Consider the following 216,777-nt stretch of genomic DNA (forward strand, 5'->3'; position numbering starts at 1 on the left):
CTATCTCTCTCTCTCCCTCTCCCTTCCTCTCTCTGAACTCAATAAAGACATATGTTTTTTAATTTAAAAAGAAAGACCCAGAAAGGTTAAGTAATTTGCCCAAGTTCACACAATGAGCTAGTGGGAAACCCAAAACGCAACCAGCAAGTTTGGCTTTAAGTCACTACACTATAACTCATCTAATTCAAATGTGCTGAGTTCTGGGGAGAAGTACAGAATCTTGGAAATATATTTTATTGTTGAAAAAAGGTAAAATTTATGATGCTTTATTAGCAAATGCGTTAAAGTGCCATTTCCAGATCCGAGGCATCATCCAGAGAACTTCCTGAAGAAAGACAAGCCCTAGCGGTAATGGTTGCACAACAGTGTAAATGTACTTAATGCCACTCAATTGTACCCTTAAAAATGGTTAAAATGGGGCGTCTGGTCAAGATAGCAGCATAGGTAAGTGTAGTACTCACATTCTCCCACAACCACATCAAAATTATAAATAAGATACAGAAAATCACCATTCAGAACCGCCTGAAATCTAGCTAAATGAAATCCAGTAACTACACATTTAAAGAAGAAATGACATCAAGACTGGTAGGAGGGGTGGAGATGCAGAAAAGGCTGGTCCCACACCCACGTGTGACGGATAAAAATTGGGAGGGATGTCTCAGCTGCTACAGAAGTCCCCCCTGAAGAACAGGGGGTCTCAGCCCCACACCAAACCTCCCAGCCAGGGTTCCAGTGCCAGGAAGAGAAGTCCCCATAACTTCTGACTGTGAAAACCAGGAGGGATTTTGGCTAAGTGAGACAGAGGGCTTATGGAGTCCCAGGCAGTTCCTCTCAAAGGACCCACTCACAGAATTACTTGGACTTGCTCCCTCTGAGCTCCAGCACTGGGGCAATAGCTTGAAAGCACCAGGGCAAGAGCTGGAGATGGAGCTTTCTGCCAGACATAAGTACTGACAGAGGCCGTTGTTCCTTTTCTGAGACCCCCTCCCCCAACAGAGCCAGCAGGCAGGTGCCATATCTGAGTCTCCACCAACCTGGCTGCATATAAAGGGAGACCCATGGCACCTCATCTTCCCAGGCCCTCTCCTAGTTTTAGCCTACTCTGTTCCAGGCATTAGACTTTCCTAGAAGTGCTGAAAAATAAAAATTACTGAAATAAAATTTATTTCGTGGTTACTTCAAAAACCAATAGCCCAGAAAACTCGACCCCAGCATGTGTATACTAACCCTGCAGAAGGTTTGGGGGGAGCTTTTTCGGGACTCATTTACCCTGATTTCTCTGAAATCTAGCTCTACCTAGATATCCAGGCAGGCAGGGTATTCTTCCCTAGATGGGCAGGCAGGGTATTCTTCCCTATTACATTCTTAGGTGTTTTATCCACGTGTATTTTTACCTGCAGTCGCAGACTAAAGGTCACATTCTGAGGCTGAAGCTTTCAAATGACCTGAGTTCCAACATAGCTTTCTTCAGTTTAACCAGTAGCTTTGATAGTACTGTGTACCTAGTTCTATAAATTTTTTTTAATCCTCAGGATTTAATCCGAGGATATTTTTTCCATTGCATTTTAGAGACAGTGGAAGGGAGGGAGAGGAAGAGAGACAGAGACAGAAACAGAGAAACATCCTGTGTCTCACATGGATTGGTTGCCTCCTGAATGTGACCCAGCTGGGCTGGGGATCAAGCCTACAACCCAGGTATGTTCCCTTGACGGGGAATCGAATCTGAGACCCTTTGGCGCATGCGCTGACACTCTAACCACTGTGCCACACCCACCCAGGCCCTAGTTCTAATTTTAAGTGATCATATTCAAATTCAAAAGAATCCAGTAAAGTCATGTAAGATATTCTCCCCTCCTCTGAAAATTCTTAAGGGGACTTTTGAAACTTTCTCCCCAAAGGTAGGAAAAGTAACAATGAAAAAAGTACCAGTCCAAGGAAAAGGGACTCCTCCTACCACATGACTGTGACTATTGATCCCACTGGACTACTACTTCCTGAGGATAAAATTCATGAAAGATGCAGCCCAACCAACATAGTACTAAACAAAAATAAAACATTCATGAATGATAAAGGTCTGTGGACTTCTATGGGGGGGTTAATTCAGTTCCTAATACCCAAAATTAAATGGGCTAGAGTTCAGGGGTGGCAGAGTAAAGATGTAGAAGTTGATCTAAATATCTGCAGGGGAGCAGAACAAGCAGCAAATATTTCAAAGGAAAAATAGGGAACAAATGGTAAGTTCAATAGAACAAGTCTGAAATCTGAAGGGATGCAAAAATTTAAAACAAAGTTTGGGAGTCAAAGTGAAAAGACAACCCACAGAATGGGAGAAAATATTCGCAAATATTATATCTGATAAGAGACTAGTATCCAGAACATATAAAGAATGCTTAATAACTGAACAATAAAAGGCGATCAATTAAAAATGGGAAAGTATTTGAATAAATATTTCTATAAGGATGATATACATATGGCCAATATTCAGGCAAAAAGATGCTCAACATCATTAGTCATTAGGGAAATGCAAATCAAAACCACAGTGAGATACCAATTCATACCCAGTAGGATGGTTATAATAAAAAAGATGAACAATAACAAGTGTTGGCAAGAATGTCAAGAAATTGGAAGTCTTTTTTGTTAAGTATGTTTTTATTGGTTTCAGAGAGAGAAAGGGAGAGTGAGATAAATAGAAACATCAATGATGAGAATCATTGATTGGCTGCTTCTTGCACACCCCCTGCTGGGGATCGAGCCTGCAACCCTTGCATGTGCCCTGACCAGGAATCGTACCATGATCTCCTGGTTCATGGGTCGATGCTCAACCACTGAGCTACACTGGCTGGGTGAAATTGGAACTCTTATATGTACACTGCTGGTGGGAATGTAAAGTGGTGCAGCTACTTAGGAAAACTAGCAGTTCTCAAAAAGTTAAACATAGAGCTACTGTATAACCCAGCAATTCCACTCCTATATATATACCCAACAGAATTATAAACCTATATGCACACAAAAACTTATATATGAATACTCATAACAGCATCATTCATAATAGCCAAAAAGGTAGAAACAATTCAAATTTCCATCAATAGAGAAATAGACAAAATGTGGTATATCCATACACTGGAATATTATTCAGTCATAAAATGAAATGAGATACTGATATATTCCACAATATGGATGAAAACATTATGCTAAGTGAAAGGAGTCAGATGCATAAAGTCATATGTTGTATGTTTTATTTATGTGAAATATTCAGAATAGTCAGATACATAAAGACTGAAAGTGGATTGGTAGTTGCTAGGGGCTGGGGGCAGGAGGAATAGGGAATGGTGACTAATAGGTATGGGGTTTCTTTTTAGGTAGATAAAATGTTCTGAAATTAGATCCTGGTGATGATTTCACAACTGTAAATATATTGAAAACCAAAGAATTGTACTCTTTAAAAAGATAAATTTTACGATATGTGAATTATATTTTAACGAAAAAAGAAAAAGAGATCTAGGATATGTCATAATCACACGTCACAACCTTGTGATAGCTAATTGTACGTGTTAACATGATGGCTAAGTGATATCCAGAGAGCCAGTAAACATTATTTCTGCGTATGTCTGTGAGCATGTTCCAGAAGAGATTCGCATCTCCAATCATTAGACTGAGTAAAGAAAATCTCTCACCAATATGGGTGGGCAACATTGAATCCATGACAGGTCCAACAAAAAAGAGGAAGGGCAAATTCTCTCTTCAACTAGGATGTTCATCTTCTCCTACCCTCAGACACTGGAGCCCCTGGTCCTCTGAGCCTTTGGATTCCAGAAATTACAACAGCAGACCTCTCCACTCCTTCACTCCTCCACTCCAGCCCTCACCTCACCCTCCAACCACAATCTTCTTGTGTATGCCTGGAGAATCTTGACGATTTGAAGGAGGGAGGTGACAAAGCTGTATTTAAGGAGATTCTTTGGGTTGCTATGTATGAAATAATTGTAGAATTGAGAGGCTAGGGGCAAGATCGGTGAGAAAGCTATTGTCCTAGTTCAATGAAGAGGCTGCTATGTTCACAGCAGCATTATTTGCAATAGCCAACATATGAAAACAACCTAAGTTTCCATCAATGGAAGAATAGATAAAGAAGACGTGGTATATATTTCAATGAAGAGGTAATGAAAGCAGAAGTGTATTGATGGAGAGAAATGGAAAAGATACAGATACAGAACCAACCTGATTTGGAAAATAGCTAGATGTAGAAACACAAGAGAAGGTAGATCAGGGTGAAAATGATGTTCTAAGACACTGTTAACTGAATTTGGAGATAGGAAGAACTATTTCAAATAGAGGCTTTGTTTTTCTAATGTTTTAAGAATATTGAGTTTGAGGTGCCAAGAGAAAATCAAGTGGAAACATCTGCCAGGAAGTTGCAGGGTGAGATTTGAATTTAAAGAGAAGAGTCTGGGCTGGAAAGAGCCATATTGTGAGAGGCATAGCAATAGTAACTTAAGCTACAAAGTTGTTAAAAGAGAAAGTATAAAGAGAGAAAACAAAAGAGTGATCCTTGGGAGTATCCACATTTAGAGACCAGGAAGAGAAAGATACCAAGAAGACTTGGCCAGAGAAGTCCTTGATAGAACTTATATAGTGTAATACCCTGGAGAAGAAGGAAGAGAATAACCCATAGAATCCAAGGACCACTGGTTTGGTAATTAAGGTCAATGTCACCCTTGGATCTTATAGATTTGTTAGAATGATTAAGATGAAATCCAGATAGCAGGGAAGTATAAAGTAAATGGAAGGCAGAAGTGGAGGAAGTTTTTAAAAAATATATATTTTTTATTGATTTCAGAGCGAGGAAGGGAGAGGGAGAGAGATAGAAACATCAGTGATGAGAGAGAGTCATTGCTCTGCTGACTCTTGCAGGCCCCCAGACTGGGGATCGAGTGTACAACCCGTGCATGTGCCCTGACCGGGAATCTAACCAAGATCTCCTGGATCCTTGGTCAATGCTCAACTGCTGAACCATGAAATTAAAACTTTTTTAACTAAGAGCAGTTTTATGGTGGGTAGTCATGTCCTAGGCCGGTATCTTCCTTGAAAAAGGTCAATGTTTACCTTAACTAAGCCTGTCTATTGCCTTTTGCATCTATGATAACATGCCTTTGGACTGTCAGGGTAACTCCCCCTTTTTTAGACCCCACAGGGCACAACCAGTGCACCAGGGCAGAGATCATAAATCCTCTCATTGTTTTATCATGTTAATTGTTGACTGTTAACTATCCTGCACCCACTTAAGTAAAAGAAGTATGTGTCTATCATTTTACTTTTTATCCAATCCCAGAGGTCCTGCTCCCCCCGCCCCATTTTGCTTCCTCCCTCCTCCCTAATTTATCACCAATGGATTTCATGTAACCCACTTATGTCTCCTCTTTTGATTGTAATGTATAAAACATGGTGCAAAACTCCCATTCTCCGGAGCATTATCTCAGTCCCTTGAGATTCTGCTTCCGGCATTTGTAAACGGTTTGGCTCAAACTCACAAAATTCTTCACAGGTTTGAATGTTTCTTACATTAACATGACCTTGGGTTTAACAATGATTTCTTAGGAAAAACACCAAATGCACAATCCATGAAAGAAAAAAATTGATAAGCTGGACATCATTAAAATTAAAAACTTCTGTTCTGTGAAAGACACTGTTAAGAGAATAAAAAGACAAACCACAGACTGGAAATAAGTATTTGTAAAACATTTATTTGATAAAGAACTTGTATGCAGAATACACAAAGAACTCTTAAAACTCAACAATAAGAAAATAAACAGCTAATTTTATTTTATTTATTTTTTAAATTTATCTTTATTGATTTCAGAGAGAGGGAAGGAGAAGGAGAGAGAGAGACAGAAACATCAATGGTGAGAGAGGCATTGATCGAGCCCACAACCCAGGCATGTGCCCTGACCGGGAATCGAACCCTGATCGCCTGGATCCCAGGTCGACGCTCAACCGCTGAGCCACACCCGGCCGGGCAAACAGCTAATTTTAAAAATCAGCAGAAGAGTTGAACAGGCATCTTAACAAAGATATACAGATAGCAAATAAGGATATCAAAAGATATACATGATCATATGTGATTGGGTAATAAAAAAGTAAAATGTGAGCCCAGCTGGCATGGCTCAGGAGTTGAGCATCGACCTATGATCCAAGAGATCACAAGTTCGATTCCCAGTCAGGGCACATGCCTGGGTTGCAGGCTCGTTTCCCAGGAGGGGAGGTGTAGGAGGCAGCTGATCAATGACTATTAATGTTTCTGTGTCTCTCTCCCTCTCCCTTCCTCTGTCTGAAATCAATAAAGACATATTTTTTAAAAATAATAATTAAAATGTGATACCACTACACATCTACTAAAAAGGCTAATATCCAAAACACTAACACCAACAAATGTTGGCAAGGATGCAGAATCACAGGAACTGTGCAAAAATAGTACAGCCACTTGGGAATACAGCTTTGCGTTTCCTTTCAAAGTTAAACATAGGTTCACCATACAATTCAGCAATTGCTTTGCTTTGTATTTACCAAAATGACTTGAACAGTTATATCTACACAAAAATCAACACACAAATGTTTATAGCAGCTTTAATCTTTTTTCATTTTAAAACTTTTTTATTTTAATGCAAGCTGAATCTCCAGAAAATTATGCAGAGAAAAGCCAACCCCAAAAGGTTGCATGCTCTATGATTCCATTTATATAACATTCTTGAAAAGATAAAATTATACAAATGGAGAACAAATTAGTGGTTGCTAGGGTTGGAGGGGTGTGAGAAAGAAGTGATTATGGGTATAAAATGGCAATATGAAGAATTCTCGTGGTAATGGAATAGTTCTGTATCTGCGTCAATGTCAGTGTCCAGGTTCTGATACTGTGTTATACGTACTATTGCAAGATGTTACTATTGGGAAAAACTGGGTAAGGGGTACAAGGGATCTCTCCATTATTTAGTACAACTGCCTGTGAAATCTATAATTATCTCAAAATATAGTAGTTAACTTAAAATTAAAATAAAAAAAGAACTACTCTAGTCTAAAAAAAAGAAAAAAAACTTTTTTATTTTACAGAAGAAGGCAGCAAAGTTCTCTTTCAAATAGCAGATATGATGGGTCTGTTAGCAGAATATAAAGGAGTATAATTTCCTTAGCATTTTGATGGATTTTATTCACTGAAAGGAAAAATAATCTGTAGAATTCTTGTTAAAATGTTAATACAGATAGAATGTTCTGTTTAGCATTGACAAAAACAAAAGGGTAAGCCCTTTAATGTTAAAAATTTCTAGCTACCAAATAAAAGATGTTAAGGCATGTTTGGTTAAATTTATTAAATTACTTAAATTCAGTTACATGTGAAATGAGCTAATGGCTCAATGTAAGCTCTTATTATTTGTATACATAATTTTAATGGTTACATAAAATTCCAGCCAGTGGACATCTCTTCAGAACCATGTCCCTATTACTGAGCATTTGGCTAATTCTCAGTGTGAGGCTATTGTTAGGTTTGAAATAGTACATTAACCTCTTTTATATTTGGAACTTTTACTTAAAGTAATATCTTAAGAGTTTTCATATATATTTTAGAACATTTTATATAAACTGGGTTACAGGTATATGAGTATTCATTATATTGTTATCTAAATATAATTATCTTGAGTATGTCTGAAATATTTCACTAAAAAACTAAACTCAGTAAATAAAATCAGGTATGCATTTAGTAATCAAATGCTTATAAACAAAAGTGCCAAAGAAAAAGAGTCCTAGAATTTCCATCATAACTGACGAAAAGACAAAATGGGGATCTTTAAGGTTCCTAAGCACTCTAACCACAGCATCTCCTGGCTTTCAGCTCACCATTGCTCAGATTCTTTCCGCTCCAGCTAAAAGTTACACTCAAGGTTTCTAGAACATGCCTTGCATTTCTCCTCTCTGTTCCTTCATTCAATTTGTTTCCTCTCCCGCAACATAGTCTCTTCTCCATTTCAACATGCCAAAATCCTACCAACTTTTCAACGTTTGGTTCTTCCTTTCCAAAGTAATTTCTCCATAGTGTGGGATAACAATAATAACAACAACACCAATGTTCACGTGGCATCACCAAAGCAGTCACAAACACTCTCTCATTGCGTATGATCATAAAGACTCTCTCATTTCCTCCTCAGAACACTCCGCAGGATAGTCCTGTGAAGCAGGCAAGGCCTCATTCCTCCCCTGTCAGCCTAGGCCTGGAATCACACTTCCTCCCCTTCCCTTGCGAGTGAGCAAAACACACCAGCAAACACATAGCACTCCTCGCTTTGGCTCTGGGGACTGACTGATGGATGATATTAATAAAAACAATGTAATCAAAGGCAAAAAAGAAAAGTGACAAAAGTAAAGAAACAAACAACACAGCATAATTTAATAAATGACTGTTTAGTCCTGGCTGGTGTGGCTCACTTGGCTGGACCAAAAGGTGGTGAGTTAGATTCCTGGTCAGGGCACATACCCAGGTTGCAGGTTCAGTCTCTCTCTCCCTCTCTCTCCTTCCGCCCCTCCCCCCCCTTCTCTTTCTCGCTCCCTTCTTCTCTCTGGAATCAATAAAATAAATAAAATAAATAAATAAATGATTGTTTAAAAAGAGGAGAGGGAAAAGGAAGGAAGAAAGAAAAGATGCTGATTTGTGGCCCTGAATTTCACCATGTCGGGCAGATGGGATAAGATCAGATATGTGGTCACGCCACCTCTGCAGGGAGAGGGGGGCTGGAAAGGTAAGGTAATGACTCCCACAAACAGCAGAGAGGAGTATGATGCCTGTCTTAGAACGCATGCCACACATTTCCAAAGTTTGTTCTAATTTCTAAAGAACGCCAGATCATAAGGCTGGTGGTTAACATTCTAGACCTGGGACTACCACTGCTTTTCTTTGAGATTTGGGAACAACTCACTTAAGAGCTGTGTGCCTCAGTTTCTTCAGTCATAAAAAGGATGTTCTCATGCTTTTGGCATGCATTATGGTTGCTGACTCCCCAAGGAAGCTCCATGCCTCACTTTTTCCTGACATAACCCCAGCTTTTGGAGACAGGTTCAGAAGAGCTGAGCCCGCCCCTAGTCCCAGGGGACTAAACCTGGGCTCGTATATACCAACTATGCTAATGCCATTCCCTCCGCCAGTAACTGGTTTAAGAATAGAAATGTGATGAGATTCCAGCCAATCAGAAGTAAGGGAAAGGAACACTGGGAGGAGGGCTCCTGGGAAATTTTTTCTTTGATCTTAAGAAGAAACACAAGGAAGAGATGTTTTCTCTTCTGTCTTTTGGGTGTCATACTTGGACCTGTGGCCGCCTTATAACCATTAGCCGACAAATCTGAAAATAAAAGCTAAAACACTGAGACTATAGAGAGGAAAGGTAGAAAGCATCAAGTCTTGTATGACATCACTGAACCAATGAATTAACCAACCCAGCAACTACCCTCGAACCTCTAGATCTACTGCTTAATGAGAGTAAACAAACCAAAAAACTGATCTTTTGGTTATAAGTTAGGCCTTCTGTTACTTGCATCTAAAACATTCTTTTTTTTCTTAAATCCTCACCTAAGGATATTTTTTTCATTGCTTTTCAGAGAGAGTGGAAGAGGGAGAGAGAGAGAGAAAGAGAGAAACATCAATGCGAGAGACACACATTGATTGGTTGTCCCTGCAAGCACCCTGACCTGGGCGAGCGTTAAACCCTGCAACCGAGGCATGTATCCGTGGACGGAATCGAACCTGGGACCCTTCAGTCCAAGGGCTGACTCTCTAACCACTGAGCCAAACTGGCCAGGACGCATCTAAAACATTCTGAATGATACACTACTTGGTCATCTAGAACCAAAAAGGCACACATTAATGTGAAAAATTTTCAAAATTCAATGCTCAATATAATACAAGGTACCATATTACTACTTTTAGTTTTAAATAGGAATAGAAATTAGACTATAATAAGAATACACAGGGGAAAGTAAGTTACAAAAAATCTTTGAGCATGCTTATAACCATAATTCTGAACTCTGTATCTAGTAGCCTACTTGGTTCTATTTCATTTAGTTCCTTTTCTGGAGATTTCTTCTGTTCTTTTCTTTGGGACAGGTTTCTTTGCCTCCACATTTTGGCTCCTGGAATTTGTAGAGTGGCTTTGTGTAGTAGGTGTCCTGTAGGGCCCAGTGGCTCAGCCTCCCCAGTCACCTGAGCTGGACCTTCTAGGTGCTTTCCTGTGTGTGCTGTGTGCACTGTCCTGTTGTAGTTGAGCCTTGGTTGTTGTTGGCATCACTGGGAGGAATTGACCCCCAGGCCAATCGGCTGTGAGGACCAGCTGCAACTACGGCTAAGGAGCTGGCGTGCTGGAGACAACCCTATGGATCAGGATTTACTTCAGTGGAGCTTTGGTGTTCACCAAGTGCGCCCTTTGAGTGTGTCACTCGTGGATGTGGTAGGGTTTTAATCCAGCGTGGTCGAGTCTGCCCACCAGGTGCACTGTCTCTGGGGCCTCCCGGGAGGTACAAAGTCAGCCTCTGTCAATGCCTTGCCCAGGGCCACCCAGCATGAGCTACACAGCAACCCGTAGTTGGCTGCTCCTTGTGCTGGGCTTGGAGGTGCCCAGGAGAGGCCAAGCTATGAGCCAGTGCAGCTGCCGCTAGTGCCAGGCCTGGGGCCACTTATCAAGCCATATGGGGCCCGCTGCTGCTTGTTTGAGAGATTTTAGGAAAGTCCTAAGCATGAGGCTCGAGAGGCCGCTTGCACAGAAAAGCCCCTGGAAATGGCCTGGATTAGCTGCAGGTGGGGAGGGGCGGGGCCTCCGGGAATCATGGGGCGGGGCCAAAGGCGTGAGTCAGGTGCTGGAGATTCAAAGATGGCGCCTGCCTGCGGCTGTGTGCGGGGAGGACTCGCCAAAGGAGCAACGGCCTCCGCCAGCTCTTCTGTCTGGGAGGCCCTCAGCGACAGTCCCCACTGTCTTTTACAGCCTGAAGTGGTGGGACTTCTCTTTCCAGCCCAGGGCACCCTGGGCTGGGCGGCGCCTGATGTGGGGCCGGGACCCTTCACTTCACGGGGAAACTTCTACCGCCGAGATGTCCCTCCGAGGCTGAGTCTCCAGGCTTCAGCCCAGATCTGCCCACGTCTCCAGCCCGCACCTCGGCCCCTCCTCCCGGTCTCGTTGCTTCTTCAGTTCCCTGGTTGTGGGGCTTCTGTGCAGCCAGATTTCAGGAGGCTCTGAGTGAGGGTGCTTCTGTATTTTAGTTGTATTTCTGATGTGGCTGTGAGAGGTGCAGCCATTCTCTGCGGGATAGTGATGGAGAGTGAAAGACTGAAAAAGGGCCTTTGCCTTTTCATTTGCAAGAGAGAATGAGGGTCTTTCTCAGCGTATGCTGCAGCACGATGCGGTACCTCTCCTTGCAAGGCACTCTGCTGTTCCACTCACACACAGTGTCATTCAGTTGAAGGTGGAGTTGCACAAGTGGCTGCCTTCTGGAGGGAAGGAGAAAGGCAAAAATTAACGGCGCGCAAATATCAAAGAGGAGACGGATTGTCATTAGGGTGAAATGAGCCAACTGATCTGAAAGTGCTTTGAAATTGTTCCTCTCTAAACACTTTACAAGGTGCTTAGTGATTCAAACCAGCTTGCAGCACTCTAGCCCGCTGACCTCAGTCCCCTTCCCCAAAGGGCAACTGAGTCTTACTCTGGAGACACGCCAGCCAAACAGTAACCCACCTGGACTGTCTGTGCAAATGCAGGACGCATGTAAAGGCCATAATACCACTGGCACACCAAATGTCTACCTTGGAAAACGGTCGCTCCTGCTCTGGGCTCCCTTTACTGCTGAACCACCACTAAGGGGTTGGGGGTTGTAGGACACGAGATCTATTCCTGGGGTCCCCAGAGCTATAGTAGAATGCATCTCACAGGTGGCTCAGAAACATCATTCTAAATTGTAATTGGAGAGGGAATCTGAAAAAAGACTACTAATCTTACATTTGGGGTGCAGTGTGGCTTCATTCAGCTTAGTGGAAACCAGGTCACCATGTTTCCCTTACAAAAGTATTCTTGCCAATAAATATAAAAAATGTCTATATAATAAAAACTTGCAGACCTGAAGAGTCAGGTACCATTTTTTACCTATCAAATTGTCAAGACTTGGGGAAATATAAGAGTATGCAGTGTCGATGGGAACTTGGGGACCCAGGCCCTCTCAGACGAAGCTGGTCTAACTGTACTGGAGGACAGTCTGAGAAGCATCAAAGGCTTTAAAAACACATATCGTCTGACACAGTAATTCCACTTCTGGGAATACTCCGAAGAAAACAATTAAAGATCAACACAAATACTGAGCTACAAAGATATTAACACTTTCTTTTTGGGAAAGCAAAACATAATCCAATGACTGGAAGATTGGTCAAAATTATGCTATAGCCATATTATGGGTTACTCTGCAGACATGAAAAGCAATGCTGTAGATCCCTGGCCAGTGTGGCTCAGTCAGTTGGAGCATCTGTCCCATACACTGAAAGGTCACCAGTTCAACTCCTAGTCAGGGCACATGCCCAGGATGTGGGTTCAGTCCCTGGTTGGGGCAAGTGCGAGAAGCAGTCAGCTGATGTTTCTCTCTCCCCCTCTCTTTCTCTCTAAAAAAATAAAACAATGCTGTAGAAATGTGACTACTGACATGTAAAAATAGTGATATACTGTTGCACAAACTAAAAGCAGATTATAAAGTAATGGTAGGTGATTCTATTTTGGCTTCAAAAATATTAATATATGATTGTGTGAGTATCCTTCCAAAAAGGATCTGGAAGGCAATATATCAAGATTTGGTTCACAGACGTTGGTTCTAAAAGTAGGATTATAGGGAAGAGATTAACCAAACATATATGCATAACACAGGCAACAGACAATAGTGGACATAGACAATAGTGTGGGAAAGTCCTGGGGTAGGGTGGGAGTTGGGTGAAAGGGGGCAAAAAGGGGGAAAGCGGGGGACATCTGTAATAATGCGAACAATTTTTAAAAAATAAAAATAAATTTTAAAATAAATAAAAAGTAGGATTATAACTGCTTTTTATATTCTGTTTTCAGCATCTATTTTCAATGATTTTTTTCAATAAAGCGTATATATCGCTTTTGTAATAAGAAAAAATAATTAAAATTTTGTTAATTTTGAAGAAAAATATCCAAACTATAAGCTGGCTAATAAGTGACCTCCTAAAGCACAAAGCATTCATACACTGTGCAGGGTCTATATCATACTCCTCAGGCAACCCTACCAGAGAATGAAAAATCCCCTTTCCTCTCTGCCGAGAAGAGGGCATCAAGCATGGCAGTGGGAATCTCTATATCAGTAGCAGGAAAATAAACAAGTGGTCCAGGGATCAGCCACGCCTGGGTGGCTCACCTTTGTTGCCGCAATTTTTGGGAGAGGTGCTGTAGGTACACGGATGGTGAGTTTAAGCGCTGTGTCAGCAGAGATGCATCTGCTTCACACAGGCTCCAGAAGACATCAGCTTCTTGGTGAACCGTGCTGGCCCCCGGCTGCCTTGGCCTGGAATCCATATTGCTTGCTGATAGCCCGTCGACCTCCAGGAGGCTGCTGCCGTCCTCCAAGCGGCTCTCTGACTCCACGTAGTTCTGAATAAAAAAGATCTTCGGCTTTCCCAAGAGAGAAGGGCATGTATCTCCCATGAACATTCTCCTGATCTGATCCAAAGCCAACCCTGAGTGAGTTCGATCCACGCCAAACAGCCTCTGGGAGTCCCCTCGGCTCACCAAGACACACACAAAGCTGTCGTAGTCTTGGTGTTGAGTCATATGGGAAACTTGGTAAAGAACACGAATTATATTGTCCACAGTTGGATATAAGGAACGCCGGACTTCATAGCCCAGGGAAGTGAAGGTGTCTCGCAGATTCTCTACGAAAAAACGCAAACAAATACATAGCAATGGATACATTTGCAGAGCACAGATCCAAACAGCTGCAGAAAGGGTGGCATGGGTCACGAGTTCCCTCACCTCCACTTGCTGCAGGATGATATGGAGACCCCTAAGATGTAAGTTGTGACCATTTCCAGGCTCTCCAGTTTCTCTCATGACCTGCTTCCCAGTTTGACCTCCCACTAAGCAGTGGGAACCCTTGGCCAAGATTTCCTACAGTGCTCCTAAAGAATCTTCTCCTAGTTTGCAGGAATCCTGGATTGACCTTGGCTCCAGAAGCAGTAGAAGGCAGTAGGAAAAGCAGACTTCGAGTCTGCCGACTTGCCACACCTATGGGCGGCATGCTCTTTAGGAAGTGGGTCTTCCTAGCTTTAAATGGAAGTGGTGAGACCCACCCAATGAGAACGCTGTGAGGATTAAATGAGATAATACAAATAAACCTCCTGGTGCTCAATAAAAATTAGTTCCTAGTCTCTTTTCTTAAATCTTTTTGTCCATATTCTAGAAGTTTCTATGGCCTTGGAACTCTAGACACTCTACCCAGTCTACTTTTCCATCTGCTCAGTTTACCTTCACTGGAGAAATGTACACAGGCTCCTGAATTGTTTTACCTTTCTAATAGCAAAGAGAAACATCTTTCTTTTCCACGCTCAAAAATTCCACATTCTTTTGAGCCACTCATTAAGTTGTTTCCTGTCTGAGAGATGTCTCCAGTTTTTAGCTCATTTGCAAGGCAGAAAACTGTTCTGTCCTAAGCCCAGAGGCTAAACAAGTATCTCCTAATTCAAGTTGTCACCAAAACTATTAGCCCATGAACTTCTCTGGGTTTGTTTCCATGTCTTGTGACTATGTTCCCACCTCTCTTCTTCCCCTGGGGAATGATCTTCCAGAAGCCTACCACTGCATTCACCCCAGGCCAAACAACATAAGAATAATTAGAACACATATGACTTCCACCAAGGAACAAAGGGGTCCCACCTCCTGCTAGTTTAGGCATCACAAAAAGCATCAAGGGGAGATACATAACTGAAGGTAGCACATAACTGTTTATGACAAATTCTCAATTCTCTACACTAAATGGGAACAATCTGAAGTCTGAATAGTCCCAAATAATTCAGACTCACAGCTTGAACCAAGAGTTTTCACTTTCTTGCTCTGCGAACTCGACCGACCACTAATAAAATACGAAAGTGAAAGTAAGTAATCAAAATATCTCTCCTGGCTTCTCAGCAGGAAATAGGAAAAAGACAAAAGGTAGGAAAAGAAACACAGCCTTGGGTAAAGAAAAAGCTGGAATAACAGCCACTGGGCAAATAAGAGCTGGCCTGAGTGCTCTGAATTTAATTCACTCAGCCATGAGCAGTGTCTAGACACATTCACACAGGGGATCTAGTAGAATTTTCCACTCAGGAGAGCTGGGTTTCCCTGTGGCCCCACATCCTACCAGATGCAACAGTTTTAAATATGTCCACAAATTCTTCGGTACTCCTCCCTTTAAAAGATAAAGAGTAATTCCCTCCCCTTGAATGTGGACCACACTTGGTAACTCGTGTCTAATGAATGGAATGTGGCAAATGGGATATTATGACTTCCAAAGCTAGATCCCAAAAAGGATGTGGCTTCCGCTGGTTCTTTCTCTCTTTTGAACTGCTTACTCCAGGGGAAGCCAGCTGCCATGTCCTGAGAACACTCAAGGAGTCCCGTGGAGAGGCTCACATGAAGAACAAACGCCTCACACCAACACCCCAGCCACGTGAGTGAGCCACCTGAGAAGATCCTGTAATCCCACTCGAGCCTCTGACCACTCCCTCCTGAGAGGCTCTGGGCCAGATCAGCCAGCTACCACTAGTAAGCTCCCAACCCACAGAAACTTGTTCTTCTAAGCTACTAAATTTTGGAGTGATCTGTACACATTAGTAGATAAATAATTCAGCTAAGTCCTTTGATCTCTCCTGTCAGGAAACGGTAATGGCAATAACCATGACTTAAGACTGTAGTGGGACAGCTTACTTTTCTCCTCTGCCTAGCCCACAGGTAAGGGTGAAAAGAATGAATTTTATATATCACATAATAATGAAAAGATATCAAGAAGGTGCCCATCTCCTTAAAACTCGATGATAAATAAGTATTATCAGGGAAATGAAGGACATAACACACAGGTTGCTGATATCCTACTAAATAACTCACTTGTCCTCACGAAATCTCAGTGTAGCAGAAAAGGCTTAGCCACGTGCCCCTGGCCCTCACCTCTGAGGGTGTGGGCAAGGCTTCAGCTCCCGGCACTGCGCTCAGGTTGGAACCCGGGAGTGTACAACTAGAAAGCCTGGACTAGGTCCCTAGTTTTATTCCAAATGGTTCCTTTCAGGATCCACATATCTCTGATCATGGAGTAGTCGCTCCTCCAGGGGGCAGAAGCAAATAGGGAAACACCAGCTCAAAGCTTTGTTTACTTGTTATCCCAGAGTGGTTATGCCCAGCTGGCATGGCTCAGCGGTTGAGCATCAACCTGGGATCCTGGCGACCCGGGTTCAAATCCCGGTCAGGGCACATGCCCTGGTTGTGGTCTAGGCAGCCCCATTGATGTTTCTCTCTCTCCCCCTCCTTTTCCTCTCTCTGAAATCAATATACATTAAAAAAATAAAAATTAAAAAAAGAATGGTTCACTTCTTTCAAAACCCTCTCTCCTTGAGAGATTTCCTTCTTTATCAAAGCCCTTGAAAGAAACCCATAGTCTCTTCCCAAGCTGACAGGCAGGGGTCCAGCTGGGACAGGACGAATGCGGTCGGTCCGGTGCCTTCCACCTTTCCTTTATCTGGGCTCCCTGTGGGTTCCCGCTGGAACAGCAGCTTGTCGCGTGGCAGCGAGCAGGCAGGTGTGGTGCAGGGCAAAAGAGGAACCAGTCTTGGAATCACAAGATCTGAGATTAAGTCCGGGCTCCTCGCTCAACTTACTTGCTGAGTCCGAACTCTGCCTAGTCCTGACAGATGACGAACACCAGCAGAGGGGCTAAGAAGGGGATGGGAATCCGAGGTCAGGGCAGGAAGCCCTTTACCTACCAGAACAGGAGAAAAAAGGCTAACTCTGGAGGCGAAGCCAAAAAGCATACAAGTCCCCAGTGCTGAGAACAGGACAAGAAGAACATCAGATCTGGACAGGCCTCAGACCAAGATGGAGCATCCTTTAAATATCCTTCTGGAAAGACAGTCACTCAAGAGACCAGTCTGATGTCACTGCAGCCGACGTTTCCCATTAATATCACATCTTTCCTCTATCAGACTGTGAGGTGGCCTGGTGACTGATGTCAGCGGGGAACTGCAACTTTCTTTGCTGGGCCAGCAAGAACACCGAGATGCCCAGTCTAATTTATAGGATCAAAGGGGTGGCAACAGCGTAAAGCTGAACAAGGTACAGCCTTAGTTTACTCACCTATAAAATGGGATTAATACTGATGCCTCTACTATGTTCTCCAAAAGGTGGCTGTGGGGATCCAATGAGGTTTCTGTCAAGATGCTTTGCAAGCCGTGATTGCTTATAAATATAAGGTAATAACTTTAAAGGAAATAAAGGCAGGCATTTCAAATCAAATCATGGAGCCTGTGGTACATCTTTCTCATGGAATCTGCCTCCTTAGAACCCAGAAAAAAGTCTCTACCTCTGAAACTAAAATGGGTTCAGAGCAGTCAGTTTCTGTGTCCTTAAACAGCACGGCGACTGCCTTGTCATTTCCTGCATATAGGGGAAGAAAAACTTGGAGGCTGAGTAGGAAATAAAACTTCAAACGGCAGTTCTCATTCAACTCACACTGGAAATTCCACTCCTAACCCAGCCTTATTCTTTGTAAACTTAATTGTTTTTCAGAAACCGACTTTCTGAAATGAGGGGGCGAGTGGGTTCTTCTGGCCGTTAGTGGGGGTCAGCACCACCTACAAAGCATCTCCACAAACTATCTGGCTTTCACATCTCCTTTGCCCTGTTAGAAGAGGATATTTACTTATTCAAGATTTACAAAGGAAGTATGCAGCATCTGCTAGAAAAATCAAAGTCTTTACCTGCTTAAACAGTACAGAAAGATCTTCAAGCTTTTCAGAAAGAGCCAGGGAGAAAAGAAAGAGGAAGAAATGATTTCTAAAATATTTTATTCAGGAGCCTACAAACCAACCAGAGCTTTATTAAGGCCCAGAGTTCATCTGTCTGTGATGGGAGAGACATTCACTTCCCCGCTCCTAACAAGGTCAAAAGTCAGCGCTACCTTAGGGCACCACAAATCAGTACACAGATGACACAATATCAAGACTTGTTTCTTTTTTTTTTTTTTAATATGTCTTTATTGATTTCATAGAGAGATAGAAACATCAATGATGAGAGAGTCATTGATCGGCTGCCTCCTGCACGCCCCCGACTGGGGATCGAGCCCGCAACCCAGGCATGGCCCTGACAGGGAATCGAACCCCGATCGCCTGGATCCTGGGTCGACGCTCAACTGCTCAGCCACGCCCAGCCAGGCAAGACTTGTTTCTTAATTCTACCAAACTGAGATAACTAGCTCCAAATCCCTAAGCCTCCATGTCTGCTCCAAGAAGAGTTACTGACCTCTGTAAGGATTCTTTTCAAGAACAAGCCACTGAAACAATCACTTCAGTGTTGTTCACAGAGTGGCTCTGAGACCAGACTGTGCCTCATAGCCTCCAAATATGCTTCATACAGGGCCAAGCATGGTGTTTTGCACATAGTAGGTACTCGGTAAACATTTATGAGATAAAGGAAGAACAAACCTATAAATATTTTGGGGGACTTGCATACTCTCTGGGTAAAAGTCTCTTTTTATTTTATTTTTTTAAGGACAGAAGATAGGTAGGTATAAGAGTCTGCTAAATTCTGCAGATACAAAGGATGGTTTTAGAAACACACTGAGATTAGAAGAGCTTATTCCTTCATTCATTCACCCACCAAATATTTATTGAGCTCCAACATGCCAGGCACTGTTCCAGGTACTGGAGACACAGTGGAAGGGATGGATAAGCTCCCCACATGAAACTTACATTATAGCAAAGTAGCTAAGAGCAGAGGCTTTGGAGCCAAGCTTTCAAATCACAGCTTTATCAGTTACTAGAGAAGTTAGGAAAGGGAGTTCACTGTGCTCTGCTTGCTCACCTTGAAAATGGGGATAATAGTACCTATCTTACAGTACTATTTACGAAGATTAAGTGACAATCCAAGTAAAGGAATTAGCAAAATACCTGGCACATAGGTTTTTAATAAATTTACACTCTGATCACTACCACTCCCAAATTAGTATTATCGTGTTACTGTTAAGTTTCTTTCAGATCCCTTGTCTCAGTTGGTAATGTTTATCACCTGACTCCTACAATCATCCCAAATGTCCAACATTAACAACATGACAAAGGTAACTAGGAAAGAGACAAAGGAAACCCCACACAATCACTCTAGATGAAGTCTCCATGCTGTTCAGATGGAAATGAAGAAATGAGGAGTACTGGGTGTAATTAAGACTACTGTTAGCCAAAGCAGGATTCCAGGCCACAGTGAAAAATCTCCAAGAGGGGAGTTGGCAAGAGTGAGAGGCCTAGAAAGAGGGTGTGAGAAAAAGAGACTGTTCCTTCCACTCATTTTAATTAACACTCTCCAGCTGCTCTAAGTCTCAGCTGGGCTTACGATGGATTCTGGACCCCTCAGCAGATAAAAGCCACAGAACAAAGGTAGTCAAGTGTGCTGTCTAGTTTCTAACCTCTTAATTGGCCACCTGTGCCCAGGAGGGGTTGTATAAGAGGCCTCAAGCCCTGTTATTTGTTTTGTTCCCAGAGGCAGGGACAGCTTGAGTCAAGGAAGCAGGCATATAAATGCACCAGAGCCCAATACCTGCTCATACATCAAGCCAAAGACACAGGTGCCCCAGACTCCACCTCCAATTCTACCCTCCTTTCCATCTTTCTCTCTAATCAGGTCTTCCTGACTTCCCTCACCCCACCCTAGTCTTGGTACTCAAGATTCTCTTTCTCTGCCAAGCCCATTCACAATGATGACTGGTAGGAGTGGTCTGCCTAGCTTTCCACCTGGGCAGTTCCTCAGAAGTTATGATCTCTCAAGAATACCCCTCCATTCCACTTGGCCCCAGCCTGTGGGGACCTGCTCCACTCAGCAGAGCCCAGCGCAGGCCTCAGGCCCCCAGTTCCCTAGTCCCTCATTCGTCTGGGATCAGACTCCATGTACCACCCAAGTTCTAGCTTAGTGGTTTGCAACTAAAATTAAACAAATTGGGGAAATAATGTTAGCTGGCACTTAGTACACATTCACAGTGTGCCAGGCACTGCTCTAAGCCCTTTACTCACCCACTCCTCCCAACCTTCATATGAGGCGAGTCCTGTTATTAACCCATTTTACAGAAGAGAAACTGAGACATAGAGAGAAAATCTGCACAAGGTCACAAGCTAGAACATGGCAGAGCGATGATTCACACCCTTGCAGTCATAGTCCAGGGACCAATTCTAACCATGCTCCTGAAATGCAGAAATATATAAATCCACATTCCATCCCTGCCAGCAAGAGGCCCATAACCCAGCAAGGGAAACAAGCACAGACGATGGATTTTAGTCACAAATTCACAGCAGATCATGGCTTTATCTTTATAATAATTCTCTTTATACAACGGATGTACATCCTGCACTATGTGCACCTGGGAACTCTAATGAATGAAACCAAAATGGAAAGCAGAAGACAACTACACAGTCTCTTTAAAAGCAAGAAGTTACTCACTGAGAAAATATCTTCTCATCCTTATATTGATACTAATGGCTATAAAAGAAAGGACACTTATCTAGGGGTGAGGAATCAGCATTTCTCACATCTAACTAAAAATAGGGCATGAAGAAGTGAGATCATACCCGAAATCCTAGGACATCGAGCCTAATATTTGCTAATTTGATCTGCTGTTATATTCTCTTCCCATAAATCTCACCATGTTAACACTTAAAGTAAGCCTAAAAGATAGCTCTGATACATTCTAAGAGAATGTTGGAAAGCTGGAAGGAAACTGGGGAAACAGAATGATCAATCCTTTTAAGGAAGAGATAAGTAATTAAACATAATGTTATTCCACTTGACTAGATTCTTCTCATCCTCTTTAGATGCGTCATCAGTGACTGATCTCATTTGAGTCAGACATCCACCCACAACTGGGCAAAAGAATCAATTCAGATCCAAACAATGGTGACACACAGGTAGCACAGACTCGGGGCGACAACGGAAGTGCAGGGTACAGAACTAAGGGACACACTGCCTCTAAGAGAACACACACTTATCATATTTTTAATGTTACCCAGAAAGTTTAATGGTATCTCTCTGGGTGAAATGATGGGGCATCTGGTAATACTGAAGCCAGAAAGCCTTTCATTTTACATTCCCCCACCCCACCCCACCCCAGGTCCCAGGACTGCTCTTTGCCGCAGCATCCGGCATGGAAAGACAAGACTAAAGTTCACCAACTTTCAAAAATTATGCCTTTTTGCCAGACAAAATGCTCTGTGTTCCCCAAATCCCCTTCCAGTTTCCTTCTCACACACAGCTAGACTAACTTCCTTGCCCACTGGGTTAGGTGGGGCCATATGAGTGAACTCCGAGAAGTGGAATCTGGGTAGAAATGATGCACAGCACTCTGGCCTGGTGCCCAACTGCATGTGAGATCATGTATGCAGGAAAAGGCCAGCAAAGAACAAACAAACTCTGAAGGAGTTGGTCGGCAAGCTTCCGGGAATTGCAGAAATCCCCTTGGAAAGCAACCGAAACCTTTCTGCCAGGAAAGGAAACAGATCCTTATCTTTCTAGGAAGCTTGCCTCCAGGAGAGTTATGGCCATAAGGAAAATACTAAGCACATAGCTCAGAACAAAGCCATTTGTTCTTGCGCATTTTATGGTTTCTACTGATCACTTTCTCTAACACCCGCTTTTCTGTGGCTCACAATAAAAATCGCTGGATGGTGAGGAGGGTTGTTGCAGCTCCTCCAGAGCCTCAACCCTCTGCATCTCCACCTGAATTCTACATTCTCCATGTCTCGAGTTTTCTTCGCATCCCGCGAGCACAACAATGTACTTCCTTTATCCACCAGCCAGATGGAGAGGATCCTGTGGGAAACTCCAGGACCTCAGATGATGAAGCCACTAAATGACCATATGGAACAAAGTTCCCCCCAGCCTAGCAGTTTTCAACCTTTTTCATCTCATGGCACATAAACTAATTACTAAAATTCTGCAGCACACCAAAAAATATATTTTTTGTCGATCTGACAAAAAAAAAGGAATGATTTTGATTCATTCACACCGAATGGCTATTGTTGTGTTGGCTGTTGTCATTTTTTAATTTAACAATCTAAGGGAAAAGAAGTCACTGCCCCTGACTAAATAGTCAGGTACTGCATGTTTTAAAAATTCCTGCAGCACACCGGTTGAAAATCAAACTCCCCTCCATGCAGATTTGCACCATGGTTTATAACAGCAGCTAGTGTTCATCACACTGGCAAATATAGCTTGCCTGTGCTGTGATCTCACTCTGGAGGCATCAGTTAATCTGCAGCATCCACACCTACCTGCGTCATTGCCTATGCAATCAATTATCAGGCAGATTCCTAAGGGCTTGCTCTGCATCCTGTATCTCTCTTCAGGTATGGGCTGAAAAACAAAGTAGGGATTATTAAAGACTGCATACAGCTGTTTCTACAAGGTCTCACCTATATACTACCTTTTCTTTGGGATTTTCTTACGCATCCCTTTGGCAACTAAGTCCGTCAATAGAGCCTGAAGTCATCACAGTTGACATTTCGCATTAAGATAATATTTTTCCTCTATTCAGGTAATGAGCTTAAGACAACAAGCTATTTCCGTTTTGATTTAACTTTAATGAGAACCACAGTCTCTTTATACGTGTCTCAGCTTTGCAAGACAAAGATAATTTGAAACAGAGAAAAGATGGATTGCATGTTTTCTTAGTAACCTGAGTTTGTACAAGTGCTATCTTTCCAAACTAGTACAAAAGGAGGCCTTCTATTGCCTGTCCTTACAGGGAAGAGGCTATCAGCCTAAGAAAAAGCCAGAACAAGTCAAAGTTCAGCGTTGCTGCTTCCTGATATGTTCCGTAATCACTCAGCTGAAAAGAGAAACGCCACTTTTGGAATTTCCTTGCATTCCAAAGTTCACTAATGCTATCCACTTCCGCATGTTTCTCTTTGCTACAACCACAGTTCTCCTTTAGGAGAGTACCAGGAAAATAACACTCTCAAAACCCTACCGATGTCACAAAAAATTCTTAATAGATATTTTTAAAGAAGCTGGTGTTCTCCACAGGTACTGTGCATACAGTACAATACCAAATCAGATCATTTATTCTGTACCTGAGGCAAAAATGCTCCTGATTCTTGAATGGATGTCTTCACTGGTATTCCTGGAGGGTGAGAGAGAAATCATTTACAAAGCTGAAGGAGATTTAGCCCACTCCCATGCTGGCTGCATTTCTTCGTATCACAGGTGTCTCTTCCCCTCTTTTCTTCCCCCTATGATCGCTTCTTTCCTCAGCTGTACTCAGCCCCAAGGTTCTGCCCTCGCACTGAAAAACCTGACAGGAAACCCAAATATCCGTGCTAAACAGGGGTCACGTAGAAAAACTGCTTAAGCAGCAAGTGAAAGAAGGCTCTCCCTTGCCTTCTCCAGGTGAGGACCAGGCTACTGGTGCGTTTTTAACCTGACAGGGAGTAATAACTTCACCACAAACAATATCAATAGCTTTCCTACATGTGCTAAAACTATGGACAACCCCCACGGGAACAGCCTTAGAAACTGAACAGATGGCCATGTTTTCTTAGTCTAGTGATACTGGAAGATTATAAAATAAAATGTCAATGGCAAGAGAGGAGACAGTGAGCTTAGCAAATGTAGATGAGCCTAAAGCACATTTTGTTAGATAAAAATGACTTTATTTGCCCAGGGAGGTAGAGAAACCAACAGTTTTAAAGCCATAAAGGGCTGGCTCAAACCCTAGCACCATCACTGACAAACTCTCTAATCTGGGCAAGTTTCTTCCTGAAGTCTCAGGGGTTTTTTAAATCTCTAAGGTGAATAAACCAATATCTACTCTATACTATTGTTGCAAAAATGAGAAATAATGTCTAAAGACAGGCAAAAAAAATGCCAGTACTGATGAGGTTTAGGGGAAATGAGCACTTTCAAATACCAAAGCTGTAAAAGCTGACTCACTCTTTTTAAAGAACTAGCAACACCCTTTAAAACAAATTCTGCTTCTAGAAGTTTATCTTATGAAAATAATAGAGGAACTGTGCAAAAATGCCAAGGACATCTACTGAATGACTGTTTTCACAACGACCCTAAACTAGAAAGAAATGAAAAGTCTACCAACATGAAAACAGGGTAAATTATGGTCCATATAAGGGAATACTATGCACTGTTAAAAAGGATAAGAGAAATCTTCATGTATTTGACATGAAAAGATATACAGGATATATTAAGCAAGAAATGGATTACTAAATAATATAATATTGATCCATTATACTTAAAAATATGTATTTGCATGCATATACTTACACATCTATGTGCAAAAAAGTAAGAGTCCTAGAGGTATATAAATCAAACATTAATAGTGGTTATGTCTGATATGTGGAATTAAGAGGAAATTTCACTTTATCTTTTTCTATTTTAGCAATTATGGATTAACAGGATTTTTAAAATTACAAAATAATCTATGTAATATGCTTATATCTGTTTAAGGCACTTAGTAAGAGCTTAATAAATTGTAGTTATCATCATTCAGATGAAATCTATTTAGAAATCCAAATTAATATGATTACTTGGTTTGATTATTTTAAACTTCTATTAGATTAAGGCCAAGTTATCAGAATGGTTTCTTCTTTTTATTAGCAAATAAACCATGTCTAGGCCAAAGCAGGTAACTAGTTCTCCTAGGATCATAAGGGGTGTGGGGAGCCTTACTTACTTACCTCACCTGTATAATTCTAATCAAGGATAAACCTGCCATTAGTGCAGCGGAAAAAACACAGACTGTTTTTAATTTATATCCAAATCTACCAGGTCTCCTATTTCCCTTTAAACAGCTTTCAGAATGCTAATTCTCACCACCTCCCCAGTGTTTTAAGAAATACTGTCACTTCAGGAATTAATTTGCTCCTCAGTAGCTTTTGCTGGAGAGCAGAGTTTTAGGTAGGAAATGACAGGAATGAGCTTCACCATCTGGCAAATCTGGGCAAAATGCTTTTCAGTTTCCAGGTGCACGCAGGCAGCACTTAGGCTGCCACACACAGGTGGCTTCTGTCAGGCCACTGCCCTACAACAACGTTCACAATCTCCACAGCACACAGGACAAAGTCCAAGCTCTTCAGGTAAGACGGAGCCCTCCTAACCTGCCTATCAAGCCCTGCCTGCCTGCAGGAGTTCTGAAGCACAGCCGTCTCCACAGCAGTGTGACTGAGTCTCCGCCCTCACTTCAGGGAGGGCTCAAGACAAGCAAAAGCAACACACTTTAAAAAAAAAGATGGGACTGTGTGCTGCTGTTAGAGAGATGAGAGAGATCATACAGGTTGAAATGACTAGTTTCTTATTGTATTTTTTCTTTCCTTTTAGGGGAGGCGAATGTCATCTATAGAGTGTCTAGACTTATTAAATGGACTATAAAACAAGATCTCAGTAACCTTTCTTCTTCCTGCTGCTAGATATTTGATTTAACATGGTTCATTATCATGGCTAGATTTATGTTTAACATGGCCTGGTTTTTGTTCTATCTTGGGTAGAAATGTCACATCTCTTAAAAATGTATAGCCAAGAAGATGAAGCTAATAGGGTAAGAGGTGTTTAAATTCAAATAAGTGAATTCAGTAAATAACTAGAAATGCCAATGAACACATTTTAAGAGTTTAACTACCTTTGCTTTTGAGAGCTTTAATTAGACTGTATAGATAAAGAAAATGGCCAGCTCTAAAAAAATAAAACATTTTGTACTGGAATTATCAAGCATTTATAAAGAATGAGTAAAAAAAAAAAGTTAGTCTTACTTTGAATGGCAGGCTGTTTCACCATGAGTCTTTGTTCTTTACTCCTCGCGTTCTGATAAAGAATAAGGTCACATCCCTGTTAGTTTTTTCAGAGTCACATTATATTACACTTTTTTAAATGTTTTAATAGGATTTTTACCCAGGGAAAAATTAAAATACCACCTTTGCTGATAAATCATCTAAAGAAGAATAGCAAGAGCAATTAACTCCATGACTCCTATATCTTGTAGCCAAAGAGCAAGGCAACTCTTCTAAGAAGTGAAAATACAATTAATGTGTAAATGAATGCCTATCTAGCATATTAGAAGGTTTCCAAACAGCTCAATAATGTAAGCTGTTATGGTATAGTAGAGTTGCTATCAGAGCTCCAAGACAGAACAATCTGTTGGAACATGCGATTGATATTCAACCTGATCCTTTAACAAAGAGGCAATGTATGTATGGTTAAGAGCAGGAGTTCTGGCCCAAATAAAACTGGCTATAAATCTCGATTCTGCCACTTACTAGCTATGTAACCTCAAGCAAGTTATTTATTTATTTATTTATTTGGTTTATTTTTGTTTAAAATATTACAGATGTCCCTTTTTCTCCCCAATGACCCATTCCACCCCGTCCCACCCCCCTCCTCAGTCCCTCACCATACCATTGTCCATGTCCTTGGGTTGTGCATATATGCATATAAATTCTTTGGTTAATCTCTCCTCCTCTACCCACCTCCCCTCCTCCATCCCTCTGACATTCATCAGTCTGATCCATGCTTCCATGTCATTGAATCTGTTCTGTCCATCAGTTTATTAAGTTCTTTAGATTCCACATATAAGTGAGATCATGTGATGTTTGTCTTTCTCTGCCTGGCTTATTTCACTTAGCATAATTTTCTCCAGATCCATCCATACTGTCCCAAAGGGTACGAGATCCTTCTTCTTTACAGCTGCATAGTATTCCATGGTGTAAATGTCCCACAGCTTTTTATCCACTCATCTACTGATGGGCACTTGGGCTGTTTCCAGATCTCAGCTATTGTAAACTGTGCTGCTATGAACATAGGGGTGCATATATTCTTTCTGATTAGTGTTTCAGGATTCTTAGGATATATTCCTAGGAGTGGGATCACTGGGTCAAAAGGCAGCTCCACTTTTAATTTTTTGAGGAACCTCCATACTGCTTTCTATAGTGTCTGCGCCAGTCTGCATTCCCACCAGCAGTGTGCTAGGGTTCCCCTTTCTCCACACCCTCGCCAGCACATGTCGTTTGTTGATTTGTTGATGGCAGCCATTCTTATAGGTGTGAAGTGGTACCTCATTGTGGTTTTAATTTGCATCTCTCTGATGATTAGCGACGTTGAGCATTTTCTCATATGTCTCTTGGCCATCCGTATGTCCTCTTTGGAGAAGTGTCTATTCAGGTCCTTTGCCCCTTTTTTAATTGGGTTGTTTGTCTTCCTCTTGCTGAGTACTATGAGTTCTTTGTACACTTTGGAAATTAGCCCCTTATTAGATACATCCTTGGCAAATATGTTTTCCCAGACTGTGGGGTTCCTTTGTATTTTGAGGCTGTTTTCTTCTGCTGTTTAGAAGCTTTTTAGTTTGATGTAGTCTCATATGTTTATTTTTTCTTTTGTTTCTCTTGCCCTAGGAGATGTATCAGTGAAAAGTCAGCTACATGGGATGTCTGTGACTTTACTGCCTATGTTTTCTTCCAGGATTTTTATGGTTTCGTGATTTACATTTAAGTCTTCTATCCATTTTGAGTTTATTTTTGTGTATAGTGAAAGTTGGTGGTCTAGTTTCATTTTTTTGCATGTATCTGTCCAATTTCCCCAGCACCTTCAATTTTAAATGATAGCCTTGCTGAATAAACCAATCTTGGTTGCATGTTCTTGCTTTTCATTACTTTGAGTACTTCATGCCACTCCCTTATGGCCTGAAGAGTTTCTGGTGAGAGATCTGATGTCAGCCGTATGGGGGTTCCCTTGTAGGTCACTGCTTGTCTCTCTCTTGCAGCCCTTAATATTTGTTCTTTGTCCTTGACATTTGCCATTTTAATTATGATGTGTCTTGGAGTGGGTCTTTGGGTCCCTCTTGTTTGGAACCCTCTGTGCTTCCTGAACTTGTGTGGCTTTCTCCCTCACCAGCATAGAGAAGTTTTCTGTCATTATTTCCTCCACCAAGTTCTCTATCCCTTCCTCTTTTTCCTCCCTCTCTGGCACTCCTATAATGCAAATGTTGCTTCGCTTCATGTTGTCCCAAATCTCCCACAGACTGTCCTCGTGCTTTTTAAGTGTTTTTTCTTTTTGCTGCTCTGATTGAGTAATATTTTTTTCTACCTTGTCTTCTAAGTCACTTATTCTAGCCTCTGCTTTATTGAGCCTGCTTTTAATTCCTCCCAGTGTATTCTTGATATCAGATACAGCATTCTTTATTTCTGATTTTTATTTATGTTATGTATCTCTTTTTTCATGTTTTCACTAAGGTCCTCGATCTTATTATCATCTAGTGCCTTATTTTTCTCCTTAATTTCCTTGAACATCTTTATAATCATTACTCTGAACTCTGTTTCTGATAACTTGCTTAACACCATATCATCAAAGTCTTTTTCTGGAGATTTTTCCTTTTTTTTAATTTGGGGGTTCTTTGTCTCCCTATTTTGGTGGTTCTTAGTGTTTGTATCTATGTATTACATATATTTGCTGTCTCCCAGTCTTGTGGGGTGGGATTTTGTATTGTGAGTCCAGTGGAGCCCAGAGGTGTGTTTTCCTTATACTTCTCAGCTCTTTGCTCTAGGAGTGTCCTTTATGTGGGTTCTTTGGGCTCTCCTGTTGTGGTTTGGTCTAGATTGTTGTTGACCAGTTCTTGGGAGGACTCTCCTCTCAGGTTGGCTAACTGTGTGTCTCAGCCCCAACCTTGTTGTGTAAGCTGTTGTATGGGTGCTGGCAAAGCAGAACAATACACAACTAAACTTCCAGGAAACAAGGGGTATCTTAAAAAATATCTTGACAGTCACAATGAAAATAACCCAAGTGAAAATGGAACTGGGAGAGTGAAGGGAGAACACAAATTCTAGAGAAGAAAAAAAAAAAGGTAAAAAAAAGAAAGAAAAGTAAAGCTTAAAGAGAGAAAAGTACATATTGTTAATAGTGACAAAAATTTAGAAAATAATAATAAACTAAAATGTAAAAAATAGAGAAGCTACTGAGAGATAATAGAGGCAGAGAAAAGATTCCGAAAGAAGGGCCAGCAAAAAATTAAGGGAGAGAATAGGAATAGGATAATAGTTGAAAACGAAAAAATAAAAATACAATAAAGATAATAAGAGAAACTAACAACTGAACAAAAAGACAGGAAGACAGAAAGGAGGAAAACAAAAGAAAGAAAGAAAAGAAGAAAAGAAAAAAAAGAAAAAAAAAGTTATGCTAATGGGTCAAGAGAGATAAATCCTGGGCAGGGAGGCAGTCCAATAAGAGATTTGGGGGCAACTATAGAGAAAAATAGTAAACTTGTTTATAATGATAAAGTACCAGCAATTAAGCAGGGATATCAAGAAAGTCTTGACAGCAGAAGCAAGGATAAAACAAAACAAAGCAAAAAACCAAAACAAAACAGAGAAACAAAACAAAAAACAAGCTAAGCAAAAGAAAATTCGTTTTTTAAAAAAAAAGAAAAAATTTTTTAAAAATTATTATAAACTTTAAAAAGAAAAACCAAATTTTTTTCCCTTTCTCTTCTTCCTAAGGGAAAAAGAGGGGGGAAAAAAAGACAGTCAATCAGGTGAGTTTCTTCTGGGCAGCTTATGTTGTCTGCAGCTCACTGTTTTGTGTGCTGATTTCCGTTCTCCGGGAGGTACTTGTGTATCAGCCAATGCAAGGAGCCGTCTGGGTTTGGCTCTGGTGTCCTTAGGTAGATGGCTGATCTGAAGCTCTCCGCAGACCACTTCCTCTTTTCATCTATTGCAACTTTGTAGCTGCCTGTCTTGCTCCAGAGTCTTCTGTAGAGTCTTTAGGGTGCAGGGTGGCTAGTGTAGCCCAGGGTATCACTCCCCTTACTTAGAGGTTTTGCTGTCAGGCGCTCCCTGTGAGGGAGTTAGTCTCTGCTCCACCGCAAGCTCCTCAGTCCCTACCCTGTCCTCTGATTCTAGTCCCCCAGGCTCTGTCCTTCTGCAGCTTCAGATTGATTTCAGCCTGTTGCCTTTTCTGTCTGCGCCGTTTCAGCAGCCTGGGCTCAGTGAGTTCAATTAAAGAACATTCCAGTGAGCTCTTTGCCTGCCCAGCCCCCGACAGGGGTTTCAGCGTTTCCTCCAGTTCCCAAACAACAGTCCCTGAGAGTCTTATTCTTGTAAAGTCCTCCTGTGAGCTGCTCTCCCCTCTCCCTCAGGACTGTGCCCTGCGGGGTGTCTGGGGCTCAGTGAGTGGACCCACCCCTTTCCTGTTGAAGGCAGTGCTCCCGGCTGCAGGAAAGGCTGCGGGCTCCGCCCCTCCCTGCTCAGCTCTGGTTGACTGGTCGCACCAGGCCCGCCCTCAGACAATCCCCTGTGCAGACCCCAATCCCAGCCTCTGCTGGTCTGTCCACACAGTGCACCCCGGGAAGGTGGGAGCCAGTCCCACAATCAGACTCACAAACACAACGCACAAAGCAACACACAGGCAGAGTCCTACCCGCCTTTCTTACCGAACTCTATGTTTCTTCAATGCTCCCAACTTGCGCTCCGTCCACTCAGGTAAGTTTCTACCTGCGCGCCAAGGCCCCCAGCGGGAGGGGACCCAAAGTCAGCTCCATGCAGCTCCCCGCACCACTGCTCTCAGCAAAGCTGGGGTGGCTCCATGCACCACCACGGCGCCCCTCAGGGCTGGTCACAGATCCCAGCCTCTCAGCACCAAGAGCTCAGGGCGGGAGGGCACCCTCAGGGCTGGTCACAGCTCCCAGCCTCTCCCCACCGGGAGCTCAGGGCCGGAGGGCTCCTCCCCTCCCCGAGCCATGCAGATTCAATGCTTTACGGGACTCAACACAATGCCCCACAGGGGGGCAGAGGGTCCCTGGGTGCGGCTGCTCAGTCTCGACCTCTGGTCCCTTACTACTCGGTGCCACACGCTTTGGGACAGCCTTTCCTATGTTCAGCACCCTGAGCATTAGACACCGGTCCCAGCCGCCACTAGAGGATAGTTTCCTCGGAAGGCGCCGTCCCTCCGGGACTCACCGCTCCCCTGGGGCCCTCTGCCCTGTGCGCGGGGCGCTCCTTCCCCTCTCCTCCGCTCCGGGTGTGGGATCCCCACTTTTGGATGCCGTCCGCACTCCCAAGAGCAGGGAGCTTTGCAGCCTCGGGCTCGGAGCCCAGCACAGGCTTCAGGGGGTCTCCCCCTTTCTATGCCTCTCCTCTCTTACTGGACTCTATGTTTCTTCAGTGCTCCCTACTTGCGCTCCATCCACTCAGGTAAGTTTCTTTGGCTTTTCCAAGTTGGCTACATAGGATTTTAGGAGTAAATTGAGTCTGTGGCTGGGAGCGGGGCACTCTGCTGCTTCTCACAGGGCCGCCATCTCCCCTCTCTCAAGCAAGTTATTTAATCTCTATGTATCTGTTTCTTTATCTTCAAAATAAGGACAATCAGAGTACCTACCTTATACATTTTTTGTGAAAGTTAAATGTATACAAAGTACTCAGGACAGTGCCTAGCATATGGAAGTGCTTAAAAAATGTCCAGTTATTGTTCTTCTGTAATTGCCTAGGTATATACATAAGCCACATGTGGGCTTGATTCTTGATAACAGCTACCACTTCTGAGGGCTACAGTGGGATTAACCAGAGAATGAAAGACTGAACTGACCCTTTCTCTTCTCAAGTGACAGGGCCTGTGTAAGGTACACATATCACATACTGTCAACCGTCTGATACGCTCATCTTTCAAATGACAGTTCTCCATTGAAGCTATCCTAGCCAAAAGAAAGAAGTAGACTGTTCATTAAGCTGTGTCTTTAGCTAAGTCTGTGTGTCTAAATTAAAGAAAAACATGTAACTTGCTTTTATCCCTAATAACCAATGCCTTAGACACAGGTTGTTGATATTAAATAGAAGTTCAAGCCCCACATGGATACGCATTCACTTTTACATACTATTAAAGATACATAACATTAAATTGAAGCTAGGTTTAAAAAGCATTATATTGAGCCTTGGCTGGTGTGGCTCAGTCGGTTGAGTCAGCCCGTACACCAAAAGGTCACCAGTTCAATTCCCCGTCAGGTGTGGTTTCAGTCCCCAGGGTGCACATGGGAGGCAGCCTATTGATATTTCTCTCACATCAATGTTTCTCTCTCTCCCCCCCTCTCCCTTTCACTCTAAAATCAATAAAAATATATATATTTTTAAAAGCATTATGTTGCAAAACAAAAGAAATAAAATTAAAAGCATTATATTGCGAGTCATACACCTTTTTTATTCTATAATATGTTGGTATCATGTGTTATTTAATGCCACCATAACTTTTTTTTTATTTTTTTTGCCCCCTCACCCAAGGATATTTTTTACATTGCTTTTCAGAGAGTAGAAGGGGAAGAGAGAGAGAGAGAGAGAGAGAGAGAGGAACATCAATGTGAGAGAGACACATCGACTGACTGCCTCCTTCATGTGCCCAAACTGGGGCAGAGCCTGCAACAGAGGTACAGCCCTTGGCCAGAATCGAACCCAGGACCGAAGCTCTAACTACTGAGCCAAGCTGGCTAGGTCAGCATAATTGATTCTTGAAAAATGACAGATATATCTAAGCAATGGCATGTCTAGTATGTAGTTTATTAAATACACCCATGGTGTAGAGGAAGGAGCAAGGACTGGGCCCAGTTCTCGTGATAGTTAGAGGTGGATAATCACTTAACGTTCTTTAGAACTATGTTTTTTTATTTGTTCAGTGAGGGGACTAGACAGTGTAATCCTTAACATCCCTTTTAGCTCTGAAATTCTGTTGCTCAGTGGTAACTCTTACAGCTCATGTTCTTCATGAAACTATATCACAGGGGCAGTTAATGTTTTCATCACATACTTTTATGAAAGTATTTACCACTTAAACATGAACTTGCACTGTGGTCTAAGTCCTCACTACAAATTCCACATATCTTGATATGGCAATGAGGACGAGATTATACTAAGATGAACTTCACAGGATAAAAAATTAGCCAAAGAACAATTCTGAGATTACCTTGCACTATCTACTAACACAAAAACCAGAAGTGACTATGTGAAATTTATGTTCACGAATCAGTAACATCTCTCAACAATAAAAACACTTTTGCTGACATCATTAAAATAAGCATCATTAAAAAGCAAATGCCTTTTGCTTTCTTTGAACTTATTGAGAGGTAAATACAAAGGTATTTATTTTGAAGCATTGTTTACATTAACAGAGGATTAGAGATAATCTAAATATACAAATACAATACATTTAGAAAGTAGGACCATGTTAAATTAGAATGATTAAACAGAAGTAGTTTCATAGAATTTATGTGGAATAATTTCTAAGAATTCTCAGATTAGAAAAAAAATGAAATACGATATTTATATAGACTATCTCTGGATGGTCTCTCAGCTATCTTTAGGAGGAAACATACTTTAAAAAGTCTTTTAGTCCCACTGGTGTGGCTCAGTGGTTGAGCATCAACCTACTGAAGCAAGAGGTTGCCGGTTCAATTCCCAGTCAGGGCACATGCCTAGGTTGCTGGCTCGATCCCCAGTGGGGGGCGTGCAGGAGGTAGCTAATTGATGTTTCTCTCTCATCGATGTTTCTGTCTCTATTCCGCTCCCTTTCTCTCTCTAAAAATCAATAAAAACATATTTTAAGTTTTTTAGTATCACTTTGAATTTTTTGGTCCATGGGCATGTCCTGACCAATTTTTATTTAAAAAGCTAAACTTTCACAGGAACACATGAACAAAGAAAGAAAATGTTCAATTGCATATGTAATACAAAAGCAAACCGAATAGAAAACAGACTAGAAAGGAACAGAACAAGATAACAGTTGTTATCTTTGGGTGGTAGGATAGTCAGTCTACTGTACTTTATTTATATTTCTCTGTGTTTTCCAAATTACCTTAATGAGCATATGAGAGCTTTATAAACACAAATTGTTATACATGTTTTAAAAACAAGTGCATGTTTCTATCACAATTTTTTTCAGATATTAAAGTACATAGTGTGAGAACACGTATATTTTAATTAAGTTTCTGAAGCTTTTTCGTGCTGGGATTCCACACATTTGATCCAGACTCACCTTTAAGTTATATGGAGGATCCTTAAGACTCAAGTTTGTGAGAGATGCCTGGAAACCATTTATGTGACTTGTTTCTGTTTCTTGAGCTATAAGCAGAAGAGAGTTAAGGTTTACCAATTATTATTAAACGAATCTTCAACAATGGCTCACTTCAAGGTCAATCATCATCTTTCAAAAAACCCTAAACTTTCCAGCCACCTTACTTAATTCAAAATTTCAGATCAGATGACTCTTCCACCAGCATCATTAAGAATGTACTAAAAATGCTACTCTTGGACTTGATCTTTTATCAGTCACTTAGGGGTATGGAGTGGAGGGCAGGGGTTCTACAGATCACTGGGTCTCAGCCATGCCCTTCAGGCTGTGACTCTGGTGGCAGTAGATTGCCAACAGAGCCCAATCTGAGGCTGAGTCTAAAAGACAATAGGGGAAGGGTGGCAAGGGAGAGGGCCAGTGTGAATCTGGTCCCCTTTACCGAGGGAGGGGTTATCAGCAGAAAAGATGCCCTTTGCCTGGCTGGGCGTGGCTCAGTGGTTGAGCATCGACCTAGGATCCAGGAGATCGAGGTTCAATTCCTGGTCAGGGCACATGCCCAGGTTGTGGGCTCAATCCCCAGCATGGGGAGTGCAGGAGGCAGCCAATTAATGATTCTCTCTCATCATTGATGTTTCTAGCTCTCTCTCTGAAATCAGTAAAGATATATTTTTTTAAAAAAAGAAAAGATGCCCTTTTTCATGAGAAGCTTTTGTGAAACTCAGAACATATGCAGGGCAGCTATGGGACCCCAGTGACAGGATACCACCCAGAGTTGAATGGTGATCAGGCCAAACACTGGAGCAAGGCAGCAGGGCTCAGTATATTTTCAAAAGTCCTGCCCAGCTGGAGTGGCCCAGCAGTTGAGCATCAACCTATGATCCAGAAGACTGCGGTTTGATTCCAGGTCAAGGCACATGCCCGGGTTGTGGGCTCGATCCCCAGTGGGGGGGGGGGGCTTGCAGGAGGCAGCCAATCAGTGACTCTGTCATCATTGATGTTTCTATCTCTCTCCCACTCCCTTCCTCCCTCTGAAATCAATAAAGACATATTAAAAAATAATAATAAAAAAAAGTCATGAATGTCCACAGCACCTCCACCTGGTGCAGAGAATGGGGGTGCAAACTCTTTCTTGAAGGCAGGAGTGTTAAGAACTGCTTGGCAGCATGGGAGAAGGCCAAGACTGTGGTAATGGGTGTGGGGTGATGAAGTCAGCAGATGTGGGATATGAAGGATATATAAATGGATATGATCTCTAATCACAGGCTAGTGGGACTGAGCATTCAGGTTCTTTCCATCCATCCAACAATGAATTTTTACCAACCAAACCTACCATGCACAGGGTACTTTTCTTAGGCCACTGAGAGGCCAAAATTCTGCTTACCAGACTGCTTGTATTTCTGGATTTTTGTCTTCAGGTCTATTCTGTGGATGTTCTTTAGGCATTTTTCTAATAAGTCCAACTGATCTGGAGCAACCAGATTTAGCTTCTCCAATTCCATCACAAGATCCAGGAAGCTCTAAAAGAGCCACCAACAAGAAATAAATGTCAGTAGGGCTGATTATTAAGTCCCAAATGAAGAACTCAGGCCATTGTTTATAACAGCAAGAAAACGTGACAAGTGGAGTGCCTGCAGACCTTCAGTGATCCTAAACCAGACCTCTCTGTCTGATAGTCCTTCCAAGGCCAGGTGCAAATTACTCTCCTGAATTTTATTCAGCAAAGAGGTAGTAGTAAGTCTTTTGGTGGCCAACCTGTGCCTAGGTTGGGGATGGACACATGGGCTATTTTGTGTCAAGAAATATGGTGAGAGAGCAGGCCTAAAAATATACTAAAATCCTCCTGAACATCTTCTCTTTCAAAAACTCAAGCTAGTGTTATACTGAAAATCTCTAAGGGCTTTCCTAAAAAAAGGAAGAGAGAAGGTAGTTTGGGGAAAGTTTTTACTAGAAAAACCCCAATGATACAGTTTTGAAGTTCCTAAAACATTTTAATCAATGTTGGACATTCCAACTCACTCTGATTTAGGGGATATGAGGAAACAAAATTTCAAGGGTAGGGCATTGTTACTCATTTACCCTGAACTACAAGGATTGTGAAAGAGCAATGTTGCAGAAACAGGCACTGGTTTTGGTTTTACTTCTCTTCTGTTTAACATTTGGTTACTTAAGTCCTATTCTTATTTTAAAATATAATAATCATAATTAAATCTATATAAATGATTGGGAGACAAGTTGATTAGGGGACACCAAAAGAGGAGTTCATTTTTTTCAATTTTTCTTCCCATTTTGCATTTGGTTGAGGGGGGGCATACAGTCACCCTTTATTTCCAGATTTCAGAAATTGCCATCTTTGAGGAACATGAGGAAATCCTCAAGCAATGACTTACCACAGTCCACAGAGGCAGCTCCTTTATGGATATACTATCAAATACTAGAGACCTGAGGTCTTCCTGGCCTGTCCTTAGGTCGGCAGTACTTTATAGGGGCAGCTAGAATTTAAATACTTTTCCAGTAATCACATATCCCTGGTCTCTTCACCACTACCTAGTTTTCAAACCCAAATCTCTACTTTTGCCATTCACTGGATAAATGGGTCACAAGGACATATCTCCTCATGCAGCCTAATGACTCTGCACTGACCTTGAGCTAGCTAAGGAGAGAGACACAGAAGTGGATTAGCACTTCCCACCTGTTTCTACTCAGCATAAGCAGACGAAGCTTCCTAACTCTCCCAGATGATCTGTCAAATCAGGGAGAAAAACTGATGCATAAGCCAGGCCTATGAATTTAATACAAGGATTAAAATACAAGGGTGAGAGAAACACCCAGGGCCACACCAGAAGATATCACCCTGTTTCCTTTCAATTCATAAACCAATTTTCCTACCATCAATGTTACTATAAAAAGGAAAGACATAAAACCATACTCTTCTCACTTTCTGCCTTCCTTCACCCCCAGCGTGGACCTCCCTGCTCAAATGCCTGCTTCCATCTCTTCACACAGTAAAAGGTGTCCTCCAACTTCTGATAGGCTTTTGGGAATATTAACCAAGAAAAAGAAAACGCACCTTATCCTTAGCTGTCTTGCCTCGGCCCATATAATCCCTCATGAGAAAAATTAATGAGGACATATCAGATTTATCCAAATCTTCACCAATCTCGGTCATCAGCACCCTGTAAAACAGATGAGTTTCTTTAGTAAATTCAGGTACCAGTCCCAGTGACAGCACAAAGAGCCTATGCCAATAACTGGTTAAAAGACTAGTTCTTGTCCCCATTTGAATGTGCCCCCCATAACACAGAAATCCTAGATCACCCCAGAAAGAGATCTTAAGGGAGCTTAAAAAGAAAGGTCATCTTTCCCCCCGTTTTCAATCAGAGATGGTACCTCTCTTTCCAACTGCTCTGAAAACAACTCAGAAAATAAAAACTTCCCTAAAGAATCCCCTAACTCCCCCAGAAGTTATGAAGAAATACGTAAAGAACCTGAATGACTAAGATGAAGACAAATAGACTTGAAAATGGTCTGTTTAACAAGCTCCCAGGTGATGCTGACGCTGCTTCAGGGACCATACTTTGAGTCACAAGATTCTAACACAAAGTAACACCTGGGATATCCAGGCCCACTCGGGAACTCAAAGGGTAAAGGCATCTAGAGCCTGGGGATTGTGACTGCAGATGTCTTAGTCTAGAAAGCCCCTTCTGACTCAGTCACCTCTGTTCCAGTAAGAGCTACCATCATGCTTTACGGGGCTTTGCAGGACACCTCATGGTTAGCATTATCACCTTAAAATTGTCCTAACTGCTTAGAGGCCTGTTTTCCCAGTTAGACTCTCAGAGTCTTGAGGATGGAAGAGTCTTCACTTATTTTGCTCTAGCACTTCCCAAATACCTGGCTGGCATATGTCAACCCACAAAAAAACCCCTACTTAACAAATGAATGAATGAATCTAACACTCCCCTCCCATTGCCCAGCCTTTCTGCTTAGAGGCCCTGAGAAACTGCCTCCACTCACCGTAGACAGGAAACAGCAAACGGAGAGAGTGCTCCCTAGCTTATTCCCAAAAACCCAGTCGGTGTCTCCCCAAAAGTTTTAAGATTACTGATATTACAAGATGGTTGGAGAGGTGGGAGATGATAGAGAATAATGACAATTACATTGTGGAGTGCATCACAGTTTTAAAAGGTACTTCACATGCTAAATTATCACAATTGATCCTCACAAACGAACGTGTGAAATTAAGTATTATATTATTCTTAGCTTTACGAGTAGGAAAAAGAAGGCCCAACCCATGTTAGTGGCTGGCTCAGGCTACGAGGCCGGTACCTGACAGTTCTGAGGCTTGAATCAAGACTTCAGACCTCAAGTCTCAGACACTTTCCAAAGTCCACACTGCTTTCAACTCTCTTTAATAATTTAGTTTTTAATAATACACATGTCTAAATATACATTATTGATATAACTAAAGGCTGGTGGTCTGGAGAAAAAGGAACTGCTAATTTAAGATAAGTTCTCATTTCCCCAGAAACACTCTTTCTGGTGGCTTCTCTGCACCCCAGAGCCTCCAAGAGAGTATTGTGTGACCAGAAAGAAGGAACAGCTTAAAGGCTGTTCTGAACCAAAGGGGACTACAGCGGACGTTCCTCTCTGAACTGAAAGGGGCTGAGAGGTGGTCTTTGTTAGCTTGATTTTCTATGATGTCAGACGTGGCAATTTTCCATACTAAGGCTATGGGGAGCTATATATAAGACACTGGAAGCAGAAACTCACAGGCAGGAAGCTCAACCCACTAGCTTTCGCAGCAGCGGAAAGGAGATTCAAGAAGGATCACAGAGTTCTACAAAGACCATAAAACAACAAAATATCACACTTGTTATTTCTTCTCTCAGTATGGAAAATTACCAGGTGTGCCCAGCTGGGCGTGGCTCAGCCGTTGAGCATCGACCTAGGATCCAGGATATCCCGGTTTGATTCCCGTCAAGGTACATGCCGGGGTTGCAGGCACAATCCCCAGTTGGGGGCATGTAGGAGGCAGCTGATCAATGACTCTCTCATCATTGACGTTTCTACCTCTCTCTCCCTCTTCCTTTCTCTCTCTGAAATCAATAAAGATATATTTAAATAAATAAATAAATAGAAAATTGCCAGGTCTGACATCATAGAAAATCAAGCTAACAAAGACCATTGCAGATCTCAAAGAGGCTGTCAAGAATTACTATGTCTTGGCCCTGTGTGTAGCTCAGTGGGTTAGAGCATCGTCCCGATACTCCAAGGTTGCAGGTTGGATTCCTGGTCAGGTCACATACAAGAATCAACCAATGAATGCATAAATAAGTGGAGCAACAAATCAATGTGGTTTTTATCTCCTCTCTCTCTCCCTTGCTCTCTCCCTAAAACCAATAAATTAAAAATATTTACTAGGCCTTAGTCATGCCTATTTCTCTCGTTCTATCCATCAGGCAAACACAAACCATCCACCCCCTTCCACTGTCATTATGCCCTACTATCCAACTGCTTTAAGCAAACACAATCTAAAAATTCAAAGAGTTTAAAGGAATGAAGCAGTTGGATCAGTGAGCCGAGAAAGTAATGAGGCTGCTTCTCTTACTGTCCTTGTTTCTCTCATTCAAAAGTCTGGACCACCTCATTCCCTCCCAGCCTCAGGATCACCTGTAGTCCGAAACAAGATGAGGGTGCCTGCGCAGGTGCGCCTCCACTGTCATTTTGTCCATCTTCAAGATCCGCTTGAGCAAGTCAAACCTCCTCACTCTGTAGAGCAGCTCAGCCAGGCCCATGAAAGACAGCTTCCCTTTTTCACTTAAACTATCCAAAAGGTCCCTGACATTAACTTGAACCAAATCTGCAGCAACATCCTGGCACAGGAAAAGCAGCATTTCTTTCTCATCCTCATCCAGGGCCTCCTCAATCTGATGGATGACCTCAGCAGACATTATGTAGAGCTTCCTTGCAAGAAATTGCAGTAATAAGACTCCAGTCCAGTCAACAGGCGGCCACGAGGCTACTGACTTCATTTCTTATGGTTTTCTTCATTTCTTTCAGAATCCTTTCCAATGGAGGCGTTCTGTGGTTAAAAGGGAATTTTTTAAAATCCTCTTATCAAAGTAACTTATGTCTAAAATTCAAAATATGGGCTCTTCCTTTCTTGCTGATCTCTCTCAAACACAGCAGATTAAATTCATATTGTTAAATCTACAAAAAGCGATCCTCTGTAGACAAAGAAACTGATCCAAAACCAAGACTGACAGAGAAAATAACTTACATTTTAAAGGAAATAAAACCAGAGACAAAATTTTCCCAAAAACCCCACATGCTTTATCAGAAATTATTAGAATATATAACACAGTAAAGGGGAAATTACACAGAAAGTTAATGACTAAGTGACGAATGGTCTTTACTAGAAGAGGAAAATCTCAATGACTACACAGACTAGCGTCACAAGAGTTCACTCCCTCCTTCAGTGACCTTGCCCAGGAACCCATATCCTTCCTCCTGAAAGTCAAAGAGGTCCTTGACTCTCAATACACTACTGCAGGGCAGCAGTTATCACTAGAGTTCCTAATGGTATCAGTTGAAGGAAGAAAGTGGAACAGAAGATCTGGGAAAAGATCCCAGTCCTGGGATGGAGCGGTGGGGAGGTCATGCCTTGGGTATGTTCTTAACTTCTTTCATTGAAATGCAACCTAATTTCTTTTCAAATTTAAGCTGCAAATGGCAACCACTATCTACTCTAAAGTTTAACTGCTACGTTTCACGTTTTAAAAGTTTTGTGTTCTGGGAGAGTACCTTGTCTGTTTCTATCAGAGAACACTTCCAGTTAAAAGCTAATCATAGCAAATAAATAACTCAACCCAACTGCAAGTTGCTAACTGTTGCCACATATTTGCATACAAGTAAATTTATATAGTTACCTAGCTATATTTAGTGAAAGGAACACTGAATCTATTTTATTTATAAATAATTTTTTATTTATATTTAATCTCAGTCCACAAGAGATTTGAAGCATCTTAAATAAAAATACATAAGTAGAAAAAAAAATTTTTAATGTAAACAAGGAAAAAAAATTAGGTTAGAAAGTCAAAACAGGTTAGAGTGGTAGAGAATACAATGCAAATATGCAGGCCAGAAAGGCCTAAACAGATTTTAGTAGTCTGTGGATTTGTCCCTGAGCTTCCTGGCAGTCAAAGCAAAAAGGGGTATATTGGACATTAAATATACAGTTCTTGCTGTCAAAGAGAAGAAAAACAAAACAGATTCTTAGAGGAAGTACAATTTTCCTAGAGTTCCAGAACTACTCATCAATGAAAATATTAATAAGTCTGAAAGTAATAAAATTATATTTTTCTTTAAAATTTTAAATATTTTATTTTAAAATAGACCACTCGTTCATTCATACCTTTCACACTGGCCTCGCACTACCAGTCTAAATGGGTGTACTCTTAATAAATAAAAATAGACATTTTATCTAATGTATACTTGTTAATAAGTATTGATATGTCTATGCCAATCCCATGCCCATTCATCCAAAATTCACTTATACATGGCCACTTGTGAATAACTAGATTAATAAAATTTACTTAATTATTGCTTAATGAAAGTAAAAAATAACTGGTACTCAGACTATTTTTTTTTTTATCTGAAAGCTGAATACTAATTTTATGTGTTTCAGAAAGCCTAAATCTATACTCCACTCACAGGCATGTTAACCTAGCCACTAGTTTCCATGAAAGGAGATCAAGTTCTTATATTACTCACTGAAAGTCACAATTTTGTTAGTAGTCATTTTGAGTTAACCCATAAAATATTTATATACACTAGAAGGTATGAAGTAAGTAAGAGGTCATTAAACACAAGAGTAAGAAATGAGATATTATCCAAATTCACCACACATATCTAAAAAAGAACCAAACAAAGCTACTAGAAATGCTCAATTTCCTATTTTTAAAAACAGTAATCTAACTTTTGTAATTCATAATTATCAATAACAATGCCATCAAGAGTTAACAAAATTAGATCATTGTTTTTAAAAATATTATCTGCTCAGTTTATGTCTTCCAACCATTATACCCACGACAGCTTTCTGCCAGTTACACACACTCAGCAAGAAGACTGGTTTGCTGTCCTCCCTCTGTACTAACGGAGGTACAGTGTGGTAGCAAATTACTCAGTGGTAGAATCTGTCATATTCAGAGAAAATAGCAAAAGGAAAACTACAGATCCTGTGCTGATCCAGGCCAAACCACAGATCCAGGCCAACCAGATGCAGCAAAACACCAATGTGTATACGTTGGGGTGATACTGGGGGCAATTAACTGGCTAGAGGTGAAAGGCACTTGAGAAAAGGGAAAATGGAAGGAGGAGGTAGGGTTGGGGCCCAAACAATCACTATTTTGTTGGGGTTTCTTTTAAACCCAAACCAACATTAACATAAAAATTATTCTCAGACTAGGGAAGTCCATAAGGTCTTCAGAGGCAAACGCAAAACCACCCCTAAGGCCACCTTCACAATCCAGGGCATATGAGACATCCACTGTGCTGAAGATGAGCTCATGCTTAAAAATTACCATGCACAAAAGTAAAAAGCACCATGACATTAAACAAAACAAATACAATTCACATCCTAGGAGCCTATATATGAACATTTAAAATAAGTATCTTAAGACATTCAAGAAGATAAGGAAAATTTCTGCAATATGATAGACAAAATCAATGTTTCTTCATCAGGGGCCATTTTGCCCCTCTGGGGACATTTGACAATGTCTGGAGAAATTTTTGGTTATAATAACCAGTTGGTGTCACTGGCATTTAGAGAACAGAGGCCAGAGATGCTGCTAAACATCTCACAAAAACATTTCTCACAAGGAATTGTCCAGCCCAAAACACCACAGTAGGGAAGTAAACGTGGTTTCCTAGCAGCACCACAACTGGGCAGTAATGCAGAGAAGCCTGCCTGCCCTGCCAGCTGCAGAAAGCAGCATGCAAACCTTAAACTTTCAGGTAGCTGTCTGGGAATCCCCACTGAGATAGGAACAGTAAGTCCCAGAATAAGTCAGAAGTCACACAGAAGTTTCTGAAAGGATAAAGGAGAACGGGTTACATGACCCTTGGGCAACACAGAATGTGGCCATCTCACAGAACTCTGCATTCTCCCTGAATATAACTGAACCCACCTTCCTTCTTCATCCGTGTACAAAACCTGTGGATGTGGGCTGTGTAACAACTCCAGCAGCTAATATAATTAATCTATGTTTCCTCCTGCAACTGTGAAATGCCATTTTGTGCCCCACCCCTATCATAGCCCCTTCCCACCCGCTAGAAGCAACCACTGTCCTGGCTTTTATAGTAACGAGGTTCTTATTTTTCTTTATGGTTTTATCACTTACCTGTGCATCTCTAGACCTCAATTTAGTCTTTTTTTTTTTTTTAAAGCTCACCTGAAGAGTATTTTTCCCATTGCTTTTCAGAGAGAGTGGAAGAGAGAGAGAAAAACATCAATGTGAGAGACACATCGATTGATTACCTCTCACACACACCCAGACCAGGGCCAAGCCTGCAACGGAGGTACATGTCCTGGACCAAAATTAAAGCCGGGACCCTTCAGTCCCCAGGCCGACACTCTAACCACTGAGCCAAAACGGGCTAGGGCCTCAACCCCGTGTGGCTCCGTTGGTTGAGTGTTGTCTCATGCACTGCGAGGTCTCCAGTTCGATTCCTGGTCAGGGCACATGCCCAGGTTGCAGGCTCGATCCCCAGTTGGGGGGCGAACAGGAGGCAGCAGACTGATGTTTCTCTCTCAATGTTTCTGTCTCCCTCTCCCTTCCTCTCTCTCTAAAAATCAATAAAAACATATTGTTAAAAATAAATAAAATTTTAAAAAATTAATAAAATGAGGTATGCAATTCATCACATGGTTTCTGGAATTTCTGAAATACCAAGAATACATACCAAATATAGTCTAAAGGACCACCTACTTAGGCTGAAGCATAAACACATCCCAATTTAGTATGTTACTGGCCATTATTTTGCATCAGTGGCTAAAATTATGCATTAAAAATTATTTGGCTTCACAAGCAGTGCATTTCAGTTATAGCAAATTGCCCACAAACAATAGATGACCTCAATTATGAAATAATACAAAATTAGAAGGTACATTTTATAAAGTTATTTGATAAGGCTCAGCCCCATGACTCTCAAGCAAGCTCCCACAAATTCTAACATAACATTACTTCCAATAACTTTCCTGATTCATAACAGTAGCATTCGGGCTGGATAAAATGAGGGAGTGAAAGAAACACACAATGAGAAAGGATCTAGATCAAAAAGAGATCATGAATTGTCTAGCTGAATACAAAAACATGAACACAGTGGCCAGGGACAATAAATCTAAATCCATTTAATATAGTGGCCCTCACCTTCTTGACCAAAGTTAAATTTTTGCTAGGGCAAACTTCTCATAGAGAGCCCAAATACCTAAGAGTATCTTCCACCTCTTTCTAATCCATAATCTGACTCAAGACAAATAAAAATCTCAATGTTCCCTGGATAGTGTTTTTCTATCCCAACATCTTTGCTCAAGTATTTGCCTCCATTGGGAAAGCTCCTTCCCTTTTCTGTCTCTGCCTATTGAAATTCTATCCCATCTTTCCAGACATCTCTTCCATAAGTTTGTCTTGGTCCCCAAATCAGGTCATCTTCTCCTGCTTCACAGCATTGTTTTTACTCTTTTCTGCCATTTATCTTACTCTAGTTGGGCACCTGTCATATGTGGTAAGATCCTTGAGGACAGGTTAAGTTCTTACACATCTCCATTAATGTGTGGTGGACCCTGGCCAGGCCTCCTAAACTCACTCTCCTAAGACTTGAACGGGCTGCTCATCATGACACAGCTTCAGTAGGCCTGCACATGTGCAATGCCTTACTTATCCTTTCACAACCTACAATGAAGCAAGGTGGACCTTGTGATGGAGTAAGGTATCATACTTGAAACATGGTTGATAGGTCCAGGAGACAGAGCTTGTAAAAGAAAGCTTTTACAACTATATGGGGTAACAATGCTGTTATTTAAGAGTGGCCTACAATGTAATTGTAATTGTAAGAGCAGGTGAGCCCCCATGCAGGGCATCCTGAGAGCTGGCAGGACCTCATCTTGAGCAGGCAGAATACAATGTCGCCAGCCAAGTTCACCAGACATCTCCTGGCCTTTTAGCAAAAGGTACAACTCCCCATACCTTTACTAAAATTAATTTTTATACTTATCACAATTTCTAAACCTGCAAGATTTATGTGTCAAAGTTTCCATATTTTCCAAACCTCCAGGCCAGTCGTCCGCATGTGGAATAATTTTCCTAAGGTGAACTCAAAAGTGCCTAAAATTTAAATTTATTTTTTCCTCAAATAAGATAGTCTTCTGACATCCTCAAAATTACTAATACCTTGCATGAGATGGTGTAAGTTTCATACACAACTAATCTTCTATGAGCTCTTGCTGTAGTCACTCACGTTATTGAAAAAAAAGCCAGAGAACAATGCATGGCATTTATTACATTCACCAATTTACTATGAGGCTTCAATTTCCTTGGCAAAAAAAACAAAAATACAACAGGCCAAGCTCTTTGAGTTTAAGTAATGTTTGTCTCTTGCCTACTCTTTAAAACAAAGATCATTGACATTAAAAATACTTTTGAAAGCTTCAAGTAAAAAAAAAAAAAAAAAGATATAAAAGCAAAAGGAAAAATCTAATAAAAGTTCAAGAAAAAAACTCAAGAATTTCATGAGTAGATTAGGAAGCTTTAGTTCCCACTTGTAAAATCAGATGCTGAAAGGAAGCCATTACCTTAGAAAATATTCTAAACTCTGGAGGCAGTAACTATAAGAGGATTTTTCAATCACATTGAAAAACTGGGATATATAGATATTGATATAAATAATGGGTTAATTTCTCCAACTGAAGAGTTCATTGCAGAATACATAAACTATCTTGAATATGCAGGTAAATGTGGTGTCAAATTGGTGGAGCTTAGTTCTTTCATAAGTATGGAATTACTAAAAATCACAACCAAATATCTAGAATAAGAGAAAAACAATGAAGAAGCTTTTTGTCTGTTCTGCACAAAATTTAAATGGTCAAAAAGACAAAGTGGCTAAAAGTGGAGACCACCAAAGAAACATAAATACAGAACAAGGTACAAAGTGGGCGTAAGGGGAGGAAGCAGTTTTATCTGGAAAGAAAAGATTCAAGAATATATCTACTTTTTACATATATATGAATATATATATATATATATATCCATTCACTCATTTGTAGGTATATGGGGTCAAAGAAGAAACTATTTCTCTAAACCCATAGTTGAGGAGGGAGGAAAAAAACATTCAGGCTTCTGAACAAGCAGATTAATGAAATGTAAATTGTGGATACACACATTCTCAGAAACAAGGAAAGTGGTCATTAGAAGAAAAAAAAATCTTTTATTAGAAACACTGATGCCCGAGGGGAGTGAAATTACATATGAGAAAAGCAGGGATATTAACAGAAAACCCACCCCCAGCAGTTCTGAAATACAGTTGGAGAAACAGCATTATACAAAATAAGAAGAGAAAATTATATATTTTTAAAAACACTTGAAGAGATTGTATCTGAGTGCATAAATGTCTGAAAACGACACTAAACTGTCAACTTTGGTTATCTTAGGCAATGGACTCCAGGGCTTTCCCTATTTACTCTGCATGTATTTTAACCCAGATAATTATAATATAACTTGAATGAAAAGTTTTTTGGGGAAAAAAGTATGACAATACAGAGTGTTAAGCGCAATCCTATGTAAAGTACAAAGATAGCCACTGAGTATATAAAAGTACAGAGGAAAGGAACCCACCAGGCGGGTTGTGAAGTCTTCCTAGAGGAGGTGACAAGAGCCAAATATAAAAGAAAAACAGGCCTAACCAGATTGGCTCAGTGGATAGAGCATCAGCCTATGGACTGAAGGGTCCAAGGTTCAATTCTGGCCTCAGGGCACACACCTCACTCAGTTGCAGGCTTGATTCCTGGCACCAGTTGCTTAATTTCTTGGCACCAGTTCCCCTGTGTGCTAGAGGCAACCAAATCATGTTTCCTTTCAATCTCTCTCTAAAAAAGCAATGGAAGAAATATCTTGGAATGAGGATTTTTTGAAAAAGAAAAAGCAGGGCATTTCAATAATAGTATTTTTTACCTCCCTGGTTTACATACAGGAAGGAAAGCAAGGATCAATGTGAGTACAAGTTGACAGCTCTGTGCCCAACCGTCCTGACTTCCCCAACCTGGCCCTGGCGTCCTCCTTTGTGTTCCAGATGTCAGGGCCCTTGTCTGGTGCCTTGAAGCCCAGTTACCTGTGCAGGTAACCTGGCTCGGGCTCCAACCGCCCTGGGAGCCCCTGGGGGAAGGAGTCAAGTTCAGATCCATCTGTGTCCCCAGCACCCAGAACTCTTCCTGGTCCAAAGAAGCTCAATAAATATTGGTAGGGTTATACTGAATTAAAAGGAAAGGAGGCATTTCAGTACATAAACGCAAGTTTAATTTTAGCCTTTGGGGCCCTATAAGGAAGAAATAAACAAACGAGTCCATGGCGGAAATTTACAAAAGAGACACACCCGGTGACTAGGGAATACTGTCGCTGAGTCCGGACAGAAGGGCTGAAAGCGAGACTCAACCGTCCTCCACCGGGGCGGGGTGGCCGGGCCCCCCCAGCCCCGGAGTCAGGGCAACGCCAGCACGAGGGCGCAGGTCGGGAGAAGAGAGGCGCACAGGGCTCTGGGTCTACTCACGCCAGGCAGCCGCGGCTCTTCAGCAGGCGCTCCCCCGGCCCGGCTCCCGCTCCCCGCCGGCCCGCACGCCCAATCGCGCGGCGGACGCCTCGCGGAGCTGCCACCGAGGTCAGAGGCCGCCATCTGGCGGGCACTCAGAAACCCCTCGGGGCTGAGCCCCTGCGAGCCTCCCCCGCGCCATCCTCGACGCCTAAGGCCTGAGAACCATTAAAAACTCCGCGAGCGGAGGGACTTGTCCCGGTAGCTAGCAAGCTCTCCCTGGTACCCCAGAAAATTACCCACAGCGAGTGGAATATGAGTGGGAGCTGCGTCCCCCCACGCCCTAAGGGAGGAAGTGAGTGTGCAGGACATCCCCGTAATAACGAAACATACTTTAGTTTCAGCTTCAGGGGGCTCCCTGCCACCGCTAAAAAGAATAATAATAATTTTAAAATAATAAATTTTAAAACCCTGCCCGCGGACTACCCTTCCCAATGCCTCCCTGTCACGCAAGACTTCCAAGGGGACAAGGGGCACCCAGTTCCTGCGGACCTGCCAGTGGATTCACCTAAGAAAGCAGATGTAAGATAGGGTGTAAAAATAGTTAAAGTAAGTGCAAATGTCAGTTACAAACTGAAAGCAAAACGTGAAGTCTTAGAAAAAGCCGTTGTAATCAGGACGTCTAACCTAGAAGCTGTAAGTAGAAAAGTTAATATAAGTGAAAACTTCTGCATGGCAAACAGAAGTTTTTTCGTTTTGGAGTGGAGTGAAGGTCCATCTCCCACGGAAACTTTTTTTTTTTTTGGTAAGATTATTCAAGGGAACCACCAGAAGTAAATAAAATACCAATTCTGTTCCTCTTATCTGAAATCTCTTACCTAAAGCAGGTCGGGCTGGTCAGAGCGACTTAGGCTACCCAGATTGGGCGGAGTGCAAAATGCTTCACGTATGCTATCACCCTATTGATACCATCTCTCGTTGGGTAAACAAATTTCAGAGTTAAATAAAAATGTTCGTGAAAGCTTTAATGTCCTTGAATGTACTTTCTGCCTCTTGAACAGACTTTCTGTTCCTTGAACCAAAAACGTAGTCTACATTTCAGAGGCCGTCGTTCTACGGCAATCCACTGTTAGTATTTAAAAGAACACGCCCTTCTGTCCAAATCTGGACACCATCAAGCAAAATCTTGAAATCAAGATTTTTTTTCCTAAGGCTTTACATAAATCTTTTCATTCTGAACTTTCCCGAGGTAACCTCCTTGCAGTTTGCCAAAATATTATATTACACTGCTTTCAGAACCTCACCAAGCTCTATCGGAAAAGTAAACATTTAAAGCTCATGCCCATGTTACCGCAGGGAAAAAAGTCTTTCTCACCAACTTTTCGAAAGGAGGGAGGGGAGGGGGGGGAGGGGGAGGGGGAGGGGAGGGGAGGGGAGGGGAGGGGAGGGGAGGGGAGGGGGGGAGGGGAGGGGGGAAGAGGGGAGGGGAGGGGGGAAGAGGGGAGGGGAGGGGGGAAGAGCGGAGGGGGAGAGGGGGCTCAGCCCGGGCCAGTGCCCGCTGGAAACAAGAGATTAGGAGTAGGCGGGCGCTGAGTCACCAGCCAGGCGGTCCCCCGTCACCTGACCCTCGCCGGGAACCCCGGGCCCAGAGCGGGTGAGGGCAAGTGCGCGGTTGGAGAGCTGCGGCCCGGAGCGCCACGGGCTGAACCCGGGCAGAACCCGGGCCTCTCTGAAGTGCCAGCCTGAAGGCAGGTCCGGAAGCTGGAGGAGGGTTGGAGCGGCGGGATGGAGAGGGGCACGTACCGTGTGTCCGCAGTAGGACTTGCCTGCTGCTGCGAGCTCTCAGGCTGAGTTTCCCCGGCGTTTCAAAAACAGCAGCAATTTGCAGGAAGAGAAACCGGAAGCCAGCTAGCGAACTCTTCTGTCAACCGCCCAGGCAGGTCGCCGGCACTTCCTGAGCCCGTCAGTTCCCTGAGCTTCTGGCCACAGCCAGCCTGCTGGTTCATTTCTAACCTTCATGACAAAATAGGCTGTGAGCCCAGGGTGGTGGTTTAAAAACAATTTTAGCAGAGCAAACACTGCTAGTGCTTTTTACTGATGTATTGGAATAATAAAAAAAAGCAAATGCGCAAGCACTTTATTTTAATTTATTCCTAATAAATACTTTGGGATTTTTTTAAATTTTAACTTTTCTTGAAATAAATTTAAACTCACAGAAAAGCTGCAAGAATAATACCAAGAGAGTGTTGACCTCGGATAAGGAATATACCTGCCAAGAACTCCTCGTGGTTAATTGGATCCAAATTCATAATAAAAAGTCTAGCAGCTGTTGGCAGCAGAGGCCTCTCATGCGCTCTACATTTCAGAGAACAGCCACAAACTGAACTGCCAGCCTCCTGCAGTTCCTGTTGTCTGCAGCAACCCTTATAAAGGAGTACCTGGTATGGTACTTCTACCAATGGGCTGACACCTGCCTGATCTGAACTACACAGCTATATCTTCAGTTGCATCTCTTCTAACCAGAGTGGCTCCATAAAGACCAATGAAAAAACACAAAGTTGACCAGTCAAGACAGTACTACTTGGATCAATCGCCTTACTTGCATAAAAGTGAGCCAGCCAGTGTGGGAACTTGCTTTTTAAAAAGCAGGCCTCTCTTGTGTCTCAGAGGAGCACATTTTCTGTTCCTCTTGAGACTGTTTCCCCAATTTGCAAACTGGCTCACCTGAATGAAATCTCTCCTTTTTCCATACCCCATATTGGTAACTTTTGTTGACAATTGTTAACTTAAGAAAACATTCAAACGGATGAAGAATTTTTTTGTGAGTTTATTTGAGCCAAACTGTCGACACTGTCTGGGAAGCAGAATCTCCATGGATTGAAATAATGCTCCGGAGAATGGCCATTTTGCACCTTGTTTTATACATTACAAACAAAAGAGAAGATGTAAGTGGGTTACATGAAACCCATTGGTGATAGAGTAGGGAGGTAGGAGAAAGCAAAGCAGGGAAAACTCTGGGATTGGATAAAAAGTAAAATGATGGACACACTTCTTTTTCTTAGGTGTGTGCAGGGTAGTTAACAGTCAACAGTTAACTCAAAGCAAGGAGGGGATTTGTGATCTCTACAAAGCAGTGCCTGTGCTTTGAGGGGTCTGAGAAAAGGAAAATTACTTTGACATTCCAACAATATGTTATTGTAGATGCAGAAAGACAATCGACGGGCTTAGTTAAGGTAAAGATTGACCTTTGTTAGGGAAAAATGCTGCCTTAGGATGTGACTACTTACCATAGACTGCTTTTAGTTAAAAGAAGTTTTAATTTCAGACCATCTTTGTGATTACTTCGGGTCTCTGAGTTTGCAAGGCTGCCACGCAGGCCTTCCCTGAGCTTGTCAGGTTTAGCATGTGGTTCCTTTTCATCCACACAATAGATTGACTACTGGCATGACAATAAGGAGCTGGGCTGACCCACTTCCTAGTGCAACTGATGAATATTATTTTTAAATGAGCAAACAACAAACAACCATTTAAAGTTTTGGAAATAATTCTAAGAGAAAACAGCAAATGAAGAAACATCTATTCAAGAAAATCTACTAAAATTAGATAAGAAAGGGGAGCATCTGTGGTCTTTCAACTAAGACTCTTCTTCCCTTCACTCTCCCAATGTTAGGGGCAGAGATGTTGATCATATTCTGTTGACTGTGATTGTTAGCTATAGTTATAAGAAATATTAATCGTGTTCTGTTAACTGTGATAGTTCTGTTCTAATTAGAAAGAGCACTTTCTAACCTGGCTGGGAGTTGTACGCCCCGGGACATGGAAATTACCCTTGGAATGCGGTCCATTCTCCTTTTCTGAGAATTGCCCATCATCATGGAAAGATTAATAACCTTGTTCCCAAAACAATGGAATCCCAGAGACACCTGCCCTTTGCAAACCCCAGCCCACATTGCTCGTAATCTGGTCCCAGAAGTTCCCGCCCTTTTCAAGCCCTTTGCAACCCCTAGCCCACCTGGCCTACTTCCCCATGCTTGTAACTCCTACTTTCCCATGTAATCTTTGTCCTTCTGTCCCAGTTTCTCTGGAGACGTAACGCAGGTGGTCTAACTCCCAATACGTGGCTATACCACCGTGAGGGTCGAGAGACACTTTAGTTCAATGAGACCGAGCTAATAATTCAAGTTTCAAGAAGGGAGACAGAGACAAACATAAAGCAAATCACACGGGTTTATTTACCCGTTCCCGATGGTTCTCGGCACCAGCAGGCCACCCGGAGGATCCGCTGAAAGACACACACGAGGTCTGGGGGTGCAGCCGCGACGGCGTCGGTCACTGCAGCCCTCTGGAAGTTCTCCTAGAGAGGTGCAGGGCAGAGCAAGGCGAGGTCAGCTTTCCCGGAGCTGGGGACGAAGTCTGTGGAGGGCAGACAAGCGTCCAAGGATGTGGCCGAAAAGCCCCTGCTTTTAACAGTTCAGCTGAAGGTGTGGTGTGTCTTCAGTGTGTCTTATCAGGGTCCTACAGAGCGCGGGCCTGCTTGGTAACCGGGGCTACAAAGTGTTAACCTTATCGTGGCACGCAGGCATCACAGTTACACTCGGTCACACAAAATGGAGTTACTTATTTCAAATCTAATACACACATCAAACTTATATTCCTGACTCTAATACACACACAAATCTATTTCTATAACACCTTCCCAATATAAGCCGCTGACTTTTGGGGCGGGGAGTAGGTAGACAGCAAAGCAGATTTTCATGGATGACCATTACTGCTCTCTCATATTGCTGGCAATATTGGAATAGATGCTTATATACAATTCAGTCCTGTCTCTGCTTAATTGGTTCAAGTGGTGACAGGCAGCCCAGACCCGTCATTGTCCAGTTTCACCAGCTCTGGACTGCTGCATGCAAGAACACAGGGCTTCCTCTCCTCATGGCTCCAAATAGGAGAAACAGGATGTCAGCAATTCTCACCCTGCCACTAGCCCCTGATACTGAGGCTAAGTCCTAGGTGAATGTGGTTGAGAGATGAAGGACCCTTTCTTTCATCCAGCCCCACTTATGGAACAAAGAGTGGATGAAAGAGAGGTACTGCAATAAATTATAAATTTCTAACTGAGCAGGTCACAGTGAGTAGTCACAGTCCACGCATTCTTTAGTTATCTTTGCCTTAAGCAAGCCCTGTCCATTGTTTTTGTGCATTTAGGTTAACACACCTTTGAAATGCCCCTTTCAGATCCCTCATTTTATAGGGTTACCACCTACAAGAGAGTACATAAATTTTTTTTTGAGGGAGGTATTTTTTTCTTTATTGTTGAGAGTATTACAGATGTTCCCCCTTATTTTTCCCCCTTTGCCTCCCCTTCACCTGGCTCCCGCCCCACCCCAGGCCTTCACCGCATTATTGTCGGTGTCCTGTAGTCCAGTCTGGACCTTGGTTTCTCCCACCTTTATATAATTTTCCTTACTCCCCTCCTTAATCTCAAATGCATAAAAGAAACAGCAATTTGTTGTTCTTCAAAACATTTTTTCTCAGTCTGTTGAGATTTTACTTCCAGGTGTATTCTCTGTTTGACTCAAAGTAACTTTGTAAAAATTCTTACATTTGAATGTTCTTACATTGATATTTAAGCTCTATGTTGGGCTAGAGTGCTGTGAATATGGGGATCTTAATCACCATTAACCCAGCTCCTGAAGCTGCGGTTCAAGACAGAAGAGATAAACCCAGAGGATCTCAGGCTGCTTCCCCCTGCACCTAGAGTTCAGACCCTAGAGCAGGGAGGGTGACTTTGCCTGCTCCAAAGCCCTGGCTCAGTGATTGTGCCTGGGCAGAAGCAGTCCATAAAACAGATAGCTCTTACACTCTTCCCAAATGAACTGATTTCATTTGCAACAGAACATGGAGAAATTCAAGCCAAAGGTTGCTCTAAAAATCCTGGAGGTTGTGGTGATAGGTAATGGGGAGGAGATTCAAGATATGAGCTAAATTGTAAATAGGCTGGTTTGCAAGAGAAAACTAGAGATAAAGACAGCTGAGGGAAGCCTTCTTGGAATAAGGACAAATATTAAACACTGACCTCATAAATTATTGCTTCAAAGGAGCCAATATTTGATAGGATTTATTTGCAGAACAATTTATGTCAGAGCAATCAGCCAGCAAGATGTGGTCAGGAAGAAAGTAGGAAGAGAGCCCTACCTAAACTATTACAAAAATAACAACATCAGAATTTTAGGGAGGAAGGAAAATAATGTGAGGTGAGAGTAAACAAATACCCAGAATTGCTACAACACATTGTCTAAATGTTCAGTTTTCTTTCTTTTTTAAAAATTTATCTTTATTGTTGAAAGTATTACAGGTGTCCCATTTTTCTCCCCAATTGACGCCCTCCACTTCGCTCCCACTCCCTCCCCAGGCCTTCACCTACCATCATTGTCTGTGTCCATGGGTTATGCATATATGCATATAACTTCTTTGTTTAACCGCTTCCCACCCTCCACTCCCCTTCCCTCTTCCCTCTGAAATATGATCATCTGTTGCATGCATCAATGTCTCTGGATCTATTTCATTTGTCAAGTTCTTTTGTTCATTTGCTTCTTCTGAAAGAAGACCCTTCAACATTTCATGTAGTGCTGATCTGGTGGTGATGAATTCCTCTAGCTTTTCCTTGTCTGAGAAGATCTTTATCTGACCTTCAGTTCTAAATAATAGCTTTGCTGGGTAGAGCAATGTTGGTTGTAGGTTCTTGTTTTTCATCAGTTTGAATATTTCCTGCCACTCCCTTCTGGCCTGCATGGTTTCAGATGAAAAATCAGCTGACACTTGAATGGGTGCGCCCTTGTAGGTAACTTTTGCTGCTTTTAAGAGTCTCTCTTTGTCTTTAACCTTTGGCACTTTAATTATGATGTGTCTTGCTGTGGGCTTCTTTGGGTTCCTCTTGTTTGGGACCCTCTGTGCTTCCTGGACTTGTAAGTCTCTTTCTTTCCCCAGGTAGAGGAAGTCTTCTGTCATTACTTTTTCAAATAGGTTTTCAATTTCTTGCTCTCTTTCCTCCTTTCACCCCAATAATACGAATGTTGGGCCTCTTGAAGTTGTTCCAGAGACTCCTTATACTATCTTCATATTTCTGGATTATTTTTTCTTCCTGCTCTTCTGGTTGGCTATTTTTTGTTTCCTCATGTTCCAAATTGCTGATTTGATTCTCAGCATCCTCTACTCTACTGTTGATTCCCTGCAAACTATTCTTCATTTCAGTGCAGCCTTCGTTTCTAATTGGTACTTTATTAGGTCATTGATGGTCTCACTTGTTTTCTTAATAGTCTTACTAATATCCTTGAGCATCCTTATAAACAAAATTCCGAACTCTGAATCTAGTAGCTTGCTTGGTTCTATTTCATTTAGTTCCTCTTCTAGAGATTTCTTCTGTTCTTTCCTTTGTGACATGTTTCTTTGCCTCCACATTTTGGCTGCTTCCAGGTGTTTGTTTCTATGTATTAGATAGAGCTGCTGTGTCTCCTGGAATTTGTAGAGTGGCTTTGTGTAGTAGGTGTCCTGTAGGGCCCAGTGGCTCAGCCTCCCCAGTCTCCTGAGCTGGGCCTTCTAGGTGCTCCTCTGTGTGGGCTGTGCACACTATCCTGTTGTAGTTGAGCCTTGGTTGCTGTTGGCATCACTGGGAGGAATTGACCACCAGGCCAATCAGCTGTGAGGACCAGCTGCAACTACAGCCCAAGAACTGTTGTGCTGTAGATACCCCAATGGAGCAGGATTTACTTCAGTGGAGCTTTGGTGTTCACCAAGTGTGCCCCTTGAGTGTGTCACTAGTGGTTGTGGTAGGGGTGTAATCCAGCGTGGTCGAGTCTGACCACCAGGTGCACTGTCTCTGGGGCCTTCCAGGAGGTGCAAAGTCAGCCTCTGCCTGTGCCTTGCCCACGGTCACCCACTATGAGCTATGTAGCAAACCGTAGGTGGCTGCTACTTGTGCTGGCCTTGGAGGTGGCCAGGAGAGGCCAAGCTATGAGCCAGTGCAGGCTGCCATTAGTGCCAGGCCTGGGGCCACTTATCAAGATCTATGGGGCACGTTGCTGCTTGTTTGAGAGATTTTAGGAAAGTCCTAAGCATGGGGTTCAAGAGGCCACTTGCATAGAAAAGCCCCTGGAAATGGCTTGGATGAGCTTGCAGGTGGGGAGGGGCGGGGTCTCCGGGAATCATGGGGCGGGGCCAAAGGCGTGAGTCAGGTGCTGGAGATTCAAATATGGCACCTGCCTGCCGGCTGTGTGCGGGGAGGACTCTCCAAAGGAGCCATGGCCTCTTCCAGCTCTTCTGCCTGGGAGGAAGCTGCCCCTCCACCTCTTGCTCCGATTCCAGGCAGGTTAGTTCCTCCCCACGTGTCCCAGGTTCCTTTCAAGCTGCTGCCCGGCGCTGGGCTCAGAGGGAACACGTCTGAGTGAGTCTGTGCGCGGGCCCTTTAAGGGGAGCTGCTGGGGCTTCTGCACCCTCCTCAACCCTCAGCCAAAGTCCCCGCCGATTTCACAGCCCGGAGTTGTGGGGGCGCCTCTTCCTGGCCCTGAGCCCTGGGCTTGGGGTCCTGATGTGGGTTGGGACCTCTCACTCTTTTGGGAAACCTCCACCACCGAGATTCCCTCCTGGGTTTAAACCAGGGCACCTGGTGTGGGCCCACAGCAGTGTCTCCCAGATTCAGCCTCGATCCACCCACCTCTCCACCCGTCCTACTGGTCTCGATGCTTCTTCAGTTCCCTGGTTGTAGGGCTTCTGTTCAGCCAGATTTCAGGAGGCTCTGAGTGATGGTTGTTCTGTATTTTAGTTGTAACTTTGATGTGGTTGCAGGAGGCGGCGAGTACTGTGGCTACCTACGCCCCCATCTTGTTTCTCCTAAATGTTTAGTTTTCAACAAACAATTATGAGGCCTGCAAGTAAACAGAGAGTATCACTTATACACTGGAAACAGCAGGCAACAGAAACTGCTTGTAAGAACAACCAGATGTTGGAATTATTAGAAAAAAAGAATTCAAAGTAGCTGTTATAAACATGTTCACATAACTAAAGAAAAGGATGATAAAAAAAGAAAAGGAAGGTATGATAAGAATGTCATATCAGACAGAGAATATCAATAAAAAGATGTTCAGCCCCTTAGAGCAAGGATGTGATTCAGAAATTATAAAAATGAACCAAATAAAAATTCTAAAGTTGAAAAGTATAACTGAAATAACTTCATTTGGGGCTCAACAGTAGATCTGAACTAACAGAAGAAAGAATATGCTGTCTTAAAGATGATAGATGATAGATAGATTGATAGATAGGTAGATATTAAGCAAGCCAAAGAACAGAAAAAAATTAAGAGAGCCTCAGAGAAATGTGGTGCACCATTAGGCTCACCAACATGTGCATAATTGGAGTACCAGGAGAGGAGCATTGCAAAGGAGCAGAAAAAATAAATTCAAATAAATAATGACTAAAACTTTATTGAGAAACTATAGCTTACATATCTATAAAATTTAACAAATTCCAAATAAGTTAAGTGCAAAGAGATCCACAAATAGACACATTATAGTAAAAATACTGAAAGTCAAAGATAAGAAAGGAATCTTGAAACCATTGTGGTATATTCATACAATGGAATACTACTCAGCAGTAAAAAAGGACAAACAACTGATTTGTGCAACAACATGGATAATTATGCCTGATATACATGCCAGGGGAAATATATAGATGTCTTTAAAATGCATCAGAATATAAGATGGATAAATAAGATATATTAAAGCAAGTGTAGTAGAATCTAATGATATAATCTAGTGGTAGGTATATGGCTATTCACTGTAAAATTCAGCTTTGCTTTATGATTGAATATTTTTAAAACAAAAGTTTTGAGAAAGAAACATTGTGCTGAGTAAAAAAATCCAGACACACAAAAAGTACACACTGTATGGTTTATTTATACAAAATTCTGGAGTGGACAAAATAAATCTTTAGTGACAGAAAGTACATCAGTGGTTCCTGTGAGAAGCTGATTATAAAGGGAACTGAAGAAAATTTTGAAATTATGGAAATATTTTATATATTGATTGAATGGTAGTTACATGGGAGTATGCATTTGTCAAATTCACTGAACAGTACACTTAAAATGAGTGTATTTATGGCCCTGGCTGATGTGGCCCAGTTGGTTGAGTATGGTTCCATGCACCAAAAGGTCACAGGTTGGATTCCCAGTCAGAGCATATGCCTGGGATGCAGGCTCAATCCCCACTAGGGGGCGTGCAGGACACAGTGGATCAGTTTCTCACGTTGCTGTTTCTTTTTCTCTCCTTCTCCCTTCCTCTCTCTCTAAAATCAATAAAAACATTTAAAAAATAAGTGTATTCATGTACATTATGTAAATTATACATTGATAAAGTTGATTTTAAAATAAACAGGCAAACAAAAGTGGATTGGAAGCTCTGAGCTGCTAAGTAGATTTAATCCATTCTGAGCATCTCCATGGATGATCTAGCTGAGCTACTAACTTGGGGAACTTCCACTGTCAGTATTTTCAAATTTTTCCTTTTTAATGGGTCAGATTTAGCAGAAATGACTCTCCTATTTTCCTGTCTGCAGAGGAAGGGCCTGGTTGACAGAAATTCCAAAGTGAAGTGGGAAAACATTGATGAGGTTTCCTAATTTTATAGGCATACCTCATCTTAGTTGGGCACTCTTGACCTGCCCCATTCTTGGAAACCCTTTCTTCCTTTCTTTCTAGAGCCCAACTCTCTCCAGTTCTACCTCCCATATATCTGATTATTTTTTCTCAGTCTCTTTATAGACCTCCTTTTTTTGTGGTTGTTTTTTTGGTTTTGTTTGCTTGTCCTTTAAATATTGGTTCTTCCTTGACCCTCTTCTTTTGGTCAACCAGGATTTAATTATCTTTTTGTTTTAGTGATCATACATCTCTCTAATATGTCTCTCTAATTTCCACATCCATCTAATTTCTCCACTGGCCTGTTGGGGTTCTGTTTATCTGTTGTCTGCCTTCACCAAATACTAAAGGAATGTGTTGAGTACAGAATGTGACACAGAGAGATAGTGAAGGTCAGAGGTGAGAAAAATCATCAGAGCTCAAAGGCCACCAGCTGGTTCAGCAATGTGCCAGGCCTGGACAGAGATGCTGACACAGAGGGAGACCAAACCTAGATACAGGTATGGCATTCCTGTGTCATACCACTGCTGTTCCTTACTTGTGAAGCCTACTTCCATGAGATTGCTCCACAGCGAGGAGCCCTTTCCCAACACAAAGCAAATGCTTGGGCATGCTGGTTTTCCTTTCTTTATGGTTGAATATTTTATAATAAAATGTTGGGGAAGAAAACATTGTGCTAAGTGGAAGAAGTCAGACCTCAAAGAGTACATACTGCTTCAGTGCCTAAACACTAAAGTTAGAGATTGGGCTGTTCCCCCATGGCTCGGGGCTTAGGCTCCAGGGGAGACTCTGTCATACCACCTCCTGGGGTTTGCAAAGATAGTTTGACAGGGAGAGTCACCATTTAAAGTAGGGATGCAGTAAATGGTAGTTATTATTTTAGCCTGTGTATATTGTCATGCTCTTTATACAAATCAACTCATGTAATTCTCTGATGGGGATCATTATCCCCGTTTTACTAATGGGGAAAATGAGGCTTAGAGAGGCTGAATAATGAAGTAACCAGAGTATAAAGCATATAGGTAATGAATGGCAGAGCTTGGCTTCAAAAGCAAGGAGTCTAACTCTAGAGCCCAGGCCATTAAAGAGAGCTGTGGCCTGTTGTTAACCAAAGAAGTTGCCATGTTGGGAATAGAGATGCTCCCTACTCCCCCCTTGTAGTATAGAGATATTGTTCCAACTGATCTTTTTACTGTCTCCATATTTTAACTATTCTAGAATGTTGGATACTTAGAATCATATAATATGCAGCCCTTTCAGATTGGCTTCTTTCACTTAGTAATATGCATTTAAGGTCCTTCCAAGTCTTTTCATGGCTTGATAGCTAATTTCTTTTTAGCACTGAATAATACTCTATTATCTGGGTGCACCACAGTCTATTTATCCATTCACCTACTGAAAGACAGTTTGTTTCCTTCCAAGTTTTGGCAATTGTGAGTAAAGCTGTTATAAAGCTAAGTGCAAGTTTTTGTGTAGATGTAAGTTTTCCATTTCTTTGGGCAAATACCAAGGAGCATGATTGCTGGATTGTATGGCAAGAGTATGATTAGTTTTGTAAGAAACCACCAAACTGTCTTTCATACACATCATTTTGTTCTAAAATTTACTGAATCTGGGGTGGGGGGATATAAATATAAACATTTTTAATACAAATATTAGTCAAAAACACTGTGTCAAGGCAAAAATATGTTCTCTGAAGTTTGGGTCTTAAGAATCAAGATGCATTCTCCTGGGAAGACATGGACCAGGCAGGAACTTTGTATGATGTGACTGTTTATATGTTTCTTTCTTTGTCTATTTTTATCCTTCCTGACTAACCTTTAAGACCCATGAACCTGGAATCCTGACTCTTTTGTTTTTCATTGGACATCCAGCACTTAACACAGTGCCTGGCACACAGTAGGTCCTTGTATTAATTGGGTAACAATCACCACTTTAACAAAATAACTCCAAAATAGCAGTAGCTTAACACAATAGAAGTTTATTTTGTCATTATCTAACTAATCAGTGCAGGCGTTTCTGGCAGGCAGCTTCCCTCCATGCAGTTATTTCATATTTTCATATGTTGGCTTCACCATTCCCAAGGGACTTGTTATCCTTAGCATTCAGTCAGCATCTCATTTCTACTCACATTACATTGGCAAAAACTAGATATATGGTCACACTGAGAAGCACTCTGTGTGTGTGTGTGTGTGTGTGTGTGTGTGTGTGTGTGTGTGTGTGTGTGTGTGTGTGTGTTGGTGAGAGAGGGATATGGAAAACCATAGTCCCTGATCTGGCAGCCACTTTCCAAGGACAATTCCGTAATATCGAAAGGGGACAGATTTTAGTGGACAGCTAGCCATCTCTGCCATAGTGTTTAAATACTTGTTGAATGAATGAATAGTTTCTGGGACTCCCTTATTCTTTGCAAATGTAATATCATGTAATTTCAGGCTATGGAGAAGCTCAGCTGCAGTCCATGCAACTAACTACTAGTGGTTCTGTTGACTTTATAAGTTCTTCTTTGGCAAGATATAGTAACAAGGCCCGGAGAACCTCCTGCCTGAAACAACTAAGAAAAACAAATTAAAAAAATGTTTTCAGATATCGGACATCTAGCAGTGCAGGACATGATCCTTGAGAGAGGTGAGCCCTATGATTACCCTAGCTTGCTGCCTGGAAAGTGTTTCCAGGTCATAACACAGAGAGGGAAAGCTCAGGAAGAACTCAGCAGTCTCTTTAAATTGAGGAGACAAAGTCAAGGGAAGCCAAGGTTCCTAGAGTTTGCAGGGCAAAGTACCAGAAGTGAGAGACCTACACAGAGAGACTGCATAGACTCCCTCTCAAGTTCTCTGCTGAGTTCTAATCAGTGCATATAAGGAAGGAAAATACCCAAGTCTGAAGAAGAACTCCCTGAGAGGACTGGAGGAAACTGTTCTCAAAGATCAGCTAGGGATGAGAACAGAATAAGCTCACACCAGAAAGGGAAATCTTATAATTCATAGATCACTGAGTAGTGGGGGAAAATTAGTCCTAGACAAAAGGCTACTCTGGTCCCATATAACAAAGCTTAAGAGCAAGTCTCAAAAGGATTAAACTGTTTATAAATAACTACATCTCACAACAAAGTTCAAAAGTACTTATAGGAAAACAAAAAATATCCAGCACCCAACAAGGTAAAGTTTACAATGTCTGGCATTTAATTTAAAAATTACAAAAATGCAAAGAATTGGGAAAATGCACCCATATGATGACTATAATTAATCAATAGAATCAGACCCCCAAATGCCAATATAAGTAGCAACAGACTAGATACTGAAGAAGAAAAGATTAGTGCATCTGAAGACAAAGCAATAGAAACTATACAGGAAAAAAAGACAGAATTAGGTTCCACTAAGTAAGACAGGGAATGAAATGGAATGTGGGAAATCAGAGAAAATAGCCTGGGCTTCAAGTTGCTAGATGCTGAGCTTTGGAATTCTTATGGCACTGATCTAAATATATGTTTGTGGCTTAGCAAATAGATGTCTCAGTATTTCCTGTGACCTTTGGAGACTGTAGAATCCGTTTCCAGACAGAAGAATGCTTTCTGTTAATCCATACAATCAGGTCAGCTTCACTCTATCATGAACATATTTGCCTCTCACGTAGTCCAGGCAACCACACAAACCCACTATTATTTCTCCACAAAGGTTGCATGTGCAAGCCACTTAGTTTAGATTTTGTCACTTTTTGGAATTACACATTTTTTATGCTATTTATTATCTTTATTATAACTTAACTGACCTTAAAGGATAGTGAAAAGGGGAAACAAATTATTTAATATATGAAGCAAGTATAATAAATGCCTGTAAGTAGATAAAAAGGAGAGGCGATCAATGCCAAAATTGGATACAATTACCTAGTTTGATAAAGATGGAGATTCCTGATTTAAAAGGGAAGAGTAGTATACATGGAATAGAAAAGTGACATATTTTAAAACTCTTTCAACATCTGATGGTTGTGTTTTTAATTCCTTAGTTACTCTTTTCTTTTAAAACGATTGACTTTAGGTGGTGAAGTAAAAGGGAACTGTATAGCCCTCACAAAAACTGATTAGGTTTTTTTTAAGTAAAGTCATTTTAAACATTTTCAATTCAATTCAGCAAATATTTATTAAGGGTTTTCTTTCCACAAAGCATTGTGGGGGAAAATAGTGTAATTGTGTATAAGTAGTTTAAATGAGAATTTATACTCATTATAAAAATTTTGGCAAAATCTTCACTTAAAAGCAGAATTAAGTACTAATTAAATATTTGTTGAACATTTATTTTGTGTAAGGCACTGTGTAAGAGATAAAAGGATAAATAAATTAAGATTTTCAAGAATTTATAACCTTCTAAAGAAGAACAAGACAAGTATAAAAATACCTAAGTTACAAGATAAGGCAAGATATGTTTTATTAGGAGGATACAAAGTTCTGTGCAAATTATAGGTGAAAAGATTATTTTCAAGAATCAATTTTCACTGATTCAAACTACAATTTCAGATATATGATCCCACGGAAAAAATGTATGGTTGGCAAAATATACCACATGTGGACAAAATGTCTCTGGTACCTGCTCGATAATGACAAGTCCCTCTATTAGCATCAGGAAAAAAATAATATCAATATAATAATATCAAAATAGTATTAACCAGTAGTATGTAAGTACCAAGAGGGGAGAAATTTGCTTACTTTGTTCATTGATGTATATCCGTAGGGCCATGAAGATCCCTGCTACAAAGGAGGTGCTCAATCAGTATTTAAGTAAGTGAACAGAATTTGAAGAATTAGTTGAGATGCCTGCCTCTGTTCTAGTTGCAACACCATGGACCTCCTTGACTTGGACCTTGGAGGTAGGTTGGGCACGCATGCCTCATTAGTTGCATTCAGGGATTCTGTTCCTCGTAATTTTGACAACACCGAACAAAAAAATGACCAGTGTGTTAAAGGAGAAATGTTTATGGCATGCAATGACCATAGAATAATTGGTTGCTTTTAGCAGAAGTTTGTCTGGACCTTTGATGGTTAGTATTTTTATTACCAACTCATCAATAAGTAGGGAAGTGTCAGAAAGCTCAGGCCTAGCTCATTTCTAACATCCTCGCACTGGAACTGGGGAAGTTCCTTCTAATCCCACAATATGTTCCCAGGTCACCATCATGGGTCTTTTGTAAATGGTCTCAGTTTTCTAATAGGAAACTGGAATGCATGGAGCCTCTTACACATTGGAAAATATATGAGTCTTTCCAATCCCCCATTCCCACTAAACCTTTATAGATTCATAGAAGAGGTGTTAATCTGTGACAAATCATCTCTTACCGCACTTGTATTTTTAGATCTCTAATTATTAATTCATTCATCAGAGACTTCCTAAATAGGTATTTAACTGTCACACAGATACACAGGTACAGTCCCTGTTTTCAAGGAGGCCATGGTTTAATGAGGAAGTCAAACAAGTAAATGAATAATTATGATTATGATAAGTGCTATAATAGAAACGTATATAGGACTTAAAGCTGTAAAAAATTTCTTTCATTTACTTATAAATGTAGAAATTGATATATTAGAATTATAATTGCTGATAAACCCCTAGCAAATGTAAGGAAGCAGTTATAGGCCATGAATTAGGAAATAAATACCTTGAGTTTAATCCCTGTTTTGTTAAATATATGAATTGTGACATGTTTCCTTGTCAGAACTTACCTAGCATCTACAGATATAGTTTTTGTTTTTAATTACATTTCACTGGAAAGTCCAGTCTAAATACATGCCTTTATAGCTCTATTAAACCCTTGTGCTCTTGTATTATGTTACTATCAAGTGGGATTGCCAAGTTCAGGTGATACCACTGCTTGTGAACCTGACTCTTCCTCAGTAAGAGGATCCCATCTGTGCTGACACAGGCACTTCTTATTTTTAGGACAGTTATTGCTATGGTTACTATGAGCCACAGAGTTGGCCTTCAATACTGTGTCCCTGAGCAGTTAGCATTTCCCATGGAAATTTTGTAGCAAGAGAATAAATGAAATAAAATACTTCATACATAGAGCACAGGAGGAGATATAGTCACAATACATTCACTTAATTGTGTAATTTATTTAAGTGTATAATGCAAAGATTTAAAAATTTTTCTTAACTATTCTACAAGGTAAAAATGATCAATCTATTTAAAATAAGTAAATTTAGAAAGATGGTTGGTTAATTACCAAATCAGCAGAAAAATGTGAGTTAGATGCTGTTATTATTTCCAAATTCAGTTTAGAAATTGAGTAATTAAAATTAGAGTAGGCAGAGCATTTGCAGGGGATACCAAATGCTTTATTAAATGAGATTTAATTAATAAACTACAAATACTATAATTGGTAAAAATCTAAAAGCAAAATATTTCTTTTTAACCATAATATGCTTTAAAGAGTACTGGAGATTATTAGAAATTATTCTCTCAGTTTTAAAACAGAAAATGAAAATATATGACATTTCCAAATGACACAAAACCTTCTGACTTACATCTGAACTGTAGAGAACGTTTTTGTTTCGTAATGATTCCCAGAAACATGTCTTTAGTAACAACTAAAATTCTTATCAGTTTTGTAATATGTGACCACATTTCAAAAGAGTTACTTCATCTTTTGGCATGTGAGACTAAACAGGAAAATGTACAAACCTTGAGACAAGAGATTTTGTCTTTTTCTAATGCCTAAAGCCATTTTTTAAATTGTTTATATGTATCAAAGATAATTCAATCAAAAAAAGATATCATTTGGGATATTAGGATTTATGACTAAATAAATGAACTTTTCAAAACAAAAAAGATAATTCAATCAAACACAATAAGAAATTTAATCTTCCTATGAGTTAGCACTTTAGATAGTTAACTTTTATTTGTATTATATTTTTAATTGAATTTATTGGGGTTACACTAGTTTAAAAAATATACAGGTTTCAGGTGCACAATTAAAAGTAAATACAGAACATATTTTATATTTAACATAATACATAAAATTAAAATAAAACTCTTTGCAGTAAATCCTTTTTGATAGAATTATTATCAGGTAAATGCAATTTCCATGGGTGTTTTAGTCTCAGAATCTCTGAAACTGATATTTTGACCCAAAACAAGAATAAAAACAAAAGCCAAAAAGCCCCCAAAACTCCTCCACCCCATCTTCCCTGAAAACTGATATTGATGGTACACTAGGACTCAACTGGAAGATTCCACTCTCATTAGCACATCTATTTGAATTTGAATATTTTGCAACTCCCGAGATTTCGAGAACCCATGAGGATTATACAATGAAATTTTGAAACTCATGTTGACAACTGAGTGAGAGGCCATATAAAGTAACATTTAATTTTTCTTGATAACCTACCTGGGTTTTATATAGTAAACTATACATTTAAAAACTACTTAAAAAACCTGATGAGTTCTTTAAATGCTATTTTTTAATGACACTGTATACTGTGAGGAGAAATCACATTAAACCCTAATCTTTGTCTTAACATTCTATATGTGTTATGTAAATATTATCATCTATGTACCCTAAGAATAAACAAATGTAGAAATTAAAGATAAGACAAAGATTAAACATTTTTTAATGTTTTGCTAAACATGATGATTGCATGCTATCGTTAGTTAATATATCAAATCAATACGCTCTTAGGGCAAGGTTCATTGTACTACTGATAGTGAGTCCAAGTTCATACTTCAGTGTCCTTGATGATTATTATTTTTGTGCTTGACTTCTTTTGCATGATTAGGTCATTGTATTTGTCTGGTAATGTTCTCGACAAAGAGTCCATAGCTCTGTTACCTTCTTCGATCTTGCATTAGTGGTATTAATACCAGTCAGCACTTTCTTTGTAAAAATCTTCTTAAGCTACTTCTCTCCTTCAAGAAGTTTATTTCTGTTAAAACTAGTAGATAATACATTCCACAAACACACATCAAGTACAGTCTTTAACAATTGGCTGGAGAGGCCCTTTGTTGGCCCTTGCGGTGGGTAGAACTCTCACTTTCCCCTCAGGATGTCTTACTTACCATAAATTCTATGTGACCATTTGGCATCCACTAAGTGAGGGAAAACCCCATTGTCAATCTGTACGTTAAACATTAGCAAAATTGAATTCATTTTTATTAAACGTGGAAATTCAGAAATGTAAGTTTAAATGTTTTTTCTTCTCACCCCAGTGGATGGATGGCCTTGCACATCCCCTGAGCTGTGTGTTTCCATTTGTGGGATCATCATGTTAGAAAATGAGTCTACTCTCTGATAACCGAATTCTTATAAAGAAAAATGGCACATATGATCAGTAATAGGAAAGAAAAAGAGAAAGATGGAAGTTAAGACTCAGTTTATTTCTACTGGAATACTTCTATATAGCCCCTATTCCAGTGGGCCTTGCCAATGTCCTCTCTCTCTGAAGTTAAACAAATTTTGCATTAATATGCAGACTGACTGCATTTCCTTTAAAACCTAATACAAAGCATCTTCCTTTCCACACTATTACTAAGGTCTACATTTGATTGAAGCTGCAAGTGGATGACTGTAAATATACCTTACTATATCCCAAGTTCTGCTCGTCTCTACTATTTCCATTATACTAATATCCTGCAACCCCCTTTTCATTTTCTCCTAATATGTTTCTTCCACCATATTAACTTAACACGTGGATAAATTCCTATTCTTTCCATGTTTCTGTCTTTGTACACATTTTTTATGCCACTGAAGTTCTTATGTTACTTTAAAAAAATGCCTGAATCTGTTTCATTAGGCATGTCAAAACACAATTCCCTTCAAAGTGTAGGTATACAGTAAAATTATTGTGTTCATGGTTTCCTTTTTACATAAAATATTACATGTCATACTTTAGATTTTTAAAAATTCTTTTGGTTACATCAAGCATAATAAGAAAAGATCCAAAGGACAGTGGTTAGTTATAACCAATTCTAGCATTCTGTAGCAAAGGAACTAAGGAAAACTTGGAATCTTAAATCATCTCTTAAAGATGATTTCATAATAATACTTTAGGTTGCAATGTACTTTGAGCTCGTAAGGTTCTAACTGGTCTTCTGATCTTCCCCTGTAACACACTCATAACTCACAAAGATTCACTTTAATAGAGAGGAAATATTCCTGTTGGTTAGTAACAAAAGTAGGAATTGAATCTATAGCTGCTGAAGTCCAGTCCTCCATTTCTTTAAGCCACATTGCTCTTTCTCAGCACACATGAGGATTGTGGACATAGAGTAGCTTTTCCTTTGACTTAACCATATAAGAGATACTATATTTAACTGGTTTTCTGACCAGCACGCCTGTGGCTTTAGTATTTTTCCATAATCTTCATACTTGGCCTTATGAGTGTTCGTTGTATAAAATGTGTTTGATCAGTCTATTCTGTATAACTATCCTGTTCATACCAGATTATTGTTACAAAGGAGAGCTGCAAATACAACTTTTCCCCTACCAAAACAAAAACGAAAAGATCCAAAGGATAATTTTATAACATCTTATAGTACGCATCACACATGACATGATAGGGTAATACAGTGTTTACTATGGGCTGTGAGTCAATGCTGGATTCAAAATCTAACTCTGGAACTTACTAGCTATGCATCAGGCTTTGCTACTTTACTATGGACTTGCCCTACATATAAAATGGGGCTAAAACTTTTACATATAATCATCTACAGTGCTTATTTTGAGCCTAGCAAACACATAATTAGCATTTTTTCAACTGAGCCATGGTCATACATCTTAAGAGTATCTCATTAATTGGGTCTAGTCCGAGTAATGGCAACAGCTCAAATGACAGTGGTTTGTTTGTGTGCTTTGCAGTTCCAATGGAATCCAGGCAATAATTTTCTTTTCTTTTTTTTTAAACAGTTAATCCATACATTTTTTAAAAAATTGATTGGAGAGAGAGAGAGAAAGGGAGAGAAAGAGAGAGATACATCGATTTGTTGTTCCACTTATATGTGCCCTGAACAAAACATAAGAAAAAATTCACTCCTTGCTTCCTGCAAAAAATTATGATGAATAAGAAAAAAATCAACTCTAAGATGGGAGAGCAAACCACCATCCTTCTCCACTATAAATGTATTAAGCACTGCACTTTCCATCTTTCCTCTACGTAACCCAGCAAATGAGTTTATTCGCGACTATTCAAGTTATCTACTTCTTGAGTGAGCTTTGTTAATTTGTCTTTTTAAGGACATGGCCAATTTCATCAAAGTTTATTGTCATAAAGTTGTTTGTAAAATGCCCTTATTGTTTTTAATGTCTCTGGAATCTTCAGTGATGTCTCTTCTTTCATTACTAATATTTCTACTTTATGTCTTTTTTCCTCCTCAGTCTAGCTAGAGGTCAATTTTATCAGCTGCACCCACAAATTTTTTATACTTTGTTTTCATTTTATTGAGTTAAAAGTATTTCCTAATTTCTTTGAGCTATACAATGTCCAAATATCTGTAGCTTTTTCAGATGTTATTTTAGTCTAATATCTTTGTAGTCTGAGAAAATACTTTGTGTGATTTCAATCCTCTTAGATACAGAATACACTCTTTTGTGGTAAATGTTCCTTCTGCATTTGAAAAGAATAAATGCTGTTTTTTAGTGGGGTGGTCTATAAATATTACATCAAGCTAGTTGGTAGTGTTGTGCAAGTCTTCTACAGACTTGCTAATATCAATTAACTGAGAAAGGAATATTGAAATCTCCAACTGTAATTGTGGATTCGTCTGTTTCCTTTTCAGTTCCCCCTTCATGTGTTTTGGAGCTCTGTGCACATACATTTAAGATTTTGATGTCTTCTTAATGAACTGACTCTTCTGTTATTATGAAATGTCCTTCCTTCTGATAAGATTCTTTATTCTAAAATTTATTTTGTCAATATTCTATTAATTAGTGTTTTCTCAGTACATCTTTTTCCATTCTTTTATTTTTACTTTTTTTTTTTTAAACAACAGAAATTTATTCTCACAGGAAACCATAAGGCCAAATTGAGTTGTCAGCAAGACCATGCTCATTCTGAAGGCTCTGGGGAGTAGTCCTTCCTTGACTTTTCCCATCTTTTGGTGGCTCCTGGCAATCCTCCATGTTCCTTGGTTTGTAGCTGCATCACTTTAATAGTGAGCAGTACCTACTCACAGGGTTGTTTGTGGATTAAATGAGAGGTAATGAGTATAAGAGCTAGGCACAGGGTCAGCTGGATACATTATTATTTTTTAAATATACCTTTATTGATTTCAGAAAGAGGAAGGGAGAGAGGAAGAGAGAGATAGAAACATCAATGATGAGAGAGTCATTGATTGGCTGCCTCCTGCATGGCCCTACTTGGAATCGAGCCTGCAACCAGGGGTATGTGCCCTGACCTGAAGCAAACCTCAATCTCCTGGATCATACGTAGGTCCATGCTCAACTGCTGAGTCACACCAGCCAGGTTGGATACATTATTTTTTGTTGTAATTATTGTCATGTTACCAGGCCCCTCAGATACATGGTCTTTGAGAAGGCACTGATTTGAATTGCTAGCAGCCAAAGTAACAAGAGCAATGCATTGCCAGGAGATAACTTTTGTTTCTGACAAGCGAATGTCTATGAGTAAAAGTTAATTGAATTACCAAGGAGTAATAAGCATGTTAATCTAGGTCTCACTCTCTTACTCTATGCCTTTTTTTTTTTTTTTTAAGAATATAACAGAACTCATTACAGGATAATTTACTTACAGGGATGTAGGGTCAGAACAGAAAGATGATCCAGCAATTCTGCACCAATTATTCCCTGCCACCAGACGCCTGTTACGGTACTGTTTAATAGTATAACTCAGGTACTAACGATTGACAAGACAAAGGGACAAAGAATGCAGTTTGAGCTGGGAGCCATGCCTCCTGGTGGGCTTGTGATGGATGATTATTTATGGTTGATACTATTACCATTTTGATATTTATCTCAGTTGTCATGCCATTCTGGCCATTACTAATGAAAATATTATGGCTACATTTTGTGGAACACAGATAATCACCAACTAGAAGGCTTTCATGTGTTTGCTAAGGACAGTGAGGTTAATCAAAGTTCACAGTATGAAAGAAGTCTGGGACACAAAGGTGGATTTGTTTTTTGTTCATTGCCACATCTATACGGTGATATCATGATATCGTTAAAATCCCAGGTTCTCTTCACCCTCCCTCTTCACAGTCCACAGCATCAGTTTCATTGAAGGCCAGTTCCCTTCATGTTTCACAAAGTGGCTGCCACCACTCACTGAAGCATCTTGGTCTCCTTCAAATGTCTGGATTTTCACACCACTGCTACAAGTTCTCTTTCCTGGGTAAAGGGCCCTAATTCTTTTGTCCACTCTTCACACGACATATGTCAGACAGTCCTCTTGCTTGCCTCTGTTAAACCTAGATCCTGGAGAGGATCTTCTAAGTTTGTGGTGTCAATGTAAGAAACGTACAAACCTGTAGATAATTTTTATGAGTTTGAGCCAAATTGATGATGGATCCCAGGGAGCAAGGTCTTAAATGCTCCCCCTCTATGTCTTCAAAGGGGTTTTCATGTGAACAGCTTATACTGGGTCTTGCTTTTTGCCCAGGCTGACAATGTCTTTTATTTTTTTTATTGTTTGAGATGTGGTACATATATACAATGGAATACTACTCAGCCATAAGAAAAGATGAAATACTGCCATGTGACATGGATGGACCTTAAGAGCATCATGTGAAGCAAAATAAGACAATCTCGTTTTTAATTATTATTATTGATTTTAGAGAGAGGAGAGACATCGATTTGTTATTCCACTTATTTATGCATTCATTGGTTGATTCTTGTGTGTGCCCTGAATGGGGATTGAACCCACAACAATACTCTGATCAACTGAACTACCTGGCCAGGGCAAAATTTTTTTTTAATTTTTTTAATATCTTTATTGATTTCAGGGAGAGGAAGCACATGTGCATGAGAGAGAGAGAGAGAGAGAGAGAGAGAGAGAGAGAGAGAGAAACATCAGTGATGAGTCATTGATCAGCTGACTCCTGCACGCCCCCTGCTGGGGGTAGAGCCCGAAACCTGGGCATGTGCCCTGACTGGGAATCGAACTGCAATCTCCCGGATCCTAGGTCAGTGCTCAACCACTGAGCCACACCCCACCAGGGACAATCTTTTAATTGGCATGTTTTAGAGTTTAAATTTTAGACTATATGCATTTACTATAATTAATATAATTAAGTTTAAACCTACCATCTTGCTATTTTTACTTGTTCTATTGCTTTTTGTTTCTTCTTTGTTCCTTGTTAAACTCTTTCCTTATCTTGTCTTTTTTGATTCCATTCCACCACGTTTACTACTGTCAGCTTATTAGGAATTCCTACCTCATTTGTTTAGTAATTTGTTTCATATTTATAAATGAAAATTTACAAAGAAAAAAAATCACTCGTTTATATTAGCTTTATTATTCAAGCAAAAAATATTAGCCCTCTTCAACAAGCTGACTTGTCCCAACTTTAGAGATTTAATTAATTAAAAATGTCTAGTGTATTGTTAGGAAAAAAAGGTCAAACTTTTCACAACATGGGAGAGGAACTAAAGCAAAAGTAGAAAATATCACAATAAAGAAAAATGAACATGATACACAGATGTCAACCAGAGCTGGGCAGGGAGCGTTTAATAGTGTAACACAGGTCTCTCTAAACCACCTGCAGGAGATGGTAAAAGCAGCAAGGCCAACTCCCATTTAAAAACCTATTAGAGCCCTGCCAGTGTGGCTCAGTGGTTGAGTGTTGACCCAGGAACCAGGAGGTCAGGGTTCGATTTTGGTCAGGGAACATGCCTGGGGTTGCGGGCTTGATCCCCAGTAGGGGTGTGTGGGAGGCAGCCAATCGATGATGTTTCTCTCTCATTGATGTTTCTCTCTCTAACCCTCTCCCTTCCTCTCTAAAAATCATTAAAAAAATATTTTTAAAAAAAGCATTTAAGCCCAGCAAGGTGTGGCTCAGCAGTTGAGAGTCGACCCGGGATCCAGGTGATCGGGGTTCAGTTCCTAGTCAGGGCACATACCCGGGTTGCGGCTCAATCAATGACTCTCATCATCGATGTTTCTATCTCTGTCTCTCCCTCTCCTTTCCTCTCTCTGAAATCAATAAAGATATATTAAAAAATAAAAAGCATTTAAAAAGAAACCTATTAAGAGTACAGTACACCCATATTCATAGCAGCATTATTTATTTATAATAGCTAAAATGCAGCAGTAACCCAAGGCCACCAATGAATGACTGGGTAAGCAAATTATGACATATACATACAATATAATATCAGCTTTAAAAAGAAAGGAAATTTTGACACATGCTACAACATGGATGAAACTTGGGGACATTACGCTAATAAGCTAGTTACAATGAGACAAATACTGTATAATTCCACTTACACGAGGTGCTTAGAGTAGTCAAAAACCATAGAAGCAGTAGAATGGTGGTTGCCAAGTGTTGATAGAAGGGGAATAGGGATTTATTGTTTAGCGGGCACAGACTTTTTGGTTTTAAAAGATGAAAAGTTATGGAGATGGATGATGGTGATGGTTGCACATTATGAGTGTATTTAGTACCACTGACTGTACACTAAAAAATTGTTAAGATGGAAAATTTTATCACAAATTTAAAAAATTATTTAAAACCCTGTTAAAACACATCCATTTGTTCAAATATATGCTGGCTGGCTGCTATATGCAGAATGCACTGCTGCTTGTACTCAACCCCCATGTGTTCCAAAGCAAATCTGAAATGGCTTGAAATATATATATATTTTTAAAGAATGACAAAAACAGACTGTCAGATGTATTCTTTAATAAATCTTACTAGTATTCTTTAAGGGACAGACACACAGATAAGTAGGCTACAGTGAAGAAATCATCTTATTTTAAAAAGAAAGTTAAGAAGCCACTAAGATATTTCCAGGTATTATCTTCAGTGATGCTTCTTATCTTTATTCTGGGACTCCAGGTAATATTCAGCCCCTACAGCCACCACAAATGCAGCAAATCCCCATTTGAATCCTTTTAATAATGCACCAACAAAGGAAACATTGTTTGCAAAGCCACCCATGTATCTCCAAGCTTCATTGCTAGAAGAAAAAAAGGGAAAATTATAATCACATATAAACTTATGTACATTCATTGAGTAAAATGCATTTAATTCACATCTTTCTAATAGACATAAATGCAACCTTATATAAGATAATCTAAGTGGACCACAATAGGAATCTTTCTGAGGTATAGGATAATTAGGTGTACATGCCCACATTTCACATATAAAATAGGTCAGCTGTGTGGCTTTGTCCGTACAAGTCATTACAGCATCACGGAAAGAGATAGTTAGAGGGTAATAATCTTTGCTTTGCCACTTATACTAGATTCACAACCTTTTAGGGTGGACAAGTTACTTAACCTGTCAGGGCCTGCTTCCTCTCCTATTCAATGATTAATATCTACCTTATAGTTTTATAAAGAATAAACAGGGTAATGTATGATATATTTTGGCACAGAGAGTATGTAACAATTGACATTATTATTACTATTAATAAATGTCCCTGTCATAGCAGCCTGTAGTTTAGAATACCGATTTCCTGCTCTGGCAATCATTCTTCTGAGTACTCTAAACACAGATGTAAACAGAAGTCAGAGCCCTCTAGTGAAAAAAGTCTTCTCTCACAGGCAGGGATAAGCGAGTGGGGGAACAAATGTTATGATGAACAAAAACCACTTAAATCTAAAAATCTGACTTACTAGAAAATATGAGAGCTAATCAAATATAATTTAGATACCAACACCAGACAAAGACATTAGAGGAAAACTACACAGTAATATCCTTCATGAACACAGACGCATTTTTTATATATTTTATAAATAAAATATGCAAATTACATATTTTTTATAATTTAAAAAAAATATGTTTTTATTGATTTCAGAGAGAGAAGAAGGGAGAGGGACATAGAAACATCAATGATATGAGTCATTGATTGGCTGCCTCCTGCATGCCCCCCACTGGGGATCCAGCCTGCTGCCTGGGCATGTGCCCTGACCAGGAATTGAACCTTGACCTCCTGGTTCATACGTTGATGCTCAACCACTGAGTCTTGCCGGCCAGGTCATAGATGCAAATATTCTTAACAAAATTTTAGAAAATTAAATTCAGGAATATACATAAAGGATAACATGTCATGATCAAATAAGATTTACTCAGGAATTCATGATTGGTTTAATCTTTGAAAATCAGTAAGAGTAATTCATCATACTAACAGAAGGAAAAAACCTCTGTAAACAAGCATCTCAATAGATGCAGAAAAAGCATTTAATAAATTTCAACACCCATTAACAACAATAACAGTAATAACAGCAACTCACACTAACCTAGGAATAAAAGAGAAATTCCTCAATTTGATGAAGGGCACCTATGACCAGCGCACAACTAAGATTATATTAGTGGTAAAAGACTGAATGCTTTCCCTCAACTAGGAAAAAGGCAAGAGTGTCCATTTATACCACGTTTATTCAACATTATACTAGCAGTGTTAGTACAATAATGCAAGGAAAATAGAAATTAAAAGTTTACAGATTGAAAAGGAAGAAGTATTGTATACAAAGTGATCACTAATGAAGTCAAGTCTAAGGAATCTGTAAAAAAAGTTAGAATTAAAAAGTGAGTTTAGCAAGGGAACATGATATAAGGTCAACATATAACACTCAATTGCATTTTTATATATTAGTAAAAAACAATTGGAAAATAAAGTTTTAAAATACCATTTAAAATAGTATAAAAATATGGAATAATTCAGGATAAATTTAATGAAATATGTACAAGACCTGTATAAAAGGCAATAAAACACTGCTGAGAAATGAAAGAGGATCTAAATTGCCTGTGGACTAGAAGATTCTACAGTATTAAGATATCAATTATCCTCAACTGAGCTATAGATTCAATAAGATCTCAATTAAAATCCAAGCGGTTTTTTGTAGAAACTGAAACGCTCAGTCTAAAATTTAAATGTAGCCTGGCTGGCATGGCTCACCAGCTGAGTATCGACCTGTGATCCAGGAGACTGAGGTTCGATTCCTGGTCAGGGCACATGCCTGGGTTGCAGGCTTGATCCCCAGTAGGGGGTGTAGAGGCGGTAGCTGATCAATGATCCTCTCATCATTGATATTTCTATCTCTCTCTCTCCCTCTCCCTTCCTCTATCTGAAATCAATAAAGATAAATTTAAAAATAAAATAAAATTTAAATATAAATGTAAATGCAAAGAACCTAAAAATAGCTTAAAAAAATGGAGATCTTATACAACCTAATTTGAAGGCAGTGTGGTATTGGCATAGGGTGGACGTATTGATCAGGATAACAGAAGAGAATCCAGAAACAGACCACACAGATATTGCCAATTGATTTTTGACAAAGGTATCAAGGTAAATCAATAGTGGAAAGATAGTCTTAACAAATGGTGCTGGAACAACTGGATGTCCAAATGCAAAATATTAACTTTCATCCTTACCTCACATGATATAAAAATTAACTAAAGCTAGGCTGATGTGGCTCAGCGGTTGAGCACCAACCTATGATCCAGGAGATCTCGGTTTGATTTCCAGTCAGGGCACATGCCTGGGATGCAGGCTCAACACCCAGTAGGGGGCATGCAGGAGGCAGCCAATGATTCTCTCATCATTGATGTTTCTATCTCTCTCTCTCCCTTCTTCTCTCTGAAATCAATAAAGACATTTTAAAAAACCAAAAAAACCCAAAAATGGATCCTATGCCTAAGTGTAAAAAAGAACACTATCAAAACTTCTAAAACAAAGCATAGGAGAAAATTTAGGATGCAAAAATCACAAACCTTAATAGAGAAAAAATGCCAGATTGGGACTCCATCAAAATTTAAAACTCTTTGAAAGGCATTATTAAGAAAATGAAAACATAAGCCACACTCTAGGAAAAAACATTTGTAAAACTTATATCTGATAAAGGACTTAAATATTAAAAATACAGACAGAACTCTCATAATTCAGTAAAAGAAGACAAACATCCCAGTAAGTGGGCAAAATATCTGAATAGCCATTGCACTGAAAAACAAAACAAAACAAAACAAAACAAAAGGCATAAATGACAAGCAGTGGAAAAGAATGTTATGATCATCAGTTTTCATGGAAACATGGGAATGCAAATTAAAATCACAAAGAAGTATAACATTCACTAAAAAGGCTAAAATGAAAAGACCTATAATACCAAATGTCGATGAGGACATTGAACAACTAAAACTCTCATACATTGCTGGTGGGAATGCAAAATGGGACAGCCACTTGGGAAAACAGTTTGACAGTTTCTTAATGAAAATAACCACACACTTATTATATGATCCAGAAATCCCATTCTTAGGTATTTACCCAAGAGAAATGAAAACATCATGTTCACACAGACTTGTATTTGAAGGGTAATTCATAATAGTGAAAAACTGGAAACAACACAAAACGCAATTAATTGGTGAACTGCAAACAAAATGAGGTATATGTACACAATGGATATTAGTCAGCAATAAATAAGGAACGAACTAGGGATATAAGTTAACAATAAGCCTAAGTCTCAAAAGCAGTATACCAAATCAAAGTGCCCAAAACAAATGACCACATACCATGTGATTCCAATTTTATAAAATTCAGGAAAGGGAAAACTATAGAGACAAAAAGCAGATTGATGGTTGCCAGGAGCCAGGAGTAGGATGACAATGAGTATGAAAGGGGCAAGGAGGAAATTTTTGGGATGATAGAAATAGACTATATCATGACTTTAGTAGTGGTTACATAATTGTATACATTTGTCAAAACTCATGGAATTAAACTTAAAATGGGTGAATTTTACTGTATGTAAATACATCAATAAAACTGACTTTAAAACTTCAATATAAAAAGCCATTTTAAATGATTTTTTAAAAAGTTTTTATTGCTTTCAGAGAGAGGATGGGAGAGGGAGAGAGAGAAAAATCAATGATGAGAATCATTGATTGGCTGCCTTCTGCACGCCCCCTGCTGGAGATGGAGCCCACAACCCAGGCATATGCCCTGATGGGAATCAAGCTGGGACTTTCTAGTTCATAGGTCGACACTCAACCACTGAGCAACACCGGCCAGGCTTAAATGATTTTTTTTTTTTTTTAAAGAAAATACATTAAAAAGTAACAGATAATGATTCTCTAGGATAAATTCTATCTAAATTATTTAATTATTCTTACCGGCCCCATGGATCCCTTAGTCCTCGTGCAGCCAGCTTCTCCTGTACAGTTTCTAATGGTGTCCCTTCTATCTTCCATTTTTTATAATCTGGAAGTTCCATTTTACTATGACCATGTTCATGTCCATGTCCATGTTCATGTCCATGGGCCATGTCTATAGGAAAAGGTTAACATGAGAGAGAAATATGCACATTGTAGCTATCAAAGAACCAAGTTTACAATTAATGTTTTAAGGTAAAACACTTAAAATTAATGTTTTAAAGAGAACCAATATAAATACTTGGAAATTCTGAGTTAAGAGATTTTATAAGACTAGTGTATGTTCACAGTTAGGAAATACACATATATAAAATATAAAAAAGAAAAATAATCAATAATCCCATCACTTAGAGATAACCAGTTATGTTTTTCATTCCTTTTTTCATTAAAGTAACAGCAGACATTTATTGGGCCCTTTGTGCACTAAAGTGCTTTACATGTATTAACTCTGTTACTTCCAAAACAACTCTTTGAAGTTAAATTATGATTATTATTTCAGTTTTACAGATGAAGACAATGAGGGTACATGAAGGTAACTTTCTGAAGCTAACAAAAATAGTAAATGGTACAACTCGGTTTTGAACCTTGCAGTTTGGTTTCAGAGCCCTTGTTCCTAATTTCAAAGCAATACTATTCCCTTCCTTTTAGTCCTTTCACAATGCATAGGTATGCATAATGAAGATGTTTTACATACTAGTTTGTTATTACTTTCTTTAGATGATCCTGTTAAGATGCAGCATTATTGTGTTTGAATACGTATGTTCACATGAACTTTTTCTGTAAAGAGCCAGATAGTAAATATTTTAGACTTTGTGGACCAAAAGGTAAAAAATCAAGGCTATCATATAGATACTTACATAATGAGAGAAAACAAATTTCCACAAATATTGTATTGATAAAATTCAAAACATAATAACTGAGTATAATTTTTTTTGTAATACAGCTCTACTGATGAGAATAATGGAATTATTTTGGGGGGGATAACATTTTGCTTAACTAGGGCTTAAGGTTTAGTAGTCCTTAATATTAAATTGATTGCACATGTTTGTAAAAACCATTCTTAGCTGGATGGCCTGTACACAAAACAGGCAATGGGTTGAACTTTTTAAAAAATGTTTTTTAAAATTGATTTTTTAGAAAGAGAGGAAGGGAGAAAGAGGGAGAAAATGTATGCACCTCGATGGGGGACCAAACCCACAACTTGGGCATGTGCCCTGACTGGGAATTGAACAGGCGACCTACTAAACCCACAACCTGGGCATGTGCCCTGACTGGGAATCAAACAGGCGACCTTTTGGTGCACTGGACTACACTCAACCCTGAACTACACCAGCCAGGATGGCAATGGGTTGAATTTGGCCTGCAGGCTGCAGTTTGCTCACTCCTGAACTAGAGTAACAGAGACCTTAGAATCCTTTTTAATTGTTAAGTTTGTTTTCATAAATAAAATATGTCCTCAATAGTAATATAAAGACTTCAGTTTTACTAGCATCATTTTTATAGACAATTTAAAAATAAACTTCAGCTCATTGTGATGTGCCTTCCACTTTCACACCCAGGTGGTGAGAATGTGACTTAGCACAACCACTCTGAAAAACTGTTTGACATAACCTAGAAAAGCTGAACATTTGAATACCTTATGGCCTAGCAATTGTACTAAGTATATAATACTCAAGATCTGCACTGTCCAATATGGTAGCCACTAACACTTCAATGTGGCTAGTGCAGCTGGGAACTAGACTTATTTAATTTTAATTAATTTAAACTTCAAAATGGATTCTCAAATTAGTTATTGGAAAATTTAAAGTGTATTTCGAACAATTTGGGTATACAGATTTACTTTATCAGCAGTAAATTTGATAAAATATAAACATAGATCATGTGTTTATATTTATGAAAACATCATACAAACATATTCTGCAAGTGTAAAACACATAAATCTTGAAGACAGTATAAAGAAAACATAAAATATTTAATTAATAACTTTTAACACTGATTACATTTTCAAACAATATTTTGAATATACTGTTAGAAATATATTAAATTAATTTTGTTTATTTTTACCTTTTTAATATGGTTAAGAAATTTAAAATTACATATGTGGCTTACATTATATTTCCATTGGACAATACACTGCTCTAGAGAAACTCTTGCATGTATAAAAAAATACATTTTATAAAAATCTTTTTAAAAAACACATTATTGATGCTAGCCCCAAATTGTAAACAACCCAAATATCCAACAACAATAACAGATTAATTAAGAAATAGGAAGCTTTGGAATATTAGACAATGAAAACAACATGCAACAGTATGAATGAATCTTACAAATGAGAAAGGGGTGAGTTATTAAAAAATACATACACTTAGATCCTATTAATATAAATTGAAAGACCTAACGATTCATTTTTTAGGAATTTATCATAGATGGAAAATTAAAGTAAAACAAGTGAATGCTTATCACAAGTTAGGATAGTAGTTACCCGTTGGTGGAGGAGATAAAATCAGAGCTCCACAGGGAGATTCTAAGACAGTGTTTTTCAACCTGTTTTTTCTCTTTTTTAATCCTCACCCAAGGATATTTTTCCTTGCTTTTTAGAGAGAGTGGGAGGGAGGGAGGAGGGGGAGACAGAGATACAGAGAGAGAAACATCGATATGAGATTGGTTGCTTCCCACACGTGCCCCAACCAGGGCCGACAAGGAATGGAACCCGAGACTCTTCTGTCCGGGGGCAGAGGGTCTAACCACTGAGAAAACCTGCCAGGGCTCAACCTATTTTTAATTCTTGTATGCCAAAGGAGCTTTTTTGGGCAGTTGTTTTCCTTATCACATTCTCACTTCCCGCCCTTAATGAAAATTTAATACCACAGATACATTGTATATATGTTTATGTACTACCACTTTTTGGAAGGTCACAAACCATTGTAGTATCTAAGATTTTTCACACAGCCCTTCCATCCTCTCAGAACCAATCTTCACCCGAAGGTCAATCATTTCTGTTGAGAATGCAGGATCTAAGTTATTGGCAATGCTTTATTTCCTAACCTGAAAGGTGTTTACACAAGTGTTTGCTTAATTATAATTCTTTAAAAAATACTTATGTTTTTTACACCCTTCTGTTATGTATACTTCACAGTAAAAAGTAAAATTAGATAAAGTGATAAATTATGCCAAGGACTCAATGACGGGTGATTACTTCCAGTTCAGAGCTGTTCAAACAAGAATAGCAAGGAAATCAGTTCCACAAAAAAAAAACAAAAAACCCCAAAAAACCCAACCCATATAATCATATGGGTTTTAAAAAGCTTTCTACCTATGTTTGGAGTGAACATGTGAGTTTGGTGAAGATCAACCTCCACTAAAAGGGGCTGCAATTCCTAAGAAGGAAATAAAGAGGATAATACCACTTACATTACATGTAATTTTATGGCTTACCAAAGCTTTCAAGTATTTCCTCTCATTTTAAAAATTGTGGATACTATAAGAACATTAGAAAATAAAAGACAAATTAATTTTTAGTGTCCCTTCCAGTCCCTGCAATTTTCAAATAGTAAAATTTTTGGAATAAATCACTCTAAAAATGGATGTGATTTTGTACCCTGCTTTTTTTCACGTTAACACTGTGTCAAAAACATTCATAGTGGAAATATCTCACTTAAAACCATACAGATTTGTAAGGCAGGCATTACAATTAATCCTCCTTCACAAATTTACAATTTGGGGACTGTTCTTCTTTTATGCAGTTCAAAGGTAAACCAAAAAACACGGGACAGAGGGTGCTGCTGGTGGCAGAGTAGGAAAAAAGCATCTGGCCTTAATCACCACAGTAATCCTCACGGTATGCTTTTACAACCGCCCCTCGTTACCCCAGGACTTCTCTCCGGCTAGATCTTTGACCTCCTGTCCTCTGGAGTTACACACCCTCATCATCCTTCTTTATTTAGTCTGTATCTTTCTAAATTCCCCAGAAATAGAGTCTCATTCTTATTCCCAGTCGAGAGATCGCCCACCAATCTCTAATTTACCTGACAGCAATCTGACCTCTCAGGACATTCAATATTCAACCTCCAGCAGGAGCCAACCGGAAACAGAAGTTGTCACTTCGAGGACCTTCCGGCAGGAAAGCCTCACCGAGGCCATAGAACGTTCCGGTACGTTATGGACCAGGTGGGGATGAAGCGAGGGAGGCTGAAAGTCGACATTTTCCCCGCACATCTGTGCATCCATAGTCTAACTACAATAAGAGAAATTGTGGAGGACCGAAGGGCGGGAAAGAGGCGATGTTTTCCTTGTTTGGAGACCGGAATCCTTAGGCACTGCACAGAGGGGCGGGCCGCGGACACGCTGCAGCCAATAAGTGGGGCTGTTGTTAGAACGTGGCCTCACCCAGTGGAAGGGCAGGTTGTTGCGCTGCAGCTGGCCGGCGGCTGCGGGAGGCGGTGGCGGTGAGGAGCCGGAGGCGACGAGTGACAGGTAAGCGGCAGCGCGGTCTTCGGGGGACACGGGGGGCTACGCCAGGAGGGATTTGGGTCTCCAGCCGCAGGAACTATAGAGGGGATCTGACGAGGATGGTCTGGGAAGGTGGTGGCCGGAGTGTTGGTGGTTCCGGAGCCTTCCGTGGACCAGGTAGCCGTTCGGGAGGTCGTGAGGAGGAGAAGGCAGCTGAGGCGGGTGGGGGCTGAGCCCTGGGCGGCGACGCGGGGGCCTAGGGCGTGCGGGGCTGCGGTGGCGCCAGCCTGGAGAGGAGGGAGGCGGGAGCAAGACGGTGTCATGAGGGCTGGAGGAATTCCTGGCGCGAAGCTCGGAGAGAGAAGAGGACGCGGCATTGCAGGCACCTGAGAGAAATTCTAGGCATCACTTCTTCTTAGGGCCATTGCTCGGGATGGGAAGGGGGGAGCGGAGAAGAAAGATATTTACTGGCGGTCAGATCCTTGAAAGTCTTTGTAGCTATGTATTATGTAACCCTCGGCTGTTATTTACCCAAACAACTAGGTTGTCTCGCTTGGAAGAGGTCTGGTGACCCATTGGTGTGTCAGAGTAGTTTCTCCCTGGGTTCGAGGGCTCTCCCCCTGCAGGCTCCGTACGCGTAGAAGCGGGAAGGTTAGAGCCGTCGCGAAGACCTACCTCATCCCGAATACGGGCTTGGGTCGAGAGGCTCATTGGTTCGCGATCAGCGTGGCCAGGTTCACGTTTTGTAGTTAGTGAATTTCTCTGTCTTGAGGGTTAAGGCTGATTACAAATACTTTTTTTTTTCTAATCTTCAGGAAAGTGGAAAGCCTCAAAAATCTATAGTGGAAGGTAAGTGCAATACGAAAACGACTAGAAATTTCGTTGTTAGATTTTTTTTTTTTTTTTTTTACTCCTAGATGTTGTGAATGTTAGAGACTGTGAAAATAAGGTGGTGGTTTGAATGGGGAGGGGGGAATGCAAAAGTAATCTTTTAAGTAATGGGTTCTGTAAGTCTGAGAAACTAGTCATGGGTTATTTCTTAGGTTTAAAAAAGTATGGTTCTTTTAACCTCTCTGACCAAGGTAAAATGTATTTACAGACATAAATAACTGAATTATCATGTTTTTTCTGAGTTTTTATAATTCACTGTTTGCACAGTGAAATGTAGGAATTTCATTAAGTATATGTTATGGAAGGGCAAACTACTTCGTTTTATAAAAACTTGGTTTTATAACTCACTGGAAAACAGTTTTAAAAGAAGCATTATAAACTGCTAAAATGTAAGCTGATCGAAATGTTGCCTTTAACTTAGAAGATAAGGCCTAATGCAGTATCAGCAAGTATACTATAATTTTCCTATTTCTATTACTAATTTATATTAGTATGTCGTAGAACCTAAATTTAAAAAATCCTTTATTTGTATAAATATCATTTGGTAAGGAGAGATGAATCATTAGAGTTTGTTTTTTAGTTCTGAAATGGAGTACTGAGATGTTTATTAGCGCTTCAGATAAAAATTTTGACAATTGGTATTTCATTGTATTTTTACTTTTTGCAAGAATAATACTATGTCAGTCACAAAGAATATTTCTGCTTCTGTTTTAGTTACAGTTCTGTAGTGCGAGTACCTGTGAACAAATCTGCTTTTATGTAGGGTGGTGTTTTTGTGTGTGTGTGTGTGTGTGTGTGTGTGTGTATATGTGTTTCTTATTATGTAATCAGCCTACCAGAGCTGTCAGTGGCTGATTTTTAATGGCCAGTAGGTGTCATTGTAGAATGCAATAAAGTTGAATAATTGTGTAGGAAATTACCAAGTGATTTAAGAAACACTAGTCCAAATTAAAATATAATAATAATTGGCTGATTATTTATACATCCTTAGAAGTCCATTTTTCTGACACATTTCAGTATTGGAGCTGTTTATAAGAAATTTGAAACAGTGGCTATAAAGAAGTATAATCATTTGCTCTAAATGGACCTTGAAAGCTTGTTTTTAAATCCAACTCTTAAGCAATCTTCACATGCAATAGATTTAGTTTGATTGTTTTTAATACAAAGTTTTGGCATCTTATAGTAGTTTATTTAGTTATAAAGTGATTAAGATTTTCAGCTTGACTGATCTTTATAATAGAAAAACCAATGCTACATAATAAAAAAAACTAAAATGATAAAATATGGGCAGAAAGTCTCCAAACAAGTTATCAGATGCACAAAATAGTACTTTGTTATTCTTCTTTTAATGCAAGAACAGAGGAATTTTTTGTGTTTCAGTGTCTGTGGCTTCTTAGTTTTTTTGATGTCCAGAATAGCTTCTTTTTACATTTTTGTCTGGCTAGTAGACTACGTGCTTTTCTCAGGATGATGACCTGAACATTTATCATTGTCTAAAATGTGATGCAGTGGATTCTGGAGGGAGTTGGCACAGAAAGCTCTGAAGGTTGCTTTACAACCCGTTTCAGTACAGCCTCTTACCTGCAGAGCCTTCTGTTGAGCTCTTGTCACTTTGTGCACTTCTCCTTTTGTCTGCTATTGATAAAATGTTAAAAATAGAGTTGGACCTAATTCAGAAAATCTCCATGAAAGTGGACAGTTTTATACACACACACATACACACACTTATCAGAATAATCTGGAGTTTTTCGTTAAAGGTACATACACATATCTATTATATCATTTCCACTTCCCTTCAGAATCTTAGTGGTAGGGAGAATATGAAGGGAGGTAGATATACATATTTTGAAGAAAAAAATCCCCTAGATTATATGGTTCACCACTGGCTTTCACTTTGAAATCATTGATCTAACTCAAGGCTGTATTACTTGTGATATGAACCAGTAACTAACTGTAGCTTTTGCTTGAGAGAAAGGGCTACCAAATCTGCCAATATTTTTACAGCTCAATAAATTTTCACCATTTAATGTCATAGCTGGGATAGATTTTCTAGCCAGGAGCTAAAGTTGCCAGAAATAAAAATTGTGCTGAATGTTTTGCTTTGGATTAGTTTTTACTTGACATTTAGCTGCTTTCCATAAACCAAGCTAATTTCTTTCATAATTCAGACCTGTGTTAATTTGCACAGATATTTACTTATATCTTGTTCTCTCAATGTGCCTGGAGGCTATCTAATTCTAGAATCAAACTGCAATTGGAAAATAAGAATTGGCAGATTTCTCGATTAAAGGTCGTTTTGCAATATTGCCATAATACAAAGAAGATATACATTTAGCTTTTGCATAAACATTCTCTCAATAATATATAGTAAAACTTGGAATTGTGAATGTATTGACTTTAACACAGATCCTGTTTAGAAATTCCTAGTTCATCCTTATGAATTCTAGACTTTTTGTTTGGGTATCTATCTGCCATGAAGACAAGTACTAGAAAAAGTAAAGGAGTAGAATTTAATTTTGGAGAAAGGAGTAAAAACTCAATTATGTAATATATTAAGAGGTGTGACTGATTATTTATAGAATTATAGTTCTTTCTTGGTTTGAAATCTAACTGCCAGAAAAGTAGTCATAAAATATGGTAAGTGGCACCAATTTATTGAATGGAAAAGCATGGGTTACAAAATAGTTATTTGTCTATTTGTAAAACACTGTACTCCAAAAAATATTAGAATCAGATTTTTTACTGAACCCATCCATGCTTCCTGAGCCCCCTTTCTGCTGCTCCCCATTCTGGATTCTCCTCTGGAAAAGGCACTTCCTTCTGCCTTCAGTCCATTCTGCCCCAGTCATTGCATGGGGTCATCCACCTGGCTGAGTTTGCTTAATAAGATTTCCTTGATGAAACATTTTAAAGAAAAAGCTAAAGAATCCTAGCCGGCTTAGCTTGGTGCTTAGAGCTTAGCTGATGGACTAAAGGGTCTTGAGTTTGAGTCCAGTGAAGTAGGCACTACCTTGGTTGCAGGCTCGATCCCCAGCCCAGGTCAGGGCGCTTGTGGGAGGCAACAATCCATTTGTCTCTTTCACGTTGATGTTTCTCGCCGCCCCCCCTTTCCACTCTGTCTGAAAAGCAACTGAAAAAATATCCTCCAGTGACGAATAAAAAAAGAAAGGAAAAGAAAAAGTTAAAGAAAAGCACATCTAATCTAATAAACCATAGATTAAACAAAATAATTGGGCCCGGCCGGGCGTGGCTCAGCAGTTGAGTGTCGACCTAGGATGCAGGCGATCGGGGTTCAATTCCCGGTCAGGGCACATGCCCGGGTTGCGGGCTCTATCAATGACTTTCTCATCATTGATGTTTCTGTCTCTCTCTCTCCCTCTCCTTTCCTTTCTGTGAAGTCAATTAAGATATATTTTAAAAAAATAAATTAAATAATTGGGGTTTTGATAGGATTGCATTGAATCTGTAGATCACTTTGGGTAATATTGACATTTTAACAGTATTAAATCTTTCAATCTATGAACATGGATGAGTTTTCATTTATTTATGTCTCCTTTAGTTTTATTTACCAATGTTTTGTAGTTTTCATTATACTGGTCTTTTACCTCAGTTAATTTCTTTTTTTTTATTTTAAATATGTCTTTATTGATTTCAGAGAGAGGAAAGGAGAGGGAGAGAGAGAGATAGAAACATCAATGATGAAAGTCATTGGTCGGCTGCCTCCATCTGGGGATCGAGCCCACAACCCGGGCATGTGCCCTGACCAGGAATCTAACCCCGATCACCTGGGTCCTAGGTTGATGCCCAACCGCTGAGCCATGCCTGGCCGGGCACCTGGGTTAATTTCTGAGTATTTTATTTTTGATGCTATTGTAAATAGAATTGTTTTTATAATTTCCTTTTCATATTGTTTATTCTTAATATATGGAAATGCAACTAATTTTTGTGTGTTGACTTTGATCCTGCTACTTGTGAATTCGTTTATTAGTTCTAACAGGTTTTGTTGTTTTTGTGGAAATCTGTAGGGTTTTCTACATAAAAGATCATAATGTGCAAACAGGTGATTTTGTTTTCCTTTCCAATTTGGATGCCTTTTATCTGTTTTTATTGCCTATTTACTCTGGCTAGGACTTCCAGTACTATATTGAATAGACATGGTGAAAGCAGGCATACTTGCCTTGTTCTTGATCTTACAGGAAAAGCTTTCAGTCTTTCACTGTTGTGTATGATGTTCTCTGGGTTTTTCACATATGGCTTTTATTATGTTCAGGTAGTTTCCTTCTAGTCCTAGTTTTTTTTACTGTTTTTATCGTAAAAGGTGTTGAATTTTGTCACATGCTTTTTGTGCATCAATTTAGATCTTTATGTTCTTTTTCCCTTTATTCTAGTATATTACGTTTTTTAAAATGTTGAACCATCCTTGCATTCCAGGAAAAAAAATCCTACTTCATCATGTTATATAATCTTTATTATATGCTGCTGAATTCTGTTTGTCAGTATTTTGAGTATTTCTGTGTCAGTGTTCATAAGGGATATTGGGCTGTAGTTTGTTTGTTTGATTTTTTTCTGTAGTGTCTTTGTCTGGCTTTGGTATCAGGGTAATGTTGGCCTCATAGAACAAGTTAAGAGGTGTTCCCTCCTCTTCAGTTTATTGGAAAAGTTTGAGAAGGATTGGTATTAGTTCTTCTCCATGTTTGTTGGAATTCACCAGTGAAACCATCAGGTTCAGGGCTTTTCTTTGTCAGATTTTTGATTACTGATTTAATCACATTACTAGTTATAGGTCTATTCAGATTTTCTTTCTTTTTTAATTTATTTTTTACAAGTTCATTCTTTTTGCTTATTTTTTTTTTAATTGAATTTGTTGGGTTGTATATTTTCTGTTTCTTGCTAATTTAATCTTGGTAAGTTTTGTGTTTCTGGGAATTTGATAATCCAATTTGTTGGTATACAATTGTTCATAATACTCTTTATAACACTTTTTATTTCTTTATTTTTAAACATATCTTTATTGATTTCAGAGAGAGGAAGGGAGAGGGAGAGGGAGAGATAGAAACATCAATGATGAGAGAGTCATTGATCAACTGCAGCCCGCAATCTGGGCATGTGCCCTGATCGGGAATCGAACCCTGATCGCCTGGATCCTAGGTCGATGCTCAACTGCTGAGCCGCGCCCGGCTGGGCAATAACACTTTTTATTTCTGTAGAATCAGCAGTAATGTCCCCTCTTTCATTTTTGATATTTGTTATTTGTGTTTCCTCTCTTTTTTTCTTAGTCCATCTAACTAAAGCTTTGTCAATTTTGTTAACCTTATCAAATAACCAGTTTTTGTGTTTTTTATTTTTATTTTCTCTATTGTTTTCTGTTCTCTATTTCACTTATCTCTGTGCTAATCTTTATTATTTTCATCCTTCTGCTAGCTTTGGGTCTAGTTTATTCTTTTTCTAGTTCCTTAAGTTGTAAAGTTAGGTTGTTGATTTGATAGTTTTCTTGTTTTTTAATGTAAGCTTTTATATCTATAAATTTCTCCCTTAGCACCACTCCCACACCATCCCATACATTTTGGAATATTGTGTTTTTTATTCTCATTTGGCTCTAAGTATTTTCTTATTTCCATTGTAATTTCTTCTTTGACCCATTGACTGTTTAAAAGTGTGTTGTTTCATTTCCTCAATCTTGTGAATTTTTCCAGTTTTCCTTCTGTTGATTTATAATTTCATCCCATTGTTGCCATGGAAGATACTGTGTATAATAATACCTGTCTTCTTAAATTTGTTGAGTCTTAATTTGTAGCCTAACATATGATCTATCTTGGAAAATGTTCACTTCAGAGGAATGTGTATTCTGTTTTTGTCTTAACTTTCAGTTACATATTTGTCACTTTGAATATTTAGTAAATTTTTATTGTGTGCCAGACTTTTTGTTTGAAAGATTCAGAGACAATGTTACCTTGCAGACAGGGTTCCCATTTCTTTCTGTGGCTCAAATGAGTGAGGGGCTAATTACCTCCAATTAATCAGGGATTGAGCTGTTTTAAAGCTGTGTTAAAGTTTAATAAAACTCAGTTTTCCTACCATTTGCCCTGTTGGGTTTTCTTGTGTTTTTGTTTTTTTTTTAATTGAGAGCCTAGTTAGTATCTGTATCCTTAGCACTGAAAGATTGTCAGAGATCTATCTCTACAGAGGTTCCCAGCATAGCTCTCAAATGTGCTTACCTGCACTGCTTCAAAACCTGGCAGTTGCCTTAGTGGTTCCTAATTCCCAAGGTACAAAAAGATAGAGTCTCCTTGACATGAAGTGCCCCTTCCCAAAGGGGCAACTGGTACAAGTTTCTTGTACATCTTTCCAGAGATATTCTTAGTCCTTTCCAAGTTTTTCCTCCCACTGCTGAACTTCTCATGAAAATAAAAATCTCATGTGATAATCCAAAATGTAAGAGATAAAGTCAGCTGCTGTGGTTGGAGTAGGAGGTTCTGACACATCTTTGGTTTGGAAAAAAATTGAATTATAATTATAATGTGATTAAATTTCAAGAGAATTTTATTGATGTATTTTTTCTGTTTAAAAAATCACATTTTGTTAATGAACATATTTTAAAATGTTAATTTTCTTTTGATGTTTTAGATTTAAAAACATAATGTGATCAGCAACTATATGAAAATAATTATCAATTTGTGACAAAAGTATACCTTTTGCAATTTGAAAATGATTCTCCCTGATCAAGAAGCCTTTAACATATTTTTGTGCCAAAAATTCAAGGAATAGCATTTTCTGTGTTCTTTTTAAAAATGATAACATTTTCAGTTCTGTGGGACTCATCCAAAATGATTTTATAGTCATTGATACTTATTATTTAAGCTTGGTGTTACACTGCATATTAAAACTTTAATGATTGCATGTGTGTGTATTTGTGTATGATATCACTGTACTAATGGATTCATAGAATTATTGTATGGAAATCTTAGTTTTATAGATTATTCAAGTGAGGCTCCAGAAAATTTAAATAACCTACTCATGGTCTTGCAGATAATTAATGACTAATTTGAAACTAAAACTCAGATTTCCTTTTAAATTTTTTTTTTTTAAATTAGGTTTGGTAATGGTGCACAAGTATATGCTAGTTATTATAGAAACTTTTCAGACCATAATTATTTCTTAAATTAGATAAATTATATTATAAATGTCTTACCAAAATTGTTCTTCTTTGTATTACATTCTTGAGAATGTGTCTCAATTTTTACTGATTTCTGTTTTAATTTTTTTATAGAGTTGGAAAATATTTAAGTCTCAACAAATGAATTCCACACTTGAACTCTGCCACATCCCTGTGCCACCTCCTCCTTTAGAAAACCGATCTTAAAACAAAGGTAAAAATTATAGAATTTAACTTTTTAAAGGATAAAGAATTAATTTCCCATACAGTTAGACGTATTAGAATTTTTGTTACTCTTTGGTGGGTAGCTTCTATTAAGCAATTTACCCAGGAGACTTGAAATAATGATCTTAATTAATGCCTTTGAAATTTACTTTTCTTCTTAAATCTTCACCTGAGGATATTTTTCCATTGCTTTCTCAAAGGGAATGGAAGGATGAGAGAGAGAAACATCAATGTGATGAGAGACACATCGAATGGTTGCTTCCCGCACTTGCCCTGACTGGGGCAAGGGATAGAGCTCGCAACCGAGACAAATGCCCTTGACTGGAATTGAACCTTGGAACCTTTAGTCTGCAGGCCGACACTCTAACCACTGAGCCAAACCAGCTAGGGCTGAAATTTACTTTTAAAAGTGGTGTGTGTTTTTTAAATAGTTGTGTCTCTTAACTTTTTTGTTGTCTAAACTTTACAGTTATTAATTTATCAAATTTACTTGGCATAACCATATCATATGGCTACATCTAGATCTGTGCTGTCCAATAGAATTTCTGTGATGATGTCTATGTTCTATATCTGTGCTGTCCAATATGGGAGACACAAGCTACATTTAGCTGAATAGCCACTTTAGCTAGTGGCTACGGTATTGGACAGTGTAGCTGTAGGTTTTTCCTTAGAGAACTTGGTATTTACAATAACAGCACATTTTAAGTGCTTAAATTTCAGACTTAATCTAAATAGTTGTTGACCTAGTTTGAAAATTTCCAATAGCAAAATTCATTTTTCACTATCTCATGTGTTATCCTAATACTTGTGTAGCTTTGTTTATCCAATAGTTTTCGTCCACTAGAAACTGATAAGAGCAGTTATCAGTTAGTCTTGCTCACTGATGTGTTAACTTATTTAATTTTTAAAAAATCAAACAAACCAAAAAAAATCCTTTGACATAGGTACTTATGTTGCATAGAATAAAATGCACAGTAAGCATAGTTCTATCATGAAATTCATTTTTAGGTGAAGAGCCAGGTTTTCAAGAGTTTAGTACCACTTAACTAATTGATATTTGAAAGGGGAAAAAGAGAATTCTGACAATGACTTGAAAAAAAATCATTGTAATAAGTGAAGGAACCTGATAAAATGAAGGACACTGTCATTTGGATATGTAGTTGTGCTCTATTTTGTGAAGTTATTTTTAAGAGCCTCATTTCTTCAGCAAGAGTTTTTAACATGGGATTCCATATCTACTTAATGGCTTTACTAGATCTTTGAACTCCCTAAAGTTATTTGAAAAACTGTGTACATATGGGCATTATATTTATCTTTTTCTGAATTAAGGCTTCTTAGTTTTGTTTGGGTATCAAGGGGGGGGGGCTGTGAATTTCTGCTTTTTCCCCCTAAAAGGTTAAAAACCAATATTGGCTGGTGTGTCTCAGTTGGAGCCTTGTCCCAGTATACCAAAAGGTCTTGGGTTTGATTCCTGGTCAGGGCACATGCCTGGGTTCTAGGTTCAATTCCTGGTCCAGGTGCATACAGGAGGCAACCAATCGATGTTTCTCTCTCGTTCCCTCTCTCTCCCTCTAAAATCAATAAACATATCTTGGGTGAGAATTTTTTTTTAAATCATTAAAAAAAAATAGGTTAAGAACCATTGCTTTATATCTTGTATATTATGATTTTATATGTAGGGTTAGTTTATCAGTTCTTTTTTTTTTTCTTACAGTTCACTATGGAACATTTCAAACCTGTGACAAAGTAGAGAAAATAGTGTAGTGAAATTTGAGTGTCGATAACCTTGATTACTCAGTTTCAGTGGTTATCAACTCATCATGGCCAGTCATATTTCATCTATACCCATTGTACTGTCCTTTTTTGGCTCTCCCTTCTGTCCTTGATTATTTTAAAGCAAATTCCAGACATCATTTCACTAATAAATATTTCAGTGTGTATCTCTAAGAGATAAGCGCAATTTTTATTTAGTTTTATATTTTAATCTTCACCCGAGGAGATACTTAGGGAGAGGAATGGCGGGAGGGTAAGGGAGAGAGAGAGAAAAATATCAATTGGTTGCCTTCTGTATGCTCCCACACTGGGGAACCCACAACTCAGGTAGGTACTCTGACTGGGAATCCAACAGGCAACCCTTCAGTGCACAGGACAACACTCAACCAACTGAGCCAGTCTGGCTGGGCAATAAGTGCTATTTTTGAAAACTATGATACCAGCCCTAGTCTGTTTTGCTCAGTGGTTAGAGTGTTAGCCCGTGGACTGAAGGGTCCTGGGTTTTGATTCCAGCCAAGGGCACATATCCCGGTTGCAGGCTCAATCCCCAGCCCCTGATGTAGCACGTGCAGGAGGCAGCCAGTTGATGTCTCTCTCATACTGATATGTCTCTCTCTCTTTCTACCCCTTCCACTCTCTCTGAAAGAGCAATGGAAAAAATATCCTTGGGTAAGGATTTAAAAAATTAAATTAAATTAAAATTAGAAACTATGATACCAGCCCGGCCGGTGTGGCTCAGTGGTTGAGCATTGACCTATGCACCAAGAGGTTGCTGGTTTGATTCTCTGTCAGAGCACATTCCGGGTTTTGGGCTCAATCCCTAGTAGGGGGCGTGCAAGGTGGCAGCCAATTGTTCCTTGCTCATCAATGTCTCTGTGTCTCTCCCTTCTTCGTCTCCGTTCCTCCTCTCTCTTTAAAAATCAATTAAAAAAACCCCATGCTAACAAGAAAAAGAACAAAAATGACTTTTAACAAAAGCCAAAAAACTATGATACCATTGTCAAATATAAAAATAACCTACAGTAATTCCTTAATTTAATACCATTAAATAACCAGTGATGCTCAACTTCCTCCACTTGTGTCATGCTATTTTTAATTGTTTGAAGCAGGGTCCAAATAAGATTCATACTTTGCTTATTGATTTTCTTTTTACATCTCTTAATCTGTGGGTTTCCCTACCATCTCTTTTTTTGTTGCAACTTATCAGTCTGTCTTAAAAACGTTTGGTATTTGAAAATACACCTTTTTGGACTTTTTGTTTACATAGTACTTGGTAAAGTGCAGTATATAGGGATATTTTTAAATCCTTTTGGAATTGAGAGGAGAAATTAGAAAATCTGGTTTCCTATTTTTAGGTAGAACTTTAGTGTGGAATTTTACACATTCTTAGGAAATGTTGTCCTTTTAATAAAGGAACTTTCATTTGCTTTGAAGACACTTTACTCCTCCCCCAAGAAGATCTTTATTTCTTCTAGTTTTTACCTTTTGAGCCCAATTAAAAACCAAAACTTTTTATTATTTTTCTCACTTTAAAAATAATACATACTTAATTATTTTTTTATAATTCAAAGTTGTATAATATAGCCTCAGTAATCCTTCCGTCAGAGGTAGACACTTAAAGTTTAGTGTATACTATATGCTTCCAAGCTTTTTTTTTTACATTTTATGTAGTTTTACAAAGGAGTTATAGTTTACATACTATTGTATGACTTGCTTTTTCTACTTGGACATATTTTCATTTTAGAAAACAGAAATCTACCTTCTTCAAAGGCTTTATTTCATGTAGTGTATATACATTTATAATCCGTTTGCTGAATATATGACCCGTGATTTCTAGCTTTTCTGTCTTTGTCATTTATAATTTGTTACATGGTCTATTCTATGATGTATAACTTATTTCAGTTGTATATTTGGTAAAAAGTTCTAGACACCGACTGTGCATTTGTCTTGGGTAATGTGCATTTCGATTTCACTCAATAGACTTGTTTTTGCCACCTTGAAGTATAATTGTTGGGGAAAATATAAAAGCATTAGGAAAATAGGTTTCAAATGTACCGATAAAAATAAAACTTTCTGTAAAAAATTTTAGTTTGAGTTCTATTCTAAAATTAAGCCTCCTTATCTACAATATGTACTAGATGAGCTACTACTTTAGAGAAAGGCACACATCATTTACCTTTGGTAGTTTCTGTAAGTAGTTATGCTATCCTCAATTCTGTTCTTTTTCTGTTCAGAGATAAGTGTAACAGAAGGTAGAAGAAGATGCTGGGATCTGAACGTGGTGTTGTGGAAGAATGGTTATCAGAATTCAAGGTAAATTGGATTGGGGATAAGAATATGTCATATGATTGTATATGTCAGTAATTCAAACAATGAAAAGGTGTTCTTTGGAGAAACTGAAATATTATGATGTGAAGTGGAAATGGCAAAGTATGAAATAACGTTTCTATAATTTGCAACTCTTTAAAAAGGTACTAATGTGAATAATGACTAGATAATATATAAAAATGAAAATTGTTAGGATTGGTGAAGGGAATATAAATTTTAAAATATTTCAATAAAAGGGGAAGCCTCCAATTTTACTTATTTTTTAAATTTATCTTTACTGTTGAAAGTATTACAGGTGTCCCATTTTTCTCCCCAATTGACCCCCTCCACCTTGCTTCCACCTCTTCCCCACGCCTTTACCCCATTATTGTCTGTGTCCATGGGTTATGTATATTTGCCTATAACTTCTTTGGTTAATCTCTTCCTACCCTCTACCTCCCTTCCCTCTTTCCTCTGAAATATGATCGTTTGCTGCATACATCAGTGTCGCTGGATCTATTTAGTTTGTCAGATTCTTTTGTTCATTAGCTTCTTCTCAAAGAAGACCCTTCAACATTTCATGTAGTACCGGTCTGGTGGTGATGAACTCCTTTAGCTTTTTCTTATCTGTGAAGCTCTTTATCTGACCTTCAGTTCTAAATGGTAGCTTTGCTGTGTAGAGCAATCGTGGTTGTACTTCCATGTTTTTCATCACTTTGAATATTTCTTGCCACTCCCTTCTGGCCTGTAAGGTTTCTGTTGAGAAATCAGCTGACAGTCATATGGGTGCTCCCTTGTAGGTAACTAACTGCTTTTCTCTTGCTGCTTGTAAGATTCTCTCTTTGTCTTTAACCTTTGGCATTTTAATTATGATGTGTCTTGGTGTGGGCCTCTTTGTGTTCCTCTTGTTTGGAACTCTCTGTGCTTCCTGAACTTGTAAATCTATTTCTTTCCCCTGGTAGGGGAAGTTTTCTGTTATTTTTTCAAATAGGTTTTCAATTCCTTGGTGTCTTTCTTCCCCTTCTGAAACCCCAATAATACAAATGTTGGGCCTCTTGAAGTTGTCCCAGAGACTCCTTATACTATCTTCATATTTCTGGATTCTTTTTTCTTTCCTGTCTTCTGGTTAGGTGTTTTTTGTTTCCTCATATTCCAAATTGCTGATGTGATTTTTAGCGTCCTCTACTCTACTGTAGATTCCCTGTAAACTATTCTTCATTTCAGTGCAGCCTTCATTTCTGATTGGTACTTTATCATGTAACTGATGATCTCACTAGTTTCCTTAATAGCCTTACTAAGATCCTTGAGCATCCTTATAACCATTATTCTGAACTCTGTATCTAGTAGCTTGCTTGGTTCTATTTCATTTAGTTCTTTTTCTGGAGATTTCTTCTGTTCTTTTTCTTTGTGACATGTTTCTTTGCCTCCACATTTTGGCTGCTTCCAGGTGTTTGTTTCTATGTATTAGGTAGAGCTGCTATGTCTCCTGGAATTTGTAGAGTGGCTTTGTGTAGTAGGTGTCCTGTAGGGCCCAGTGGCTCAGCCTCCCCAGTCACCTGAGCTGGGCCTTCTAGGTGCTCCCTTGTGTGGGCTGTGTGCACTGTCCTATTCTGGTTGAGCCTTGGTTGCTGTTGGCATCACTGGGAGAAACTGACGCACAGGCCAGTCGGCTGTGAGGACCAGCTGCAACTACAGGCAAAGAGTTGCTATGCTGGAGACATCCCTATGGAGCAGGATTTACTTCAGTGGGGCCTTGGCGTTCACCGAGTCTGCCCCTTGAGTGTGTCACTCGTGGATGTGGTAGGGTTGTAATCCAGTGTGGTCAAGTCTGACCACCAGGTGCACTGTCTCTGGGGCCTCCCGGGAGGTGCAAAGTCAGCCTCTGTCAATGCCTTGCCCAGGGCCACCCAGCATGAGCTACACAGCAACCTGTAGTTGGCTGCTCCTTGTGCTGGGCTTGGAGGAGCCCAGGAGAGGCCAAGCTATGAGCCAGTGCAGGCTGCCACTTGTGCCAGACCTGGGGCAACTTATCAAGACGTATGGGGAACGCTGCTGCTTGTTTGAGAGATTTTAGGAAAGTCCTAAGCATGGGGCTCAAGAGACCACTTGCATAGAAAAGCCCCTGGAAATGGCCTGGATGAGCTTGCAGGTGGGGAGGGATGGGGTCTCCTGGAATCACCGGGAAGGGGCCAAAGGTGTGAGTCAGATGCTGGCGATTCAAATATGGTGCCTGCCAGCCGGCTGTTTGGTGGGAGGACTCACCAGAGGAGCTATGGCCTCTGCCAGCTCTTCTGTCTGGGAGGAAGCTGCCCCTTCACCTCTCCCCAAATGTCCCAGGTTCCTTTCAAGCTGCTGTCCTGCATTGGAGCTCAGAGGGAGCGAGTCTGAATAAGTCTGTGCTCTGGCCCTTTAAGAGGAGCTGCCTGGGACTCCCGCACCCTACATGACCCTCATCCACTATCCCCACTGATTTTCATGGCCTGAAGTTGTGGGGACTTCTCTTCCCGGCCCTGAAACCTTGGGCTGGGGCGCCTCGCTCTTCTGGGAGACCTCCACCACCATGATAACCCTCCAGGTTTTAAACAGTGGCACCAGATGTGGGCCAGCTGCTGAGCCTCCGTGATTCAGCCCTGACCTGCCGGCGTCTCTGTCCCTCCTACCGGTCTCCTTGCTTTTTCAGTTCCCTGGTTGTAGGACTTCTGTGCAGCTAGATTTCAGGAGGTTCTGAGTGATGGTGGTTCTGTATTTTAGTTGTAATTTTGATGTGGTTGTGGGAGGTGGCGGGTACTGCTGTTACCTATGCCGCCATCCTGTTATCTCTCTCCAGTTTTTTATTTTTTTAAAAAAATATATCCTTTTTGATTTCAGAGAGAGGAAAGGAGAGGGAGAGACAGTGAGAGAGAAACATCAATGATGAGAGAGTCGTTGTTTGGCTGCAACCTGCAACACGGGCATGTGCCCTGACCGGGAATCGAACGCCAATCGCCTGGATCCTAGGCTAATGCTCAACCACTGAGCCACGCCCGGCCGGGCTCTCCAGTTTTTAATAAGGCATAGAAATGGGATTTTTACCTTATATTTTATTTCCTATCATTTAAAGTCATTCGTTGATTTGATTAAAAACTTTACTTTATGAACACTGTGGAAATAAGTGTTTTGTAAACATAAAATGCAAGAATTAAATATATCTTAACACTACTTTTTTAGACTAGGTTAGTTTAAGATGACCCATTTCAGCAAATCTTGGTGTAATATGTGATTTCTAATCATTTTTATGGTTGAGTAGTTAGAATTATACAGGGTAGGTCAAAAGTAGGGTTACAATTTTAATACAAATAAATAATACAATAATTAATAATAATACAAGAATAAACTGTTTTTCACAACTGTAAACCTACTTTTATCACACCCCATATAATAAAACTTTGTTTTATTAACATTCATGGTTATTTCTTGTATTAATCATTTTTTTCTTAGTTGACTCTGTTATAAATATTTTCAAGAGGAACTCCTTTAAAATAAAGTTTCTGACTTCCCAAATATTAAGGTCACTTTTGTTTTCCTTTTTTTTTCAGGCATTACCTGACACTCAGATCACCAATTATGCAGCGACTTTACACCGGAAGAAAACACTGGTACCAGCCCTCTATAAAGTTATTCAAGATTCAAATAATGAGGTAGGAGAGTTAAAAGAAAAATAATTTCAATATAGTAAAATCAAATATGTGTACTAAAACATATATTTAAGTTTTGTAGTTTTCCCTACTCTTTTTCTTTCTTTAAAATCCTTCTTAAGGGACTGGAAAACTTTTTTTTCTGCTGTTTTTCATTCTGATAGTTGCTTTGGCTTTCCCCATGCCCTCTCTCTCCATATTTTTAAATATTTTGATCAGATTTGTTCTTGTTGAGGACACTACATTTTGATTCTTCATCTGAGTGACCATCATCTCAGTAGATTATTTATTTAATTTGAAACTTTTCTCTGTTTCCTTTTCTGGAATGTTTCCTTTTCTGGAAGCCAAATTTTAACTGTACACTGATTGAGATTTACGTACTTTAAGTAATGTTTGCAGTTATTTCATTGACAGTATACAACTATGTATAATCACCCTAATCAGTGAACTTAGACTGGTAACATAAAATGATACTGCTAGTAAATTTAGCTTGAAAATGATCAGAGAAAGCACTTTTTAGCCTAAATAGTCAAGATTAATAAACTTAGAATTAGAGTTTTCTATTATTCAGTTTTGTCATAAAAGGAGAAAAATCCAGCTATTGAATATATTTGTTAACTTATGCAAAATACACACATTATCTTTTCATTAACACAATAGTATGACATACAGTTTTATCACCACTGGATTCATGTATGCTTTAAAGTGAAAATGAAAGGAACACACAGGAAAGTAGCTTCTTATCTTCCCAGATACAGCCTCCACGAGTGCCTCTGCTGTGTACTGGAATGAGTTTGAAGAAGTTCAGGTAATCATCTCCTAACCAGCAGCTTAACTTAAAGTGCATCTTCATTTTTGTCCTATCACTAAAAGCTTGCTTATTTACCTCTTTCTTTCCTATCTCCTAAACTTGGATTGGCTCTCAATTAGACTTGCATCTGTTTCTATTTGTAGCAGTAATTGCAGGATTCGTTTGCTTCTTTTTCTTTTGCTGTGTATTTATGAATGTTTTATAACTTTAGGTGTGGTAATGTACATATATGCATATCCTTGGTCAGGAGTTTTCAAAATTCTGTTTGAATAATGAATGTGTGTATTCCCCACCCCTTGTTTTGCATTGTATTAACATTTAAGCTTTGCTTATTAAAATTTGTTTTATGCTTTCTCTTTAGATTGTAAGCTCTTCATGGGCAGTGGTCATATATTCTATATTTGTTACTTTCTAGAATCTAGTATTTTATCATGCACATAATGAACACTTAATAAATATTGATTAGAAGAATACTGAAATATGAAGTGAGATTCTAAAATGCTATCGTTTTCATTGGGACTCACAAGTGTATAGAAAGTATCAGTTTACCCTGGGTGGATGGCTTAGTTGGCTGGAGCGTCGTTCCTTATGCCAGAAAGGTGATGGGTTCAGTTTCTAGTCAGGGCACATGCCTAGGTTGTGGGTTTGATCTCCGGTTGGGGTGGGTACGGCAGGTAACAAATCAATGTTTCTATCTCTCTCCCGTCTTCTCTCCAAAAGAAAATCAATGAAAACATCCTCGGGTGAGGATTAAAAAAAAGTATCAGTTTCCCTTTCTTCTCTTATGCTTGGAAGCTATGACATTAAAAAATGTTATTCACATTATTTTATATTGTCATACTTCAAGATATTACCATATCAGACCTCATCATGGCTAGAAATGGAAAAGTTACTACTTGAGAGATTCAGGGTCAAGACCCAGCAGTCATTATAATCAGCCAGTTGCCCGTGCAGGTCTATCTGTCCATTCTTTCTCGTATCAGGTCATAAAGTTCTAACCATGTGTTCATACCTCAGAAAAACAGCATTAAGCTCTATAGGATCTTAAAGCAATTCTGGACTTTAGTCCTAGAAGGAAGGCCCTTTTAGTTCCAATTTTGTTGTAATCTGAAACATAATCAGATGTACTATTTGTTTAGTTAACGGGAAATTATTTCTGAAAAATGTCATGTGCCATATATAACATTAATTGAAACTTATGACACACACACAAACAATTTTACTTTAAAGACCATAAAAGTTCTTAAGAAAGTATATTTCCAGGTAGTTTAATATATTACATATCATGGCCAACCTGTACTGTAGCTTAAGTTTTAATCTCTACACCAACATACTGCTTTACTTTTCTCCTTTCCCTCCTTCCAGATACCTTAGTCACTCTAGCAGTTCTTCTGCTGCAAGGAAACCTCCATCTTTCTGCACTTTAAATACAAGACTAAAAATCTCTTACAGTCTTACTTCTTTGGTACACTGTCCCACTGTTCATTTTACACCTTTTTTCTCATGTTCTTACCTTCCTTACTCCTCATTTTCAGCTTGCTTTTTATGTCATTAAAAAAGAATACAAAAGTAGTTGGGATCTCCCTTATTTTCCCATTCAAATATACCACTCAACCAGCACCTCTACCCACCCTCCCCTGCCTTTTCTGCTATTCAGTGGATGAAATATCCCAGGTTGTATCAAAGACCATCTCTTTCACTTAGGCCTGGATCCTATCTTCCCTAGCCACCTCAAAGTTTGCTCCTGATCTCCTCTTTCCTCCAAGATTGATTTTTTTCTCTTCTCAGTGAATGGAATATGATAAACAACCATATTCTATTTTTTAAAAACCTTCTTTGATTTACCTTTTTATTATCTACCCCATTTCTCTGTTCCTCTTCACAGATGAACCTTATAAAGTATTGCTTATTTATAGCTTCTTTTTATTTGACCCTGTTTCCTCACCTCACATTCTCTCTTTAACCCAAATTGGGCTTCAGTCTCCATTATTCCAGCCAGACTGTCTTAGTAGTTATCATATCAAACTGTTTGCTAATTTGGGGAATGTGTCAGTTATTCTTAAGGTTTTTTTTTAGCTAGAGGAAAATGACTTTTAATACCTTTTGATGTGAATGCTGTCATTTAGGGGAGGTCAGAGTCATGTATGATACTGAGAAATTGAGAGCATGATGGCCTAATACATATGCTGAGAATTAAAGATTTTTTTCACAGATAGCATTGGCAAGTTTTTAACAGTCTTATTTTGCAGTGGTATCTGATTAAAAGTTACTGGGTTTCTAGCCATTCCTCCTCCGACTTTTAAAAAAACAGAGTAATAATTTTCCTCAGCCTGTATTTCTTTGTTATGCTTAATTAAAACATAGTCTCCTGCCCTGGCTGGTTTGGTTCAGTGGTTAGAGCATCGGCCCACAGACTGAAGGGTCACTGGTTCAATTCCAAGTCAAGGGGACATATCTGGGTTACAGGTTCTCCCTGTCCCTATTGGGGTGCATGCAGGAGGCAACCAATGGATGTGTCTCGTCTCTCTCACATCAGTGTTGCTCTCTCTCTCCACTCCCTTCCTCCCTTCTACTCTCTTTCTGAAAAGCAATGGAAAAAAATATCCTCATGTGATGATTAATAAAAGAACAAAACAAAACAAAAATAGTCTCCTACATGTAGTTCTTGCTACTGAGGAAGGAAAGTTAAAATCTTTATAACATAAACAAATCATAATTGTTCCATGGCCAATAAAATTTAGAGAAGGTAATTTTAGAGTCTTACTAAACAGGAAAGTAGATTTAAAACTTGTATATATATTTTTTGGGAGCATTTGAGATCTTGCTTCTCAGCATATATCACCAGATTGACTCAAATAAACTTATAAAAATTAAAAAAACACCACACTATATATATGTAATTAATAAATTTATGATAGCAAAAATCTTTAATATCCCAAAAGACCTGAATATTATTGTCAGTACTTTAAAAAGATGCCAGCAGTTGACTATTTTCAAAACTTTATTATTTCATTATTGGCACTATGTGGAATATACTGTTTGTAATTGAACAACTCTCCCTTCCTACTCCACCTTGCTCTAATATAAAAAATGTGGTATAGTGGAAACATCAACTTGGTGTCGGAAGACTTGAATTCTGGTGTCTTCCTACACCACCAACTTCTGTGACCTTGGGCAAATTCTCTAATCTAGACTTCATTATAAGGAGAAAGTTGGAATGTTTTTCAAGATTTTGAATACAATGATTGTGATTTCACATAAACTGTTTAGTAGTTACTAGACTAGGATTTGTGTGTATAAATTTTTTTAGCTTTAGATTGTTCCGTAAGAGCTAAGCTTAACTCATCTAAATATATTATGTATACAATCAACATAGGATTTATTAGCTTTTTATTTACAATTGTGAAAGTAGTGACTTTATTCTAGAATGTTAGTTTATTAAAGATATATATATATAACCATATTTGAGCAGATTTCCAAATGTATATGCATTATTTTAATCATTCAAAATAGGGATAAACATATAAATTACTGAATAATTCATTTTTTTAAACTAGTGTTAAATTGTAAACATTATTTTATAGTATCCTGTCATTGTTTTTTCTGCATTTTAAATGATCTGGCCCAGCCGGGCATGGCTCAGCGGTTGGGCATCAACCTAGGATCTAGGCAATCGGCGTTCGATTCCTGGTCAGGGCACATGCCTGGGTTGCAGGCTCGATCCCCAGTTGGGGGCATGCAGGAGGCATCCGATCAATGACTCTCTCATCATTGATGTTTCTCTCTCTCTCTCCCTCTATTTTCCTCTCTTTGAAATCAATAAAGATATATTTTAAATAAATAAATAAATAAATATTCTGCAGTTATTCCAACAAAACCATTCTAAATTGGCAGTACATGGTTAGGGAAAAAAGGGGAAGATTTATTTAAACTGCTCATTTTCTTCAGTTTTCAAGGTTATAAAGTTCCTTGTAAGTTATATTATTTGATATCATATGAAGAATTATCCAATTAAACATTGGAAAAGCTATTTCTGAATAATTTCCTCCTTTTCAAAATCTTTCAAATAAATATAATTGGTAGAATTTATCAGTCACAAAAAATAAAAGTAATCTGTTTTGTTTTACTTATTAGCTAGCATTAAGTTAAAATATTAGCATTTTGGGTGTCCAAATACTATGTATTGCAAAATCCCTTTCTTTACTGAGTGTTATATAATTTGTTTAAATCAGTCTTATGTTGATATTTAACTTTAGACAAGATCATTTGAGATTATTTTCTTTCAATAGAAACTCTTTTAAATGGAGGATAGTAAGGGTTGGTAAGAACAGAAAAGGAAACTTGCTAAATATAAGTGGAGTACATTGGTTAACTAAATTTAGCAGTACAGTGTATTAAAAATTATGTTGACATTATGTGGGCACAATACTTCTTATAGTTAGTATATTAGTCAGTTTAATATATAGTCTCTGAACATAGAGATTAAGGTTTTGGTTGCATTGATTCAAAAATGCAAGAATTAATGTTGAGAACTTAGCTTGAAAATATTATATAAGTATATGTGCCTTTAAAAAAATCCAGTTATAACCAAAAGAACGGAAATAGCTAATGCACTTCATTTTCCTTTTAGCTTCTGGAACCTGTCTGCCACCAGCTGTTTGAGCTCTATCGTAGCTCTGAAGTTCGACTTAAGAGATTCACACTGCAGTTCTTGCCAGAATTGATGTGGGTTTATTTACGGCTTACAGTTAGCCGAGACAGACAGAGTAATGGTTGCATTGAAGCTCTACTGTTAGGAATTTATAATTTGGTAAGTTGAAAATGATAGTGTGGAGAATTTTAAGTATTTTTTAAAGTCCTCTGAAGTAATACTTAAAGAATATTTGAGGGAAAAATTGAAATGTCTACTGAATAATTTATTTGAGTTAAATTGAGTGCAGAGGTGCTTAATAAGTACTGATAATGCATTTTATAAAGTAGGTGAAGCTACTGTAATTGACAGCATTGTTAATATTTCATGGCATATTTCTTCAAGTTATTTTGTTTGACCAATATTTATAAATGCTGTGCAGTTAAAAAATTTTTAAAATAATTATTTGATAATATATTATGTATTTGATACAATATTATTTATAAAACTTTTTTTCTGAGGAATTCTTAAGTACTTTGAACATTATTCTTTTGTGTATTTTTTTTCTCATGATACCCATTTTAGAACATTGGTATTGAAACTCCTGCCCTTTGAAGTCTTATATCTTGTGTATTTGGTATGCATTATAAACAAACACTCCACATAATAAGGTTTTATAGTTGAGAGATAATAAAGTACCTCATAAAATATTGAATCTCACAATAAATGATATTCTGCACCAGTGGTTGCTCCTCTAAGTATTATCCTTAAATAATCATTAGAAAACATTTCTATCACTAGAACATATATCTGGAGGGAGGAGTGTGCATGGCCTTTGGAGTCACTTACATTTTGTTTAAAACCAGGCCCTGCTACTTGTTGGCTGTTTTAAATTTGGCCAAGTTACTTAATATCTGGACTCTAGTTGCCACCTCTGTAAAAGAGAAATAAAACATTGTTATAGGATTAAAAACTATTAGAAAAATCCAGCATGGTGCCTGTGCTGTTTAACTAATTATTTTTATGATTACTATTAGTATCAATTGAAGGTGAGTTTTTAAAATGAAAAGCTGACCTAGGTATAAAATTCTCTTTTTTGCTAATTTGCCTGATGGTTGTTTTTTTTTAAAAAGCAGGAAATTTGTATCCTATATCACTGTGTCTCCTCTAGTGCTTAGCACAGATATTTAATAAATGTTTGTTGGTTTAATAATTGAATTTAGTGTTTTAGATTATGTTTTGCATTATGCTATCATTTTTATTAATTTGATTAGTGTAATAAAATTCAGTAGTGGGACAAGTGAAGCAAAAATATTTTGTATAGCGGAATGCTTGACAAGTTCTTGACAGTACTTGGTGCTGTGGTTTAATTGTCTTTTGGCATCTCAAAAATACTGTACTATAAAAAAATTGCTCAATTGTATGTCAGAAATGTAACCTCAGGCTTTCGTTGTCCTTTAATTCCCTTGATATCTGTGTTCTTTCTTCTCTGTGGTACTCAGTTTTTCTTACCACACTGGTTTTCTTTTATATACATATTTCTCTTTTTTCTTTCCCTCTCTAGCACTTCTCCTTTGTTTAAGATAGCCTCAAGGAGAGTTTTATATTGCCCTTAGCTTAAACAAATTTCAGAACACACTTCTCCACAAATACTCACAAATGTACATCAAAAGTATTAGGCTTAATTTAAAATTTAGGAATAAAAATTAAAATTTTATTGCCTAACTTAAGTCATGTCCATTCATCTTAGCTAGCATACATAGACTATCTCTCTGAGGAACAATGGCCCAGATGTGGTGTTAACTAGTTTACCTACAAAGTAGGTAAATAATCTCTCTCAGGAATTTTAAAACCGATTTTCCTGCAAAATTAGAGGTAGGGTCATCATTCACATATAATTGGTACTCTCCTATGATACATAAAACTCAGAAATGAGCCCTGTAGGGATGTTTTTCTGGGTTTGTGTTTTGGTGATGGTAATTGTTTTTATAGTTGTTGCTTTCTTTTATGTTAACTACTTAGTCTTTCTCTGACCACCTTCGTGCTAGGTCTAGTAAGGGCAGTCTTCTCTATAAATTTTATGCCCATTATGTACTAATACGAGTTGTAAAAGAAACAGACTAAAGTGAGGCAGTAGAGATAGGGAGTGATTGCAGGAGGAGCATTTCACTCTAATTGCTGGCATCTGTAGGCAGATTTTTATTGATACCTGTAGAAGATTGGAGGTAAAAATGGACACATTGTCCTTTTCAATGAAAAATAAAGTGCTTTTAAAATTCACAAGAATTTTCTTGCAGTTCAGTAAGAATTACCTAAATATGATCTTATTTTTAGTCACTTAGAGTAATAATTAAGTTAATATGTAGCTTATTTGAAGTCATTAGTTTAAAGGTCTAATCACTTGTAATCTCCCTGTCCTGTGTGAAAATTTAACATGAAAACTGATTTGTGTGCCTGCCTCACGTCTGTGCTGTCATGCTGTATTCGATTTACTTAGTATTACACTCAAATCTCTCAAAGGATAATTCAACCACCAAAGTGTACGGATTTGCTAATTTAGCAAAGATAAACCAGGATAGTAATATTTTTTTATATATTACTATTTCGAAAAATCTTCCTCAGTTACCAATGATATGTTTGGTAAATTAAGAAAGTATTATTTCTAATAGTCCTGTGATTATTTATCTTTGTGTATTTTTTTTAACTATAGGAAATTGCTGATAAAGATGGAAACAATAAAGTTCTATCTTTTACTATCCCTTCTTTATCTAAGCCTTCAATATACCATGAGGTAAGTAAGATTTTTCACCAGCATCATTTTCAGTTTTTTTATTAGTCTTTTATGAATTTTCAAAAATATTCTTTAATTTTTTAATTTAAATTTTTTTTATTTTTCCATTACAGCTGACATACAATATTCTTTAAATTTTTAAGTCTTCCATTTTAATTAGAAATCATCTATGTTTGGATTTTATGATTTTTTAGGAAAATGGCTACTTAGAATATTACCCCGTAATTACTATATTTCCATTTAAAGGAGTCTGATGCATTCTAGTTTTTCACTAACATTCCACTTCTGTCTTTTGCTTATATTTATTTGGTTGAACAACGTGAGAATTCTGATTATCATATGGGCAATATGGCTCCTGTTGAGCTGAACTTCTTCTGTCTCCTCTCTTTAAGGATATGTGTTGTGAATCACGCTTCTGATCTCTAGTGGCTTTTAGTGCATAAAGTCATGAGGAAAGCATTTAAAGAAGCTTTACCAGTAGTCTAAAAATTATATTCCATTTTTCTTATCAACAGTCAGTATCCTGTTGTCTCATAGCTCTAGGCAGCTTTTTTTTTTCTTAATGAAGTCTCTGGGACTTTGTTTTCTGTTGGAAACAGAATGCCTCCTATTTAGCCAGTACTCATTTTAACAGAATATTTTTGAGTAATTTAATTTTAATTAAGTCCTGTGAATCATTTTATGAAATAAAATGGAGGATAGTAAAACATTTATGAATAGGTGGTTTTTCTAACTATAGAAACATAAAATCAGTTATGTCACTATTTAAAGAGACATTTGATCATAGCCTTCAATATTGTTTATAACTTTCTATACCTTGCTGTCTCCATTGTAGATTGGGATTAATGAGAGTACTTACCTACCTAAAGTTAGATAAACTTCACAGTTTGAATGCACAGTCCCCAAGACTGCTCATGTTCTAGAATACAGACAAATTAAAATTGATGTATTGTAACCTTTAGTCTTTTCAGCAACTTATATGTCCCCTAAATATAGATTCATTTCATAACCTTTCAAAAATTAAATCAGTATATTTTTAGTTTTATATATTTTAAATATATATATGTAAAATTTTAAAATTTTCAAAAAGAGCTGTAGAATGTATATAATTGAAAAGTGGGCCCAGTTGGTATGGCTCAGTGATTGACCAAGAGGTCAGGGTTTGATTTCCGGTCAGGGCACATGCCCGGGTTTCGGGCTTGATTCACAGAAGGGGGCGTGTAGGAGGCAACCGATCAATGACTCTCATCATTGGTGTTTTAACTCTCTCTTTCCCTCTCTTTCCTCCCTCTGAAATCAATAAAGATATATTTTTAAAAAATTTTAAAAAAATGGAAAGGGTTTTGAAAGAGAAGAAATGATCTGAAACTGCCTTTTGGTGAAACAAAATTAAATACCTTTATGTGATACAGACTTTTACTTCATTTTAGAGGCACAATCTCATACTTTACCTTATTTTTATAGCCCTCAACAATTGGATCCATGGCTTTGACTGAAGGGGCATTGTGTCAGCATGATCTCATCAGGGTTGTCTATAGTGATCTTCATCCTCAGAGGGAAACATTCACAGCACAAAACCGGTAATGGTCAAAACTGTAGACTGTAATAACTGTTAATTTATGCTTAGTAGTTAACTAATTACTTTGGTTCAAGTTTGGAATAAAAAGAGGCAAAAGGTTAAATATATGGTACTAGTGAAAGTACATCATAGCAGTAAAGTACCCATCCATCTAGTGCTAGTTACTATGTTGTGGTCATCTTGTATAAAGCAATGTAAAACCTAAAAGTTTAGGCATGAAGTCAGCCAAACTTAGAATATTGCCCTCTCAGGCAGTTTATCTACTCTCTACACCTTGCTCTCTTCATTGTAGAATGAATTAATGAGAGTACATACCTACTTGAAATTAGACAAACTGCAGAGTTTGAATGCATAGTCCACAAGACTGCCCTCACTTCTGACACCAGTTTCAAGTTTGGGGGGGTTCCCATAATCACTCTTAGGTTTGATAACTCTCTAGAAGGACTCATAAAACTCAGTGAATGAAAGCTATTATATTCACAATTATGGTTTATTACAAGGAAAGGATAACAGATTGAAATCAGCCATGTCCTCGCCAGCACTTGTTTTCCATCTTTTTTATTATAGCCATCTTAGTGGTAGTGAAGAGGGGTATTTCATTGTGCCATTGTTTTGTTTTTGCATATATTTTTTTGTACAGTCAACTATATCAGGAATACACTTATGCATATACACATACATATATATGTTTTTCAGAATTAGATAGGCACTAGTTCTATACAGTTTATTAAGAAAAACTGCATTCTTCAGCTCCCCCTCCCATTTCTCTTCCCCAGATGTAACAACTTTTAACAAGGGTTCTCAATCAGGGCTCTCTCCCATCCCCACCCCAGCCCCGGAACATTTGGCAATGTCTGGAGACTTGTTAGATTATCACAATCGGGTTGGAGGGAGGGCTACTACAGGTATTACGTGTAGAGGTCAGGGATGCTGCTCAACATTCTGCAATGCCTTGGCCAGTCCACCACAACAGACACTTATCTAACCCAAAATGCCAGTAATGCTGAGGTTGAAAAACCTTGCTTTTAACTGACTCTTAATATTTACCTCTACATTTTTGAATAATTTGCTGCTTCTTAATTTTCAGTTTTAGGCATTATCAATTAATGTATTTCAGTAAAAGATTGTGATTTAGTTCATTACCTTTCTCATTCTCTTATATTTTCAAGGTAGTTATATTGTAATTGTGGGAAACTCATTATTCAGATTTCTCATTATTATGAATGACCATGGTTCATTCAGAGCTGTTTAGTGCTGAGTTTTGTGATTAACTGATTCCTTTTCCTTTCCTTTATATCTTTATATTTTCCTTGGAGTTCATAAGTGGTTTTTTACTTTATTATGTGCTTTGTAATCCAAGCTCTGCAAATCCTCTTATCAGTTGTCTTAGTCTCCTTTCAAGTCTTCATTACATGAATCATTTTCTCAATTTTATTTTCCTGAAAAAGTGGCTCCGGAGCCTTTGACTTACTCCAATCTGGACTGTGTTACCCTCTTTGCCTGGTATACACTTACTATCTTAGGATCTCCTTCCTTCTTACCCTGGAAATTCCCTTGGTCTTTTTCCTATTGAATCTACTGTTGGCTATATTCTGTATCTTCATTCTTTGTTCCTGGTATTCTGAAATTCCACTGTGGTATTACTTGGGGTGGGTTTATTTATTCCATTATGCTGAGCACTAGGTGGATGCTTATGATTTGGAAATTCATGTCTTTCAGGCTGAAAAATGTTCTTGAATTATTTTTGTTAATTAGTTTGGCCTCTCCATTTTATCTGGTCTTTTATTATGTCTTCTGGAGCTTTTATTATTTGGATGTTGAAACTCCTGGAGTGGTCGTCTCTTCTCTCCTATTTGCCATATCTTTTTTCTTTTGCTTTACTTTACTTATATTCTCAACTTCATTTACCAGTCCTTTTTGAGTTTTTAACTTCTGCAGTTATATTTTGTATATCTAAAAGTCTTTCTTGTTCTCTGAATGATCTTTAAAATAGATACTGGTTTTGTTTTGTTGGTGTGTTGTTTTTCTGAAACATATATTTTCGAGAATATTGATAATTTTCTTTATTCAAAATTTTCTTTACTTCTTTGTATATTCCTCTAAAGTGTACTTTTTTCCTATTTTTTATTTTGATCTTATTTTCATGTTAGTGGAATTCCTTAGATAGATGTCTTTTCTCTCCCTTTTACAGGCGTCGGCAAAAGTAGGTTTACAGTTGTTCGTATGGAAAAAGACAGGCAGGTTATGATCATTACAATAGCTTTATTAACTCAAAAGAATGTCATAATGGCACAGTGCCTGTCTTTTTCCATATGAACAACTGTAAACCTCCTTTTGCCCACCCCTGTATTGAAGAGTAGGGGAATAAAAAGTGAGGAGCTTTAACCATGTTAGTAGGACTACTTGACTATGAACTCTACAACTTCTCACTGGGCCATTCAGTTGGGGAACTTTCTAAGTTCATATCTTTAAATCTTTCCTCTTAGAGTGGTCAGATTCCCTAGAGAAAGCTCTTCTAGTCTGTTAACTAGAGAGCTAGCTGCTAGCATTCTGGTGGCCAAGTGGGGAAGGAGAGCTTGAGGTCTCGATTTCCGGTAAGGTATGTTTCACATAATGTTCCTGTTTTCAGTATGGTATCTTTCTCCTCCAACCCCTACCCCAAACCACAGTTGTGCCTGGTGGTTCCTAGGTAGAAATTTCTTTTTTCTTCTTTCAGAAAAAAAAATCTTAAATTTTAGATAATCTTCAATAAACCAAGTAACAAAGATAAGAAGAAGGGATCTGAACATATGACTGCTTCTGAGTCAGACTTCAACTTAGTTTTTAGCTTTTCATTTTGAAATAATTTCAGACTTACAAAAACTGTTGCAAAAATTATACAAAGAGTTTCAATATACTCTTTACCACCTGTGGGAAACTTTTTAGAAGTACAAACTTGGGCCCTGCTCTAAGAGATTCTAGTGGGTCAGTCTGGGTTGAGACACAGGAATATATTTTTCCAAAAGGTCCTTAAATAACTATAATGTGCATCCAGCTTTAGGAGCCATTTTCTTAGATGTTGTAAAGATTAGGAAAGCATTCTTTGTTCAATAAATATTTATTATAATATCATAATGTATTAGACACTGTGTTGGACACTAGAGGTAGAAACACATATATCAGGGTCTTGTCCCTAGAGTTGTTTATTACCAAATGGACAAAACAGAGGTAAACACAGAATTATGATTCAGTGGGATAAATGCTGTATTAGAGCTACATAGATAAGGGAATAGTTTCCTTCAGCTGGGAGAATTAAGAACAGCTTTATGTCTAAGGTAAAAATTTGAGCTAGGACTTGAAACCTTACCAGGAGTTTTCTAAGTGTGTTCTAGTAAGAAAGAGTAGCATGCATAAAAGCAAGTTGTTATGAAAGGTTTCGGCATATTCATCGAGTGGTAAGATTGATGTTGTGTGGTGTATGTAGTAGGCAGTGGAGGTAGAGTAAGGTTGGAGAGGTAGGATGAGGGTAGATTTTAAAAGGACCTTCTGTGCCATGATGAGTTTGGATTTTATCATGCAGTCAGTAGGAACAGTGGACTAATGTAGATGGAATGATCTGTTTAAGCATGATGGTTTATTTTTTGAGGAAGAATATAGATGGTAGCAAGGAACATGACCTTTAAAAAGGAAAATAGAAATGGGAAACGTTGAGGAAGAGACTATAGTAGTCTGAGAAATCGTGAAAATCAGTGTTAAGGCATTGTTATAACCATTCAATGAAGAAATCATTTACTACAGTCTCTAGTACAAGTGATTATTTATAATCATTTCCACTTTTTGTTTTTTCTAGGTTTGAAGTCCTGAGTTTTCTCATGTTGTGTTACAATTCTGCTATTGTGTATATGCCTGCTTCATCTTATCAATCTCTTTGTCGGATGGGCTCCAGGTGAGAATAATAATTATTATTAACCTTTATATTTGTTTATTTGACAAATACTTATTGAGCATATTTTCCATGGTAGGCACTATTCTGATGATATAGCAGTAAATAAAACTTACGGAGCTTACATTCCTGTAGGAATCCTTATCATCTCTCATGCATCATAACTTTTTGAAAATATTTCAGCATTAAAAAAACGTATTTCCTATATGAACATCAAGTTAAGCCAACATGTCTTAAGCTTAGAGTGGTTTAGTGATATACCTAATCATTTTGAGAGCTTTGAATAAATAGTCCTATATGTGAAATCTTAAGGAATGTGAACCTTTTTCTTTATATATTTCACAAATAAAAATCTCTGCTTTGAATAAGAAAATTAGCAATAGTACCAGTTACATATCTCATTTGTATTTGTGCTTCCTAATCTTTACTAAATCAGAATTTCTAATAATTTGGACAGACCTGGTCTGAAATTTAAATATCCACTGTAGATAGAAAACTTAAGTAATATAAATCAGTTTGGAGATGGAGGACATTTAGAGTTACAGAATTTCAGTTATAGGAGGAACACTGAGTTCATCCTGTTCAGCTGATTTTTAAAAAATTATTTATTGATTTTTGGAAAGAGAAAAAGAAAGAGAGATCTGTTTGTTGTTCCACTAATTTATGCATTCGTTTTTTGCTTTTTGTACATACCCTGACCAGAGATTTAACCTGCGACCTTGGCATATCAGGAAGACATTCTAACCGGCCAGGGTTCAGCTGATTTTTACTTTAAGAAACTGAGCCCCTCCAAAGGGTTAAATGCTATGTTAGTTTCTATTGCCTCTTAACAAATTACCACAAACTTAGCACCTTATAACAGTACACATTTATTATTTCATAGTTTCAGTGTATATGGAGTCTAGGCATGCTTAGGGTCTTACAAAGCTGCAGTTAAGTTGTTGGCTGGATTTGCAGTCTTATCTGAAGCTCAGTTGAAGAATGACACACTTTTGTTGGCAGAATTCAGTGCCTGTAGTCTAGGACTGAGGGCTTCAATTTCTTGTTGGCTGTCTGCTGAAGACTGGTCTTGTTCTTTGCCATGTGGGCCTCTCAACATAGGCTACCTATAACATTACGGCTTACTTCTTCAAAGTATAAGAGTGAAAGAGAGAACAGCACTACATTCTTAAATAACATAATCAGGTACACATAATCATGGAAATCCCATCACCTTTGCCATGTTCTGTTGGTTAGAAGCAAATCACAAGTCTCACCCACACTCAAGAAGAGGAAATGACACAGGGTAAATACCAGGAAGGACAGATCATAGAGGTCACAGCCCCCAAAGGTCTGCTCATTGCAAATTCTTTTTTTTTTTTTTTTTTTTTTTTTTAATTTTTTAATTTATGTTTTTATTGATTTCAGAGAGAGGAGAGGAGAGGGAGAGAGTGAGAGTGATAGAAACATCAGTGATGAGAGAGTCATTGATCGGCTGCCTCCTGCATGCCCCTTACTGGGGATCAAGCCCACAACCCAGGCATGTGCCCTGACAGGGAATGGAACTGTGACCTCCTGGTTCATAGGTCAGCACTCAACCACTGAGCCACCCTGGCCAGGCCATCGCAAATTCTTTGTTCAAGTTCATGCTATTATGCTGCTGGGAAGAGAGTGTGCTCCTGTTTATAACAAAACTAAATTTTGCTAATTAGAGGAAGGCCAACCCAAATTAGTTGTACGTTGTTTATAGATGATCTTAAAATAGGTATATTATTTTCACTTCCCTATAACAACATGATTAGTAACTAACAAAGTTCTTGTCTCTAACCTAGATACTGTTATCAAGAGAATACACTGTTTAAGCACTTACTGCCTATCTACAGATAAATTTACTTATAACACTATTTTCAGTTCATTAAAACAAGTCTGCTGAATCTTTAATTGGAAACATTATTGTGGCATTTTAGAACATTTCCTAACAACAGAAGTGATTGGCAGAGTTCACATATTCTTTAAATAATTTTGAAAATCTGTGTACCCCTTGTACATTTTTAAGTTAACATTTAAAATTTTTCATCTTATCTTAAATAATAGCAAATGATATTATTTCCAGTAACTATTGACATAATAAGACAAATAGTGGTTGGGTCAATATTTTAAATGTATATAATGTAAATACTGTAGTAATCTGATCCCCACTGTTGTCCATTTGAGGAATAAATTAACAAGCTTTTTTTTTAATGGTCTGACGACATACAGTGTGGGGCAAAAGTAGGTTTACAGTTGTGACTATGTGAAACACAGTTTATTCTTGTATTATTATTAATTGTATTATTTTCCATACTCAACTATAAACCTACTTTTGCCCTACCCTGTATTTTCATTTTTCTTCTTGAAGTTGAATTTTCATTATATTTTACCCACATATTTTATACTAATATAAAGCTATTTTATTGATCACCTAATTATATATCTCTGCTACAAAAATATGTACACGTAAACTGAAATTGGGGAAAAAAAATTCCTGAGACTATGATGCACTAAAAACTAAAGTATTTCTTCTGAACTCACCATTACAGTTATTTCAATAAATAAATAAATTAATTAAAATAATATAGGTATGTTACAACTTTTGATAATTATTAAGCATAATTTTCTGGAAGCATTTTTTAAGGAGAAGGAAGGTAGAGGATTGTTTATGGTACTTTGAATAAAAATGGTCTCACAGACATCAGTAGTTTGAAATGTCCCTTTTTTTTGCTTTGAGATTTCTGTATTTCCCACTAATTCATTCCTGATAAAATTTGGAATGCAAGAAAGTTTTGCATTTATTTTGTGAAGAGAGAGAAGGATGAATTTGAAAGACTTGGCTATTTGAGAAAAGTTTTTATTGATATAGTCCACTAAAATATACGTTTTATGAGGGCACAGATTTTATTTTTATTTACTTTTGCCTGTTCACAACTGTATACCTTGTCCCAGGACAGTGACTGGTACACAGCAGGTATTTAATAAAAGTTTGAGGAATAAATAATTGAATAAATGAATTTATAAAAGCAAAATATTTGATTCAACAGAACAGAAAATCACACATGATGAATACTGTATTTTCCTAGGGTTTGTGTGAGTGGGTTTCCACGGCAACATGACAAACACTGGAAAGAACTCTGTGGTCGAATAGTATTGGATCCCGAATTTATGGTGCAACTTCTCACAGGGGTTTATTATGCCATGTAAGTAGGTGGACTATTACATTGGGTGAATTCTTCCTAATATTTAGAAACTGAATATTTCTCGTTTTTTCCTTATCACTTGCACAACACTGAATCTCTTATTCCATAATGGACCCAGTATCTTGTTTTTCTAATATGAACACCTCTTAGTACTTTTTAAAATGAATGTACTTTTTAAATTTGAAAACACTATAATAACTATTGAAGACAATTTTTATTGAGATATAATTCACATATAAGATTTTATTAGTTTTAGGTCTGCAGCATGATTAGACATTTTATATTGTAAAATGGTTACCACAATAAGTTTAGTTAACATTCATTACCACACATAGTTACAGACTTTTTTCCTTGAGATGAGAACTTTTAAGACACTCTTACCAACTTTCTAATATACAGTACAATACAGTAATCACCAGGCTGTACATTATATCCCCAGGACTTATTTATCTTATAACTGAAAGTTTGTACCTCTTGTCCCCCTTCACCCATTTTGCTCACCCCTCCTCCCCAAACCTTCACCTCCAGCAAACACCAGTCTGTTCTCTGCATTTATGATTTTGGGTGTTTTTTTGTGTGTGTTTTGTTTTTGTTTTTAGTTGTTGGTTCTTTTTGGTGTTTTTTTGTTTTTACATTGCACATATAAGTAAGATCATACAGCATTTTTTACTTTTTTGGTCTGATTTATTTCTCTTAACATAATGCCCGCAAGGTCCATCCATGTCACAAATAGCAGGATTAGCTTCTTTTTTATGGCTGAGTAATAGTCCTGTGAGTCTCTCTGTCTTTATTTACCTGTCAGTGAACACTTAGGTTAGGTTGTTTTCATGTCCTGGCTATTGTAAATAATGCTGTAATGAACATGAGAGTGCAGATATCTTTTTGAGATAGTGATTTTCCTTCAGACATATAGAAATTGCATTGCTGGATCTTATGGTAGTTCTACTTTTAATTTTTTGAGGAACCTCCATACTGTTTTCCATAGTGGCTGCACCAATTTACAATTTACCAGTGGTGCACAGGGTAGCCTTTTCTCCACATTCTCATTAATACTTGTTATTTCTGGCCTTTTTTATAATAGCCATTCTCAAAGGCATAAGATGACATCTCATTGTGGTTTTGGTTTATATTTCCCTGATAATTAGTGATGTCGAGCACCTTTTTAAATACCTGTTAGCCATTTATGTATATCTTCTTTGGGAAAAAGTCTAAATTAGGTATTAACCCCTTATCAAATACGTGGTTTGCAAGTGTTTTCTCCCTTTCCATATGTTGCCTTTTCATTTTGTTAATGGTTTTCTTTGCTGTGCAGAAACTTTTTAGTTTGATATAGTCCCACTTGTTTATTTTTGCTTTTGTTTCTTTTGCTTTTGGTGTCAAATTCAAAAAAATCATTGCCAATACCAGTGTCAAAGGGCCTTACTGCATGTGTTTTCTTCTAGGAGTTTTATGGTTTCAGGTCTCACATTCAAGTCTTTAATCCATTTTAAGTTGATTTTTGTATAAGGCATAAGATAGTGGTCCATCCAGTTTCATTCTTTTGCATGTGGCTGTTCAGTTTTCCCAAAACCATTTACTGAAGAGACTATTCTTTCCCTATTGTATATTTTTGGTTCCTTTGTGCTAAATTGATTGACCATATAGTCATGGGTTTATTTAGTTGATTTTTATTGATTGATTTGGGAGAGAGAGGAAGGGGGGGAGAGAGAGAAACAAGGAGAGAGAGAAAAACATTGATTTGTTTTTCCACTTACTAATTTATTCATTGGTTGAATCTTATATGTGCCCTGACCAGGAATGGAACCTCCAACCTTGTGGTATCAGGACAACAGTCTATCAAACTGAGCTATCTGGCCATGGTGTGTGGGTTTATTTCTGGGCTCTCTATCCTGTTCCATTGAACTGTGTGTGTTTTTATGCCAATACCATGCTTTCTTGATAACCATAGCTTTATAATATAGTTTGAAATCAGGAAGCATAATGCCTTCAGTTTTGTTCTTCTCAAGATGGCTTGGCTGTTCAGGGTCTTCTGTGATTTCATACAAATTTTAGGATTGTTTATTTCTGTGAAAAATGCCACAAGAAATTAGATAGGGATTACACTGAATCTGTAGATTGCTTTGAGTATTGTGGACACATTAACAATATTAATTCTTCCAGTTCATGAACTTGGAATAGCTTTCCATTTATTTATGTTCTTCAATTTTTTTCACCAGTATCTTATATGAAAACTGTAAGTATACAGTGTACAGGTCTTTTCCTCCTTGATTAAATTTATTCCTAGATATATTTTTTTTGATGCAATTGTAAATGGGACTGTTTTCTTAATTCTCTTTCTGACAGTTTGTTATTAGTGTATAGATATGCAACTGATTTTTGTATATTGATTTTGTATCCTGCAACTTTATTTGTCATTAGTTCTAACAACTTTCTGGTGGAATCTTTAGGGTTTTCTGTGTATAACATTATGTCATTTGCAAATAGAGACAGTTTTACTTCTTCCTTTCAGATTTGTGTGCCTTTTATCTTTTTCTTGCTTAATTGGTATTACAGTACAAGGACTTCCAGTACTATGTTGAATAAAAATGGCTAGAAAAAAAGGTTTTAGTTCACTGCTGAGTATGATATTAGCTGTGGGCTTATCATATATGGCCTTTATTTTGTTGAGGTACATCCCCTCCATACCCACTTTTTTGAGAGTCTTTATTATGAATGGATGTTAAATGCTTTTTTTTTTTTTTTTTTGCATCTATTGGGATGATCATAGGATTTTTATCCTTCATTTTGTTAATACAGTGTCTCACATTGAATTGCAGATGTTGAACCATCCTTGCATTCCAGGGTTAAATCCTACTTGATCATGATGTATGGTTTTTTTAATGTATTGTTGAATCAGGTTTGCTAATATTTTTTTGAGGAATTTTGCACCTGTGTTCATCAGGAATATTGGCCTGTAATTTTCTTTTCTTGTAATGTCTTTGTCTGATTTTGGTATCAGGGTAATACGGGCTTCATAAAATGAGTTGGGAAGTGTTCCCTCCTTTCCTCTTTTTTTGGGAGAGTTTGAGAAGGATTGGTATTTTTTAAAATATTTGGTAGAGTTCATCCACAAAGACATCTGGCCTGGACTTGTGTTTATTGGGAGGTTTTTGATTGCTAATTCAATCTCCTTGTAATCAGTCTGTTCAGATTTTCTATTTCTTCATGATTCAGTCTTTGTAGATTATATGTTTCTAGGAATTTATCCATTTCTTCTAGGTTGTCTAATTTGTTGGCATATAATTTTTCATAATCCCTTTAGTACTTTTAAAATAGCCAAACTAGCCTAACTGGCGTGGCTCAGCAGTTGAGCATCGACCTATGCGAGGTTCGTTTTCCAGTAGGGGCACATGCCCAGGTTTTGGGCTTGATTCCTGCAGGGGGTGTGCAGGAGGCAGCAGATCGATGACTCTCTCATCATTGATGTTTCTATCTCTCTCTCCCCCTCCCTTCCTCTCTCTGAAATCAATAAAAAACAAAAAAATTAAAAATAATTAAATAGCCAAAATATAATATAACTAGTCATTAAATTGGAGTCCAGAAATTGTCGAGGTTTTCTCTATGGAAAACTGTGTTTCTTTATGTAGTTTATAACCCAGGTTTTCACAAATGCATTAAATATCTACACGTGATAAAAACCAATTCATGTGAAGAGACATCTGTAAACTATTTTAAACTTTAATATCTGAAATTTTCACTTTGTTATTGTAACCAAAAGGGGGATAGTTTAGAAATGGAATGATGCAGAAATTGATGTGAAATCTTATTTGTGAATCAAAATAGTAGGACTTTGAGCTATATAAAAAGGTTGTTGTTGAATATTAAAGTTATTTGCTAAGGATAGTAAACAATCTGCTTCTCCTTAGGTATAATGGACAGTGGGACCTTGGCCAGGAAGTTCTTGATGACATCATTTATAGAGCTCAGCTAGAACTCTTTTCTCAACCACTATTGGTAAGTGAAAATATTTACTTTTTATTAAACATACCTGTGCCTGTCGAGGACACAAGAAATTAATATATAATATATGAGGCAGTCCAAATCACTGAGGAAAAGGGTTTATTCCACAGTAACAGTTGGTTAACTATTAGAAAGAAAACAAAATTGGTTTAGATCCTCTCCTCCTACCATATATCAAAATACAATTAAAATAAATTAAAGAATTAAATGTTTTGAAGCCCTTTAGGAAAGAGAGGGGGAAAGGTTATATTTACTCAAATTTCTATAGGAAGAAGGACTTTCTAAGCTTAAATGAAATGACAAGTCACTAAAAAACGGTTGATGAGTTTTGACCATATAAACATCTAAATTCTAAACCACCAGTGTCTTAAAAAGAAAGTTAATATGCAGTGTACAAACTGAAAAAAAGTATTTTCAACAAGCATGACAAGAAAGCCAATTAACACTTTGTTTATATGAAAAAATTTTATACTCTGTCACAAAATATATCTTTAAAAGGTAAATGATTAATCTAAAAACAAATGTAAACATCTGCCCTGGCTGGGTGGCTCAGTTGGTTGGAACCTTGTCCTGTACATCAAAGTGCCATTTCCTGTCAGGGAGCATACCTAGGTTGTGGGTTCGATCCCTGGTAGGGGCACATATGGGAGGCAACCAATAGATGTTTGTCTTTCAGTCTCCCTCTCTCTTCCCCTCTCCCCCTTCTTGTCTCTCTAAAATCAATAAAAAACATATCCTCGGGTAAGGATTTAAAAAAAAAAAAAAGTAAACATTTAATAGTCGGCTATGGAAGGCATTTTTACGTTACCAGTAGAGTATAACACAACTCTAAACACCCCTCTGCAGAAGCTGCCTGGTGATGTCCATTTGTTTTGTTTGACTCACTATTCCATGTCTAGCAACATATCCCAGAAAACTACCCTAAATTTTTAAAAAATGTATTATAAGCACAGCATTAGTGTTATTTTTAATTTCAAAGGAATCAAACAGTTTAAATGTTCCACAGCAAAGAATGATTAAGTTGTCTGTTTGCTTGGTGAAATTATGTATTTGAAAATTTATATTAAAGAAAGGTGCTAGCTTGTGTTAAGTGGTAAAGCAGTATATAACTTTTTTTAAATCTATAGATAGGACAATATGAAACATAACAAAATGGCAATAGTTGTATAGGCGATTTGACTGGATGATTTTTATTTCTTGCAATTTTCTGTTTTCTCAACTTTTAATAGTATTTTTATAATGGTATTTTAAAAATATGTATGTACTTTTACTTCCTGTGCTTTAAGAGTACAGTTTTTAAAAGCCATTTTCCTATCTTTTTTGCATTTTAAATTTCCATTTTTTTCTAATGTCATCATCCCTAATTTTACTCTTAAGATTTACATTAAAATGAATGAATAACAAGATTTTAAGAATTATATTACAGTAATAATACCTTGCACTTGCCGACTCTTTAAATTCATACTTTTACTTTTGTAACAATTTTCTAAGTTAAGTAGAGGGGCATTTCCAAGGCAATATAGTTAAAGAGATTAGTAATCTCTAGTCCTGGAATAGTTCTTTATTATTGGGGGTCCCTGAGGGACCTACTGAATAACACTCCTTTTCTCTATTCAAATCTAGAGCCACATGATAACTAGATAAGATAGCTGGCAAATAGAGAAACAAACATCATCTTTAGTACTGATAAGGGCTATACTGAAAGACTTAACTCCCCACTCCTCAATCTAGACCTTGGAACAACTCCCTGGAGAGAACTTTTGAGTTGGTAGAGAAGGCACATTTATCTAGGTTGCTACCTTCCACTTGCCCTTGTCCAAGTGGAGAGGGAGGGAGAAAGACAGTCCTCTATCTCAAGATCTTTGCCAGATTATCGCTACCCAATTAAGAAACATAAACCAATTAATGGCAATTACTTTGAACCACATATTTTACTCTCCACGGAGGGCAGAAATTGTTGGGACAAAATACCAGACATATTTGGAGAAAATTTCTTATGAAACAAAGGAGTAGAGAAAAGGCTAATTGTCTTAATCAGAGTTTAAATTTTGCATGTTATTATCATCTGAAGAATCGGAAACTTACTCTAATTTTTTATATGTCAAGGTCCGATGTTAAACAATTTTTCCTTCTTTGGAATGTGTTTTCTCTTTGAAAGTAAATAACTTCAAGGAATTGGTAGGGTGACTGACATTTTAAAAAATAAATTCTCATTTTTATTTTTTAATATGTTTTTATTGATTTCAGAGAGAAGAAGGGAGAGGGGGAGAGAGAGAGAGCTAGAAACATAGATGGTGAGAGAGTCATTAATCAGCTGCCTCCTGCATGCCCTCAACTGGGGATTGAGCCTGGGCATGTGCCCTGACTGGGAATCAAACCACAATCTCCTGGATCCTAGGTTGATGCTCACCTGCTAAGCCATGGTAGCCGGGCATAAATTCTCATTTTAAAAGCCTGCCTAGAAGACTATAGGACAATAGAAACACAAATATTTCTGACACATTGTACTTTTATATTTTATAGTACACATTTTAAATATATATTCAAAAAATTATGAAATGAAAAAGTGTAGAATAAATATAAATTATACATAGGGTGTAAATATGTATAGACTTATATTATCATTTTAGGTTGCTAATGCCATGAAAAACTCATTACCATTTGATGCTCCTGATTCTTCACAAGAAGGCCAGAAGGTACTTAAAGTGGAAGTCACTCCCACAGTGCCGAGGATTTCTCGGACTGCAATTACAACTGCTTCCATCCGTCGCCATAGGTGGAGGAGAGAAGGTAAGTACAAAATCTCTATAGCTCACTCATGGATTCAAGTAAATTTATCACTGTTTTTATAGACTATATTAGCACTTGATATTATAGTACTCTATATAATTAAAGTAAATTTGTTCAGTTTATAAAAATAGCTCTAAAATTGTGGTTTAAATGCTCAAATTTATTTTAATATAATTTTAAATAAGGTAGAAAGATGTTATTTATAATGCTCTATGAATGTTAAAACAGAAAATAAGATCAAGTTAATTTTTATCTGTTTTGAACTAGGAATAACAATAGGAAAGAAGTTTCTTTAAGCCTCTTACCAATACTGGGGGAAAAAGGTGCATGTGTGAGCACTGTGGGAGAAGCATTGTGGGAGAAAATTGTTTAACTGGCCCAATTAATGGTATAATACAAGCTATCCACAAAATAAATGATTATTGATCTTTAGATTTTTATCTTTGCTTTTCATTTTTTTAGTAAGTGCTGAATCCAGCAGTATTTTATGGTCATATGGTACTTGAATAGTCAAGCTTTCTTGGCTAAGAGATATTAATTGCTATTTTAATGATCCGTATTTTTCTATCCTATTCATTTTCAGACCTCACATTGTTCATCTGCTGCCTTATGTGTGTGTATGCTGTGCACACACATGTAACTATATAACTAGTGTTTGTGTTTGTATCATATCCATATATACATTCTCTTATCTGCCTGGGTCAAAATGCTCAGAAAAGAATAGAGGAGCACAAAAAGCACTAAAATTTTATATGTTGAATCCCAGATGGCTTTGACTTCTCAAACGAGGCTGACTCGAGTATTCCTGGCACCCCGATCCAACACGGCTCCACTGACCTAGGGATCAAACGTGTGCAAGAGGGGGAGGTGCTGGTGCGCAGGACCCCTGAGCATGGCTCACCGGAGCCCAACTCAGCAGCAGCCACAACAGAGGGTAGGACAGAGATGAGGAGACAGAAGTCAGTGAGGCAGTTGCTGGAGAAGAATCCTGGCTCTCTAACCCCAAGCAGAAATCTTTCCATTCTAGTGTGTGTTTTTACTCCCCCAGTGTATTAGCTCCTCCTTGCAAAGTACAACCCCCCATATGCCTAATGCCAGGTCAAGAACAATCTTTTGTTACCATTTGTGCTGGCCTGGAGTCTGCATCCCTGTGTAATCAAAGAACAGCTTGGCATGGCTACTAACAAGGCAGAGGCCTATCTCAAAAAGGTCTGCAAATGCTTGGAATTTTCATTACTGAGCATGTTTATTCTAACATTAGGAAAGGAAAAATGCACACAACGGACATGAGCCTTATTAGTCAATATGAGTTGATTTAATTCATATAATAATTTATTCTTTAAAAAATATCTGAGGAGCATTTTAAAACATTAATACATTATCTTTGAGAAATTGGACTAAAGTGGAGCCGGCAGTTTATCTCTAACCCCAGGGTGGTCAGTTAAGAATTACTTTTCTCGTTAACAGAGTAAACTGGTATTGATTGGCTTTTTATCATCTTCGGGTCAAGTTGCCTGGGTCTAACTAGTGAACTCCTGACATCTTTTCTCTATAATTATACTATCCTGGTGCATGCTACATTTTATCATTTATTGTAAATAATGATTATCTTACATAGAGCCCAGACAGAATTGAAATGTATTATTTAGAGGTTAGGTATCCAGTAGATCCTTGTTTCTACAATGTAGGTATCTCAAAATGAGAATCATCCCCCCTCTTCCAAAATCCTTGCTGCCCCCTCCCTGGACCACCACCACCACCACCACCACCACCACCACCACCACCACCATCTGTAAAAGAACACTTCTCTCTGATAGGAAAGTATTTATTTGCTGCTTTACATGTGATACCATAGGAGTTGGCTTTGTGAAAGAGGAAACTGTAGCCCAATCATCTTTTCATTATTGAATGGATTGCTACAGTGGAGCCTTTACACTAATTTATGAAATACAGCAAGTAGTTTTAAAATAGGTTACGTATTTTTACTTATTTTAAAGACCAAGCATACATGAAGCAGTTATTTCCACCTTAAGGAAGTATCTTGCTCTTTGGTGCATTAAAAATTTGAGCATGCTCAGTAAGAATTTAAATCTACCCTCTGTTCCCTTGTCCATTTGCCCAGATTGACCTTACTTCCTTTACCAGTGTTGCATGTGCATGAACTGGGGACCCAAAGAGTTGGTGCTGTTTTACAGAGATTCTGTGAAAAATACAGCCTTCCCTTTTCATTTTTTCTGTATCTATTATACGTGGGAGTCAGTTTTATCTTGTATAAAGGCGTAAAAATAAATATGTGAATAGATGTTGAACCCAGAGGTAACATAAACAACATCTTGTTTCTTAACATTCTTTTTTTAAAATTGAATTTATTGGGATGACATTGATTAATAAAATTATATAGGTTTCAGGTGTTTTTGTTAACATTCTAGATGATTAAATAAGCCACTCGATGCATATCTCCTACCGCTGTTAGAATGTTGGAGTGTTTGTGCTAAATGTAGTTGTACTATGTTAATTAACATTTGATGATATTCTAGAGAGTGTGTGGAATAAGGCTGAAACATTTCTGCCAATTCATCAAAGTCATATACTTTGAAAAAGGAACCAAAATAGTAGTTCCTTTTAAATATGAAAATGTTCTATTTTAATGTCTCCTACCACTAGTAGAAAATTGCAGTTTGTGAGGGTGGAGTATAGCCACCGCCAGTGTGTTTGAAATTTCTCAAAAATTATTTTGTCTTTTAATCTAGATTAATTGTAGCTTTAAAGCCATATTAGTAGAAGCTAAATTTATTTTTCCATTCGGAAAAGTTCATTGAAAGTCTTTTTTGGTTAAAAAAATACCCTTTTTGGTTGTCTCTTCTTTGGATCATCAATAGTGTTGTTACTACCCAGGGAGAAAATTAGAAAGGAAAAAGGTTGTGAGGCACAATTATCACATATATATATATATATATGAGAAAGTTAATTTGGAAGGTCACAGAGGTAGAAGAAGTGAATGGTAGAAAAAATGGACTCAGGAAACAAGTTACAGAGATGAAAGAAGGGGCCCTTGGAGCTTAGGAGAAAGAAAGGTAAAGGTAACTCTCATGGGGACACTGGAAGGGCACATGCTTGATTAGGGGAGGGAGAGCACCACACAATTACCTTTTTTTTGTTCCTTGAGGTTTTCTTAGCCAGAAAGAAGGAAATTACTAAAACCTATGTAAAGTTTTGGTAATTCTGAAGTCTACTGGAGCTTTTGGATAAACATTGATAATTGACTTTTAAAAAAAGAAAACATGTTTTTTAGTATGTGGTTTTAAATAGCTTTACAATTAAAACTATATTTGTTGTATGTTGAAATTGAAGAGAGTATAAGCCCATTTTCTACCTTTATTCTGATTATCAAGTAACATTTTATTTGTGACTTTTAAAGTTGGATTTAAAATTATTACTAAACTGAGGATGCCTGTGATTAAAATATACTCAGTGTTCCATATACTGAAACAGCATTTTTAGTATATAAAATATCAGTGGATTCTCTTGCATGGTGGTTTTTATGTTATCATCATCTCTTTTATGGCCATATTGCTTGGGCATTAGATCTGCATGTGGCAAGATTCAGAAGCTAGCACTAAGTCTCTCAGTCTCCTTTCCTAATTTCATACATATACAATACATTTCTGTTCATTCCGGTTTTGTATTACTGGTATCAATTCTGAACCAGTAACCTTTCTTGGACATTTTGGAGTTGTTTATACTAATTGTAAGTGAATTGCTAAGATAATGTCATTTAAAGTTTTTGAGTTACATTGAATACTATTCTTTTGAACAAGGGGTTGAGAGAAGTGGTGTCAGCTGCATTTTCATATGGCTTTGCATGATGATTAAAGATTATTAAATTGCTGGATAAAAATAATAAGGTGCCTTTTGCTTTAAGGATAGCTTATTTCATTCTTCTTTTGAACGAAGGAAATAACTAATCCCTATGAGAAAACATAACTAAGAAAATATTTTATTTTTTAGGGTACTATGTTAAATAAAAATTGTGTTTAAATATTTCATATATAGTTTACTTAGGTAACCCTATCTCAAGGTAATATTTGTTTAGATTTCTTTCCTAACATTTTACCTTAACTATAATATTGCTATCTGTATGTGGATTCAGATTAAACTTCTCCCAGTCTGGTAAACTATACTTAATGATGTAGCAAACCCCTATCAGTTTTTGAAAGAAGCAAGTGTATTTATTTTCTAAGAGAATGTTGTTCATACTTGCAGTAAGACAAGTGGGCTTTCTGGAAACCCCAAGCTAACTATATTATATGTGTTTCTTCCCTTCTTACATATCCAAATAAAAGGATTCTTTTGTTAACTGCAGTTTCTGCATGAAACATAGTCCGACACTACAGTATTTTGTGATTACAAAAATAATACATCTCAAACTAAAAATTTTAAATATTACAGAAATACATGATATGAAAAGTAAAAGTCCTTCTTAAATATTCCTGCTGGTTCCCTAGCTTGCCCTCTGATAATCAAGTATATTCTTCACATTAATTTATCAAGAAAATATGGAAACCAGTGAGTAGATATGTCTGTAAGACAAAATACAATTAGGAAGTAACTGGGAGCAATATAAAGTTTTTTTATTCTAGAATTAGAAAACTTTACTAGTTCAATGTTAAAGGTTTTAAAGCCAATTAGAAGCAGTGAGCTGTTGAAAAAATGTAAATTTTATTGTCGTTAAAAAGGGTGTGGTTTGTTAGGGATAATTGTTTTTGGCATTATTCTGGGTGACTGAAATTAGGAAGAGGTCTATTTTATGGTGGGTTAAGGAAGATAGTAAAAATTTTTCTTTTTTTAAATAGATATGGTCACTGCTAATTGATATGGGTGTATTATAAAGATTTATGATGACAAAATGTTGTATTTTACCCAAAATTGTTTCATATTCCTAAATACAAACTTTTTACAAAAGTTGGACTAATTAAAACTAAATAAACAGAACAAATAACATTAAAATTCTGTGTAGGTATGGTTTCTTCCCTTAAATTATTTAGGGGAAGTGCTGATAACAAACCATTGCCACCTATAGCAAACATTACCCAAGAGATAGAGTCAGTCGAGTTGTTATTCACATCTACTTATTTAATTTAGCTATTGCTGAATCTGTCTGATTTGTTTTTTAGGTGCTGAGGGGGTCAATGGAGAAGAAGAATCGGTAAACCTGAATGATGCAGATGAAGGATTTTCATCAGGGGCTTCCCTCAGCAGTCAGCCAGTTGGGACCAAACCATCCTCTTCTCAGAGGGGAAGCTTAAGGAAAGTAGCAGCGGGGCGTTCAGTCAAGGAAAAAGAAACAGCCTCTCCCATCAAATCCAGCGAGAGCCCTCAAGATTCAGTAGTTCGCAGGCAGTATGTCCAGCAACCTACTGATCTTAGTGTAGATTCAATGGAGCTGACACCGATGAAGAAACACCTGAGTCTGCCTGCTGGCCAAGTGGTGCCAAAAACCAACAGTTTAAGTCTAATCCGGACAGCCAGTGCTTCCTCAAGTAAATCATTTGACTATGTAAATGGCAGTCAAGCAAGTACCAGCATTGGGGTTGGCATTGAGGGAGTTACTAATTTAGCAACTAACAATGCTAATCGATATTCCACTATCAGTCTACAGGAAGACCGGCTAGGTCAAGCTGGAGAAGGTAAAGAGCTTCTCAGCCCAGGAGCTCCCTTAACCAAGCAGTCTCGATCCCCAAGTTTCAATATGCAGCTAATATCCCAGGTGTAGTTTTGACATCCTTTCTCATCTTTCTGCTTACCTTTTAAACTGAACATTTCATTTTGCAAGAAGAAACTTCATCCCATGTTGTGAAAATATTAGTCATTGTAATCAGATTTGATTTAGTTTAGGTATGTTCATACTGTATTTTGTATGGAAACAGCAATAAGGTTTTCCTTCCCCTCTTTTCTGTATCTTCTCTTCACCCATTCCTTGTAAATGTGTTTGTGAAGCAGTATAAAATGTTTGCATTTTCCATGCCTTCCTTTTTCCTTGGGTGATGTGCAATCCATCGTAGGCTGATCGGTCCCATTTCAACACTGTGAGACTGAGGATATGTTAGAGGAAATGGTGTATATGATCCCTATGAAATGATTCTTTGGCTTTCTTTAAAAAAACCAACACAAAAAACGGGTTTGTTCTCATAATCTATAAACTATGAATACTGGGTCATATTTTTTTCTCTCTTAACCAGGAGTGCCTCAGAGATTCTGCTATGACTTTGGACTTCTCTGAGTCTGTGCAATCATTTTCTTGAGAAGCATGGGGAAAGGTGGTAGACTGTTGCACTTTTTCATTAAAATGAGAGTGGCTCTTTTTCTCCTATCTCCTTTATCTCGAAGACATGAATGTTTAGTTACTGAGGCATTTAAATCAAGTTGTGGCCACCTCCATTGGAGGACAGTTGATTGTGTAATTGTAATGCACTTTCTCAATGGCTCTATAGTCATTATTAACATGTCTTCCCTCCTCCCCACAAGGACATGAGGTTATTTCTGTCCTTCAAGTTTGAACAGCTAACAAATCAGAGAATCCAAGGGGCATGTTCTATTTCCCAGGAATGACTGACACTTTGGTGCTGGGGTTTTGTGGAGGGAGGGGTAGTTTTTGTTTAGCTTGTGTGGGATTGTGTGTATGAGGGGAATTTTTGATTGGTTTTCTTTATTTTCTTTTGTGAGCTTATGACTGAAGTAGAACAAGTACATCTTCAGGTAAAGAGAGGGATTTCTCAACCTATTTTCTGTGATGTCAGACTATTGGAGAAACCCTTTCAGCTGCTTTCTAGATGTACCTAAAACTCAGTCAGATATTTTGGAGTAAGGAACCTGAAGTCCTGATATATCATATACTCCAAGGAAATAATACATCAGGGACAGATAATTGGCTGAAAACACTGACGCTTCAATGTGACACATTTTTATAGAACATTTCTACCAGGGGGTACTGACTTGATTTCTCCTACAAGGACCACACTGCCTTTTGTGTTTAATGTAATGCAATTTGTGTACCTTCTAATCATATAGCTGCAAAAGTTTCTCATTTTTATAAAACTTTGAAATCATACCAGTAAGCTAAATGTTGAATGTATGTAAAGTAGCATTTGGTAACTGTGCTACAGAAATGCATTATTGGTAAAAAACAAAACAAAACAAAAAAAACTTGATTTGGTTGGTTAAGATTTTATTATGACCTCTTCTGGGTCTCAGGCTGTAATGCTTGATTGAAATAGAAGAGAATGTGTTGGTTTTTGAAAATCAGTATATTGTGACTTGAACTGTTATGTGTTATCCTTCCACAAAATACATCAGAACTATTAGTTAGACATTTTTATTTTATTGTGAAAGAAAAACATACTGAATTTATAGAAAGCAAGTATTCTCATAATCAACAAAATTTAAAATTTTATCACTACCAACTAAAATTATACTAGAACTTGATAAATAAAATAACTGGAAAAATTCCTCTTATTCTTTTCACACCTATAAATCTCCCCCCCCCCCTTCTTTTTTTAATTATAAGAGGTTTTTTGTTTGTTTTATTTGTTTTTTAAGGGATTTTCTGTTAGAATCTTTATAAAAACAATGAGATGCTTGTTTGAATTTGGTGGTCTGTAACATTTTCTAGCTCATATTAAAATGGAAAACTATAACCTGAACTAGTATCTACAAAATTGCCAAAGTCCAGGGTAAAGGTAAAAGTTGATAGAGATTTATTGATTTGTGTGTGTGTGTGTGCGTGTGTGTGTGTATATATATATGGTGTGTATATGTATATATCACAAAGACATATTTTAGGTATCCCTTCTAATTAAGAGAAGTCAGATAAATGAATTAAAAAGTATCCAAAATAAATGAAGTGTAAAGATCTGTAAAATAGTGAGGAAAGCAAAGTTTAGATATGAAAGAAAAAGAGCTTTGTACTTAACTATGGCTGGACGTCAGTTACTTTTATGACAGAAATGTCCAGTTGATTTAGGAGGCTGTTTTTAATTCAACAAGTTGTACATTTATTGGCATCTAACTCCTGTATGAGTTTAGTTAAAGCACACAAAAAACCCCACAAAATAATATTAAATTGCAGCAAAAAGCTATAATATAAGATTTCCCTTTAGTTTATTAGAAATTTTATACCTGAAAAGTTGGTTTTGAAAACTTTCAACTTAGGGGATTTCATTGATCTGTGTGTATACGTATATATTTTGTATGTATATGTAACACATTAATGTTGCATGGCCCATAACATTTGTGTTTCATTCTTTTAAGTGATGTGATTTGGCCCCAATGAAGAAACATTTCATTTAGTTCAAACTTTGCATTCAGGATTTTAGAACAGATTTCCTGGGCAAGGTATAGTTTAAATGGAATGAGTTAGTTTAACAAACCCTAAGTCAAACTTTGTAAGAGATTTTTTATATTCATCTACATTATTTATTAGATTTCATTAAAAATAGTTCTCAGATATACAATAGTTGTTAAAAATCCATGCCAGCAATATCCTTTAACATACTTTTGTTTTATACTTTCTAACTTTCATTTAAAAGAAAAAAGCCCTTTTATCTGTGGAAAAGCTGATTAGGGAGAAAATACTTGTTTTCTATAATAAAACAATTTGATGCCATCTATACCAGATTGGATTAAGAAATATCTGAAGGTTTGGGGAACTCTTCTCTATGACATTAATTGAAATCATGTTACTAGAAAGCAAATTAAAATGTAAAGTGAAAAGCTAACTTAGAAGTAAAATTTTTTAAAAACAGTTTGGAAGCTAGGGGAGGGGGTGGTGGTGGATGTAATTTGAAATCCTGACCCCCTACCCTCATAATTACTCTTCTGTGCCTATTATAAAGTCAGAATTTTTATATTAGCAGAGACCATAGAGATGATTTTGCTAGTCTTGTAACAACATTCCCCCCACCCCATCCATCCTCAGGAAACTGAGGCTCAAAAAGGTTGTGACATAATCAAGATCACATAACTAAGAAGCAGAGCCAGAATAAAACTCCTGTTTCCCATCAAATGCATAGTTGCACCCTACTGCCTCCCTTTACTTTTACTATGGTAAATGTGTTATGTAACACTCTCCATTTCTGCAGTTTTTGTATAATTTTGGACTAGTAGTTGGTGAATACAACACATTAAGTGTTAAATCCAGAAAAATGTAGAGTAATAAATATAGATAGGGATGTGTTGGAAATGTAGGTATCTATACCATAGATATCAGGATAGATACATTTTCCTTATTCTAATTTATGCCTTACTATTTTCTGCCACATAACAGTATATGCTGCCATTTTATAGTGGATTATATTGCTGGGAATTTATTTAAATGTAAAAATAAACCCAGTGAAATGTCTTCAATCAGTAAGTTTTGAATCAGCCAGCTTTCAGTCACCTAAGTAGCAAGTTAATTGTATTGTACAATGAAGCATTGCAAAGTAAAGATTAAATTCAATTCCACTAATTTCTAATGTCAAAAGAGATTGAACCTTCCTTGTGCTTAGAGCAGATAGACAAAAGCAACATTTCCTTACGTGATTAAAAAAGGGTTGTAGCGCAAAGTTTATGATTCATAATGGAATGGTGACCATCATGTTATTCAAAGTGTATATACCATATAAAATGTCTTAAATGTGGTAGTGTCAGCTATATAAGCTCAATAATTCCAACCTATACTCTCAAATTCCACTTAGTAGCTTTAAATTAATTATAATATTTATTAGACACTGGAATACTGAAAATAATTCCTTTCAGATACATTTGTTTGCACTATATTTGTGAATATTTTAATGAAGTGGTGTGTTTTTCCTACCTTACTTTGTGAGGTTTGTTATGGGTCCATTTTTGACTACTTTAGTTGTTGACAATCAGTTATCTCATTCAATTCTCTGCATGTTCATTTGTAAATAAAAAATTAGTATGTGTCTTTAGGGGGTAATACACTATTTATACAAACACTGGCAAGGAGGATCCCTCCATTTCTGATTTTGGATTACAAAGTAAATTTTGTTTTATGGTTTTTTAAATCAGTATTTCAGTTACCTATTTATTTTTCAGTTTAAAAATGTTGAATAGGTCATGCCAGTGGTTGGAAAATCTATAAGAATCTTAGGGCAACTTTTCTATGCTATGCCTATGTTAAACAGTCTGAACATGATACTTTTTATCTTTCAAGTTGAATGATTATTGTCCTGTTTTAAACCACCAAGTTGGTTGAGATCCTTATTTGTAATACTTTAATTTTTTCTAAAGTGCTTCTTAGAAACAAGTTGTTTGAAAAACAACTAGATATTATTGATAACTGAAACTAAATATTAGCATATTTTCCAGATTTTAAGGATGGAATGCAGTGTAAAATTTTTAACAGTACAAATAAAATTATATTGAATTACTAGATTGGTACAGTTTTCCATTGCCAAGGTGTTTATGTTGATTAGTGTAAGACATAAATTTTAGTATTACCTGTTATGTACCTAATGGATATATCAAATTGGCACTGAACATACATAGGAAATATTACTCATAGAGTCATCCAATGTGTACTTAAACGATACTAGATTTTTGATGGTGCCAGAAATTTGTGTGGTGATCCCAAGCCATGAGAATTATAGGAGTCATCATGACCCACACTTCCCCTGCCTGTGTAAATCTGACCATAAAACCACAGAATTTTGGTAACCTCAATCTCTCCAGTATTTTTGTAGTGTTAAGCCATTGGTCACGTGAGAAATTTATACAAGAGCAGACAGTTCAGGGTAGAAGTTAGCAGAAAGCTAGGAATGATGTGAAATATCTGGCAGCATAGTACAGAAATGAAAGTTCTATGTTTTGCTTCTGGATTTTGAGAAAATGTTTACAAATTAAGGCACAGTCAGACTTCTATTATGCTATTATGTTTAATAATAGATTTTATCCAAAAAATTAGGACTAGGTGTGGCTTAAAGTATAAATGAGCCTTTTTAAAAAATAATTGTGTATCTGGAAGTAGGTTAAATAAAGAAATTATTTTATTTTGAAATTCTTTTATTTTTAAAGTGAAATGAACTTAATTGGACAGTCCATCCACAACTAAAGAATTGATATTAATCTGGTTTGCTGTATTTGAGTGTCAACAGCTTAATGTTAATTATATCAGAGGAAATTCTTTATGTCTTCACTGATTACAAAATTTACCAAAGAAAATGTACCAACCAAATATAATTTTTAAAGTACCTAACTGTTAAGGAATAAGGCTACTTTAACATGAAAGATTGCTTTCTAGCCCTGAGGGAATAGATATAAACATATTCTTTGATCTGGAACATAGATATACAGTACCTACAAGATTCCACTGAGGCTTTCTTATCGTCAGTAAAGTGTCAACATTTACACTTCCAGCAAAAGTACTAGTTAAAGGTTAAGTCCAAATATTATTGCTGTGGCACATTTTCATGTCTCCTTAACTCATATTAAGGATTCTGTTCATCAGTATTAAATAAAAAAGGGGGTGAGTTCCTAAAGTTAGGAATAAGTATCACACAATATTGTATGATATTGTGACTTTTTAAAAGTAAAATTGAGGGGGAAATTATGGAAATGCACCTTTTCAAATGGGCAATGGCAATTATTTCTAATAAGTATGATATGGGTTAAAATGGTATGTTTACATAATTTATGTATATGATCATTCTGGGTGTATTTTTTTCTTTGCAGAAAAACATGATTGGGTTATGAAAAGCTAAAATACTCTTTTTTTAAAATGTATAGACCAATAAGAACTAAAAGATTTACTTAAACTATGATTTTTTGTAGAAAATATGAAATGTAATTGTATATTAACTGATGTTTCAAACAGGTTCTTTGTATTATTTTTTTCATATCAGTTGGTAGTTAAAAGTAATGAATATATCTATCAGCTATCTTGGAAAAAGAAGATTGGTTTTCTAACAATTACTAATGTAGGTTTGTGGGTTTTATCATCCAAACTGAATTGAGAGATAATGCTCAGTGCTCCATGTGTTTTAAAATATTTGTAATAAGTACATCAACTACTTTACAGTGACTCTTTTTTATTATTCTAAAAATTATGCTGGCTTTACATTCAGTTTAAGTAGCTAAGCAAAACATATTTATGGTGCAAAGATGATTTTCCCCATCATTGGCCCTCCTGAGCTACAGTGTCTGAAGTTTTTACTACTTGTATTATTTTACATAATATATAGTCTGATCTCTGTCAAAATGGACAAATAAAAAGAAAATATCCAACTTTCACATGTTTGCTTCATAAAAGGTTATGGAATGTATGATAGATCAGCTCCATCCCCCCCCCCTTTTAAACCAGCATCAACCTATAGCTTGATATAAATTTCCCAAGTATTCAGAGAGTAGTGCTGGTGAAAATTTAAATAGGTTAGGCATGAAGAAAGTATGATCTCTATTGACTGATGTTCTTTCAACCTAGGACTAGTGAAAATCTTTATTTTTTTCCCCCAGAGCTGAATTAAAAACCCCACACGTTTAAGATCATATTTATTGGTGCATGTAAGCCATTATCTTAACTGTCTTACTGAACTGGTTAATACGTTGATTGTTGAAATGTGAAATGTAGACACTGTTGACCTGTAAATATCTGCCAGAGATGAAAAAATATTTTAAGGTATTGTAAATAAAGATGTATAAAATTCATTATTAGTCTGTAATGCAGAAACCTATGTAAGATGTTAAATATTGTGTTCCTTGAGAGATGTGTAATTTTTCCCTAGTTGTATCTAGTTACATTAAGAATGTACATTTTCTTTTGTACAGTATAAAAATACAGCTTTATTTGGCTTTTGACTGGATTTCCCTGAGTTAATTTTATATCTTACCTAAATTTCATACCTTAAAATGATCTTTAATTGCATTTTTATTGCATTTTTTCAAAGAATTTATGTATGTCTGAACCTTTTATTTATATGACACCCTGTTAAATTAAGGCAGTTTATAAAATTAAGGCAATATATACAACTACATATAACATTAAATAAATAAGAATGAATGTGAAGGCAGAAGTAAAATTAATCATTTCTGTATGTTATTGTTGAGATACAAATTTATCTCTGAACTTTAAAGCAGCTAAATGCTGAGAGAAGATTAATGATGTGATTTTCAGGTATCCTTAAGTTAAATCAGTTTCTCGGGTGAAGCACAACTGTTTCTATCACTGAAATGTTAGAAAATTTTCTTTCATGGGTCTTATAAAGAGCCACCATTATTATAGTACCATTTACACTCTCTTCAGCAATGTATTTTGAAGTGCCTTTTTCCGCACACTCTTACCAGCAGATCATTTTCTCTAATCATTAAACTTCATCTTCCCCAGATTGTGTTTTCTAATGTATACTTTAGCCTTCCCTTGGAAAACGGCTTTAATGAAGGGCTGAGCCTCAGGTCATATTTTCCCTTCCCTTTCATTCACTTGCTAGAAAAATTTCTTCTGTGCAGTTTTTCCGTGCGGCTATTATTCCTTACTTATAGACCAAGGCTTTGTTCTGTCTCTTGTTCAGATCCAAGCAATACAGAGCATGTTAAGTTTCTTTATATCTTGTTTATTATTCCTTAATCCAAAATCACTTACAGATTAGCAGTTCCAGAAGAGGATGGTATATGCAACTCACCGAGCCTGTTTTTGTTGTTGTTTTCTCCATGGTTCTGGATCTGCATTAGTTAGGAAAGACGAAATTCACCAGTTGACAGTTCTAGTTTTTTCCCTTTATTAAAAATGTAATATTTGCTCATTTTGAAAACCTTAGAAAATGTAAAGTACAAAAGAAAAAGTCATTAAGATATTATAATAAAATAGTGAATAATCCTGGCTGGTGTGGCTCAGTTGGAGCATTATCCTGTGCACTGAAGGGTCATAGGTTCCATCCTCAGTTGGGGTATGTTTGGAAGGCCACCAATTGATGTTTCTCTTTCCCTCTCCCCTCCTTTCTAGAATCAATGAAAAACATATCCTTGGGTGAGGATTTTTAAAAAGTGAATATTAATAAGATATCCCTCGACACACAAACAACTCTGGTCCAGGTCACAATATTTTATGGTCCAAAGATTTTTTTCATGTGAATTAGACATTAATAACTAACATTTATTGGGTGTTAGGATGTGCCAGACACTGTTCTAAATACTTTAAAGAAAAGGCATTACTTCAATACTCAGTTAATACAACAGTATCCAATAAGTACTATTATTATTCTTTTATAAGAAAAGGAAAGTTCATCTATCTAGGGTCACAGAGCTAGTAAGTGGTAGAGCTGGGATTGGACCCACTCAGGCTCATGGACTTGTGCACTTAACCTCATAAAATACTTCACACAGTGTTGACTGTTCTCAACTCTAAGTACACTTGCCCTATTCCCACAAACTCAAGGCCCCTGTGTGGAATAGGAAGGAAGGGGGATTGGATCTCAGTAGAGTTAGAATACTAATAGGCAAACTAAATCCATGAAAGAAGCCCTAATCCCCCAGGCAGCCATAGTTATAAATTAACTTCTCTCCTAGACATAGACAATGGTTCTAGTTATGTACTTTCCTTAATTATGTACTATTCTTGGGAGAAATGAGAAAACGGTCATTCTGTAGTTCACATGAGGAACCTCAGTTGAGAAAAGCTGGTTTGACCATAATAAAGCAGAGGAGTCTCCCAAAAATAAAACTTAAAAATTTTTACAGGCCCTTGGCTCCAACCACCCCAGAAAAAAGCTTTCAGGTAGTTTGGGAGGAAATCAGAATTTTATTGGACTTGCAATTATTTTATGATTTAATGTCATTTTAAACTACATGGGAGAGTGTAGAAAAGTCGTGTTTAAATCTAGCCCTTGGCCATAATCCAAATAGGATGAATGTAATTCATGGAAACGGCCCTCATTTTGATCAAGATGTTACATTACATTAGAAAGAGGTGGGACTGAACTAAAACCCACTTGATGGGCCAATCACTTTTGGCCCTTTATCTTAAGCAACAATGTTTAATACACATTAGGAATGAGAACATTTTTTTTTTTTTTTATGGCTAGGTCATGGTGACTTAATGCAGCCATAAATTCTGAATTGTATGATTTAACTAGAAACACTATTACATTCAAAACGATTTTTCATTTTTCCCAGTATTCAGTAGGGACTTCTCCCAAACATAGGCTTTACCCATTTCCTTAAAATGGTCACAGGATTTTAAGAAATCTATAGATATTTAACTTATTAACAGTTATTATAAATCATGGCTTCTTGCCCTGGCTGGGTAGCTCAGTTGATTAGAGCATCATCCTGATACGCCAAGGTGCAGGTTTCGATCCCTGGTCAGAATCAACCAATGAATGAATAAATAAGTGGAACAACAAATTGATGATTCTTTCTCATCAATAAGAAAATTTTAAGTCATGGCTTATCACACTGAAACTTTCTGTATTGAAGATTGTATTTTAAAGCTAGTTTCCCAGAATTTGAATTTCTGTGTGTACATTTTTTAAGGCTTAATTAGGGCCTCCTCATCTCTGGCACAAGAAAATCCTGGAAATAAAGTAGGTTCTGGCTACGATATTCTCTTTTATTCCTAGATGCTCAGAAGTAATCACTTTTTCTCTCCTGAGCATGATTGAAATCAAATTGATATCTTAAAAAAATCTCTGGGTAGAGAAAAAAAAAAGGAAGAAAAAAAGAATCTCTTGGTAGAAATTATTTGCTGAGGCATTTGCTACTGATATTGTACCCTTACCACGTATGTGTTTAATGTATAGCATCCAGGTCAATATCTGACAAAAATTTTTATTGCCAATTTTTCATTCAGTAGTTCTCAGCCCTAGCTGCACATTAAAATCATCTGGGGAATTTTGTTTTTTATATTCTGATGACCAGGCCACATTCAGACTCTCTGGGATTGAGATCTGGCAGCAGTAGTTTTACAAGTTCCCCAGATAACTCTCATGTGCAAACAACATTGAAAACTCTCTTTAATCCTTCGACAACCTCTGGTCTTTATACCTAAGCTTTCCTTCTTCCTGTAATTGACAATATAAGAAAGATATTCATTCCATAAATATTTTAAAAACAGACTAATTCTTATCAATGCTGCAATCTGCTTTCTCTATCCCCTTAATTCTGTCCACTGAACACCATATGCATCAATACGATTTCATTGCCCCCAACCCTTGGAGGTCCTTGAACTTCTTGGCCTGTCCCCTTTCTTATTCCCTTCAGTTTCTGTTCCAAGCCTTCATCACTTTAAGTACCACTTTCTCAGCAGCCTCACTGCTACTTCATCAAATGGAGGTCATCATGTTAGAATATATATTTTATTTTTTAATTTTTTTTTACTATATCCCACATTTAAAAAAATTTTATTGATTGATTTTAGTAATTTAGCAGCGTGACTGTAGTGACCTTTCTTCACTCTAGCCCTCACAGGGGCCTCTGCAGTTTTGTTTTGAACGAATGACTGAATCCAAGTGAATTAGCACTGTGTCAGTGGGTAACACTATATCCCAGCAGGTCCACTCCCTTTCTTCCTCTGTCTCGTTCTACCTCTGACCCTTGCTTTCCCTGTCTCTTCATTCCATTAGCAGCCTCATCCTGTCTCCATATTGAGCGCCGGGTTCTAATTCCCTTCTTTACAGAGAGGACTATCTCCCTCCTCACCCCTAACCTTAGAGATACCCTGGATCCTACTTTTCACGCCCACAGAGGTAACGTTTAAACAAAAAGGAACGTGAATTCATTCTTATTATAGTTTTCCTCAAAAGAAGGTATCTAGAGAAACCAGTGAACACTTAAGATTCTCTCAAGACAGAGAAACCGCTCAGCCAGCGACAGTCCTACAAACTTCCTGGGATCTAAGACACACTTTTCTCCCTTCCCCGGAAACGGAAAGAGGAAAGGAAAGGCCCAAACCCCACGCTTTGGGATTAGTTTTCCGCAGGTTCCTTGGTGGGCGGGGCCCGCACGTCGGCGCCAGATGGCCAGCAGAGCCATCGCTCTCGGCAGCCCCCGCTTCCGATTGGTTTCTCGGGGCTCCGCCCCCTGAGCAGGGCGGGAGATTCGGTGTGCCCCAGCGGGCCTCCCATCCCCCGCCAGCCTCTGGGGCACCTGAGTCGGACACTGCGGCGGTGGGACTCTGTGAGCCGGCTCTGGCGTCTCTTACTAGAGTTTGGCTTCCCCGTCGGGCCAGAGTCGCCTTCCTGGCAGCGACCATTCAGTGGGGGCACGTCGGGCAGGCGTGAGGAGGCCGGAGCGGTGCCTGGCGGGGACCTAGCGGTGCGTGGTGGGCGCCCGCGCAGCCTGCCTCCCTCTCCGGCTCGGCTGCGGGCTTGTGAGGTGAGTCGAGGTGCGTCCAGCCCCCTGTCGGAGCTGGGGCGCGCGAGTCCCCGGGCTTCCGCTCGCACTCCCGGCTGTGTCGCTGCGTCTCCCCCTTTCTCTCCCAGGCTCTCCTCCAAGCCCCGCGGGCCCGAGGACCCCCGGCTGGCCGAGCGCAGCCAACTAACTGAGCAGCGGCGCGAGGCCCACGCCGTAGTCCGTAAATACTTGGGGTGACAGGCTCCCTCTGGAAAGACCTTTCGTCTGTCTGTCCAGCAGCAATAGGCCTTCTGTGCTAGGGACACCTGTTACCAACATGCCTGTTTCCTGGCATAAGGAACTTTGTGACTGTAAAGAGAGAACTGCAGATACTTGTATCTGTAATGAACGCGGTGATGTCCTGGGAGAGGAGCGGGTGCATTGAGGGCTGAGGGGAAAGAGATTTCTTTCCAGAGCCACCGCTGGAGCGAAACTCGGGTGTCATCCCAGCCTGGAAGCACCGAATGAATTCTAACCGAACTGTCACCCGGGGACGGCGCTTAGTTGTTAAATGTTGATAAGCCAGGCTCTCTTGGTAGAGCTCTTCTCTATATCCACCCCCTAATCCAGGTCTCAGTTACTAAGATTTCCTTGGCAAAATGGTAATGGTCATTTTACCCTTTACTAAATACTATCATAATAACTTTGGCTTTGTAAGAACTTCATTTATTCATCTTGTTAAGTTCATGACCTTCTTTGGTTGCTTTTGTTTTCCTATTAGCTGTCGCTGGCTGAGTTATTTTTTCAGTTACAGGTGACTCTACCTGAATTTTCCAACTGCAGAATGTGGTACCTTTAAAGGTAAATGAAAACTAAGGCAAGTCATTTAAGTGCTAGTTACAACATTTAGTAAGTTACCTGCATGCAAATAACTGACTCATGAGGGGCACAGTTAGTACTTCTTCTTGTCAGGAGATAAGGCAAAAATAGGATTTATAAGAGAGGAAAAAATTCATTTTTTGGGTAAACTTATTGGCTGGCAGCTAGTTGAAATCATCATTAATTAATTTCAGGCTATTACTATTATAAATTATGAAGCTAAATTTTGTCAGAGTAGCTTAATCTTTTGTTTGCCAAACTCATATTTGTTTAGTGAAGAACTATGAAGTATTGGAAAGATTTATGTTTACTCTTTAGTTGCTAAGATACCTAGAAAGCCGTATTCATATTTGTAAAGTGGTTTGGTAAGCATGCAATAATAGTAAAGAGAAGTCTTGCGCATTGCTTGACCCAGGCTTGGTATACCAGTGAAATACACAGACTTCTCCAAATGGACTGTATCTTTCTAGTGAGCAGAAATTAAAATCCACCAAACCATATTCTTTGCTTGGTTACACCTTTTCTAAACTCTCATGTGTTAACCATTCCCTTTCTGGTAATGTTATTCCAATTCTATAGGCAGAATTGTTTTCCTGTTACTACATTTTAGTTACCTTGATTGGATTTGGCTTTTTTTCAAATCTCAGACACCTCTTCCTCTTTTATTTTTCAAATAAATAATTGAGTTACCTATTATCAAAAACATAATATTAATACAATAATGCATAATATATTTGGTTATGAATTTTTCATCTCTGAGTGCTTTATTGCTTTTGTTTAGGTTGGCAATGATGAGTAAACTGGAATTAAAGGAAAGCAAGATGCTGGAGGTTCGGTTTGTGGGAGATGATGACGTTCTTAATCACATTCTTGATAGAGAAGGAGGTACTAAGTTTATACAATTGAAGAGATACCTTTGTAATGCTTATGAATTATTTCACTTTTTAAAATATTTTAACCTATTTTGAAAATATAGCACAAACTATTTGATCTAGTAATACTAGACTGTAAAAAACTACTTTAATTTTTAGTTTACTCCTTTCAGACATTACTGAAAATTGAAAATAGGCCTTATCTAATATGAAATCATCAGTAGTGGTGGTAACACACTTTCACGGTTGTTGTTTTTTAACTTAGTTATATAAGCTGTGGAAAAGTGGTCTATACTTTAATCAAAGATAAAACATTGAATTTTTTTCCATCTTTTTAGTAATGATAATATAAGTAGTACCATTTATTTACTTATTTAAATATAATGTTTAGAAAGAATTTATACCTGTCATGTTCTAATTCTTTGGATGTTCTTGTAGGAGCTAAATTGAAAAAGGAGCGACCTCAACTTTTGGTCAACACAAAAAAAATGCTAAAGAAGCCAGAATATGATTTGGAGGAAGATGGCCAGGAAGTCTTAAAAGATAAGAACTATGTGGAAGTTTTAGGACGAGATGTTCAAGGTACTTGGGGACAGAGGGGAATGTATATTTATAAATAGCCAGAATTGCTTTGCAAGATACATAGTAGTCTGGCAGGTTAGGCAGTGGTGTACCATAGTGTTTTTTTCCAATTAGTTTTTTTTTTACTGTAAATACACGACATAAAATTTACCATCTTAACCATTTTTAAGAGTACAATTCAGTTATATTAAATACATTCAAAATGTTGTGCTACAATCTCCACCATCCATCTCCAGAACTCTTTTCATGTAATATGCTATATTAATATTTCTCATGAGAAAGCATTCTTTTAGGTTTTTTCTCTACAGTTGAAAAGGGTGGAAGTACAGGGTTTCTACTACAGATTTTTCTCTCTACATTTTTAAAAATTGATTTTTAGAGAGAGAGGAAGAGAGGGGAGAGAGAGAAAGAAACTTCAATGTGAGAGGGACATCTATCAGTTGCCTTCCATATGTGCCCCAACTGGGCATAGAACCCGCAACCTGGGTATGTGCCCCGAAAGAATAGAGCCTGCCTCCTTTCAGTGCATGAGACGATGCTCCAACCAACTTAGCCACACCAGCTAGGGCTCTATAGTGTATTTTTGTTTTTACAAACAACTGGTCCTGCTCTTAATTACTTTTATTTTATTTATTTATTAATTTTTTAATTTTATTTTTGTTTAAAATATTACAGATGTCCCTTTTTCTCCCAATGAACCGTTCCACCCTGTCCCATCCCCCTCCCCAGTCCCTCTCCCCACCATTGTCCCTGTCCTTAGGTTGTGCATATACACATATAAATTCTTTGGTTACTCTCTCCCCCTCCACTCACCCCCCCTCCTCTATCCCTCTGACATTCATCAGTCTCATCTATGCTTCCATGTCATTGAATCTATTCTGTTCATCAGTGTATTAAGTTCTTTAGATTCCACATATAAGCGAGATCATGTGATGTTTTTCTTTCTCTGCCTGGCTTATTTCACTTAGCATAATTTTCTCCAGGTCCATCCATACTGTCCCCAAGGGTATGAGATCCTTCTTCTTTTCAGCTGCGTAGTATCTATGGTGTATATGTCCCACAGCTTTTTTATCCACTCATCTACTGATGGGCACTTGGGCTGTTTCCAGATCTTAGCTATTGTAAACTGTGCTGCTATGAACATAGGTGTACATATATTCTTTCTGATTAGTGTTTCAGGATTCTTAGAACACATTCCTAGGAGTGGAATCACTGGGTCAAAAGGCAGCTCCATTTTTAATTTTTTGAGGAACCTCCATACTGTTTTCCATAGTGGCTGCTCTAGTCTGCATTCCCACCAGCAGTGTGCTAGGGTTCCCCTTTCTCCACACCCTCGACAGCACATGTCGTTTGTTGATTTGTTGATGTGAAGTGATACCTCATTGTGGTTTTCATTTGCATCTCTCTGATGATTATTGACGTTGAGCATTTTCTCATGTGTCTCTTGGCCATCTGTGTGTCCTCTTTGGAGAAGTGTCTATTCACGTCCTTTGCCCATTTCTTAATTGGGTTGTTTGTCTTCCTTTAATTACTTTTAGAAAGACAGATTCTACAGACCAGCCACTCCACAGTTATTTAAGATATTTATATTTTTCATTAATTTGAAATAATTTCATAAAGCAAGTCACTTCACTGTTATCTTGATCTTATTTACAGAGGGAGTTAGAAGAACATTCCAAGAAATAATGTTCCAACCTACGCATGCCAGATTCCTGCCAGATTATACTTAAATTATTTAGGGTTAAATTATATTTAATTAGGGTTCAAGGAGCACAGATTTATATTAGGGTGCAAAGAGCACAGATCTATTCAAGTTGGCTTAAAAAAATAAAGGTCAAGGAACGAAATCAGTATTGTTGAGCACTAGGGGACTGGGACCACAGTAGAAACTGAGAGACTTTGCTTTCATGGATCTCCTAGGCTCCCTCATGTCATCTCTGTGCATCTGTTCTGTTCTCTCTATGGTCTCTATCTCCCTCTTGTACATATTTTTTACTCATATTTGGCTTATAAATAGCCATCATGACTATTCCCGACATTTTTGTCACATCTTTAGTCAGTTCTTCTGCTTTTATTCCCAGTGTTAAATGACACGGTACAGAAAGTGACTGTTATCCCTCAATAGGCTTAGTGGGCAGGGTGAATTCTCTGAAAAGTTCTCCCAACAGAGAGTTGACATTTTTTAGGGCATATTTTAAAGAGAACTTTGGATTCTTGACTACCTATTATGCTAGACCTAAGAAGAGATTGAAAGCAATTTTTTTTTCCAAAATATTTTCTTTTTCTTTTTTTAAAAAAATATATTTTTATTGATTTCAGAGAGAGGAAGGGAATGGAAGAGAGAGATAGAAACATCGATGATGAGAGAGTCATTGATTGGCTGCCTTCTGCACACCCCCTACTGGGGATCGGGCCTGCAACACCGGCAAGTGCCCTGACTGGAAATCAAACCCAGACCTCCTGGATCATAGGTCGATGCTCAACCGCTGAGCCAAGCCATTTGGACTCAAAAAGCATTTTCTTAAAAATTGTTTCTTATTATAGTTGTAAGTAGAAACTGAGTGCTTCCAACCTTTTTCACCTAATAGTACCCACAGCAAATATTTGAAAGCATACTAGAATAAATGGCGGAGAATGCTTCAGACCAGGGACAAATGCTGTAGGGCTTCTGAGCCTTATTCCCACCCATCCTATAGACCCTGACTGGCATCCTCAAAGGCCTAATAGGGTCAATACCCATACCTTTAATTTCTGCAGACTATTTGGGAAATTTTGCCTTGGAGCAGTGTCTCAGCCTTTTTTTAAATTATCATCCTCTAAGAAACCTTTTAAACATTTTCTCCTAATCACCCCATCCATGAAATTTTAATACTACATATATGCTGTACATTTCTATATGTATTATCACTCTTTGGAGGGCCACAGAACATTGTAATATGTAGGATGTTTTTCATACTCCCCCTCCTTGCACCTAGAGCCAGTTTTCATTCCATCAGGAGCAATATTGTTCCTTTTGAGAGTAAATGCTTTAGAAAACATGGAATTTCTAACAAAAAGTCAACCAAGGATAAATAAACTGTGACATGTTCATACAATGGAATATTATTCAGTGCTTAAAAAAAGCTATCAAGCCATGAAAATACATGGAAGAACCTTAAATGCATATTACTAAGTGAAAGAAGCCAATCTGAAAAGGCTGCATACTCTGTGATTACAACTGTACAATATTCTGGAAAGTCCAAAACTATAGAGACAGTAAAAAGATCAGTGGTTTCTAAGGGTCAGAAGGAGGGAACAGATAAATAGGTTGAGTACAGAGGATTTTTAGGGCAGTGAAACTATTCTGTATGATACTATAATGGTGGCTATGTGCCATCATACTTTTGTAGAAACCTATAGAATGTACTACACCAAGAGTGAACCCTAATATAGATTTTGGGTGATAATGATGTGTCAAAGTAGGTTTATTAATTGTATCAAATGTACCATGTTGGTGTGGCATGTTGATAGTGGGGGAGGTTGTGCTTACGTGAGATCAGGAGGTATATGGGAAAACTTTATACCTTCCGCTCAAGTTTAAAACATAAAGTGTAGCCCTAGCCAGTTTTGCTCAGTGGTTAGAGCGTCAGCCCATGGACTGAAGGGTTGTGAGTTCAATTCCGGTCAAGGGCATGTACCTGGGTTGCATGCTTGGTCCTCAGCTCAGGTCAGGGCGCATGTGGGAGGCAACTAATCGATGTGTCTCTCACATCAGTGTTTCCTCTCATTACCCTTCCACTTTCTCTAAGAAATCAATGGAAAAAATATCCTCTGGTGAGGACTTAAAATAATAATAATAATAATAATAATAAAAAAACATAAAGTCCATTCAAAAATTTCAGTACTTCTGTTCATTAAATGATACCATAAACAAGTGAAAAGACAAGTCACAAGATAGAGAAGATATTTCTTCTTCTGAAAGTAAAAAACGTGAAAAGATTTCACCCTCCTTAGTCATTACGAAAAGGCAAATTGAAATACCCTTTCCCATGAGATTCATTTTGCAATCACTAGATTGGCAGAGATTAAGGAATTTGGATAATCCCAAGTGTAGTGCAGTGGGAACTCAAATAATAAGGAGAGTGAACATCAACTTTGGAAAAGTTTGGTACTGTTTTGTAGTAACAGTAATAAACCCATTATATGTTAATATAAATTACATATATTTAGGTGAAAAACAGCTATTTTAAAAAAATAGTGAAGAGGGTGGTGTTTTACATTTTTGTAAACCTCTTTGATTTCTGGCTTAATAGAAGACAGCTGGATTTTCATATCTGCTTCCACGAATTCCAGTAGCCAACAGGGTGGTGATGTCTTCACACATCTTGTAGTCTGGAAAACCTCATTACACGCTCTTCACTTGATCTTAGCCAAAAGGCTGAGAAGCTATTGCTATAGAGTCAGATAGTCAAATGTCTGTGTTATTATGAAATAGCTTTTGCCTGAGGGACCTTGGAGACCTCCTAGACCATACTTAGAGAATTTCTGTGCTAAAGTAGGCTACTAGCCATGAATGTCCAGTATGTTGTAGCTAACAGTTGTTACTTAAAGGGAAGACTGAAGAATGAAATTAAGTCAGGGTCTTAATTGAGAGTAAGAGAGCTTTTATCATGTAAAAACTGTGTTTAAATCTCAACCTCAGTTAGCAATTGTTCTTTGCAGGTTTGCTTTATAAAGGAAACATAACTTAATAAAGTTGCTTCTTCCTTCCCTTCTAAGGGGCAACTACTATCATGAATTGAATATCTGTCTTTCTAGTCTGGAGGGGTTTTTTAGTGGGCTTTTAAAACAAATATATATATATATATATATATATGTATGTATATGCATATATATATATTTGTGTATCTGAATAAATTTGTGCGTGTTTTAAAATTTTAAACAGTATCATAGTCTGTTGAGTATTTTTTATTTTAGAATATTTATGTATGAATATATATTGTTAAACCTTTATGTTAGACAATGATGGGTATAAGTCTTAAGTTTTTAGTTAAAATGTTACTTTTTGTTGTTGTTAAATTCCATTTTTCCTAAATGCATGTTGTATTTTCTCTTTCAGAATCTTTGAAAAATGGTTCTGCTGCCGTTGGTGGGAATAAAGTTTATTCTTTTCAGAATAGAAAACACCCTGAAAAGATGGCTAAATTAGGTGCGTTGACTTTTCTGCTTTTGTGATCACTGCTCCCCTTTTCTAGGAAGGTGTGTTAAACCACATTCCCCAGTGCATCCCTAAAAGAATGGTGAGGAATGTCGTTGTATATTAGGTTACCAAGCGTAGTTAAAGTCACTAGTTTTTGTTCTTTCATATTCACATGTCTTCAGTTCTCATCTAGGTTATAAGCTTCTCATAGTAGGAACCCTGTCTTCCTTTTCTTCCTATGACATCTAGCATAGGTTCTTAACAAGTTTTTGTTAAGTAAATGAGGCATATTCTGAATTTATTATGTAAGAGTTTTACACTCTATATAGAAAAATATTGTTTATATTATAGAAAACTACTTCTATAAAATTGTTGGGAGTGGGCTATTCTAACATTTTCTTACCCAACTTACCACTGATACCAATTACACATGAATTACTGATTTTCAGAGAATTAGACTGTAATAAATTACATATAACATTAAAATTAAACTGTCCATTTAATTCTTTTTAAAAAATCCAGATGGCACTATATTTGGGTCCTGTTGTATGAGGAGTTATCACTTTTGAAAGCTTTGAGGAAAGAAAATAACATGTGAAAGCACTTTGAAAATTAAGGTGGTCCATAAGCATATGAAGGTTTGGGAATACTGAAAAGTCAAGAGCTATAGAATAATAATCACTACCCGGTAAAATGTAACAGCAGTATAAGAGGGCTTATAATCTATATTTATAAGGCACCAACATATATTTCTTAAGTGGTATATTTTTATGCAGCCATTCTAGCTAATGACCATGGAAGTGTTCAAGATCAAGTGAAAAGCAGTCTTGTTAAGTGTTGACACTGATGAGGAACATATAAGAAGTAATTATAAGACCTCTTTCTGAAAATAATTCAGTCATTTGTAAAATTCAGTTTTTCTGAAAGGTGTAATATTAAATACATCATTAATTTTGAACCTAACATTGTATATACAGTAATTTACATTAATTGATGTGTTTATCTGCATTAAGAAAGTAAAAGATTTTTTTTGTTTTGTTTTTTAATCATCACCTGAGGATATTTTTTCCATTGCTTTTCAGAGTATGGAAGGGAGAGAGAGAGAAACATTTGTTGCTTCCCACAGGCACTCGGATCGAGCCTGCATCTGAGGCACATGCTCCCAACCAGAATTGAACCTGGGACCCTTTGGTCCACAGGCTGACACTCTAACCACTGAGCCAAACTGGCTAGAGTGAAAGTAAAAGTTTTTTGATTTGTGAAAATGACTGAATTCTGTATACGCTCTCTGAGAAACCAGAGAAGAAATGCTAATGTAATTATTAGAGGGAGGATCAGATAGACACCAAGACCAAAATGAAGCCCGAGGACAATGAAGCAGGACAAAGAACACTGGAGAGAGAGGAGAACTAATAGTGAAAAGAGTGGAACCCCATAGAAGTAATCAAGTAGAAGTTCTCCAAGTAGATCATCAACATGCAGATAACCATAATGATATGTGTCTTATATTGGTATGTGCTGCAGGAAACTTAAATATTGTTATGTTCTGCATTTCTGTCATCATGTCTGAAAGAAATACACAGTCATGAAAAGAGAGTTATCTGGATAATTTGAGACTGATTACGTTTTCCAACATCTGTGTTTAGTTAGGACCTCTGTTTAGTCGAAATACTCTTTAAAGAGTTTCTTTTACTTATAAGTATTACTGCTAATTGTGGTTACATATAAATATATCAACAAAATAGAATGCCTTAACATTTTTAAATAACTTATCTGCCAGAAAATCATATATTATCCTGAGTATAAATGATTAAATATAATTAAGCTAACCATGATATAGAGCTAGAAATAGATTAGGGGTCAGATTGGAAGGCTTTGTAAAATACATGTCCAGGTTGACTAAATAAATGAGAACAAAAGAGCCAAGGCAGAAAAACCAAGTAGAAAGGATGGTGAGGAGTTCAACCAACTTGGAGAAAGGTGACTTTAGGGAAATTGAAAATAGATTGGTTAGGTAGGATCAGATAATAACCTGATGAGAAACTATCATTAGGCAAAGAGGAATTTTCCTTTAGAATTTCCAATATGTTGCAGACCAGTTCTGTAAAATAAAATACAAATGAATTATCAGGAAAATGAAAATTAAAAAAACATGCATAATAATCAAAAATAGGCCCTAATTTTTTATTAGAGTCAGTAACCGTACATGGATGACTCTTGTTCTTTTTCCTTTTCAACTTTTCCTTTTTTTCCTTGATTCTTTTGTAGTTTAATAATTACTTAAAAGCAGATAGAGAATTTTTATGTTTCAGTATAAAACCAAAATGATCTCAGGTTACTTTGTACTTTGTGGCTTTTTGTCGATGTGAAGTTTTTTCCCTATCCTGTGGATCAGCAGCCTTTTGTCCAAAAAAGGTATATTGTTCAAATGTAATGAGAAGATCGACACCTGAGCCTTAGGCATACCTACAGGTAGACTGTTGAGGAGGGTGAGGACAGTGAAAAAGAGGTGGAATAACTACCGCCAGTAGCCAGGGGACCAGGATAATGTTGTTGAATCCAAATGGAAGAGTAATTGCAAAGAAAGATTGAAAAAACTCTAATGAAGGAGCAGAGAACCAAGGCGGTTAAGAAAAAAAGAAGCCAGTGTATTTGTGGGGACTCTCATGAGTATCTTGGAGGGTAAAACTGAAATATGCTAGAGTTTGAGTCAGTAAAGTGTGTTTAATTTACACAAATTCAACTTTATTTTCTCTCTTTTTTTTTTTTTAAAGAAGGAAATAATAGCAGACAGGTTTCTTTCTTTTTTTTAAAGACTTTATGTAAGTGAAATAAGACTATTTCCCCTCTTCATCTATTGTCTGTTAAAAGGTATTTTGTATATTTGTTCTGTTTACAGCTTCAGAACTAGCAAAAACACCAAGAAAAAATGCATCATTCAGTTCGAAGAATGATCCTGAAAGTATGATAAACATTCCTCAATGTAGCAAGGGTAAGATTTTACCTCAGTTCTTTGAAGAGGGTTTTTCATAGTTGCTTCAAGTTATAGTATGTTTTTATTCCCTGTCATAAGTACATATTTATATATTTTATTTTATTTTCTGAAAATTCATTCAACAAAATGCAGTTAAATACTCCAACTTGTGTGCCATGTTTAGCTGCCAATAAAGATCTCTTCTGGTTGAAGTTGTGCAGATTGATAGGGCCAATTAGAGACAGTCTTAAAATCTTGTTGTCAAAAAAACAAAACAAAACAAAAACACTGTTATTTGCTTGAGGTAGCCAAAGGCTCACGGAAGATTTGCTTTGGAAAATATTATTTAAAGTAATGCTTTGGGGGTTTGAAAGTCTTATAATTTGTGGAGAATTATGGAGCAGTTGTTTCTGAGTGACCCATTCCAACTAGGTTGAACTGTATACTTTTTAAATAACGAACAATGAAAAGGGCTCCATTTTTTTCTTGTTATATGGATGCTACAGAAATGCAGGACATAGCTGCCACTCATGGGATTAATCATGTAATTAATAGTGACAATTCAGCCTCTAGTGGAGATTCAGTCAGTTGAGAATTCTATAGTATGTGGTGGCTTCTGGGTAGAAACTTCACTTTGCTTTTAATGAAACTAAACTGATGAAAAGTGAAGTATTTAGAGTAAATAATGGCTTTTTGTTTCATTTTTTAGGGCATTCGACTTCAGATGAAGTTCTGTTGAAGGTAAGCAATTGACTAAAAAACAAGCAGAAACCTTGGTGTTATAAAATAAGACTTGATGAAAAATAGCAATTGTGTCTCTTAATTTATATAGTGCTTTATAATTTACAGGTATTTTCTAATTAAATACCTAACTTAAAAATGAGGAATCTGAGGTTCAGAGAGTGAAGTTCACCTAGGTAGGCAGGAGAAAAACTGGAAGATGAAGCCAGGTCTTTCATACCCTACTGTTATGCCTTTTTTGTGTCAGAACTATCTCTGAGTATTTCCAACATAGAGCTGGCCTGGGAATTTTATGGTTTTGCTTTGTTTTGCTTTGCTTTTGTATATAATATTCTTTTGTTTCTTGGGGGGTTGGTCCCAAGATTCCATTAAATCCATTAGTCTACCCTTTTAGGATTTACATTTGAAAACTAAATTAGTTTTGTTAAGTTCATACCAGGGTAGCTGAAAGGGATTGAGAAATTTTATTCTCTCCTTTGTGTTTTTGTGGTTTTGATTTTTCATTATGCCTTGTCAAGTGGCCCTGCTGGATGTGGGCAAGCCCAGATGGGCAAGGACAAATCCATGACAATGAGTATGTGAGTGGTGAGTGTGTCCAGGCCTGGGTGGCTTTAGATTTAGACATGCCTGGACTTGTATACAGGCTAAATTCACTTCTTTTATAAGAATGTGAATGTTCAGGGCAGTGGTTATGGCCTGTGCAGGAATGTCCCATTTAGGCAGTCTAGGTGAGGCATTAGAGATGTCACAGTCTCCTTTGTCTTTAATAATGCTTCTTTCCTGTATTATATCTTGTATATTTTATCATTACAAAAGAATAAAATGTATTTCCATAACCCAGTCAATAATTTAGATATATTAGCAAATTCTTTTTTAAGTTGTGGATCACATCTTAGTGAATCATGTCAGTTTCCCAAGGGCCTATCAGAAAACCTGTTAATAAAACTATTATATCTACCATAGTAAGAGATCACTATGACAGTCTTAGTGCACTGTCTTAGATGGGGGAGTTCAGGAGCAAATATGTGTAGGGCTGTGGAGGTCTGGACTCAAGGGGTTTAGGGCACATCTGTCAAGATGGGGAATGGATCTGTATTAGACAAAATTCATGACATAATACTTGAAGATTGGTGGACGCAGTAAGGAGAGTCTTGAACTAAGTCTTAATAAGTAAACTATTCTTTGATAATCAGACTCTTTTACTCTAGTGAGTAATCTGTTGTCCTGGTGGGACAATAGGTTGCCCAAATGAACAAACTGTTGGGAAACAGTTATTTTGACACAGGTGTTCTCAGACTTGATAATTAAGTTATATGGGTGGCTGTTGTCTCAACTCTTGATTTTAAAATCAGTTTATTAGGATGTGACTTGAAGTTTAAAAAGTGAAATAGAATAAAACAGAAATTTTCTGTTTTGTAAGTATTATTTCATTATCATTTCTTTTAGTTATATATGTACATGTGTACTGGATCAAGATAGCAAAATGTAAAAAGAATTTTTGAGGATCTATATAAAAACTTTTGAAACATACTTTAATATACTTCATAAGTCCATTGGGACCAGCTCAGTTATTATGGTACTATTACTGGTATCCCAAATCAAAATTTATTTGCAACTAGCACCGAAACCTATCAAAAGATAGAAAAATTAAATTCTTTGTCATAGTTTCATATTGCCCAAAAACAAAGGTACTTTATCTTTTTATCAGTACCGTTAAAAATTAACATGTAAACAACAGTGGGCATTTTAATGTCCTAGAAATGTAATGGTGTATTCTGTGAGGAAAAGAAAAATATACTTTTTACTTTTGTAAAATGTTTAAAAATTTAAAAATACAGAAGCAAAAAGTATAAATCTCTCTTTTTCTCTTCCTCACAGAATGTGATACTTTAACACCAGTAAATTTCCACCGTATTAAAAGGCCCATTGCCATATGCATAGGAGTGCCTATTTCCTTGTTTACTCATCATCAATGGACATGAATACCTTTTTTAAAAAAAAATACTTTGCTAATCTAATGGGTGAAGAGTAGTTCAAAAGGCTGATATACTTAGGTTTTTTTCTTTACATAAAAATAGAAGTACACACATAATTTACAGATGTCTGGAATACAACTTCTAGAGTCACTCTAGGAAGCCTTTGGAATTTGTTATATCATTTTTGTTGTTTTTCCCCCCCAAGAAATCCATTTGTCATTGTCTTCTAGTTCTAGGAACCAAGCTCATCTAGTTCTAATGTAGTCTATTAAAAACAAAATATTTTTCTTCTAGCCTCTTTCACTCAGATCCATTGTTAATTTCTATGTCATCATCATTATTTGATTATTTAAACTATATTACTTTTTTATTTTTAAACAGTCCAATGATAAAAGTGAATTTCTGTCAACAGCACCTTGTGGTCTAAGGAAAAGATTTATAGGTATGTATTTCTTTTTACACTTTTTATAAAAAGAAGCATCTAAACAAGAGCAGCAATGGTTAAGTATACAGGTTCTAGTCTTAGGCTGCTTGCTTTTTATCTTTGGCCAGGCACTTATAGAGACCTCTCTATCCCTTTATTTTTTCATTTGCAAAATAGGAACAATAATGGTACCAGCCCCAGAGTTATTTTGAGTTTAATTGAAATAAAGGATGTCAGAAGTGCTTAGTGTAGTGCTTGACTTTGATATGTGCTTAACAGGTATTAGCTATTATTATCTTTTATTCTTATACCTACTTATTGCTATTTCTTTTTATGAAAGATAGGATATGTTCACATTCTCAGTTAAACTGTAGATTCCTTAAGGACAAGGTCTATATCTTATATTTTTAAGACATAAAACATAGCATTATGTCTTTTACATTATAGTCGATGGATATTGATGTTAGTTAAGATGTCTCTCCAATAAAATAACAAGCCTTTCAGTTTATTTGTTTTGAGACAGTTTTGGAAGTATGTCTGTTAATTTATTTAGAAATTTTATAATGAAGTAGTTTTAAATATTCATAGTCGTACTGAATGCCTTACACAGCCAAATAAACAGACATGGGTCCTACCTTATGGAAATTAAAAAATATGTATATATTTTTAAATATTTAACTTTGGGGCAAATGATTTATTGACCTTTGTATTTCAGAAAGATGTCCCCTTCTTCCTTGGGGTTGACCCCTTGACCAATAATATTAATTAAAGTCATCAAATTCATGCTATAGTCCTTTCTTTTCAAAGTATAGATTTCATAGAGCTGTTAATGCTACTACCTCATAAAAAGGGTAATACTAAATGTTTGGATATCTGAAGCAATAAAAGATGATTATTTTTTATTATTATTTTGATGATTATTTTATGTCAAGTACATCCCATGTCCTGTGTTTTCTCCTTATCCCAAATAAGAATCCTTTTAAGGTGAACTTCCTTTTCCATCTCAATCACCACCAAACATACATACCTACATGTATGATGTATATATATAAATAAGGTAGAGACATATTCTGGTACCTCCTACCACTTCTAACCCATGTGTCTACCATGGGCAGCAGTCTTTGCAACTACAAATCTGCTAAGCTATCTGTGCCCATATAATCAAGTCGTCCTCCCCCTTTTAATATCTATGTTTGTTGTATGCTGACTCTGGATATTCTGAAATATATTGTTCAAAATATAATGATTTGGTTAAAGTTATTTCACTCATATTTTGGAAGTTAACCTTTTATAATAGTTTTATACATACTTTGTTGAATGTAAACCCTAGTTTTATTCTTACTTTATGAGTATAAAACCAGCTTTATTTGGGGAAGGGGAGAAGTGGCTTGGTTTGTTTAAAAATGTAATTGTATCATTTCTGGGATGGAATATGCCTGTGTATTAGTAGTACTTAAAATAGTAGCTACCTGCTGTATCAGTTAGGATGACATTTTTAGTAGGCAGTTTAATCCACATTTAAGTATGTGAAATCATAAGAAGTCTAGGGATACAAAGTTCCGTGGTTGATGTAGAGACTCAGTAGTGTCATGAAGGATCCAGATTCTTCCTATCTTTTTGTTTTGCTGCCACCATTTTTCATCTTTAGGTTCGATACTTCATATTGCACAATGACCTCCATAGCTTTAAGCTATGAGTATACATAAGGGGCTTTCCTTCCATAGGCGAGGAAAATCTTTCCCAGAGGCTTCCAGCAAATTTTCCCTCAAGTTCCACTGGTCAAAGGATTACATAGCCAACCCTAGTTGCAAAGGAGGCTGAGAAAGCAAGTATCTTGCAAACGAAGAGACCATGATTATTTATCCCTTAGGGTGGAGCACATTGCCACATTTTACAAAATTGGAATTCTGTTGGCAAGGAAGAAGGAAAGACAATGGTCGTAGGTATGACTGACAGTTTTTGCCACAGTTTCTGTGTGTCAGGCTTTGTTAATTGCTTTACATACATCTCACTCTAATCTTAATAATGGTCTGTTAAATTAGTATTAGTCTCATTTGATAATTGAGGAAACTGGTGCTCTGAAAACTTATATGACTAGCTCTGGTGAAATCATCAGCAAGTAATGACAAAACCAGAGGTCAAATTCTCTTACTTTAAAGCCCACATTTTTCCTGTTACCCCACAATACCTCTCTTGTCAAACTGTCAAATTTCCCAATTGCTTTCCCCCCCACAGTCCCAAGGTCTCATTCTGACAGCGAAAGTGAATATTCCACTTCCAACTCAGAGGATGATGAAGAGGTTGCACAAGAATATGATGAGGACACTAATACAGTCATATTGAACCCAAAGATTCAAGCTCAGAATAGAGTAATTTCAACTCCTGTTTGCAAAGAAACGCCTTCTAAGAAAATGAAAAGAGATAAAACAGTAAGTGAAGAGAGAGACTTAAACCTTCAAGAAAAATTATGTAGTGTCTCAAAGACCTGCTGCCCTAAGAGAAGAGATCCAAATAGGGGAATCAGCATAATATTTTTCTTCACTTTTTTTTTTTTTTTAATATGTCTTTATTGATTTCAGAGAGAGGAAGGGAAAGAGAAAGAGAAACATCAATGATGAGAGAGTCATCATTGATTGGCTGCCTCCTGCACAGCCCCTACTGGGGATTGAGCTCAAAACCCAGGCATGTGCCCTGACTGGGAATTTAGCGGTCATCTCCTGGATCAGAGGTGGATGCTCAACCACTGAGCCGTGCTGGCAGGGCTTTTCTTCACTTTTCTATAGTTTGTTAGCCTTTGACATAAATTCCGATGTATCTTTATCTATTTCTGGACTTTCTGCCTTGGTCTGTCTGTATCGCTACCACAATCAATATATGCTGAAGGTGACATCTCAATTCAGTTCTATAAAGATGAGCTTTTCATTAAAAATATATTGATTGGATAATTGGGGGCAAGACTTCTCAGTGTATACCTTCTTATATAGTTTTTTTTTGTAACATTTTGATGTGTTCAGGTAAATGTAAGTAATAAATAATGGGACTATGGATCCATGCTGAGCTCTTTGGAAGAACACTGTAGACACCATGGTTTGAGAAAAGGCTAATTATCCTGGTGTTTTGTAGAAAGATTTAGAGCAGTCTAGGAAGCCAGCTGCTTGAATGGCTTCTCATCCCTTCCTAACCACCGTGGAGGTTAGCTGTGCCCTAAATCAGTAGAACAAGTAAGAGCCATTTTACTGGACTAATAGCAGGCAAGTCTTTTTTACCTTGCTGTTGGTATCTTCCTCATTTCATGGTACTTCAACTGTACTGATATTAAAGGATTTGCTCAGACTGTGTGAGGCAAGACAAAGATTCTGATAGGTAAACCTCCACTTTTTTAAGTTTAAATGGAAATTATATGTTGGGACGTAGGAATTGTTTTAGGGAATAGACTACTTCAGTCTAGTCATTTCTTTCACTTTTATGATCCTAAAAGTTACTCGGTTTTATCACTACAATTAAATTCGCTTGGTCCAAAATCTGTGTTGTTTTAAATAGAAAATACTGAATGCCAAATAAAGAATTTCACATATCCTATTTTACATTAATATTACTGCCTAGTTTTGATATAAAACAAGTATCTGAAACTAAGAAATGACTTTGCACTTTCAGAGTGACTTAGTAGAAGAATATTTTGAAGCTCACAGCAGTTCAAAAGTTTTAACGTCTGATAGAACACTGCAGAAACTAAAGAGAGCTAAACTGGATCAGGTATGTTGCAAAGAATGTTACCTCTAACATTACCTCTTTATGGTAACAATCTTTTTAGAAATTAAAGCCTTATATTTGGAATTTATAATCATGTAAATGGTTCTGGAAAAAAACTTAGCAAATTCTTTACTGCTATCACATATTTGTACCAAAAAGAATGTTAAAAAATTTAACAAATATTTAAATCATATTTGAAATACTATGTGTACTCAGTTGATGCACTTATTACCAAACTAATGTCCTCTTCTAACCTCTACCTCTAAGGAAATATTTTTAGTTTGAATTGATTTGATGTATGTGGTTTGAAAGTGATTATCTTCCCTCTCTCTTCCTTTTTTTTTAAAAGCAAACTTTGCATAACTTATTGAGCAAGGTTTCTCCTTCCTTTTCTGCTGAACTTAAACAACTAAATCAACAACATGAACAATTATTTCATAAATGGATGCTACAGTTACAGTAAGTAGTGTCATCATTGCAAACCCTTGTAAATTAAAGAATAATATATGTCTGTGTTAAAATCAAAGTAATTTAACATTTAATTTTCTTTTTGAAACACTCTTGATACACATTTTTAATTTATGTATGAATGTAGAAATGTCATTATTGTATGGCTCTTCTCAGAAATTCTAGTTTTCAAGAAATTTGTCTTTTCTAAATTTAATTTAATTTGCCAGTAACAGGTCAAAGGGTTATGCTAATAAGAATAGAATGATTATCTTCCATGGTAGGACCTTACCTCCTCTCAGTAACTCTTTATGATCTGTTCATTATAAATTTATAAAGGAGCTCTTCACTCTAATCTCATTCCCCGATCCACCAATTCTTCCTTCTTCCAGTTGTCAGCTGCAGTAACTTGATTTGCTTTGCTTCCTAGCCTACACCTCATAGTCAGCTACTTCAGTAGACTTGCTAGCTCTCTGAATTCCCTTCTTTTTTTCTGCTGTTTCTACCTTGCTAATCTCTACTTAAGGCATTATCTCTCTTGTGTTCTTCTATTTCTAGGCTATCCTGCATTGCTACAGAGCATCACATAAATACTGTTTCTGCCTGACCTCCATAAACAACCATGGAGTTGAACTTTAGCTTGACCCCTAGTATGTGATGTTCTGGGTCTTCTCATTCACTCTCTTGGCCTCAATTGCTTTTTATGTGTGAATAACTTCCGTAACTCTATCTCCAGCCCATCCCAGCTCAGATCTCAATCCTCAACAGTAGACATGAATATCTGAATGCTGGAGGTTTCCATGTGGATGTCCTGTAAATAATTCAATGTACATAAAATTTAACTCATCTTAAACCCATCATTCCCACCTGCCCCTGCTGCCTAACACAATGACTGTCACTCCATTCAAGTAGAGTTTCATGCCAGAAACTGAGTTATTCTTCAATATTCCCTTTGCCTCACCTGCCACATCTAACTACTCTCCAAATCCTATTGATTTGACGTATAAAGCTTTTGACACCTTACATTTTTCTCCTTGACACCTAATTCAAGTCAGTTTTGTCCCTCCTCATCTATTCCCCTCACTTAGCCAGTATTATCTTTCTAAAAAGATCCTGCTAATTTCCTACTTAAAACCTTTCAGTTAATAACTGAGTAGTTACTAGTAAGTGTTCATAGTTCTTGGAATAAAATCTAATGTCTTAGTTGACTTACCAAGCTCTTTGTGACCTAGCCCCTGCTTACCTTTCCATTTTAATCTGTCAATTAAAACTCTACTTCAGCCTGTAAAACTTTTTAGTGCCTTGCACCTACCATGTTGTCCTTTTACCTTCCAGCATCTGCAGCTTGAAAGTAATATGAGCTGGAGAGCAAGCTACTAAAATTGGAACTCTAAGCTTGGTATAAACAGATAATAAAATTGTGCTTTTACCTTGATCAAGTTGGGAATCAATATAGTTATTTAGCCATCCCAGTTCTTCTTGTATTCTTTTATAAGCTTAAATTAAGGAAACTGGTTGATTATAAAATTGGCAATGAGAGGTACTGAACTTTAATTTCATGAATGCTATCTTTCCTAACAGCCTGGGGTTCAACATTGTGCTTTATGGTTTGGGTTCTAAGAGAGATTTACTAGAAAGATTTCGAGCCACCATGCTGCAAGATTCCATTCATGTTGTCATCAATGGTTTCTTTCCTGGAATCAGTGTGAAATCTGTAAGTTTCAAAGATGTTATAAGGAACAACCTCTTGCCAGTCTATACTCCCATGTTAATGAGGATGCTACTTCTCATTATGGAGTGTTCAGTTTTTGCTTTTAGCCTTCCTACTAGTAGAGCTGCATAGTGCTTAAGATCGTGTGCTTATACTCACAGGGCTCTAGCTTTGAATCCCCGTCTTTGAATTTCCTACTTTGTAACTGATCTATGTTAAATCTTAGAGAAAAGTTAGCTTTGTGTACTGTACCAAATACTAACAATACTTCTCTGAAGGACTGGATTATGGGGGACCTCAATTTTATAATGCTTTTATGTCACTTTGGTACTCTAATAAAAATATAAGTAATACTTTGTAGTTTTTAATACATTTACAGCCTCATTTTTACTCCAAATGCTCATATTTCTTCATCATTTGAAAATTAATATAAATCTTTTGGGTGCTGGATATTAACTGATGTAGTATTCCTTTCTAAAAGTGTCCTTAATGTTTGTGTCCCGTTTCCTTTGATAAATCAATAGTTTTCTAATGTTTCTCATATTATTGGGTTTTTTGTGGGCATTTTGCATCCCTCTTATAGTATCTTTACATCTTTGCTATTCTGTTTTCTTTCTTTTAACTATAACTTATACAAAAAAATGAATATAGATAACTTATGAATATAGATATACTTAAGTACCAGTAGAATTTTTTAAAGTGATTTTTTTTATACTTGGTGGGAAATCCAAATTTATTTTTAATTTTATAAAAAAGGATTGATATGCTAGTTGTTTTTATCTTATATGACAGAATAGGTTATAATTGATGTATCTCTTGCGCTTTTATGATACAGATCCTGAATTCTATAACAGAAGAAGTCCTCAATCATATGGGTACTTTCCGCAATATACTGGATCAGCTAGACTGGATAACAAACAAATTTAAAGAAGGTAATGTGAAGTAGATGCTCTAATTTTAGGGTTAAGCTAAGCATACACTTTTACGTATTCATGTATTAGTACACACAAAAATGATGATTATTTTAATAATGGCACTTTTCTCAATGCTGATTTAGATTAATCTAAAATAGTCAGTGTTTTCTGTTTCTGTGAACCTCACTAGTTACCTAACAGGAAAGAATTACTCCTATCACCTTGAATTTGTATAGCCAAAGCCTCTTGTTTCAGAATAATTTTCAGGTTTCATTTGGCGATCGTGAAGTGCCCCCAGTTGATTGGTACACTTTGCCTGGTACTTTAATATTTAATATTTTTATAAAACTTTCTTATTTACTCTGAGCAATTATCACTGCATGTCAGTAATTTCATATACTAAAATCTGGAATGTAAAAAACATCTTTTCTTTTGGTGTGAATGTTCTGGTTATGTGAGCATTTCAAAGAATTAGAAATAAAATTATTTAGGCTCTAACAATTATCATTTAGTCATTGCTTAAGAATTAAAAGGAGTAATTGGTTATGCTTAATTGATTTGATGGATAATTTCTGTATTGTTTGTATGCTCATTAAAATAGATGCCTGTCCGGCTGGGCATGGCTCAGTGGTTGAGCATCAACCTAGGATTCAGGAGATCGAGGTTCAATTCTCGGTCAAGGCACATGCCCAACCGGGTTGTGGGCTTGATCCCCAGTCGGGGGCGTGCAGGAGGCAGCCGATCAGTGACTCTCTCTCATCATTGATGTTTCTATCTCTCTCTCCCTCTCTCTCTCTGAAATCAATAAAAATATGTTTAAAAAAAAATAGATGCCTAAGTTGTTTCATATATATGAATATATATACTATATATGTGTTGTGTATGTCATACATGTTATATGTCTGATATATATTTGTTATACAATTATATATAATTGTAATTGTAATTACATATCATTATATAATGTAAACAAATGTAGTATATATTTATGTGTAATTTATATGTTTATTTGTATATAATTTAAATACTGTTGATTGGTGGCTTCTGGAATTCATGGAAGCTTAGACTTTGAAAATGTGTCATCTCAGAATCTTTGTCACTATATTGCCTCTCTTGTTCCTCTATCCCCAGGAGAAATTTATTTATTCTCTCTAAAAGGCTCATCCTCCATCATAATTGCCAAATGTCCCATTTCTTATCAACTCCTGAGAGACTTACAAATAGCTTTTAAAAATGTATAGGACTTTTTCTATCTTAGGGAAAAAAATTACCTGATTCTACTGCCCTTCCATGCTATTTTATTTCCCTATTTCAATATGGTTTTAGAGTTTTGTTGGTTTGTGTGTGTGTGTTTTAAAATATGTTTTTATTGATTTCAGAGAGAGGAAGAGAGAAAGAGAGAGAGAGAAACATCAGTGATGAGAGAGTCATTGACCGGCTGCCTCCTGCACCATCCCTAACTGGGGACCGAGCCCACAACCCGGGCATGTGCCCTGACTGGGAATTGAACCGTGACCTCCTGGTTCATGGGTGGATCCTCGACCACTGAGCAACACCGGCCAGGCATGATTATAGTATTTGAAGACATTTCCTGTCTTCTGCTCTTTACCTGTTTCCTTCTTAATTTCTTGCTTTTGTGTTACCTAAACTGTACGCTTGAAGATCACCTGTAATTTCCTTCTTTTTAAACACATTGGCCTTGGCCCATCCTTTACCTTGATATCTGCAGTATTTAGTGGGTTTGGCAGCTTAATACTCCAATTTCTTCCTTCATTGACTTACGATATTTTACTTCTCTCACTCTCCTGACCCCTTGAGCAATATCCTAAGCCCCTCCCCTCCCTTTTATTGTCTCCTTTGGCTTTTTTGATAATTAGGGTTTTCTGTATTAACTCTTAATGGTTAATGAGAACCCTTTCTTTTTCCCTGTGTGTTTCCCCTCCACTCCCACCTTGCAACTCAACATGCACAGATTCACTTCCAGTCCAATATACATCTTGCCATGTTTCCTATACCTTATTAAAACTGCTTTCTTTATGGTCTGATTCAAGTACTCACCATTCCAGTTAAATCTCTAATCATTCCAGTCCCTATTGATTTTCAGTGAATTTTATTTTTTAAAGACTTTAATAATGTCTTGCCTACTTTATGAATGAATGACATATATTCCCAAATAAATTGTATATCCCTAAGCAATAGTTATTTTGTCCTTTGATAGATTCTTTAATCCATATTGTGTGTGGTAGGGATTTCACAAATACTCATTGAAAGTAATAATTGAATTCTCTTTTTTTAGATTCTTCTTTAGAACTCTTCCTTCTTATCCACAATTTGGATAGCCAGATGTTGAGAGGAGACAAAAGCCAGCAAATTATTGCACAATTGTCATCTTTACGTAACATATACCTTATAGCATCTATTGATCACCTCAATGCTCCGCTCAGTAAGTTAAATAATACTATTTTTCTTTCTTGACATATCTTTCTTACAAAATTAATTTTCTTACTATTGTCACAGCATTTGTTTTTTTAGTACAGTTTTCTTTTATTGCATCTTTAAAGTCACAGGTAGCCAAAAATCTAGGTGTCCTAAATCTGTTTTAGAACATAATAATTGGAAATAAAAATTCAGATTCTAAAGGAGGTGTTTTACACCTAAAACTTCTCGAAAGAGAGGAGACCCAACTGCTATTTTGATCTTTTTCTACTCTTTGTGGTATAGCAACATTTATTTTATGCAATTTAATTCAGAAACTGTGATAATCTTATTGAACAAAATGTTAAATTATTAAAACTTTGTAAAAGAATGCCTTGGTAGCACTAATATGTTTTAACTTATATTTAATATACCAATGACAATTCAGATGTTGATTGACAATGAAATTAGATTGTTAGGGACTGATTTGGATGGGGAAATGGCAAAAACAGAAGTTTACAGGATTCATTTTTTATTTAATGTCTCATTCTTCCCTAGAGTGGAATTTGGAATTTAGTAACATAACAATATGGAAATAATTAGTAATTGTTTTCATTTCTTTCGTCATGTGCTCTAGTGTGGGATCATGTAAAGCAGAGTCTTTATAACTGGCTCTGGTATGAAACCACTACATATAGTCCATATACTGAAGAAACCTCCTATGAGAATTCTCTTCTGGTTAAACAGTCTGGATCACTACCACTTAGTTCCCTAACTCACGTCTTACGAAGCCTTACCCCTAATGCAAGGTAAGAATGAAAATTATAGTTTTTGGGTTTTTTTTTTAAATTATACATTTTAAAGCATGCACTACTAGTTTTAATGGCAATACTAAAGTTCCTACTTAGCCTGAAGGATTAAGAGAATAGTAGTAATAAGAGTCCCTAGTACTGGGTTATATCAGACTACTCAATAGTAGTCTACCAAATTGCCCAATAATAAAGCAGGAGTACCAACATTTTTTTTTCATAATAGATTTTTATATTTGTGAATAGGAGCATCTTGGTGGTCATTATGGAGGAAAAGCAGAACTTTGATGGATTTTGCTTAAATTTGATGGTTATTTTTAATTACATATAAGTATTGTAATTCAAACACAGGCTCCTTTACATGAACTAGTTCATTTGATCCTCATAACCACTCTAAGGTAGATAGTAAAGGGCACAGGGATTTTTATTCAAATCTACCTGGTTCTGAGGTTCATGCTTTTAAACATCTTTGTATAATGTCTCCAGTGAAGCACTTTCAGCAGCCTAACCAAGAGGCATATCTGAGTTAATAAAATCTTAAGAAAATGGATATAGCATGAGCCAGCAAAAAAATAAATTGTATGAAAATTAACTTGTTGAAAGAGACTTTTAGTATCACACCACCACCACCGAAGCATACAATTCTAGAACTATTTTTAACAAGACAACGTGTTGAAAAACAACAAACCTTGTTGAGAATAGATCATTAAGATTTGAATAAAAATACTATGTTCTTTAGTGGACTGAATAAAGGCAGTAGCACTTCCTTCCAAGTTAGAAATCTATTAGATCTATAAATCAAAACATAAATGATTTTTTTGTGTTTTAAACAGAAAACTCAAAAAATTTTAAGAATAAGGAGTTAGACTAGCAAAGACGTTTTTCTTTATTTGAAGTGTAATGAGGGAAGTTGCAGATTAGTCACAGAGATGTAGATTATAGCATAGATAGTACAGTCAGTATTGTGATAACTACGTATGGGACCAGGTGGGTACTTGAAGCCGGGTGGTGGGGTGTGGACCGCTCTGTAAAGTACAGGACTTTCTAACCACTTTGCTGTACATCTGAAACTAATACAGAATAATATTAAATGTAAACTGTAATTGAAAAATAAAAAAATACATTAAAAAAAGAGCAATGAGGGGACATTTCTGTACAAGATGGCATAATACTTTCATACTTTGATTCATCTCCTCTTGGGCCAAACACACTGCATCATAGATTAAATGTAACAAAAAGATATAGCCTGACTAAAAAATATGAACATCTCAGTAGAACAGAATCATAAAGCAGTGAGAGAGGTGAAGCCACAGCCCAGCTACCTTATGGATCTAGAAGCAGCATTTGCAGCCAGGAGTTTAACTTATGTGGAATAACAGTAGTGTGACAATGTCACTTAGTGCCCACACCCAGACATTTTTGTTCAGGACAAATATTAAATTGGATGGGATGGTAGATGTAAAAATAAAAAGCATGTAAAATGATAGTATATGGTGTTCAAATTTATATATACAGGATGGGCAAAAGTAGGTTTACAGTTATGAGTATGTGAAACAGTTTATTCTTGTATTATTATTTTTTAATTACTGTATTATTTGCCATACGAACAACTCTAAACCTCTTTTTGCCCATTTATTTATATGTGTATATAAATAAATACATTTATTCATATGTATATATAAGGAATAAAAACTTTTCAATGTAGGTGGATATGAAAAATTCCTAATTTAGGATAGTAATGACCCTGGAAAAGAAAGGAGGGGAATAGGTAGGAGATGGGGTACACAGGAACTTTCAAATAGATCTTGGGCTTTTTTGCTAGCAGTTTATTTTCCATTTATTTGTTTCTCTTTTTAAAATTTTTGTTTTAAAATAATTATAGATTCACAGAAGGCTACAAAGAAATGTACAGGGAATTCGCAGCACCTCTTTCCCAACTAGTCCTCATGCCAACATCTCACACCACAGTGCAGTATTAAAACCAAGAAACTGACATTGGCATGATCCATGGAGCTGCTTACTTATTTCGATTTCTCCATTAATACATTCACTCATTTGTGTGTATGTGTGTGTGTGTGTGTGTTTAGTTATGCGATTTTGTCACATGTAGCTTTGCTTAACTACCTCCCAATCAAGACACTCAACTGTATTATCACAAGACTCCCTCATGCTAATGAATTTTATTTTATAAAGCTGTTTTTGTACACTTGAAAATAAGATTAGCATTGTGTTAATATTGAAATAGGTATTAAATGGGTATCTAATCAAAATTTTTGATGGAATTAGGAACAGAAAAAGTCTTCAATTTTACTGTTATGCTTACTGCTAATGCAAGTTGCTATGTATGAAATTGGGGATCCATGCAATATAAGTACTCACAACATTAAATATGACGCTGACTGCTCTAAAGCATATATTTTTTAATGTGGCATACTTAAATGTGTGCTAGCCTTCAACACTTTTAAAAATATATTTAAACTACTTTGAAATTTTGGTTCATTCTGCAAACGCCAATATTGTTTAGTCTTTACTTACTATGAATGTGATTGGTCAAAAATCTTAACCAAGCCCTGGCTGGTGTTGCTCAGTGTTTAGAGTGTTCGCCTGAACACCAAAGCATCATGTTTGATTCCCGGTCGGGCACGTACCTGAGTTGCAGGTTCAGTCCCTGGCCCTAGTCGGGGCACATGTTGGAGGCAACCAATCAATGTGTCTTTCACATCGATGTTTTTCTCTCTCTCACTCTCTTTCTCCCCCCATTTCCACCTCCCTTCCACTCTCTCTAAAAATAAATAAAAAGTCCCTTGGTATCTTCGAGGGATTGGTTTCAGGACACCCTGTAGATAATATTTATTGTTGTGAGTACTTATATTGCATTGTTAAAAAAAAGTCTTAACCAAAATATAGCTGTGGAGTCAGTGGCAGTGCAGTTGACCCTTGAACAACATGGGTTTGAACTGCACAGGTCCACTTTTTTACACTCAGACTGTTTTCAATAAATATATAATCAGCCCTCAGTATCCCCTTGTTTTGCATCCATGGATTCAATCAATTGCAGATCAAAAACAGTATTTTCAATCCATGGTTGGGGATCCCCAGAGGCGGTGGGCCAACTCTATGCGTTGTTCTACGCCATTTCATATAAGGACCTTGAATATCCTTGGAGTATGGTATCTACAGGGTGTCCTGAAACCAATCCCTGGAAGATACCAAGGGACAACTAAGAGTCAAAAGTTATACTTGGGTTTTCAACTACTTGGAGGGGAGGGATTGGTGCCCCTAACCCCTCTCATTGTTCAAGGGTCAATTATACTTAATTATACAGTGGTTATTTAGATAAGCCAAGTATATTTATAGTAACTGTTTTCTACATTATCATAAAAATGAAAATGCAGAGGTTTAACATTTTTGCTATACCCAAGGACTCCTAGGAATCTTAGTTTGTGTAACATTGCTTTCAACCCCCATAATTCCACTTGGTCCACTCTCCTACAGAAATAATTCAAAATCAGTAAGTGGCCTGTCGGCATGGCTCAGTGGTTGAGCATCAGCCTAGGATCCAGGAGATGGAGGTTCTATTCCTGGTCAGGGCACATGCCCCAGTTTCGGGCTCGATCCCCAGCAGGGGGTGTGTAAGAAGCAGCCAATCAATGACTGTCATCATTGATGTTTCTCTCTCTCTCTCTCCATCTCCCTTCCTCTCTCTGAAATCAATAAAAATATATTTTAAAAAATAATAAATAAAAATCAGTAAGTGAAAAAGTGAGGTATAAAATGGTGTAAATACCATATATAAATGCATGAATTTGTGTTTTCAACCTGCCTTATTCCACAAAGATTTTAGAAAACAGCACACACAAGTATCATTTCCACATCAGATGTTAGTGTTGTTATTTTAGGGCTATGGGATTGATATTTTCATTAGATTTTATTATATATTCCATTTTCTATAGTGCACTAACCTATTGACTAAAAAAAAAAAAAATAGTCCTAAATTTTCCTTAAAAGGAATTTAAAAAGTGTTTTCTTTTTAAGTAGGCCAGTATATGATGGTCCTTGGAGAAAGGAACAGAGCTAATGTAGACAAGCCAAGTATTTCACATTCCCTTCATGTATTTCACTACTAGCTGTTATCTTTTGATGTTAACATTTTGGATTTGAATTCCTATATGTTTTTGTTTTTTTTCTAGGGGGATTTTCAGGCTACTAATAAAGTATCAGCTGGATAACCAGGATAACCCTTCTTATATAGGTATCCAATATTTATATTAAGTTGTGTGACTTTGTTTCACCCCATAAATTCCTTTTTCTGGAATCTAATACTAGCACTACAGTTTTTCACAGCGATGAATAAATGGTTTGCTCTGTGATCATGGTGTCTGCCACGTGGCAAATATTCTAACAGCCCTACAGATGCACAGCTGAACAGGCTGTTCATCAATGTGAACTGAAAGGCAAGCCCAGCTTGCTTTTTAAATTTATTGTGCTAACAATGGATGTGTATCTACCAATTACATATATTTCATACATTGGGCATCTTAGGAGATTTTGTTCCCTTGGAGTAAAAATGTGTTAATTTAAACATTTTAATAATCGTTCAGCTCTCATGCCTTATTAGGTCCCCTCTTTAAAAGTCAACTTTGTTCACACTATTTAGAACTGCCTACAGGGTTATGTAATACTTGGTCAGTTGACTATTTTTAACCAATCATTTTTGTTTAAAAAATATAAGCCACAGTATTCTCTAGTTTTGCTTCTTCCAGAGGCACTTACCAATTTTTTTTTTTTTTAAATCAATACTGAATGACTGCTTTGAAATACTGTGGCCACAAGCACTATTTCTATGGTCTTTGGTTTGGGTATACACATATGGGATCATGTCTTAAATGCTGACTTATGTTCACATCTCCTTTTGAACTTTCCAGGACTTTCTTTTCAAGATTTTTACCAGCAGTGTCGGGAGGCATTCCTTGTCAATAGTGATCTGACACTTCGGGCCCAGTTAACTGAATTTAGGGACCACAAGCTTATAAAAACTAAGAAGGTGAGACTTTGCTGTTATAGCATATTCCAGGAATAGCATTTCTTGTTTACTTAAGGTCAAGTGTTCCTTTGACTAGATCTGATTGTGGAACTGAGGTTCCATGATAGGTCACAAGGATTCATTTAGTTCTGTAGAAAGAGATAAGGTAATGAGATTAGAGGGCCAGGAACTAAGCCTAAATGTGACATTTAATAGCCAACTAAAAAATACGCCTGCAAGGTGAGAGGAACAGCCAGAGTCGGGAAGAAAATTAGGATATGTTGTCACAGAAGCCAAGAAAAGCATGTTTTAAGAAAAAAAGAATGGTCAGCAGTGTCAGGTGCTGCTTAGAGGCCAACCAAGGACTAGAAAGACCTATTGGACTTAGGAATATGGAATCCCTCTGTCTAAGCCAGCAGTTTTCAGCCGGTGTGCCACAACACACCGGTGCGCCACAAGAATTTTAAAACGTGATACCTGACTGTTTAGTCAGGGGCACTAACCTCTTCTCCCTTAGATTGTCAAATAAAAATATGACAACAGCCAACATAGCAATAGCCGTCCTGTGTGAGTGAGTCAAAATTATACCTATTTTTGTCAGATTGGCAAAAAACACAGCATGTTTTTTGGTGTGTCGCATAATTATAGTATTTTATGTGTGCCATGAGGTGAAAAGGTTGAAAATCACTGGTCTAAGCAAGAGCTTTTTTGGTGACATGATAATGGTGGCAGTAGCTAGGTTGTGCAGGGTTGAGAGAAAAGTGAGGAAATAGAGACCACCGTTGATAGACAACTCTTCTGAAAAGGTACAGGGGTTGGGTGATAGTTGGAAAACAACAAGGGTTCAGTGAGAGTTACTTAAAAATGGGAGATACCTAAATGTATTTTAAAGTCAATGGAAAGGATCCAGTTGAAGGAATAAAAGAACAGAGAAATCAGTAGTGTAAGATTGTCTATAAAGAGCAGGATGAAGAAAATAAATACCCACCTACTCACCCTCTAGTCTTTGCCACTATAAAGTGACTTAACTATAAACTCAGTGTAAATAGATTTATGTCTGTGTGCCCTTTTCCCTTAACTTTTATACTTCTAAATTTATATAAAATATTAAATACACTTTTTAACCTACGATGGGATTTAAATTTATCTCTTACAAATGACTAACATCCAGGGTATTCTTACATCTTTTAGGGAACTGATGGAGTGGAATATTTATTCATTCCTATCGACACTGGAACATTGACCGAGTTCCTGGAAAAGGAAGAAGAGGAGTCTTGAAGCTGTCCTTGATCCTGAGTATCCTGTGGAAAGGTGGTTGTACTCCAGCTGCCACTCCTCCAGTCTAAAGTGGTGTGTTTATTTCCAACATCAGACTCTTTTTCCATTGTACAAGATTTAAAATTGGGAGGGGGAATGTCATGAATTAACCTCAATTAGCCTGGCTAATTAATTACCATCTCTAGTACTGTGCTGTTCAGTGGTTCTCAGGTTGGAGAAAATGTGCCTTCCATTCATTACCTCTCTGGAGATTCTTGCTGGAATGAACAGTGTGCTCAGGGACTGTGTGGAACTAGATGTTTTTTAATTCTTTTATACTAGAGGTGATATTACTCCTGATTTTTTGAGGGCCTTTTAACACTCCAGGAGCTGATTGTTTGCAAATGTGCTTGTTCCAGAGTGTACAAAGACAATGGCATCACATAAGTCTGCTTTATTTGTTGTTCTGTGTGTCAGAACTGGTAAGTGAAACAAAGAAGGCTTACTGTTTCTGAAATTGCTTAACAAAAGGTGTTAAATTGGGGACAACTAGGTGATCCAGCTTTTTCCTTTTGGATATAAGCTACAAAAGGGGGGGAGGGGTGGCGAGGGCATGACACTATTCAGTTGGGATAGTGGGAAAAGTGTAACAAGTATATAGGGTGTATACCCAGCCTCGAAAGCACACGAAAAATAATGAAACGTGGTATTCAGAAGTTAACATTTGTGCCATCACTTTCACATACAAGTGAGAAGCCAGGCTAGAGAAATACACTTCTGAACTACATATTAGTCATTATTTTCAAGACAACGGAAAATAAAAACTTAATTATTCTTCTATATTGACATTTTTTTTTTGTCTTGAATAACATGCAGTTGAGTAGCATATTAATGGCTGGCTAACACACTGTGAGACATTTCATTTATTTTCTTACAGTGACAATTTCAAGCCTCCTAAATATTTACATGGGCCTTTTCTCTTTCCTAAGAAAAAAGGCTAACTTTGGCCACTGTAGTCAGCTTACAGTTTTCACATACTCCATGAAAGGTTTCATAATTGGAAATGAATTTCATTAATATGTCACTGTAATAAAGTATGTACCACATCAGCATTTTTTTACTCATTTCTTTCACGAAAATATTTCCCCAAATGCTCAGAATTTTTTAATCATTTTTTTGTGGTATATAATTAATCAATTTTATATTAAGTCCATGAATTAAGGGTTTAAAGACAATTACTAATTAAAATATTTAAGAATTTGTACATGATTGAGTCTAAAAAATTTTTTAAATTATACCAAAGGCTAATCAATGAAAAGCAGTTCCTTTTCTATTCCTTGATCCAGTCCCTTAGGCAACCATTGGTAGTTTATGTAATCTTGCAGAGGTAGTGTATGCACATGGGCTGTATTTTTTCCTTTTAAAAACAGAAATGGTAGCATATGATACTTACTGGTTTGCATTTTATTTTTTGCTTAACATATCTAGTTTATAACAACACAGTATAAAAAAATATACAAAATCTTTTATGACCTAATGTGAAAACTTTACATTTGCCCTTAAATATCTACTAGTTTATTTTTATAATTTTTGTGCCTATACTATTTGCAAGGAGTATGTCAATAGTCTTTACTACTAATAAAAAGTCAATTTGGATGGAATCGCTCATTTATAGTATTGGTTTTTTTCACTAAAATCATCTTGAAGTTCCTTAAAAATTTTATGAATGCATCTTACAGATCTGATGAAGACTTCAGTAGAATTACATGCTCTTCATTAACTTGTTTCAGCATCAGTGCTCCTTAAGCTCAATCAGAGTTTGGCTGCTAAGGCTCCAATTTTTGCTGTTGCTTGCTTCTCATGAGACTGAAGAGACCAGAAACCTTGAAAGACTTTTCTGGCTGCTCTTAATAAAACAGTAAATAGGCCAAGAAAGGGCACAGAGGATGTAAAACAGACATTTACACTCCACTACCTTGGCATAAGACTGAATTCCTGAGGCAGTGTTCAATCAATTCTTGTGACATTCCAGAAATTCGACATTTTTAGTATCATCATTGTCATTTTAATATATGAATATTTCATTCATACACAAAATCAGTGAGTCTGGATTATGGTTAATAGATTTTTGCTTAACTTTTAAAAAAAATTACTAAGAAAACTTTTAGGTGGGCCCCCAGCCCAACACCCTGGCTTGGGAGTCAGCTCGCCCAGCTGTCAGCCTTTGCCTCCATTTCCAGGACGTCTTTATGCTACTAACACGTTTTCATCAGAAGTGTAAGAAGGATGTGCACTGCCAAGAAATGTGGAATTAGGTTCCAGTTTCCAGCTGTTATCTTCATCTATGAAGATGAAATGAAGGGGAAAAGCCATGCCTGTCTGAAACTTTTCTAAAGTTTTCAGATTACAACAGAACTGCTGAACAATTAAAGAATAATCCATGACACAAGAGTTACCTGGAACAAGTGTCCCTGAGACAGCTACAGAAGTTATTCCATTTTTTATGAGGTTACTTGTGGGGGCAGTGCTTGGCAGAAACAGTGGAACAAATTCGACAGGAAACCACCATTGATCCTGAGGAAGACCTGAACAAACTTGATGACAGGAAACTTGCCAAAAGGAAGAACATCATGGATGAATTTTTTGAGACAAATTAGAAGGATGATCCAAATTTTGTTTATGACATTGAAGCTCAGTTCCCACAGGATGAACAATTGCAGTCCTATGACTGAGACAGTCAGCTGATTTATTGGGCTAGCAGAAACTGCATGTTTACACAGAGAATGTAGATTAGTTCTAGAAAAATCTGTAAACACTAAACATACATGTTGGGTCATATTTAGATTGACCATGTTACTTTTAAAAACCAAGACATGTAGAGCACCTACTATGTAGGTACATGAGGAATATAAGAAAAACAGAATATAGGAATCTGACTTTAAGGAGCTTACAATCTAATTGGGAGATATGTCACAAACTTGTGAAAAGCTAATTAACAGTATTAGGCAGCAAAAAGATTAAAGCCAAATGCTTACAGTAAAAAAGGGTCCAAACCTACATTACTGTAGAGTAGTCAAGGAAGACTGTCCTTTAGTGGCAAGATGGGACTTTGCCTGGCCCTTGAAATGGAAGTTATTTGAATAGAAGCTTATATAGGATTCCAGATGAGAGAAATGGGGGGGGGGTGGGAGGGAAGGGTAGTAAAGAGATTGGAGGGCATATATATATGGGTACCAGGGGATTATCTTGTATATGTTATGTGTATGTGTGTGTGTTTATATATACATATTTTAACTCTGTTTTATAAGTATTTAATTTGGGAGTAGAGGAATAGCCCTGCACTGTTCCTTGCAGCTGCAAGTGCATGTCATTTGATGGGCAGCAGGGGAATTCTGCCCCTCTGCCCAGGAAATATACACCAAAGACATTCTAAAACCTTGAATCTCTTCCCATAGTTAAGAGGTTTATAATGTGAAATCTACCCACAGTAAATGAACAATAGGTACTGCCAAAAAAAAGGAAAATAGAAAACTTATAGAAATCTACACTTTTCCCCTCAGCTAATTGAAATGTGGAGCCAGCAGCACTGTTCAGAAAGTGTTTTCCTACATTCTAGGAGGTGAGATGACTGTTTCAGTGTGCTAGTCTGTTAAAATGGGAACAATACTTGTATGCTTGTTTATAAGGGATTGAAAGTGTTTATAAAGCACCTAGTAGAGTGCCTGGCACAAAATTAATATTGTATAATCACTAGTATTATTTGAAAGCTAATCATCTTTACATATTACTAATAAAATTATAGGTACATTACCTAAAAAATAATATAATAAAACAAGTTATATAATTACCATGTATATTTAAGAAAACAAAACTCATGCTGATAAATTTCATCCAGATTCTGAAATTTAGGGGGGACATTAGTAATCTAGAAACAGGAATACATAGAGCTATCACCTCCTAGAGAATACTACCTAGAAATAAGTGTTCATATCCCAAGTTTTTAAAGTATATTTAAAAATTAACCATGGGCAGAGAGATCTAGAATGACACATTCCATCCATTAAGCTAAGGAGAGGATTACCTGAACTACTTACCAAGGATGTTAAATTTGTTCTTTATAATGAATATTTGTGTTTTTTTTAATTGGTTTTGGGGTGCAGAGAGAGAAACATCGATTTGTTGTTCCACTTATTTATGCATTCATTGGTTGCTTCTTGTATGTGCCCTGACCAGAGAGCAAACCCTCAACCTTGGCATATCAGGACAACGCTCTAACCAACTGAGCTACCTGGCCAGAGCTGAATATTTGGTCTTTAATAATAGTTACATTTTTTACCCTAAAAACTACAGAACATTTGGTAAAGCAGATTAACAAACCAGAAATGACAATGTACATTCCAAACATTCTTCCTGAAGGATACAAACTCCACTTATCATGTGCATTTGAGTTAGGAGCGAAATGACTTGCAAAGCAGACTGTCATTCTATTCCCATGTGCGTTATACCACCTGAAGAGGGTCCCTGTCTGTTTCTGACAGGATAATATTAATCTTATTCTCCAAGTGAGCATTCAGCATATCTCGAAGATCAGAAAGAAAGCCTCGTTCAGTGTTGCTATGTTCACAGAGGATGACATTTATTCCTTGGGAAGCAGCGTCTAAAATATCATGATGGGACATCTCACCTGCCAGAAAAGGAGAGAGCAAATACTTAAAAAATTAGACAGAGTCTGCAATACTGAACCATAACAACAGAAAAACGAAGTTTGCATGTTGTATGAAGCAAACGTAATACAGCAGAACTCCACATATAAATCTAGAAAGTTACGTACAGGTTTCTTACATGCCCTCCAGTTTAAAGAGAGACCATCCTGAGAATTCTAAATTCTTTCTCCTCGGCAGACCCAAGACAAGTAGCCAAACTCGCATATCCAAACAGCATCTAATACTGTGAGAACCAGACCTGCAAGAACATCCACTCAAATTGTTTCCACAATAAAATTAAAGACCTGCTAAGTAAAATGGGGCTTTCAGAAAATCTCTTATGTAAGGATTAAATAACAAATGCTTCAGGAAAACCCTAGGTATACTTTCCAGAAGACTGCTTTGTGCTTTGTGAGCACCAAAAATTTCAGCAGCAACCCTAGTCTCATTCATAAGGGTGAAACGATCTTCATGTTATTTCTAAACTAAAAAATGGTCTTTTCCTTTGACTTAAGCAAAATTCCTAGAAATTCTGTTGCTGTGGGGAGAGTGTCTCATCTTTTGTGAAAAGATTTCGGGAAAACTCAAATGTTCTGAATTTCTAAGAGCACCATTTGTGAACTTGACAACTTCTAATTTAAGAGCAGAAAGATTCTGTGCACAATTTGGCTTGTTCACAAAAAGCATAATTTTGAAATATATGTAGAAATATAAAGGCATAAAAATAAAGAAAAAAAGGGTTCCCCCCCAAATTTTCTATTGCCCACATTTCCACCCCCTAAGTGTGATTTCATTATAAGAAATATTTTTTTATTCAAGCACCTATTAAAACATCTTAATCTATAATAGTGAAGGTAAAGTAAGAGGAGAAAAAGACGCTAAGGTAGCCCAGTTAGAGGCCATGCTTGCCTGGCCAGTGTGGCTCCGTGGTTGAGTATCGCCCTATGAACCAAGAGGTCACTGGTTTGATTCCCAGTCAGGGCACACGCCTGGGTTGCAGGCTTGATCCCCAGTGGGAGGCCAATCGATGTTTGTCTATATCCTTCTTTCCTCTCTAAAATCAATAAAAACATTAAAAAAAAAAAAAAAAAAGAACCCATGCTTTAAGAACGGCCAAGTCTGGCTGCCCAGGTTATAAATGCACTGGCTGGAGAAGGCACAGAAATGGGGAAATCCATGAAGGCCCTACAATAGTAGCCAAAAGCAAAGGAAAGAAAAGCCTGGCACAGGATGGCAGCTGTGGGAGAGAAAAAGCAAATGAGAGCATTTATACAGTATTTGCTAGGAGCAAGCTCCCCATCTGCTGGTCTTCGTGGGATATATTTCCCTTAACAACCTAATTTCATGCCAAGCTCAAAGGAAGGGTGATGAATGGCAGCAGAGGCCTATATTTGGTCTTCTGACAGATGCTTCTCATCCCTGAAGTTAGATCCAAAGTGACGCTTCACAGATCATAGACATCTAAAGTTGGCCAGGTAAGAAGATATGTTCTTTTTCCCCAAGTAAACAGATAGGAAGGACATTTCAACATTTTGGAACTGTGTGAACTGTGTGAATTTATCTGATGCACATATTGCTTTAGAATTAAAAAAAACACTCAGTTTTAAAATAGTAATTATTTATGAGGAAACAATCAGACATCCCAAATTAAGAAATATATACCAAAGCAAATGGCCTACATTCTTCAAAACATCAATGCTCTAAAGACAATGCTGAGGAACCATTCCAGATGCAGAATGTGACCCTGGATTGGGTATCAACCAGAAAAATACTACACATTTTGATCAGCTAGCAAAATCTGAATACAGCCCAGCCAGGCGTGGCTCAGCAGTTGAGCATCAACCTAGGATCCAGGAGATTGGGGGGTTCGATTCCCGGTCGGGGCACATGCCCAGGTTGCGGGCTGCAGCCAATGACTCTCTCATCATTGGTGTTTCTTTCTCTCTCTCCCTTCCTCTCTCTGAAATCAATAAAGATATATTTAAAAAAAAAATTTTTTTTGAATACAGACTATATTAAATAAGTATTTTAACAATATTAAGTTCCAGAATTTGAACAGTATTCCATGGTAATATAAGAGAATGTTCTTGCTCTTAGGAGATATATGCTGATATATTTAGGGGTAAAAGGTCATCATGTCTACAACAGATTACAAAATGTCTTTTGTGGAAACAAATATATAAATATATTTATACACACACAAAAATATACACACGTATGTAATATGTACACTGAGAGAGAAAGAATGTACAAAAGTGGCAAAATATACCCATTAGCAATCTAGGTGAAGGGCATACAGAAGTTCATTGTACTCTTCTTGCAACTGTTCTATAGGTCTGAATTTCCTTCAAAGCAAAATGTTACAAATGCTGTCAAATTGCCTACACATTAAAAGTTTATCTCAATCTGCTACAAGATTGAGGGTTTATAAAAATCTTACATCTTCAGAAGGATAGAAAAGAAAGCAGACGATGGTTATGTATATTTTCAATTGGTTCAGAGCAATTACATCAGGCTTGCTGGGATGCTGCACCTCTATACTTCCGGATGTGACAATGTTTCAGGTGTATTAGTCTTCGTAAGAGGCTGTGCTAGATAAAAAGGCATGAGTGTGGGAGGCAGGAGGAGGCAAAGTAATGAAGAGGCACAGAAGTAGCCAAGGGAATGGCCAGAGAGTTAAAACTCTAAAGTCTTGATCCTAGAAGTGGGAAAAGTAACCTTTAACTCCTAACACTAAGGATTAAAGGTGGAAATGCAGCTGGTAGCAGCAAATGTACAAGGTGCCTCCAAATCCTTTGGAGGAGCGATGAGCAATGTTACCTATCAGTTATTATCTGAAAGAACAGCATAAAGCCTGGGAGCCAAACAATTACTATCCAATAGAAATGCAAAGAGGAAGTTAAGGACAAAGCGACAGGGACCGGACAGGAGGCATGACCATCAAGGAAGGAGCCGGAGAGTGGCAGAAAAAGCTGCTCAGAGGAGGTATCTTTTGAGCTTATCTCTAGAAGTACAAAGAAAGGGGCAAGAAAAAGGCACTCCAGTGAGAGAAAACAGCTTAAGTAAAGGCTACGTGAGAGAGAATGAGCCCAGCCCGTGTGGCTCAGTTGGCTGAGCATCGTCCCAAGCACCAGAAGGTTGCAGGTTCAATTCCCAGTCAGGGCACATGCCTAGACTGTGGGCTTGATTCCCAGTAGGGGGCATGCAGGAGGCAGCTGATCCATGTTTCTATTTCTCTTTCCCTCTCCCTCTCTCTCAACATCTTTTTTTTTAAAAGAAAGAAAGAAAATAAAGGGAATGAAACATTGTTCAGGCTTCACCAGGACAATGGAAATTACTGAAGGTTTTTTAGCCAGGATATTATACACCATTAAATTTGTATTTTTGAGTAAAATTTGGGGGAGTGCATGGATAATTAAGATTAGAGGCTTGCCCTGGCCAGGTGGTTCAGTTGTCCTGTACACCAAAAGGTGGTGGGTTGCATTCCCAGTCAGGGGACATACAAATCCAATCTCCGGTTGGGGCGCTTACGGAGGCAACCGATCAATGTTTTTCTCTCTGTTTCTCTGTCTGTCCCCACCCCCTCCTCTCTCACTAAAATCAATAAAAACATATCCTTGGGTGAGGATTAAAAAAATAATAAAAGATTAGAGGCTTGGTGATGTTCTTTGGGTAGGAGATGATGTCTAGATAGATAGAAAGGAAAAGGTCCTAGAAAGATTTTGGAGCTAGAACTGATAAGAACTGATGGTTGAATTTAGGGCTGAGTAAGAGGAACCATCTTTTAGCTAAGGCAACATGTAGAAAGTGACATGGAATCGGAGAGAAAGCACGTTTAGGAAAAAGATAGGTTAAATAAATGCTAAACATCAGTATTTTAAAATAATCTAATAATAAACTATTAAATGGTTTTTTTCCCTCCACAAAGAATATGGTATGTTCCCAATTTTCGTGTGGTCCCTAATTAGTTTGGGTTTAAAAAACATTTATTAGTTCCATGTATATGTCAGATACTGCCCTAAAATTTGCTATTTTTTAACTTCTAAAAAATAAACCAAGGTTAGGAAAGGATATACACAAAAACAAAAGGGTAGAAAAGAAATCCAAAGGCTGTCCTACCTGTGAGGTAAAGGTCGGCCTCTGCCCCCTGCAGAACACTGCTCCCAGAACCCGCGCACAGAGCCACAACTTTGACTTGGGACTCTGCAAGATAAAAGAAACAAGATACTAATACTTTATAATTCCCCTTCATTTTAATATTACAGTTTGTACCAAGAACCCTAAATGGAATGCAGATTTCACTCCTGGTCTGTCTCATCACCAGTGTATCAATTTTGCTTACTGAATTTTAAAAAATAACAAAACACGTCTTCATAGAGGCAAACAGATTATTCTTTGGTATTGCAGGGTTACTATTCCTTTACGCATACATGGCTGCACAAGGCCATATGAGGCACCACTAAATAATGCTAATAGTACAGCTCTAGGCTATACTGCAACGCGACTAGGTAAAGGAGCCTCGCCTGGGTCCCCAGGCAACAGGGAGAGGTAGGCAGCACTATCTCTGTTCTCAGGTGTGGAAGCAGAGGAACTAAAAGGGCTAGGTGGAATGCTACAAATGGATTTAACAAATTTTTAAATACCATATTTACTTCAAAAGAGCATCCTCTGAATAGTGAAATAACAGAAACTTTCAAGCCAAAATCCAACAAGTATTGATAACTTAGGTTTCTAGAATGGAAGCTTCATTAGTGGTCACGTAACTGCTTATTTCAAAAGAGGGGCTTTGGAGTTGGAACCGAAGTCAAATCCCACTTCTGCGACCTATTTTCTTTGGAAATTAACTCCCATGAGTTATTTGATCCAACTGTGGACTTCTGGATAAGATAAGTATCTCTCTGAATCTCAGTGTTTTACTGATGCAATGGGAACACTAATACCTGCCACAGAGCTAATAGCATTTATGGCACTTAATGTGTCCCAGTCACTGTGCCCTGTCACATGTAATCCATTATACATCTATGAGTTAGGTTTTATTATTACTACAGTTTTTACAGATGTGGCTACCAAGACACAAGGGGTTAAATAACTTGTTAAAGTCATGCAGCAAATAGGACAGATAAATTTGAACCCAAGACATTCAGAATCTACACTCAACCTCTGGGCTCCTTTGCAGTGGGAACTCACATACTTGACACACTCAGTACAGTGCTAGGCAAACTACAGGGATCCAACAAATGTTCAGTTCGTTCCTTTTGTTCCCAAAAGTACTGGGAAAAGCCAAAAGAAAAGACAGTGACTATAAGACTCAGAAACAACAGTGGATCCCTTCACTTAGTGGCCCCTCACTATAAAATATCACCATATTGTAAAATGCCAACAGTCACATTGGAGAAGTCATAATTTCCAGCCCTCTTCCTGGCACGTGGCAGGATGGCACTTGGGTTAGATTGGGCAACGTGACTAACCCTGGACTATGAGTTAAACAGAAGTTCATTTCTAGGCTAGAACGTTTAACTGATGGTTTAAGACTCTCCAAAACCTTCCCTCTGCAACAGCAACCAGCCTACAATGGACAGACTTCCCCTGCCAATTTAAGATGAACAGACTGGAGAAATAAATCTTATTGAAGCCAATGAGATGTTTACTATAGCACAACCTAGACCACCCTGATCGATAGGGTAAACCAGTCAGTCATCTCCCATGACTGCTAGCAGGTTTTCTTTCACTTAATACAATCAAGAGTTTCAACTTTTGCCCAATGTTAACAGTATGTATACTGGACAAATAAAAGAGACATATTTACCTAAGGTCCTCCCTACCCCAAGAGCAAGGCGAACATGAGATAGCTTCAGGTGCCTTTTGATTCGCTCAATCATGGTTGCCAAGGAGACAGAGTCATCCAGGGTGCACAACCGTCCCATTCCAGTGTGCAGAAGCAGAGGCTGAAGAGAAACAGAAGTTAGAAAAACTGTCCATCATTAGTCCTAGAAAACCTATTAGCAAACGCTGAGATCAATATAACATGCATACTGTGGGCTCACTACAGCCAGCTCAAGGCTAAAGTTTATATCTAGGGGATACAAATCTGACAAAAATATTCTCTGACTTAGAGGAGCTCTCAGTCTCTTGGAAAGGCAGATGTTTAAATAAACAATCACAATAAAAGTGTTTAAATACAAGGTAGGTACTACTTTTTAATGAGAGCACAAAGGAATGACAAAATAAATGAGATGGGTCTTAGAGAAAGTAGAATCAAAGGTCTTACAAGGACTTGAGTCTCAAAGGACAGGCCAGAAAGGAGTTAAAACAGAAGTGATATCAAGTTCATTGTGGAAGGAGAGGGATGGGGTGAGAGGTGGAAAGGCATTCTAAACAGCATGCACAAAGGTGTCAAGGTATGAGAGCGCACACTGAGGGCGGATCCAAAAGTGGACAGTGTCGCTGGTGTGCAGAGCAGGGGATAGGGACTGACAAGAAACTGGAGACGGCCATGGCCAGTCATGAAAGGCTTTGCACACTATGCCTGGACTGTCTCCTGTAGGTGCCCACTTAGGAGCGGGCTCTCACCAGACACTCCAAATGCGCCAGTGCCGTGATCTTAGACTTCCCAGCCTCCAGAACAGGGAGGAATAAATGTGTATATGTATATAAGTATCCAGCCTGTGGTATTTTGTTATGAGGGAAGATGAGAGTTTCAACCACAGTGATGGCAAAGTAAACAGAGAGGAGAAACATTTTATAGATTTGGGGACAGAATCAGCAGGGCTTGGATTTACAGAAGCAGGGAGAGTTGTGGAAACTTGGAAAATAAGGTAGATGATGGTGACACCAACGAAATAGAAACAAGAATTGTAGTACTTAAAGGGGTGGCATGGGAATAATATTTGTATATATTTATTGTATTTGAAATACTTGTGAGATCCATAAATGGAAAATGTCTAGAAACTAGTTGGAAATATGGGTGTGTGTTTTTTCCTTTTCATTGTTCAACTTAAGAAAGCATTCTGAGCCAAAAGGTAAAGATGTAGGAATCATCATACAAATGGCTGTCAAGTTAAAGGCATGAATAAAATGGTCCAGGCAGAGGGTATAAAATAAAAGACCAAACCTGTGACCCTGTAACTAAACAGTACAGCTATGATCTGAATGTTTCTGCCCCCGCCCCCCAAATGCATGTTGAAAACCTAACCCAAAATGTATTGGTGGAGCCACTGAGAGGTGCTTAAGTTATGAGGGTGGAACCCACACAAATGGAATTAGTGCATTTTAAGAGACTCCAGAGAGATCCCTAGTCCCTTCCACTAAGTGAGGACACAGAGAGAAAGCATATCTATGAACCAGAAGTGGGCTCTCACCAGACACCACTCCAAATGCACCAGTGCCATGATCCTGGACTTCCCAGCCTCCAGAACAGAGAGAAATAAATGTGTGTATAAGCTACCCAGCCTGTGGTATTTTGTTATAGCAGCCCAAATGTGTTAAAGCAGCCCAAATGGACTAAGACAAGTACCAACAATTTTCTATTCCTGGAATGTCTTCCTTTCTGACTATACTTTCCAGGGAATATTATGCCCTCCCTCAACATCATTGTGCCGAACAAAAATGCTCGGCAATATAAGGTATTTTTATTACCTTCTCCAGTGACAGAATTTCAGTCTTCTGATAAAGCTGTCTGTTCTGGGAAAGAAAAGCCACCACCTGCATCAAAGCCTGCTGACTACAATTCAGACTGATCCGTGTTTGTTCTTCATCATCAGTCCTAGAAAAAAAGTCACTCACTGGTTTAGGATAAATAGAAACAAAATGTATTTTAAATAATCTGTAGTTTACAACCTCCTATAATAGATTAGATTTATATGGAATTTAGGATTTAATCCCAAATCAAATTATTTTCTAGAACAGTGTTTCTCAAACTTTAGAATGCATCAAAATGCATTCTAAATGCACCTTGTAGACTATTTAAATCTCAGATTACTGGGACCTACCCCTAGTTTCTGATTCATTAGGTCTAAGTGGGGTCTAAGAATTTACTTTTCTAACAAGTTCCTGGTGTTGCTGATGCTAGTCCAAGGACCTCACCCTGAAATCACAGTTCTAACTGCTCTTAATCCGGTCATGAGTCGCTTCCTAAAATGACAGCTGCTGGACCCTTTTACAGATGTGAAACAACATCTGTGAATGGGCTGGGGCAAACTGAATTCTTTTTAAAGCCCCAGAGAAGTTAATTTTCTTTTTTTCCCTCTTTTTTTTTCAATATATCTTTATTGATTTCAGAGAGAGGAAAGGAGAGGGGGATAGAGAGACAGAAACATCAATGATGAGAGAGTCATTGATTGAGCCCGCAACCCGGGCATGTGCCCTGACGGGGCATCGAATCCGGATCGCCTGGATCCAGGGTCGACAGTCAACTGCTGAGCCACGCCCGGCCGGGCAAGAAGTTAATTTTCAAACAACATTGTATACAAGATTTCCTGAACAGATTCTCAGGCAAACCCCATTCTAATTACACATGGATCTAGGATGAAGCCAAAATCTGCATTTTTCATAAATACTCCATTAACAATGAGGCAGGGGGTCCTTGAATCACCCTTTGAGAAGCAATGCCCTAGAGATACTCCAAAGATTGGCATCAAGAAAGTTGTGTATTTAACCATAAACTCTATAAATATAGAATTCTAGAACTAAAAGGCACCTTAAAATATAACCTGGAAGTGTAGTTGTCAATATTGGAATAATCTGTGGAGCTTTTAAAAGAAAAAGCAAAAACAATGCCTGGGTCCTGACTAATGGTCAAATTTTAACGGTCAAACAAAATGGTAAAATATTCTCTTTAATGTGGTAAAACTAGGACCAAACTAAATGTACATCCATTGAAAAAAAAATTCCACCAGTTAGGAAGAGGAATGCTTAAAGAATCTATAGTACATCCATAATAAGAAAGATTACTCAGCAGTTAAAAAGAAAGAGATTTTATATACACCTACATGGGAAGATCTCTAAGACATCTTGTTAGTAAAATGGCAAATACAGCAGACCATTTAATTAAAAGAACAATAAATAAAACAAAACAATACATTTCTTCATGTCTCCATATGTGTTTGGAAAGATACCCACTTCTCTGAAAACAAGGAAAAAGATGACTTAAGTTGAAGATACTGGGATTGGGTAGAAGGGACAAGGAAGGCTTTTATATTGTTTGCCTTTTTCATGCTTTACTCATATAATTTTCTTTGAATTTCAGTGTTTACACAGTATTTCAGTATGGTAAAAGACATTCATGACTAGAATCTATGCAAACTCCTAGAGATAATTTTTCTTGAGATTCTTGAAATTCTCCAATACTGTTAGAGAACATTTGCAATGATTTTACTATAAGTTATCTACACTTAAACCACTCATCAAAGTAGTCACTTTTTGGTGTAGCCTAATATAGGTTTCTATTTTATTAAAAAGTCATTATATTTATCTTTGTTTTTTAAACAATTATTAAATCCCAGCTTTGTATAATTTGTCTTTATAGGATAAATGAACCTAAAAGAAAATCTATGAGGCAACATTTTGGTATCTGTCCTAAATAAATAAATGACTGACTTTTTAAGAGGCACCTTAATGTATTTTTCTTTTCTTTTCCCCCCCTTTTAAACATGTTTTTGATTTCAAAGAGAGGAAGAGAGAGGAAGGGAGAGAGAAACACCAATGATGAGAGAGAATCATCAATCAGCTGCCTCTTGCAGGCTCCCCAAAGGGGATAGAGGCTGAAACCCAGGCATATGCTGTGAGTAGGAATCGAACTGTAACCTCCTGGTTTATGTTGAGGCTCAAACACTGAGCCACTATGGCCGGGCAATTTATTTTTCTTTTAAAGGGCTTGGGAATCACTGATTTGCTGGGAACTGATAAAAGTAAAACTTTGTTATCAGTATATCACCAGAGTTTATCTATATACAGACATACCTCGTTTTATTGAGCTTCAGAGGTGTTTCATTTTTTATAAATTGACAGCAAGACCCTCCACCAGCAAAAAGATTACAACTTACTTTATTACCATACTTGCTTTATTATGCTTGTCTGAAACCAAACCCACATAATAGCTCCGAGGTATGCCTGTACCGTAAGTAAAAACAACTACCTTTCACCATTACCAAGAGGATGAGAAATACTGTATGTAAATAGTATAGTATAATCTCTCCCACACAGGAAATAAGTGTTACTTAACATTTTTACTGTTTTGAAAAGCATGAGAAGCATGCTGTTTTATGAAAACAATGTTTCAAACCTAAATACCAGAATTATAGAATTTTTAAGGAAGATCGTTACAAATAAATACACACCAAAAAAAGATAAAAATATACTGTACCTAGCAAAAAAAGAAGTGACGGAAACATCTGAAATTTCCTTCACTGTGGAAATGACTTTGTCCAGGTCTTGGGTGTGGTTAACATTAAATTCTACTCTGTGCATTCCCTCTGTTGGGTAGTTGGGTGCTTTGGAAGGATGTATGGGCCTGGAAGTGCAAACTCCTAGAAAAAAATTGTAGGAAAATGGAGTTTTTGTAAATTTTCATTCTCAGATGCTTATATACTATACACACATATACATATCCCTTACAGATACAACCAAAATAGTACCCCAAAATGAGGGATTTAATCAGACATACAAAATCAAATTTATTTTCCGAATTATTTTCCAGAAGACTCTTAAATATCATGAAAATTTGGAGAAAGACTGATGCATGAGTTTTAGATATGTAAAATTGTGACTGCTTATTAAATTTACTTATGTAAACCATGATTCAGGGTACAAATGCTCATACCTACTTGACCACATCAATCCAGACTATATCCTCATAAAAGCTTCAGCCCAAAATGAGCAAGTAAACTAAAAAGACGAAAAATAAAGCTAAAACACATATGCTGAATTCCCTTATTAAAACTCTGATTAAGTATATCAGAGAAGAGGCCTGAGCTTTCAATTCAATTTAACAAGCATTCCTGGAGTGCCTGGGTGGTAGGTACTATGTTACATGAGCGAGGACTCACAAAGCTTGGTCTAGCAATAATGATTTCCTATGCTCTCCTCACTCATTAATAAATAAAACTTTTATTTTAAATGCAATTGCCAGACTTTAACAACATTGTTTTTGAATATATTATGTGAACACAGAATAATGGTCCCATCCCTAAAGCAGTTAAAACTCTATTGAAAAGACATTCTAAAATTTCAAAGTTATTTATTGGGAAAATATGAAACAAGAGGCTTCTCACCAAGCCCTTTAGCCAACCAGTTGTTGACTCCCTGAGGTGCAGCATCATAGGCTGTGTGAGGAGAGTATATAGCAATTCTGTTCTCCAGAGCCCGGATCACCAGGCGCTCCTTCCAGGTTTTCCAAGTTATGCGCTTCATGGGTCGGAAAATAGGCGGATGGTAGGAGAGAATGAAATCAGCCTTCTTTTGCAGTGCCTCCTCCATCACTTCTTCAGTCAAATCATTGGTCAGGAAAAGTGTGTTTACAGTGTGTGGTGGGCTTGGTTCCACCAGTAAGCCAACATTGTCCCAACTCTCAGCAAATGAGAGGGATGCAAAGTCATTCAAGGAAGAAAGGAGAGCCTTCAAATCCATGAAGTAACAGGAAGGATTGCGGATCAGGGAATGAACAAGCCGGACTCTTGTGGGGACCAGGCGTACGTGAGATGACAACATACAGAAATCAGGTAAAACTGAGTATCTGAAGTTAAAACACAAAAAATGGTGCACATGTACACTTTAGGCCAGGACCTTTGCAAAACATGAGCAAAAGAGCTGCAGTAATACACTGCCTCCGCCACTCACCAGCACATGGTATCTTAGGTAAGTTATTTAACCTTCCTGAGCTTGTTTCATCTATAAAACCAAAACACTCACAGGCCATCTGGAGGAGCAAATGGATTGATAAGTGTAAGTCACCTGGCTCAAGCTGGGCACATAATACATACAGATGTTCACCCCCTCCTCCCCAGAGCCTACCACACCCTTGCTCTTGTTCTCGCCATCCCTGCTTCAGCCACCCTCCTGCCTTCTCCATTTCTCTAAATATGATCCTTCCAAGTCCCCTTCAAATTCCTAAAATAAAGCCTGTCTTGACAAATCTTCCTTTTCAGTGTCTCCCTCCTCCCTGCCCTGCTCCATTCTGCCCTAGTATTCTCAGATTATATTCCTGTTTGTCTCCCCAGTATGCTAATGCTACTGGAAAACTGGAACTTTTATATATCTCAGTATCACCAACATAGGCCAGCAAGCACTAAATGCTTACTGTACAGACTGATACAGTCCCCTACCCCCATCACAGCAGAATATATTGGCATTAAAAAGTACTTTATTTAAAAAAAAATAATAGATATAAAAAGTTAAGTGTACAGATGCGTCACTTGGGCAGGGTCAAGACAGAAAAAGGCAGAGCTGCTGCCCCTGAACCAACACCTGCTACAGGAAGGCTAGGATCAAGAGGTGGGAGAGTGCCCAGAGTCTATAAGCCTTCTAGAGCAGCGATTTTCAACCTTTTTCATCTCATGGCACACATACACTAATTATTTAAATTCTGAGGCACACCAAAAAATATATTTTTTGCCGATATGACAAAAAATACAGGTATAATTTTGATTCCTTCACACAAGACAGCTATTGTTGTATTGGCTGTCGTCATTTTTTTATTTGACAATCTACGGGCCAAGAGGTCAGTGCCCCTGACTAAAGTCAGGTTTTGCATGCTTTAAAAATTCTTGCTGCACACTGGTTGAAAATCGTTCTAAACAGCTATATCCAATACAAAAGATAACATTGTCAACTCCATTCCTAAATTTTTGAAGAAAAGCATTTAATAGTATGCACAATAATTAGCAAGAAAGCATAGCCGATTGTAAATTTAATTAAAATACTCATAACCCGGTGATTTCAAAAGAAATTTTAAAACATTTCTACAGCTAAAATACTTAATATGTGAGTTTTTATTCAATATATGATTTGAAGTGATGTGGCGCCTCAGTTAACCACTGGAGCCTGGGGTCCTGGAAGATCTTCAAACGTCCTTATATCATCTCCACTCTCCAGATTCCACGTCCTGACAGAACTCCACTCTCCAGGCTCTTCTAAATCTGCGCGGCGCGAAAGTGAAGCTCAGGTGGGCCACCACCTATACTTGAGTTACCTACTGTTACATTTGAAGGAGGCTTTGGAAATAACAGAACAGACCTCATTTCACAGGTTAGAAAACGGCAAAGCTGCGTACCTTGGTGCCAGAATTAACAACAGTGGGAGGCAGCGTGGTAATGCTGGATAAGAGCAAAGACTCTAAACCCATGCTGACCCCGAGGGCCACAGCTGTGTAACAAATTACTCAACCTCTGCGGTTTCCACTTCTGAAGAAAGGAGGTGCTCAGCTCATAGTTCGTCGCAAGACGGAAACGTAAAGCTGGGGACAATACCTGATCTAGAGTCAGCACCCAGTGTGTTATTAAGTAACATTAGTAGATCCCACTTTACAGCCTGCAAACTGCGCCTTCTTAAGTTACCTCACCTACTTTCAGACCTTTGCCAGGATAATGAAGAGCCCAGGTGGCACGGCCCCACTAGAGTCTTAGGCTCTCAGGAGGCAAGCCAGCTTTCCGCCTCTATCGCCTCTTCGGCCTCCTTTTGCTGCAGCACTCGCAAAACAGCCGCAGCCTGCACAGACCACGAAGTCTGCAGCTTCGTCCGCGGTGATTTAAATCTCTCAAGACTCACCGATCCCGGGAACACTCCCTGGGCGTCACTTCCGGCCCCGCACTCGCCGCGCGGTGGGAATCCGCTGCGGAGAAGGAGCCGGCCGGAAGTGGTCCCTCGCATTTTACCTCTGAGTCCCAGGCACCTCCAGAGGCTGTCCAGAGTAGTTCCGGGCTGGGATTCCTGACCTAGTGGAATTAGTGAAAGAGCTCCTTTTCACTGTCTGAAGTGTTCCGGGTGGGATCTAAGTGACGTTGTCTTCCTAGTTCTAGTCGTTTTGCTGTGCGATAGGGAGGGGGGCGGAGAAGGCGAGCCTGCGAGGGCGTTCTCGCTAATGGGTTGCGCGCTCGGCTTCCGGTGGCCTGAAGAAACTAAGTTGGAATCTACAGAGCGGTGGCGGGCGCCCGCACTTGTCTGACTCGACCGGCGCTGCGCTGACCGAAGCGTCCGGGTAAGTGGGGGCCGGCGTGCGCGCTCGGCCAGCGGCTTATTCAGGTTCTGCGCTCGCGGAGCGCTGTGGGCTGCAGCTCCTGGGCTGCTCCGAGTGAGCATTCTGGGTGGAGAGGAGGCTGTGGAAACAGATAAAACAACTTGATAAAGCCTATGGCATATTAGTGATGGCTGCTAGGGGGAAGGACATCGAGAAGGCACTGGGATGCAGGCATTTTGGACAGGGCTGTCGGGTCGGTGAGACGGGACTGGAGCAGGCGGGGCGGTAGGTGGCGGCGCAGGCGTGGGGGTGGCGCGCTCCGGGCGCGGGGAGCTGCGGGGCTGCGCGGGCGGCGGGGCCCCCGCTTGCGGCAGGACCGTACGGGGCTCGTGAGGGAGAGCGAGCCGGGCGGGTAGGAGGCTGAGGGGCTTAAGGCGGGGGGATCTCTTCCTCGCTTCCATAACCGCATTTTTATTATTTGGGGGGGGGTAGGGAGATGCTCTTCGAGACTTTTTCTTTTAAATATTCAGTAAACATAAGCATGTGTGAAGTAAGAGAGAAAAACGAACTTATTTTTTTCCTTTTGGGAATGGAGATTCATTCTCGGACTTCTTTCAATAAGACTGTGAGAAATAACAGTAACCATCAAGAAGGAAAATGGTAAGTTTTATAGAATTCTTATGAGTGCCTTTCATTAGAAGTAATTTTTAGAAATTCAGTCAAGGGAAATAAAACTGCGTGGAAATATCAATGGCAAGACAGGGAAATGATAAACTGTAGAAGTCTACAGTGAAAAATGATTCTAAGCAAAACCAGAAATAAGCAAAATTACTTTTAAGTTATGTATGTTTTCACTTAAAACACACAGAATTTGCCTTTTATAGAAAAAAATTGATTACAAGGTAGAAATGAAAAGAGGGAGTAGGAGGAGCAGAAGGGTATAGCCCTGGTGTTATAATTTTAATTGGAACTTTTTGCTCTGTATCTAAGGTAGGCAACTAGAGCTTGAAGTAGAAGAACAGCAATAAGAATAATGCCCCATGTCCCCCTCCCCCAACTCACACACACCCCCTGCTTTCTATCTTCAACCTGGCCATACTCTGACTGCTAGATACTATTGTAATAAGAAGAGAAATGAAAAAGGAAGCTCCAGAATAATAATTTTCATTCTTTCTGGAATGAGATGTATTCAAAAGGAGTATTCAGGCTACCAAAACAAACAAAAAGCAGAAATAAAGAATACTAGGGGGGAAAAAGTACTATGGTTACCTCTGCACATTTAGAATCTAGAAACACTGATGCTTTTTATGTCCTCTCTGTAGTCGAGAAAGGAATTGTTTTTTTGTTTTGTTTTAAATATATCTTTATTGATTTCAGAGAGAGGAAGGGAGAGGGGGAGAGAGAGATGAGAGAGTCGTCATTGATCAGCTGCCTCCTGCACGCCCTTGACTGGGGACCTGGAGGGGAACGAGCCTGCAACCTGGGCATGTGCCCTGACGAGGAATTGAACTGTGATCTCCTGGCCGGGCAGGAATTTTTTTAACCTGGCCCCTTACCATTAAATTACATAAGGGAAATGGTAGAAACTATATTTTGAAAGTCATTCTCTTATTATTTTTCAATAAATAGTAATGATAGTGAATGCCATTTAAATCAGTAATTCTAATATTACAATTGTTTTTATTTTTATTGATGAAAAATTCAAGCTTAAAATAATTATTTCCAGCACAGTATTTGCTCCCCAATTTTTAGCATAGATACTATTTTACCCTAACCTTTATATTTATAATCTCCTGGAGGCTTTTCCTACTGCTGAAGTAAATTTTGAAGGAATACAACTATCTCTCAGAGCTGCTATATGGACAGGTCATCTCTGAAACAGTACTTCTATGCTATTTAGATACCATCTTTAATATCTACTTAGGGAAATCATACAGTGCATATAGTCACCTGAAGAAATCTCATTTGTTCTCACATTCTCTCTCCTTTTTAGTCGGTGACACTGCATACGGATGTAGGTGATATTAAAATAGAAATCTTCTGTGAGAGGACACCCAAAACATGTGAAGTGAGTACCATTATATACAAATAAGAAATGAGTTAATGCAACAGGATAATCATTTTGAAGTTGACTGATCTAAAAAGTCAACAACATAAAAAACCAAACCACTTTCGTATAAAACCATTGTCGGGAAAAACCAGCCACCATCATTTCTGGCCTGATTTGCACTTAACCTTTCTTGATATCGAAGGGTAGGTAGAGTGGCTGGTATCTTTTCCTTTTGGCTCATTTTCCTTAGGAAACATAAGTAATCATGAGATATCAGATAAGAAAACTGTTCCTTACATTATTTCACTTGTTTAAATGACAAGGACAGAAGGAAGAAGAGTCAGCTATACATAATTTATTCATTCAACAGTTATCTATAAAAGGCTATCTTGACAGTATCTGCAAATACAGTGATGAACAGGACACATTCCTTGCCCTCATGGAGCCAATATTCTAGGTAGGAATATAGGCGGGGGTGGGGGGGGGAATTTATTCTAGAAAAAAAGTATTTCTAGAGAGTGATAATGCCTTGAAAGATATAAAATGTTGAGACAGAGAATAATGGGGAAGGAATTATTTAAAAGAAGGTGAGGGTGGGCCTAGTCAAGAAAGTGATACTTAAAACTGAGTGTGAAAAGTAATGAAGGCATCTCCATGAAAAGATATATAAAAAGAGCCTGACCGGGCATGGCTCAGTGGTTGAGCATCAACCTGTCATCCAGGAGATCGCTGTTCAATTCCTAGTCAGGGCACATGCCTGAGTTGCAGGCTCGATCCCCAGTGTAGGGTGTGAAGGAGGCAGCCGATCAATGACTCTCATCACTAATGTTGCCCTCTCTCTCTCCCTCTCCCTCCCTCTCCCTCTGAAATCAATAAAGATATATTAAAAAAAAAAAAAAAAGGAAGATATATAAAAAGAACATTCCAGATAGAAAGATAGCAGGTATGAAGTCCTCAAGGGGGGGGGGAAGCCTGCCTCTTTGGGGTGAATTTTCAGAAGGCTAATGGGGTAAACATAGTAAATAACAGGAAGGGGTCATTATGATGAGATGTAGAGGTAGGCCAGGTCATGCAGGGCATATTAGGCTCTGCTTAGGAGTTTGTATTTTAGTCCAAAAACTGAAGGAAGTCATTAAAGTGCTTTAGGTAGGGAAGCGACATCATCCAAAGTAATGCCTAAAAGACATAGGCATTTAAATAGGTTGTTACAGTGTTTTCAGTAAGTACAATTAGTTCTTTATCTTAAATGTGTTTCTGCTACATGATTTCTTAATCATTACTTTTACTCTCTTCAGAATTTCTTGGCTCTCTGTGCCAGTAATTACTACAATGGCTGTATATTTCATAGAAATATCAAAGGTTTCATGGTTCAAACAGGAGACCCCACAGGTAAGTTATTCCATTAATATCTAGAGAATTGGGTATATAGTGTGAAGAAGTGGGGGTAGACAAACAATAGAAAAATAAAAGCATGCAGAGTTTTTATAATTGGGCTACCTTGCAACAGCGAGTTATTTTTATTTTTTTATTAGACACATGGATTGGTTGCCTCCCACGGGTGCCCAGACCAGGGCTAGGGATTGTACATGGCCTTGACCGGGAATTGAACCCACAACCCTTCAGTTTGCTGGCTGACACTAACCACTGGGCCACACTGGCCAGGGCAGCAAGCAATTTTTAAGCTGAAGTTACTAGTACCTAGCTCTAAAGTATGAATAGTATTGAGCGTTTTTGTTTTTTTGTAGAGATATTTTATTTTTCTGGTTTATAAAGTGAAATTTTGGGGAAGTAAGAAAGGACATATCATAGACAATAGTGTGGTGAAGGCCTAGGGCAAGGGGTGGGTGATGGTTGGAAGGGGTCATTGGGGAAAAAAGAGAACATCTGTAATACTTTCAACAATAAAAATAAATTTTAAAAAATAATAATAATAAAAAAAACATTTCTTCTCACCAATAAAAGATATCAGCTTAAAAAAAAAAGGGACATATCAAATTTTATTTGTACTTAAAAAGTTATACTTTAAACTAGCCTTTAAGTTTAAGAAAATAAACCCTTTCTCTAATTAGATACTTTTTGTATTTGTCTTGTAATATAGGTACTGGAAGAGGAGGTAACAGTATCTGGGGCAAGAAATTTGAGGATGAATACAGTGAATATCTTAAGGTATGTCCCCAGTGCTTCAAAATTATTTTCTCATGCCATGTGTACACTTGGAAACTTTGATACATATGTTGTAGTAACACAAGTTAACATCATTAGTAAACATATATATGTACTTTTTTGTAGTTTCTGCACAATTGATAAATGATATCAGGGAGAAAATATACATGGCAGTTCTAGCCTAAAATATATACTGGAATCTCACTATCACATGGATCTTGATACTAAGTGAGCTCATCTTTGGGTCCAGCCTATCAGTAATATACCAAAGGGGCTTAATGTCTCACTATAAAATTCATGTTGAATGACGCAAACCATTAGCCTTGTTTGAGAGTGAAAAGGAAAGACTAGCAGACCTCCTGGTTGCAATATTGCCATTATCAATCACCAACTTTTATCATCATCTGTTAGATGTTTAAATATTCATGCATTAACGTTACTTAATGCCTGTAGTAGATCTCAGTGAGGTGAAAGAGAAGTGCATATAAATATATCTTTAGCATGTTAAAATTAGGGATTTTTATTTTCTTTATCATATTTTTTCTAAAACTTTCTAAACAATTTTCTTGTTTTGTTTTCTAAAATTAAAAAAGCAATACATGCCTATTAAAAAAAAATCAGTCCTACTTCCCAGAGAGGACAACAATTAACAGTTTATTTTATGGTCTTTTAAACTTTGTATCTGCATAGCATGATAATTTTATAATTAGAAAAAAAGAGACAAATTCCCCACAATCAGAATATGTAATTTATTATATTATATTTCAGTTACATTAAAATATGCCCTGAAAAAATAAAATTCTAATTTCTCCTTGAAAAAAAAATATATATGCCCTGGCCCTGGCTGGTGTGGCTCAGTTGGTTGGGCATCATCCGTGCACCAAAAGGTTGCCAGTTTGATTCCTGGTCAGGGCATATGTGCGGGTTGTGGGCTTGATCCCCACCCAGTAGGGGGCGTGCAGGAGGCAGCCGATCAGTGTTTCTCTCCTTCTCTCCCTCTCTCTAAAATCAATAAAATATACCCTGGAAATTTTCTGGAAAAAAAAATTCATTGCAGTGTTTATCTCTGGATGGACAGACTAGGGGTAATTTACTTTATCTTTTTGCTTTTCTATCATAAAGAAATACTATTTTTGTTATAGGAGTTGAGGTTGGGAAATGCTAAATTATTTAAAAGTCATCCTTTTCTTGAATTAGAAACAAAACAACCTTTTAGACATTTAATTAATGACAGCTTTCATAACACTAATCTGTAATCCTATACCAGTGTTTTTCAACCTTGGCTGTTACAGACTCACCAGAGGAAGTTTTAAAAATATAAAAAATTAGGGTCTTACCTCCTCTCATCCCCCCATCCCCAAATATAGAGAAAAATAATCAGTAGAACTGATTAGGGCCTTGATTATATTTTAAGGTTCCCTGGTGATTCCTTCAACAGCCAGAGTTAAGAATCACTATCTTATACATCAAAGTTGAGGGTGTGTATTGAATATTCACATACTCTGACCCAGCAATTCCATTCCCAAGTGTTTACCCTAGAAAATGCACATATGTGCATCAGGAGACACATAAAAGAGTGTTCCTAGAGAATTATTTTAATAGCAGAGAGCTAAAAACAACTCAAATGTCTATTGATCATAGGATGGATATATTGTAGTATATTCAGGAGTGAAATATACAGCAGTAAAAAAGAACTACAGCTTCATATACATGTAGGAATCATAGAAACATAAGTGTAGAGAGCATGCCTGGAAGACTACAAATAGTATGATACTATTTTATAGAGCTCAGAAACAAGGAAAAGGAAACAATACAGTTGACCCTTGAACAGTGTGGGGGTTAGGGGGACTTACCCTCCTTGTATAGTTGAAAATCCATGTATAGCTTTTGACCCCCAAAAGTTATCCATGTATAACTTTTATTCCTCAGTATCCATGGGGGATTGGTTTTAGGACACCCCCACCACCACCGTGGATACTGAAATCCAAGGATGCTGAAGTACCCTACATAAAATAGGAGACTTTATGTGTAGATCAGTGCATAGAATTCTCTCCAAATCTGTGGACTCCCAACCACAGATTTTAAAAAAATGTGTATAAGTGGACCCACACAATTCAAACCTGTGTTCAAGACCCATTCAAGAATCAACTGTATATTGTATAGGCATGTATAAAGATATTAGAATAGTGGTTACTTCTTTGATAAGAAGAAGGCTAAGGTAATCCATGAGAGGAGCACATACACATGCAAGTTTGATAAATTTTAAATTCCTAAAGCTTAGAAATGGGTTAATGGGTATGTATTTTATTAAGTTATAAATGGTACATATATTCTCGTGTATGTATTAAAGACTACATTTGAGTCCAGCTGGTGTGGTTCAGTGGTTGAGCATTGACCTATGATCCAGGAGATTTCAGTTTGATTCCCAGTCAGGGCACATGCCCAGGTTGTGGACCCAGTCCCCAGCAGATAACATGCAGGAGGCAGCCATTCAATGAGTCTCATCATTGATGTTTCTCTCTCTCTCTCTCCCCCTCCCTTCCTCTGAAATCAATAAAATATAGATACATTTAAATATTACATTTGATTGGTAGTCACCTTTTAGGAAGACAATAAATCATTAATATCTTGATGTAGCTACATCTATTATACATTGGTACTGTATTGCTAAAACTGTGTCTGTACTTCTCCAAAGTGAAAATGAAATTAATTGGGGAATATGTATCTCTATTGCTTGTCTCATTAGTGTCCCCTGGTGAATAACTAAATATAGACTAATCATTAGAGTTATTTATAGTGTATTTCATACTCAGGCACCTCCCTATAACATGAGCTGTCACGTCTTCAATTTTATCTGTAAAGTTCTTTTAATTCCTATACACAGTCCCTTGTATAACAAACAGTATCACGAATATTAGAGCTAGAAGAGACCTTCCTTAGATCATCTAGTCTTCAGGTTATGAACTGACTGCCAATGGGTAGAAGACTCATAGATGCATTCTCTATGGCAGTTGGTTAAAAAAATGTTTAATGCCATTAGGCAAGAGATACACTATTCCTTTAGCTAGACTCCACCATTCCCTAAAGTTTACGTTCTGCCCACTCATCAGTTTATTATCTACTGACCTTTGTGAGCATTTGAATTATTATTATTTTTAAATATATCTTTATTGATTTCAGAGAGAGGAAGGGAGACGGGGAGAGAGAGATAGAAACATCAATGATGAGAGAGTCCTTGATTGGCTGCCTCCTGCCCGCCCCCAACTGGGTATCGAGCCTGCAGCCCAGGCATGTGCCCTGACTGGGAATTGAACTGCTATCTTCTGCATCCTAGGCTGATGCTCAGCCACTGAGCCATGCCTGGCTGGGCAGCATTTGAATTATGAATAAACCCCAGAACTAGTCCAAACTCCCTTCTTTTACAGATAAAGAAACTAGCCAGAGTCCAGTGTATGTGTGAAGAGATTATGGGGATTTTGGTTTTATTGTCTGCCTGATCATTTCATACCAGCACACTGTTCCTTAATATAAATGTAAGGATTCTTTCTGTTATACATTGGCATTGCTTAAAGTGTTTGTAGCTGTACATCTCCAAAGTGAAAATGAAATTGGAGGATATGATTTGATATATAAACAACTTACATGTATGTTTTCAGAGATACAGATAATACAGCAACTGTACATTTGTGTTTGCCCAAGTAGAAGCTGTTAATCATTTAATGTTTTCTTGGTTCCTTAAATATTGGGAGGTTAAAGAGTGCATGTCTTGTTTTAGTCCTGTATTTGGAATATTTATTTAAAAACACAGATAAATTAATACTTTGGTCTGTTTTTTTTCAGCACAATGTTAGAGGTGTTGTATCTATGGCTAATAATGGCCCAAACACCAATGGATCACAGTTTTTCATCACCTATGGCAAGCAGCCACATTTGGACATGAAGTACACAGTATTTGGAAAGTGAGTCTCCTGGTTATGGTTTTCTTCTTTGGAATTTCATTGAAAGGGATGTATATAAGTGGCTGTGATAGTAGCATAACTAATATTGAAAATGCAGTATGAGCCCGGCCGGGCGTGGCTCAGCAGTTGAGCATCAACCTAGGATCCAGGCGATCGGGGTTCGATTCCCAGTCAGGGCACATGCCCGGGTTGCGGGCCAGGCAGCCGATCAATGACTCTCTCATCGTTGATGTTTCTCTCTATCTCTCCTCCTCCTTTCCTCTCGCTGAAGTCAATAAAGATATATTTTAAAAAAGGAAAAAAGAAAATGCAGTATGAGAGCTAAACATACCTGGAATTTAAGTCTACTATTTACCAGTCTGGTGACCTTGGGAACTTATAACCTCTCTGAGCCTCAGTTTCCTGATTTTATAAAAGAGAAGCTAATACTTTTTTCCTGATTCATTGTGCAAATTAATAGTAATGTGTCTGTTTTCATTGAGAATAGCATTTTGCAGCAGATCTGAAAAATAGTCGCTTAAACAAGATGGACTAGGATGGTGGTTCCATCATGTCACCAATGATCTAGGTGCCTCTGTCTTTAGCTTCAACCATCTTTAGCTTCCATCCTTAAGCTCACCACGTGGTCATAGTATGGGCAACACAGTTCCAGAACATCTGTGTTCCAGGCAGAACAGAGAAGAAAGGGCAAAAGGTCTGCCTAGCTAAGTCTACCCCTTTTTAGAAGAGTTTTTCTAGAAGATCCAGAACTTTGCAATGTAGCTATCCCTTACCTACAAGGGAGGATAGGAAATGTTTTTTAGCCAGACGCATTACTATTCTCAATGAAATGAGGTTTCTGTGAGTAAGGAGAAGGGGAAACTGGATGCTAGGGAGGTGTTTAGTAGTCTCTGCCAGAATATCCATTATAAACAGTATTCCTGGGGACTGCTTTTGTAAATCAATAGGAAGTCAGTTTGTCTGTCTGCAAGTATTTACTTTGCTCAATAAACTAAGGCACAGTTCTAGAGTTTGTTTTATTTGATAATTTGAGTGCCAAGTTAGGCTAATTAAAAATAGAAGACTCTACAACTTTCTTTTTCATTCCATATACATGTCTAATTTAGATTATTAATAATTAATGAAGTATTACAGTCTCTAGTATTCTTTGTGTGTATGTAGGTAATCTAGGTTCCCCTCCTTTTACTTTCTCCCTTAACCCACCGTTAATAATTATTGATGGGTAATTACCAAGATCTTACTGGATTTGTGACAAAACTGTAAAATTTAGAACAAAGATTTTTAAATTTATTTTATTGATTTCAGAGAGAGGAAGGAACAGGGAAAGAGAGAGATAGAAACATCAATGATGAGTCAGTCATTGATCAGCTGCCTCCTGCACGCCCCCCTCTGGGTATCAAGCCTGCAACCCAGGCATGTGCCCTGACGGGGAATTGAACCTAGATCTCCTGGATCATAGGTTGATGCTCAACCACTTAGCCACGCCGGCTGGGCTAGAACAAAGATTCTTATCCTTTAACCTTTAAGTCCATTAACTTTTTGAAATTGTGTGTTTCAGGTATATGCACACACATTTTTCTGGGAAGATGGTATATAGCTTTCCACTCGTTCTCAAAGGGGCTATGTCCCAGATACTTGACTGGACTGACTTAGCACAGTTTGCTTGCTTTTTGTGCCTGAGCTCTGTTTTCTATATCCTCTATTTCTCTTACTGACCCAGAAGTGGGAAAACCTTTAAAATTTACAATTTAAAGACCTTAATTGTCATACATTTGGGAGTAAAATCAAAAGGTTTGGTTACAGTACTATTTTAGTGAAATTGCAAAATTAAATGTAAATACATTCTATACATATATTTTGAGAATTAATTTGAGTTGTACTAAGAGGTATAATCTAAAAAGCTGCCTTTTCTTAGCAAATGTTTTAAACTAACTTCAAAACATATTTGAAGGATAGCTCTCAATATTTCTTTTTCTTAATGGAAACATGAAGTAAGCTTGCTGCAAGTGGGCTTAACTGTTCATCTTTTCATTTCCTATTTTTCAAATGTTTTTACTGATTTGAGAGAGAGGAGGAAGAGGGAGAAAGAGAGAAACATTGATGTGAGAGAGAAACATTGATCGGTTGCCTCCTGTATGCACCCTGACCAGGGATCTAACCCTCAACCTGGGTATGTGCCCTGACTGGGAATCGAACCTGCGACCTTTTGGTGTATGTGACGACACTTCAACCAACTGAGTCACACTGGCCAGGGCTTCTATTTTCCTATTTTTATTATTATTGCTCTTTGTTTAAATATGGTGTTTTTAATTTTTGCTTCTGGACAAAAACAATCAAGTGCAAAGTGGCCACTCACTTATGGATCTTCAGAGTAGGGCAGTATTTATAATAGTGTCATCCTTACATACTTTCTCTGGATATTTCCTATAGCAAAGAAATCTTCTGACTAATTATATTGGCCCCATTGTAGCTATGCTGTATAAATGGGGCAGAATACAATGCTTAGATACTTTGGTGGGAATATTCCTACCCATTGTTATTACTGTCTAAAGGCATAAGAATGCATTTTTGTTTCTGAATTTTGGCCCATATCTATGTTAGAAAGTCAAATCAATATTTTATTGTACACTCAACTAGGGAATTCAGAGAACTATGAGTCATGGTCCTTTTCTCTTAAGGATATTATAATTGCTATGTGTATTTGGATATTGTGTTTCAATCTGAGAAAATGTTCATTCATTATATTGTTTCTCTTACAGGGTAATAGATGGTCTGGAGACTCTAGATGAATTGGAGAAGTTACCAGTAAATGAGAAGACATACCGACCTCTTAATGATGTACACATTAAGGATATAACTATTCATGCCAACCCATTTGCTCAATAGCTATAATGGACATGGACAAATACTTGGCACAGTATTTGAGGAACACACCTATTGTTGTTTATCCAGTTTTAATTATGTCAGAGATTGCATCATCCTGCTTGTTTACAACTAAGATCTCCTGAGTTAGTGGTACCAAAGGGAACCAAATAGCTTTTACTCCCATTCTTGAGCATATTCTTTTCTATAACTATTATCCAATGTGTTTAATTTTCTAAACATGTTTAATTTTTGTTACATAGAAACATTCATTTTTAAATGCTGAGCCTCATATCAGTCATTTTTGAGCACCCTAATTATAAACTCCTACTATATCTAGACCACATCATGGAAGTATTATTTTCCATAGTTGTTCACTTTGTGCAGCTAGAGAGAGGAAGGGCAAGATAAAGAGATGGTATAGAGGCTAGCCAATGTATTTGCTATTTTCTTTGGTCTTTAGATTTATAATAAAGGCTCAGAGATATCCTAGAGTCCAGTAAACACTCAGAATTTCCCAACTGATTTGCCCGTGGAACATTAAAGCATATCTTTTAAAATATTACAAGATAAAGTTCTACAGATGATCCATTTGAAAAAAGTAATTAGTTGGTTAAGAACACCACTTGTAGAGCTCGGTCTGTGTTTGAATCACAGCTCTGTCTCCTACTAACTTTAGGCAAATTAACATCTCCAAGCTTTAGTTTCCTCATTCATAAATAATATTCCCTCAGACTGTTGTGAGGATTAAAAGAAATAATGTGTATAAAGCTTCTGGCATATAGTAAGTATTCTGTATTAAGTAATGGACGCTGCTCTCCTAATATATTTGTCTCCACCAGAGGGCTCTTAACCTAATCAGGCTTAGATCACCTTGATTAGATGTTGGGTGTTCCTAAAACCAAACATTTTTGCAGATAGCTGATTTAAATGTTTTGGTTTGTTCTTAACTACAGTTTGGGAGTTAGCTTGTAGCAGTCCTGTCGTTACCATCTATGCCTTCCACTAAACTGAGGTGCCAATTATATTAATGTTCTTGCATTTTGCTTCAGCCTTTTAATCATTTAGGTTTCTAGAATTAGTATTAAAGGCCCTTTTTGGCCAGAGTTTGTTTTGCCACTTGTTATACCTGATATTCTTCTCCAAACATGTCACTGAATTTTTTGTCATCACTTTTAAGAGTCTTTTACTGATTGTCAGGATTTTTTAGCACTGACTGGCATCCCATCAATTTTTATTCTAAACTCTGCCATTTTTTAAAGTAGCGCCAGTAGAGTCACTTTTTGGTTCTTAGACCTCAATCTGATAAAGTCAGCTCAGTCATAGCCATAAGGATTTCAGATAGGGAGGGATACTGGCTGCCCACCTTGAGGACAAGATGCAGCACATTGATTTCTGCCCACTCACCCTGAGTTGACTGGTTCACACCCATCATGTTAGCATTTGGGTGACTGATGTTCTGCTCCATGTGTTAATGAACTATGAAGAAGACGATAATGTTAATCATCCAAAATTCTCTTTAAAAGGACAAGAATATGGTTCCCCATCTAAATAAGAGGTTGGCAAAACATAGTTGGCCACCTGATTTTGTAAATAACGTCTTCTTGGAAGTCAGTCCCATTCCTTTAGTATTGAGTCTGGCTGGCTTGTGCTTCAACAGCACTATTGACTGGTAGTGACAGAGACCAAATGGCCTATAAACCTGAGACTTATATGGCCCTTTAAGAAAAAGTTGGCCAACCCTGGGTCCAGACTGGCAGAAATTGGGAGATGGAGGTGTGGGTAGGGTTGTTTACTCCAAGCCTCTCGGCTTGAACGTGACCAACTTCTGTCTTCACATGGCCTTTCCCGTTTGTGCCTGTGTCCTAACCTCTTTATAAAGGCAGACACCAGTCATACTGGATTAGGGCCCACCCTAATGACCGCACTGAACCTTTCTGCCTCTGTAAAGGCACTGCTTACAAATAGTCACTGAGATAGCGGGGATTGACCTAAAATTATTAACTGGGAACATACTCCCAAACACGCAGGCCATACATAATGTACGCTAAAGAACGTACTTTTCCTTGTTTCCAGCGTTCACAAATACAATTTTTAAAGAGCACAGACGAGACTCTTCCCATAACCGCGCCGTTTCCCCGGGACCCGAACCAGACCCTGGCCAACATGGCCGCCGTGTGCAGCTTCAAGCCCTCACCTTCAGCAACGCCCGTCGGGGCCCGGCGCCTGCGCACACGGCGGCCACCGCGCGCCGCCCCGCCCCCTCCAGGGCAAAGGCCCCGCCCCGGAGTCGCAACGTCACCACTGTTTTCGAGAAGAGTCCTGACGCAGAGGACTGTCAGCTCCATTTTGTTTTCGGAGCCCATCGCAGCTATCCGCTGTCAGCTGCGTCTTCTCCGTTGTCGCGGTACAAGCTTTGTCGCCTTCGGCTTGAACTCTCTGGCCAGGACGGTAAGACGCAGGAGGAAGCGGGCTAGGTGTCGGGGCCTTTTTTGTGTGCCTCGGGAGCGCCTGGTGATGCCCCCCTAGCCAGGCTTGTCGGCCGCTGGCCGCAGTCCTGCACGGGGATCTTTTTTCCCTTCGCCCCACTCCAGCTCTGTCGAGCCTGTCGCTGCGAGTTTCTGCTTGAACCTCGACGCCCCAGCCACTGACTGAGGGTAGTGACAGTGTGTTGCGAGCGGAGAGTGCTGCGCGAACGCTTGCTTTTCTCGGGGCGGGGGCGAGCCCGAGCCCGGACGGGCGCTGGCGCCATCTTGTCTGCAGTGGCCGCCTCGCCGAGCTATAAGATGGCGGCGGGGCGGAGGCGGCGAAGCTGCCTGTTGCCGGGGTTGTTTACTTGGGTTCTGCGTAAATTACGTTTCTGGAGGAACTGTGTTCGTAGCAAACTGAGACAAAGAACGCATTGACCTGCTATAATTTGGTATCATTTAACGTCTAGTTGATTCTTAGAGGACTGGTGTGGAAATGGCCAGGGTCTGTCTTCTCAGTGTCGTCGGGGAACCCGAGAAAAGAGAGATCTAGTATAGTATTTGAAGGCGTGTGTGATTAGGCATTTCTCGTGTTGAATTTCTGTGCTTCATTTGGAGCGTTTTGATTGAGTGTAGAGACGAGGAGTCAAGTTGTTGGAGATTTTTCTTCGAAACATTTCTGAAAGGAAGATGGCTTTCTCCTCTCCTAACTTGATTGCGTAAGACTGTTCTGAGGATGACCTAGGCTTTGTTACATCGTCGTACGTGCTGGGGAGTGGCACTCAAAAGACGGTGTTGTGTCGGGGGGTTTTTTGTGTTTTTTTTTTAAATTTTTGTTTAAAATATTACAGATGTCCCTTTTTCTCCCCAATGACCCGTTCCACCCCGTCACATCCCTCTCCCCAGCCCCTCTCCACACCATTGTCCGTGTCCTTGGGTTGTGCATATATGCATCTAAATTATTTGGTTACTTACTCCTTGTTTTGCTTTCTGATGCCATCGTTGACTTAAGGCCTTAGTAGTATGATTGACTTTCCCCCTTTACAGAAATTTTCAGTAACGATGGTTCTGTTGCTGAGAACATTTGTGGTTCCTTGTGAGTTGGAGGCTAGCTTTTGATGCACGTTTAAATGGGGAGAATTTCATATGTGAACCTATATTAAATTTCCGCAGGCAGGAAAATACGATTTTGCCAAAATTGATAATGTTCTAACTAGAGTGAATTTGCAAAGAAGAATTTTATTAAACTGTTCATTGTTTTGACGTGGGATCCTTTAAAACTGGGGAAAACTTTTCTTTTGTGTAGATGAGACACTCGAAGAGAACTTACTGTCCTGATTGGGACGAAAAAGATTGGGAGTGTGGAAAATGGAGGAGCAGCAGCAGTCATAAGAGGAGGAAGAGATCACATAGCAGTGCCCGGGAGAACAAGCACTGCAAATACGATCACTCTAAAACATATGATAGGTAAGGGGGGTATTACATATACATACATAAATACATTTTCACTACAGTGTTATCTGTCCGTTGTCTCGATAAAAGGGGGGGGGGGCGGATCCATTTTCATAATTAAAACTAATGTCCCTTAAAATAAGTAACGTTGATTACCATTCCTTTCTGTTTCCAATGATGGCTTGTAATGTTTGTAAAATTGTGTGGGTTTTTTTGGTTGGTGGGGAAAACAATCTAAGAGTTACCTTAAGAGATATACTGAGAATTGGAAGATACTTGGTATTAGCATAAAGCATTGGAAAAGTGTTGTTTTCTTAAATTTTTTCTAGCCATTATTTGGAAAGCAGATCCATAAATGAGAGAGACTATTATAGTCGACGCTACATTGATGAATATAGAAATGACTACAGTCAAGGGTGTGAATCTGGACATCGTCATAGGGACCATGAAAGCAGATATCAGAACCATAGTAGCAAGTCCTCTGGTAGAAGTGGAAGAAGTAGTTATAAAAGCAAACACAGGATTCACCACAGCACTACACATCATCGTTCACATGGGGTATGAGCTCTTTTAAAACATTTTGGAAGTTTTATTTCCCGTGTTGAACAGGAAACTTTAATTTGTGTTTGATCATTTGAGAAAGTTCTGTTTAAGATGAAGTCATCTCAATTTTAACTTACAGGATTCTTTCTGTTTGTGCATTGGATAGGAAATTCCCTGAGTACAGTATATACTTAGTTACATAATAGATTTTACTACTAGCTGGCAACTGTCATTTCAGTGAAATAGTGGAGGGGATTTAATTTAGGTTCATAGAAATGATTACAAGATAGTGTGACAGATTTTTCATGGTACTTCAAGAAATCTGATTTGTTTTGATAAATTGAAATCTTACCACAAAGATAGACTAGGCCTTTTATTTTTGTATGATTGAGGATTAGATGTATCTTTGTTCTAGCAAAGCATTCTCTCTAATACTTTTTTTCACTAAGCAAACCACTTAACAGATATGAAATTATGGGATGTGTATTAATTTGGAGATCAGCTCAGAAGGCATTTAAAATATCGAGGTGTTATTCTTGTATGCCAAATCATTTTTTCCTCCCCAAAATTAGGACTTTAATTTTATTTACTGTCTTAAAACTTTGTTTTCTTAGATTAGTTAGGAAATCTTAATTTGGCCACAGTCTACTTTTACAAGTAAATATTACATCCTACGATTTTGCAGCAGTAAATTGGGACACTAGAAACTTAAAATTATATTTCAGTGAATGCTACAACTAAGCATTTTTTTTTAAAGAAAACAATTGTGTTATGTTTTATTGCCTTGCCACTTTGAGTATCTTATCTGAAAATCTGTTCCTTGCCATGTTTTTCTCCTGTTAACATAAACTATGTGCCCTGTGAATTTCTGGGGACTGAATTTGAAATTGCTCCTGCCAACCGTTTGTGGCCTGGCGTGTATCTGAATGCCTGAATATCTCCCCGCTGAATGAATTTCGTATTCTGCCCTGAATTCACTCGGGTATATTGATTGGCTGGATGATCTTGGTGCCGCCCACTTGACGTTTCCAGAAGAGTCACCGAAGGAAAAGATCCAGGAGTGTAGAGGATGATGAGGAGGGTCACCTGATCTGTCAGAGTGGAGACGTACTAAGTGCAAGATGTATAGAATATTTTTCAACACTTATTAACTTTTCAGATAACATCTATTATCTATAGATTAAGATTTCAGGGATTTGGAAATCTTTTCTTTCTCTGTTTTTGTTTTGTTTTGTTTCTTTCCATTTCTTTTGGTGGTGGGGGGAATTGTATTTTTGCTTTCTTTAGAAATTTAATGTTTGCTATGTAGAACTTCCAAAACAGTAAATCAAATTAAATGAAATTAGCTTTAAGACTGAAATTAGACCTAAAAATAGTTACATGTTTTTTGACAGTGTTGACCAATAAAATAGTGATAAGGGAATTTATAGCATCAACTAGAATAATCTGCATTTATAGCATTTATTATGATAAGCAAAGTGTTTTCACTTCTTGGTGTGACTGAGATTAATTTTTCTCTTTTAGATGAAATTGTTGATACTTTAGGTGAAGGAGCTTTTGGAAAAGTCGTGGAGTGCATCGATCGTAAAGCGTAAGTTTCCTATCCTGGGATTGTACTAGGAGTGATCACAACAGTATAGAAAACATATGTAGCCCTGGCCAGTGTGGCTCGGTTGAGTATTGTCCTGTGCACCAAGAGGTCACTGGGTCGATTCCAGTCAGGGCATATGCCCAGGTTGCTGCTCAGCCCCCAGTAGGGGGCATGCAGGAGGCTGCTGATAATGTTTCTCTCTCCCATCAATGCTGTTTTCCCCTTCCTCCCCCCCCAACAAAATAAAAATCAATAGAAACATTTTAGAAAACATATTTAGCTTTAAAATATGGTCTGTCCTGACCATGAGTTAGATGTATCTTTACCCTTTTAGCTTGAGTTTTTTATTTGTATTTAGGAAAGTCCCACCCAGTAAAAGATACTAGCTGTTTGTATTTTTAAGCTGTAGTAATTAGTAGTATGTGCAGCTTCTACTTTCAGTTTTAAGCTGAAAACAGATTTTGTTTCAGAAAACAGGATTTTTTCCTCACTAGGCACAGCTGTGGCCATCTTTTTTTTTTCTTTCCCTCTTCTAGGCAGTGGTTCTCAGCCCTGATTTATATATGAGGAGTCTTTGGAGCTTTGCTTAATTACCCCGTACCTATTGAAGCAGCCTTTAGAGTAATTTTCTAGGGACCTTGTAGTTTTAGAAAGTGCCGTGATTTAACCTGATAGCACTGTCAGGGCTGAGACTTTGCCGGATTGGTATTACAAGTTTAATTATCTTTGCCCATCAAACTACTGGTAGGAATTTTTTAAGATAGCATAAGAAATTTTTCTGTTGCCTTTTTTTTTGGTTCCGTTTGACAATTTTTCCTTTGGAATGGCAAAGCTTTTCTAAGTAGTTTGTTAAAAGAGGCTTCCTACTATTGGTTAGTAAGATGCTGACCTAAGATGGGATCCATGCCTCCTCAGAGTGCAACTTTTCTGCTAACCTGGACCAAAAGAAGATTTGAGAGAACACTTGCCAGTGACAGGCACTATAGGAAGCAATTGCTTTATGTACATTAGTTTTAATTCTCAGTTGGCATGCAAATTGAGGTAGTAATATCTAATACTTTGTTAAATTACTGTTGATACATAGTTTAATTGAAGGATCAAAAAATAATTTATATTGCCGACCTTACCATGTGCCCAAAGGTCATTCTAGTTGCTTACATTGAGTTGCAGTTAGAAGAGAGTACTTAGATATAACCAAAGATCTGTTATTTTTATAACTTGAACTTTCTCTCTAACAGGGGAGGTAGACATGTAGCAGTAAAAATAGTTAAAAATGTGGATAGATACTGTGAAGCTGCTCGCTCAGAAATACAAGTTCTGGAACACTTAAATACAACAGACCCCAACAGTACATTGTAAGTATCAAAGTAGAACTTAGAAAATGGCCCCAGGTAAATTTTCAGAAGATTGTAAGAAGCTGTACTAAGTTATTTTTCACATGTTTTAGCCGCTGTGTCCAGATGTTGGAGTGGTTTGAGCATCGTGGTCACATTTGCATTGTATTTGAACTACTAGGACTTAGTACTTACGATTTTATTAAGGAAAATGGTTTTCTGCCATTTCGACTGGATCATATCAGGAAGATGGCATATCAGATATGCAAGTCTGTGAATTGTAAGTATTTGGCATATCCTCCAGAAACTTGAGTTTGAGACTAATTTAATGTCAGTCTGATTTGGATCTTGGTGGGATCTTAAAAGGTACAAATTGGCAGTTTAAAAAAAAAAAAGTCACAGGGATGTAAAGTACGGCATAGAGAATATAATCAATAATATTGTAATAATTTTATATGGTGTCAGATGGGTACCAGACTTACCAGGGTGATCACTTCATTGTAAAAGTTGGTCAGTTTAACTGCATTTCATTCAGTGAAAGTATTCTTCATTTATTTTATTTTTTAATGTATCTTCATTGATTTCAGAGACAGAAGGGCGGGGGGAGAGAGAGTGAAACATCAATGATGAGAGTGTCACTGATCGGTGGCCTCTTGCACGCCTTCCACTGGGGATTGAGCACACAGCCCGGGCATGTACCCTGGCCGAGAATTGAACCAGAATCTCCTGGATCGTAGGTCGGAGCTCAACCACTTAGCCATGCCGGCTGGGCAACTCTTCATTTTTTTTTTTTTTTAAAGAATTAGCTGTCTGTGGGCTAATTTTTTAAGGAGGGTAGTGGGTTTCAGTCCCTGGTGGTTTTCTAGCAGACTATTGAATGTTGACTACTTCTTCAGGCTTGTGGGAAAGACATGAGAGGAGGTGTGTTTTTGCTTTTGTTTGGTAGGGGTTTGGGGCTTTGATTTGTAGGTTACAGCAACTTTTTGTTTCATTCTCAGTTTTGCACAGTAATAAGTTGACTCACACAGACTTAAAGCCTGAAAACATCTTATTTGTGCAATCTGACTACACAGAGGCATATAATCCCAAAATGGTAAGTCTTCAGTGTGTCATCTTCATGGCTTTAAATTAATATTTTATGCCTTCTTAATATTATGCCTTCTTAACCCATCATTTATGGCTTTTAGAAACGTGATGAACGTACCTTAATAAATCCAGATATTAAAGTTGTAGACTTTGGAAGTGCAACATATGATGATGAACATCACAGTACATTGGTATCTACAAGACATTATAGGGCACCTGAAGTTATTTTAGGTAAGTATTTCTTAATTGCTTTGGGAACCTTTTTCTTTATTGAAGCTGATTTTTAAAATTTTACTTACAGTTGTAAATTTTAAAATTTACTTATAGTTCTAGGTTTTATTTTTGTGAGACTTCATATTTTTCCTTTTTAAGGAATTAGTGTCATAAACCACATTAAGGACTTTGGGTTAAGTGATTTCTTTAGAATCTAGCTCAAACATCAAATTATATACATTATTTATAATGTTTTTAAGAAACATTGAGGATTTTTTTTTCCCTAACAGTTTTTGTTCTGTTTTGCAGCCTTAGGATGGTCCCAACCATGTGATGTCTGGAGTATAGGATGTATTCTTATTGAATACTACCTTGGGTTTACAGTATTTCCAGTAAGTGCTTTGCACAAGAAAAGTGCCTATTTATGTGAATGAACCACTAACTCATAAACATTTATTTAGGTAGCTTCCCCCCCACCATCATAGACTGTTAATATAAATAAATATAAATACAAATAAAAATTGTGTAATACTAATGTTGGGCATTTCATGATTTATTATTTTATTTAAAATACTTTATATTAGAAACAATTAAACTTGTTGAATTAGGGAAATCTTTCGTGATCTTACTCTGGAAGCCTTAAATAGTTTTTGTTGTTAGCTGTAACTTCTGAAACTAGGCCTTTTTTTAGTAACCGCCTTCCTTGTGTCTAAATCATGCAAGGATTGGAAATGTAGCAGCTATGTTAAATGAAAAAGCACAATGTGTAAGCTCAGGTAGTTAACAGCTTCTTTTTATTATTTTAGACGCATGATAGTAAGGAGCACTTAGCAATGATGGAAAGGATTCTTGGACCTTTACCAAAACACATGATCCAGAAAACCAGGTATGTTTTGAGAGTAAATGCTATCCTTAGTACCACTTGATCTCTTGTCCTGATGAGAACTATAAAACTGAAGTCAGACTGATGCTTTTTCACGTAGTTACTGGCTTCCTAGCAAGGTAATTACTTATCTCTAGGCTGCCTTTTAAAATCTCTGGAAAGACAGTCTTATCTGTAAAGCATAGTAATTGATTAAACCAGTCACTCTTGGTAGATGTTTAAGTTCTCATTGTTAATATAAATATGGATATTGACTTACTCTTAGGAAACGTAAATATTTCCATCATGATCGATTGGACTGGGATGAACACAGCTCTGCTGGCAGATATGTGTCAAGGCGTTGTAAGCCTCTGAAGGTAAGCCTGGGTCATTGCTTAAATGATCCTAGAGTGAAGTCTCTTTATGGTGGAGAAATAAAAGTATAGTAAGTAAGTGGTGGTAGAAAAAGCTGTTGACTGTCTTTCTTTTCCTTTCAGGAATTTATGCTTTCTCAGGATGCTGAACATGAGCTTCTCTTTGACCTCATTCAGAAAATGTTGGAGTATGATCCAACTAAAAGGATTACACTCAAAGAAGCCTTAAAACATCCTTTCTTTCATCCCTTAAAAAAAAGTGCATAGATCTCTAATTGTACAGTGAGAGAAGAAATTTTATAGACTGTATCAGTCTAATTAAGTTATTTTGTACAGCTTTTGTAAATTTCTTAAATTTTTGTATTGCCATGTTTATTTTGTTTGGATAATTTGATTTAAGTCTATAGCTAAATAATGATTTTTTTCAATGATTTCTGTATAAAATGATTCATAATAAATTTTGTTTTTATGAAATTTATATGAATCTGTAGAATTTGTTTTTAGCACCATTTTTCTGTTTCTTGGCACTTTAAAGAATGGACATGTTTCTTCTGTTGGAGCTTTTCCTAAGTCTTTGGGAATATTTAGTTTTACTGTTTTCATTTTAGTGATTGCCAGCATTGGGACTTAATGCCTTCCTTTGCTAAACCAAATTGCATGGGATGATGAACAGCTATACAATACACAGATGATGTGTGATAGAGTTGTACACCTAAAACCTATATAATTTTCTTAACCAATATCATCCCAATAAATTCAGTAACAAAGTAAAACAAATTACAGGATATAAAGAACTAGAGATAAACCAGGAAGATTTGTTCTCCCTTTGTTCCTGTTCATATTTAATACTGCTGCTTTCCTGTCTCCTCCTAAATGGGATTCTGCAAACAGCTTAAGGTCCTATGCTCCCTTCAGGACATCAGAGACGCTTCTAAAATCTTTTACAGCCAAGTCTGAATTAACAAGTCACTGTAGGTCAAGTTTTTGTCCATGGTTTTAATTAAGACTTTTAGTAGTTTAGGTTCACAGCAAAATTGAGAACGTACAGAGAGATTTCTGATACACCTCCTGCACCACCCCTCACATTGTATAGTATTCCCCCATTATCGGCACCCATCACCAGAGGTGGTAATTGATGAACCTACCAAAGCCTATAGATTGCTTTCAGGTTTGTTTTTGCTGTTGTACATTAGTTTGGAATAATGTATGATGACATATCCATCATCATAGCCTATATTTTCACTGTTCTAAAAGTGCACTCATCCCTCCTTCCCACCCTCAACCTTTGATAACTACTGATTTTTTTTTTTACTGTCTCTAGTTTTGCCTTTTCCAAAATGTCATGTAGTTGGAATCATTGTACATGTCCTTTTCAGATGGGCTTTCACTAAAAACATTTTTCAGTCTACGTGCCGCAAGAATTTTTAAAACATGCAATACCTGACTAGTCAGGGGCACTGACCTCTCTCCCCTTAGACTGTCTTCATTAGGTGGTTTTCCTACTGTTGACTTATACAAATTCTTTGTATATTTTGGGTAACAGTCCTTTATCAGGTGTTCCTTTTGCAAATATTTTCTCCCAGTCTGTGGCTTGTATTCTGTTTTCTGCAGAGCAGAAATAATTTTTTTAAGTTTTTTATTGCTTATAGAGAAAGCGGGGGAAGATAGGGATGACCCTCTAACCAACTGAGCTAGGGCTGAAGTTAATTTTTTGGAAGTTTATCTTTCGTAAATAATGCCTTTGGTGGTGGTACCTATAAAAGTTACCATACCCAGAATCATCTAGGTTTTCTGTTCTGGTGGTTGGTTTTGTGTTTTACATTCAAGCCTAATCCATTTTGAGTTAATTTTTGTAAAGGATGTAAGATCTGTCTAGATGAATTTTCTTGTACTTGAATGTCTAGCTGTTAGGGTTTTATTAGAAATTTAAAAATACAATAAAGGCCAAGAGGTTTTAAGCAGATGTGTAGATCATACTATAAATTCCTCATTGCCAAGGTAAGGATCCCAACTCCAGAGCCAGATTGCCTAAATTCAAATCTAGCCCTTAAGCTGCATGACCTTGGAATGTCACTAAATCTTCGTGCTTTTGCCTATATTACTTTTTTCCTCACCTGAGGATATTTTTTTCCATTGCTTTTCAGAGAGAGTGGAAGGGAGAAACACTGATTGAGAGACGTATCGATTGGTTGCCTCCTGCTGGGGCCAGGGATGGAGCCTGCAACCAAGGTACCTGCCCTTGGCTGGAATCAAACCCAGGACCCTTTAGTCCTCAAGCCAACAATGAGCAAAATCGTCATGGCATTTCCTAATTAGTCATAAAACTAATGAAGTTAAAGTTACACCAAAGTTCCCTGTGCAGAGGATTTCTCTGAATTTTTCTTAAGAGCCACAAATTCATTATAACCCTAAATTTTGACATGTAGATTTTACCATTGAAGATGCTGACACGGATATTCAGTTGTACTAATTCCTAGCCTAAGAAATGAAAGTCAAAAGTGAATTGGCTACATGCGTGACTGGAAGGAAAATGTGTTCGATTGGATGACACAAACCTTACGGGCCTATTAGAGTTAAGAGGCAGTTCAGGCTTTGAGGCTTATCCTGCCTCAGGAATGGGGGTGTTCTGGAGCCAATTTGCTAAAATCCCATTGGTTGGAGTAATTCAGAGCCCCAGAATCTACATGGGAGGGCATTACAAGGTTACATGGCAAAAGGTGTGGACAAAGGCAACGGTAAAGAATTTAGACCATCAATGGAACTGTCACCCACCCAACTACCCTGACTATTAACAAGCCAGAGTGAGCCTGTATACTCCGTATCACATCACTCATCTCAAAAGCCTCCGAAGGTCTATCAGTTTAACCAAAGTCCTTACAACCACCTTGGTAGTATCTGCTGTGCCACTCCATCTTTCTGACACTTCCAGCTTTCTCTAATGCAGTGCTACAGCCTTACTGGCCTTATTCCTGTACCAAGTGCAGTTCTTGATAATAGACATTTCCCAGGTTTTGTTCACTTCAGCAAGGCCTTTCCTGACTAAATTTGCCACAAGCTGTTGCCAACACTATGCATATGCCCCTTTGCATTTTTTCTATAGGAACTTACTTTTATGCAACTCTGAAAGGTAAGTTCTCTGACAGATGTTTTGTTCCCTGCGTTTACCAAGAGTAATAACAGTGCCAGGTAGATAGAAGGTACTCAGTAAATATTTTTTGAATGGATGATGTTTTTGGAGCAGATTTCTTAGGGACAGATGCATGTAGATAACCCAGGAAAAACTGTACAGGCAGAGAGGAAACTGTCCCAGACAAAAGTCAGCCTATTCAGTGAACAGCAAGACCCAGGGTGGTTGAAGCTGAATTGGTGTTGGAGACTTAGATGAGGTTAGAAACAGCCACGGTTGAGATCATGAAGGGCTTTGCAGATCACTGTAGATTTTGTTTTGCATGAGATAGGAAGCCCCTAAAGCTTCCACCTGGCGAAGAATGGTTGCCTGTAGCCCCTGGTTCCAATAGAAGAGAATTGCCTCCTTTTCCACAGTCACAGAGGTTCCTAGAAGTTAAGATATCTTGGTTTTGCTTCAAAAACCCCAGGAGTTGGAGGGAGGCCATGAGATAACAATTGAAACTGGGTGATGGATCAATGAGGGCTCACTGTATTTTTTTTTCTTGTAAATGTATGTGTGTATACATATATATACATATATGTATTATATATTTTTTAAGTGATCAAGCAGGAATTTCACCATAGGGCCCTGTCCCAGCCCTTTTCTTTTAAAAACAAAAAATTTTAAAATATATTTTAGAGAGGAAGGGATATAAACAGCAATGATGAGAATCCCTGATCAGCTGCCTCCTGCATGCCCCCAACTGGGGATGGAGCCCAAAAGCCAGGCATGTGTGTGCCCTGACTGGAATCGAACGGTGACTTCCTGTTTGATAGGTCGACACTCAACCCCTGCGCAACACCGGCCGAACTGTTTTTTGTTTTTTTTAAATAAAGCTTTCTAGTAACTGGACCACAGTGCCTAGTGGGTGTATGTATGTCATTAATACTGGTATTCCATTGTGTTAACCCTTGCATTTAAGACTACCCTAGCTGATCCTGGTGGCCTGAATTAGGGTAGTGGTAATGGAGAAGTTATTTTGGAACTGGTATGAGCAGGACTTGATCTATTACCTGTGAGGGCTGAAAAGGAAAGACCCCTTTCTGGGAAGATAGATGGCATTACTATTTTATGAAGTGAAACACTGGCATTTTCTGAACATGTACATGTTTGGTTATGTGTTTGAAGTACATGTGAGCCAAACAAGCAAAACTGAAGAAAAAAATTTCTGGAGGGACAGGCCCTTTGATGGTATTACAAGGACTCAGCCTTAAGCAACTCAAGCACTTAAGGATTATTAGCATATAACAACCAACGCAACAGTTACTGCTTATCTAACAGAGAGTCTCATGAAATTTTATTCAATCTCAAGGGTACAGACAAAAAGCAAATTTCAGTTAAACAAATAACACAGCAATATAATGACTGGCTTGGATGTCTGCACTTGAGGTTGTTCAGAGCCCCATGAACTATCTGGATTATGGGCTATCCAGTTTTTTTCATTTTTCAAATATTTGCCATCCTGAGATCCATCACTCCTAACTAGAATGAAAATGAGGTGTATTTACAGAGAAAATAGAATGTAGAACATCGTTTTGAAGTAAACAGAGGCTTCAGTCTATAAATGGGTTACTTACTCCCCCAGCTGGTTTACCTCTAAAGTTAACTTTTAGGCAGAGCCTTCAGGATTTCAGCTTTAAAAAAATGTTTTCTTCCTTATATATATAAAATAATGTCTTTACTGACTTCAGAGAGGAAGGAGGGGGAGAGAAAAACATCAATGTTGAGTCATTTGATTGGCTGCCTTCTGCACACCACCCCCTTCCACTGGGGATTGAGCCCGAAACTGGAGCATGTGCCCTGACCAGCAATCAAACCCGTATCTCTTGGATCATAGGTCAGTGCTCAACTGCTGAGCCACGCCAGCAGGGCTTCCTTAGATATTTTTAAATGGTTACACTGATTGGAAATTCTCTGAAATGGAACAGCTCAATTATATTTGATAACTCTCTAGCACCCCAAATTCATTCTACACATTTTATGCATAGTCCTAAAGCTGCACTAATACAACACTCTAATTAATGCCAGTTTAATGAGATATTGGTCACTCTAGATAAAGCCTGCAAAGCAAAGGATTCAGTAGATTGTTTACTACTGTCTCCTCTAAAGCACTATAGTAGGCACCACAAGCACCTAGGCTTTTATTTTAACCAAGGTTCTTTTTGTTTTTTTTCTTTTTCTTTTTAAATTTATCTTTATTGTTGAGAGTATTACAGGTATCCCATTTTCCCCCCCAATTGATCCCCTCCACTTCCCTCCCACCCCCTTCCCAGGCCTTCACCCCGTTATTAACTGTGTCCATGGGTTATGCATATAACTTCTTTGGTTAATCTCTTCCCACCCTCCACCCCCTTCCCTCTTTCCTCTGAAATATGATCGTCTGTTGCATGCGTCAATGTCCCTGGATCTATTTAGTTCATCAGATTCTTTTGTTCATTAGCTTCTTCTTAAAGAAGACCCTTCAACTTTTCCTGTAGTGCTGGTTTGGTAGTGATGAACTCCTTCAGCTTTGCCTTGTCTGTGAAGCTCTTTATCTGACCTTCAGTTCTAAATGATAGCTTTGCTGGGTAGAGCAGTCTTGGTTGTAGTTCCATGTTTTTCATCACTTTGAATATTTCTTGCCACTCCCTTCTGGCCTGCAAGGTTTCTGTTGAGAAATCAGCTGACAGTCGAATGGTGCTCCCTTGTAGGTAACTAAGTGCTTTTCTCTTGCTGCTTTTAAGATTCTCTCTTTGTCTTTAACCTTTGGCATTTTAATTATGATGTGTCTTGCTGTGGGCCTCTTTAGGTCCCTCTTCTTTGGGACCCTCTGTGCTTCCTGGACTTGTAAGTCTATTTCTTTCCCCAGGTAGGGGAAGTTTTCTGTAATTACTTTTTCAAATAGGTTTTCAATTCCTTGGTGTCTTTCTTCCCCTTCTGAAACCCCAATAATACGAATGTTGGGCCTCTTGAAGTTGTCCCAGAGGCTCCTTATACTATTTTCATATTTCTGGATTCTTTTTTTCTTTTTGCTCTTCTGGTTGGGTGTTTTTTGTTTCCTCATGTTCCAAATTGCTGATTTGATTCTCAGTGTCCTCTACTCTACTGTTGATTCCATGTAAATTATTCATTTCAATTCCTGTAGCCTTCATTTCAAATTGGTACTTTATTATGTTATCGATTTTCTGTTATTTCCCTAACCATCTGCTTAAACATCCTTATAACCATTATTCTGAACTCTGTATCTGTTAGCTTGCTTGGATCTATTTCATTTAGTTCCCCTTCTAGAGATTTCTTCTGTTCTTTCCTTTGTGACATGTTTCTTTGCCTCCACATTTTGGCTGCTTCCAGGTGTTTGTTTCTGTGTATTAAGTAGAGCTGCTATGTCTCCTGGAATTGGTAGAGTGGCTTTGTGTAGTAGGTGTCCTGTAAGGTCCAGTGGCTCAGCCTCCCCAGTCACCTGAGCTGGGCCCTCTAGGTGCTCCCCTGTGTGGGCTGTGTGCACTGTCCTGTTGTAGTTGAGGCTTGGTTGCTGTTGGCGTCCCTGGGAGGAACTGACCCCCAGGCCAATCAGCTGTGAGGACCAGCTGCAAGGACCAGCTGCAACTACAGCCAAAGAGCTGCTGTGCTGGAGACACCCTTATGGATCAGGATTTACTTCAGTGGAGCTTTGGTGTTCACCAAGTGCGCCCCTTGAGTGTCACTCATGGATGTGGTAAGGTTGCAATCCAGCGTGGTCGAATCTGGTCACCACGCACACTGTCTCTGGGGCCTCCCGGGAGGTGCAAAGTCAGCCTCTGCCAGTGCCTCGCCCAGGGCCACCCAGCATGAGCTGCACAGCAAACTGTAGTTGGCTGCTACTTGTGCTGAGCTTGGAGGAGCCCAGGAGAGGCCAAGCTATGAGCCAGTGCAGCTGCCACTAGTGCCAGGTCTGGGGCCACTTATCAACCTGTATGGGGCACACTGCTGCTTGTTTGAGAGATGTTAGGAAAGTCCTAAGCATGAGGCTCGAGAGGCCACTTGCACAGAAAAGCCCCTGGAAATGGCCTGGATGAGCCTGCAGATGGGTAGGGGCGGGGCCTCCGGGAATCACGGGGCGGGGTCAAAGGTGTGAGTCAGGTGCTGGAGATTCAAATATGGCGCCTGCCTGCAGCTGTGTGAGGGGAGGACTCGCCAAAGGAGCCAGGGCCTCTGCCAGT

The 216,777-nt window shown here is 37.9% G+C and overlaps 7 protein-coding genes and 1 pseudogene across 21 annotated transcripts; 5 read left to right on the plus strand and 3 right to left on the minus strand.

Annotated features, from left to right (window-relative positions):
• Positions 1–10,854: 10,854 nt before the first annotated feature.
• CFLAR (CASP8 and FADD like apoptosis regulator) lies at positions 10,855–50,042 on the minus strand. Of its 3 annotated transcripts, none has more exons than XM_016208832.2 (10): positions 49,935–50,042; positions 40,005–40,416; positions 37,402–37,507; positions 35,716–35,851; positions 34,299–34,384; positions 26,054–26,105; positions 23,369–23,418; positions 22,568–22,649; positions 13,435–13,948; positions 10,855–11,512 (listed from the first exon to the last, which is right to left on the minus strand). In XM_016208832.2, the coding sequence occupies exons 2-10, from the start codon at positions 40,364–40,366 to the stop codon at positions 11,374–11,376; spliced, it is 1,527 nt and encodes a 508-aa protein (XP_016064318.2). In that variant the 5' UTR covers positions 40,367–40,416; positions 49,935–50,042; the 3' UTR covers positions 10,855–11,373. The 3 variants fall into 3 exon arrangements, with proteins under 3 accessions (XP_016064318.2, XP_016064319.2, XP_016064320.2); XM_016208833.2 differs by lacking the exon at positions 49,935–50,042 and adding an exon at positions 49,010–49,382; XM_016208834.2 differs by lacking the exon at positions 49,935–50,042 and adding an exon at positions 47,979–48,067.
• Positions 50,043–73,641: 23,599 nt separating this feature from the next.
• On the minus strand, positions 73,642–82,392 carry NDUFB3 (NADH:ubiquinone oxidoreductase subunit B3). The gene is made up of 3 exons (XM_016208831.2): positions 82,148–82,392; positions 78,084–78,237; positions 73,642–73,935 (listed from the first exon to the last, which is right to left on the minus strand). Exons 2-3 carry the CDS (start codon positions 78,233–78,235, stop codon positions 73,779–73,781), a joined length of 309 nt encoding a protein of 102 aa, XP_016064317.1. The 5' UTR covers positions 78,236–78,237; positions 82,148–82,392; the 3' UTR covers positions 73,642–73,778.
• On the plus strand, positions 82,240–135,183 carry HYCC2 (hyccin PI4KA lipid kinase complex subunit 2). 4 transcript variants are annotated; one of them, XM_087819671.1, is made up of 14 exons: positions 82,556–82,595; positions 83,387–83,420; positions 90,730–90,829; positions 94,848–94,926; positions 98,496–98,597; positions 104,036–104,215; positions 106,746–106,826; positions 108,291–108,406; positions 112,235–112,330; positions 115,423–115,539; positions 119,445–119,532; positions 122,169–122,328; positions 123,095–123,262; positions 127,503–135,183. In XM_087819671.1, exons 4-14 carry the CDS (start codon positions 94,876–94,878, stop codon positions 128,099–128,101), a joined length of 1,758 nt encoding a protein of 585 aa, XP_087675797.1. In that variant the 5' UTR covers positions 82,556–82,595; positions 83,387–83,420; positions 90,730–90,829; positions 94,848–94,875; the 3' UTR covers positions 128,102–135,183. The 4 variants fall into 4 exon arrangements, with proteins under 4 accessions (XP_016064312.1, XP_087675797.1, XP_016064311.1 ...); XM_016208826.2 differs by lacking the exons at positions 82,556–82,595; positions 123,095–123,262 and adding an exon at positions 82,240–82,273; XM_016208825.2 differs by lacking the exon at positions 123,095–123,262.
• A 4,296-nt stretch (positions 135,184–139,479) lies between these two features.
• ORC2 (origin recognition complex subunit 2) lies at positions 139,480–171,264 on the plus strand. Of its 4 annotated transcripts, none has more exons than XM_016208822.2 (18): positions 139,480–139,692; positions 140,432–140,511; positions 141,311–141,414; positions 141,840–141,983; positions 147,082–147,171; positions 150,062–150,154; positions 150,846–150,877; positions 153,235–153,295; positions 155,513–155,706; positions 156,932–157,030; positions 157,377–157,486; positions 159,056–159,188; positions 160,021–160,117; positions 162,396–162,542; positions 163,152–163,323; positions 167,514–167,575; positions 168,249–168,367; positions 169,538–171,264. In XM_016208822.2, the coding sequence occupies exons 3-18, from the start codon at positions 141,318–141,320 to the stop codon at positions 169,622–169,624; spliced, it is 1,737 nt and encodes a 578-aa protein (XP_016064308.1). In that variant the 5' UTR covers positions 139,480–139,692; positions 140,432–140,511; positions 141,311–141,317; the 3' UTR covers positions 169,625–171,264. The 4 variants fall into 4 exon arrangements, with proteins under 4 accessions (XP_016064308.1, XP_016064309.1, XP_016064310.1 ...); XM_016208823.2 differs by having other exon boundaries at positions 140,459–140,511; XM_016208824.2 differs by lacking the exon at positions 139,480–139,692 and having other exon boundaries at positions 139,879–140,527.
• Positions 171,265–171,351: 87 nt separating this feature from the next.
• LOC148092580 (centrosomal protein of 19 kDa pseudogene) lies at positions 171,352–172,767 on the plus strand (annotated as a pseudogene).
• Positions 172,768–172,784: 17 nt separating this feature from the next.
• NIF3L1 (NGG1 interacting factor 3 like 1) lies at positions 172,785–188,136 on the minus strand. 4 transcript variants are annotated; one of them, XM_016208818.2, is made up of 7 exons: positions 188,065–188,136; positions 185,574–186,034; positions 184,667–184,829; positions 181,942–182,068; positions 180,113–180,251; positions 178,426–178,509; positions 172,785–174,287 (listed from the first exon to the last, which is right to left on the minus strand). In XM_016208818.2, the coding sequence occupies exons 2-7, from the start codon at positions 186,007–186,009 to the stop codon at positions 174,103–174,105; spliced, it is 1,134 nt and encodes a 377-aa protein (XP_016064304.2). In that variant the 5' UTR covers positions 186,010–186,034; positions 188,065–188,136; the 3' UTR covers positions 172,785–174,102. The 4 variants fall into 4 exon arrangements, with proteins under 4 accessions (XP_016064304.2, XP_016064303.2, XP_016064302.2 ...); XM_016208817.2 differs by having other exon boundaries at positions 187,863–188,090; XM_016208816.2 differs by having other exon boundaries at positions 187,859–188,090.
• A 58-nt stretch (positions 188,137–188,194) lies between these two features.
• On the plus strand, positions 188,195–199,842 carry PPIL3 (peptidylprolyl isomerase like 3). 4 transcript variants are annotated; one of them, XM_087819674.1, is made up of 7 exons: positions 188,195–188,494; positions 189,096–189,133; positions 190,467–190,541; positions 191,819–191,912; positions 192,622–192,689; positions 196,527–196,645; positions 199,405–199,842. In XM_087819674.1, exons 2-7 carry the CDS (start codon positions 189,131–189,133, stop codon positions 199,529–199,531), a joined length of 486 nt encoding a protein of 161 aa, XP_087675800.1. In that variant the 5' UTR covers positions 188,195–188,494; positions 189,096–189,130; the 3' UTR covers positions 199,532–199,842. The 4 variants fall into 4 exon arrangements, with proteins under 4 accessions (XP_087675800.1, XP_087675802.1, XP_016064306.1 ...); XM_016208820.2 differs by having other exon boundaries at positions 188,196–188,494; positions 189,069–189,133; XM_087819676.1 differs by lacking the exon at positions 190,467–190,541.
• A 1,982-nt stretch (positions 199,843–201,824) lies between these two features.
• Positions 201,825–209,908, plus strand: CLK1 (CDC like kinase 1). The gene is made up of 13 exons (XM_016208814.2): positions 201,825–201,958; positions 203,282–203,442; positions 203,757–203,985; positions 205,003–205,093; positions 205,495–205,561; positions 206,800–206,916; positions 207,009–207,175; positions 207,894–207,988; positions 208,083–208,212; positions 208,504–208,586; positions 209,001–209,080; positions 209,343–209,433; positions 209,554–209,908. Exons 2-13 carry the CDS (start codon positions 203,282–203,284, stop codon positions 209,695–209,697), a joined length of 1,455 nt encoding a protein of 484 aa, XP_016064300.1. The 5' UTR covers positions 201,825–201,958; the 3' UTR covers positions 209,698–209,908.
• Positions 209,909–216,777: the final 6,869 nt, after the last annotated feature.

Source organism: Miniopterus natalensis, chromosome 8, assembly GCF_054644295.1.
Source record: "Miniopterus natalensis isolate mMinNat1 chromosome 8, mMinNat1.hap1, whole genome shotgun sequence".
In the NCBI taxonomy this organism is placed as follows: Eukaryota; Metazoa; Chordata; class Mammalia; order Chiroptera; family Miniopteridae; genus Miniopterus; species Miniopterus natalensis.

Coding starts and splice junctions, on each gene's coding strand:
- CFLAR (XM_016208832.2), bottom strand. CDS start 40,366: ATGAAGTCAGTAGCCTCGTGGCCGCCTGTTGACTGGACTGGAGTCTTA. Junction 23,419..26,053: donor GAAACAGCCTGCCATTCAAA/GTAAGACTAACT, acceptor CTCACCCTCCAG/GAATACCAGTGAAGACATCC. Junction 13,949..22,567: donor TTGCATAGGCAATGACGCAG/GTAGGTGTGGAT, acceptor GTTTTTTCGTAG/AGAATCTGCGAGACACCTTC.
- NDUFB3 (XM_016208831.2), bottom strand. CDS start 78,235: ATGGCCCATGGACATGAACATGGACATGGACATGAACATGGTCATAGT. Junction 73,936..78,083: donor CTAAGGGATCCATGGGGCCG/GTAAGAATAATT, acceptor TTTTTCTTCTAG/CAATGAAGCTTGGAGATACA.
- HYCC2 (XM_087819671.1), top strand. CDS start 94,876: ATGCTGGGATCTGAACGTGGTGTTGTGGAAGAATGGTTATCAGAATTC. Junction 108,407..112,234: donor ACATTCACAGCACAAAACCG/GTAATGGTCAAA, acceptor TGTTTTTTCTAG/GTTTGAAGTCCTGAGTTTTC. Junction 123,263..127,502: donor AGCAGCAGCCACAACAGAGG/GTAGGACAGAGA, acceptor TTTGTTTTTTAG/GTGCTGAGGGGGTCAATGGA.
- ORC2 (XM_016208822.2), top strand. CDS start 141,318: ATGATGAGTAAACTGGAATTAAAGGAAAGCAAGATGCTGGAGGTTCGG. Junction 157,031..157,376: donor AGAGAGCTAAACTGGATCAG/GTATGTTGCAAA, acceptor TTTTTTTAAAAG/CAAACTTTGCATAACTTATT. Junction 160,118..162,395: donor AACAAACAAATTTAAAGAAG/GTAATGTGAAGT, acceptor CTCTTTTTTTAG/ATTCTTCTTTAGAACTCTTC.
- NIF3L1 (XM_016208818.2), bottom strand. CDS start 186,009: ATGTTGTCATCTCACGTACGCCTGGTCCCCACAAGAGTCCGGCTTGTT. Junction 180,252..181,941: donor AAATTCTGTCACTGGAGAAG/GTAATAAAAATA, acceptor GTTTCTCTTCAG/CCTCTGCTTCTGCACACTGG. Junction 178,510..180,112: donor TGGGGTAGGGAGGACCTTAG/GTAAATATGTCT, acceptor TTTATCTTGCAG/AGTCCCAAGTCAAAGTTGTG.
- PPIL3 (XM_087819674.1), top strand. Junction 190,542..191,818: donor GGACACCCAAAACATGTGAA/GTGAGTACCATT, acceptor TACTCTCTTCAG/AATTTCTTGGCTCTCTGTGC. Junction 191,913..192,621: donor TCAAACAGGAGACCCCACAG/GTAAGTTATTCC, acceptor CTTGTAATATAG/GTACTGGAAGAGGAGGTAAC.
- CLK1 (XM_016208814.2), top strand. CDS start 203,282: ATGAGACACTCGAAGAGAACTTACTGTCCTGATTGGGACGAAAAAGAT. Junction 203,443..203,756: donor CACTCTAAAACATATGATAG/GTAAGGGGGGTA, acceptor AATTTTTTCTAG/CCATTATTTGGAAAGCAGAT. Junction 205,562..206,799: donor GAGTGCATCGATCGTAAAGC/GTAAGTTTCCTA, acceptor TCTCTCTAACAG/GGGAGGTAGACATGTAGCAG.